This window comes from Eulemur rufifrons, chromosome 3, assembly GCF_041146395.1.
Source record: "Eulemur rufifrons isolate Redbay chromosome 3, OSU_ERuf_1, whole genome shotgun sequence".
Lineage (NCBI taxonomy): Eukaryota > Metazoa > Chordata > Mammalia > Primates > Lemuridae > Eulemur > Eulemur rufifrons.
In genome coordinates, this window is record NC_090985.1 from 88,785,771 (window position 1) to 89,046,069 (window position 260,299).

General features: G+C 38.0%; 2 protein-coding genes and 1 non-coding gene across 4 annotated transcripts; 2 read left to right on the forward strand and 1 right to left on the reverse strand.

Moving 5' to 3' along the window:
* The first annotated feature begins 4,289 nt into the window (after nucleotides 1–4,289).
* LOC138382029 (U4 spliceosomal RNA) lies at nucleotides 4,290–4,433 on the forward strand. The gene has a single exon (XR_011233211.1). It is a non-coding gene; the product is annotated as a U4 spliceosomal RNA (small nuclear RNA).
* A 36,760-nt stretch (nucleotides 4,434–41,193) lies between these two features.
* Nucleotides 41,194–225,995, forward strand: CYP7B1 (cytochrome P450 family 7 subfamily B member 1). 2 transcript variants are annotated; one of them, XM_069466451.1, is made up of 6 exons: nucleotides 41,194–41,359; nucleotides 196,907–197,043; nucleotides 204,518–205,102; nucleotides 205,563–205,769; nucleotides 215,863–216,038; nucleotides 223,672–225,995. In XM_069466451.1, the coding sequence occupies exons 1-6, from the start codon at nucleotides 41,262–41,264 to the stop codon at nucleotides 223,957–223,959; spliced, it is 1,491 nt and encodes a 496-aa protein (XP_069322552.1). In that variant the 5' UTR covers nucleotides 41,194–41,261; the 3' UTR covers nucleotides 223,960–225,995. The 2 variants fall into 2 exon arrangements, with proteins under 2 accessions (XP_069322552.1, XP_069322553.1); XM_069466452.1 differs by lacking the exon at nucleotides 41,194–41,359 and adding an exon at nucleotides 154,004–154,024.
* Nucleotides 225,996–237,157: 11,162 nt separating this feature from the next.
* BHLHE22 (basic helix-loop-helix family member e22) lies at nucleotides 237,158–240,358 on the reverse strand. Its single transcript, XM_069466454.1, has one exon. The coding sequence runs from the start codon at nucleotides 239,944–239,946 to the stop codon at nucleotides 238,825–238,827; it is 1,122 nt and encodes a 373-aa protein (XP_069322555.1). The 5' UTR covers nucleotides 239,947–240,358; the 3' UTR covers nucleotides 237,158–238,824.
* Between the last annotated feature and the right edge of the window lie 19,941 nt (nucleotides 240,359–260,299).

Here is a 260,299-nt window from a genome sequence, read left to right on the forward strand (position 1 = left end):
ATGAAATAAAATAAAAGTTTAAAAAGTATACATACATCTGTAACTGGGATAGATGCTCTGATACAAGGTTGGTAAAAGGTAGGGGGTTTCCCTTGACATGATGTACCCATCATAAAAGATTCACTATTTATAATGCTATTTAAAGTTACGTCCTTCTTTTAAAAAATATGAAAGGTTTAGTAGATAACTACAATGTCAAGGTGCAGTAACACAACTTTCATTAAAATTAAATGGAAGGGAGTGGTAGCGAGTGCCTGTAGTCTTACTACTCTGGAGGCTGAGGTGGGAGGATTACTTGAGCCCAGGAGTTTGAGGCTGCAGTGAGCTATGATCATGCCACTGCACTCCAGCCTGGGTGACAAAGTGAAACTATCTCTAAAAAAAAAAAAAAAAACTAAACAAAAAATTAAATAAAAGCACTTGGAATCCTAATGTCTACTGGAGACAAAAAGCAGTTAACCATAATGACAATTCTTTGTTGGGCATCTCACTTAAACTTTTAGAAACACTCTGGTTGCCCATTTTACCTCTCATCTTTGAATGAGACTCATTATTTATAATGCATTTCCATAGATATAACTGTTTGAAACAGCACTGTTTTAGTAGGATTTCTGCTTCCATATGGCTAAGATTAAAAATACATATAACTACACATCTGTCAGCTGCAACTCATTTTTTAATGAGGCTTCAGAATGCTAAGTCAAGTTTTCTGTTTGCTTGTTTTGTGGTGTGGCATCACTTCTCTTACAAGCTCACTACACTGACCATTTTTCTTTTTCTTATCAATTATCTTTCATTTATTTCCATTAATCTGTCAAAATCTAGTACATACCTCATCCCTGAGGCACAAGACATGTATAAATCACATCCTCATCTACCACATTCTCTCTTTCCACTCCCCCAAAGTAACTACTTTTTACAAAAACTGACCCCTTTTCAGTTACTGGGTAAAAAACAATTACTTGAAGATGCTCAGAAGACAAGCATAAGAATAACAAGACTCCTCAGAGAAAACTCACGTATATTTCATTTTATGAACAAATGCACAAAATGTGTTTAAATAACAAGTGATCCTATGACCAGTTCAAATATACAGTACATAAAGGCAAGTGAAAACCGCACATTTGGTCAAATCTACATAGAATGGTTGTGATTCAAGAATTGCATTGGAAAGGGTTTAAATCTCTGTTTAGAAAAGACTTCCTCCACTAAGTATCCAGTGGTTTGTGGAAATCGGGAAAAACCCAAGGAAGAAATACATGAAAATTAATTGCTGTTCTTGCACAAATTACATAAATCCCTTTGCATGGGGATCAAAAGCATGATATAAACAGTTTCTGTATCTTCCTCTCCTCAGCCATACTTGGCAACAATCTGCATTCCAATGGATGTGATGAGTTAGCCCAGCTGAAAATGTGCTTATTTTATTCCCCAATGCCCACTGCTGGAAGACCTGTGCAAGGCTGACTTTCATTACTCTCATGATTGCTGGTCATGCCCTGGAAGACTGAAAAATCACTGTTTCCAGGAGATACTTTGAGAGATGTGCTGTGTAAAGTTGATGTAAACTTAGGGACCTTTGTCCATCATGCTGAGAATTGACTGTGACTTTTTTACTTTGCCATTTTAGGTTTTGGGGGAAGCTCCTCCCCAATCACACTTAACATGCCCCTTCCTTTTAACTGATTACCTTGCTTAACTTATAAATTTACTTTTCCACAAATACAAAGAGAGATTATCAAAGTTATTCTAGTAATTGCTCTTAGTAAATATTCTTGAGTTATGGTACTTTACATGCATATCACCAAAATTTGGGGCAAGGCAAGAGGATCTTAGTTGCTTTTTGTGGTAGATACGAAGATGCAGAATCCAGACCCCACCTTCAAGGAGGACCTGCTGGCCAGCTGCAGGCAGTGTGGTAGGACATCATCCTGCAGCTCTCAGTCCCACCAAGGTCAGCCTCAGCTGCAGAGAGGGCCTCACCCAAGGGCACACCCTTCCCAGGCTGCCCCCCGCCCCCCAGGGACTGTGTGAGGTAGGGGTATAAAGACCTGACTAATTAGACCCAACCAGGGACACTCTGACAGATCATCTATAATCCAGAGTTCCCAGCAGGTTGGCCAGACTTTGTCAGTCTTACATCGCAGTTGAAACTTCTGCCCAAATCTATTTTCTCCCATTTCTTCCATAGCTATTGATCCCTCTGAAACATCTTACAACCTAAATAGTGTCTCAGTGTCTGTTTCTGGAGAGCAGAACCTGTGACAATTACTTTAGCTCCTTCTGTATTCCTATAACAGACACTGAAAGGACTTTTCGGCTGGGCGGTGTGGCTCACGCCTGTAATCCTAGCACTTTGGGAGGCCGAGGTGGGAGGATTGCTCGAGGTCAGGAGTTTGAGACCAGCCTGAGCAAGAGCGAGACCCCGTCTCTACTGAAAATAGAAAGAAATGATCTGGACAGCTAAAAATATATAGAGAAAAAAATTAGCCGAGCATGGTGGCACATGCCTGTAGTCCCAGCTGCTCGGGAGGCTGAGGCAGAAGAATTGCTTGAGCCCAGGAGTTTGAGGTTGCTGTGAGCTAGGCTGACACCATGGCACTCACTCTAGCCTGGGCAACGAAGTGAGACTCTGCCTCAAAAAAAAAAAAAAAAAAAAAAAAAGAAGGGACTTTTCCAGTGACATTGAAATTGAATATTGGGAATCAAAGTTAAGGATAAAAAGGTCAACAATCCAATACCAAAGAGGTGGAAGATCCCCTCTTCCTGGTCTTTTTCAAAGTGACTAAACTGACCTTGTTTTAAGGAACTATCACCCCAGACACCACAGTGGCAGGAAGGAAGGATTTGGCAGGATTGCTGTTCTGTTCTTATCTCCTCTTCTGTGGGAAAGGAGAAGAGTGCTTCTCTATCTTAAACCAGCTCAGGGGCCCAAGAAAATCACTCGTGAAGATCTGGGATACTTTAGCAAGGGAAAACTCGTGGCTCATTCTCCAACTGATCTGCCACTGTGCTTATTTTAGAAGGAGGGGACACGGGATGGGGAGAGAATGGGAACATGGGCAAAATTAAGCAGCCTGTGACAAGGATGTGTAAGCTTCTGGTTAGTCAAAAGGGCACAACTCAGGCACCATGCTTGGGCCATCTTGCAAGTTCCCTGTCACATCTAAGAGGGACAGTCACTTTGGAAGAGAACTATAGGAGGAAAATCTGTGGGGTAGACTGCCAGACAAAGGGGCTGAGAAGGCAGAGATCCTCCCAGAAAACATCCTCTGCTCAAGGTCCAGGCAGGGGGAAGACCATGTCCAGCCTCCCCTGCAGGGATGCACACAAGAGCTCCATAGGACCATCAGCATTTAGATGTTTTCCACACCGAGGGTATTGCTGGTCCCTGTGTGTCATCCATGAGGGAATGTAACAGGACAATGCCAGAGCCACATGATGCATGTGTGCTTCCCACCAGCCCTGCTCTTTTCCTGCCTCAACACTGAGGAGAAGTGAAAGAAGTGGGGGAGGGGGTGGAGAAGGAGTGAAGAAGGGGTGTCTCAGGAGCAGGCCTTACCTCTCAACCCGCCTCCCAACCCTGGTCATATCCCTCCATAGGAGCTCAGTGGTCCCTGGCGAGAAGGGAAAAGGGGAGCATTTTAAATTGGATGAAACTCGATTGCAATTTTTATGCCTAAAAGTGCCAGGCAAGCTATGAGGTTTGTGGCAGATACCTACCCTTAAAAGACTTGAAGGAGAGATTTGCAATAGCACGATTGAAGGCAGTAATGAAAAATCAAACCATTTACTGTTTGCACCTCATTGAGTTACCACTCTTCAACAAGCTGGGTATATCTGTTTCCAAATAGTTGTTTCAGAATGTTTGCAAGCCAGATGGAAATGAGTTTTCTTTGCATTGATCTACTATCAAAGGGTTGTATTTCCTGTCTTATTCTTAGTAACACCTTTATTACATGAAGGATAGCTATTGTGGATAAATGAAAAAAATATATATCTTGGAATAAAATTGCAGTATACCAGAGCCATTTATAGTCATTGAAATGATTTCCTGCAATTGACTGAAAGGTGTGTGAATGAGTCCAATGCAAACTGGCTAAAATCAAATTTAATTGTCTTCCAACAGATGGACTAACCATTGCCCATTGATCCTACTTCACAGTAGCCTCAAACATGAGGACTCTGGTCACCTTCATTACTCTTATGCATAAGCTGCTCACTATGTTGGCCACACCCATGACCTAGACATCACTCAGACTATTTAACCTTCGAGAGCTCAAATTTTCAGCTTTGCTCAGTAGCAGTATCGTAGCCAATGAGGTTTATCTGAGGTGCAATTATTGCTGGGAAATTAAAACTTTTCCCAATACACTGCCATGACAACTTGCAATATAGTCAGCATTGGCAATTTTTGATGGTCCCTATGGGGACTGAGTAAAAAAAAAAAAAAAAAAAAAAAAAAAAATTTCAAAATACCCTCTCTGTCTATTCTTTGCCCACCATTCCTTGTCTCTTGTTTCTTTTGAACCTGCCCTTCTTCACAAGGGTTCTAGTCTCCCAACACTTTCCCTACCTTTCTATCCTGCCTAGCCCCTGTGGCAGTGCTAGTACCTGCTCAGGTTCACCCATGGAAGGGATTACAGAACAGAAACTGACAATTGGATTTTAATCCAATTGTCCTGATTAATAAATGTAACACTCCAGGGTAAATTCAGGTTGTGATTAAGGTCTGGCTTTTCAGATATGAGTATCTCCAAAGAAATTTAGTTTTTGTGGCAAGAAGAAAGGAAAGTCCAAACTGAACAAGGCATACCTTCATGGAGCATCCTTTTTACTCCTAAGGGCAAGTAGAGGCAGAAAAGTATGTGAGTTGACAAGATGTTCAAAACGTCATTTTTATATTAATAGCATTCAATTTTTTTTCTTGGTTTTGAAGTTAAAGCGTGATATTTGCAAGAAGTGTCATTGCTTCATATGACACTTTTAAGGCCAGCTGCAGAGCACATGAAGAGTAAACTTACTTCTGTAATAGATAGAAGTGCTTTGGTGGGAAGGGTTAGGGAAAGACAAGGACTTTGTAGAAGGGAGAAAAAAATGGAACTTATGCATAAGAACACAGAGGGCCCCAAAGGGCAGCCTGTGGGAAGCACTCATCGGGGAATCTGGGTCTAAGGGATTTGCGTTTAAAGCAAGCGAAGCCTGGGACCCTAGCAAGGATGGAGCAGTGGGTGCCTAGGATCACAGCCTCTAGCAGTTTTCCCACTGCCACTGTAGCAAATTACCACAAAATCAAGGGTTTAAAACAATCCAGATTTACTATATTACAGTCATCCCACGGGGTTAGAATAAAGATGTTGGTAGGACTGAGTTCCTTCTGGAGGCTCTCAGAGACAATCCATTCGGTAAGGGGGGGGGGAACCTGCAGCCTCAAAGCCACATTTAGTCCTGCAGATCCCCAAGTGCAGCCCCTCGACCTTATTAAAAGGATTTGTTCTATAAAATGTGGATTCAGTCAAAAGGCCACATTCAAGGATCCAGAAGGTCACACGTGACCCCAAGGCCACAGGTTCCCCAGCCCATCAGCTGCCCACATTCCATGGCTGGAGGTCCTCTTAAATTTCCAAAGCCGGTAATGGCAACACCCTGATGTATGATCTCATCGTCACCTTTGCTCCTCTAACCTCCCGTGTCCCTCTTTCCCTTGTAAGGAGCCCTGGGATTATACTGGGCCCGGCCAGATAATCTCCCATCTCAAGATCCTTCATTTAGTCTACCTACAAGTTTTTTTTTTATTTTTTTATTTTTCATGTAAGGTAACATATTCACAGGTTCCAGGAATTAGGACATAGACATCTTTGGGGGCAATTTTTCTGCCTACCACAAACAGGGAGTTGGAAGTCAGACTGGGGCACTTGATTTTGATATTGGAAAAGTTTCAGGCATTAATTGGCTCCAACACAGCAGGGAGGTCGGCAGTTCCAGAAATATTAGGTAAATTTTGCAAGGACACGTACCCAAAGAGCAGGCCTGGGGTTCCTTTTATCCAGACTGCATGCCTCAGGACTGTGGTATTTCAAAAATCCTAGAAAATGTTTGAGATCCTTCAAAAAATATATATGTACTCCAATATATCAAAAAATCCCTAAAGTAAAAATTAATATATTTTGATTGTGTCAACAAAACATAACATCATATCAACCTCATTACATATTTGTTAAATTTAGAGTTCATGATAATATGGCAACTTTTAAAATAATTTTTAAATTTGATTTTGTCACTTCTTAAGAATTTCTCCATGGCAAAATGATGGCTGTTAAATCATATGCAATAAAAATTTAAATAGATTGCTTGAAGCTAATAATTTCTAAACCAAAATTATAAAATCTTTTCATTTTACAGCAAAAAATTGTTTTTATGGTGAGCATTTAGTATGATATAGTGTAGATACCCCCAAAAGAAGAGTGCCTAGGGCCTAGCATGGCCCTACATCCCACACAGCACACATATGAGATGAAACCAGGCTCATGACCAGACAAATGGGTGATGGAGATTTGACCTTTGGGTGAACTCTCCTAATGAAATTTTTGATGCAGTAGATATGAGGGAATTCCAACTCTATTAGCTTCCTCCAACCCATGGAATTGTGAAAAAGGAAGTCACTCCAGCTGTCTTAAATAAAGGAGGTCCCCCCTCATTTGTTTCCAAATGTTTTGACTTGGAATTATCATAAGAAGAAATTGAGAAAATGCACATTTCCCCTCCAATTCTATTTGCATACACGAATAATTTACAATTGAACAGCACTGGCCTGTTCACAGAGGAATTTAAAAGGCATGATCTCATGCAATCTTCACAATAATCCAGTAAAGTTGTAATCATCGTTATTAATTCCACTGCACACAGAAAAACAGTTTCTGAAAGGCTCCTGACTTGCCTAAAACATCTGGGAAGTATCAAAGGCAGAATTAAGTACCAGGTTTTCTCTACTCCTACAACTGGTTAATCTTATAAGTCTTTATAGCATCCTAAGTTAGGGAAATACAGAGATTTAAAATTAAAGGAAATGGAAATGTGCAAGAAGTCAAGAAAAGAAATAATTAAATTTGGGGGTAAGAATTCTAGAGGAACTGTTTCTGTCACCATATCAAAAATCCCAACAACACAAACACACACACACACACACACACACACACGTTTATGCACAGCAAGGAATAACACTATGTCAATTTTGTTTTTGTACTTGGATGTAGAAGAAGATAGAGAAAATAGCTTTTTCTTTGAAGGAACAGCAGTAGCTGGAGAAGGCCAAACTTGAAGAAGCCACTCTGAAACCAGACATGAGGAAAAAGGTCAGGGAATGGCCAGTAAGTGGTTACTTTAGGTACTAAGACAAGGGGACTGGCTCCAGCACTCTAAGTAACTGAGTAAAAAGGGAAAAGGCCCTGGTACATTTGTAAAGTGCCTGGTGGCATATGAGCTAGTTTTTCTTCCCTTTCATGATTGTAACAATGTTAATTAAAAAAAAGATCTTTTACAATTTGTATTACTGTTCAGCAAATAATGACTCCCTTCCTTTCTCACCATTGTGCAAGGTACCCTTCCCTGCCTCATGTTGTTGAACTTGGCTTTGTGATATTCTTTGGCCCATGGAACGTTAGTAAACAAGTTTCAAGCAGAGGTCTGGAATGTCCCATGGGGATCCGTGGCACAATGATCTACCATGGAGTGTGTCTCGGACAGTGTCTGCCCTTTCAGCCTGAACTTGAGAATGAGACACATGAAGCAATTCACATGTCCCAGGAGCTGCTGGTTCAAGAAGATAAGAGACACATGTGTCTGACAGGAACCCAAACAGCAGTCAAGAGCCTGGAATCTGGAGTCCAGCTCAGCCCAGCCAATATGCAGCCAACCTGACCCAAAGACCCATGAACATGAGAATAAGGTTTAAGCCACTGAGTTTTGGAATGGTTTTTATGTAGCATTGTTGTGGCAATAGCTAAGTTAAGGCAGAGATATACTCCAAAAAATACACCCCTGTCAAGTACTGGAATTGATTAGGATAGAAAAATCTTATTTTCCTAGTTTCTCTTTACAAGTACCTCTCTAGGATTTGTGTGTGTGTGTGTGCACACACCTTGTTTATTAAAGAACATTTGCACACATTTAATAATCTACCATTATATATGTGTTGAAGCAAATTTAATGCATAAATATTTTTTAAAAACTACAGAGTTGGTATTTTTTTAAAGGACTTATCTTTACCAAGATAAATATGAGTAAAAGTAAATATTTTTTAAACATTTTAAATAATAAACATATACAGAAACTTCCATTTCTGGAAAGATAGAGTACACATATGTTTTCCTCTTCCTATCTCTACGTACCTAAAATCCCTGGACATTATACATAAAACAAGTGTAAGAAGACATGGGAAAAAGAGGGGCAGAAAGTAGACTGACTAGGAACTTTGGAACCCCAAAAATAACATAGTGGTGAGTTTCCTGAGTTTTCTTTTTTTCAGCAATTTGGAAATGTCAGTAGGCATAGACCAAAAAAAAATGCACCAGTAAAGGCCTGCTCTCTCAAGCCAAAGGACCAGGAAAGGGGCAGCCTTGCAAGACAGAACACTTTTACACAATAATCACTCTACTCCAGTCAGAAAACACAGATAAAAGTAAGACTCTACTCCCATCCGTGTCACTGAAAGCTGAGTGGGAAGCCAGGACTTGCACCCTTGCCAGACTCTAGTGTGGTGACTTAGCATTGCTACACGGGTGGTGTCAGAAAACGTTGAGTAGGGAGCCAGAGTTTTCGTTTCCACCACACAATAACAAGGGCCCTTCCCTCCTTGTGGTGTCAGGGTAGACCACATGAGGGGCCTATGCTTCTGCTCCTTGTCCACACTAGGGTGGTATCTGTGGAGGTCATGGGGGAACTGTAACAAGGCACTCCTATCCCTCTAGGCCAGGAAGTTTTCAGTGGAGGCTCAGTGGGGAACCAAACTCCCAACCCCCTCCACTGGGGTAATAAGGAGCCTCTCTCCTTTGGATGTAAATGGAGCCCCAGTGGGAAACTTGGGCTTCTACCCTCAAGTGGCAGTAATGAGGCAGTGCCCCCTTCTCCCTCTACTAGAGCAGACACAAAGGAAGCAATCAAAACTAGAAAGTCTGAATAAAGTCCTGAATCTTATAACATAATACCCCAAATGTCCAAGTTTCTATTGGAAATCATTGACTGTACTAGCAACCAAGAAGATCTCAAACTGAATAGAAGGGACAATCAACAAATGCCTGCACGAAGATTACAGAGATGTTAGAATTCTCAACCATCGTAAAAATACTTCAGTAACTAAAATCACACTTGAAATACATTTTTTAAAAAATAGTATCAGCGAAGAAGTAGAAGATATAAAGGAGGACAAAATGAAAATTTTAGAACTTTAAATCGCAATAAACAGAATTTTTAAAAACTCATGGATAGATTCAGTAGCAAATTGGAGGAAACTGGAAAAATCAATGAATTAGAAGATAGAATTGAAATAACCCAGTCTGAACAATAGAGAGAAAATGATAGGAAAAGAGTTATATGAGGAGAAAGAGGGAGAGAGAAAAGAACGTTACTTACTAGGTCTGTGAGATTATAATAAAAAATGTAAAATTCATGTCATCAGAGTCTCAGAAGGAGAAGAGAAAGAGTATGGGACCAAAAAAGTACTTGAAGAAATAATGACTAAAAATTTCTGAAATTTGGCAAAAGACATAAACCTATGGATTCAAAAAACTGGACAAAGTTCAAACAAGGAAGCCAAAGAAATCCACACTAGAACACATCATAGAGATACTTCTGAGAAACTAAAGATAAAGAAAAAAATCTTCAAAGCAGAAGGAGAGAAATAACACCTTATTTATAGGAGAAAAATAATTTGAATCACATAAGATTTCTTGTAGAAACCATGGAGATCAGAAGGGAATGTCAAACATTTTTCAACTGCTGAGAAAAAGGAAAAAAAAAAAAAAGACTTTTAACCCAGAATCCTATATCCACTGTAAATATCTTTGAGAAATGAAGAGAAAATCAAGAACTTCTCAGATGATCAAAAACTAAAAGAATTTATTGCCAGCAGAACCACCCTAAAAGAATCTGTAAAGGAAGTTCTATAAATAGAAAGGATTTTTATAAGAAGAAAATTTGCAATGTCAAGAAGGAAGAAAGAATTTAATAATCCAAAATGTGAGTAAATACAGTCAACTTTCCTTCTTGAGTTTTCAAAATCTTGATTAATGGTTGAAGCAAAAAATTATAACATTGATGTGCTTTTAAATGTATGTAAAGGAAATATATGAGACAATAACATTATATTAATAAATAGTGAAGGGCAAAGGAGCATAAAGTGGTAAAATTTTCATACTTCACTAAAACCAGTATAATGACTATACAATGTACCTACAGCAGACACTAATAAAAAAACTATGCAAAGTGACACAGTTGAAAACACATAGACAAATCAAAATAGAATTCTAAAAGATATTTAAGTTATCCATAGAAAGGCAAGAAAAAGAAAATAGAATAATGGAACATAGAAATAAACAGAAAACAAAACCAAATAAGCATACATAATCCCTAATAAATGAATTAAATATGAATGGTCTAAATATATCAATTAAAGGGCAGATATTGGCAGTGACCCATGCTAATATTTCACAAAAACAGGACTCCACTATAGGTTGTCTACAAAAAATTCACTTCAAATATAATGATATAGGCAAGTTGATAAGAAGAAAAAGTATACTATACAAGCATTAATCAAAAAAAAAAAATAGAAGTATCTGTAGTAACAACAGAAAAAGTAGGTTTTACAGCAAAGAAAATTGCCAGAGACAGAGATGAGCATTATATAAAGCTGAAAGGGTCAATTCACTAAGAAAATATAGCAACCTTAAATGTGTATGCATCAGGCAACAAAGCTATAAAATATACAAGGGAAAAAACTGGAAGAACTTAAAGGAGAAATAGACGAATTCATAATTATAGTTAAAGACTTCAACACCCCTCTCTCAACAATTGATAGAATAGCCAGACAGGCTATCAGCCAGGATATAGAAGAACTCAGTGACACTATTAACAAACAGGATCTACTTGACCTTTATAGACACTCTACTACATACAAAGTAGAATATACATTCTTTTCAAGGCTCAATGGACATATACTAAGATTGACCATATCCTGAACCACAAAACAAGCCTCAACAAATTTTTCAAAATTGAAATTACATGGAATGTACTTTCAAACTACAATGGAATCAAATTAAAAATCAAAAACAGAAAGATAACAGGAAAATTTCAAATGCTTGGAAACTAATCAACACATTGCTAAACAATCCATGAGTCAAAAAGTAAGTCTCAAGGGAAATGAAAAAATACACTAAAATGAAAGAAAATAAAAATATGGCATATTAAAATTTGTGGCACCTATCTAACAGTGTGCTGAGAAGGAAATTTCTGGCACTAAATGCATACAGAAAAGAGGGAAAATCTGAAATCAATACTCTAAGTTCCCAGGTCAAAAATCTAGAAAGAGAAAAGCTAGATAAACTCAAAACAAGGAAAACAAAAGAAATAATAAAGAGCAGAAATCAATAAAATTGAAAACTGGAAAACAACAGAGAAAATAAAACAAAAAGCTAGTTCTTCAAAAAGATCAATAAAATCAGCATATTTCTGTCAAGATTAATAAAGAAAAATAAGAGAAGACATAAATTATCAACATCTAGAACAAAAGTGGGAACATCACTATAAACTCTGCAGACATCAAAAAAATAATAAGGAAATACTATAAATAATTCTATAAACATAAATTTGACAGTTTAAATGAAATGGATCAATTTCTCAAAAAATATAAATTGCCTTGGCTTACCCAATATAAATTAGATAATTTAAAATACCCTCTATTAAGAAATTCAATTCATAATTTTAGAACTCTCAAAAAAGAAATATAGTTTTCACTGAGTAATTCCACCAAACATTTAAAGAACACTAATTCTACACAATTTCTTCCAGAAAATAGAAGTTGAATACTTTTCAATTCATTTTATGAAACTGGTATTACTCTGATACCAACACCAGGCAAAGGTAGTACAAGAAAACAAAACTGCAGATTTATAACCCACATGAATACAGACACAGAGATCCTTAAAAAGTCAGTAGCAAATAGAATTCAGCAATGTGTAAAAAGAATTATGCACCATGACCAAGTGAGTTTTATCTCAGGAATGCAGGTGTAGTTTAATATTTGAAAATTAATCAGTGCAATCCACCATAATAACAGGCTAAAGAAGGAAAATATGTGATCATATAATCTATGAAGAAAATGTAATTAATCAAAATCAACACATTCATGATAATGATAAAAACTCTCAAAAAAAGTAGCATCGGAGATAAGCTCCCTCAACTTGATAAAGAGCATTTACAAAATTATTACAAAATTACATTATAGTTTATGGCAAATGATTTTATGTTTTCCCCCTAAGATCAGGAACAAGGTGAAGATATCCATTTTGCCACCCTTATTAAACCTAGTGCCAGAAGTTCTAGCTAGTGCATAAGGGCTAGAAAAGGAAATAAAATATATATGGACAGGAAGGAAAGAAAGAAAACTGCCTCTATTTATGGATGATATGATCGTCTAGGTACAAAATCCCAAGGAATCACATACAAAAAAACTAGAATAAGAGAGTTCAGCAATGACAGAGGATGTAAGATTAACATTTAAAAACCAATATATTTCTATATACTAGCAATAAGCATGTGGACACCAAAATTTAAAATGTAATACCATTTACAAATAAAAAGTACCTGAGTGTAAATCTAAGTTAACATGTACAGGACTTGTATGCTAAAAACTATAAAATATTATGAGAGAAATCAACAAAAACATAAATTAATGGAAAGACATATATATATACACACACACATACACACATATATATTCATGGATTAGATGACTAAACATAATAAAGATGTTAATTTTCCTCAAATATGTAGGTATCTGTGTGCATGTATATATAGCTTTAACACAATTCCTATATAATTTCTATAAAAATGTTTGTATATATGAATGAGATTGTTTTAAAATTTATGCTGAAAGTCAAAGAATTACAACAGTTAAAGCAATTTTGAAGAACAAGTGTAAGGAATCAGTCTGATTTCAGAACTTATTATAGACCTACAGTAGTCAAGATGATGTGGTACTAGTGGAAAAAGAGACACACTGACCAAATAGTATTGAAAACACAGAAATAGACCCACACAAATATTCCCAATTGATTTTTGACAAAGGTGCAGAAGAAATTCAATGGAGAAAAGATAACTTTTACAACACATGGTGCTGGAGCAATTGGACATCTATAGGCAAAAGAACCTCAATCTAGGTCTCACGCCATATACAAAAACTAACTGAAAAGGGACCAAGTACTTTAATGTATAATGCTAAACAATAAACTTTGAAAAGAACAGAAAAATCAATCATCAGCATCTAGGAATATGTAAAAACTTTTTAGATGTGACACCAAAAGCACAAACCATAAAAGGAAAAATTGACAAATTAGACGTTATCAAAAATGTTTAAATTTTGCTTTGTGAAAGACTCTATTAAAAGGTGAAGAAAAGACACACTACACACTGGGAAAAATTATTTGTAAACTACATATCCAACAAAGCGATACAGGAAAGTGGACTCCAAAGCTGGGGTCCCACCTGAAGGCCAAGTGGGTTCTCAGATTCACAAGGGAAAGATTCAAGAGCCGGCTTAGAAGCGAGTTTACTAAAGTAACAAAGAGACAGAAGGAAGGCTGCTCCATAGGCAGGGCGGCAGCTATCTCTTAGAGCAACAGAGAATAACACTTTGTGAGTTTCTGGGGTTTTATTTTATATCTTCTATTTAAATTTACATTGTTTAATAAACAGAGGGAGGCTTATTCATAAGATTTCTGGGAAAGGGGTGAGGAGTTCCCAGAAGTGAGAGCTCTTCCTCTTTTTGAACCATATATGGTAACTTCTGGGAGTGGCCATGGCATTTGTATAGTGCTGGTGGGAGTTTATTTTTGGTACGTTGATACATTACAAGCAGAGTGTAATGAGCAGGAAAGGTAACCTGAAGTTGTTTTTTGTTGTGGCCATCTGGGTTGTAGCTGGTTTGGGCTGGTTTCTTTGCTGTCTCCTGTTTTATCAGAGACCTTTGTTCCGGGCTTATGACTTCTTATCAAGCAGGGCCTGCTGTTTCCCTATCTCAAAAAGATTAACATCTAGAATATATAAAGAATTCTCAAAATTCAACAACAAAACCCCCCAATAATCCAATTAAAAATAGGCTAAAGACATTTCACCAAAGTACACATACAGACGACAAATAAGCACATGAAAAGATGTACAGTATCATTAACCATCAGGGAAATGCACACTTAAAACCAACTAAGATATCATCACACACTTATCAGAATGACTACAAGTAAAAAGTACAGACAAAACCATATGCTGGGAAGGATATGGGGAAACTGGATACTCATATTTTTCTCATGAGAATGTAAAATAGTACAGCCATCCTGGAAAACAGTTTGGCACTTTCTTTTTAAAAAATTGTACTCCTGAACATTTATCCCAGAGAAGTTACAACTTATGCTCACATGAAAACTTGTAAATTAATGTTTATAGCAGCTTTATTCCTAATAGCCAAGAACTGGAAACAACCCAGATGTCTTTCGTGGCTGAACGGTTAAATAAACTGTCTTATATCTACACCATGAAAAAACTATTCAACAGTGAAAATAAATGAGTTATTGATACACACAATTTGGAAGAATCTCTAGAGAATTATGAAGAGTGTAAAAAGCCAATACCAAGAGGTTCCATGCTATGTGATTCCATTTATATAACCTTCTCGAAATGAGAAAATTATAGAAATAAATAACAGATTAGTGGTTGTTCAGGGTTAAGAGAAGTTGGGGGTGGGAGGGAAGTAGGTTTGACTATAAAAAGGTAACATGGGGATACTTGTCACCATGGAATCAATCTATATCTTGTCTGTGTCAACATCAATATTTTGGTTGTAATATTGTACTACAAGGTGTCCCGAAAGTTTCCATGCAAGGAAAAATTTTTTAAATTTTATAATGAATATTTTGTAAATACAGGTACATTTAGCTACAGTTTCCCATTTTCCCCATGTATGGCAACTTTTGGGACACCCTGTATAGTTCACAATATGTTACAACTGAGGGTAAAGGATACAGGGGGTCTCTCTATATTATTTCTTACAACTGCATGTGAATTTATAATTATCACAAAATAAATAGTTTAATTTTTAAAAAAACCTATGCATTTATTTGATTAGTAATTTTTAGTCATATTTGAAACTTGTGTCTCAGAGCCTCAAAATAACTTCTTTTTATTTCCACTGTAGGCCATAATGAATGAGAGAGAGAAAGAATGAGAGAGGAGGAGAGACAGAGACACAGAGATCGATCATTTAATAAATATTTATTTTAACCAACTATGTGCCAAGTGTTGTGTTATGCACTGAGAAACCAATGGTAGCAAAATCAAGACTTCCTGCCCTTATGTATAGAAATATACACATACACAAAGATAAACAAACCCTTATATACATAATATATACTCATTTAAAATATATGTATATTGTTTTTAGTAATGATCTCTCATTTCCTCAAATACACCAGTATTAATTTACTCATATAATTATAGCTTTTTAAAAAAAATTTAAACAATATGTTTGCAGTGATATTTTAAAAGTTGAGGGCAAATTCAATGACTTTGAGAACAGATAGATAGTCTCTTTAGAAAACAGTGTAAAGAGATTGAAAAGTCATCACAAAGGACATTAATATGCCCAATCTTTTAGCTGCCGCAATAGTCATCAGATATTGAAGTTGACATGACACGATTCCTGAGTCATTACTGCCCAGGGCCATTAGGTACTATACTGGCAGAAATTTTGTGCAAAAGATCTAGAAAGATAGATGAAGTTGGAGAAAAATGAATGTTAAAGTTAATAAACACATACACTTCACTTATTTCGAATCTGTTATTTAATCTTTGAAATGTTTATTTTTCAAAACAGAAGCATAAATTTGCATGTTAACTTATAAAAATATTTGAAATTTTATATGAGTAATAGGTTAAAAACCTCTTATTTTCTTATTTAAACAAATCCTGGAAAAAGATGTAGTGAATTGCTCTTGGTAAATATGTGTGAGATTTAAAAAACAAAAAGGCATGGCAAAAAGCAAAAATCCTACAACAAAAAAGTTAAAGAGAGGAACAATATAAGCAAAAATAATAGATGATTAATTTATTCAGAGATAATATGTACATTCAGAAAACAGAGGAAAATTGCCTATAATCAATGCCTCTCAAAAAGAACATTAATTCTATGAAGAAATTAACGAAGAGATGATAAAGCAACACATTGATATAAAAAGAGATTTCATAGCTAAACATAAATAAAGGCAAAAGCAAACACCTCCCTTGACTGGGCACTGTGGCTCACACTTGTAATCCTAGCCCTCTGAGAGGCCGAGGTGGGAGGATCACTTGAGGTCAGGAGTTTGAAACCAGCTCTAAGCAAGAATGAGACCTTGTTTCTACTAAAAACAGAAAAATTAGCTGGGCCTCGTGGCATGCACCTGTAGTCCCAGCTACTCGGGAGGCTGAGGCAGGAAGATCACTTGAGCCCAGGAGTTTGAGGTTGCAGTGAGCTATGATAATGCCACTACACACTATCCAGGGTGACAGAGTGAGACTCTATTTCAAAAAAAAAAAAAAAAAGGAAACACCTCCGTTCAAAGCTTAAATAGTAACAAATAAATAAAACAAAATAGCAGCTAAAAAGAAAATTAGTGTTATAGGGGAAGGCTTGAGAGGGTCTCAGTGAATCCAAGTGCTGGTGATAGTGGAAAGGGAGGCTGGAGGAGTGGAGAACGAGAGACTGAAGGATGTGGAGAGAAGATAAAGGAAACAGAGGACAGTGATAGACGTAAAGACAGCTGAGAAGCTGAGCAACCCAAATATAGAAACATGAAGGATAGACCAAATAAGGGCATGTTCTAGTCCAATAAATGTTATGTATGGAACAGTAGAAATTAAAAAATGTCTTTGATACCTCAAGGAGATTAAACAAAGAACATTTAACCTTAACAGAAAAATTTATCATCACCATCTACCATCAGCACTATTTACCATGTGGGTCCAGTTGACCCTTTTTATATATAATTTACAAAAGTAACAATAAACAGATAGTGAAAAACAGCTTTATTTGAAATTTTAATAACAATTTAGACATAGCAAAGCCAAAACATTCCCTGTTACCTTGGATTTGAAAGCTCACGTGTGCACACACATGTATATATATTCATATATCCTCTACCCAAATATGTATATTTCTCCACACCAAAAATTGGCTGTGTAATTTGAATGCAACTAAATGCTTAGCAGGAGGCATGCATGAACCTGGAGTATATAAATCATGTACATACAAATTCCAGATCTCACGTTAATTTCTCATAGGCTATACCTTACCATTTTTTTTCCAATTCTTACTCTTTGTATTTTTTGGAGGATACTTATGTTATCAAAACACAATAATTCTGCAAACTTTGATGGTTGACTTATTGTTTACTCCCAACAGTTTTTAGTTGTATTCTACTGTCTTCTATTCTTCGTTTCTGTAGATAAAACGTCTGAGGTGATTTAACTATTGTTGCTTTTTAGGTAATCTGTCTTTGCTTTTTGGCTGCTTGAATGATCTCTTAGTCTTTGATGTTCTAGGGCTTCAGCAGCATGCATATAGGTGTGTAACCTGCTGGGATCTGTAGAATCATGTTTATTCATTTTGGAAAATTTTCCTTAAATATTTTTTCTTTGTATTCTCCAATTTTTTTCCTGAGACTTAAAGTAGATACGTATCATTCTTTTCATTCCGTCTCAAATGTGTCTTACCTTCTCCTTTTTTCCCCATTTCCTTAATTACCTTACCTACACTCCAAATAAATTTTTCTGACATTGTTTTCCAGCTCATTAATTCTCTTTTCCATTGTATCTGATCTTCTGTTTAACCAAGCATTAAGTTTTATTTTAATGATTATTTTTTATTTCCAAATATTCCATTTTTTAAAATGTCCATTCATTCTTTCAGGTTTTCCCTTGGGTATACTCGATTTTGTAATTTCATCATGTATTTTCTTAAACATTATTTGTTACTTCTGCCCTTATATTTAAAATCAAATTTTTGCTGAGTACACGATTCTAGGTTGATTGTTTTTTTTCGAACACTTATAGATATTGTTCACTAACTTTATTATTCTTCAGGTTTTAATTATATATATTATATGACAATTTTTACATCTGGTGTCCTTGTGTCGAAATTTGGTGTTTCTTGTTTTCTTTTGCCTGTCATTCATAGCTTATCTTCTCATGTGTTTGGCACACTTTATGAGAGAGGTCATAGTTGCTTTTAATTTGTGCCAGTCCAATAGTCCCAACTTGGACAAGCTTTCCTTCAAAGGCAAACTGGAGATGTTCCCACCCTAGAAACACGTCAGCCCTCTCAGGACAAGACTCTGAGACTTGAGTTTTCCCTCCTTTAGCCTTTAGCCTCTCTCTGCTGCCCACGGGTCCGAGATGAATAATAAGCAGGTTGGCAAAATCCTTCCCTGTGTGAAGGACTTTACACAAGTGGTTTTCTATATCTTTAGTGCTGTTTATAATGCTAATTTTTTTCTGCATTTTCTTTTTGTATAGTAACAGTTTCAGGTTTTGTATTTGCCTCTGTGGTGGTAAAAGGAAAGAACCATAGTATTGATAAAAGCAGAATCAGAGATGTTAGGGATGCATACAGTGCTCAGAAGTGTCTGTATGGACATTTTTCTGTACTGATAAATGTAATACATGTTAACAATGGAAATTTTGAGAAATACAGACAAGTGTAAAATATATTTTAACCACCTTAAGCCCCACCAGCCACTGTTAGTATTTTGGCATATTTCCTTCTAATCTTTCTTACTCCCAATATGCCAGTTCCTCAAATGTTTCCTCCTCTCTAACTCATATGAGCTAAATTAAATGATTTACCCTTGATATAAATATTGGCTTATAACCCTAGAATTAGTTATTTAAATTTTAATTGCTTTTTTATGATGTTTAAAAGAAATACAAGCTCACTGAGGACATTTGGAAATTGCAAAAAGTTATAAAGAACCAAATAAAAGTCCCCTATAATTCTACTATCAAGTGATAAACACTGGTTCTCATAATTTTAATAAGTTCTGACTTACAGCAGGAAAACCTATGTCTAGTCCCAGCACTGCTGCCTAAAACAGTGCAAGTTCTAAAACTGGTGTTCTCGCCTGGGCCCCCACGGTGGCCTCTCCTACAGTCAGGGTTAACTCCTCCATGCACCCCAAGGCATTGGTAAGCTCCTACCAATTATTTTCTTTTAAAAGACTTGGGGTAAATTTTCCCCAAAGGCTTGAACCTTTTGTTTGAGGGATGAGATAAAGGCATACAGAGGGCGAATGAAATGCTTTCCTGAAAACCAAAAGCCATACTAAGTCATTGAGTATGACTCGCTTTGTTAATTTACCTTAAACTTAAAAAGTGACATGCCATCATTAATTCTTTAAAATAAAAACTCTTAAGTCAATTAGAATACATGAGTATGTCACCATGAGAATCAATTCTCCGGAAACAATGATTCATATCATATTCACCTTTTTTTTTTTTGAGATTGACAAAAATGCAGAACTTCACAAAAATGAGGGAAAAGGGTGAAACATCCTTTGAGAATTATTATTTTTGCAATGAATTAACAAAAAAGTTTGGCCAAAATCCAGACAGCCCAAGCAGTTTCCTTGGCACACCTCACTTTCCTCTCCCTCTTTCCAGTAATCAAGCATTCTGTGGGTTGTGTTCTGCTCTTAAAGCAGAATAACTTCCAAGAACCCTTTTGTCACTATCACCATTTTATCAGATGTGCTCTGAGCCTGAACTAGCCCGGGCTCCTCTGAGAATGCTGAGTGGGAGGGAGTTGGAAAAAGCAGTTGTTTCATCAGGAAAATACCCAGCAACACACTGCTAAGATAGGACACCATCAGTCCCTGCTCGATAAGGAGTCATAAGACCCAAACCAAGGTCTCTGATGAAACAGAATGTGGCGGAGAAGCCGACCAAAACCAGCTAAAACCAAGATGGCCATGAAAAACCAACTCATGTTACCCTCAATATGCTCATTATACCCTGCTTGTAATATATCAACATACTAAAAAACAACTCCCACTGGCGCCATGACAGTTTACAACTGCCATGGCCACTCCCAGATGTTACCCTACATGGTTTAAAAAGAGAATGAACCTTGATTTTGGGAACTCCCCTCCCCTTTCCCAGAAATCTTACAAATAATCCTCCCTCTGCTTAACATAAAATTAAATAGAAGATATAAAATAAGATCCTGGAAACTCACAAGGTGCTGCTTTCTGTTGCTCTGTGAGCTGCCGCTGCTCTGTCCATAGGGCAGCCTCTCTTTTCTTCTTTTCGTCCTTCAATAAGCTTGATTTTGCTCTACTCTGTTGGCTTGCTCTCGAATTCTTTCCCATGAAAGCCAAGAACCCACTTGACCTTCAGGCTGGACTCCAGTTTTGGGGTCCACTTTTCTGTATCGCTACCAGTTCCGAGGTGCAGAGAGCTGGTGGAGTTCAGCCTGGAATTTTTGTCTTATGTGTCATGAGATGTTAATTTCCTTACTCTTGCTGTTTTTCTCTTTTAAACCATATCACATGAGAACAAATAGTAGTTTTCGCCAAATTTTGAGAGTGTGTTTGGAATGGTATGAGTTCAAATTTATACTATATACTATGCACAAGCATACAAATTACAAATGTGGGGTTGAGAAAGAATTTCAAAAATTTTCATTAGCTACATTGCATTTTTTAAAAACTGCTTTATGTTTCGAATGAGGAATGTTCCAAAGTTTCATAAGTTTTCTAATATGTCTGATTTCAAAAGTTTTTCAGCCACAGTTACAAGAAACTAAACCCGACAAAAGGCAAGCTCAAAACCCAGCAAATCTTAGTACCACATCATCAAAGAACACTGAGAAGAACCCAAAGGTCATGTAGAGAGGGCACATTAGTCCAGGACAACTGGGACTGATGAGATGCACAGCGTGAGCAGTGGCCGCCCCCTGGGGACAGGCAGCTTCTGAAGCAGCTGAAACTGAGGCCTGACCAGGTGCCCCTGGGACTGCACGTCAGGAAGGGCTTGCCACAGGCAGTTCAAAGTCAAGCCTGAGGGAAATTTGGCCTCCAGTCAAGAGAGGCACACCATGCATGTTAAGACGCCATGGACAGAGAAAACAAACAATGGTTTTACTATGAGCCTCAAACCAAAGAATGCACTGTATCAGTTCAACGTTTGAAATGTGTCATTACTGATAAATATGAAAATACAAGATGAGTGCACAGGTTCAAGGTCAATTACTGAGGCTCCAGAGCTACTAAAATATTTGTTAACAGGGGAAAAAAAAAAAAAACCCAAACTAAAAACCAAATATTTAAAAAGGACATTAAGGTAGAAAACACTGCATGCCCACAGTGTACAGTGAAAGGAAACTGGGTCCCTTTTATGTGCTATTAATAGGTCTTGTTAGGTCTGGTGGAGGGTGAACAGGTGGCAAGGAAGTGGCGAGGGGCGGAGAGTGGGAACTGAATGGTAGCTAGGAACCAAACTGCAGCTAGGAACTGTTCCCTGTGGGTAAATACATGGTAAAAAGTTCCCAATAACTTTTAACTGACTTAAAGCTCATTACTATCTAATTAGCATAACATGGCTGGAGCTTCATGGAGAATTCTAGAAAAGATGCATGCGCAGAAAGGGAAACTATTATATAACCTACTCTGTTATGTAACCTGTCATGTGATCTGTTCTATAACAACAACCTGTCAATCACCCCCAAAGGCGGGAAACAGCGACTGATCCTGCCAGGGGAAAGGCGGGACAAACTAGTGGGCTTATAAAAGGCAGCGTGTGCTCAGCCTTCGGTGTCTTTCTCTACTCGTGGAGACGGACCCTTTCCACTCTCTCTGGAATGTATTTTCACTTTGTGTAGCTTCCTGCTATACTTTCATTCTTTCTTTTATGTAAACTGTATGAGAGTTCTCTGTATTTGTGATCACTCTGTCATCAGCTGGACTGGGTACCAGTACTTATTCTTGACACTGAGAACCAGGGAACCAGGGAACATCCACACGGGCAAACCTAAGAGTCTCACCGAGACCCTGGCACCATCCTTTCTCTATTCAACATGTCCAGTTGCCCAAGAACATTCCTTTCACCTTAAACGTGAGTAGGCCACTACAGATTGCAGGTGCTGATGGGTGATCGAGCTGCTTCCCTGCATAATGTGCTGCACAATAAGAACAGCATTCATATGTGCATCAGATAGCACATGTATGTGCATATGTATGTATTAAAAAGATTTTTTACAAATCTGAAATTATAGCTCTTATTTTAATTATTGTGATTATAGAATATTATACACTGACTTTTAAATACATTTTAAATAAAAGATGATTATGGGTTGTGAGTTCTCTCAAGGAAAGCTGGACAATATAGCTAGTAACAAGAAAGAGAAACAGAGAAAAGGTGGGGCAAAGCAGCATTGTAGAGGTTGTATCAGAGTTTAAAATTTTAAACTAATAGAAACTAAGTTGACTTTTGTATAAGAAGATGAACCTAACACAGATTTTGGTATATGATTAAAAGTGGGAGCAAACATTCCTACCCCTCAATACACTTTCCCTCTTTTTTCCATTAGAACACTTTTTCCCCCTTAAAGGAACTTCATTCTTTGTGTTCATGGTGGAGCTACCAGTTATAGTCACACATCCATTTTCAGAGGTGGAAGCATGACTCGAGCGCTCTGTCAATTGTCAAGTATATTCACCTTCTGAGGGATCTGAATTACAGCAAAGATCCACAGGTGTAGAAGGTATCTGTGGCATGATCCAATGAAGTCACCTCAAAAACAGAGCCTTCAAGTTCCTGCAGCTAAGAGTTGTAGAGACACCTGGGTCTTTCATTTTGCCAATTCTGCAAGTTGATCTCATTTTCTTGTTTAAGTTATAGTTCCTTTTGCTCTTAATCAAAGGATTCAGGGACCACACATGATTTCACTATTATATTCCCTGTCCCTGACTCTGTACTTAGTTCTTGGTAGGCATTATTTGCTGAGGGATCAAACAGTATGGGTGAGTAAGTATACCTAACTCCTCAAAACACTTCTTGCCTTTAAGATTTAAAAGGTAATTTACACCTTAAATCTAAAATCTAAATTTTTATTAAACATCTAAAACAATGTGACAGGGATAGATAAGTATACTAATTTGAAAAGTTGGATTTAAAAAGGTAAAAACTAAGAAATTTTAAAAAATAACTTTTGTAGTTTCTACTACATGTTGCTCTATTTTACAGACGTGAAGTATAATTTATACTCACTTCTTATTCTCATTGATGAATAACGTTTTCACATATTTCACCTCACTCTAACCTGTGGACATTATTGGACTATCTACATGAAATTATTTTATTTTTCACAGCTATCAATTCGCTAAAATTTATTGCTACTTTTTTGAGCACCTACACCAATAATTACTCAACTGGGTACATATGCCTTTAAGGGTTCATGATGGCTTTCCAAGAACTTTGTAGGCAATAAAAGATTTAAAAAAATCCATTTTCATGTTTTCAACTTCTACTTTTTGGTAAAATAAGTCTGCCTGAGAATAGGCCTGTGGTCAAGGCTTCAGTTTGGTTTTCCTTTCCCGTCTCCCCATCTCACAATCAAACACATCCCATAGTACAAAAGAAAGGGTTGCATTTCACCTAGACCAACTCTTACTGAAGTGTCTGCAACTTTCTTTAACCACATCACCATCAACCTTTGATACGGCTTTTGCCTTTCCCTTTATCATACGTATTTCTATTCTGGACAAAATGTGAAATTAAAAAAATGGGATATTTTGCCTGTGCTAGGATATTCTGAAATCAGATATTAATATTTTTGTGGTGTTGGGTTAGAGGAGTTGTGACAATTTTCTTTTAATGATGCATATCTTCTTCTCTCTCTCTAATTCTTTCCAGAGACATTATTGATGCTGAGGAAGCTCCTGAGAAGAAAGCAAAAAAAGTCGTTAAGTATTGAAGGGCATCTTAGGTTATTTAGATGAGAAACTCTTGGAAAAGCCTTGTGCCCTGTCTGTCTGCCTACCTATTTATCTATCTACCTACCTATCTCAGAATTAGAAAAGTTAAGATGTCTAAAAAATACATGCTCTTCCCCGCCCCCCCTCATTTCCTTTCTGAATAATTTATTCCAGAAGCCAGTAGGTAGGGCAGAACAAAAAACTCAAAAGGAGGAAGTAGGAATGCAAGCCCAGCACCTAGTGTGGGAGCCTGAGCAGGATGAAAAAAGCATCTGCATAATGGCCCTGGGTGCAATGTCAGAGCTTAAGAAGGGGGATCAGGCTGTAGGAATGGGGAGATGGAGGTGATGGTGATGGTGATGGGAGATTGGTTACTTCCAGGTGAGACTGATAAAATAAGTAAATATATTGACGATGATGGAATCCAAACTTCTCACTATCAGAGAAGGGAGTTGTACATATGCATATACATGCGTATGTATATATACATATTAAAATGTGCATTTCTAATTAAGCTTTACTTTTTAGGTTTACTTATCAATTTCTGCAATACGTTTAATTTTATTTGATACGTTTAATTTTATTTGATCAATACTGTGCCAATACTATTACTATTGTAATAATATCTTAATCCAGATGAAAAAAATATTAGATCTTATGGTCACAGAGAAAAAAACTTGTTTCAATTTATGTACATATTTTTACTGCAGAAAGATATAAAATGTTATCAGTAAAAGACCTGCAAGCATAAAAATATATTATGTTAAGATAAAATTCTATGGGAGAAATGGAATGGAAATAAGAGTTCAAAGAGAAAATGGAACAATGTAAAATTTCTGGTTGTTAAAGAAGAGCTTATTCATGTATTTTTAAAATTGATGATGGTGAGCATAAAGTTGCTCTAGTATTTAGATTATATTGGATGGATACATTGAAAATAATGATATTACAATTTTGTTATCAAATGTCAACAATTAAAATATGACAAGAAATCACATCTTTTGAAACTCTTTTAATTTACGATGAAAAAATTTTATTGTCAACTTAACAATGGACAGGAGGATAAATAGATTTCCAAAAAATGTTAGAGGCATATAGGCAGCCCCTAAAGGTAGATATTTTATCCACATTTACAACCAGGAAAATGGAAGTTTACAAAAATTAATTAATGCTCCTGAGATCACAAGAGTAAGTGATGAAACTAGGAGGGTCTGTTTTACTCCACACCTTCACTTCCCCAGCTTTTTCTCCACTCAACTTCCTTTCCAGCTCATCTTTCCAACTGTTGGTCCAGCTGACCCCCAGCAACCCCCAGACCACCACCAGCTGCTTGGTTATAGACTCACAGAGGCAGTAGCTAAACAGAATCCACAGCTTCCCATACACCTTTCTATGAGCTCCCCCTTCACGGTCCAGATTGGCAACTGATGCCCTTGGCTTCGGGAGTTCTCTGCAAGCTCCAACATGTCCACCTGCCACAGTGTTTCAGGTGGCCTGGTGAGTGCTTTTTTTCTCTGATCCTCCAAATTTCTCTTCTGCACTTTCACTTCCCTAGCTCCTCCCACAATTGGTAAAGTCTAATTCCTATAATAAATCTCTTATTCCCGCAATATGCCTGATGACTCTGCTTCCCGACTAATACAATTATAGTTACCTAATGCAATCCCAGAGTATTAGGAGTCTGGAATTGGTTTGTCCATCTGGCTGGATGTAAAGACATCAAGGATTCCATGGCCAGTGGCAAATGGGGCAATGGTAATCCATGACATGCAGTGGAAAAACACTACTTACAGTATTTCCTAGAGCCACTTGGAAAGACCTTGCATGTCCAAGTGGTTGCTGCCATAGAGCAATTTAGTGGGAATAAGTAAAATTACCATGGATTGATTTGGTTGTTTCTAAATGTGCTGAAGAATTTGGAGGGGAAAAAAATGAATGGGATTAAGGCTTTACATTCCCAGCTCGAGCTCCTAATAAGGAACCAAAAACTTTTATAATGACCCTAAAGGTCATTTTTATCTTCTGTAGTTAAAGAATTGAGCTTTCTAAAACCAATCCAAAATACAATCCTGTGGATGGCTGAAACACAATATAAATCGAATTCACAATTTCCCAGGATCTCTGAGAGCATTGATTAGAAAAAGAGTAAGACCTGGGAATTTGGGAGGAGGGACTATGAACAAATTCTGATAAAGCTGAGGACTTTGAACCCCCAAATTCTGCAGAATTGACTTTGAGAATCAAAGTAACATTTCTCTCTTTCTCAGATCAGTCTCCTATTATCTGAAATAAAGGGTCTTGTGTTTAGAATGCTACTGATCTTCCTTGGGACCTCCTGCCCTAACCTCTCATTGCTTCTGTATCTATAAACAGATCCAGGGGTTCACTTATCAAGTATGACCCATGAGAACATACATACACAACAAAACAGTTGCAATATTTTGCTCAATTCTAACTGACAGTATGAGCTGGAGTGCATCCTACAAGTATGGGATCAGGTTAAATAAATCTAAAGTTGGAAGGACACAATTTACCGTTATGGATGCACTAAGCAGAGATCATAGATTTGATGAGCTAATTTGACAATATGGGAATGGCTCTAACCAGTTGCTTAGTTGGTTGACTAAATCCTGGACCTGGAAGTGGCTTGTACTGAATGAATTTAAGATACCAGAACTACTTGGGCATACTGGCAAAAGTCTGCATAAGCACATTTTTTTTTTCTTAAAGTCAGATAGAAATTATGTTGTGCTTCTGGGCTTTGCAGCCTATGTTACAGCTATTTAACTCTTCCATTTTAGCCTACGTGCAACCATAGACAATAAGTAAATAAATTGGTGTGGAATTGTATTCCAGTAAAATTCATTTACAAAACCAGGCAGCCAACCTGTGGGCTATAGTTTGCTGACCCCTGCTAGAGGAAGACACCTAGAGACTTAGGAAGCTCACACTGCTGGAATGGATATATCAGGTAAGACCTGCTCACCCACTCACTACGTCTCCTGGGAGGTTCCACTGGTCATTCTCTTCTCTGAGGGTTTGAGAAATGCATTCATGAGTGGACCACAAATATCCCTGAAGAGCTCTGGAACAGCTATTCACAGCAGACCAGGATTGGCAGTAAAAAAAAAAATGTAGTAATCAAAATTTGCTCCCTGAAAAAAAAAAAAAAGAAAAAAGAAAAAAAAAAAAAGGGCTCCCTGGGTTCAATAGAAATGATGGGATCCCTGATTGCCAGGAAACAAGTTACTGCCATATTTTTGTCTGTCTACGTTTCTGCCCCTTGACTCTGGGTAGGCTTATGATGATATGTGACTTTGAAGCTAAATCCTGAAAGATAACAGAGTATCTGTTCTGTTTCCTTGGGACATCTGTCTTTGAATTCCTAAACCACCATATAAGTATTCTGGTTTCCCTGACACCATCATGCTGTGAGGAAGTCCAGATCACATGGAGAGGCCAAGTGTAGGTGAGGTCTCAGCCAATAGCCAGCATCCACCATCACATATGTGAGTAACAGAACCTTCTGATGATATTAGCCCCCAGCTGCTAAGTAAACCAGAGCTTTTGAGCTGTCCCAGTTGAGTCCCCATACATCATGGAGCACAGACATAAGCCATGCCTGCTGTGCCCTTTCTGTATTTCTGACCCACAGAATCTGTGAGCATAACAAAATTGTTATTATTTACATTGCTAAGTTTAGGATTGTTTGTTACTGGAACAGAAGAAATGCCACAGACAAGTGGTAATCAGTATGTTTTAATGTACAGACAGCTTTGGCATTGGGTAAGTGATCATGGTGTTTCTAGAACTAAAAGAGATGGACAATTTACTAAACTCTTACTTGATTTGTATAAGCAGAAAAGTTCTAAGTCTGGGCAAAAAAGTTTATCTTGTATCATCAATTAACAAGACAATTATAGAAATTAGGAGATTAATATAGCTTTGGCTTAGATCCATCTCACAGTAGGATCAGTGAGTCCCTGAATGCAGTGTTTGGTTGTTTCCATAGCTCCAGAATGCATAGTTAGAATAAACATATTCAGCAATTTGCAGAATCACCATGTTGGTTCCTTGACCTGGGATGTGAGGGCTCTTATGGCAGGAAAGATTAAGTAGAAACCTCCAGAACTGCCTCTTCTTAAAAAAACACAGGTAAAACCAAGAGCAGTATAAAACTTATAGACAGAATGCAGATATTAGTGCCTCATCAAGGACATAAAAAATTCAGGTAATTCCTATCACATCTCCATTGAATTTGCCTATGTGGCCTATGCAGAACACAGATGGATCTTAAAGAATTTAACAGTAGAATATTGTAAGATTAGTAAGGTGATGATTCAAATTGCAGCTGCCATTCCAGACATGGTTTATTTACTGCAGCACATCAACACACCCCCTGGCACACTGCCACTATCACTCTGGCAAATGAAGTTTGCTTCCACTTGATGGGGCCAGCAATACACATTCACTGCCCTACGTATATCAGATCTTCACTGTCATGATCATAATACAGTTTAAAGGGCTCTTTATCATTTCTTCATTCCACAAGATAACACACTGGTCCACTAAATTAATGTTCTCACGCTGATTGGACCTTGTGAAGAGAAAATAGCACTTCTTCAGACATCCTGCTAGGCACACATATGCCATCTTGATGAAATTTTTAGGGGTCCAGTGGCCAGACCTCAAGAAAAACAAGTTGCTGCATCTGATTCCTCTTACCTCAACAAAGGGGCACAACACCTAGTGGGTCTCTTTAGATTTGGGGTACAATGTATACCTCATTTGTGTTTGATAATCCAATCCATTTACTGAGTAACCCAGAAGGCTTACAGTTCTGAGTAGGGTCCAGAGTAAGGCCAGGCTCTGAACAAGTTCAGGCTGTGATAAAAGCTGTCCTGCCACCTTTTTTATCTGACCCAGCAGATATTATGGTGACTGAAGCATCTATGGAAGATAGAGATACTGTATGGAGTCATTGGACATTCCCTCAAGGAGAATCATAGAACAAACATTTTAAGATTTCAGAGAAAAACCGCTATCCTTTTCTGTATGTAACTATTCTCCTCTTGGAAAGACACTGTTGGCTTATCTCAGGGCCTTCATGGAGACAAACACTTGACCTTGGCCACCAAATTACCATGGAACCTGACCTGCCCATGAACTGCGTCTGATGTACCAAGCCATCAAGTCTAGTTTACACAGCAGCACTCCATCACCAAGTGCAGCTATTATATATCAAGCCCAAGAGAGTCCTAAAAGCACAAGTAATTTCCATGAACAAGGGGCTATGATTCCCAAGGTTCATGTTTCTGCTATATTAAACTCCTCTTTCTCAACCCACAACCATTTTCTATGATCTATTGACTTAAAAAGAAAAGAAAACTCCTCAGCTTGCTTTACAGAGAGTGCTGCATAATATGCTTGTACCACCCAAAAGTGGACAGCTGCAATAGTACAGCCCCATTCAGAGGTGGCTCTGAAGAACAGTTGTAAAGAGAAATCCTCTGAGTAATCAGAACTTCAGGCCATGTACCTGGTGGTTTTCTCTGCCCGGAAGGAGAGATGGCCAGAAGTACAGATATACATTTATACATGGGCAGTGTCTAACAGTTCAGTTGTATGGTTAGCTTATGTAGAAGAAAAGTGATTGACAAGGAGCTCTAGGGAAGAGCTATGTAGATAGACTTCTCCAAATGAGCATAAAATGGAAACATTTTTGATCTATGTGAATGCTGCCTAAGGAGTAACCTTAGCAGAGGAAGATCTTAACAAGAAGCTTCTTTTCTCAGTTATTCCTATCTTTGACCAATGAGTTCATGATCAAAATTACCATGGTGGTAGGGATGGAGATTATACATCTACAGGTTATTAACCTTTCTAAGCCTGTTTTCTTTTTTTCATGTATAAAGTGGAAATTACAAAAGTATCTACCCCACAGTGTAGTTGTGATGTTTAAATGAAAAAATTCATGCAGGACCTTAGAAAAGTAAATGGCACATATAAAATGAATAATAAATATTGAATGGTTTTATTTATCTATTTATTTTATTTAGTATTGATTGATCTAACTATCTGCCCAAAAACCATATGTTAAGTGCCAACTATATCAAAGACCCTGTGTGAGGACACAGCAGTGAACTAGAAAGGCAGAAATCTACCTTCACAAGTTGACGTTCTCGTGGAAAAGCTTTCAACAATTCATTACAATGAATTATTATTTAATGACAATGTCACAAGTACTATCAAGATGAAGTTCAACATACTAAGCAGGGAAGGAATAGGTTGTACTGACCTAGCCTAGGGAATCAGAAACCACTTTCCTAAGTAGATGGTGCTTAATTTCAGTTCAGAAGGTGATTTTGAATTTAGCTAGCCCAGGGAGGGGTGGATGCCAGATACCAGGTGGAAGGATGGTTATGTGTAAAGGCTGAAAGGGAACCAGGCTCATTCACTGAACTAAACAGCAGTCAATATTAGAGTCAGGGCTGGCAGGGAGAGATGAGGCTAGAGCCTAGTTATTGAGGACCGTGTAAGCTTGAAGGTTAAGGAGTTTGCATAAAAACAATGTGATGCTATTGTAGTGATTTAAAATATTAGAGTAACTTGATTAGATTTGTATTTTAAAAAATAATCACTATGGGTGTAGGGTAGAGAATGGACAGATGAATGTGGTGAGAGCAAACCTGAGGACATGCAGATGAGAGGTGGATGATGCCATCTCAGACTAGGTGATGGCTGTAGAGATGGAAAAGAAGGAGACAGATTTACGACATATTTTCATGTAGTATTCAGCTGACTTAGATGCAAGGTTGATGCCTTAGTTTTGGTTAGGAGCAACTGGATGAATGTTAGTGCCTTAGGAAAAGGAGCACACGTGGTGTGCATGGGTAAGAGTTGTTTGGACATGCTACATTCAAGATGCTTTTGAAACAACCATGTGGGCTGTTTAAAAGACATGTGATGGGGGCTATCTCTTAGAGATGTCTGGAGATAACACATGGACATGATTTTTAAAGGAACTATTACATGAACATAATTTTTAAAGCTTAAAGTTTACCTGTTTAGAATTTGTAGTGAATTGAGAGGAACACCCGGGATTGAGTCCTTGGACGTTTAGTAGCCAAATAGAGGAAGAACTGGCCAAGGAGATGAAGAAGCAACTGGAGAAGTAAAAGGACATTCATAGAAGCCCAGAGAAAAAAAGTATTTCAAGAAAGTGAAAGTGTTGCCCTTCCAGCAACACGGCATGGACTAAAAAAGGAACAGTGAATCCAGCACCACGGGATTGGGTTATTGCAGAACAGCTGGTGACACTGCTGAATTCTGTTTTCTCCTGTAGACTTTGCTTACCTGAGTCTAAGGCTCCTAGGCTGCTGCTTCATGAAATAGGAAACATCCTCCTACCTCCTTTTAAATTACATGTGAATACATGGGTCACAAATGATACTGTTTGTGCTTTCGGTATCTTAGAGAAATTTTAGCAAAACCACTCTTTTTTTTTAATAGCCTTCATTTTCCAAGGTTCTGTTTATAGTTTTAAAGGAAGTGAGAGAGGAAAGAGAGGTAGAGACATAGGAAAAAGGAATGACTACTAATCTAAAAATTATCATTTCTCTCTCCCACTGACTCTTTTATGCTCTGAACAAGCTTGTGTATTTCATTTGGTCCGAAATCTCTTAATCTGAGTGGACTCATCACTTTGTTCCTCAAGACACTGATAAATCCTTACAGCAAACACAGTTGAAGCTGTCAAAATGAAGTCCTTGCTAGACAGAACTGAGATGATTTCTTTTAGAATTTGGTGAAGATCATGGGAATATTGTTCAGATAAAATGTAGGCGAAAATATTTAGCTCAGTGATCAGCACACAGTAGGTACTCAATAAATATTAATTTCATTTCAATTTTTAGTATTCAGTTTCTGATTTTTATTCATTCAACAAATATTTATTGAGAATCCACTAAGTGTCACACACTCTGCCAAGTATTACATGTATCTGGGTGGAAACTGACAGACATGGTGCCTCCTGTCAGGGAAGTTACATGAATATCTGTAAAGTGAAGATAATATCCAGGTTACTGGGGTGTCGAAGGGTCACATGAGACAACATTTGAAAATGTCTTATCACCTGGAAAAATCTATGCTTGTTCATTTTCAGACTTTTAATTATAAAATAATTATGTTCTGATTCCTGAGTCAGAGATGCAGAGAAAAGTAGGAGAGTGGAATTCTAACACGTATCTTAATTTCTGTGTGAGCTCTGGAAGTTTCTTTGAAGCAATACATCATGTTTGTCTTGGCATGGGGTTGTGTAAGCACTAGCCATGAGTTTTGCTGAGACTGATAGTGAGAATCTAAATAAGGAAGAGATTTCCAGATTGTTCAGAACTGATAAAGGAGAAGCAAAAGCAAAGAGACGCAGGAGAAAGGGAGAAAGGGATTTTGAGGTCTTGCAACACCCAAAGCAGGAAGAGGAAATTCTGATACAGTCATTGTACCTTTCTAGACCAGGAATCCATTCTGTAAAGGGGAGAAGGGTAGGAAGAAAAGACATAACATGTCTACAATGCAAGTCTCTGAGTAGCCCATACATGCAGAAGGGACACATGTTGACATTTGTCAGTTTATATATCCTCTGGTTGACCAGTCACTGTCATTGGAGTACCTTTGAGGATAGGCTGAAGGGGACAACATTGTCTCCTAATTCCCTTAATGTTTACTTACATTTCCGGAAAGAAAAGGTGATTCATGTCACTTTTTTAAAAAATGTTTAAAATGCTATTTTTGAAGATGGTGATTACATTTTTAAAATATTGCATGTTCATTGTTCAGAAGAATTTTTTTTTTTTTGACAGGATCTCGATCTGTTGCCTGGGCTAGACAGCAGTGGCATATAGCTCACTGCAACCTCAAACATCTGGGCTCAAGAGATCTTCCTGCCTCAGTCTCCTAAGTAGCCGGGACTATGCGTGTGGTAGTGGCTAATTTTCTATTTTTTGTAGAGATGTGGTCTCACTATGTTGCTCAGGATGGTCTCAATCTCCTGGCTTCAAGTGATCCTCCCACCCTGGCCTCCCAAAGTGCTAGGGATTACAGGTGTGAGCCACTGTGCCTCACCCAGAAGAAATTTTTGATAGCTATTTGGCATAGGAGACTCCTATGGCTTGCTCAAATAAAAGATGTGAGTTGCATTGCTTTGCATTACCAGGGAAGGAGGTATTTGATGTTTGAAGAGGAAAATTCTGGAGGGAGAATGGAACCAGAGAGGCTGGACTCTGCCAGGGGGAAGAGTAAGAAAATTTCTATCACCCTGTGGCCCAAGAGGACTGGAAGACATAAAATGTTAAGGATTTTTTGAGTGGAATCCTGATTCTGTACAATGTGACCGCCCCCATCCCCCAAATCTGCAGCAAAGACTTCAGTGCCTGCTGTGTTTGGGTTTCTTTCAGAAACAAGTGAAGGTACAAAGTTCTGCCTCCTCGTTACCAGTTACTGAAGGGCCAAAACAGATTGTGCACATGCAGACACAAATGCCAGGAAGCCCCTGGCTGATGTCTGGGTTAAGTGTGTGTATACCCCTCTTAGCTCTATTTCAACCCTGGTAAGCAGACAATTCAACTGTTTTTCAAAATCATTACAAATCAATTAATTTTCTCATTCATTAGTGCTATGTTTGCTCATAATGTAGAATATTCAAAACCTCCAGCATATGTATAATTGCTAGTATTAATTGCTTTTCTAAAGTCAAAATTTAGCCATCTTTGTTGGTGAAAAAATGCCAGACTTCAGAGAAGAAAGGGAAAAGAGATGGAGCAACCATGGGAATGTTAGTGGTCAAAAGCTGGAGGAGGAAAGAAAGAAAAGGCCCAGAAAATCTTGAGGGAATTAATTTTACCATTTTCAAGTTAAGCCTGGACAAGAAAGAACGGGGTGGGGAAAAAGCTGGGAACAGAGTTTACACAATGGGGAGTCAGCTAGGAAGGGGGAGGTGAAGACCAAATGGTGTTTTTCCAGACTTTAAAGAGGGGCTTGGGTATGGAAGGGGCTACTGTGAATTCGAGCTGCACCCAGCCCAAGTGGCTTTCCTGATGACAGTGGCGCTGCTTCAGGCAAGGACACCGTGAGAGGCTGAGTGAATAAAACATTCATGTAAAAGAAAAGTGGTCCCAAACTTCTTCTGTAGCACAAACTTTTGGCTTAATGAAATCTATACCTACTTTAAGGAAGAACTTCACATTCCTAAAAAAAAAAAAATGCTGAAGTAGTTCTCTGATAAAATTTTATGGGGTTTAGACTTGTTTGGGGAAACTAGTTATTTACTCTCATTGACTGTCATCTGTCAGCCAAGAGTTGAGTGATTTTAAACCATTCTTTTCCTTTTAGTTACTCTGAGGATGCTTAGGTAGCATTTTCTTTCTATAGTCTTTCTAATCAGAGTAAATATTTAAATCGCCCTCCTAAAGGCTTTCCTTGTTACGATATTGTAATAAAACCTGACTAAAGACGTTTTTTGATCTAACATTAGAATCACTGAATAAATGTGATTTTCATATTATCTCAGATGCAGACAGGCTGATGTTAGCTAGTATTTTGCTAATGAGAGAGAGAATAATCACAAAATGAATGAATGCAAGAACCATCGCCATCAATGTGCTACTCACCCCCAATATATTTCTGTAGCACTGTAGTGGACACTGTGTTTTGTCACCAGATTTTCTATCAGCAATGGAAGGACCTTGGCTCCAAGCTTCTGAGAGTGTCATCAGCTGCCTCAGGAATTGCCAGCTAAAGTCACCTCCCCTTTCCTGAGGGCAGTCCTCAATCAGTGGCAGTTTGATGCAAGGCTATAAGGACCTGAACCCTTCACCCTATCTTGAGACAATTCTAAAAGGCCATTCAAGTTCCAGATATTTTCTGGGGCTCAGCTGAGTCTCTTGGTGAGACTGCATCCCAGCTCACTTTTTCCCTCTGCCTGTTTCCAGCTCTTTTCCACCCCTGGTATTGATCCTGATGGCCTGTCCTAATCAACTCTGTTGTGCTGATGTCCCTCTCAGAGTCTGTCTCCTGGAACCTGACCTATAACAGGGGTCTGTGTTGCTTCTCATGGAACTAGCCTGGCTCAATTAAAAAAAAAAAAATGTTTTTGACTCTATAAAGCATTCCCATAGTGAACAGAGGTGGCTGGGGATGAGGGATGGAAGGAATAGTTCTTACTAAAAGGAATGCTCAGGGTCAGCTTTTTGCTTTTTGTTCCCAAAAATCTGGGTTCACAGGCTAATGGGGAAAGGAAATGTTGGAAGAGCTAGTGTGAATCAGAGAGAAAGAGAGAGAGAGTGAGTCTCGAAACCTGGCATGGGAAGTAGGGTCGGATCGTGAGAATGAACTAAAGTTTAGCATGGGATTGTGAATTTATAAATTAGAGTATTCAAAACTCGAGTGTGTATAAGCAACGCCAAGACTGTTAAATAAGAAATGACAAAACTCTCCAATCTTTTCCTTCCTCTTGGAGATAATCAGAGCCATCTGTTCCACCATTTTTGAAGCTGCTTCAAAATAATTATATTCAGGTCTTACCTAAAATTATACTTTATTAAAAAAAAGATTTAAATGGAACTACACTCTCTATTGTTGGGTGTCACTTTGCTCATTCAACAGTATTTTGTTTAATAAGATTTTATATCTATACGTGTCCTGTAACAGACTGAGTGCTAGGTCAACACTACAAGCTGGCTTTACAGGAGAAAGGAAAACTGAAGCAAAGAGAAAACAAGTGCAATTGTTTAAATTGTAAGGAACGACAGAATAAGAGGAAGCATTTGTGATTTAAGATATTTTTAGTCAGATTTGGTGCCTGCATCTATGATGCCTCACTATTTACTATGTGCCAAATTAAACAATAACTTTCAGGCTTATAGCAGTCTCAGTATATGTGATTATTGCCATCTCAGCTGCAATCAGAGTTTCAATAGTCGCCTTAAGGAAAGAAGAAAGCAGCAAATTTTACATTTTAATTGGGCAGAAGTAATATATCAATAAGCTAACACTTCAGCTAGGCTGAATTTGTCTGATCAACTGATTTCTACTTATACCATTTGCCAGTGGAGCAGAAGGTACTCAATTGTGAAAAAAGGCAGAAGCCCCAGGCACTTTCCTTGTTATATATTTACCCCTCCTAATTCAATCCTCATAAACCTACAGGGAAGGTAGTCGCAAATCATTTTTCAGATGGAAAAATTGAGACTAGCCTCAGAGCTAGACAAGGGCCAAGGAGAGCCAAGGCAAAGCAGAGGCTCAACTGTTCCCATGAGATACCTCAGATATGGATCATTCAAGGTTAACAACTGGATCCATAAAAATAGGGGCAAGAATGAACAGGTGTAGTAAAGGGTTAGTGAAAGAAGACTCCAAGGAAGGCAAGATGGCACAGTGAGAAGTGGGAGTGACTTCACAGCTGGACAAAGGAGCTGAATGACCATGGGTGTCCCAGAACTCTTCGAGTCTCGGTTTTCTTTTATGTAAAAAGGAAGGATAATAATATCTACATCAGAGATTGGTTTTGAAGGTGAGATGAAACAATGTATGTAAAACACGTACCCATATTCTTTTCTTCTTCCCTCTCTACTTTCCCTCCTCTACTTCACGATTTTGCCCAGGAGTGGTCTTAATTCTAAACAGAAGGTAAGAGGAAATCAAAGTTAGTTACAATAAAACTCATGGGAAGGGGAGATAGATAACATCAATCACTCTTTTTAGTTATAGAGAGTTGGGCTTTGATATGATTCAAAATCTAATCTGTACTTTATGTCAAAAGCTAACAGGACCTTTCGGGGTTGGGCACTCAACTCTGATTTTAGGGACTTCCTGATATTGGGAAAAGAATGTGTGAAATTTCACTTTGCCATTTTCCACAGTGGTGCTTTCAAATGTTTCCCAACAACTAATCTACCCTTTTGCCAGCACATCATTTGCTTCCCAAGGACCCACAAAATTGAAGCCATATGGGTGTATGTTCTTAAATTTCCCCACTGTCACGACACAGTTTTGTATTGACTAATCCTTTGTCTTTCTTTTGTCCAATATGAATGCTTTTAGTCCTCTTCATCTCAGCTTTTTGAAGGAAGTGACATCTCATTCATTTTTATAGGTCCAATCTGCCAAGGATAGTGCCATGGCACTTAACAGAAGTTGTTGACTAAATAGGTGGGCTTGAAGGTTTCAATCCAGTATATTAGTATTTTCAAGGTCTGGGTAGGAGAATTAGCATGTACATGTTGAAATGCCCTGGGAAATAGTCAGGTTTTGGTGACCTACAAATAGGCTTTTGAGAATCAAAAGGGAAGACCTGGTAGGAAACAAAGGCAGTGTTCAAGCCCTAATACTAGATTAGAAAGAAAAACAAAGAAACATGGTAGATGAGGGTCACCTGGGTTGGTGGAGTGAGCCGCTAGTGTACAAACTGTCACCCTCTCCCTTTACTTCCTCTGCTTTTGCTTCTATTTCTCTTTCTCAGTGTGTTTCATCATCAGTATTTCCTGAAGAGAGATGATATGATTAGGCCAGTCATCACCTAATACTGAAGATACTTCCATATCTGGACATCTCAAGGTCTAAAGGGCCAGCTGTGATGACTCTTCAAGGTTTGACTCTTGAGCCTGGTCTAACTGGTGTGGCCAAGGTACCCAAGACACTATCACTGGCAGCCAATATTGAAGGAACTGTGGCTGATTTGAAGAGGACTAGCTAGAATTTTATAGTTGCTATACCTGCACCCTGTATATATCTTTGTGTTGGAATTAAGCTATGCTTGCCAGCTTTAGCAAATACAAATATAGAATTTCCAGTTAAATTTGAATTTCAGATAGACAACAAATAATATTGGATACAATAATTGGGACATACTCGAATGTGCTAAGATGGTGCTTGAGCTGCAGGCAGTGTCCACATTCTAGCCACAGAAAAGGGAGAAGAGGCAAAGGGCCTGTCCATTCTTGTTCAGGGCACTTCCCTGCAGTCACACCGTATACTCAGCCTACTGATGAGAACTTAGTCACACGGCCACATCTAACTAGAAGGGAGGCTGGGGAAGTTGTCTTTATGATGGACAGTCATGTGCTTAGTCAAAAACCTAAGACTCTGTTAGTGAGGAGGAAACAGTGAGTGGATATGGAGGGTCCAGTAGCCATCTGTATTAGAGAGGTGATGGTGATAAAGGCATATTTTGGACATCAAACAGAATTGAACTGGATTGAATAAAATGATGCTGATAATGAGTCACAAAATTAAGAGAGGGTACTATACCAATACCACAGGAATATGACACTTGCTAACCAAATCTAGTAGATGGCTGTAGGCTTTCTCTTCCCACTTCCCTAAGGCAGCATGATTAACCATAGGTCTTTGCTGTTATTAACATGATGAAATAATATGTTTAGTATGGTGACTGGAAAATAATAAATGTTCAATAGAGTAAATGCTTAGTATTTTAAACTGTATTTTCAAACAAAAAAAGTCATCTAGGAGAGACTGAATGGAAAACAAAAGTATAAAGAGTGGGACTTCTTGTGAAAATCAGTGAGCGGCTTTCCACAGTGGTTACAGAAATCGATGGCATGGATACCATCCTGTAAACTGGCCTGTTGGCCAGGCAGTGATGGAAAACACTCCATTTGTTTTCCCTTAAAGAAGACAGAGTGGCTGTTGGTACCCTGCACCCTTTTGGACTTCCTGGAAAATGGAATGTACAAAAGGAGGAAGGTGGCGGGGCACGGTGGCTCATGCCTGTAATCCTAGCACTCTGGGAGGCCGAGGTGGGAGGATTGCTGAAGGTCAGGAGTTCAAGACCAGCCTGAGCAAGATCAAGAAAAAATTAGCTGGGCATGGTGGTGCATGCCTGTAGTCCCAGCTACTCAGGAGGCTGAGGCAGGAGGATTGCTTGAGCCCAGGAGTTTGAGGTTGCTGTGAGCTAGGCTGACGCCACGGCACTCTAGCCTGGGCAACAGGGCGACACTCTGCCAAAAAAAAAAAAAAAAAGGAGGAAGGTGAGGCAGCAGAAAGACCCTAAAATAGAACATAATGACAAAAATGCTCCTACACATTAAGCTTCTGGTGCTAGCTAGTAACACAGCAGTAATTCAGTAGCAGAGCTTCTAATTCCATGATCTCAATGCCAGGGTGGCAGATCAGGGAAGTGGGGTGGTAGAAAGTGGGTGCAGACAGGGTTCTCTAAGAGATGGTCCCTGCCTTTTACAGTAGGAAAATATGACAGGGGTGAAAGGCAGTAACAGAGTGCTAGAAGTGATAACCATACAAGCCCTTGGGCTCTCTATGCCATAGATGACAAGATGGTAAGAAGTGGAAGGGGAGTCACTGTGAGACAGCAGGAGACAGCGCAAAGGAAATAGGCCTCAGGCTGGCTCCCCAGGGGAATTCGCGGAGAGTTTAAAAGAGGCTTAGGTGGGAAAAAGGTGCTACACTGTATAGGCATGTAGAGGTGGAGATTTACTTGTGCCAGCCATCATAGTTTTATTATCTGCTTCTTCATGCATTGTGTGTCATTAGCAAGTTAAATCTCCACCCTGGGTGGGATTTTTAGCATTAAAGTGAGATTATAATGAGGGAAAAGTCAGGGTAAGATCAGTGTAGGGGTCTATTCTGGCTTGAGGTGGTTCGATCTGGATAGGCCTGGTTCTTTTGGAGCCAGGTGCCTTATCAGCCTGCATTTATTCCAGTGGCTCTGAAAACATTACTGGCAAGGTTATGATGCCCATGTTGCTTCCTGTGGCCGGGGGTGAGGTCCTGAGTCCTGTCCCTATTCCATCTCAGATGTCTGGGGGAGGAAAAATTAATTACAAAAGTAGTTTAGGGTAATTACTAGAAGGAAGTGGGATTTGAGCTAGGCTTTGAGAGGTAGGTGGAATTTCAGCATGTAGAGGAGAGAGGACAATTTTTCAGGCAGAGACAACACGGTAAACAAGTGTGAACAGGCTAGATGTGCAGGACAGAGTGACTTAAGCTTTAGAGTTTCTGGAACTGTACCAGCCAGGGGAGCAGTGCAATGGAGACAAACTGTGGGTGCATCTCCTGGTGGGTGGAAGATTTCCGACTTTATCACAAAAGCAAACATTAAGAGTTCTGAACAAACTAAAAAGCAGGATAGGTCTGTGTTTCAGGGAGGTGGCAATGGGGACGATAGACTGAAAGGTTCAAAAATCAGAGGTGTGGAGATCAGTTTTGAACCTGTCTTCGTAGTCCAGAGAAGTCTGGCTCTCTTCCTGGGCTGTGACCCTCACAAGACTTCTGAAGGATCACAGCCCAGTCTCTGCATCTCCGGCCTCTGGCACCAGCGTTTGAACACAGTAGGCCCTCAACAAAAACAAACGTGTTAATACATACGATGCGGGGGGATGGGTGGGGAATGGGGTGGAGGCAGCCCACTCTGCATGTTTTGGTCCTGCCTAAGAGATCGTCAGTACCAGAGCGCGGGCACGGTCCCAACGCTCTTCAGGGACAAGCAGGTCCCTCCTCCCGCAGAGCGCGGCTAAGGGCCGAGGAACCCAGGGGGCTTCCTTCCAACTCAGAAGTGAAATCCCCCTCCTCCAGGCCTCTAGGGGCTGGTGCTCAGGAAATGCTAACCCCTTCCCCCGCCCTCCCCCTTTTGGCCCTTCTTCCTGCCCTACAAGAGCAAGGGCGCTGTTTTCCAGAAGCTGCCGGGCCGGAGGCCCTGGTGGAGAGGGGCGGTGCGCGTGGGTGGGGGGCGGGAGGCGGGGAGAAGGGAGCCCACGAACTTTGTGACTCAGCCTCAGGGACCCGCAGTGGCATTCGTATCTGCGCCGCGGGCAGGCCAGCCTCTCTGGCCCCGGAGGACGGGGCGCCGCCGAGAGAAGCCGCCGCAGGCTGCAGAGTCGCCGACCGCGCCGCTCGCAGGGAGACCCCGAGCTGCTTACACGGCCTCGCGCGCACCGGAGGGCGGGAGACGTGACCGCGGGCATGGGCCGCTTCTCGCTGGAGCCGCTCAGCCTCCCCGGCCTGGCGCTGGCTACGGCCCTGCTGGTCCTGGCCCTGTGCCTGCGCGCCCGGCGCACCAGGTAAGCGCCCAGCCCGCCGGGCCACGCATGCGCTCTGGGCCCTGCGGGCCGCGCTCGACCCCGATGGCGAAAGGAGTCCCCTCCATGATTTCCAAGACAGAACTTGCTGCGGGGCACTGGCTTCCTTTGGGGCCGTGTGTAATAACAAAGGCTTCCTCTGCCTCTTTCCCATACATACGCATGCATATTAAAGCTTTGGGACCGAACTGGATTTGCTGCTCCAGCATAAGTTGCAATAAGCCCTAGATCTGCAGTATGCATTATGCATCACGCGTGGCTTCCGCACAGGCACATTTTTGTGCCTTCTTACTGTGACTTGATGCTTTATAGCCTAGAATTCATAGAACATTTCGGGAGGGAAATTTCCTTACATTTCATCAGTTAAAAAAGAAATGTTCAAGAACATGCCGGTGCATGGTATGAACAGTAACTCTGGGTGCCTCTCTGGGCCTCAGTTTCCCTCGCTGTACCTCATTTGGAAAAATGAAATGATAATACCTCATGAGATTTTTGTGATTACTAAATGAGTTAATATAGTGTATTTTATGCAGTTGTTCTATTATTTTTATCAGGACAAAACGAAACACACAACCGTAACAACAAAACCTAGAAGTGTGTCATTTATCTGATTTGAAACGTGGAAGTGGAAATAAAAGTTCAAATAAAATCATTAGCTTTGAATTTACTCTATTTTTCTTTTCTTTCTGGGTCTTTTTTTTCGTACTACTGTGATCTTCATGGCTTTTGAAAACCAAGTAGATAAGTTTTGTTAGTTGATAATTGCTACTTTATATATATCTATATCTATGTATCTACACACACACACACACGTATATATCAGTATATACACGTATATATGTGTGTGTGATATAGTTTGTTTCTCAATAGCTTTGAGGCAAATGAAACTTTTGTACCCATACAAAGTCTGTGGGCATTTCTAGAATGCCGATGAATACTCAAGATGGGAGTATTTGCTTTTCTTCCCATGTGAGTTTTTAGAGATCTTCTGGAATGTGCAGTCTCCCAGGTTGCCTCTTTCAATGGCTGTGCTTTTGCTTTAGAACTTAAGGTGAGGATTTAGGACACTAAAACTTCAGTTTTATGCGATTTTAAGTAGGTTCCACCTTCTCTATTCGCAATGTCAGTGAAAGCCAGTTAAGATGTGTTTCTAGGTATGTCTTTTAAGAGAGATGGTAGACAAGAAGGCTATTTGTTCTATTCCCACTTTACATGCAGGGCAGGAGCAGACAAACTGACTAGGGCATTCTGGATTGGTGAAGGTAATTGGGGTGAAAATGCGGAACTTGGGAGGACAGTCAGGAAGGCAAAAGGGCAAATTAGGCTTTCTCTTCCAGCATTCTGAGAATAGGCTGAACTTTCTTTATATCAATAAACATTATTTTACTGAGGTATTCATGCCATCAATTGACAATTTCTCATACCAGAAAGTCTCTGTTTAATGCTGCAAATTTAAAGAAATTTGTACTGTATTTCAGTGTATGCAGGATAGCTTCATTTGTCCCAGTATGGACAGTCATGTTCTTCATTGCTACTATTTCTAGTATTTACTTTAATGCTCTAGGAAAATGCTCTTTCCGATATCACCTCTAAGGGGCGAAATTATGGTTAAGAGTCCCTCATTATTTATTTATTTATTTTTTGAGACAGGGTCTCACACTGTCTCCTGGGCTAGAGTGCTGTGGGATCATCATAGTTCGCTGCAACCTCAAACTCCTGGGCTCAACCAATCCTCCTGCCTCAGCTTTCCACGTAGCTGGGACTGCAAGCATGTACCACCATGCCTAGCTAATTTTTCTATTTGTTGTAGAGATGGGGTTTTGCTCTTGCTTAGACTGGTCTTGAACTCCTGACCTCAAGCAGTTCTCCTGCCTCAGCCTCCCGAAGTGCTAAGATTATAGGCATGAGCCACCATGCCCAGCCTCTTATATATACTATTATATACACTGTGTTGCAGCTTGGATTTTCCACTTGACAATACATTTTAGACACCTTCTATGTCAATTTATAGAAATCATGATTGAAAATGATTGTATAAATATACACCACATACACACACACAAAACATCTTTGAGCTTTTATGGAAATATTTATGTAGGATGGTGGAGTTGTCAAAATGTATGTGTGCTTTACATTTTAATAGATGTTGCCAAACTACTCTAAGTCCCAATTTATGTTACTACTAATGATCTATGCAAGTGCCAATTTTTCTACATCCTGCCAATACTAGTATTATGCATCATTTTAATTTTGCCAATTTGATAAATAAAGAAAATAGGGCTTCATTTTTATCCCAATTTTTATTTATTTACTTCTGATGAAGTTTGGATGTCTTTAAAAAATAATTGGGTCTTTGTTTCTTCTGTGAGTTGTTTATTTTTCAATCGGGTTCTTTTTCTATTTAATTATTAATGACTCTTGTATAATAGGAATTTTCATACCATTTTATGCCTGCTACAATTGTTTTTAATATTGTAATTTGTATTTACTTAAGAGTTACTGGATATATGTCCTTGCTTAGAAAGGCCTTCAACTATTCAACATGATAAAATTATTCAGCACTATTTTCTACCATCATCAACTTATTTTAAAGAGATTTTACACATATATAGATTACAATTTTATTCTCTCTCCATTTTTATCTTTTGAACAATTGAGTCTAAAAAAATTTATAATATTGCATATTATAGAAATACTGGATGTTCCAAAGTAAAAATTTAAATATTACCTATAAAATTTGTGAACTTAAAAAAAACTAGGTAAAAATAAGCCCAGAGGTCATTTGTTGCCTTTAGACACATATCATCAATTCTACCTCTTTTGGCTACAGCACTTTGATTTCCTTTTGTGAAATGGTCCTTTTTCCTGTTGGATAGGATCTGATGAGACTGTCAACCACAGAAGCCTTCGCAGTGCTTCTCAAGAGAGGTGACAGTGGCTTGACCTAGGGTTGTAACTGGGGGATTGATGGGAAGTGGTTAGAATCACTATATATTTTTGACAATAGAATCAAGAGGATTTACTAATGGATTGAACATGGTGCGTGAGGGAGAGAGGAATGAACAATAAGGCTTAGGTGTTTCGAGTTTTTTTTTTTTTTTTTAATGTGATCATCAAGGTAGATGGTGTTGCTGTTTCTTGAGATAGGGAAGGTTTTGGGGAAAGGAGGAGATCGATAATTCTGTTGGGCAGTGAGGTATGTGTTTCTGGTGCTTGGGAGGGAGGGAGGAGGTCCAGGCAGAATGCGCAATTATGAAAATCACAAATGTGAAAATGACAGATAAAGCATGGGTAGATGAGATCACCTGATGAAAGAGTTCTATGGGGAAGAGGAGGGTCTAGGCCACTCTCCTTATTGAAAATGAGTCTGTCAGAGGGAGGGGAACCAGCAAAGGAGACTGAGAAGAAGGAGGAAGCAATGTGGGGGGAAGACGACTAAGTGGATGTGGTGTCCTGGGAGCTGTGTAGAGACATCTTTCAACAAGTAGGGTAGTCATCCCCGTCAGATGCTGCTGAGCAGTCTAGTGTTTTGAGGACAAAGGAATGACCATCAGAGTCTAAAAGATGCAGAACGGGTAAGAGCGATGCAGGGGGTTGGTGGGCATGAAAGCCTGTTTGAAGTGGGTTGGAATGCTATCCTACAATCTAAGATCCTATATCTGCTGATAGCTTCTAAGATTTTATATTCAGGCTACAACGCAATTGATATTTCATAGCCTTAGAGGCAATGATTCCAGTAATCTTATCTAAAAAAATTTACTCTGGTGAAATAATCATGAAGATCCTTAAAAATTTAACCATAGCAATGCTCATTAGCTTGTAATAGTGAAAAATTTGGGGGAAATAAGCTAAATTAAAATAAAATTTATGGGCTTAAAGAAATTATAGCATATCCAAATAATAGAAAAGGATGTAGCCATAAAAAGTACAATGTAGAATATATGAAGCCGTGAAAAGCCACATTCAAGATGCATTATGTGAAAAAAAAATTACAAAAAGAGATATGCTCACATGTAGCGGGTCAGTGCCCTCCAGACTGACTGCTAGGAACACAGCTGTAATTGAACAAGTGGGTTTATTGCATACTGCAATGAAGGAGAACACACTCCATTCATTCAGTAAAAGAGTGTTAGAACAGACCTGTTGCAGGATTTGGGTTTGTGTCATATGATTTTAGGGAGGGTTTAAGGAAGCCAAATTTTGCTCTGTTGGTAAGATGGTGTCAAAAAGTGGGGCTATTCTATGATTGGGTATCTTAATGAAACTCATCTATAAGGCAGGAGGAATAGATTGAGGTTAAATCTGTGATTGATCAAGAAGCAACAGACATTATTATTAGCCAGGATTGGGGAGTATTTGGTCATTTCATTATTTGGACACTGTTCATGATTTTGTCAATATTCAGACATGATTGTGGATTGATCATGTTTTTGTTGTGATCCTTCATAGTCACAGAGTGTGTTTGTTTGATGTTAATTTTTTGTGCAATTGTTTATGTCCCGTAGAAGAACACATCCTAGCTGTGAGTTTCAGGCCAGCTCCTTGATGTCAGGGGCTGCTTTGTCTTTCTCAAGCAAATTTTCTCGCCACTCACACCACAGAGTAAATGAGCTTCAGCTCTTTGCGGTATTTTTAGGGCAATCTCCTAGGGTGCTTTGGCTGCTTTATTGCTATTGATTTTCAAGTTTGCCTTTAGATTGAGGTAATCTCTCCTTATTGTTTTGTTCAGCTGATTCAGAAACGCTGATCCTGAATGTGGGGTATGGCCTTGGCCCAGAGGGTCAAACATTGGAAATTAGAAATGACAGGATTTGGCATCTTCTAGGCTTAATGCCATTCAGAGATTTGGTGATGACATGTTTGTGTGAATAGGACTTCCCACTTTACAAAATGTGTTCACATTCTTCATGTGCTTTGATTCTCACATCTACCTAGTAGCTGTCATTTCCATTTTCCAGTTAAGGAAGGTGACTCAGATAGGTTACATTGACTGATCGGTGGTCACACTGTTCATGGACTCTGTAAATCATTTCCCAAGAAGGGAATTGTCTCAGAAAATCTGAGGAATGATGTGTGTTGAGGCATCCTCTTCACGATTCAGTCTTTGAGATCTTTTTCTAGTTGAAGCCTTTCCTCATCCAGTGCAGGTTTGGTCGTGTTCTCAGATGGAGATGTGGATTTCTTCAAACATCTAGAACGGTGATTCACCACCTACACAGGCAGTGAGTCATCTTGGCTCTGGGTTACCTGAAAGTAGGGGTTTTCTCAACCTAGATATGTGGGGATGGATGATTCTTTGTAGTGGGGGCTGTCCTGTGCAGTAGAATCTTTAGCAGCATTCTGGGCCTCTACCCACTAGATGTCAGTAGCACCCCCTCATGACAATAACAAAAGTCCTCAGGTATTGTCAAATGTTCCTGGATTGGAGCAGGACAGAGAATCACCCAGTGCTGGGAACCGCTGCATTAAAGAATTGGAGGGCATGCCTATGGTATCTTCTATGTGCAAAGTCTTGCTTGTAGTTAAAAAGAAAGTCCAACTTTGACTTAGGTATGATTTCAAGACCAGATAGTAAAACACTGAGACTTTTCTCCCCTTTTCAACATATTGAATATGAACGAGTGGTTTTTTACTTATAAGGTCGAATATTCTCAAAAGTTCTCTTGATTGAGATTTAAAAAAGTAGTCATGAGCACATGAAAATTTCAAGATGTATGGTTATGAATCATTTTTTTGTTTGTACATAAATTCTTTTTTCTTAGAGCAGTTTTAGTTTTACCAAAAAATTGAGTGTGAAGTAGAAAGTTCCCCTCACTTAAGTAAGCCCTCTCTTAACTTTGTCCATAGGTTCTTGGATGGAAACTGCAACTTTAAGCAAAACACTGTGTAATGAATAGGCTAATTGGTATAAACAAGAGTTAAATTCCCATAGTATATTTCTGGCCACAAAAATATCACCAAACTTCTAAATAAAGACCAAAACACTTCTAATATTAAATATGGAAATAAATGTGAACTGTACATACATTTAAGAAAGATAGGCTGAGGTGGGAGGATTGCTTGAGGTCAGGAGTTCGAAACCAGCCTGAGCAAGAGCGAGACCCCATCTCTGCTAACTATAGGAAAAATTAGCCAGATGTGGTGGTGTGCACCTGTAGCCCTAGTTATTGGGGAAGCTGAGGCAGGAGGATGGCTTGAGCCCAGGAGTTGGAGGTTACAGTGAGCTATGATCATACTACAACACTCTAGCCCTGGCAACAGAGGGAGACTCTGTCTAAAAATAAATAAATAAATAAATAAAAATAAAAACAAGTAAGGTCATTATTTACTTTCTAGTTCAGGATTGCAGGTGGCCTGAGCCTATCCCAGCAGCTCTGGATGCAAGACCAGTTGACCATGGACAAGACACTGTTCCATCAAGGGTGCACTCACTCACACTCACTCAGATGGCCACAGTTCAGACATGCTAGTGAACCTAATGTGCACACCTTTGGGATGTGGTAGGAAACCAGAGTACCTGGAGAAAATCCACGCAGACATGGGGAGAACATGCGAACTTCACAAAGACATGAGTCCCTGCTAGGAATCGATTTTTTTTTTTCTCATCAAAGTTATAACAAAATGACATTGAACAAAAAAACGACATTATTCCAGGACCTGCTGTACTCCCTTCGCCAGCCCCTCAACACCAATTCCCCTATCATTAACTTCTTGTATTAGTGTGTTATATTTGTTATAATTGATGAGCCAATATTGATACATTATTATTAGCTAAAGTTCATAGCTTACATGAGGGTTCACTGTTTGCGTTTTATATTCTGTGTGTTTTCACAAATATATAATGAAATGTATCCATCATTATAGTATCATTCAGAATAGTTCCATGGCCTGAAAAATCCTCTGTCTTTTGCCTCTTTATCCCTCTCTCTTACCTAATTCCTGGCAACCACTGAACTTTTACCGTCTCCCTAGTTTGCCTTCTCCAGAATGGCAGCTGTTATGGAGCCTTTTCACATTGGCTTCTTTCACTCAGCAAAATGCATGTAAGCTTCCTCCATGTCTTTTCATGGCTCGATAGCTAATTTCTTTTTATCACTCAGTAATTTTGGATTATATATATGTACCACAGTTTGTTCATTGACCTATTGAAGGACATCTTGGTGGCTTCCAAGTTTTGGCAATTATGAAGAAAGCTTCTATAAACATTCATGTGCAGCTGTTTTTGTAGACTTAAGTTCTGAACTTATTTGGGTAAATACCAATGAGCAGCATTGCTGAATCATATAGTAAGGGTATGTTTAATTTTGTTAAAAGAAACTGCCAAACTGTCTTCCAAAGTGGCTGTAACATTTTGCAGTTCCACCAGCAGGGAATGAGAGTTCCTGTTTTTCTACACCCTTGCCAGCACTTAGTGTTGTCAGTGTTTTGGATTTTAGCTATACTTAGAGGTATGTAGTGATATTTTATTGTTCTTTTAATTTGCAATTCCCTGATGACACAGGATGTGTGATATCTTTTCGTATGCTTGCTTGCCCTTCATATATCTTCTTTGGTTATGTTTCTGTTTAGATCTTTTGCCCATTTTTAAAATTAAATTGTTTTCTTATTGTTGAGTTTTAAGAGTTCTTTGTATATTTTTAGATACCAGTCCTTTATCAGATACGTGTTTTGCAAATATTTTCTTCCAGTCTGTGGCTTATATTTTCGTTCTCCTAATATGTGTTTGCAGAATAGAAATTTTTAATTTTAATCAGGTCCAACTTCAATTTTTTTCTTTTATGGATAAAGCTCTTGGTGTTGTATCTAATGTGTCATTGCCACATTTTTTCACCTTTTTTTCCTTCAAGTATTTTCCTGTTTCCTGCTGACCTTCTTGTTAGCAACTGAGGTTTCGTACAACTGTTGAAAATAAATGTGATTCAGTTCAGAGTTATATTTGCATATCATTCTGATGACGGACAGCTTCATGCAGTTGCAGGAGTACCAAGCATCTCTGGGCTTGAATCCAGCTCCGTCTCTTACTCATTTTGTGATCCTGAACAAATTATTTAATCTCTTTGAACCATAATACATCAAATCCCTACCATGCCAGGTACATACTAGATGACTGAAATGTGGCAGTTGTTATACTAAGACTCTTCTTGAAGAACCAAGGCATCCAAAGAACTCTACTGTTGTTATTTAATAGCCATTAAGGCTCCAATCCACTGTTTGCTAGAGATCCCAAGTGGCAAAAGGTAAACTGAAAAATATCTCCTATCAGTGTTTCTCAACTAGTGGAAGTGCTATCGTTGTGGGATATAGTAGCAGAATGTATAAGTTATAGAATTTCAAAGAACTTATTAAGTATTTGTTCTTTTTTGCTTTTCTTCTGAGTCCTGCTGTCTCTACTTACCTGCACTATCATGCTATTCAGCATAATGAAAGTAATCTTGGGTCATAGTAAATCATTTCCACCAGCAAATGTCTTTGAGGCACTTCTGTTTGCCTATTATATTTGCAAGGGATGTTCTATGCAGTGCTTCTCAAACTAGCTGTGATGAAAGACTAGTTTTGTTTTTTGTTTTAATTTGCATCTGTCAAGGACTGATACTTTGGTAAATTTACAAAAAAAGAATTCATAAAATAAAATTTTAAAAATGATACAAACCTAAAGGTGTTTTTCTTTATTCTTAGATTTAACAGACATAAAATTGTTCTGTCAAATTGGTCTAAAAGGTTCTAAATGTTTACCCTCTGGCTTTGCATGTGTGTCTTTGTAGACTGGTGGTGAGGACACAGTTTGTGGCTTGTACTAGTCAGGACTATGCTTTTGAGTAACACTGATCTTCTGAACTGTTATCCGAGCCTCATTTCTCTGAGCAGTGGTTTTTTTTTTTTTTTTTTAATTTCAGAATATTACAGGAGTACCCACGTTTTGGTTACATAATTTGCTTTTGTACAGTTTGAGTCAAAGTTATAAGTGTGCCCTTCACCCAGTTAGTGTGCATTGTACCTGTTAGGTGTGAATTTACCCTTCCCCTCCTCCATCCTCCCACCTGCTTGATTACCTTTGAGTTGTTGAGTTTTACTTACATATGTGCACTTAAGTGTTGATTGATTAGTTCCAATTTAATATTGAGTACATGTATGTTTGTTTTTCCATTCTTGCAAAATAATGATCTCCAGTTCCATCCAGTTTGTTACAAAAGATACTAGATCATCATTTTTTTTTTATGGCCAAGTAGTGCTTCAGGGTACACATATATCACATTTTATTAATCCACTCATGTATCAATGGGCACTTGGGTTGTTTCCACATCTTTGCAATTGTGAATTGTGCTGCTATAAACATTCGAGAGAAAGTGTGTTCTTTATAAAATCTGAGCAAAGTTTCGTTTGGAAGCAGGAAGGATCTTGCTGTTTGTAATTGAGGGCATGAAGTAAAGTTTCAAATGTGGGAATGCCACGAGGAATCTGGATTCGAAAGCTTAGAGGACAGTCAGCTTGCATATTATTAGGTTTCTTGGCACCAACCAGAGGCACTTTTTTCCTTGTAGTGATGTGGGTTTCCTTCCTCCTTTCATCCCTCTTTCCCAGCACACATGTCTTCATACCCCCAAAATGCTATAATTGGTGAGAAATAAGATTAAAATGCTGTTTAGATAAATTTTAGTCAAAGTAAAAATTCAGTGATTTTTTTTGAGTTGTAAGATGTTGAGGTTATGCAGATAATGAGTTGTTTTCAAATGTTGATTTGTTGACACCACTGTATCACATAAGTCAATTATTCCTCTTTCTAATTACTTAATTACTCCTAACAAGACCCATGGTGCTCTAGACCCCTCACATTGTTACCACTGTCTAGGGAGTGAGAAGAAGCAGGCTGCCATCGTTAGTGGATGTTTTTCTTGTTTCTTCCCCTTTTCTCATAATAAAATACAGGAAAAGGATGTGGACAGCCGAGAGCAAAGGCATTTTCTACTCAAGAATATACTGAAATTAACAGGTAGATTTTTGTGTTTTTCAGGAGAGGTGACAGGGAGATCTCCAGGCACATTTGCGCTTCTTGATTAGTTGCTAATTAATTAGCCCACTGTGTGCTGGACTTCCCCTTAGACAGCCCAAAGTTTGGATTGGTCTTGCTAACATTTAAGACAGATTTCTGGCTTGCTTCATTGTTTTATTTTGTAACTTAAAAAAATGGTCCTAAGAGAATATTCTTGTTGTATAATTTTAAAAAATGAGGACTCTGAAAAACAAACCATTTGCTATTTATTTTATGCATCACGCAAAGTGACCATGTAATGGGTCGTGGGATATTCAGGACTGGTAATAAAATCAACACTGTGTATTGCTCAATTCTGTAATCACAGTATTTACTGATATTAGTAAATCATAGATTTACTGATAAATCCAGGCTATCCCTTTGAACATGTCATCTGTTTGATATAGCAGAAAATCAATTCAGAAGTTATGTTGAATCAGCATAAATCTCTTATCTCTCTCAGAATAAAATCTTGGAGTGTTCACCTAGGAATGTGGGGCACTGTCTTGGTCCATTGGGCTACTCTATCAAATACCATAGACTGGGTGGACTATAAACATCAAAAATTTATTTTTCACAGTTATGGAGGGTGGAAATTCCAAGATCAAAGTGCCAGCAGCTGTGGTGTCTGGTGAGGACCCATTCCTCATAGATGATGTCTTCTCACTGTGTCTCATGTAGTGAAGGGGAAAGAACCTCTTGGGCCTCTTTTATAAGGGTACTATCCCATTTATGAGGGCTCTGCCGTAACAACCTAATTACCTTCCAAAGGTTTTACCTTCTATTACCATCATTTTTGGGGGGTAGGTTTCAATATATGAATTTTAGGAGTATGCAAACATGCAGACCGTAGCTGGCAATATGTGTGTGTGAAGTCATCTGTGGCTCAGCCTTTCCCAGCACTGGGACCTTCTGGCAGAAGGCAGTGTGGTGTAAGGCAAAGAGCATGGCTATGAAGCTAAAGTGAACCTGGATCCAAAATTCAGCTCCACCCCAATACAATAGTGACTTTTGAGAGGATGGTATGGGAAGATGGCAACGAACAATGTTGAGGCCCTACTAGGTGCCAAGTTCTGTGCTTAGATATTTTGCATATATTGTCTCATTTTATACTTACTCCTGTTCAAGAGATAACTTATTATTGAGGTATTTCCAAAAGAAGAGACTAAAATAATAAGAGAGTAATTAATTGGCCTAAGGTGCAGTGTTACTCAGGGGTAGAACTAGGTTTTTGGTTCTAGATCCATTAGAACCATGGTAGACAGAATAAAGCTCCCTCAACCCCAGAGATATCCACATCTGAATCTCCGGAACCTGTGAATATGTTAGGTTACATGGCAAAGGGGAAATAAGGTTACAGAAGGAATGAAGGTTGCTAGTTAGCTAGCCTTAAAATAGGGGACCATCTTGGATTATTTGGGTGAGTTCAGTGGAGTCAAAAGGGTCATTATAACTGGAAGCAGGGGACAGAAAAGGAGGTCAGAGTGATGTGATGTGAGAAAGACTTGACTTTTGCTGGCTTTGAAGATGGATGGAGGAGGAAGGAGTCCCTGAGTCAAAGAATGAAGGCAGCCTCTGGAAGCTGGAAATGCCAAGGAAACATATTCTCCTCTGGAGCCCCCTGAAAGGAACATAGCCAAACCTGCCCTGCCAGCACCAGGATTTTAGCCCAGTGAGACCCATTTGGTCTTTTGGCCCACAGAACCATGTGTTACTATCTGTGTTATTTAAGCCACTAAATTTGTGGTGATCTGTCACAGCCTTCATAGAAAACTGGCATAATAGCTGTATCTCCCATGTTCTTTACATTATACCACAGAGCCGCTTGCAGGAAGGTTCAGAGGGTGAGGAAGATTGGGAGATTGGGCCTCGGCTGACTTTGCTGGTTGCTCTTGAGAGGCAGGATGGAAAGTGAACATTCCAAATTGTGCCTTCGTCACTGTGCTAACACATAGCAGTTTGAGAATTTGGGGTCCAAGTTTAGGACCACAGGTTATCATGGGCTATTTATCAATGTCTCTCTTCCTTATCCATTAATTCACAAGTAAGTTTTGAATGTTCGTTGTGTATCTAGCAACTCCACGACTTTTTGAAATGTTTTTGAAAATAAGCTGTAGGTTGTGGGTATTGAGACCCAGATGTGCTTTGTTCTGGAGATTTCTCCGGGCACAGACATGGTACACACCTGCTGGTGGCTGCCTGCAGCCTGCGGGAGAAAGCTGGGCATGACCTTGAGGGTTTGAAAGGATCTAAGAAAATGGGAGCTGTACTTCACCGATTTCCCAAAAATAATAGATCAGAGGGAGCATCAGCTGTAGAGGAAAGATTAACAGCTTCTTGCAGGAGAATGTTTTTGTGCTTTATACAAAGTAAAATTGCATTGAAACTACTCCAGGTTACTGTTCTGTGAAAGGCAAAGGACAAAATTATAGAAAGCTACTTTGCTGAATAAGAGAAGATGACATCTATTATATCATGCATTTTTATAGATGAATTGCTCATTTTTATGGGTTTGGCAGTTTTTTCAACATAGAAGTATTTTGGATGGTATCTTTTTTTTTTTTTTTCCTATAGGAAAGTGGAAAGGATTAATTAAGTTTATAATTGCTTAATATAAAAATTAATAGAAATTTTAACAAAAGTGCAGCCATAACAGAATTTAAATTCATTGTCATTTCTCCTCATAACTTCATCCTAAATAGTTGATATTAATGAAGAAGAAACTTTAGAAGCTTTACTGTAGTTCTAGCCCCTAGTGTAATATCTGGCAATGAGTAGGTAGGTTCTCTGTGAATATTTGTTAGAAGAATGAAGGATGAATGAATGAATAAATGAATGGTTTGGTGTAGTCATTGTTATCTTTTACCAATATGAATATTTCAGAGTTCTATTATATATTGATATCAAAACATACAAACTGCATACAAAAAAGACTTCTAATGTCATACCTACCATGTTTTCTGCTGCTTAAATTAAAAACTGAAGATTTCATAAGAAACTGCTTACCTGCCATGAATGTTTATAAATGGATAACATATTGGTGCAATGATTATTCTTTAGTATAGACCTAATGGAAAAACACAGTAACTGGAGTGTAGTAAACTCCTGAAATCCATGCTTCCGGAAATTCAGTGTTCAAAAATATGTATTATTAACTTTCATGTTTAGGTACTAGATGTATATAACTGTGCTTAAGATTCTACTCCCTGGTATATGTGGACAGTGTGCTTTATTTAACAAATCAAAATCCCTTTGTGAAAGGGCTGAGCCTGTTTTTAGTAATCATAGAGAATCATATATGTATTTGGTCCTCAGTACACTTAAAACAAATAGTGGTAGGATGAGTCCTTATAAACCATCAACAAAACCATATTTTCTGTTTGAAAAATCAAAATTGTCCTGGTGAAAGCAATGCTTTGTATTAGTTGTACCTTAGAACTATGAACACCCAAATCATTTTATCTCAGGAAGAGAAGTGGCTTACTGTTGGGTCACATCCGGTGAGAACTTAGTGACATGGTATTGTATTTCAGTATTGTCCTTTTGGGCTAGGATGTGAACGAATTAACTTCTTTGGATGATAGCTATCACTTTAGGGTTAGGTACTCCAATATTGTTGACTCCTTTCTGTATTTTTGTATATTGAGTATAGAGTACTATAGAATTGATTTTGACTTACAATAATGACAGTCAACACTTTTGAGAATTTCCTATGTGCCTACTAGACATAGAGGCAAGTGCTTTGTATTCATTATTATATTGAATTTTATTGAATCCTTTCATAACTTTCCTCACTTAAATATCATTTAAGGTGGCCAGTTAGCTAGTTGGTTAGAGCGTGGTGCTAATAAATATCATTTAAATAATGCTCCCCATGTCATATGGCTAGAATTTAGTTCAGTTAGGGATCAAACCTACAATGTTTGATTTCAAGCTCATACTCTTAACACTTTTCTTATTCTTTTTTAACTTTTCTTACAGCAACGTTCTGACATTAGCACTTCCCCTTTACTAAAAATGAAAGTATTAAGATCTAATACATTTAGATCTAAGCATTTCTAGAAGAAATTTAACTAAGATTTGAATACATTCACTTGGACTTTAAAGAATATATTAAGTCTAAGAATAAAGCAGGCAAAAATTGTCTGTCTCTCTCTCTCACACTAGACTGTGTGAAAGCTATACTCGCTTGTCAACTTGGGAAAATACTTTTTTTCCCCCTTATCCCATTTACTGGCTACTGCGCCCACTCACTTCCTGGCTAAGCAGAGGATTTGGGGTTCACCGTGGGCCCAGACTGTCTGATGTCAGATGCAATGGAAAGCAGGAGAGACGATGCAGGAACCTGCCTCGTGACACAAGGGTAGTGGCCAGGTTGAGAGTCACACCTTAATCTTTCTAAAAACTTGTAAAACTTGATTCAAGATCACTGTGTTCAAAAGCTGGTTTCGGAAAAACCGTGTTGAAGGAACCTGAAATCAAAGGGGAAAGATACTTTCACTCTCTGGGAATTAATTAAAGACGGTTTAGTATGTTTCTCATCTTAACAATTGTTCCTAAATGGATTATGCAAGCTGTTGCATGTGTCACCACTGCAGTTACGATTGCACTTAGCAAAGCAGCATTAAATATTGAATGAGCAAGTGTTACAGACAGTTCAAATATTACTTGCTGTAGCAAAGCGTAGTGGTTCCTGATATATCTCTTGAATGCTTTCAGGTCTAGAGTGAACTTTTAATCTTGCTTTGGATTTTGAATGACCTTTTTCAATGACATGGGCAAAGAATCTCAGCGCTGTATACAGAATGTGTAACTTTGTTTTCGTATTTCTCTGCAGTCATACATACAGCTTCTTTCACTATACATGCAGTGTATGTGCATGTATGTGTATGTGTATGTATATATACATATACATATGTACACACATATGTATAAATATATGTGTGTATATATTTTAAACTAGTTCTACCCTTTTTGCTTCTCAGTGTGTTGTACCATATGGTGTATAGCATCATGCCAAAAGATAAAAATATTTCTAGAACATATGAAATCACCAGTTAACTGAAGAAGGGTAAAGACTTTTGACCGAAGCATTTGCGATACTGGTGTATTTGCAGGCAATAGTGCATGGCATAATATCCACAATTTAAAAAAGAGGACATATTTTAAAGTCAAAATGACTCTTCCTTTTTAAGAGAAAGAATCCAAAAATAAAGTCTTTGAAAATTTTATTTTTCTATAGAAATTTATTCAAAACAGTGTTTTCTTTCTATATTGAAATTCTCCATATCCACTTATGGAACTTGCCCCTCTTATTTTAATCTCTAGAATTACCGTACAGTTTGGCTCTGTAAGTTTTCAAAAGAAGAGACCTTGGAGATGAAACCTGCTGCAGGGGGATGGAGTCTTTGGGTCATAGGTAACATGGCCACCCCACAGTTTTTCTAACTTATTCCATGGGTGGGACATTATTTAATCAATAAAGAGAGCTGTAGAAGATCAGATTCTACAACATTCTTAGGGGCTGTGGAATAAAGTTGTAATACCAATGTGATTCGGGCTGTTTCTTCCTCATCAATAAGTAGTCATAATAAAGGGTTTGCAAGTGTCCCATGACATGCCTGATTGTACTGCTCAGATTTTATTTATTTTAGGTCTCAAGTAGGCTTGTGTTTCTTTGTGCCACATTGAGTATTGTTTTCAACTACTTAATTAAACAGAAATGGGGAGGGGAGTTAAATAGTTAATTTCCTAGCTAGTATATTTTTTACTAGAGGGATAAACTATCACGTAAAATAGAGTAAGTGTTGCTGCTGCGAAATTTCTGGGCAGCAGCTCTGTAAATAGTGCCCATGTTATATGCCAAAGATCCAATCTTACTTTTCATGTCTTTGCTAATTGTGATTATTCATCCTTTTTTGTATTTAATCACTGCTCATGATTGTCTTTCTTTTTTTTAGCAACATGACCCTACCTGGGCTTAGTTTTTATAGGAGAGATCTATAATAGAAAAGATTTCTTACCCCACTTATTGCTAAATTCATGGATGAGACCCCAGTAACAGAAGATAAATTAGCAATAGAAAAGCACACATATGTATTTAGTATAAGTTTTATGTGACATGGGAGCCTTCAGAAATGAAGACCCAAAGGAATGGGAAATTCTATACATTTTTATAGTAAGTGTGATGAAGAGTGTACAGAAGAATTGTACAGAGGTATTATTGAACCAAGGGGGCATAATCTAATGGCCACAAACTGGGGGGCACTTAGCAAGTCCCACTCAGGTTCTTCTTGGTATCTCTGTGTCTTTGAGGATAAGAATGTCCTTTCCTCTGCGTACAGGGAGGGTTCCTCTGGAATGAAAGTCTTATGACCAACTTTAGAGGAAGGCCAGCTAGGTCTTAAGATGTGCTTCAGGGGAGAAAGTGTGAGGGGAAGGTGAGAGAGACCTTCCTGTTTCTGCTGTTTTCTCAAATGCCAAGGTACCATACTTTGGGCAGGTATGTCCTGAACCCTATCACTGGCTGTAGTACATCATATTAATGCCTCTCCTCGTTTTGTGTTTATTGTTTCCTTATAAAACGGAACACATGATTGAAGAGTCTTAAGCTCTACATTGATATGATAGGGTGAGAGGGCTTATAAGTATTTTAGGATGTTGTTCAAATCTGTAGGACATCTCATGACCTGTATAACAAATTTATAATAATGCTAGATTATTTAATTCTAAAAAAATTGGTTGTTCTTTGTTTGTCAACAACTTCAAACAAAGTTTTTAACTGAATTTAGGATATGCATAGATTTATTTGCAAATCCACCTCCCTCCTTAGAACAGATGAGTATCAGTAAAAGGAAAAACAAGAAACATGCAAAGATACTGTTTCTATCACAGAATGACTTTAGAAAAGTCATTTTGGCTACATCCACAGCATACTTTTTTCAGGGTCTCCAAAGCATTGGTAAGATCAAATAAAGAAGAATCCATGGCAGTAAGGCTGTTTCCAAGCCTTCATTGGAATGTTATAGTTACAGCCAGGTCAAGAAAACAACTAAGAATACTTCTCCATATTGAAAGAGAAAAATTAGGATCATGATATTTATGAAATAAGCAATAATGGATTTGCCACAGCAGAGGAAATGTCACGATAACATTTGCCATCAACTTTCTCTGAGCCTCAATTTTCTCATCTATAAATGAGGAAACGGGACTAGATAACCACTTTACAATGATAGGATTCTACAAGGTCATTACCGTGCTCAAGTTGACTCCCCCAACCCCATATGTTTCAGCTATATGGAATGGACCTGTCCTCAAACACACCATGCCTTTTTCTAACCCCATTGCAATACCAATCTTTCTGCCCTTTAAAACCCAGAATAAATGCTCCATCCCCTTTGGAATTTTCCTAGCTCTCTCCCAAGCAAAGTTCACTGTCTCTTCTCCTAGCACCTCAAAATTCACGTCACAATATAGTAAAATTATCAGTTAGTATATATCGTGCCCCCTCCCCCCAGCCAGTGTGTCAGCAGCTTGTATAGGAATCAGGGTCTGCTTTTTATTCATTTTAGTGTTCTTAGCACCTAGAAACATGTCTGGCACACTGTAGGTCATCAACGAGTAATACATTAGTAATGAAGAAAAGTACCGTCCTTAAATAGAACCAATGATCATCATTAGATGGAAACCAAAGCCTGCAGACAATTTTCCTTATAGTTGTTATTGGTTTACAAAATGCTGAGAAATCTGACATACAGCTTACTATAAGGAATAGGATTCATGACTGCATAAGTCAGGGCTGAGCTGGTTATTGGAACTTCCTCTTAGGCCACTTGTTAAATATAAATAACAAGAGCAATTTCAGAACCTAACATATCAGGATCACAAGACCCTGAATCCCAGAGGGAGTTCAGGGCCATGAGAAACATCTCATTTCTGAAGACCCAGAATAATGCTGTTTCCAAGCACTAGAGGAAGTGGTTTTTTTTTTTTTTTTTTTTTTTTTTTTTTTTTTTATGGGAGTGGCTAAAGATATTTGGACTTGGATATTTAACTCTAAATCAGAGACAAAAACTCAGATGGGATAGGAACTCAATTCAGAGACAAGAAGGCCACTTATAAAAACAAATTGGAGGAAACTCTTGTTACAAAAAGAAAACAGAGATGGTGAGGGATTGGACTATCCATATTTACACTTGTTTAGAATATGGCAGAGTGATTAAGAGCAAGGGCTTTAGAATCAGAGAGATAAGGAGAGGTTTGATTACTAATTCCCCTACTTATTTGAGGTGAGACTTCCCAGAAGTTATTTTACCTCTGAGGATAGAAGAAGTTTTGGAGGCAGATGGATGATTTTGGCAAAGTTTCATTGCCCAGACCCTTAAAGGAAAACAGATATGCACTATTCAGTAAATACTTATTGAACTCCTACAATATGGAAAACCCTGAGGCAAGTAGAAAGTGGAATAAGTTCCAATTTCTGCCACTAACAAGGTTATAGCTGAGTTAGGAAGACATGTATAAATAGGTCCCAATTTTCCAATGTTCACACTTCCATGCTCTATTAATTCAAGATTGCTTAACACCTATATTTGTCAGTGTTTTCACACTTAGTTTCTTTCATATGAGCCCATAAGATTGTGACTTACACTGGAAGGAGAGTGGAGGCTACTGGTGTCAACTGATACTATCAACATGACTTTTCCAACAATCGCAAAAGCAAAAGAAAGGGACTGTTCCACCCTAATTTCCATCTCTCAAATCCATTAGCCTTCACTTATATGTCTTCCTTTCAGGTCAAGTCAACAAATATTTATTGGCTACCTATCATATGCATGTTATGTTAGCTATTGGTTATACAGATATGAAAGCCAGTTTCTGTTCTCAAGGAACCCAAAATCTATAGAGATGTATAAATAATCCAGCAATTTCATCACACACTGTGCTAAGATATCAGCATAGGGATAAGCCACAGAAAAACAATTGTTGATAATGGGGCTAGATTGGAGAAATTTTTAGGAGTAGGAATTACTAAATGTGGCATTGGATTGGATGTGGGAGGAAGGAAGGAGAGAGGGAAGATGTAAGAATGAATTAGGCTTCTGATCTGAGTGAATGTGACTAGGTGTTATGGTTTGGATGTGTTCTCTGAAAGCTCATGTGTTGGAAACTTAATTCTTCTGTCATTGTGAATGGATTAATGTTGGCCCTGCTCTCATGAATGGATTAATGAATTAATGAGGTGCTCTGGCCTCATGAATGGACTAATGCCACTATCACAGGAGTGACTATGTTATAAAAGTGAGCTCTCTCTGGCTCTCTTGTTCTTGCCCTCTTGTCATGTGATGTCCTCAGCCATGTTATGACACAGCAAGAAGGTTATCACCAGATCTTGACACCATGCTCTTGGACTCGCCAACCTCCAGAACTGTGAGCTTAACAGACTTCTTTTCTTCATAAATTATCCAGTCTGTGATATTCTTTTATACCAACAGAAAACTGACTAAGATACTGGGTCATTCAACAAGGTAGACATTGTTTAGGAAGATTAGGTTTGGGGCTAAGAGGATGAGCTTACTTTATTGAACATTTTGAATGTGCAGTGTCTATGAGATACCCTGTTGTAGTATTTACCTTTGGCAATTGTATACGTGGACAACAGAAGGCTGAAGGGTGGGCATGTGACCTAAGAGTCTTTTACTTTGGATTTTTCCAAACTGCAATTTATAGGGAAAATCCTACTTATCTAAGGTTTTGAAGTTGTAAAGATGTGAGCCTGGAAATGGCAAGCAGCCATTTGCCCCATCTTGAGAGAAGGAAGTCTGTATTAGGAGAAATTAAAGCTGATAATTGTTAAAAACAACAACAACAACAACAACACAGAGGATAGCTGAAAATCACCCTTATTCATCCTTATTCATTCATTCAATAAACATTTATTGAGTTTCAAATATGTATCAGGCATTGTTTTAGATGCCTGGGAAATACCAGAGAATTAAATTGTTTATTTAAAAAAAACTACTTCACTTATGGAGTTCATATTACAAGCAGATGGTAATTGATTTTTTTATGATTTTAAATATTTTTATTTAAGTATATTTTACATTCTATAATCAATGCACATGCAGACAGTTATTTAGCTAGAAGCATAAATTAAGGATGCTTCATTAATTTGCTAAAAAGGCTTAAGTCTCTCTGTGGACTTGGACGGATACTGTGTCTACCTGTGTTCTTTTTTTTTATTTCAGAATATTACAGGGGTACAAATGTTTTGGTTACATGGATTGCTTTTGTACTGCTGGAGTCTAAGTGTGCCCATCACCCAGAAAATGTACATTGTACTCATTAGGTCTGATTTCAGTCAGTGCCTCCTCCCCTCTCCCACCTGCATGATTTCCCTTAAATTTTACTTCCATCTGTGCACATGAGTGGTGATAGTTCCAATTTAATATGAGTACATGTGATGTTTGTTTTTCCATTCTTGCAATACTTCACTTAGGAGAATGGTCTCCAGTTCCATCCAGATTGTTGGAAAAGGTATTAATTCATTTTTTATGGCTGAGTAGTACTCCATGGTGTATGTATACAACATTTTATTAATCCACTTATGAATCACTGGACATTTAGGTTGATTCCACTTCTTTGCAATTGTGAATTGTGCTGCAATAAACATTCTAGTGCAAGTGTCTTTTTGATAAAATGACTTCTTTCTTCTTTGGGTAAATACCCCATAGTGGGATTGCTGATGTCTACTTTTAGCTCTTAGAAGACTCTCCATACTATTTTCCATAGAGGTTACACTAGTTTGAAGTCCCACCAACAGTGTGTAATTGTTCCTTTCTCTCTGCATCCATGCAAGCATCTATTGTTTGGGGACTTTTTTTTTTTTTTAACAAAAGCCATTCTCACTTGAGTTAGATGATATCTCATTGTGGTTTTGATTTGGATTTCTCTGATGATTAATCATGTTGAGCATTTTTTCATATGTTCATTGGCCATTAGTCTATCCTCTTTTGAAAAGCTTCTGTTCATATCTTTTGCCCATTTTTTAGTGGGGTTGTTAGATTTTTTTCTTGCTGATTTGCTTGAGTTCTTTGTGGATTCTAGTTTTAGCCCTTTATTGGATGTATGGTTTGTGAATATTTTCTCCCATTCTGTAGGTTGTCTGTTTGCTCTGTTGATTGTTTCCTCAGCTGTGGAGAAGCATTTTAATCAAGTCACACTTATTTATTTTTGTTGTTGCTGTGATTGCCATTGGGGTCTTCTTCATAAGTTCTTGGTCTAAGCCAATATCGAGAAGAGTTTTTCCAACATTTTCTTCTATAATTCTTTAAGTTTCATGTCTTGTATTTAAGTCTGTTATCCATCTTGAATTAATTTTTGTAAGTGGTGAGAGATATCAATCCTGTTTCAATCTTCTACCTGTGGCTATCCAGTTTCCCCAGAACCATTTATTGAATAGGGATTCTTTCCCCCAGTGTATATTGTTGTATGCTTTGTCAAAGATTAGATGGCAATATGTGGATGGTTTTATATCTGGGTTCTCTGTTCTGTTCCATTGGTTTATGTCTCTATTTTTGTGCCAGTACCATGTTGTTTTGGTTACTGTAGCCTTGTAGTATAGCTTAAAATCTGTTAAAGTGATGCCTCCATATTTGTTCCTTTGCTTAAGGTTGCTTTGGCTATTTGGGTTCTTTTCTGGTTCCAAATGAATCATAGAATTATTTTTTCTATGTCACTAAAAAATGACATTGGTCTTTTGAGAGGGATTGCATTGAATCTGTAAATCACTTTGAGTAGTATGGACATTTTAACAATGTTGATTTTGCCAATCCATGAGCATGATATGTTTTTCCATTTGTTTACATCATCTGCAATTTTTTTTCCTCAGTGATTCATTGTTCTCTTTGTAGAGATCTTCACCTCTTTGGTTAAATATATTCCTTGGTATTTTATTTTCTTTGTAGCTGTTGTGAAAGGAATTGAGTCTTTGATTTGATTCTCAGCTTGACTGTTGCTGGTTATAGGAATGCTACTGATTTGTGTACATTGGTTTTGTAGCCTGAGACTTTGCTGAATTTATTTATCAATTCCAGGAGTCTCTTGTGGAATCTTTGGAGTTTTCTAGATACAATATCATATCATCAGAAAAAAGTGATAGTTTTTCCTCCTCTTTCCCCATTTGGATACCCTTAATTTCCTTCTCTTGCCTGGGTGCTCTGGCTAGCACTTACAACACTATTTTGAATAGACATGGTGATAGTGGGCATTGTTCCAGTTCTGAGTGGGATTGCCTTCAACTTTTCCCCATTCAGTATGATGTTGGCTATGGGTTTGTCATATATAGCTTTTATAATTTTGAGATGTGTTGCATCTATGTCTATTTTTGTTAAGAGTTTTTATCAAAAGCGTGGTGAATTTTATTCAATGCTTTTTCTGCGTCTATTGAGATGTTCATATGATCTTTGTTTTTGCTTCTGTTTATGTGGTGAATCACATTTATGGATTTATGTATGTTGAACCATGTTTACATCTCTGGGATAAAGCCCACTTAAAAGGAGATATTAGAACTGATACCACAGAAATACAAAAATCATCTGTGAATACTATAAAAATCACTATGCTCACAAACTCAAAAACATTGAGGAAATGGACAAATTCCTGGAAATACATAATCTCCCAAGGCTCAATGAGGAAGAAGTAGAACTCCTGAACAGACCAGTTATGAGCAAAAAAATTGAAGCAGCAATAAAAAATCTTTTAACAAAAAAATGTCCTGGACCAGATGGTTTCACCACCGAATTTTATCAGATTTACAAATGAGAATTGGTAACCATACTGCAAAAATTATTTCATAGCATCGAGAAGGAAAGAATTCTCCCCAACTCATTCTGTGAAGCCAGTATCACCTTGATACCAAACCCAGGAAAGGACACAAAACCAAAAAAAAAAAAAAAAAAAAAGAAAGAAAGAAAGAAAAGAAAGCTAGAGACCAAGACCAATATTCCTTATGAATATAGATGAAAAAATCCTCAATAGAATTTTAGCAAACTGAATTCAGCAGATCAAAAAAAAGATCTACCATGACTATGACTAAGCAGATAGTATTATGATTTAAAACATAATAAGTACATTATATATCATATTAGCAGTGATATGTGCTGTGGAAAAGTAAAGCAGGATAAGAGAGATCTGGAGTTTAAAAAGTGGTACTGGTAATAATTTTATATAGGGCGGTAAGGTTACCTCTCATTGAGAAGGTGATATTTGAGCAAGGAATTAAGGGAAGTGAAAAGGAGAAGACAGGATATCAGTGGAAAGAGCATTTCAGTTGGAGGACAGTAAGGTGTGTAGAGAAGAGGATGCCTGAAGTTCCTAAGGCCAGTGTTGTGGGAGTGAAGTGAGGGATGTGGAAAGTTGTTGAAAATCAGATAAGAAAAGTAACAAGGGGTCAGATTCTGAAGGGCCTTGTGGACCATTGTGGGTTTTGGCCTTTATTCCAGTGAAATGGGGAGCCACTGGAGGAGCAGAAATAGAGCAGTCAGATGATCTGATTTTTGTTCTGAAACTATCACTGTGGCTGCTGTGTAGTAGGCTGGGTGGGAGCCAGACACCAGTAAAGTTAAGAAGTAATGGTGACTCCAGTCAGATGTGCTGTGAGCAGTGGAAGTGGTGAGAAGTGGTCAGAATATGAATACATTTTGAAGACAGTGTTTCAGGAATATCCTGGGACAGAATAGAAAAACCACCCCCCAAACTGAGAGGGAGCCAAGAGACCAAAGAATGACTGAGACACATCCAGCTTGGCGAGTTAGATGAGTTTATTAGAGGTTACTTACAAGGGTGCTTGCCTCTGGGCAGCATAGGAATTTCTTCCATAGGAGCTTTCTTGCATGTAAAATCCACATCTGCCCACCCTGTAGTGTTGCCTTAAATCTGTTCCCAATGAGTAACATAGAATTGTTGCATACTTGTTCACAGTGAAACAAATCATGCAGATGTAGTACCATCATCTTAGGCTGGCACGCAATCCATGTTGTTAATGATGTTACAATTCTCTTTAGGTGGGGATTTTAGTATTACATTTGCTAAAGGACACTATAGGATAACCAAAGCACCTCTAAAGCAGTCAGGGTTGGTTTGAGCCAGTTGTTTCAGAGCAAAAAAGTGCTGGGGCACCTCCGGCCCCCCAACTCGGCCCACCCATAGTTACCTTGATGTCTGCTTAGTCTACTTTGTAACAATTTTGCCAAACGCTCCAGGTTAGCACAGTGTTTCTGTTATGTGGTAGGGAACCTGCATTTTCCCCTCAGGCAGAACCAACAGGATTTCCTGAAAGAGAGAAGTTAAATAAGACTAAGGTCTGTGGCCTGAATGACTGGAGATTGGGGCTGCTATGAGCTGATATTGAGGACTGCGACTGGGCATGTCTGAGAGCGAAGATCAGATCAATGACTCACTTTCGGTCATGTCGAATTTGACATTTCTGATTGACAGCTAAATGGAAATGTCATGAGGGCAGTTAGATATTTGGGTCTCAAGTTCAGGCACGAGGTCTGGATTGGAGACACAAGTTTGTGGGTCAGTGGCCATGTGTAGAGAATTAAGGCAATGAGAGCAGATGAGACTAAGGGAGGCAGGTAGTATAGATGTGAAAGTACAGAGGACCAAGGATCGAGCCTTGGGCACTCCCACATTCAGAAGTCAGACAAAAGAGGCTGAAAAGGGACAGCCAGGGAAGTAGGAGGAAAACCTTGAGAGTGTGGTATCCAAGTGAAGAAAACGTATCAAGGAAGAAGGACTGATGAACTATGGCAAATCCTGCTGATAGGTCAAGTAAGCTGAGGGCTTAGCAAGATGGCGATCCTTGGTGACCTGAACAAGAGAAGTTCCGTGGAGAGGGAGAGGTAAAAGCCTGCATGGAGGAGGCTTAGTAGAAAATGGGAGGAGTGAAATTGAAGATAATAACTACAGATAAATCTTTCAAGTTTTGCTGGAGAGGGGAACAGAGGAATGGGGCAGTAGCTGGTGGAGATGTGTAAGCGAGGGCAAGGCATATATATGTATGTGTACATATGTGTGTACATACTTATATATGATGGCAACATGAAAGCCAGTGGGAATGATCCTAGAGAAAGAAAATAATGATATAGATGAGAGACATCAGAATTTCTTGAAAGAATGTCTTGCATTCATGAGAGGAAATTCAGGCCTTCAACTGTTGTATGAGGCTGACTCACATCCCAGAGAGCAATCTGCTTTACTCAAAGTCTACTGATTTAAAAGTTAATTTCATCCAAAACACCCTTGTAGAAACATCCAGACTAATGTTGGACCAAATATCTGGGCTGTGTGGCCCAACCAAGTTGATACATAAAAATAACCTTCACAGATGGTGTCTTGTGTGTGAGAGGGGAGTTCAGTTTAGACAGAAGCATGGATTATTCCTTCCTTGAACGGGGTGGTAAAGGCACACAGTGCTGGTCAGTGAATGACTGTGGTGCGGAGGGTCTGTGAAAGTTCTCTTCAAATTGCTTCGATTTTCTTATAAAGTAGGAAGCAAGGTCATCTGATGAGAGTGAATATGGGGGATTAGGTCTTAGTGGTTTGAGAAAAAATGGGAACCTGTGAATTAGTTGCCCAGGAATGTCGATTAGTGAGTGGAGTAGGGAAATGTGTTATGATTGTTGGACAGGATTCAGGGTCACCCAGGTTTGTGGCCATTCATTTTAAGTGAGAACTGTCTGCAGGATTGTGTATTTTTCTCCATCCGGGTTCAGCTGCACAGGCTGTGTGGAGAAGGCAGAGCGTCACGTTGATGGAGTTATGGTTTTGTCCTTGAGCTCCATGGAGAATGAGAGGGACAAGACAGTGGAAGGAGAGAGCCAGGACGAGAGAATGATGATTGGCCATGGAATTGAAGCTGGGAAACGGGCATAAGAGGACACCGGTGGCAAAGGGGCTCAGAAGAGGCGGGAGTATCCAAAGGTTCCCGCAGGCATCAGCCCTGGCTCCGGCCACACCTGCGGCCAGTTCCACTCCTGGCGTTAGTTATGTGCGCACATTCCCCTTGTGCCTGAGGTAGCATAGGTTGAGTTTCTGTTACTTGAAGCTGAAAGAATTCTGTCAATTTGGGGAAAAAATACAAAGAAAAAAGAGGTGGGTACCTTACTGACAAAACATCTAGTCTCCAATCAAATGTTTCTCAACTCCTACAATGTTTCAGAATTATGATTAAAGTGTATACATTTTTTAAAGAAATGATGCCCTTATCCCCATCCTGAGATTCCCATCCAAATGGTGAAGATGGAGGACATTGTTTTCAGAACTCCCCATATGTTCAGCCTGGGTTGTGAACCATAGTTCTAAACCCTCTCAACTGAGCTCTTTAGTGACAGCTTCAAATTATTTAGATGCTGCAAAATAACCTTTGACCTAAGTGATCAGTTAATGTTTGGATTATCTCTGCAGGCTACTGGGATATTTATGGGGGAAGGAAAAGGTGTTCAGATTTCCCCTGGATAGCTTTTATAACTCTAGCAACCAGCCATGTGTGGAACCTGAGGAGGCTGATGTCAACTGTGGGTCCATCCCCCCAGCGTGCGTGACTCTGGTGTGCAGCCACCATGCGAGCCCCGAGCAGTGGCTGCCACTCTCAAGGAGCTCACCATGGGGCCTGTATTTGTGTTATTGTTTATGTTTATTATGGTGAGTATATTGGTTTTAGATTTATGGTTCAATAGTTTTATTCTTTATGGTAGATGAATACTTTATTGCAAATTAAGTGTCCTTAAATAATCAGTGTGTAAAGTATGCCCCTTTTAATAGGGAATTTATAGCAGAGCAGTGGAATATACTGGAAAGAGCTTTGGTCTGCCAGTCAGCAGAGCTGCACTCGAGTTCCGTTCCCACCATATCTCAGCTCTGAAATTAGGCAAGTTCCTCATCCTCTCTTAGTACTAGCCCCTAAGATGAGGGACTAGTACTGGAGGTCTAGGATCCATTTCAACTCTAAAACTCTATGCCTTAAAAAAAAAATAGTTTCTTGTTTTTCCAAATTATTTTTCAGATTGAGGCGTTATATTTTTTGGTTTCATGGTACCCTTCTGGTCTCATTTATGTATGATGTGCCTACCCCTGCCTGGTATCAGAGTATTGCATGGCGCTAGGTGGAAAACATGAATGGACGTGATGATAGTCTGCTTCCCAATATGGCTTGTAAGGATGCATTGTGGTGAAAAGGGAGGACTTTCATTCACACGCACACACACTAATGTAATTGAGAATACTACACAATAAAGATGGGGGAAAGAGGAATGATGAGAACGTTGGAACTTGCTGGATTTCAGAAAGGAAGGAGCAAGTACTGTTGATCCACTGTGTTTTGGGAAGACTTGGGGAAGGTAGTGGGACTTCACCTAGTGTTTGGAGGATGAGCTGGATCTCAATTTTCAAGGAGAACAGGGCTTTCCTGTGAGTGCTCAGCTGGGGTTGGGGTCATGAAGGTGGAGGCGTGGGCCAGGGCATCGAGATGGGGATGTGCAGGTTACATTTGGGGGAGGGGAAAGCAGATCAATTTGTCTTGGAGGAGCAGAAGAGAAGTCTACAACTATAGAAAGTGTGGGTGCTGAACCAGGTAGCAGCAGATGACATTGCTGTGAAGTATAATAGATGGAGTACGTTTGAGTGTTAATATGTTGTTTTTATGAAATGTTGAATAATTAAAATGTAATGGGGAAAGGAGACCTAGGATGGATTAAAAAATCTTTAGAAAAAGATGGAATATAAAATGGGGTTTGTGCAGCACTGGGACGACGTTCAGAGGATAGTGTTCAAGTAATCAGGTTCTGGGCTCTCAGCTCTTACAGACTTTATTAGCTTTTTTTGTAACATTGGTAGCCCAAGAACGTGCTTGGGTGCCAAGAGTCTTTCCTACTTCATCTTTCACAATCTTCTAACTCTCACTGAATCTTACCATTATCTCAAGGTGTAAAAATCTCTTGGCTGGGAGAAAAAAGTGAATATTCAAATATTTTTGTTTGTCACAACTTTTTAAATCAAGGCACACACCATCCTCTCCCATAGGTCTCTTTAAGGGATTGCATTCCAATAAACTTTACTTTTAAGGTTTTACTACTATCAAAATAAGTAGTGCATTTTTTTTTTGTTTTGCTCAATTGTGTGCAACTAATGATTGTATAATTTCATGATGATTTAGCCCAGAAGAACACTTTTAACAGAGTACAATGGTCACAAGCACTAAAAAATTTTTTTAAATTTTGATACTCGTAATATTTGTTGCAGAGATGTATGATGGGGTGATCTATAAAAAACTGGTATATAGATAATAATCCTGTGCAACCAATCTCATATAGTTTGCAATTTATTTTGGAAAATCCACCAGGAATCAGAACTTGTCAAAGGTGGGTGATTCTTTTTTTTTTTTTTTTAATTATTGTATTTTTTATTTCAGCATATTACAGGGGTACAAATATTTAGGTTACATATATTGCCTTTGCCCCATCCAAGTCAAAGCTACAATCATGTCCATCACCAAGATTGTGTTCAGCACACCCAATAGGTGTGAATATAGCTGCCCCCTTCTCCCCCATCCCACCTGGCTCACACCTGATGAATATTACTACTATGGGTGATTCTTTTATTGAGGGCTTTGCTTTGTTTGTTTTGGTTTCTTGCGGTTTTGTTTGGTTCTTTCTTGGTTAAGTCAAACATTTGGTTATGCCTAAAATTAGAAAAACTTTTGAATTCAAGCTTAGCCACTTGCTAACACATAATCTTAGATAAATTACTTAACTGGTCTGGGCCTCAATTTTTTCATAAGTAGATTGAAGGCAATAAGAACTACTTTATAGTTTTGATATGAGGAGTAAATGAAATAGTACATGTGAAGTGCATAGTACATTTTCAAGTACACAGAAAGCTCTCTCAGTGAATGATTTCTCTCTCTCTTTCTCCCTCTCTCTCATTATATGTGAATAACTCATGTTGATTGTAGACCAATCATTAAGTTAAATGTGACTTTAAAAGTAGCCTCTCTTGGTAAATTACTACTTAAAAGGTGAAAAAATCATTTTTGATAAACTAAATACTGCAAATGCAACAAAAGAGCAAATTATAAAATAATTGTATAATTATTTTACATTCATTACATAAATAATAGCTCTTTATTCACCTCCTCAGTTTTAGATTTTTTGTGCATTGTTTATGTGTGTCTATCGATCTATCTCCATCTACTAATTAGAAACAACTGGAAAACATTTTATTCACTAATAGTTATAGCAATAAATAATGAAATATGTAGAGAAGCTATTTGGGAAGGAAAAATGCTGTGGAGGAGGACATTTTAGTTAATTTTGTTCATAAGATTAATGAATAAAAGTTATCTAAAAGCTGATTGGAGGGATTTGAACTTTTATGTGAATAATGACCATGAAAAATGGTTTCTTCTCAAGAAGGATATGAGGTATTAAAATATCTGCCTTTAATACTGTGTAGATTTGTGCTGTAGCAACAGCTGGTAGGCCCAGGTCCTTGCATTATTTAACCAATGTTGCAAATGCATTGTGAAAACAGTGAAGTAACCTATTTTCTTACCTACTTGTATTTTATTTTCCCCAACTAATTCCACGCAGGTATTGATAATTTGTTGTCTCTATTTCCTTGGATGTAAATTATCAGGATTACAGAAATTGTAGAATTTTGGGGGGCTAGTTGTTTGTTTAATGTAAGTAAAATAATATTGACCATTAAACCTATAACTGAAAACAAGTCAGAAGAGAGAATCATATCATCACTCATGAATGATAGGTTTATTCTCACATCATGTCAAAAATAATTTTAATACATCTCCAATGACTGTTTTAGACTTAAAAGAGTCCATGCAGCTTTACAAATAATGTTTAAGATAAGATAAAATCACAACTATAACATTACTATTAGTACACTAAAATAAAATAACTACTATAGTAAGTTTTGAACTCTAATTAAGATAATTACCATACCGTGTGACATTCCATAAGCTGAATGTGTATGCTACGTGCTATCATTTATAACAGTTTTAGCAAACTAAAGAAATTTTCACATTTGAAAATTTGGAAGACAGTTCAGAATCTCAACTTTGGAACACACTTGTCTTTCTCATTTCCTGCCTCCCTCAAAAACCCTGCATTTCTGCTCACCATGGAATATGCATAGGAGTGAACGGTTTGAAGAGAGTACTGTACACAGTTCACACAAGGTCTTGTTAAGAAGATGGGACTACATCTTCAACCATATGGAGTGCTGAAATTTTGGGGAACAAACCCAAATGGTAATCTGAAGTCTTATTTAGGAAACAAAACTTGTATGACTAGAAATAGACCAACTCCTAAATATATTCTGGTTTATGTGCATTCTGGTGTAAAACACATGTCACTAAGTAGGGCTTTAGGTGGTCAGTGGAGAGCAGGCATATTTTCTGCCCAAAGACTGTGTCTGCCCTTCTGGGATCTGATTAAACTCTTTTCTAGTTTGATAATTTCAGGTTTTTTCTACCCTAGTGACAAATCTGTACTTACACATACATATTTTTTAATATTGTCAATCCCTTTGAGAAAACGAGTGTTCATTTTAAGGCATTAACCACCCCCTAGCTTTATTAAGGTGAGATTGAGAAAAAAATTTATATATTTAAGGTGTTCAACTTGGTGTTTTGATATAAGTATACCTTGTGTAATGATTCCCACAACCAAGATAATTAACATATACATCACCTCACATAGTTAAAATTTTTTTTTCTAGTGAGACTATTTAGGATCTACTCTCTTAGCAAATTTCAAGGATACAATGCATTATTATTAACTATAGCTACCAAGCTGCACAGGTGATCTTTAGAACTTATTCATCTTATAACTGAAAGTTTGTACCCTTTGACTAGCATCTCTCCATTTCCCCCAGCCCCAGCCCCTGGCAACCACCATTCTATTCTCTGTTTCTTTAAGTTCAACTTTTTTAGATTCCACATATAAATGATACTGTGCAATATTTGTCTTTTTCTATCTGGCTTAATTCACTTAGCATAATGTCCTCCAAGTTCATTCATGTTGTTGCAAATGGCCATATTTCCTTCCTTTTTGATAAAGGCTGAATAATATTCTATTGTAATGTGTTCATCCATTCATCCATTGATGGACACTTAGGTTGTTTCTGTATCTTGTCTATTGTGAACAATGTTGCAATGAACATTGGAGTACAAATATCTTTTCAAGATACTAATTTCATTTCTTTTGGGTATGATTGCTGGATCATATGGTAGTTCTATTTTTAATTTTTTGAGGAGCATCCAGTATGTTTTACATGTTTGTACCAACTTACATTCCCACCAACAGTGTGCAAGAGTTCCCTTTTCTCCACACCCTCACCAATACTTGTTATCTCTTGTCTTTTGATAATAGCTATCCTAACAGGTGTGAGGTGACCTGTCATTTTAGTTTTCATTTGCATTTCCCAGTTGATTGGTGAGGTTGAGTACCGTTTCATATACCTGTTGGCCATTTTTTGTTTTTATGTAATTATTAAAGTCCTTTGACCATTTTTTAGTTGGGTTATTTGTTTTTTGCTATTGAGTTGTATGAGTTCCTTATATATTTTAGATATTAACCCCATATCAGATGTATGTTTTGCAAATATTTTCTCCCATTCCATAGGACTTTTCATTTTGTGGATTGTTTCCTTTTGTTGTGCAGAAGCTTTTTGGTTTGATGTAGTCTCACTTGTTTATTTTTGCTTTTGTTGCTTGTGCTTTTGGTGTCATATCCGAAAAATCATTGCCAAGACCAATGTCAAGGAGTTTTTCCTCTATGTTTTCTTCTTGGCGTTTTACAGTTTCAGGCCTTATGTTTGAGTCTTTAATCCATTTTAAGTTGATTTTTGTGTATGGTGTAAGATGAGGGTTTAATTTCATTCTTTTGAATGTAGATATCCAGGTTTACCAACACCATTTATTGAAGAGACTCTCCTTTCCTCGTGTGTATTCTTGGCACAGTTGTCAGAGATGAGTTGATCATATATGCTATATGCATGGATTTATTTCTGGGTCTCTATTCTGTTCCATTGGACCATGATTCTATTTTTATGTAAGCATTTTTGATTATGAATTATGACTTCAGAAATCTTATTTCCACATTTCAGTTCTAAAAATTATCATATAAAGTATTCTCTGAAATATTGGTTCTCTCTTGGGCTTAAAAAACTGAAAATAAATTTGTGAACTCCTATTGTAATTTTTATGTTTTTTCCCAAAATGACCAATGTTACCCATGATATGTAGCTGGGATAGCATGCAACGGACATTAAAAAAGTTTGGAAACCGGGGTTCCAATCTCTGGACTTTCAAGCAGTGATATCTTTCTCACTAATTAGTTACTTTATATTAATGCAAATAGTTTAACAACTCTGAGCCATAGTGTCCTTGTCCACAAAATAAAGAATGTTGTATTTCATGAGCTCTAAGATCCATTCCAGGCCTGAATTTCCATTTTCATTACAGTCTAACATCCCATATTCTTATTATATTTTTTCTTAAAAGTGATTTTTCTGTCATTTTCTTTGTTTGCTAGTTCTTATAATTTGACATACTGCTGTTCTTTCTTGCTGGCCATTCCTTTGATTTCTGGTGCATTTCTTGGGCAGTTCATAGAGGGGAACACATTGAAATTTATTTCTACAAGATAGTGTAAGAAGCGTGGATATTTGGAGATGTAAGCAATGATAAACCGCATCAAGTCCATCCATTCAAAGTGAGAAGAGTGAGGGAAGAATTGTTCAGGGACTGGATTTTGGTTTAGAGGGAGGATTTATTAACTCAAAAATTAGATTGATGACCTCTGGCATTTTATCATGCACGCCCCCTTGTAGCTGTGCCATCAGCTGTAATATTTCTACTCTTACGTAATCACTTGTTTGCCACATTGAACAATGCATCTTTCATCCTAGTGAGCTACCACAGATCCAGATTTCTGTAGCCAGTTTCTCCCTCCATCATCGAATTCAGAGCTGACCAGGCAGGGAAGGCCACCCTAAGAGTTACTTACCTTCTTCTCCCTTCCTCTTCCCACAGTGCAGCAGGACCCCACGGTGCTTGGAGGACTTCTGGGGCAGCCATTGTTCATCAACACAACCTGCCTTGGGCTTGGCATCCTGTAGACAGTGGTCAGGATTGTCCAGTGTCCCAGGTGGGAGGCAGTCTGTTAGCAGGAGCAGCGACTGAGGACTTTGCCTTTTTCCAGCTTAGTGACATTGATCTCTGAGCCTCAATAGGCCTTAGAATTTTGAAATCTAATCATCCTAATAATTACTAGGGCAACAATAATCCTAATATTACTATTAAAAATGGTAGTATGGTTTGTATGTTATTCCATTTGATCCTCTATACAGTGAGGAATGAGGTATGAATTATTATATCCTTTCTACAGATACAGACTCTGAAGCTGAAGGCTAACTTGCCAGATTTACAGCAGACTGTGTCTGCTTTTTGCCTGCTTCTTGCATTTTAAAATAAAAGAAAGGGAAAACAGAATTACGTTTATTGAGTATTTCCTATGTGCCAAATGTCTTGCTAGGTGCTTTAGTATATTATGTTGTTAAATATTAAATAAATAAATAAATTTTAAGAATATGAAACATTCTTGATAACAATGGGAGATTATTATCCCTGTTTTATAGATGAGAAAACTGAGGTTTAGAAAAGCTAGGAAAGATGTTTCGAGGCTACATAGCTAATAACTATTTGAGACTTGAACTCGGTCTGTTGGACCCACGGTAGCAAATGAATTTTGTCTCAAGCGTTAGCTTTAATAAGCCGGTGGTGATCATCTGCAGCAGCGTAGAAAAGGATTCCAGGGCCGTGTCTGTGCTCATTGGAAAACAGCATCTCATTCAGTTAGTGACCTTTGTCACAGGAGTGGGAGGAGGAGGCAGCCCTCCGGCCATTTATTTCTGTCCTTGAAGTGGGCTCTCTGCAGTGTTCCTTTCAACTCCACGAGCCTCTTACTGTAGGTAAGCACGGGAATATGCAGTGACTTAGTCTTCATTCCTCTGAAACAGAGCCCTAGAGAGAGGGAGTCTAATTGGGAATGCTACCTCAGGGAGCAGGAGCAGAGGATGGCAAGGAGGGAAAGCTGACACAAGGTTGTGTTGTGGAGGTGTCCCTGACACATGCTCAGTGTGCTATGACCTTCTGAGAAGCTTCCTGGCATGGGTGTCTGAGAACTGTCCCTGTGGGAGGATCAAAGGGGTTAGGAGCATTTAAGCACGGGCTGCCAAGCCATCCTGGATGAAGGCAGTTCTACGGTGTTAACTTCTCCACACTACTGGGTGGCATGAGTAGGGGTGTCCAGGGATTTTTTGGGATGTCCTATGCTCTAGTATCAAGGAAGCCCAGAGGTAGCACGCAAGAGCCAGCAATGCAGATCAGAGTTGTTGAGATACTGCCAGGTTGCATCTGAGTGAAGCTGGTAAGTGTGTGCCCTGAGCTTGATTATCTCAGGGATGGCTGGGAGGATGTTGGAGTTGTCCCTTCTAGGACCTGGACCATTGCTGATCTCTGTCACTCCCGTGGGCCCGGGGGGACTCCATGAACCCTTGAAAGGCTATATGTACGCTAGGGAAATACTAATGGCATCAGTCTCAACTACTTCTTGAACTTTCCCTCTCTATCTTTTTTCTGTGAGAAAGTTGGGCCGTAAGTATCAATCTACAAGAACCTCAGCATGTTGGGAATGCATAATCCTATTTTATTGAGTACCTATGATGTGCCAGCCTCTGCGCTAGACTCTAAGCCCATGATCTCATTCAATCCCAGCCACACCATTGTGAAGTCGGTATTATTCCCCTGCCTTGCACAAAGGAACCTGGATCTAGAGAGCCTAACTGAATTGCATGGGGCCGCTCCTACAGAGCAAGCGGAGCTGCAACTCAAACATGCCTGAAGCTGGTTCCTAAGCCCTATTCTTTTCACTCTCCTGGTTGTTTGGCAAAATCAGAAAGGCTTGGCTCTTCTTTGGCTAGGTCTTGAGCTCTCACCGTGGGACTTTATACAATCAACTCACTTTTGGGTCCCAGGATTGCCAACATCCTCCAAGTGAGTCAACTGGAGACCTGGCTGGTCTCCACAGTGGTGCTGGAAATCCCCTCTGCACGTCTGACTCAAAGATGCGTTTCTGAGCCCATGCATCTTTAAACTGTCTGGGTAAGCACAAACTGAAGTTAAAAGTTCTTAAGAACTGCACTTTTTTTTCCCCGTAAATGCTGAAAGGCCACATCTTCTCTAGTAGTCAAAAACATAAAGATTAAATAGCATGTCCAAAGTTACAAAGAAAATGAGTGTCAACTTCTCTGAGTCTCAGTGTTCTCATTTATGAAATAAAGATGTGGATTTCATGATCTCTAAGGTCCTTTCCAAGCTGAATGTTATGATGCCGAGGCTGCACTGAAGCAGATTGTGAGATGCTAGAGGGCAGGGGCTTGGTTTCAACGTTTCTGTTTTCTCAGTATTTAGCAGAATCTGTGTTTGCCACATGACAGTGGATGCGAAGCTGGCAGGTCCCCATCCTGCCTTCCTTTCCTCTGCTCCTTGGCAGTTCTTCTGGTCCCAGCACCTGTAAATTCTGCTTCCAAAACCCTGAGCTTAAAAAATGTTTAGATGTTTATTTCTGCTCTAGTGTGAAGGACCTTAAGCCAGTGTATTCTCTTCCTTGGATGTATTTGCGTGTTGAGATTTATATCTAATTGTGAAATTAAAAGGTGTGCCCTGTTAAAGACATTTCATCAGTCAGCCACCTTCATTTTTGAAAAACAGGGATCTTCTCTTTTGAAAGTCTGAAGTCATCCCATTAGACATTAAACCTAAACTGCCTACACTTTGTAGACCAAGAAAGAGTGCTTCCATTAAGAACAAGAGGGGGAAAAATGAAGAAAAAGAATGAAAATTTGGACATGAAGTGGAAATAGGCCATGGGCACTGCCACAGAAGCCAGACATTCCTCTCTCTGGTTCCTGCTGCAAAGCCACCAGGTTCAAAGCACAGAGGGTGACCAAATGATGTAACTGCTTAGCACAGGGGTCAGCAGACTACAGCCTGCAGGTCAAATCCAGCCCAACCTCTGTGCCTCTTTTTGTTTGATGTCCAAGCTAGGAATGATTTTGACAGTTGAATATTTGCTACTGATTTGATGATTGAGAACACTAACTTTGGACTCCAGTTAAGTGAAAAGTAAACGCTGCAAAAAGAATTTTATTCTTTCCATTAGTAGACCTGTATTACAAAAAGACCACCCAGTTATTATTATTATATTTTAAATTCCGTCGATGAGAGCTATGTGGAAATTCTGTTCCCCTCTTATTATATACATACTTATATAATTGGTTTTGCCTCTTGGCCTACAAAATTTAAAATATTTACAGAAAAAAGTTGCTGGTTCCTGGTTAAGAGGAAAAGAACCCAGACAATAGGAGGAATAATAGAGCTATGGGAGAGATTGAGGAAAGTGAAGTGATGATACAAATAAAATGGAGGAAGCAGAATGTTCTTTCACTCATGATGAAGCCCTGACACGGAGCCTTTAAGGACTGGCTGCCTTCTGCCTACACCAGCATGAAGTTATCATCTATGTTAAAACACACATGACACATGAGTGTGCATGTGTGCACACACACACACATGCACACACCTAGCAGTCAGCCTGCTCTGAGGGAAACATGACCCTGGGCCGAAATCCCAGGTTTGCCATGAATTTACCATGTGATTTGGGAAGTTATTTTCCCTCTGGCTTCACCATTGGTCTTCATGACTCTCCATTCCCTGAAGTTGCAGGTGGAACATGTAATCCTCAAAGCCAGTGGGTTTTCCCACTTCTCAGTCTCCTTGAAACGTCATCTCTGGTTTCCAGGATGCTGCTTTCATGATCCTTCATGATCCTTGGCTGACTCTTCTTCTGTTCTGAAATCCCCTACAGAAATATAGGCTCAGTCCCCAGCTCTCTGCTCTCCTTTCTTTATACTTTCCCTCAAAGATCTTATGCCTCCTTGAATCTGAACATGTCACTCCTCTGCCTAAAACTCTGCGGAGGCTTTTCATCACCACGACAAACGTCAGATGACTGTCAGGGCGTGCAAGGCCTTTATATCTGCACCTGCATCCCCACCGACCCCAACCGGCACAGCACACAGCCGGAGGTGCCTTCCTTCCAGGCTGTGGCCTGGCTCAGCAGCTTGAGTCCCCTGGGTCCAGGCTCCCTCCTGCCTGTCTGTCTCTCTGCTCACCTTTGCTGCACCAGCGTCCTCCAGTCCCCCAGCTCTTCATCTGACTTGAACTTTGCTTGTTAAACAAATTATTTAAACATTATTTTAAATTTAATGGACTATCTTTTTGAGCACTTCAAATTACTGTCAGGGCAACCACAGCTCCATTGATAAAACATTCCTGAACACTGAGACCTCCTGCAGATCTTAACAATTATGTTTTTTAATGTCATGCATCACGTTGGCACAAGTATTCCAATATTACAAACATACTCAAGATACCCTGCACTTTTTGGACAGGGTTTTTGGAACCTAAGCAGATCCCATGTGCCAGTCCCTTGTTTCAGACTGTTCCTGGCTGGCTTCCCACTCCTCTTGGGAGAGAATGGGTGTCCTAGCTAGGGCCACAGCCCCTCCCAGACGCCTCCTCCCACTCTCTCACCCCCTCCGTGCATGGGGTACCAGCCACACTGGCCCCTTTGTTCCTCCAGCATGCGCGCTGGGTCCCCTCTGCACCCCTCCTCTTCTGGCTGGAGATCGGCCCCCACCTTCCCACAAGGGGCTCCGATTTATGGTCCAAAGTGAGCGGCAAGAGTCACCTCCTCGGAAAGGCCTCTGCTCACCACGCTTTCTAAATCTACCCTGTCACTCTGTGAAATGAATCCATTTCACTTTCTTTGTACACTTATCCCAGTCTGGAACTTTCTGGCTCAGGTATTTGTGTACTGGTTCTTGTCTGTTTGCAGTGCCAGAGGCCGGGAATCTTGTCCCTCTCACCACTGCCATGGCCGGTGAGTTGTCCTGGCACGCATTCACTCCTTTCGAGTGAAGGAGCAAATGTCAGCCCGAATGGTCTGGCTCGGTCTCTGCCGGGAATGGGTGGCTTTTCCTCACAGTGAACATTAGTCTTTTGTGTGACAAGGTTACACGCTTGGATTCCAAAGAAGGCCTATGTGTACTTGCGTGATGTGGAGAGGTGGCCCCGTTAGTCTGCAAAGCAGCAGGAGCTGATGTGAGGCTACATTAGCACAGCGCCTCAGGTTTCCACAAGGAAGACAGATATTCTGGACGCTGTTGGTAAATTTGAAATCAAGGACAAACCTCGATAGTAGGTGTACGGCATTTATGTTTGTCTTTGAAAAATCACTATTAATATTTTTTATGAGAAATTCCAAATATGAGCATATTGTTTTCATTTTTAAAAGAATGTTAACTGTTTTGAGAGAATCATTGAATTCTGGTATATTCTGAATAAAAGTCTTTTTGAATATTTAGTGGAGAAGAACATTTCAAACAATGGAAAACCTTAGTTATTTATATTTGACCTTTACTTTTTGTATACTCTTTTAGCTTTTCCAGATTGTTGATTGTGTGTGTGTGTGTGTGTGTGTGTGTAGATTCTCTCAATTTTCTTCTCATCCTTTTTAACATGTAGCAGAAGTAGTATAAGCAGAGTGAATTATCAAAGCATTCATAGTCCCTGAGTAGAAAACCTGAGTCAGGGTATTCAATAGTAAGACATTGACGGCTACCATTAAAGTGTACAAGTTTCTCAGATTGTACTTTCTTCATATATCACAAGAGAAATTATAATAAAAATTGTATATACATGAAATTTGACCCTATATTTGTGTATAGGGTCAAAGTTCCAGACATATATATAGACTTAGATATGTTGAAAAAGACATAAGGTTTTGCAGTTTTTCTTCAAATACTGTAGTATGTAATTTCACACAGAGAACATTAGAAAAAAAAATTCCCTCCTTGAGTCCCATTCTGTATCTCTTACCACCTACCTCAGCTCTACATAATATCCCATATGTCTTTCCTCATTACTAGCATATTTTAAAGTCATTAGAACTCCATGGGTGGCAGAGATACATTGGAGAGCAGCTCATAATTAATATAAACCTCTCAGGGGAACTTTGGGGTTTAACTTGATTTATACATATACATACACACACACAATTTATTTTAACAGAAAGTTGGACAAGACATTTAATTATGAAAATACATTCCAAAGTATGTAGCCCTGTTTGTAAGTAAACTTCCTCTACATAATTTTTTACATAATTTCAGGTGAGTCCCACTCATGGTCTAGCTACATCACTGATTTGCTCACAGGATCTGGAACCTCATACAATAACTTTAAGATTTTTTTCTGGTATACATCATGGATCAGGTAGTGGCATCTGCTGGCAATGAGTGATATTGCTTTCTAATTCTATAGGTAGGCTGGCTTGTCATCAGGACACATCCCTGGAAAGCAGCTCCACAGTGTTGTTTTTTTTAGAACGAACATATACATAAAAAGATAGATAACAAAACAGAGTGGCAATGACAATTTACGTGTTGGCTGGTATGTGACATAAGGAAGGAAGAAAGCAAACTTTTATTATGAATTATTGGGTGCTATGTGGTGCTGTGTTCTTTCACATGCTGTCAGAAAGCTTAAGAGTTCAGAGAGGTTGAGAAGCACGCCCAGGTTCGCAGGCTGAGGAAGGCAAGGTTCAAAGCAAAATCTGATCCTGGGGTAGTTAGGATGTCCTAGTTTTTGAAGCAGAACAGAAAAGGCTATCCAGACAAAGATTTGGATGGCAATGAGCACTCTCATATACTATCATTTCTGTTGTATATTGCTTCACTTTTTCTGAAAGACAATTTTCCCATATGCATCAAAATCCTTAAAAGCATGCATGCCATTTGACTAAGCAATTCCTATTCCAGTAATTTATCCTTGGGAAATAATCGTATAGGTGCTTGAAGACTATTAACATACATAGTTATTGCATTTATATTTCTGCATGTTATATATTATGTCACTTGTTATAATAGTGAAAAATAAATCATCTAAATAACAACCAATAACATAGTGTTGTTCACATAGATTATAGTATATCCCTAAAATGGAATTATATTCATCCATTAAAAATATGTTGTATTGGAGTATTTAATGGAATGAAAAATAGTTATGCCATATTATTAAGTTAAAAAACCTTTATATTTCTATATAGTATCATTTTTTTGAATAAAACTCTATGTATGTATGTGTGAATTGTGTGGGTTTATAAGAAAGATATACCAAAATACCAACAGTCGTTATCTCTGAGAGATAAGATGACAGACAGATCACATTTATTTTCTTCTTTTCCTCATCTCTATTTCATAAATTGTCTACAATGAAACACATTACTTTTAAAATTTAAAATAGTTTATATTTTAAGAAAAGATTTAAGAAAATGGTCACAGGAAGCAGCCAGGGATGCAAAATGAAGAGAGACCTAGTGGGAACAGACCTGGGTCCTGGGGAGGGAAGAGTCCCTGCAGCAGGAATTTGATGGGAAGATGCTGTTGAACGGCAAGAAGATGGAAGCATTGCCACAAGGATGGTATCCTGGCGTTCTGTGAAGGGAAGTCAGGAAGCACACAGGTAGATAGGTAGCATTCTTGGTGCCTGAATGGCAGGGTACCCAGCCACAGTGCCTGGAGAGTGGACCCATGATATATATCACCTTTGTTCTAGAGATATTGGGGGACTTGGAAGAGAGCAAAACACAGGAATAGGATTGCTGCTGGGAGGTGAGTGTAAACCCAGGGTAGAAGGAGAAGCAAGTCCAACTCAGTATTAGGTTACTGAATGATGGTCTCAGGACTCTTTACATTTCCCGTTGACAAGCCCTAGACAAGCTGGGTTCCCTCTCCTGCTACCACACTAAGGAATTAGAGAATCATTTGTCTGCAGGATAGTCGGAGCACAATAACTGTACTAAACATTGCTTGGTGTTATTAATGTACTTGAAACAATTTGAGAAACAAACAAGTAAAACTAAACCAACAGATGGAACCAATATCTTCTTTTTGACTTAATTTTCACCTAGGAAACAAAGGTGATTAAATTCATGCCTTTGCCTTCAAACATGCCCTTAAATTGAGATCATTTGCAACATCTACATGTTTTAAGCCTGTGAAAGGTTTGGGTTCTAAAGTTTTGGAAAGAAAGAGACTATTGGAATTGGGTCAGTAGATCTAGATCCTGTTGGCTGCCATGCCTGACTGGGGTCTCAGTTCTGTTCTCTATAAAGTGAGAGAAAGATGGACTATCCTCTCAGCCTTGAAACTCCATGACCGGACCTGAAACTTCACTCTTACTTTCATGCCCATATCTTTTCTCATATCTACCCAACCCCTCTCCTAAACAAAACAGCCTTGAAGGGGAGAGTCAATCGCAGAAGGATGGACTCGGGGGAGAGCAGACTCCTTTTGCTTTTCCTGGAGTATCCTTACAGACTACACGGCTAAAAAGCTAGGAGCATTTTAGCATTCATTTATTTATCTATTTATTCATTCAAGAAACATTGAACACCTGGTTTTGTGCCAGACATTGTGCTAGCAATGTTTCAGGAAAACAAAATTTAAAAAGACGCCTCACCTGCTGTCAAATTTTCTACGTAGTGGAGGATTTCCAGTTCCCCAGCTGTATATTCCCCTAGAGATTTTGGACTTCTCTTTCTTCTCTCCCCCCCTCCTCCACCCACCTTCTAATAAGAAACATTTTTATGGCAGTTGATTAAATATATGAATAATATGGAGGTAGAAAAATACCAGAAACCACTGGCCTAGGTATTGCCATCAAAAGAGCTATAACAGGGTGATGGTGTTTGGACCATAGAAACACAGCCATGTGAACATATCTGACCACATGTATCCTATCCTGTTTCCAGGAGTTTCTTGCATACCCAGCTGCAGGGCTCAATTAATAAGTCCCCACATCTACTGGGTAGATGGGTTCTAAAATCCATCTATTTTTTTCTGTCACCACTGCTTCTCCCTCCATCCAGGTTGCCTCATCATTTACCTGGATTACTATAGCACCTCCTCTCCCTGCACCTCTCAGATCTATTTTTACATTCTAGCCAGAGTGAACTTTCTAAATTACAAACCTGATATGTCTCTCCTCTGCTTTTACACATGTGGAGTAAAATCTAAACACCTTATGCAAGTTGGGTTAACTTTCTCTGGGCATTCATCTCTGTGTGTCATTCGGTATTGTAGTTGGCTGTGTAGTTATCTTTCTCCCAGGCTCTACAGAAAGCTCTGTGAAGGTAGAGACTGTTAACTTATTCTTTAGTAAATGCAGAAGCCTAGCACTATGCCTGGCACAGAGTATGAGTGCTCAACAGTGTTTGTTGGATGAATGAAGGATGCCAGTTTGGAGGTCATATTTAGTTGAAGTCATAGGTACAGATAAAATGTGGATGTGGGAGATGCTCATTAAGGGTCTTGTTGAATAAATTAATAGATAATGAGGGTCTGTAGACTGAGTACAGGCATAATCAATAGAACCCTGAGGAACACTAACATTTCACTGGGTGGTGTGGTAGAGGTAGGTACATCTGAGAGAGTGACTGAGGAAAGCCAGGAGAGAGTGTGGGAGGCCTGACAAGAAGCAGAGATTTTCAGTAGATGTTTCTTTGGATCCCCAGGGCCCAGCTCAGAGACAGGTAAATAAATGAGGGAATGAATAATGGTCAGCAGATTAAAATTCTGCAGCAAAGTCAAATACCAAAGGGACGGAGAAGCGTTCATTGGGTTTGAATCACAGTTTTACTGAAGCGATTGGTACAGAGGTCCAGGGAGGTATTGGAGGAGAGGAAGGCAAAATGGCGAAGATAGACCACTCTTAGAAGGAAAAGGAAGGAGAAATAGGGAAGTGTGAATCTAGAAGAAGTGGGGATTTTTGCCTGTCCACATTTAAATGTGGGAGACACACCAAGAGTGAAAAACTCGACTTCCTGCCTCACTGCTCACCCAGCAGGTGCTCTGGTCTCAGGCAAAGGCGACTGAAGTAGGGGATGAACTGTGAGTTCAGGAAGCTCAGGAGTTACCAGGCACCATCCAGGAGTTACGGAGGCGGAGGTGAGAACTGCCTCAACACTGGCCAGGCTTGGGAGGCCTGAGAATCTTCTTAAGGTCCCCAGAAGAAGAGTTTGGGTGGGAAGGGCAAGCACAGATCCTCAAGTTGTGAAGTGCTGCTTCCAAGTGCTGCAAAGGTCACAGGCCAGGCTGTGACCTTAGATCTTCCGCTGGCAGGTTTTCGGCTTCAACTGTTGGGTGACTTCTTATTTTCTTCTGCCCTATTTTTTGTTTATATTTCTTTAGTAATGATGATGACAATGGTCTTAATAATAATAATGATTAGCTAGATGCTCTGTTAAGTGCTTTTATAAGCATTGTTTAATTTATTCCAGCTAATAACAATGAAATAGATAAAATTGTTATCTCCATTTTATAGATTACTAAAGTTAGTTGAATAAATATATTTATATATAAATACTATATATGCAGTTGACCCTTGAACAACTCGGGTTTGAACTGCGTGAGTCCACTTACGTGCACATTTTTTTCTGCCTCTGCCACCCTGAGACAGCAAGACCAACCCCTCCTCTTCCTCGTCCTCTTAACATTTTATTTTCTCTAGCTTACTTTATTGTGAGAATATAGTATATCGCACATATAACATACAAAATATGTATTAATCAACTCTATGTTATTGGTAAAACTTCCAGTCAACAGTAGGCTATTAGTAGATTAGTTTTTGAGCAATCAAAAGTTATATGTGAGTTTTTGGGATGAGGGTGAATTTTTGGCACCTCAACCCCTGCCTTTTTCAAGGATCAAATATAAAATTTTACATTTATGATGTATATATAAATATAACATAATATATTAATATGATACATATATTTGTACTATATAAAATATTTATTATTTGTATAGAAATATATAAATTATATATAAACATATATATGTTAAATACATTCCACAGAAAGTAGTTGCTAATAAGAGCATGTCAAAATGTCTTTTTAATCTCTTTTGTGTCCTTACAGATTGATGATATAAGCAAGAGGTATTTAGAAAAATGTGTAACATTGGGCCAGGTCCTTTTCCAAAATTTAAATCTTAAGTAATAGAAAGGGGAAAAATCAATTATAACAATTTTAACTTATTTACTTTCCTAATATTTTTGAAATTAAAATATTTCTCCTTGCTAACAGGTAAAATTTTTCTTGCTCTTAATGCTTATTATAAAAATGCAGAAGGAAAATAGATTAGGAACATAGTCCATATGTAAAGGTTATTGTTTCTATTATTAAATCACCAAGATACAGATGCATGCAGGATGAATACTTGAGTTTTCACAGCCATTGCAACCATCTGAATGCAAAATATATTTTAATATATTTTATAAATGAGTGATGATAACACACAGGAATGACAGTGCCTCTTGCATGAGTCCCCATGCAATTCCCTGGACTGATTTTTCTTGTAGTAAAACAAAACCAGGGGAAATATGCTTTTCTTTTAAAGTAACCCTAAAGGCCTGCCTTTAAATAGACAACAGAAGCTCAGGGATCAGCGCTTGGGGACCTAAGCTGCATTATTATTTACCTTTTTGTGTTGCTGAATTACTATACATATCATATATGATGGTATATACTACAGATTTAACAAAAGACCTGGCTATACTGACTTAAGAAAGGGATTTTATTCTCACCTCCAAAATACCTAACTTCTTTCTTTTTAATTCAGCTTAGATCCAGCCAGAGAATTTACATATATTTGAAATTTTTAGTGGAGAAAAATATCCCTTAATATCAAATAGATTAAAAAACATGCGTTGAATGGTTGACTCAGGGGCTTTCACTAAACTGGCCATGAATGCTGAAACCATCTGTTTTTCTGGACGTTGTCAGGGTGAGTGTGGCAGAGGCAGCTGTTTGCAAAGGGACGCTTTAGATGATGAACCAGCCCATTGTTTCTAAGCAATTCACTTGCATTCAGAGGCTCTACCCAAGCGTACTATAGAGCAATCAAAATCAAACTATTGTTTGTACCAATCATATTGATCTGAAAAGATCGTGGTGGGATGACCCCATTGTAGATGCAAATAGTTGTTCAGAGCAGCTGTATGCTGTCCAATATGTACCTCAGTAGGAAACAGACTTGGAAGCTAGAGGGCTCTCTGCACCCTACTGGGGGAGGAAAAAAGATTATACCAGATTGAACTGCAGTTTAAGGGGACTGCAGGGAATGAAGACACAGGTCTGTTGGTATTAGTGGCAATTTTCTTTCACGAAAAAATTGTTGAAATTAACTCTATGGTGACAAAACTATTTTTATATTAAAGCTTACTGCAAACTATAAATGTAGAATCTCCCAAAAATTAGATAATGAGTTAAAACTGTAGCACAAAAAGCGATTTGCTTTGGTTTCACATGTCAGGTCCTGACTACTTCTGCAAATTAGAAAATGCACAATCTTAGCTTAGCTAGAATTATTTATACACTGTTTAAAGTTTTATATTTACAACTCAGAAAAATGTAGAAACAATCTTGATATTGTAATATTTCCATGAATATTAACAAGGACATTTTTGTCCATGCAGAGCAAATGGAAGCACACAAAAAGAAAATTATACTGTTTCATTTTTTAAATAACCTGAATGCTATATTTTATCCATTAACATTTAAGCTTTTCGATTGTCCTTGTCACTTCATTGCATGCATGCTAATATCTTCTCATATAAAATTTAATCTGTTGAACTAAATGAAGGAATTAGTATTTGAAAGACATCTTTCATTAAGCAATTAACGAATCTCTCCAACAAATCTACAAAAGCATATGTGTTTATATTTAATAATTATTTGTATGATCAGCCAGTTATAACACATGCATACATTTAGTTTTAGTCGTGCTATTACTACACCTAAACTTATTGTCATTGTATCATAGAGGCCTAATAAAAATGTGGTTTAAGCTGGTTATTTGTTAAGGAATATATAGATCTCTCATGTATTGACTTTTAAAAGTCCTGTCTGGTTCAGAATTCCCTTGAGTAGAGATATTTAGTTGTGGGTGAAATTTTGCTTTATATGGCAGTGAATACCAGAAGTAACAGGGTAAAGTTAAGACAATTCATAGGTTTGTAGACTATATCTAAGAAAAGGCTCAATATCATGTGTGCCAATCAACTTTTATTGTCAAATGTAGGGGCCAGGATAAGACTTAGAGAGTCTCTTAAGAAAATAAAAGGAAAAATCTTATCTTAGTTATCCACAGTTCCCATTGCTTAAATAATTATTTCTGATCAACACTTTCATTAGCAGCCTATCCTACTTCACTTGAATATGTTCAGTTGTCTTTGTTTTGCTGTGATTATGGCATGGGGTTGAGTCTATGGAACATTCTACTATGGTAAATTCAGTCCATCACTAGGTTGGCAGGCCTATGTAACGTGAAAGAAAAAAATTAAAAACTATTTTTCTTTTAAATATCTGATTTTTACTTGAATAGACTGATATGTATGGATGATTTGATATTTCATGGAATGGCTATGAAATATTTGTAAGATAACTATTGTTTCAAATTTCTTAAGTATTTTATTCATAAAATAGACATTAGACAATATTTCAATCTTCTAACACTCAGTTGATTGTATTTCTCCTCTTCTTTTAGGGGAATGAGTCCAATCACAATGAAAAAAAAACAATGTAAAAGATTTATTCCAAAAAATAATTTCCAGATTATATTCCTAATATGACTAAACATTTGGCCAAATTTTCCATGCCTAGCTGTATAAATAACTATAGCTATGGTAAGTGATATCCTGAATGATAACCTGAGATGCTACAATATGTCAGCCACCAAAGAATAATTACATAATGCTGATGATACTGTACTTATTATTAGATTTTACTATGTACCCATGGGCAAGTTCAACTTCTTTGTATGAAAAGAAACAATTTTCTGCTCCAAACCAATAAAATGAAAAAATATATTAGTATGTGTTATGAGCTTAATTGTCTCCCCCTTGCCCCCACCAATTTGTACATTGAAATCCTAACCCTCAGTAGCTCAGAATGTGGTTACTATGTGGAGATAGGGCCTTAAAAGAAGTTATTGAAGTTAAATGTGGTGAAATGGATGGGCCCTAATCCAAAGCGACTGGTGTCCTTATACAAAAAGGAAATTTGGACCTACACGGAGAAACATCAGGGATGCATGCCCACAGAGGAAAGGCCAGGTGAGGACTCAGTGAGAGAGAAAACAAGGAGAGAGGTCTCAGAAGAAATCAAACCTGCTGCCACCTTGATCTTGGACTTTAAGCCCCTAGAACTGTGAGAAAATAAATTTCTATTGTTTATGCCACCCAGTCTGTGGTATTTTGTTATGGCAGCCCTAGCAAATTGAGACAGTATGCAAAGGCCATGTTGTAATTTACTTTGTTTTCCTTTAATCCTCACATTTTGAGATAGGTTTTTATATTTCAGTAAAGATAAGGACATGGAGGCTTAAAGAGGCTCAGATTTGCTGAGGATCCCACAACTGACAACTGGGAAACTTGGATTTGAACCCTGGTCTCTGGGTCTCCAAAGCCCTTCTCCTCACCTTCATGTCGGGTGGAAATTTGATCTTTTCATGAAGAGAGGATCACAGGCGCCTGGGAAGAAAGATTGGTGTTGACTTGCCTACTTATTACTCAAAGTGGCAATACAATATTTTCAAATGAACATGGAAGAAGGAAACAAAATTATAATGAACCCTAGCATGTGGAAATGAGAAACTTTTTAAATAATCGAGGACAAGGTAAAGTATACAAAAGCACAGAAAATTATTCTGATGATCAATGGGAGATCGTAAAGAAAAAAACCCTTTGCTGCCTTTGATAAAGAGTAGATTGAATTCTCCAAGACCAATTTGACATTTTAACATAGAATACAAAATTTTAATGTAATATTTTAAAGTAAACCGTTCATGAGCTCTGTTTTTCTTATGAATAAACCAATCAAAACTGAGAAAGTTTTGCCAACATTTTAACACATTCCATTGCTTCTTTCTAGTCATATTATTTGTAGTCATTATAAATCAAGGCAATGAATTTTGCTTTTTACAAAATTCCTGTAATTTTCTACATGTATTTAAATTATATTCTTACTAGCCTATTTAGGCTCCTAGAACTGTGAGAAAATAAATTTCTATTGTTTAAGCCACCCAGTCTGTGGTATTTTGTTATATTATATATTCTGGAATAGTCAGATACTTTACTTGAGGGCAAAACCACCTTTTTTCCTTTGATAAACAAAACATGTCTCATTATCTTGCGTAGACAACCTATATCTCCACCACTACTGCTTCTAATATATTCTTACTCATCTATATTAATTGTAATTTCTAACTAAAGTAATTTTTATTTATTTTTCAGAAAGCACTGAGAGGTAAATAGTCAAGAATGATCTGTCATACCTTAAAGCCATGTTAGGGACTAATGGTTCAGTATTCTGTTGTACTTAGAAATATCCATGTATTCAAAGATCACCTATTAATTAACTCAGGGTAATATTTTTCCAAGATCTTAACATTGATTAAAGATCTTGGAAAATTAGATTTAAATTGGCATATTTCTGTTTTTCTGTTTCTGTTTCTGATCATAATTTCTGTTTTTATAAAATATTTTTCAGAATTATAATTCAATTTACTTGAATACATACATAATTTTCTATTTTTCATAATCATAGATCTTATGTGAAAATAACGGTAACCTATATGACCAGTAAATCAGTAAAAGAAGTTTAGGAAGTTTATATTAATTAGTCTCTGTGTTGATGTCTACAAAATAGCTTGCTGGGATTTTGATTAGGATTGTGTTGAACTTATATAACAAGTTGGAAAGAATGGACATCTTGACAATAGTGAGTCTTCCAATTCATTAATATAGAATATCTCTACATTTATTCAAATCTTTAATTTCTTTTATCAGAGTTTTATAGTTTTCTGCAAATATATCCCATATGTATTTTATTCAACTTATAACAAGTTTTTTTTTGTACTATCATAAATAGTTTTGTAGTTTTCAATTCAAACTCTAATTATCATTGCTGGTATATACGAAAGTAATTGATTTTTCTATATTAACCTTGTATCTTTAATCTTGCTATAACTGATTATTTGTTCAAGGAGTTTTCTGTTCAATTCTTTGGGATTTCTGCATAGAAAATCAAGTCTTCTACAAACAAAGACATTTTTATTTTTTCCTTCTTCTCTGTATCTCCCAATTTGTATACCTTTTATTTTATTTTCAGGTGTTATTACACTAGCTAGGATTTCTAGCACCATGTAATATGGGAGTGATGAGGGAGACATCATTTCCTTTTTCTCTGTCTTAGGGGAAAGCATCCGGTCTTTCACCATGAAGCATTGTTAAATATATGTTTTTATAGACATTCTTTATCAAGCTGAGGGAGTTCCCATTTAGTATTAGTTTCCTGAGAGTACTATCATGATGGATATTGGATTTTATCAAATGCTTCTTTTATATCAATTGATATGATCATTTACTTCTTTTGTCTACTGAGGGGGTGAATTACATTAATTGATTTTCAAATACTGAATACCTGGAATAAATCCCATTTGATTGCAGTGTACAAATCTATTTATACATGGTTGGATTGGTTTGCTAGTATTTTGTTGAGAATCTATGCATCCATGTTATGAGAGCCATTTGCCTGTCACTCTCCTTTCTTCTACCATCTTTGTCTGATTTTGGTATTAGAGGGATGCTGGCTTCATAGAATGGGCTGGAAGTGTTCTGGAAAAATCATGGAGAATCAGTGTCATTTTTTCCTTAAATGATTGAAAAAATTCACCAATGATATCTGGGCCTAGAGCTTTCTTTTTGGAAGGTTATTAATTATTGATTGGATTTTCTTAATAGATATAGGCCTATTCAAATGATCTGTTTCTCCTTTTGTGAGTTTTGGCAGTTTGTGTTTCAAGCAATTGGTCCGTTTCATCTACGTTATCAAATTTGTGGGTACAGAAGTGTTCATAGTATTCCAATAGCATCCTTTTAATGTTCATGGGATCTATAGCGATGACCCCTCTTTAATTTCTAATATTGGTCAATGGTATCTTCTCTCTTTTTTTTGTGGTTAGCCTGGCTAGCGGCTTGTCAAATTTATTGATATTTTCAATGAATCAGCTTTTGGTTTTGTTGATTTTCTCTATTGTTTTCCTATTTTTTAATTTTATTAATTCGTACTATAAATTATATTATTTCGTTTCTTCTGCTTGTTTTATACTTTGCTCTTCTTTCCCTAATTTCTTGAGGTAGAATGATTGATTCTAGATATTTCCTCTTTTATAATATATACATTTAATGTTATAATGTTTTCTTTAAGTAGTACTTTCACTATATCCCACAAATTTTGACAAGTTGTATTTTCATTTTCACTTCAAAACATTTATAAATTCTCTCAGGACTCCTTCCTTGACCCATTTGTTATTTAGAAATTTGTTATTTAATCCCTAAATATGTGGAGATTTTCCAGCTTTCTTTTTGTTGTTGATTTCTGGCTTAATTCCACTGTGGTTTGAGAACACACTTTGTATGATTTCTTTTAAATTTGTTAAGGTATGTTTTATGGCCTAGGATGTGGTCAATCTTGGTGCATATTTCATGTAAGCTTGAGAAGAATGCTTATTTTACTGTTGTTTCTTTTCCAGTGTTCTTCCTTTCTTTAGGTAGATCCATTTTTTAAAATCTGTATCATTTTCTTTCTCCCTGAAGTTTTTTTTTTTTTGGTTTTTTTTTTTTTTTTTTTTTTTTTTTTAACATTTCTTACAGGGCAGGTGACTGGTGATGCATTGCTTCTTTTTGTCTGAAAAAAATCTTTGTATTCCTTCATTTTTGAAGGATAATTTTGATGGATATAAAATTCTAAGTTGGTGTTTTTCCTTTCAACACTTTAAATGTTTCAATCCACTCTCTTATTTGAATGAAGAGAAGTCTGCTGTATTTCTTATCCTTGTTACTCACTTTTCTCCCTCTGGTTTCTTTCAAGATTTTCTCTTTTTTCCTTCAGTTTAGATATGATACATTGAGATATGGAGATTCAGGATAACTGCTTGGTGGTCTTTGGGTTTTCTGCACATGTGGTTTGTTATCTGTCATTAATTTTGAAAATTCTAAGGCATTATTACATCACATATGTATTCTGTTTTGATGTCTCTTTTCCTTTAGTATTCCAGTGGTGCTTATGGTACATATTTTGAAATTGTCCCATAATTCTTGAATGTTTTATTCTGGTTTTTTTTTTTATTTTTATTTTTGGATTTGTTTTATAAGTTTCCACTGAATTACCTTCAAGCTCACTGATTCTTTCCTTGGTGCTGAGTCCATCAAAAGCATTTTTTGTTTCTGTTACACTGTTTTTGATTTCTAGCATTTCATTTTGATTTTTTCTTAGAGTTTCCACTTCTCTGTTTGTATTATGCATCTGTTTTTTGTATGTTGTCTACATTTTCATTAGATCTCTTATTATATTCATCATAATTATTTTTAATTCTCTGTCTTATAATTCCATAGGTGTCATATTAGAGTCTGGTTCGGATGCCTGCTCTTTCTACTCAGACTGCTTTTACTTGTCTTTTGGCATGTCTTGTAATTTTTTTTGAAAGCTGGACCTGATGCATTGAATAAAAGGACCTTTTTTTTTTTTTTAAAAAAAAAAGCTTATAGAGGCAAGTCTTTATGTTGTTTATGTTTTTTTTCTAGTGAAAAGTTATGTTACCAAATAAAGGGATGTGTTCAACCAGTAGTTCAGTAGTATAGTCTAGGAGTATTTGGGAGAATCCTCACATGACGTATTTTGTTATAGCAGCTCGACTGGACTAAGATAAGATCCAGTGGTAAAGACAGATAGGATCCCTGTCCTTATGAGCACACAGTCTAATCTATTTATTATGCAAATAAATTTGTAATTATTATTGTTATGAGGATTAAACCTGTTGTTATTTGTAAAGTACTTACTACACTGCCTGAGCACACAGTAAGGATAAATAGTTATGCATTAAATGAATAAATGCATACACACTATGAAGCAAAAATACAGCATGTGAAGAGAATGTATAATGGGGGTGGTAATCACGTAGGCCTGAGCTTCCCTGAGGAAGTCACTTTTAACTTGTGATCTCGAAACTGTGTGGGAATTTCTAGGTGACTTCCATAAATGCCAGGCATGTGGCAGTCTTCACAGGCAGGCTGGCTTTCTAGGTGTGACTTGAGAGGCAGTAGTACCACATAATAGAGAAGACCTGTCCTATGCATGTGGGTCTGATGGGAGATCAAGTCCTTTGCAAATCCAGCTTGCTACTTGTTGGGCTTTTGTGTTGTGGGGAAGTAATTCCCATAAAGCACTGGTTTAGTCCTCAAATGGTGGGTGAGAAGTGTTACCATCTCATCCTATTTTACCTACTCAGGCATCACAAGCCACTTTGGGTCTGTTGGGCAGGGGAGGCCTGGAATGTAGCCTTGAGGAATCCTAACCTGTTTTTAATCTCTAGCATATCAGACTATTATTCATTCTTGTTATAGTAGTGGAACACCTTTCTTTATGTGGATAGATTTCATTTACATTTTCTTTTAGAACAGGCTTACTGTGCCCTTAAAGAAGCAGCTCATCAGAGTTTCTCTCTATATGTATACATGAGTGTGTATACATACACTCTATGTGTGTACATACACTCTGTGTGTGTGTGTGTGTGTGTGTGTGTGTGTAGGCAGTCCTTATTTTGCTAAGGTTTTCCAATTTATAGGAATTTTAGTAACCACAGTTTAGTTAAATACTATCAGTACTCCAATGACACAGTTCAAATTATAGTTGCCACAGTGTGCTAGCTGAGTAATTACATAAAATACAAACTTTGCTGCTGGATCTTTAGCCCACAGATCGTTAGGTAAATGACAGGTGCTTATCCTAATCAATAACCAATCTTGTCATTTTTTCCAAAGTCTATTGTGATAGGTCACTGCACATCTGCAATTCAGTTCATGCACAAAGAGCAAAGCATGGAGTTGTGTTCCGCCTTGTCTCCCAGGGGCAAACCTACGTGATATTTTACAAAACTAGAAGATCAAAAGAGGGAATTGGCCAACAAAGATGAAAGTGCAGCAAAGAAACAAAAAGTGATAAAATGGGAATTGAAATTAGAATCAAATGTACATAGAAGACATAGCTGACTGGGAATGTTGACACCATAGCCACTCAAGAGACTGTAGATTTGCAGCCAGAGAGACTCATTGAAGGTGAGCAGCTTACTGACATAAAAGATAAAAATGTTTTTGACAAAAAGGGCAAAGATGCCTCACAGGAAGTGATGCCGACAAGAAACTTTACATTAGAGGAACTCTCAGAAGTATTTCATAACATTGAAAGCACAAAAGATAAAATGTTGGAATCTGATCCAAATTTAGAAAAGAATGTGATGATTCACAGGACATGGAAAAGATGCTTATCCCATATTGTAAGTTTTATGATGAGAAATGCAAGCTTTTCTTGGTTAAGTTTTTTATGAAGGGAAAGGAAAGCACTTTAAAAATGTTTCTAATATTTTACACTATACTAAATATGTTTTTTTTTAATTTCCCTTACATTCATAAGTGACATAAAAGAATTAATGTCTTGACAAACAATTTTAAAGGTCACAAAACAATGGGAACTTTTCCATTCGGTTATTAAGATCGCTTTTGCATGGTCTCAGCATTGTTAGGTACAGAGCCGAGAGAGAGACAGGAAGCTTCATGTGTAGCAAAATGCTGTTTATTTTGAGCATCTGGGTGCAGATGGGGTCCACATGAGGCTTCATGTGTCTCTCTTTCGGCTCCGGACCTAACATTGGGTGCCGAAACCGGGACAGGACAGGTAGCCTCTTCTCAGAAGGTCAGTCAGTTCCTGTCCTGAGCCTTGGAGGACACTTTTCCCCAACATCTGCCCTCGCACCCACCAGCACGACTCTTTTTCGTCTCCCCGGAGCCTGCTCTCGCCTTTGGACTTAAAGTCAGTTTCTTTCTCCTCCTCTGCTCTCCTCCTAACATCTTTCTCTTTTTCTTTCCTTTTTTCTGATTTCCTCCGAGGACCACCCCCTCAGTCCCGCGTCTCAAACTCCAGCGCTGGTCCCGACTCCCTGCGGGAAGAGTCTGCCTTTCCTGTTTGGTGGCAGGGACGCCCCCTGTGTTTCCTCGGTGCTGCACTGTAGGTGGCCCTTCCTTTTTCTCCCGTCTTTTTTTCCCCAGCCTGCGGAGGCCCTCACTGGAAGTCTGACTGCCCCGACCCGCTGGGGTCCCACGGGGACAGCCCACGCTGAAGCCGAACTGCCAGGGCCCCGCAGCAACTGTCTCTCCATTTTTTTTTTTTCCTTCCCCCAATCATGGGAAATTTACCGCCCTCTGTCCCCTCTTCTCCTCTGGCCTGTGTCCTCTACGCCCTGAAGCCTCCGGCTTCATCTTGACCTTAAACCCAAACGCCTCATCTTCTTTTGTAACACATCCTAGCCCCAATACAAATTAGATAATGGGTCACAGTGGCCCCAGAATGGGACCTTTGATGTCTCTATCCTCTGAGACGTTGATAACTTTTGCCGACGTTCAGGCAAGTGGTCCGAGGTTCCCTATGTCCACGCCGTTTTTACCCTCCACTCTGTACAAACTGTAATCCGGCTCAGATCTTCCTGCTGCACTCAGGCCTTCCCCCTCTCGCTCCCCCTGTGCTCTGGACCAACTTAAAACCTCAGATCCTGACTCTCTTTTTGGACTCAGCCCACTCCCACCCGGGTGAATAAACCAGCCTTGTTGCTCCCACATGGCCCGTGTGTGAAACCTGTCCTTTGGGTCATTCACCCTTTCTAGCTTAAGTGGTCATTTTTATGTATCTGCGGGACTGTGCCAAGCGAGGACTGCCTCTGTGTGGGTGTGTGTAAGGTTGTGTATGTGTGTATGTGAGCACAAAGACTTATTGAAAAATTAATGCATTTTCTAGACACCTTGATTCTCAAATGATAATATGGAGAGTATGTGTGTGTGCGTGTGAGAGTGAGTGTTTCTTACTGAGCTGAACTAGAATCCATTCGTCCAACACAGTAAAGCCAGATACTGACACCGGGATTTGCAGTGGGAGAAAACAGACTTTATTGCATGGCACCAAGCAAGAAGTATGGGCAGCTAACACTTAAGACCCAAACTCCTAGATGGCTTGCAAGCAAGGGATTTTAAAGGCAGGAGCACATTTCAGGAAGGTAGAAGTTGCAAGCAAAATCATAAATCAATACCTGAAGTTTATACATAAGTTTAGCCAAAAAAAAAAGGCAGGATATCTTGAAGTGGGGCGTTATGAGTCACAGATCAATTCAGAAATTCTTTGATTAGCAGTTGATTAAGAAAGCAAGGAGTCTTGGGATCAGTGGAATGGAATTTTAGGTGGGTATGACTCTCCTCAAGCCCCTGAGGGAGAAATCTAGAACAAAGAACTGCAGTCAGAGTTCAATCCTCAGTTCTGCCTTATCTGCATTTTCCATCTGGTGGGGGTGTAAGAAAGCAACTCGAACATATGTTAAGACATTATCTTTTGGTTTCCATAGGGAACTAAAACACCTCCAGATTCTGGCTTGCTTGGGGTTATTGTTATTACTATCTTCTTGCTTGTCAGGTTGCTCAATTACTTTCAAGGCTAGTTAGGTGCTTGGAATTTCCTTTGAGGGAACTCAAGATTTTTTCTTTATTTCCATGCTTGGGGGTGAGGGGGTGGTTCTGGCAGGCTCCTGAGAGAGGTCCCTGCTCTGTCTCATGAGTGTGAATGAATGTGTGTGTGTGTGTGTGTGTATTCTGATCAAGTAATGAAGCACAGGAAGTCCTGGATTAATGTTTCCCATTTTGCTAGGATGTACCAAATATTAAAAGGCCATCTGAACATGTATCTTGAAATTAGCTATTTTCTTTCAGCTTCTCTTTCATTTTGGTTGCAGAGTTTCGTTCCCTTGGCTTCAGACGGTTATTGAGATAAAATTCCTTTTGTGAAATTTTCTCTTAACAGACTTTTTCCATAATGACATTGTAAAGAATTTAAGAAATAGCAGAAATTCCCTAAACATTTTGAAATTTAATTTCAGTTGTTTTTTTTCTGATTTTTTAAGAAGTATTGGAGTTCTTCTTAATGATGGTGATATTTATAATAATCATAATAATGGCAGCTAACATTTACTAAACATTTAGTATTTGTCAGCATCTTTCTTGAGCACTTCATATATATTATGAGGGGATATAATACTTTTCTCCTACTTAACAAATAACTTAAAATTTGAATGCATCCAGAGGTGAAAAGTCTTCACATCATCAGAGGTTATGTCTTCCACATCAATTATTGTTGATCTAACTTATGCCTGAGAGTTTTCCCCATCTGAGGCAAGGGCCTAACAGAGTGTGGGGAAGGATCTGTCCCTGATGTGACCAAGTGGCTACAGTGGCCTGAAACTTGCCCTCTGGAGAAGGGTTGCAAGTGTCTGCTGCTGAAACCACCCAGGAGACCTAAAATGTGCTTTTACTTAGTAACAGTAAATGTGGTAACTTGCTTATGTGATATAAAAAAACTTAAACATGGAAAAGGAACCAGCCTAGTGCTTAGAGATACTGGCAGGGCATGATGATTAAATTCTCCAAATCCTACCATAGAAAACTCAATGAGCTGTATTTACTTCTGTCTGGCATTATAAAAATTATGTATCCTTTTATGTGCAGAGGCAGTTCCTCAGGGATGAAGAGTTATGCATGCTCATTAACAGAAGAATATGTACCACAGCAGGTACTGCATGCTAAACCCAGGACTTATGACCCTATTGTCCACATGAGTGGCAAGCATAACTTCTCCATTGTGGTGGCAGATGAGAGGATGAAGAGATAATGACGATAATGAAAGAGGTTAATTTAAACATTCTTGCTCCATACTTTGGCTAAATATTCGGATACATAGCAAATGAACCATGTTTCTTCAAAGGTTGAAATCAAAGTGTGATTAAAGCATTACCTTTTTTGCCTAATGTCCCGTGTTTTGAAATGGAAGATGCCATCAGAATTCTGTTAGAATTGGTGAAGCACTTTGCCCTGGCTGTGAACTTTGAGTATTGGTTTTAAGTCTTTTAGTCTAAGAAGAGTTTAGATTGTTCTCATTGGTCTTTCCAGACTGACTTTCCCTGATTCTGTGGGCAAGTGTATTAGCATAATCTTTGCCTAAAGATTTCTACTTGGTCAGCTGTTCCCTATAGTCCTTTTCAGTTTAGAAGAATGAAGTAGTGACACAGATGTGATCACTTTGATGTTGGAATCTTCATGATAATTATTCTTTTCAAGAACTCAGACCCTTTGTGTCATTTACTATTATGATCAATGTATATATTGTGTGAAGACCTAATTCATGAGAATTATCATGAAAATTGGTCCATTAGCTATATATACATTAAAATATCTCAAGCGAACAGAAAATAATTTGTTAGGAAAAAAATAATGCAATGAAAGCAACAAATGCTTGGGGGTTATCAGCAAAAAGAAATGGTGAATTATTACACTTATTGCTTACAAGAAATAAGGAGTATAAAAAGTTAGGCTCCCAAATTAAGTAAATTAAATTAAGACTTTGTAACAGCGTGTTGTCTTAGATTGGGTTCCTCAGAAGCAGAACTCCCATGGGAAACCTTAAGGGAGCAGGGAAAGCAGGACAGGGAAGAGAGAAAGTGGAGGAAGGCTGTGATTGATCTCAGGCAAAATCTCCCAGAGGTTGGGCTTCAGCCTAATCCTACAGAAGAACTCTGGAATATGAATTATATCTAGATGTGGTGAAGGTTCACACCCCATGGTCATTGGTTGATAGTCCCTGGGTATGTGGAGGATCATACACCCTCAGGCCTTCCCACTTTCTGTACTTGTGGCAAAGTGGCTCCAGCAACCTGAGAGTTGTCCTCCAAAGAGCTACAGGGCTGTGGGGGTGGAGGATCAAAAGCACTGAACTGTTATACAGATTCAGGGAGTGGGGTGCGCACAGAAGCAGTAAAAAGGACTGGGAGGGGAATTCAGCATTGTCCGCTATACAGATGATCCTAAGTTACTCAAGAGTGATGTGAAAAACATTCATTAAAATCCAATGAGGATATTTAAAATATTTTATAATTTCCCAAATTAAATAAAAAAAATCAAATCAGCCATATTAGGAATTGTGGTTTGTTGCTTTGTTCGTCATCATGAAACAAACCAACAAAACCTACTAGTTTACTGAGCACCTCTTGTAGGTCAGGAGCAGTACCAGGCACTGTAAGAGCATTGGTTCATTGAACCTCAGGGTGGTGGAGATGGGCATTATTTCCACCATTTTGGAGATGTCAGAGAGCCTGCCAGACACAACAATGGGCAAAAAAATGATCATTGAATGAGCAAACGAACAAATGAATGAATATGCTGTGTTGAACTAAACATACCAGGCTGGCTATAATATTAGGTTATTAAGTATGCAGTGTCTGATTTCCTTAAGTACTAAGTTTGACATTTGATATTGCTGACATTTCACTTTGACACTTCTTGTTTTATTTTTATTGTGAAGGTACATCCTCGGTCTTGCAAATGCATATTTTGGCTTGTGATTATCGTTCACATTTTTTTAAGAGCAATTTTCGTGAAACCATGGAGAAGTCAAAAATGCGTGTTATTTTCAAATATGAGTGCCATCGTATTTGAAAATAACCAATGCAGTGCACACAGCTCAAAATCTCAATAAAGTGTTTGGGAAAGATGTGACTAATGAACGCACAGTACATCGATGGTTTGAGAAGTTCCATTCTGGTGATTTTAATCTAGAAAATGAACCTAGTAGGTGACCTGAGACCAAGGTGGATAATGATGAGCTGAAAGCTGTAGTGGAAGCGAATCCATCTCAACCTACCCATGAATTAGCAGCAAGGTTTGATGTCACTATTCCAACAATATTGGACCATTTGAAACAAATCAGCAGGGTAAAGAAACTGGATAGAGGGGTTCTGCATGAATTAAACAAGCCTCAGAAGATAAATCATCTCGAGGCTTGCCTTTCTTTGCTATCACGACATAAACTGAACTATTTCTACACCATATTGTTATGTGTGATGAAAAATGGATTCTTTTTGAAAATCACAAGCATTCAGCACAATGGTTGGATAAAGATAAAGTGCTGAAACACAGTCCAAAACCAAATATTCATTAAAGAAAGCTAATGGTGTCTGTTTGGTGGTCCAGCGCTGGTATTATCCACTACAGCTTCATGAAACCTGGTCAATAGATTACAGCAATGTCTACTGCAACCAGATGGCCAAAATGATGAGGATGCTTATGATTAAGTAGCTGAGATTGGTCAACAGAGACAGGCCAATCCTCTTGCAAGATAAGGCTCAACCACATGTTGCACAAACAACACTGCTCAAACTGTAGAAGTTGGACTTGGAAACTCTCTGTTATTGACTGTATTCACTGGACCTTGCGCCAACTGACTGCCACTTCTTCCAGGCTTTGGACCTCTTCTTACAAGGAAAAATATTCAATTCTCAACAAGCTGTGGAAAACGCCTTTCTTGATTTCATCGCCACTCACTCTCCAGGCTTCTTTGCTGCTGGCATAAAAGAGCTACCACTAAGATGGCAAAACTGTGTCGATAGTTTAGGCACATACTTTGATTAACTGTACTGCTTCTTGTTTGAGATATAATAAACTAAACTTTTGATTCGAAATCAGACATTTCATATTTAATGACCTCAATACTTATATTCCATTTACCTCATGAAAATACAGTTAACTAGTAAGCGGCTGACTCAAGACACAAGTGCATGTCTGTGTGACTCTAAGGCCCCAGGTGCCTGTAGCAGTATACATCTGCTCCTGTATGCTGCCTTGCCAAAAGAAAATTGTTTTTAAATACTTTTAATCAGTGTCTGAAATTATAGCAATGGTTCCCTGTATTTGTACAGTGCCACACAGTTCACACAGGCCTCTCACATTCATTATTCCATTTAATCTTCACCATGACCCAGTGATGTATAATACTCAACCTTACAAATTAGGCAGTTGATGTTCAGAGAGATTATGTAACTTGCTCAAAGATGCACAGCCAGAGAACAGAAGGGCTAAAGCTGAAGTCAGCAGTCCTGACTACAGGCCAGTGCTCTTTCCCAAACGGGAAGTTGTTTTTAGTTATATACCATTTTTTTACCTGGTGAGTTTCTCCATGGGACCCAAACTATTTTTTAGAACTTGCATGATTACTGGGTCACTAGTCATTACGTATTTTCTAAGCTGATTTCTATTAAATTGCATAAAATGAAGGACTTTCTGATCCCCTAAGGTACATGTTCAGTCTCTGTAATTTCTCAGATACTTGTAGCTTTATGGGGATAGCCCATGGGTCATTTTAAATCACTTCTGAAACAACTGTGTTCATTCAAAAAAAAAAAAAAAAAAAGAAGAAGAAAGAAAGAAAGGAAAGGTTTGGGAATAAGAGAAGGAATGGGGGGGATTTTTTTTTTTTAAGATCAGAGGGCTGAAAGAAGGAGGTTTCTTTTCCTACATGCTTGCTTATTCCACAAAAGGGATCTATTTTCCTTTAGTTTCATCTCAAGAAGACACCACCTTAATTAAGCTCCAGTGGGCCAGTTTAATTAAAAAATGTCAGTCAGGTCCTCACAGGAGGACCAGATATCCATGAGACATACCGTCTGTTTCCTTTGTGACTGCTCAGAAATCTCTGGCCCTGCACCCACCGAGACAGCGAACGGCGGTGGCAGGCAGAGCTCGCGGACTTCGCTGCTGAGGGAAAGTGGCCCGTGAACGAGGCTAGGACATGAAGGAGGAGAGATGGCAGGCAGATTAGCAGAATCTCGATTTCCAACAGAAACTTTCTTCTCCAAAGGATTCATAGTCATGTTTTCTATTCCCATCACCAAGAAGATGTCTAAGAAGTTTGTCAACTCTTTCCTCCCTGATCCCTTTCCTACCTCCCTTCCTCTCTCCCACTCTCTCTGCATACCTTTGTCCCATCTGGTAGGCTCAGGCCCTGCAGTTCTGTGTATATCTGAGAGCCTTTTAGTAGCTACTTCAGCCTGAACCCAGCTATCCCCGTCAGCAAGGACGCAGCCCAGGGCAAGAGTCAGGGAGAAGGATTTAAGAATCACAGTGTATTCAGGGCTTCCTGTGGTCATTCCTTCTTCATGGACTTCGATTGCATGATTCCATTTAATACCAGTTACCTCACCTGACACAGGGATGGAAAATGGAGGCTTAGAGAACTTCAGTGATTTCCCCAAATTGTAAAGCAAATGTAGGGGCAGACAGGCTATGATACCTTCCCTCCTCACCTGAAGGGTTATGGCTGACACCTCTGTTAACAAAAGACAGGTTAACAAGAGAAAAGCAAAACATGTTTATTTCATCAAAGTTTTATGTGACCTGGGAGACTTCACAATGAAGACCCAAAGACTCAGGGAAAACTGTCTATTTTTATGCTTAGGTTCGATGAAGCATGGACGGGCATGTGGCAATGTGACTGGACAAAAGGAAAGGGTATGATGTAATGCCACTAGACTGAGTGAAAAAACCCAGCCAGGCCTCTCTGTTCAGATTCTTCTTGGCCTCCCAGGTTTGGGGCAGGACACCGCTGGAATCTTATGAGAGGATCTTATGACCTACTGTAGAACAAGGGTGGGTCAGAGAATTTCTTTATGGCCAGCTCTTACACAGAAAGGCAGGGGAGGGTCTGAGTAATATTTCTAGGTTTTATGGCTTGCTTTGGGGAAAAGGGGAGTTCTAGTTTCGGTGATCCACCTTGGGGAAGAGGAATTCTGGTTTTTGTGATTCACTCTAGGGGAGAATGAGGAGTGAGAGACAGGAGGATAGGAGAGTTCTGAGGCTTCTGAGGCCTTCCAATGTCATTTAGTTCAAAGCACTCAGCATGCCAGAGCGCCATACTTTGGGTATTGTTTTCTGAGCCCCAGTACAAGCAAATGAAGAAGCTGGGAATTACTCTCCAAAGACACTTGTGACCTGAAAATCTTCCAGCCAGACTTGCTTCTCAGACATGTCTTCTTTATTTATGAATATATAGAATCAGATTATCATTTACATAATCTGATTATATAAATATTACATGCTCATTGTAAAAATCAGATATATCAGAATAGTGTGCTGTTTTCATTGAGGACCTTTGGAAAAAATAATTCTTTTGGAAGCTCTCACCCCCATCCCCTGCCTGCCCCGCCCCTCCCCTTTTGATGTTCAAGTTGACAACCTGTTGCATAGCCTCTCACAACTTTCTCCTTGAGTACATAAGCAGAACAAACCAAACACATACGTGTGTGTGATGGGATTTATTATTGTTAGTTTTTTTTAAAAAAGTGTTCTCTGCATGTTACTTTTTATTCCAGAGTACATCATGGAATATTTTCTAGCTCTAACACATTCTTTTAAAGCTTCTGTAATATTCATTCCATAGTATGAAGAGTCCACAGTTTTTCTACTTTGTTTTCAGTTTATTGTTTTGTTGTTGTTTTTTACTTTTTTAGCCCCAAGAGACAATTCTGCACTAAATCTCTTTGACTACATATGATTTCATATTGGTGCTTTATTTCTGTGAGATTGATTTCTTAGAGGTGAGGTTTTTGGGTTGAAGAGTATATGAATTTTTAATAGATCTCTCCAGATTGCCTAAACGGTTTCTAGAATGTGTGATTATGAGTTTTATAGAAAATCTGTCAGACATAAGAATGGACACATGTTCTCAACTAAAATCTGGCTTTTACAAATGTTGACTCTCTCTTAGTCGGATGTGTGTATAAAGGTTCTATCCCTGGATTAGGTGCAGACTGGAATCCACAGGATCAAGTTAAAAACAAATTGCCAAATAGTTGGACGTTTACTTGTGAATGTCCTTACTAAACTTCTGGGTTACTTAAAATTCACAAAATTTCTAAAAGTTTTATTTATTGGGCATCTGGATAGCAACTTGTTGCATAGCAAACCAATTTGGGCATTTATTTAGAGAAACTCTCCCTATGATGTGTCATTATAGAATCATAAGAATTTAGAGCTGGAAGTGTTACATTGACTGTTACTGATTCTGTCCAGTACTGGAGGCAGAGCCATAAACTGTGTAGAATCTTTGTGAATCTCGTCTTGATGGGATGTGTCATTGAAGCATGCCACAAAGTTATCTCATGTAGTGCTTTGTTGAAAGCCTATTTCAAACATGGTTTAAAAAAAGTTCACATTTTTAAAAAAGTAGATATTTATTTAAATTTACATTAAAGACCATTTATTCAGAGCTAATGATTGTATAGTTTATTAATCAAATGTATTTAGCAGGAAAAAAAAGCCAGCTACAATTCACCTACAATTGAGATTTTACTCTATTTTAACGTTATTTTAATGAGCTGCAGATTTGAATGTGGGCTTTGTTCATCTGTTGCTTCCGCTCAATTGCAGTTTCACCCTAAGAAGACACAAGACAGATTGATCAGGCTTCCAGTCATTGTGAGGCTTAAATGAAGTGTACAGGGCCTTATGTTTCTAAACCAAATGAGAGAATTAAGGCGAAAAGAAAAAGAAGGCAAAAAATAAAAACTAAAAAACCCCTCCCCCCCCAAATCCACTCTACATACCCTTTAAGTCATCTGTTTGCTGTTCTTAGATTTGCTGCTACAGGATTCCGGTTTTCCTATGAGAACATCAGGAGATGACATAATAAAAGTGAAAATTGCTAATAACCCACACAACTATTAATGTGTACATGTAAGGGGAAAGCTACTGTCTTATCTCATATTTGGACACAATAATTTCAATATAAAATTAATAGTATTATAATTATGTTAGATTTTCTTTAGTAGGTAATGTCCTTATGTCCAAATTTATGAAGGTATTTATTCTCTAATACATTGTTAAAAATTATTCCACATTTATATGATTTGTTTAAATTAAAATTTGAGTTAAAAATGATTTTTGTGGTTAATATTCATAGCCATATTTTCAACATTGGATATGTTTTTGGGAGCTTCTCTGATGGTCCACGCAAGGTCTAGACAAGTTTTGGCTGCTCTGTTTTCATTTTGTAAGAGCAGCCTAGAGAGACCATGGCTTCCAACATGCAGTTTTCCATTGTAATTAGACACTAGCTATGCTGCTTAAGATGCAAAAGGAACTTCATATTCAGGAAGCCACTTACAGAGTGGGCATCTTAAAGCTATGGGAAGCTATATGGCAACTTTGGCCAAACTCATTAAAGGAGAAATTAATCACAGTGTCAGAACTTCCATGGCTCAACCTTCTGATAACAAGAAAAGCATGGTATGCCCTCATTATGTTATTTTTTAAAAACTATAAATGGTTAATAGTTAATGTGAGGTTCTAAGTCAACTTTTTAGGCAAGAACAGCCTCCAGTTAACAATAATTATCATCTTATGAACTCATAGTCTTGGTGGAGTAATCCAGATTATGTAGATTTATTTGAATACAATAATTGAAACATTTGCAGTAGATAATGTCATATATATATCATACATCTCATAATCATATATTTATGATATGTATCTTAATGATATATATCATAACGATAAATATCTTAATGATATATATCATAATGATAAATATATCATTATTACAGCAAATGTTTTCATACATATGAAATCTATATATGCAAATGTTTTCATGTACATATAAGATATTATTTTGCATATTACATATAGTCCAGGGCAGTTATAAGTCATATACATTTTTAAAACTGTAGTTTTCAGTAAAAGAGCTCACTACTGCAAAGTCGTATTGCCAATATTATGTATTACAAATATTATATCTTTTAATCATTTTTTACCTACATTTATATGTTGGTTTTGCTTAAAGTGAGGCAGACTTATTAATATTTTAGTTTTCCCTGAGAGATTATTGCTTATTTTCTTTCCTATTTATATATGACCCCCAAATAATAAATAGATGTGGCAAGACCAAAATAATATCAAATAACATACAGAAACTAAGATGTTAAAAATAAAAAGAGTGGAAAAAAACTGTGTCTATGTGATCCTGGATGAGCAAAGCCAAGAATTCACTTATCGCTTTCTAACAGCCAGGGCAGATGTTTTTCTTGTACTTGAGCTAGTTGTGTACCTTCGTGAATGACAGAATTGTTAGTAATTTCAATGAAGATGGGTTTTGTTTCTTTGTTTGCTTTTTGGTTAAGATTAATGTCAAAGTTTTATAATAATACATATGTCTTAAAAACAAAAGCAAAGCAACAAAAAATAAGCAATGAAGTTGGGATTGACTATATAGGTAAAGAACTAAGTAAAAATCAGGTATTTTCTATAGTTTGTCATTTGTGATTATGTTTTAATTCATAACATTTTAGATTTCCTCTTTTTTTTTTCTTTTTAGCTCCATATATTGGACAGTGAACATTTTAGATTTTGATCTTTTGTTTTGTTTTTAAATAATACATTTTTGTTTAAAGAAAAAATATTTTACTTTTGATAGATTTTTACATACAGAAAAATATCCTTTATTAGTAATTTACAAATAGATTAAACTCAAAATGTAATTAAGAAGGTTTTGTCAAACTGCTGAAAAATTATATTGCATTTTCATTACCCAGAGACCATTATGCTAGTTATTAATTTTGATAAAATTTAAAATGCATCAATATATACTTCTGTAATTACATAATTCAAAGGAATATTCTTGACACAAGTGATTTATATTTCTTTAACTAATTTGTCTTTTAAAGTATGCACATGACATACATTTTGCCTTCAGACAAAGATATATGAAGTAAAGATATATGACGACATATAGGCAATCTTAAAGAGCTTAATTTCCTTTTAATGGTATATGTGTACAACCATTATGTGGATGTTTTTGCATTGCTTTGCATATTAACATTTTCTCTGAATATTCTGTGTATCTAAGTAACCATGATTGTGGTTCATTTCACTTAATGGTCATTCATATAAAATTAAAGCTGAGAATATTATTATTTGTTTCAGCTAATACCAGTTATATTGCTCTTTTATAGGTCAGCTGATATTTTCCCATAACAGAGATTTTTCCCAGTCTCTTGCCTTTTTATTTTATCGTGTTATTCCTTTTTCTGAGACTGTCCTCATAAGTTCAAGGTGAAGTTTTCAGGCTCAAAGCTCCAAGTCAGTTTTCATGTAAACAATTGGCAACAACCATCTTTCACATCATTCATTTATTCATTCAGCTTTGCACTCTGTTACGTAAATGACCATACCTGTGTGTTTTTAAAAATCACTATTTTTAATTGGCACATTAAAAAAATCCTTAGCTATTCAGTGCTTTTCTGCAAATAAATGTAAAGTGGGTGTATTGTGCCTTAGATTAAAGGCCAGTAAGGCAGACAAAAGGGACACCATTGCAAATTAAATCATAAAGGTCTGAAGTATTATTAAGAGGTTCACAGATACTATGTTCTAATCAGGCCCAATAAGGGCTGAATTCCTATTATGTTTCTAAAGCCTCCAAAAAGACATGGGAAGGGACCCAAAGTTAAAGTCATCAAATAGAAAGCACTTAGGCCAAGAGCACATGAATGTATGGCTGGGTAATGGACCTTTCATCTTTGAAATAAAAACAGTTCAGTTCAATTGGAACTGAAGTTTTCCCCTTTGAGAAAGTTTATTTTAATGAGTTTTCATTTTATGCGTGGGCTGCTCTTTAATCGAGGCTGTTCCATTGAAGTCTTACCCAATGAAGACGCAAGACAGATTGTCCAAGCTTGCGGCTATTGTTAGGGGTTGATGAAGTGTATGGGCCCTTATGGTTGATAACAGAAGTAGATGGTCAAAGCCAATAAATAAAACTTTAACTCTGATTGTTGGGTGCTTTATGCTGAAAAGGTTTCCATTAGCATGGATCTTTGGTTTTGAAGGACTTGTGAACCCAAAGGCAGCATGTAGCTCTGTCACACAAACTAAGTCACTTAGACAAGCAGCAATCTGTCCTAGCTGATAAACTCAGTTTGGCTTTTAAAATTTTAGACTTCTTTTCAGAAATCAACACTGTTAATATCTTGATGGACAATTAACTTAATAATATGTGAATCTGCTGCACTTGCTATTGATTTATGATGAAAGTGTGGTTTAAGGAGGTAGTTTGTGCTTTGCTTTGTGGGGATCTTAATGATGTAAATTTTAGGAATAACAATTTAATATATTTTAAGTGGTTGATAATTTGAGTAGATGGAGGAGAAGAGGAGACTTTACAGTTTTAGTCACAGAACCACCTCAAGTGTCACTAATGTAGGCTGCTCATCCAAATGAAATTTATATGCTCTCTACAAATTTGTATTCTACTAAATGCCATCTAATCTAATGTTGGGGGTGATGAATGTGTTCAGTTGTGTGCCCCAAGTTGTCTAAAATCTATTAAAACCATTTGTTATGAGCTGAAATCCCTTTAAAATCTCCTCCAGTGACCTCAAAACTGTATGCTAACTTAGCACTTTAGAAGCCACTACATCCCACGATAATTTAAATCATGATTGTTGTTGCAGAACAGCTGGAACCTTGATGACCTTGAATGGTAACCCTGCCCATAATTGCTTTGCCACTGGAATGTTACTTAGGTCCTCGAGGGAATCTGCCTCATACCTGGTACCCTGAGGAAAACCCACAGACATTAATACAAATGTGGCTCTTAGCCCACATCTTGCATCTTCCATTCTACAGACACCTTGCGTGCCTGGACCACCCTGTCCCCAGGAAGCTCTGTCCACTTCCACTCCAAACAACTGCCATTGGCTAGCCTCAGACCTAGAGGTGAACATATGGCCCCATGATTAGCCATTGAAAGACAGACCCAGGAAGGAGGCCCATGAATGCCCCACGAGTGGGCTCCCTACTGTTGAGGCAGAGAATTCCAATTTCTGGGCACCTGGACCATGAGCACGAAGGTGGCCAGGCTAGGGCAGCATGTTCCCTGGGCAATTGGACTCCTTGCCTATGGGGAGAAATATAAGCAGAGGAGGACTGCCTAGGCCTGAGGAGGTACTCCCTAGGGACCCTGAGATGCATTGTTAACATCCACTTACTCTTGGATTAGTGGTAAACAAAGAGGCAGTTAATTATTCTCACCTTGAATTTTGAGTAGTGAAAAGATACAAACACTCTGTGATGCTACTGTAGCACGGGAGTGCTGTTTCACATACGTGAAACCATATACACCTGCAGGATAAAACATCATTGCAACTTCCTGAAGTCAATGATTTATACTTCATTTAGGCCTTTGAAATTCCATGTACTAGATATACCAACATACATTACATAAGTAGCCTGAGTTGTACCTTTAATGCTCCTATATAACCATGGTAGTAAAGGGTGGAGTACATGAACTTTGTGTCTATATAGCAATTGATAGTAATGTAGTAATTTATTTTTAGTTTTTTCATAACTCTATATCACAATTATGATGATCTGCCAGATATTGTAGCATTATGTTACGATATTACAGTGATTTCCTAGAAAATTTTATTTTAAATTCCTTTTTCCAAAGAGAAAGACTCTTAGATGTGTGCATCAAAATGGTTGGTTATATGGCACCAAATACGCTATTTTGTACTTTCAGATTTCCTAAAAGGTAGAAGAGATAAATACAATTTAGAAGAATTGTACAATTTTGTTTAGTAAGCAAACAGTGAATGGCTCTCATGGTTGGTAAAGAGCTAGCAAGTTGACAAACAATCGGGCAATTTTCACAACATTCTGAAATGTTCAGCCAAAGTGATTGGAAAAGTAGCAGTGACATAATGGAAGCTCTTTGATAATGTTTTATTCCCATTCCCTCTACAGTTAAAATAATAGAAAAAAAATATGGATTAATAGGTGTCAATTGTTGAATATTCCCAGAACTCACAGAGAGTTTCTTTGTATTTTTCAGCTGTGGAACAAATCACAGGGAATTAAGTAGTTTCCACTGCAACTGTGATCACAGGCTCATGGCCATGTTAAGGACCAGAAACTTCAGATGCTTAAATTTATGCTCATGCTATACTGCAAAGGTCTTCTTTCTCCTTTCTGTCCATTTCCCCCATTTGGGTGTGGAAAGATGCAGTGGGAGTTAGGCAGTGCATTTCTCTCACATTTTCCACTTTTCCCCATCTTCCTGCCACTGTTGCAAGTGATTTTGCTAAAGTCAAACTAATGTTATGAGGATTTTGTAGAGTAGTGAGGAATGGGAAATAGAGGCAGGATCTTGGAATTGTGGCAGAATGGGTCATTCTTTCCTCTCCTCTATATTTTGTAGTAAAGTCTATAAGGGGGAATAAAGTGACCAGCAAGGATAATGATGCAGAAAGTCAGGACAGTGAGGAAGTGAGAGTGGTGAGTTAGGAAGTCAATTGAACAGAGTTAGCATAGTGATGTGTGCTGACATATGCAAACTGTCCAACGAGTGTTCTTGTATGTCCCTCTTCACCTCTGAACAATACAATGCATATTTTAGACCATGTTCACAGTTAGTGATTTTCCAGCTCTTACCCCAAAAGATTACAGTTATTTTATAATCTCTAATATATGTTGGCAGTATCAAACATTTTTAAAAATATCATCAGAAACTTTTCCAGAATTTTTCTCTTCTAGAAAGAACAATTTAAGTAGTAAGGAGCCCTTTGTTTTTTTTTTTAAATTATGGTCTTTGAAGTGTTAACACAAGTCTTAATTTCTACCAAATTTCAAGGGAGATACCTTGGAAAGCAACAAAAATACTTCCAGATTTCCAGCCTGTAATTCATTGTTTGGAGGCCTTGGGAGCCATCAGGGTCTCAGGTCATTTACCAAACTGCCCTATTTCCTTATTCCTAGATTTGGTTGTTGGATGGTTTAAATTCCCAAACAAGGAGCATGGGCAGTTTTATTCATACATAGGGAGAAAGGATTCTACATCTTTTTACAAGACATCCCTTCTCCTTGCAACATTAGATTAAATATTTGTTTATTTTAAAATATGATTAAATATTGAGTTTACCCTGTTGATTTTTTTTTTTTCAATCTTTAAAAAAATCTCATCATCACTGTATTCAGCCATTCATCCTGAGAGTAGAGTGATGGAAACATCAGTTTTCATACGGTATGTGCCACAGAATCAGAAATGGGACACTGTCGTGTCCAGACCTGTCCATCACTGGGGATTGACCTTAGACTTCCTGATCAATTCTGACAAGTCACTGACAGTTTGCAGGGGAAGCACATATGTGACAAAGGACAAGCAGGGCTACATGTGTCAGCAAGAACCCTCCAATTCCAACTAGAAGGAGTCAAGCTGCTGACAACTCTGATATTTGGATGTTCTCAGTTTTCTTTTTAAATATGGCTTCAGAAAATCACAGATGCACATGCCTCCAGATACACACAGTTTTCCTGCTGATTTAGTCTATGGCTAAATGGCAGGTCACTATGGTTTGAATGCTAACATGTTCTTCATCTTTTTGCCAGTTTGTTCATGCATTTGCACACATATTGACGTCATTCTGGATCCTAGATGATAAGGGGTAAATTGATATTCATTATAAAACTGCAACTGAATTGAATTGTTTTAAAATCATGTTCAGCATAAAAATGGGCACATCTGGCTCAAGCTTGAGTCTTAAAGTATTGATGTCTGTCCCTTGCACGGATGGTACAGAGGCCGTATAGCAGGACGGTTAAGTGTGTGGATGCTAAAGACATACCACATGGGTATGAGTCCTGACTCCACTCAAAAGCTAGTCTATCTTGAGTACACCACCACCTAATCTTTCTATCAGTCAGTGTCCTTATCTGTAAAATAGAAGTACTAAGCAAGTCTATCTCCTCAGGTTGTTGGGATTATGTAAATTACTCCCTGTGAAGTATTTAGAAAAGGGCCTAAAATTTATGGTAGGTGTTCACAATTATTATTATGTTATGTTGCTGAATTTTTGTGTATCCAAAATGCAATCTCTATGAGATAGCGTGATATAAAAAGAGAGGATTTATGAGCTAATAATTTTGGTCAACTTTTGGCCACTAGTCCTTGAAAACTTTTTGTCTCCTCTGTCTCCTTCTGGGATTTCAGTTTTTTATATTGCTTAGAATGCTTTATATTGTCCCACTGGTTATTAGAACTTTTTTATTTAGGTCTTTTATCTTTTTTTCTTCATTTTGGATAGTTTCTACTGCTATTTCTTCAAGTTGATTGATCTTTCCTACCACGGTATCTAATCTAATCTATTAATTTTATCAAGTTGTCATTTTGTTGCAGATACTTTATTTCTCATCTTTTGCAATTTCCATGTTTTGTATCTTCCATTTTTTTTTCAATTTTATGTTTTTTTCTACATTCTTGAGCAAATGGAAAACATGAGCAAATACTATTTTAACATCTTATCTGCTAGTTCCATCTTTTCTCATTTTGGGGGCCTTTTTATTGATTCATTTTTTTCCTTATATTTTTCTGCTTCTTTGCATACCTGATAGCTTTTATTGTATGCTGGATATCAAGAATTTTATATTTTGGGGTGCCAGATTTTGTCATATTCCTTTTAATAGTGTTGGACTTCATTCCAGCAGCAATTAAGCTTCTTGGTATCAGGGTGATTCATTTGAAATTTGCATTTAAGCTTTGTAAGGGTGGATCTGGGAACAGACCATTGGACAAGTCTCATATACTACACTGAAAATTTTTGTTTGATGGTGCTATTTATTATCAATCAACTATTTATCCATTCATCTAAATAATATTTTATTGAATTTCCCTTATATGATAGAATGAAGATGAATAAGATTATCAGGGAGGAATATGTACTAATAGAATTATGTGCAAAGTGCTACAGAATCTGTTGGTATCTTACTTTTCCCATTTGTATATACGGATGTGTAACCAAAGTACACTCATACCAAATTTTCTTTTCTCCCGAATAGTCTCTCACAGCCTCACTACGTTTAAGAAAATTACTTTTTCTGCATTGTGAGACTATTTATATATGTATATATATATACACACACACAAATACACACAGACATACACACACATATGTAATGAGATATATACATATAAAATGAGGAGAAAAAATATGCATATATATACATATATAGTGATATACATATAAATGAGGAGAAAAAAATGTATCCACTTTTATAAAAATTCAGTCATTTATTCAACAAATATATGTTGATTGACTATAATATGCCAGTTCTACAACTGGACCTACAACCATGAAAAAATCAAAGTCTTTTCAAAATGCAAAGTCAAGTGGTGATCATATATATAATATATTATAAAATTATGACTGTATTTATATTCCCATTTTTAAAGTGACATGATGATTCCAGCATTGACTTCATGGCAGAAAAATTGCCCCTAGGCAGGCCAGCTTGTTTCCTGTTCTAAGATCCAGAATGTAAGTGTTGATGATAATGGCTAGTTCCAGATAAACGTTTTCTTTTAAAAGGATTGCTGATGTATCTATAGTTTTGTCTGTGAATGTGCTATTTTTGTACATACAAATTGAATTCCCTTTTTTTAGAATTTTACGGTATGAATTTTAAGATTCTTAATTGCAAAAGAAAAGTCAGGCTAGGAGTTACTACTACAAATGTTACTGCTACTGTTGCCGCTGCTGCTGCGCTATGATTTCCTTAATTGTCAACATGTGCCAGTCTGTGTTAGGTGCTCTGCTAAGTTCCTTACTTAATCTCATCTCTTTTAATCCTTGAAAGAACTGTGTGAGGTGAAGAATAAGAAGAGTCCAGAAGAGAAAAGTAAGGATTGGCCATACCCTAATTTTTTAAGTATTTATGAAAATGAGACATAGTCACCAATACAGAAATAATTTTTAATCTGCTATATCGAAAGTGCTATAATAAGACTATTAGCACATGCTACAGTGCACATTGTAAATTGCAATTAGCATTGTTGATGTGATGACCGAGTAGATGGTTTTCTGAACAAGCCTTATTTGGAAAATTCAAATCAAATTCTACATTGTTTTCTAGAAGGAAGGCATATTACAAGAATATTTAGAATTTAAAATAGCCCTCAGAAGAGTGCCTCTTCAGTATCTGTGCCTTGCTGAAGGGCAAATTCCTCCGCTTAAGTGGCCTTCCAAAGAACTATCTAAAAGTTGAGTCCGAGACAAGATCAGAAGGGCCAACACAGACACTCACGGTGGATCCTCTTCTGCAAACCTGACTTCTTTCTCTAAGGCAGGGGCTCATTTCAGAGAGTGACAGATGACAAAACCGACACCAGGCAGATGGCCTTCCCTTGGCACCTCACCCTCTTAGTGGCGCCACCATTTGTCTCTTCCCAGAGAGCAGCGGTAGTGGGCTGCTCTGCAGGGACTGGTCCCAGGCAGCCAGGCCGCCAAGCAGGAGAGATGCCAGGAGGTTTACCATGCAGCTGTGAAATCATTTCCACTCAGCTGTGAGCTGGGTACAAATAGAGAGCCAGTTTGCCACGATCCCGCTGGTCTAGGAGTTGTAGCAGACCTGCGGAGCTGACAGCAGGTGGATCCGATATGGTTACAGTTAAGGGCTTCTTGTCCTCTAGTCTTATCTTCTTCTGGTAGATTAAACTTTGAAAGATTTGGAAGAGAGAGCCCCACGTCTCTTTTCCCCCCTTCTAAAAATATGGAACAGAAATGGGCAATCTACAATGTACTTATTTCTATGCGTACAGTTTGTTATGGTGGTAAAGTATTATTCCACCGCAAACGTGTAGTTTTATTCTTTAAGATCTTGCTTGGAGTTTTCATACTTTAAACTACTACGAAGTAGGCAATTCCTTTTTAAAATCAGGTTGCTTGAATATTTAATGTAATGACAAATATGAAGCTTAATTTGAAAGTTATATGTTTTACCTATTTTTTTATAAGGTATTTTTAGGTATATATTTCTAAATATATAAGTAAATATAAATAGCAATGTATTTTTATATTTTTTGTTATTTCTATTTTATAAGGTGCTTGTATTTACATATTCATCTGTTACTCAACCATTGATTTCTCCATTCATGAAATGTATTAAGGTGCTGGGTACATGGGCCTACCATGATATAGGAAGCAACTTTCTGAATGGAAAAATGCTAAGTGTCTTAACTGAGATACAAGGTGCTAGCAGAATTCAGAGACAAGAAAGATTGCTTCCGAGGTTGGAGGAATTGGGGATGTAAGAACGGTTTAAGAGAGAAAGTGCCTAACAGCGCCTGGTGTAGAGAAGCCGCTTAAGCGGTGTTTACTCCATGGATGAGGGATGAGGGAACAAACGAAAGAGAAGTGGCATTTGGCCTTGCAAAATGAGTAGGCTGGAAACAGTGCTAGACCAAAGGCAACCATGGGAGCAAAGAAAAAGAGAAAATTCAAAGCGTTGGGGGATGGAGAGCAGTTCGGTCTAACTGGATTTCAGGGTTGAGTGTTTCAAAAGTAATTTAGAATGAAATAGTAGAGGGCCTCAGACTCCACTCTAAAGAATTTGGATTTTGTCTTTGCTGTCGGAAGCCTCTGAGAGTTACAGAGAGGAGGATCTTGATCAGATCTGTGCTTTGCAAAGACTTACCTGGCAACAACCGGCAGGCAGTGGGGGGATGGGTAGATTCCAGAGTCATAGGCCCTGGTTCTGAGACTAGCACAGTCACTGAGATTGAGTCTGCTGTGACTGTCTCCTGCTTGAGCAACACCCTCAGAAAAAAGAACTGAGCACCTTTGTTATGGCATAGAACTGTGCTTGATAAGGCCTACAGAAAATGTCAACCAAACACTGTGGCAGGGCATGATCACTCATGAAATCAGACTAAAATAAATTGCTCCCAAATGGTAAAATGGAAGGTGAAATATCTCATGAGAAATGAAAATCAACGTAGTGAAACAAACTCAGAAATTGAATCCTTTGCAATCTATTGTGCTTAACTTTTGACGGTCTTAAGTGTTTCTGGGGAGAGTACTTCGTAAGTTGGTATTTTCTTTTCTTTCTTTGAAAAGACTGTACGTTGTGTGTGCCATTTATCCTTTTCTTTGTGTTTATAACACAAATTATGGTTCTTTTAGATTAGCCGTAAGGTATTTTGCTTTTAATATTAGTATCTTTGAGAACTACTTCATTCTTTGTAAAATACACAATCTAAATTATGATTATGTAAACAATCCAGGTTTTTATGACCAGCCTTATAGTTCCAGGATTCTAATATCTTAATAGTTTTCCTCATTCTACTAATGCATTTACATATGTTCTGAGTAGCAATGAAGACTGTAAGAACCGGTTTCCCTCAGTCCCAGGAACAGATAGGCAGAGTCACCAAGGCTGCAACAGACAAAGGAGTTTATTTTCTAGCCTAGGCTAGGGTCCAAGGCTCAGAGCACCAGCGCAGTGGTCTCTCCACGAGCCCGGACCCTGCCCTGGGGTGGAAACAAAGCTTTTATACTTATCGATAGGTTACATGTATTGGGCACACCCCCCCCCACCCCCCTTTTAGTTCATTTGTTCCCTCAAAAGTGGCCGATAGTTTTGGCTCCTGATTGGCCAGTTTCCAAGCCGGGGCTTTGGCTCCTAATTGGCCAGTTTCCAAGCCAGGGCCCTCAGTTGTTACCAGCGGCATTCCGGGGAGGGGGAGGGCCTGCGTTGGGGAAACCAAAACTTAGGCCTTTCCTAAGAGGTCCAGTCTGTCATGGAGTTACTCCTGTTTTCCTTCCTGCTCTACAAGACACTACTTGAATGAATATATATATATACATATATTCAATTCTATATACACACACACATCCACACCATTATGCATGCATAACACTCCTTTCTTTTCCCTCTACCCTTATATTCATCAACAACTGCTAGATAGATACAAGACAGAATGAAGGAAACCAAAACATAAAATTTATAGTTGATCAAGCTGTTTGGAAAATAGCGTCTTGACATTTGCAGCTAAAAGGGCTTTTATAACATTCTCTTCTTCTGGCCCTTCCTTACAACACGTGGAAGTGAAAATCCACCCAAGGAAAAGATTGTGTCTTCAGAGCACACACACTTTGCCAGGAGCATCACTGTCCCCACTGGCCTGGAGCTGATAGGAAAGAAGGAAAGAATCCCCCAGTACTTACTACTTTCTGAAGATTAGCTCCATGCATGGGGAAGACATGGGCCAGTGCATGTCTGATCTTTATTGCCCACAATTAGGTTAAGTTAGCATTCCTCCTTTGGGGGAAGGCAAAGGAGGAGGGAATATGGGGTTGAAAGAGAGACCTGTTGTGTTATCTAGGGGAAATTCCTTCATCTAGGTACACAAAACCAGTGGGAAGGAGGTTCTCCTCTCACATACATATAAAAACACAGACACTCACAAATGTCTTCAGGCTTTCTTTAAAGAACAAGCTTATGTAAATATTTTTGGATATTACTATGTGTGACTGTGATGTTAATAACTAATACTTTTGGTGTTAAACGCTGGATAGAATCAGAATGCATATATTAAAAACACTTCTATACATTCAAGAATTCAGACTATTTTTAAGCCATATCCCCCAAAATATGAATTTCTAATAAATAATGAATTCAGAAAAGCAACAAGTTTAATTTAAAAATCCTCATTATAATATTGAATGTGAAAATACAGAATTGTCTCAGAACCTCTAGCTAAGCTGATATCACAGCACATACAGCAATAAACTAAAATGTCTAGGTTGGCTAGTAATTCTTATATTGTCACTTAAAAAATATTTTATTCACACTTTTGGGAGTTTTCTGAAAGCAACTAACGAATAGTGATTATTACGTTTTGCAAAGGACCAAAGGAAAGTGATGGAATATTAGCTGATTGTGAGAATACCATGAAGACGTTGAGTTGAGCAGGGCGAACTGGTAGCCACAATGGGAGCAAACCTCCAAACGCAGTAAATTTTCAGTGAGTAAAGCTAAGATTCTATTTAAATCTTTTATAATTTTAAGCAAAATATTTAGATTAAGTAAGATTTACACTGAAGACTGATAAATTGTTGTCCGACATCGGTTACTCAATCCAGATGACCTGGCTTGGAGGTAAACTGACATATCTCAGGACAGCGAAGGAAAGAGCACGTCTTTTGCCTCTTTCTGCCTATGGCCTGCGCTCCCAGAATTTACAGCAGCAAACTGAGGCGATTAGAACTATGTGATTAGCACTTCTGATCCCCAGGGTGGTTCTCCCCGACCTCTCTCCCTTCACCCCACTGCCCGTCACATGCCAGTGCACTCTTCTCTATTTTGAGATAGTGTACTTTGATAGTAAATTATTTTAAAAATGACCTCATCTTATTTCCTCTGTATATTTTCCAGTACAATATTCGGAATTCCTGAGTTTGTGACTGGTCATAGTAGGGAGACTAAGTTTGATTTTGGATTTTAAGTCTTTAGAAGACTAAGTTAGAGTCCAAAATAAAGTGGAAAAAAAAAAAAGTAAGTTAATAAAATGTAAATGTTTGGACCCAGCATGCTGGCTCATGCCTGTAATCCTAGCACTCTGGGAGGCTGAACCTGGAGGATCACTTGAGTTCAGGAGTTCAAGACCAGCCTGAGCAAGAGCAAGACCCCATTTCTACTAAACAGAAAAAATTAGCCAGGCATGGTGGCAAGCACCTGTAGTCCCAGCTACTTTGGAGGCTGAGGCAGTTGGATTACTTGAGTCCAGGAGTTTGAGGTTGCTGTGAGCTAGACTGAGGCCACTGTACTGTAGCCCGGTTGGCAGTGTGAGACTCTGTCTCAAAAAAAAAAAAAAAAAAAGAAGAAGAAGAAGAAAAAAAGTAAATGTTTGGATGAAATGGTTTAGTAGTATAATTTGGTGGTAACTGACTCGCCAAGATAGCCTGCCATCTTAATAATTGAGGAGACTTGTCATTTCAAGTGACAAGTGAATTCCATTCCCGATGGTTAGCTTTTGATTACAAGTCATGGTTATAGTGGAGTCCACTAAATTTTTAAACTGCTATAGTCTGACTGGGTTTGTGAGGTCTCTGTTCAGGCAAAAGAAAGGAAGAGGCTACTGTAACCTCTTCAGTACCAAATAAATCCCCCTAGGTAAGCTCGACCTACACTTTTGCCTGAGCTTCCACCTGGAGATGGTGTCACAAATCAGAAAGCTGATGGAGTAGCCAGTTATCAGGGGATATGGCCTTGAATCACACAAAGATGTTGAAATAGGTTTTAGACTCTGGAATTTGGGAAATAATGTTGGCTCCAATATTCATTTCTTTGGCCTCTGAGGCCTTCAAAACTAAATGAAAATGAACTCCATTAAGGATGAAAGTATTATCTTAGTAGAACTCTCAGATTTTCATTTTCTCTCTAGAAGCCTTGTTTGGTATACACATATGTTACCCAACATATGTGTTTTGAGTTGTTCAGGTGTAAATTCTAAATGCATATTAATGCACTATTGTTGAAAGCTGACTCATTCGAGGTTTCCAATACAAATTCTGATTCTGTGTGCTACTAGATGGCTTAAGTGGATGAATTGCTCAATTATAATAACTGCTTCACAATTCTGTTTCCATTTTTGGTATAGCTCTATATACTTTCTTTTAAGAAAATATTTTTAAGATGACAATAATATTTGTTCTTATTTATTGAGGGCTTACTGTGTGCCAGTGAGATATTACTATTGCTGTGCTACTTTAGAGATGAAATTCAAAAAGAAAAGATATGTGCTTAATGTGAATAGCTTAGAAAGGTTCAATCCAGGTCTTTCTGTTCTTGGTGGTGACCCAAGACAGCCTCTCTATCAAGCCACATCATTTTTATTGTGATTACTTTGCTATTTTCAATAAGGGACAAAAGACCTGATTAAATCCAATCAATAAGAATACTTTATTTAGGACAAGTACTTCTTTCCATTGTCCTAAAGCAAACAAGATTTCTTGCTGCAACTTGCATATCAGAAAGTAGAGAAGTGAAGGATACTGTGGTAATTGCTAAACTTTTGACAGGTATTTCTATTTCATTAGAATTAGGATCCTGATTCCCAAGATTAGATAGATGAGAAAGTGTGCGCTGAAATTATTAACACTTTCTCAGGTAGTATATGGAAAGAATGATTGTTTTGGAACAACTATCTTCCAAGCTTAAGAGTATAAAAACAGCACCTAGATTTAAAACTTTTTCCCTTATACTCATTATTAGCACATTTTACTCAGGGTCTAATAGTCAATGTTACCATGAATTCTAACCTCAGCGTCACCTTTGCACTCTAAAATTTCCTTGTGTTAGGATCAAGTTTACAGCAAGTATACCTTTACTTCAAAGGCAATTCTGCCAAATTTGTTTTCAGAGGGAAATGCTATCATAAGCTTGAAATCTAATGGCATCTAATTAGAGGTTTTCTTAATGCTGTTTTCTTTTTCCAGCATTTTAAAAAAGTAGTTCCTATATAAATAAAAAATTTAAGGCTCAATTTAGACTTCCTGGATTAAATAACCTGTTGGAGTTCAGAGGGCTTATATATATACCACAATGTTAAATGCTCCAAATATCAAAGTGTCATGTTTCTGAATTTTATTGTTCTCACTGAATCACTGTATTATCTTGAGACTTTCTAGCATTTTCAGTGCAATTATTAAAACAGTTATGGTGGCTCTAAAGGAATGTAATTGGAAAAGAAAGATGACTTGTACTGGATGAAATTCTTAATTAATCTTTCACTGTTAAATTGTTCAAAATTAATCAAGTATATTGCCTATAAGAAGGCAACTACACTTTACATACCTCAGTATTATCATCACCAAGCCATATATTAAAAGTTAATTTCTGATTTAAAAGTGTACTTTAACTGCAAAACCATCAATTCTAAATAATTCTATTGCCCCCACCAATCGTATAACACCAAAGATCATGATAGAGAGAGTGCTTTGCACTTAACATTTTGAGATTTGTGTGTGTGCGTGTAGACTTTACAACATCAAATTAGGATATATGTTTTTATAAAATAACTAATCTAAATTGGAGAATACCACTCATACACTCATTGATTGATTCATTCGTTCATTTATTCAACACATAGACATTGAAAAAAGTGATGTTTTAGACACTGAGAATAATGACTGTGAAATACAACAGCAATTTTCTGGTTAGGAGGCAATAAACAACTTGAATTCTAATCACGCTGTAGATAAATGTCCTTGGGGATATTTGAGAAATTGTGGAAAGGCAGTCTTCTTTCTACCCACAAACTGTTTTGAATTATGCAAATAATATTCCCCACTGGATCTTGCTATTTTTACCACCCTCACACAACACAGTGATAAGACACACGCCACCAGATACACCTGGTCCCTAGGGCACCACTGCTCAGGGGAAGAGAGGAGGTCACTTGTCCCTTTGCCAGAGCTGGGAATGAATGAGGAATGGCCATCCACCCATTCCTAGGTTGAGAATCGTCAGTAAATGTGGTCATAATTACCAAGTAGGCCACGGAGATAAATGTGTCAGTATGTTCAATGCAAGCTCTGGTGGTCTTAATACAGTCAGGGGAACTAGGTAAGTGTAGTTGATTTTCTCCTCCATTAAATCAACTAGTTAATTAAGTTAACTAGATGTTTCTGTGTCACACAGACATAATCTAGATATCAATATAAAATAAATATATTGTTTGGTTGGATATTTTAGGATGTGATTGTGATCTGAACTATTTTAAGATAAACATCTAACAGATATTCCTGAAAGCCAGAATAGTGTGAAATATAGATATATGATTATAGATATATTATTATATTAAATACAATAGAAATATTATATTTCACTGAGTCCAAGAACCAAGAGTTAAGTCTAAGATACTTTGATGCTGGAGCAGTCTTGATCTTACCACCTGGCTTCCAGAGACTATAGGAAGCTGTTAATATTTCAGAGGCTAAGCTGAAAAAGATGTGCTGTCATTTTTAGGATCAATGAAATAGAGTTGTACCTTTTCCTGAAAATGTTTTTATCTGTGTTCTGATACATATATTCTTAAACCTGCATGTAAAACACATATAATGGTACACATTGAGACTTAAGTTACTCAGATAAGTAGTAGTATATGAGTCAGATGGGGAACCCACTGAGGTGATTAAGATAAATCTGTGGAATTTATAGACATTATTCATCTACCAGATATTGCCTTTTGATAGAGTCTCCTGAAATGCCAGGTTTGATTGAATGACTTGAAATTGGGTAAAATCTTTTCTGTATTGGACTGGCCGTACAGTCAAGTCTTCTGACGCATGGGTAGTGTAGACAAGCTACTTAATGTCATGATCTGAGGAAGTTAAAAAAATAAATTTTTTATTTCTTCATGTTAAGGATTATCTCTGCCTTGCCTCTTTATTTTAAAATAGAAGTGCTTCTTTGAGAATTAACACATCATATTTCTAACAACTTGTTATGAGTTAGTTCTTTTGATTTCTTTATTTCCTGCCTAGGAATATGGAAAGAAAAGGACAGAAAACAAATGGATAACACTGAGAAAAACTTGAGCTATTTCTCTGGTTTGCCTAATCCACATCAGGAACATCATTTATCACCCACAATATTAACTTAAGAAAACCACTTTGGGAAACCAGCAAACAAAAAGCCAAAAAAATGAAGATGAGATCCTTCTATGGTTAAAATCACTCATGTCTGTGTTCTTTAAAATATGACATTGGACAACCAATTAAAATTTTTTTTTTTTTTTAAAGAGGTGGCCTATTTCATTAATTAGTTCATACTATGCTAAAGTTTCCAAAATATGCTCTCCTGCAGTAAGGAGGGAAGGACTAGATTAAAACAATCAAATGTGTCAATTTGTTTTCTAAATATTCATCTAGTCTCTTCTCTTTCTGAATGACAGAGTCAGTTGACCAGCAGCTGGTTCTATTATGTAGTTTAGATTTTACCGCTTTCTCTTGTTTACCCTGTTAACTGGGAGTATTTTTAATGTTTCATCCTTGAGACAAGGGGCTTGTCCGGATGGCCTATCTGCTACTTATATTTTCCTGGTTTCTTTTGTGTGGTCTTAAATATGATGTAGCGGTGTCATCCAATTGCATTTACATTAAAGGAAAAGAAAGCATGCAAGAACTGGCCAGTTTTATAAGAAGAGCAGAATATCACAATGCAGGGCGTTATTCTTTGCCTCTGTGATATAGTTAAGTGATTCAAGCAAATCAAGATAATTTGTCTTAGAAACCAGATGATTGTTTTTCTCCTTTTGAATAGGAACTGTCCTTGATTTTGTTCAAAAATGCATTCTTACCTTATGTTTTAGAACAGATTACAAGTATTTAAAAAGATAGAATGTTTTATTGTTGAAAGCTATGGGAGACAAAGCTGACGACCCTCTCATAAGCCCCTTCCAGCCCATCTTCAGACATGGTGACATTGGTGTAGACAGGGTTTGTCACCCATAAATTTACAGCTTATTCCAGTCTCTTCATAAATTGACTAAATTTTTTTAAAAGAAAAAAATATATAGGTGTATAAAACACCCAGTTACAGGTTGTGTTCTATTTAGCTCTTGATTGAAACGTATTGCTCCTTAGTATCTTTTAGCTATGAAAATTATAATATGGAACAGAGATTAGAATGAAATTATCATGGCTCGAAGGCATTTACTCAGTGGTGGCAGCCACATAAACCTGGGTCCTGAGAATGATGATAATACATTAGGTTCTGCATGCCCGATATTATTGCCGTACATTATGTATGTTTCATTTATACTATTTCGCACACACCAGCAACGCTGACAGATAGGTAATTACTCTCTGCGCCAATGAGCACTTATCAGCACCACCGCTGTTTATTGCTGGAATGAAGTGCGCTTGTCAGTCAAGGTCACTTGTTTGTGTGTCCTCTTTAATAGTTCCTTCACAGTTGTTGAACTTTGCACGCAGTTCTTATTGCAGGGTTCCCGGAGGTTACTTTACTACATAATGTGTTTCTGGTGTTATCAAAGTCACTTGTATTTATCACTTTAATTGATAAACAACAAAGTCGCAGGAAGCAGAACCGAAGATGTGCAAAAACATATTTTGCTCGTCAGCTAATCCCAGTAGGTATTCCGTAATGAATGACCTCAAGAAGACACACATTTAGCACAAACCCTTTTAGGCTGTGATACGCCGCCAGCCTAACCTAGTGAAATTTCATTTTATAATGTTAACCTTAATTTCAGCCAAGGTGGATACTGATACAATTTCATAACTACTATAGACTTAGCATTTGTACCCTCTAGAAGTGTTTTTCTTTGTTCATTTCTTGTGCAGTGCAGAGGTTATTTTCATGCTTAGTATATTTATATAATGGGCTAAATCCATTTGGTTTGACTTAAAACCAGTCATGTTTATTTGTTAGATATGTGCCATTAAGCCTCCCCTTCCCATAAAAAATATTATCAGTCTAATGCTCGTTCTCTGCGTTGTGTTAAAGCACCGGCCTTGTTCCAAAATGAACATTGCATGGTGTGTTTTAAAAATAAATTCAGTGCCATTGTGTGGATCCTATGCAGCCTGTAATTTCATCTGTTATAAAATAAAGAGAATGGTTGATTTTTATATTTTTGTTTGTTAGCTACAGTGCTTTATTAGAAACTGGAATAACCTCTAGGATATAATAATTTATCCAGTCAAGATAACTGGAGCTATTTCCTTAAGCCTGTGATCAGCTTGAGTTTGTGTGTTGGGAGATTTATACTGCCGTTGCTTATTACCAAAGAAACAGTTAAAAAGGATTTATGGTAGTGCATGTTATGTGTGTGTCTGGAATTTTTGTGTATTTAACTTCTCTCCTTGCCTATCTCTGTTTTTCCTCTCTTAACATTATCATCAGAGAGAGAGAGAGACTATCTATACCTACAATTAAATGCAAATTTTATTCAGGCATTTAAACAGAATCACATTCATTCATTAAACCAAATGATTCTTTTATTTGAAAAATATATCAGCACATGGTAATATCACACTCTGTTTATCAGAACCTCTAGTTCTCTTGTCAGTGCAAAAGTTTACTATTTCATTATTAAAGGATTAAACTATAGCTAAAGGTGCCTGGTGACCGTGAATGTTTTAGTTAATTTGATTATGCCCATTAAAAAAGAATTTAATTCCTAGCAGCCACTAGGTCTTATGCCTGGCAGTGTGGTTCCAACGCATTACAGGTCTGATCGCGTCCTGGGAGAGACTGAAATTGCCATTTGGGCGTGGCATTGAGGAAGACATGAGCAACTTGGTTCACTGGTGAACCCAGGTTAACACCATACCTCGACGTTTCCGCCGTTTTCAAAACGCTTCCCTTTCTTAGTTCTTAGTTACCAGAGTGTTACAAAGAAAGGGTTTTGATCTCATGTAGATAGCACAGCATTAATTACCCTGACACTAATTAAACTGCATCAAACAAATACCACCGTGTTCCTCAGGGGGACAACAGAAGGCAGTTTAAAATAATTACTGGAGCTTCATGCATGTGTGAAGTTTTCATTACTCTTAGGACACAAGCAAAAGAGATTTGATATCATTAAAATAGCCACCCTTTAGTGATTGCAACAACAGCAACAAAAAAGTGACTAAAATTTTCTTGGAGCATATTGATGTCTAAATAGTAGTGGCTGCAGTGCTTGAGATGGTAACTTTCCTTAAGAATTGGAAGTCTGTGAAGCAGGAACAGGTGTTCCAGTCACATTCTGGTATGATTATGTATTAGCTTATGTTTGTCAGACCATTTCATTAACCACCCACTGCTATCACATATACATATACTTTGTTCTTTCTGAACCATGAAATGAAATGCATATATCTTCACTAATGCTTGCTATCAATGTAAATGAGAAAAAGAGGCTTATTACCAATTGTGGCTGCCGTGAAGCCCACACCTCTGTACACTTACAGGTAATAAACATCTCTTTGTAAGTAGGACACAAGATATATTGAGTTCTGCGTATAATAAGAAATGGCAATCTTGTCCCACTTATGTATTAATAGGTGGTACTGCCCGTACATATTTAGACACAATGCTCAATGGGACCGTTGGAAAGCAAGTTTCTTCTCTCACAACTGGAAGTGGTTGTTATTTTTGAGATCTTTTGTCATTCTGGACATAAGCAAACTTTTCTGGTCATAGATAATGGAACTTTTGTGCCACTGGACAAGTGCACAGATCAGTGGTCATTATTATTGGGATTGTAGATGGTCTCCGTCACGGTGGTTGTTAGAAAGGACTGATGTCAAAATTGCTAAATCCCAGCTAAAGGAAAGATCAGAGAAATGGTGTAAATGATTGACAGTGTGACCATGTTAGGGACAGTTATGGTGACTGGAAGTTGCCCATGTTTGGTTCCTCTTTCAGGTGTGTGTGTCCCTGCATATGTGCTCATGTATGTGTGTGTGCGGTGAACCGTGTGTGTTCTCCCTGCGGTCTGCTCAGCATATACACACACGGCACTGCCCAGGGTCTTGTCCTCACAAGGTCACTTATCCTATTTATCTCTCTGACATATGAGCAGTGGGAATCAAGTTGCCTGGGTTCTAGCACCAGGTGCCAGCCATCCTCCCTGAAAGGTGTTGGGAATTAAAATGGGAGAGTGGTCATTTCCAGATTTATGCAACTCATATTTCATTCCGGGAATGACTCTTTGAATGTGATTATAGAGTGGTTCTGCGTATGCAGTACTGCATATCATAAGCCATTTATTTTTTTACTTCCCTCTGAAAGCAATAATTTAAGGGAATTATGCATTATGAGGGTTTTTCCAGTGATTTTTTAAAATTAAAATAATGCCAAATATTTTAGGAAACCAGTTTAGGAACATAACACTGAATTGGTGCTTCATAATTGTTGCACTAGGCAAGAAAAAAAAAAAGGATCAAAATTGATTGTAGAAGAATAAAAAATTAATCCAGTTGTAGAAATTTGATGTGTCCAAAAAATATGCAAAAAATATACTTTTGTTCCTTTATAGCCAGATGGTTTGTCCTATTTTAGGCTGATAGTAACTTCATACTTCTCTCTTGAATGTCATTGGTTTTAACTGGCAGACAGTATCTACTATTAGAATTTTCCTTATTCCTGGATGATCTAAAGTATATTTTTGGAACATTTGGATGATCATACTGTACACCAAGAAAATTTTTTCATTACACTTAGCTCATATTCAAAAAAGTGTTTATATAATTGAAAAAAAAAACCTCTAAAAATGAACAGTTCTTTTGACATGATGTTGACAGAAGTCACTTTGATGTAGTTTAGAGTCATGAATTTTCTATCTGTTCCATTTTTCCTGGGGCTCCATCGACTCAGACATCCTGATCTGTCATTTTGCAACTCTTTGTGAAGGCCTTGACAGATAGAGGTTTTGACAAGTGCTGGACATCAGCAGCAATTCAGAATAAGCAGTGTATATTTCTCCAGGTAAAGTGACAAAATGTCTAAAAGCGTCAGAAGAACTGTGTGGTCTGCAATCATATCTAATATTATAAAGCAAGCCTCTGTTTACGTTCTCTGTTTCAGCATTGTATGGTGGCTAAGATTTAAAATTCTGTCCGAACCTACGATTAGAGAGCTTTAGCCTTATTTACAAGCGTTTACGATATTAAGAGCAATGGAATCACTGGAAAAATCCTTTAAATTCCTATTGAGTGAGAATGATGGGAATAATCACATAATGTGATAGGAGTCTTTATAACTATAACATACCATTTATAAACTCTTTTTTGTTTCTGCAGTACTGATTGAATCATTCTGCTTGATTAAAAACTACATTCTCATGCTATCTTCACAGTTCTCAGTTCAGAGTTCAAGTTAAGACAACTTTCATTGGGTGCTAATTGTACCTGTTGACAAGTCTTTCAGTTTTCAGACACGGTGACATTTTTCCTAGTTATATCCTGTATCGATGACTCTGCAATCACTGTAAACATTGTCTCACATATGGAATATGTTGTTCTTTTCACATAATTATTCTGTGTCTGTGGTCACTCAAGAAACAGCTGTTGAGAGTTGAGTGGGATGCAAAGTGGCACAGCCTGAAGATGTCCTTATTCACGCAGCTAAGTTCCTTTTGATGTGATACCTACTGGCAGGGTTGTGTGGTGAATTCAACTTCTTTGACATCCATCACACTACTGACCAGTGGTTTCGGGTTTTCTGTGAGGAGAAAGAGTAGGAAAGACTTCCATAGTTTAGTGTATGTCCCCCCGCTGCTGGAGCTAAGGCTGCTGCCAACAGCCATCTAAATCAACACCATGCCAACGTGCTCTGCAGACCAAAGGTCACTCCAACATCTGGCCCCACTGTCTGCTTCTTTCAGGTTTGTCACTGGGCAGCATCTGCTTATGGATTCTTTCTCAACCTCCCTTTGATCTCTCTGACAGTAAAAAGAAGCTTCTATCACCCATCATGTGTTAGGATTCTCTTTTTTTTTTTTTTAAACTCCAAAGCATGAGACGTTGGAAAACTGGTGGAACTTTATGTTTTTTAATCTTTTTGTTTTTTACGTTGATCATTCTATTTGATACAAGAGCAAGGAGTGAGGTGATTCTACTCTTGATTTCCAAGAATATTGTCACAATCAGTAAGTCCAGCATGTGAAAACGTCTAGTCCAAGTGACACTTGTCTTGTTTCTCTCCATCAGCATTTAAAGAGGAAAGCGAAGAGCACCAGCTGTTTTTGTTTGTTTGTTTGTTTTGTATTGACTCTGAAGAGCTTCCATGTTGATATCTATTGTCTGCTTTTCTGACATTTCTATCAGTGGTTGAGCTCTCATACGTTTTTCATCCACAACTTGGGATGTAGAGGACAGTTTGGGGGTGCTGCATAGCCTCTGGATAAGCATTGGCAAACGTGGTCAACTTTCACCCACCTGTGAAGTGAAGCCCAATGGTGTGTCCTCTTCAGCAGCAGTTGGTTAGACGGCACGTTTACAAAAGCTGCACATCTCCTGGATAAGACACGAAAATGGCCCCATACTCCATTAGCTCAGCTCTTCTTTCATCCCTTCAGCTCTCCTCCCTCCCTGTGGATTCTTCTTATCTCCAATCTGGAGTTCACGTTCAACCAACACATAACAAATGCCAGCTCTGTGCCTGGCACTATCCCAGGTGCTGGGCATACAGGAGTGGACAAGACAGGCACACTTCCTATCCTCTCAGACTTTACGATCTGGATTAATGTAGGGGGCTTAGAAATTTTCATGTCATGAAGAAACTGAATGATTCAGAATGTGTTTGGCCTTCCCCAAGAACTGGCAACCCATTACTGTATTTATATATGAGTATAATTATGATAGTTCACAGCTATGATTATAACAAGATTTTAATTCTAGTCCAAATCAAATGCCAAAACTCTCAGGAGAAAATGATAATGCATTCTCCAGCACCTAACACAGGACCTCCTGCACAATAGACGTTATGCAGAGAATTTGTGATTTTCTTCTATTTTCAGTCATTCTCCAAAAAGATTGGCACTTTCCTTCTATTTTTCTTCACCCTCCAGGAAACTAAAGCAGTCGATAAAAACTTTTTTTTCCCTATGTGGTTTAACTTTGGCTAACTAAAACGAGAACTTGTTTTTGTAGCATTTGCCACAATTTTCAAAGCACTTTTACTAATTTGGCATCATTTGTTCTTTACAAAATCCCAGAAATTTACAAGAAACTCAGAGTTTAACTCTTAAGTCCACAGTGACTGGCAGAGCATTCAGACCAGAAATTTGCATAGATTTTGGTAATTATTAATGTTTAATTTCCCACGTTTATTCCATAAGAGAATTTTCTAGGAGCTTGTTACATTAGTTAACAAATACTTCTGAAAGGGCTTAAATAATCAATAAAAAGTAAAAGAAGGTAAGTGATATGACAAAAAGAATGAGACTTTTTCATGTGGGAATCAGTTCAAATACTTTATAGTCACAAGTTTATGCTAAGATGGAAACTTAAAGGAAAACCACTGACAAAACTGGACTATTTCTCGTCAGTCGTATCAAGTCCCCAAAATCTGCAGGTCAGGATAGCTGGCTTCTTTCCTTTTCTGCTAACTAGCTCAGCAGTCGTGAGCAAATCTTCTGAGTTCTCTGTTTCTCCGGGTTTTATTTTTCATCTGAAAAAGAAGGTCTGAAGACTAGATGATAAAAAGAATAATTTATATCTGATTTTTTGTTTTGCAGTTTGTAGAGTGTCTGCATGTATTATCTCCTTTAGCCAGAACTTTAGGGTCCAATATTTTAGGAATCTGTAATTTCACTATAAAGGCTAAGTGTCTGTTATGCTGAATAAAGCATTCAGTGCAGGCATCAGATTATTATGCCCCTGTGTAATGACCTTGTACCTGGTTTGGAAATTATCTGTGGAAATCCAGTCACCTAAATGATAAGTGCTAATATTAGTAAAGATAATCATAGCCCTGTTACTAAATTTGGTAATGGGCCTTCTTTGCTCTGAACAAATAGCATTACAAACTCAGAAGAATGAATTAGTGTCCAACAAATTATAAAAAATTGTAACTAAATATTCTATTTACCATATACATTTAGGCAAGTTAAGAATATAATCTACATTTTGAATTTTTAAAATTTACATATAATCGCATCATTTGAAGTATTCTAAAAATCGAAAAATTTCTTATTTACTTTTAAAAACAGTGAGATGACAACCCTTTTTTGTTAACAAACCTGAGAAGTTACATATATGACTTTGGCCACTAGAGGGCGTCTGCAATGTCAGGAATGCTGAAGCCGCCCCAGAGACCAGGAAACACAGGCGGTTAGGGTGTTGGTATCACACCCATTGTCTGTCCACGGTATCATATGCATACAAATTGCCATGGTAATCAAATTAAATTTCATTGGGTCCATTATTCCCCCTCCCACAAAAAAAAGGAACTTTCCATCATATTTTATTTTGTTCTTTTTAAAAAAAATGTATAACTTTCAAAAGGGGACAAAAACTTAAAATGCTTCCTTAAAATAATAGAGATGTAGCAATCTGAAACAACACAAGGGACTGTAGAAAATAACTTAGTGATAACCTGATGACTTCAACTTTAGGGCTGGTTTTGTAATTCAGAAATGAAAATCTCCTTCTCCCTCAGCCCCCGCCGGTAGGCAGCAGCTGCGCTGGCTCTTGCATGCTGACCTGCTGGTGTTCATCACCCCTAACCTGCAGGGACTTCCTTCTAGGGTGAGAGGGTAATTGTGTCTCTTGTCCGGTCAGTCCTCAGCCCCTCTGCTGAGACTGCCAGACAAGTGGCTTTGTGTGTGTGTGTTCGCGGAGCCGTTTTATAAATGAGGAACCGAACTGAAACCACCTGCTCGGTTCACCTCAGCCACCAAGCGGAGGGAGAGCGGGGCAGCCATTCCTCCCGCAGCGCGGCTGACATTTAGCAGCAAAGCATTGCAGAGTGCAAAGTTTTCAAATTTCAGGTTTCCAATAGGGCCCTTGGGTTGCCTAAATATCTTATCTTATACATGCCTGACATCAGATTCAATTCATTTCTAGACTGTGCTATTCTCATGACCTGTGTACTCAGAAGTCAGGCAGAGGACCATGAAACCATGGGTAATCGAAACTGCGGGAAGTTGTTACAGACATATACATATAATTTTTTTTTTTTTTTTTTTTGAGACAGAGTCTCACTCTGTTACCCAGGCTAGCGTGCCGTGGCATCAGCCTAGCTCACAGCAACCTCAAACTCCTGGGCTCAAGCAATCCTCCTGCCTCAGCCTCCTGAGTAGCTGGGACTACAGGCATGAGCCACCATGCCCGGCTAATTTTTTTCTATATATTTTAGTTGTCCAGCTAATTCCTTTCTATTTATTTATTTATTTATTTATTTTAGTAGAGACGGAGTTCTCGCTCTTGCTCAGGCTGGTCTCGAACTCCTGACCTTAAGCGATCCTCGCACCTCAGCCTCCCAGAGTGCTAGGATTACAGGCATGAGCCGCCGCGCCCGGCCCAGATATATATTTATATTTAACTTTTGTTTTTGCATTTATATACAGGTATCTTTGATATTCATTATATTCCTCCCAAGTGAAACCTAGCTCAGAAGGCCTGGTGAAGTGACTGACCTAGCACAGTGCTTCTCAAAGTACCTGTGGAGATGGACCAGTTCTTTTACTTATTTTCCAATTTGCTGTGGATCAACACTCCTGCAAAATAGAATAAAAATAAATGACTAGAAAAGTGAAATAAAAGCATTTGAAATACTACCTAATTTTCCATTATTATATTGAAGAGATATGAAATTACTCTGTGAAATTGCTGTAAGGGTTTCTAAACACTCCTCTCTTTTCTGTATGTCACTGAGGACCAGCACACACAGTGCAGAGGTGGCATGTTGAGTTGCACTGGCCTTGTAGCATTCTCAGTTCCCACCCCAGCTCTCTTCCTTCCCGGTGACCCAGTCAGAGAATAGGTTGCAGTGCCTTTCAGACCAATGCAGAACTCCAACTTCAACAGACTCCCTTATTCTCCCTTATCCGGAACAAGGGAGGATTTGGAAGGTTTTTGCTTCCAAGCTGAACATAGGGTTGGAGTAAATAGAGAGAGAGCTGTGTTAAAATTACAAAGCAGAGTTGGTGGCAGAGTCAGTTTAATGAAAATAAGGTTTCAAATGTTTGACCCTGAACATATAATTAAGTTTATTGCAGGTGATATTTTCTAATCGCCTCACATTATGAAAGGTTCAGTTTTAAATTATTTTTTTTCCTCTGAATTTGGGGCAGGAATAAAGCAATTAAAGGGGGTCTTCATGTTCATGAAATATTCAATAGGGAAAGCATCTACAGAGCTTAGTAAAATAATAGACTGAACACATTTTGCCTTATTTTTCTTTCTTTTTAGTTGCCCTTTTGAAATAGAGCTGATGGTAATTTTGTATTCCAAGCCTCAGTGCATATTGAGGACAGATTAGCTAACCAAACACACTGGTCTGGGAATCAAGAGACCTGGTTATCATCTTGTCACTACTCACTAGCCAGATGGCCTTCAGCAAATCACTTTAGGCCTCAGTTTTCTCTTCTTAAAATGGGAAGACTGTTACATCTCTATCTTCCTCATAAGGTTGGTTGCTGGGGAGACCAAGTTAACTAGTCAGGGGGCTTTGGAGACCTTCAGGCATGTTACACACACATGCACACACATATGTTTATATGTGTGTACGTGTGTGGGCATAGCATTATTCTTCATGTTCTTAATCAAATATTTTTGGAACTCTCTTGAAATATACATTCTAAGTTCATTGTTACCCCTTTCCATATAGATTTTTAGACCCCTTTCTCACCCCACCCCTAGTCTACCCATAACTTTATTAATAATAATGAAAATTATTTTTACTCTTGTTTTAAAATATAGGGGATAAACCTCAAATATACACAATAAAATTTATTTATTTATTTTTTTAATAGAGGAAAGAATCATTTAAATACCAGCTACAAGGTTTAGCCTCACTTGCCCAGTGATGTTAAGCAGAGCTGTGGTGCTGAGCTTGCAGGGCTGGAAAAAGGGGAGTCTGGCCTCTGAAGGCTCAGTGCCAAGTCCCGCTGCTCCCTCCTTGTCAAAATACACATGCACACAGGTGCACGTACACACCTGTGCATATGGATCACAAGTGCTTGACACTCAGTTGTTGCCCTATAGCCATGGCCAATGCTGTTTTATCCTGGTTAAGCTCTGAAAATGATCTTCCCAGGGCTTCCTTTGAAGAACAATGATTGCAAATGAGATCACAAGGTCAAGTGAAAGCAAAGAAGCAGGTGGTCCCAACACTGTGACACTTGGCAGAGCCTAGTCCTGACCAGCTTCTTCAATCCATGAGCAGACAAGTTTGAACTATTTGCCTCCAAATATGAAGTTCTGGAGATGGGAAATGGAAAAGCACTTTACACCCCACTGAACTGGAAAGGTCTGCATTAGCCAAGTGACTGAGTCACTTGTGGCTTGAGAACGGTTTGGAAGAATTATGGAACCTCATTCATTCATTGATACATGCCTATATACATTCAAATATATACTGAGCACCTACCATGTACCAGGCCCAGTGCTTGGTGCTGGGTAGACAGGCAAGAAAAAATAATCTAGGTATCTGCCCTCATGGAAAATACAGGTAATTATAATACAGAGTATGGGAATGGCTGTGGGATACATTGGTGAGCAGAAATAAGCCTATTGCGTTTAGAGTTGAAAAGGACTTTGGAGGCCATCCACATTCCACCTCCAGCCACCACCTCCGCCAGCTGCCATCACAGCCATACGTTTGTGTTGGTGCCTGTTTATACATACACATGCTGGATGTGTGTGCCAGTGGGAGCCCTGCTTTTCTGGCAGTCTGTATCCTTTGACGGTGAACAGGAGTTAAGATAGGAGGAGGTGGATATCCATTTGGCTTCTCTCTTCCTGTATTTCGGAGCTTTTGGAAGAGCTGAGAAGTGATCCCTGAGCCAGCTTAACATCCCTCAACTGTTATATATTACCTATTAATATTTAATTGTTGAGTTTATGTTGATAAATGAGAAAATTTAGACACTTTGATAACGTATACAACTGATAAATGTTCATGTCAATTTAGGCTTTTTGAAACTTTTTAGAAGTGATGATATTGTTTTGGAATGTTGAAATAATACTTAAACCACTGGACTCCTTGCACTATGGTTGTTAAACCACCTCCCCCACCCCTGGGCGGTGTTACCTTAGGAGTTGTTCCATCCCAGAGTGTTTACAGCTCGAAATTGCTCATCAGCCCAGGAGAGGGGATGGAGTGGCACATTCCATGCACAGTGACACATGTGCAGCCCCTTCGTGCCATGAGTATTTGGTTCCATTTCTTACTGGAAGGCATAAAACTAATTGCCTATGTGCATGTTTAGGCCACAAAAATGTCCTGGCAGGAAGTGAATGCCTGGGGATATTTCTACCCACATCCCACAGCACAGTGAACAGGAGAAGTAGTTCCAGCTAAAGGAGAAACATAAGCCTGCCTTGGAAAGTGTTTTCATTTTCCAAAATTTATTTTTTATATGTATATATTTTTTTGAATAGAACAAGTCTCACGTATTTCTTCAACTGCAGCTCAACATATATATTATGTTGAAATATCTTATGTTGAAAATGCAGGTTACTGGCCGGGCGCGGTGGCTCACGCCTGTAATCCTAGCACTCTGGGAGGCCGAGGCGGGTGGATCGCTCGAGGTCAGGAGTTCGAGACCAGCCTGAGCAAGAGTGAGACCCCGTCTCTACTAAAAATAGAAAGAAATTATATGGACAACTAAAATATATATATATACAAAAAATTAGCCGGGCATGGTGGCGCATGCCTGTAGTCCCAGCTACTCGGGAGGCTGAGGCAGTAGGATCGCTTAAGCCCAGGAGTTTGAGGTTGCTGTGAGCTAGACTGACGCCACGGCACTCACTCTAGCCCGGGCAACAAAGCGAGACTCTGTCTCAAAAAAAAAAAAAAAAAAAGAAAGAAAAGAAAATGCAGGTTATTCCTTCAAATTTGGGAAAGAATAACACGTGTTTTTATTCTTTATTTGTTTGTTTTAACCAGCATTTTCTAAGCAGGTCCAGAAAAAAGCAATTAGAAATTTTAGGAGATTTATAGTTTCCTGACTTCAATGTAGGTTGCAAATAAGAGTAGCTCTATTTCTCCCCAGAAATATACAACATTTTAGTTTGTTCATTACTTTTTTAAATAGGAATTTTTTTTTCCTTTTTTTTTGAGACAGGTGCTCTGTCCCTAGGCCCCAGGCTCTGGCATGCAATGACAGGATCCTTGAACTCCTGGGCTCAAGCTATCCTCCCACCCCAGATTTCCCATCGTAAACATGGGGAACGTCGAAAACATCAAATAGTTGGTTTATTTTAAAGAACATTTGGCATTGGGACATTCTTTTAGAATTAGAAAGGAGTATTACATCAAGACGTATTTCTCCTTATGTATAAGGAGAACATGCAGTGTATTTTATCATAGTAAGTACACAGCCGTATTTTATTTGAGGTATTTTCCAAAGAGTAGAGATGCCAGTTGGAACCCAGAATCAAATAACTGTTTTGCTGGTTTATTAGCCAGTTAAAAGTTGTATATAATCTATAGAAACAATGGGTATTTCAATGTGGACCAATTTAATTCATAAATAATAGCGCAAAAGAAGGGATGTGTTGTGGTTTTCATGATTTGGGGAATAATAACATTTCTCATATATGCCTGCAAGTGTGTCTGTAGGTAAGATAGTTCCTGTCCATGAAGTAAGACCTATGTGTGTGACTGTATTTGTGAGGGAATTCAGTTATTAATATGTTTCTCTCCTCTTTTTAAGGAAACTCTAGAAATAAAATTGGATTTTCAATTCAGTTATAAGTGTTTCGAATTTATATAAGTATTTACTTCTTTAGTCCTGTAAATAATGAGCTCCAGTGGGACATCGTAAGTATATTTTAAAGTTTGATATTGATACCGATTTTAAAGAATTGATCTCAAAATGTATGCTATATATCTGGAAACAAGAATATTTTTAAAGATAAAAAGTTAGATACATTTATTTCATAAAACCAATTTAACATTGGGAAAGAAATGAAAGGAAATTTAAGCTTAATGGCAGACACCTCAGAGTTTCGTTTTGAATCAGCAATTTTTAGCACCAGTACCTAGAAAACCAGAACCCAGGAAACTTTCACTTCAGCCAAAGTGGGACGTGTGAAAGCTCACGGAGAGGGGTGCATTTTAAAGCAAAGTGTAAACTCCTTGTAGGTGATTATTTTTTCATTCACTGTAGCTTCATCATCTAGCGTTGTACCTGGTACAATGGCTTCTCTCGTCCTTTATTTCAGAGCTTTAGGAAGAGCTGATAAGTGACCACTAAGCCAGCCTAATATCCCTAAACTATATTACCTATTTATGTTGCTAAAGGAGGAAATTTGGACATTTTGGTAAAGTATGCAACTTGGATAAATGTTCATGTCCTGTAGGCTATTGTCAACTGTCAATTGTCAACTTAGTCTACGTTATATGAATATTTATTGCTAAATAAATAAGTGAAAGAAAAGAAAGAAGCAAGGGAGGAAAGAAGGAAGGAAGAAGGGACTTGAAATGGAAAAGCTTCAAAGCTAGTTCTAAGTACTTTTCGTATATTAATTGTCACTACAGCCGCCCAAGTCTCTAGCGCTTTGCTTGGAGAACTGAGGTGTGGGAGGTGCTGCAGAACCTTCACAGGCACAATGACCCAACCTTATAACACAGATGTTTTACGTGAAGACATCTGTATTGTCCCCAGAGCTCTCACTGAGTCGGGAAGTGAGTTTTATGTCAGCTACCAGGGCTGAAAGTGGAGGGAGTGATGCTTGAGTATTATTACTTGATATTAAATGTATTTGTATGTATTGTGATATAGGATGAGAGAACTCTGCAAACCCAAGACACAGCTCGGAAAGGAAATGTCACTTGCACCGGCTGGACCAGTGCGCTGTGTCTCCTTTCCCAGCACTACCAGCTTCAGTTAGCCCTGCCTCATGCCAAAGAGCATCTTGCAGACAACCTTAGGTAGCGCCACTGGAGTATCAGAAATACCGTATCTAGAGAACAAAACTACAATTAACGAGTGAGGCTTTTATTATTTACTACTCTTTTCACGATGTTGAAAGCAGGTGGAGCTGTTTTCCCAGCTATCTGGAGTAACACATAATTGAAAAATACTTGGAGAAACTTTGAGTTATCCAAGGAGTCATTTTTTAGCATAAATTTTTTTGTGTGTATTTGAGACTTACACATGAAGGAATGATTTTTTAAAAAAGAAAAGTTTACATTTCTTGAGCACCTGTTATGTGCCACAAACTTTTAGATACTATTACATTTTTTGTTTTGTTTTGTTTGGGGTATTTTTAAATGTTCTTAATTGAGATATAATTCCCACACTATATATAAATAATTCATTATTTTAAAGTGTACAATCATCAGTTTTGGCATATTCTCAAGGCTACAATCATCACCACTAACTCCAGAATGTTTTCATCACCCCAGAAAGGAACCCTGTTAGCAGTTACTCCTCATTCCTCCCTCCTTCCATCTCTAGGTAACCACTACTTTGCTTTCTTTCTCCATGGATTTGCCTATTCTGGGCATTTAATATAAATGGAATCATACAATACCTGGTCTTTTATGACTGACTTCTTTCACTTAGCGTAATGTTTTCAGAGTGTTTCCATGCTGTCACATGCATCAGTAGTTCCTTCCCTTTTACAGCTGAATACTATTCCATTGTGTGGATATACCAAATTTTGTTTATGTACAACTTAATTGCTTCCACATTTGGCTATTATGAATAATGCTAATATTAACATTTGTGTGCAAGTTTTTTTGTGGACGTATATTTTCTTTTCTCTTGGGTATACACCTAAGATTGGAATTGCTGGGCCATTTGGTAATACCGTGTTTAACTTTTTGAGGATCTGCCGCACCATTTTCCACAGTGCCTGCGCCATTTTGTATTTGGTGTATTAAGGCTCTGATTTCTCTGTGTCTTTGCCAACACTTGTCATTATCTGTTTTATTGATAATGGCCAACCTAGTGGGTATGAAGTGGTATCTCAATGTGGTTTTAGTCTGCCTTTCCCTAATGACTAATAAAACACATTAATTCAATCTGTCCCTAAATACTTGTTGAACATCTGCTATTCACCTGCCGACAGTGGCTTGGGAAGGTGGCATTTGTAGGCACTTTTGAAAGAGATCATTTTTAAAGTGGGAAGAAATGTTTGAATGCTGATTATGACCTTAAGCATTTTAAAAAACAAATCTACTTAATATAGATTTATCATATAAATTATATTTTAGCATTATTCTGCTGCTTCAAGAATCCATTAATTTATTTAATTATTTAACAAAGCCTGATATAGTATTTATCATGTACCAGGCATTGTGCTAAGCACTTTAAAAATATCTATTCTTTTTTTTTTTTTTTTTTTTTTTTTTGAGACAGAGTTTTGTTCTGTTGCCCTGGGTAGTGTGCAGTGGCATCATCATGGCTCACTACAATGGCCAACTCCCGGGCTCAAGTGATCCTCCTGCCTCAGCCTCCCAAGTAGCTGGGACTACAGGTGCACACCATGACGCCCAGCTAATTTTTCTATTTTTAGTAGAGATGGGGTCTCGCTTTTCTCAGGCTGGTCTTGAACTCCTGAGCGCAAGTGATGCTCCAGTCTCAACCTCCCAGAGTGCTAGGATTACAGGTGTGACCCACTGTGCCTGGCAAAAATTTCAATTTGTTTAATCCTGGTAACAATCAATGATTGATATCATTATCATATGCAGTTTATAGATGAGGAGACTGAGGCAAAAAGTGATGAAGGAACTTGCTCAGCATCACATGGCTGTTAAGGCAAGTCTGGGTCGCCTGAGTTAGAGCTGCCCCACGTATACTGTGACGTCTCACTCACACGCCGTATTTGGGACGAGGGGCGTGTGAGCCCAACCGTGCATTCATTGAAGAAATACTTGCTGAATGCCTACCCCAAGCCAGTCACCATCCTAGGCACTGAGAAAGCACCAGTGAAGAAACTGGGCAGAGCCCGTGCCCTTGTGGGGTTGACTGTCTAATGCAAGAGAGAGACCATGTCCTGGAAACAGGAAGACCTGTCATCTGTGAAGTGATGTAAAGAAAAGGAATGCAATTATGGGATGGGGGAAGGGCTGTGTAGATAGGAGATCAGAGGCAGCTTTCCTGAATAGGTGTCCTTTGAGCAGTGACAGGAACGAAATGAGCCACAGGTTGTCTAGAACAGCATTTCAGACCAAACAACCTGCAGGTATAAAAGCCCTGAGATCAGAGTGCGACTGGCAAGCTCTAGAAACAGAAAGGAAGCTCTTTTTAATGGATCCCTAGAACCTCTATCCAGAGAATGCACTGTTACAGGGCAAGCGTAAGACCAGAGACAGGCTGCTGCAGTTGTGTGGGGAAGGGATAACGGAGGTCTGGACTAGGAGGGAACACTACTTGGATTTGGAAAACATTTTGAAGGTAGAACTAGGTGATTTGCTCATGTTAAATGTGGGCTGTGAGAAAAAGATAAAAGTCAAAGTTCAATCAAGTTTCTTGGTCCGAGCTACTGGGTGCACAGGCCTGCCATTTATTGAGTTGTGAACACTGAAGGAGGAGCATTCTTGGTAGAAAAATTAAGCATTCATTTTGGAGAGGTCAAGTTTAAGATGTTGTTAGAGCTCTGAGTGGAGATAATGAGTAGGCGGTGGGATTAGAAGTCAGATGTTCAGGGCAGAGGGCCAGGCTAGCGATTCAAATCGAGGTGTCTTCAGTATACCATGGCATCGAGAGCTGTGGGACCAACTACACATAAGCCCTGGAGCATGTGCTGAGAGCAGCAGAGGGTTGCAAACTGAGCTCTCAGTGTTCCAGTGTTTGGAGATGCCCAAGAGGTGGGGCCTGCAGTGAGGGAGACTGAGAAGCAGCAGCCAGAGAAGCAGGAGCTAACTGGGGAAGCCAGACAAAAAGAGTTTTTGAAGAAAGATCAGTGAGGCATAAACTTGTCTCGGGCATAAGTGCCTGGGGGGCTCTCAGTGGTTGAAATGAGGAATGGAAGAAATATCTGAAGTCTTAAATGGGCAACTCTATTAATAATCTGTGTCGCTTGCCGTAAAAAAAGTTAGTGCCTTTTGGTTAGTCCCCCTACTTTAAAAAAGCACACACTTGCTCACTTCACTTTTGTCTGCAGGATGAGTCTTAGCTGCTCAGCCTTGCATTCCACATGCTTCAAACCTGGCTCTGTCCCACCTCTTTCCAGCTTCATCTTCCACGATCCCTGACTCCAATCCCAGCCAAACTGCACCCCCACACTCTGGCAGTGTTGAGCTACTTCCTTATTTCTAGCTATCAGATTGCGTGGCTGTGCCTTAACAACTGCCATCCCATCTGCCTGGCCCATCATTTCCTAATGAACGTTTGCCCATCCTTAAACTCACAGCTCAGATGTTACCTTCCACAGAAAGCTTCCCCCTGCCACTCCAATAAGAACTCTCTTGGGTTTTCCTCTTAATACCTTAACATCATTCTCACTTATGCTTCTATATTGGCCACAAGTCAGTGCACCATATTTATATACTGGACCATCTATGCCAAATGTGTATCAGTTATCTTTTGCTGTGTAACAAATAGCCCCCAAATATAGCATCTTAAAACAACAAATTTTATCTCATGGTTTTTGAGGGTCAGGGATCTGGAAGAGGCTTAGCCAGGCTTAGCCAGGTAGTTCTGACTCTGGTCTCTCATGAGGTTGTAGACACAATGTTGTCTGGGCTGCAGACATCTCAAGGCTCGACTGGAGCTGAAGAATCCGCTTCTGAGCTCACTCACATGCTTGTTAGCAGGCCTCAGCTCCTTGCTGGCCGTGGGCCAGGGCCTTTTGTTGCTCACTGTGCAAGCTTCTCTGTGGGTTACTCACAACATGTCAGCATTCCCCCAGAGCAAGAGACCTGAGAGAGAGAACCCAATACAGAAACCACCATCTTTTATAACCTAACCTTGGAAATGACACACCATTACTTCTGCTATATGATACCTGTCACACAAACCCATCGTGGTCCAACGTGCAGGTCCAACATGGGGACTGCAAAAGGGTGTGAATACCAAGAAGTGAAGGTCTTTAGAGGCCATCTTAGAGGCTGGCTACTGCAAAGGAGGACCCTGTCTTTTCAACTTCTTTCCCCCACTGCCAGTGATAGTGTATGGCACATGGAGATACCCACTTAGAAAACAGTCGTGGAAGGAATAACCGACTGAGCGAGGAAACAGACCCAGAGAATGTGAAGTAGTGTTGACACTCTGATTCCATTTTCCACTAAAAGGTAATGTGCAAAAGGGAAGAGAAAGAGGGTTTTTTCCTTCATAATTAGAAACATTTTCATTGCTGTCTTACTGTCTAATCATTTGTGTCCACAAACATTTTAAAACTCATGTTTAAGGCACAGATTGAACCTATCATATTGCTTTTTTCTAAATGTTTCATATAATTTCCACAGAGAAAATTTAAAAAAAATAATTTTGGAGGGTAAAGTGGATGATGAGTGACATCTGAGTCAACAAGGGAAGTAGTTTTGGAAAGAACATTTACAGGTAGAGTGCAGGGGTGGTTTGGGTGCAGCAGGACAGAGTTTAAGACTGCATGAGTACACTGGGTCCCGGGTGCCTTTGGAAAATGAGAATTAAGGGGCGTGAAAGAAATCCTTACTTTCTCTCATATATAATGTACCCTTGTTAAATGTTGTTTCAAATTTTAATTTTAAAAGCTAGGGAAAAGTGAAAGCACATAATGACCAGGATCAGCTGGGTCTTTTTATTGCTATTTAATGTGTTTCATTGGAACCGTATTTCTGGCTCAACTATCTGAAATTTGTGTCACTGGCAACTGTCACCATCTTTATTTTCTGCTTTTAATTTTCAAAGGGCCTGTGAAGTGGTTTCTTGTGAATTCTGAGAAGTCGTAGACACTTTTATTTTCTAAATGAAACAATGCCCCAGGGCTACAGGACACATAAGACCTGATTTCATATTTTTAATGTAAAGGAAGTAGAAATTTGGGACTGCTCTCTTCTGGTCCCAGACCTGGTCAGGCAAGGACTGTGACAATTCCCTTAAACAAGAAGACAGGAGCCCCGTGGAGCTCATCAGCAGGGAAAGCCAAAAGCAACATGCCAGGAATGTGAGAGTGGTTTTGAAAGGAAGGCTCAGTTGGTTAGACACACCAAAATAAGCCTGTGCAACATTGGAGAGAAAAACGAAGGTGTGGTGAAAGAAAATGTTAAAAGGGAAAAATCACAGAAGGGCTGGGAAACAATGGGTTGGTTTCCTAACAGAGAGTAAAATCTACTATTACAGGGAAAATGTCAAGCGGAAAGGTTTTCTGTTCCCCTTTAAGTAAAATTTTAAAAAATAGAATTAGAAATTAGAAAGCAAGAAACAATGTTGAAAAGCACACAGTAATCTCTAATTTAAAAAACCTGAGACATCTCTGCTAGGATTCACTGAGTTGAACCTTTTGCCTCAATTTTTTTAAGAATCATATTTAACTCATAGCAAAAAAATTTTTTTGAAAGGCAAGAAAATATTTTTTAAGGTGATTTTCATCTATCTACATAGCACAAATCCCACAGAAAAACCCTTGCTTAGTTTGTAGGGCTTAGGAAGCCAACGGAGGTGCTCAAGTTTAAGAGATATTTGCTTACTGCCAAGCATGTATTTACAGACTCACAGTGTCTTCCTTTTTACAAAGGGCTTCCCCACTGTTCCCTGTTTATAGCCCCAGCTAATGGCCAATCTGATAGAAATCTCTATCTATTGACTTCTACAAATAAGCTCTGTAAGTCTCAGAGTAGAGGTTGGTTCTGGTCAACTCTGTCCTGCAAGGTGACTGTTGAATGCATGAATGGATCAATCAATCCGTCAATCAATATATGAATGCGGAAAAAAGCTCAAAATAGCATGCGAAGTTTGACTGTCTTAATGAAGTTGATTTTCAACAAAAAAGGTTATGAAAGTTTCGTAGGTCTATGAATCACAAATTCTACCTCTCCCGCCCACTAGAAACTCAAAATATACAAGGACTGTCATATATGTGCAACCAAATATATTTTTTAAGCATCTCTTGCCCAGTTGTCATTATGCTGTCTTGATTTTCAGAACCTGGCTATTTTGCTTCTCTCTTTCGCTCTGTTTGTAGGCAGAGAGTATGTGTGTGTTGTGTGTATGTGTATGTGTTACACATACACACAACTGCTGCTCTGTTTAACAAAAGCAATTTCCTAAGATTCTATAATACAAGAGTTCTAATGTCTTGGGATATGAAAGTCCTATACAGTTCTCATTCCCAATGGATAGGATCCCTTCTGAAACACCAGCTACCTGTGCCCAAATACCTGGGTATCCCCGTATAGTCTCTCCCTCAAAGTAGTATTTTCCTCTTTATTTCTTCATGGGTAGAAGGATCATTCCTAGCAGCAGCCGTGTGATCACATATGGACCATAGATGTTGTTGATGTTGTTTTGCTCTGCTCTGAATATTACCACATACACTCTATCTCTCGACTGTCCAAAATAGTCCAGAAAAAACACCTGGCTTGGCTTAGCATGGGTGAGATGCCCATCCTGGACCAAGCAACTAAACCCCAGAGACTGGGTCATATAGCACGTGGCAGCTCCCATGAGGAGGGCGGAAGTGGTGCTTGTTAGATCCCATGGCTGTCCACAGCATCTTGACATATGAGCCAGCATTTTATTTGTAACTAATAAGTTGGTTTTATTGTCACAAAAGGAGTTTTTTGATCAGGATAGTTACCTTCTTTTGTTTTGTGACTCTTCTAGGGATAAAGACTTGATGCTAAATAAATCAGCTAGACGAATGACCACAAGAACCCTATTTGTCCCTCTAAGAGGAGGCTCAACGTCTAACTCTTTAGGGGCTTAGGGCAGAGCAATGGGTGACCCTGGTGCATGCAGACAGCAGCCTGAGGAAAGGATGTTCACGGACAGCATAACTGAGCGCTGCTTCTCAACAAGCAGGAATTTGAGCATGACCATGAGCTCCTTGTGTGGCAGGTCTGGCCCATAGTCCCTATCCCAAGAGTGATATGAAAGACAAGTTGGGGTGGCATGGACAGTAAAAGCAAGACAAACAGGTCAGGGCATAGGACTGAATCCTCAGTCCTAAGCATTTAGGCAGAGAGTGAGAACTTAAATATAAGGCACGAGCTTGGGAACTAGAGTTGCCAAACTAGAGCAGAAGTATCCAGAAAGACCAGCAGAAACAGAATTCACTAGAATTAGGGTTCCTTTAAACCTCGGGAGGGAACCCTGAATGGCAATGAGCTGATTCTGACACCGCAATAATAATAACAATAATAAGAACAGCTAACATTGTCAAACACCATGCGGCAGAACAGATTTTGTATTTAGTGTATTTTAAAATGTAGATCCTACGATAAACGTTTCTATGTAAAGAAATCAAGGAGCGTGGTTCCTTCTTATGCATTCCTTCCATCACATTACCTCTGGGAATATTTTGATGAATCCTTAATTTTCTGACATGCAATGATTTTAGATTAGATTTTTAATGTGCTGGCAATAGAGCTTTTATGGCCTGTCCTCCTCAGTTGCCTGAGAACGTTCTGGTGAGCTGTTAGTCCTGTACTTGTATGTAATTGTCATTTCTCTGGGAATTAGCTAATGTAATCATTAGCAAATCATTGGTTTTTTTTCTTTCCAGCTTTTAAAAATATGCTATTTACCTCTTTTCTGTGTTTCTATTTTCTTTCTGTAAGAACTTTTAGCTCTTCCTTAGCTGTTATGCGAATGTCACTAAACCCTCTCTGACAACTTGTATTTCAGCACAACATTTGGGTCAGCTTTAAAAGGTTTAGGTTTTTTCCTTAGGATTTTTTGATTGTCTGGTGAGCACATGAGACTGCTTTGTTCTGAATTTTAATGGCCAGTTAGGATAGGAAGCAGCACTTTTAGTTTTGAATACATTTTGCCACAGTGTATATTTTTTCCCTGTAACTCAAAATATTGTATGACTATTAGGCTTATAACAAGCTTAATTCAAATCGTACATGTAAATATATTTTGTCTAGTGGGCTTTTCTGTTAACATTCCTGAGTTTTTGTTTTAGCATCATAATGTGTTGCCTTTTACATTAGAACAAAAGCCCCCAAATGTCGGTTCATCAGCTGACAATACCAGTTTTGTCTCTTAATTAGAAAAGAGAATAAAGCTGTTTAGGGGTGTCAATAAAATGACAGATGCATCATTAGCAGACGGCTATGGTGGATCAGTTCTGTGCAAATACTTGGAATGGAATTAATAGGAATTTCTGCTAGCATATTTAAATCCAAAGCTTGGGGGAAGAAAGCAGTGTTTTAATGCTGCAAACTAGTCAAAGAAAATGGAAGCAAATGACCATTTAATACTGAATTAAGACTGTAAGGGAAATCAAGTTGCAATAGAGAATATGTTACTGAGAATTTTATATATTATTAATATATCACAAATGAGCCATTATGGGTATTATATGATTAATTCATTTAATAAATATTTATTGAGGGTCTACCTCATGCCAGGTGGTAAATTTAATGAGAGTGTACAAGCTCTGAGTCCAAACCTAAAGTGACTGTCCTGTATAATTAGTAGGACAAAATTTCAATTCAACCGTAAGTCTCTGAAGAGGTTCTTCAGAGGTTTTGCACTGGACAGTCTCACACTGCATAAAACCCAGGTCACTCAGTATGATTCAAAGGAGAATTCCATTCAGTCCATATTTCCTAAATGGTTGGCAAGGTGGCTTTAGCAAGTACAGGCAGGTGCACGTGGGTGTGCTCACACACAAGATGCTAACATCATGCATTTTTCAAAAGAAGATGTACAAATGACCAACATATGAAAAAATGCTCAACATCACTAATCATCAGAAAAATGCAAATTTAAACCACTGTGAGATACCACCATTCTACCACCTCTCAGAATGGCTGTTACTAAAAAGTCAAAAAACAATGGATAATGGCACAGAAGTGATGAAAAGGGAATGCTTACACACAATTGGCGGGAATGTAAACTAGTACAACCACTATGGAAAACAGTATAGAGATTCCTCAAAAAAACTAAAAATAGACTTACCATTCAATCCAGCAATCCCACTACTGGGTAACTACCCAAAGGAAAAGAAGTCATTATATCAAAAAGATACCTGCACTTATATGTTTAAGGCAGCGCAATTCACAATTACAAAGATTTTGAATCAACTTAAGTGCCTATCAACTTATGAGTGGATCAAGAAAATGTGGGGTGTGTATATACATAATATACATATATGTAATATACATACACACACACACACACACACACACCATGGAATACTACTCAGCCATAAAAAAGGGTAAAATATCTTTTGCAGCAACTGGGCTAACACTGGAGTCCATTATCATAAGTGAAATATCTCAGGAATGGAAAAATACATACTGCATGTTCTCACTTATAAGTGGGGGCTAAGTTATTGGGTATGCATGGTCATACAGAGTGGTCTAATAGACATTGGAGACTCAGAAGAGAGGAGGCTGGGGGTGGGGGTAAGGGATGAAAAGTTACCTGATGGGTACAATGTACACAATTTGGATGATGGGTACACTAAAAGCTCTGACTTCACCATTATACAATTCATCCATGTATCAGAAAAACATTTGTATCCCCTAAATCTATTGAAATAAAATTTAAAAAAATATGTGTAGCAAAAAAGAAATCATCCACTGTCATATTGACAATAAAAAAGTAAATAAAATAGTTGATTAAGTTTTTTAAAAAAATAATGTTATGTCATGTTATCCAGTCATCAGGAAGCACTTTATTCACAAGACTAAAGCACTTTGTCCTGTTTAATGATTATATTCTCAATGCTTAAAATAGTGCCACCATGGAGTAGGGACCCCATAAATATTCATCAGTGAGTGGCTGAGAAAAAAATTCACATAAAACTCAAGACAAGCAATGGACTAATTGGATAAATTTTAAGTGAGACCTGGCATATGTATTTAGACTCTACTATTTAGACAAAGGACTAAGTAGGAGAACTAGGTTAGGAGAAATGAATTATATTCAATGTAAATTTGAATGTAAAAGTTTACACCTTTCTAACCAGTAAAGAACTTACTCTTGAAATGTATGTAGCGGAGTCTGGGTATGTCAGGAGGGCCAACTATGTAACTGGTGGTTCTCCAAATTTAACTTTCACGCAGAACACCATGTTCGTGAAAGAAAACATAAGAAAAATTTTCTAATTTGTAACCCTATGAAACTTAGTACACTGAAAGTATCATTGCTTTACAACATATGACTAAATAACTGCTATTCATGGTGATGACCCAAAGTCATGAAAAAAAACTTTAAGTTGGGATCACTGTGCAGTGATATCGAGTCAAGGAGACTTGTGATAAAAATTTACAAATATTACTATCTGAAACATTTTGTGATAGTGACAGCTATATAAAGCTGAGTCATCCAAAATATTTCATTTCTCTATAATCCAAAACAAACGTATTGTTTTATTTTTCACCAAGAACACTTGAGGTATACATGAATTTTAACTGGTAGTGGGTGTGCTCAGAGCTCTGAAAAACTCTTCTGTGCACACAGGATGTTGTAAACATCAGCTTGCTTAATTTTTGCAAGGAAAAAATAATGCCCCATTCCCTTTATCTTTGCCTTTTTTCATGTAATGATCACAAAGTGAGGAAAATAAGTGGGGGATCAATGCTACCCCTATTACCATCAAGTATTTAAAGTTACCATTATCATTATTTACTCATTCATGCATTCATTCTCTCAACAAACATGTATTACACTTGCCGTATGCCACACACCTTGCTGGGCTCCAGGCAAACCAAGTCCAACAAGGTCAAGGACATAGCGGCATTGACACACAAGGAAATTCCCGCTTTGCAGTAGAGTGTGGTCCCCCTGCCAATGACAAAGGTGTGTGCTCTCAGCTTTAGAAACATAAACTTTCTTTAAAACGGAAACACCAGAGCAACAAAAGAAAAATGGAAATGAATTGGAAATACCTGTCTCTGTGTGCATTATAGATATAGTCGGTACTCAGCTGTTAAATCCGGCAAAAATTCCATTGCTTTAATTAATTTCTTTGTGCTGATTCTTCCTAGTAAGCCTTAATTTTAACAAAGTTAATTAGGTTGAAGATTAAAAATCCCATTAGTGTCGATCACTCACTTCTTGGCTCTGGTAGTGAGGTACTAAAACCTTGCTCGGTTCCAGAGGGGCAAGCAGAGGAAGGGGTGAGAAAAAGCAGCGGAGCTAGCTTTTTGCTGTTCTTCAAGGCCAGAGATTTTATGCTGCTTTTAAGGATTTAGGCAGCTATCAGATATAATCGTCATTTTAAAGCATATTCTGTCCTTTTCCAGTCATGGCTTATCTCCTGTCTTTTAGACCTGCGGCTATTTATTTTCTGAGAGGTGTGGGCAATGGTTACCTTTGCTGAGAAACTCTATCCCATCTACTCTGATTATCCAATTTGCAGGTTTGCAGGGCATAGATTTTTAATCAAGGGCCTGTTTCCACTGTCACCTTATCTGCCTGTGTATTATGGTTAAAGACTCAATGGAGGCTAATATCTTACCCAGAGCAGGAAAGAATAAACAATTAATAGAATCATGAATTACCTGCAGGTCGTAATTCTGTTCAAAATTTGAGTTATGCTTTCTGCCTTGGCTCCCACACCTAACTTACAATGGGAAGAATTACAAAAATTCAAACACGCATTGTTATGACTTACTCCCAGGAACTGGCTACATGTGAGTGTGGCAGACACATAGAAAGAAGGGGCAGCAAGACCAGAGAAAGGGAGCCCAAGCTGCAGGCCTAAGCATGTGTTGTCTTGTGCACCGTGGATGGTCATTAATGGAGAAGGAACCAAGGGAGGATGGAGGTGGTGGGAAGCTGTCTGAAGTCAAGTTCAAGCAGGGATATGGCAAAGGCATTCCACTTCCTGAACAGAGTTGAAGGTCAAGGGGAATTTGGTCTAGGATTAGAAAAACAGAGTACATGTTGTGCAGAACAAAATTGTCCAAGCGAATTCATCTCAAAACAAGGTGACAGAAAATCAGAAGGGAGCACAGCTCCGTAAAACTTGTCTGGGCTACCAGCACCCATAAATGGCAGAGAAACTCCAAGATACTGGAGCAAATGGGGAGACAAGGTAGGTAGTTGAGCCTTTAAGGTGTGTGTGTATGTTTGGGGCAGAGAGGAGATGTGTAGTGCTGCACAGAATGTTCAGCATTTAGGGGGTCGTCAGGAGTGTTGGGTCACGGGGAAACCCACCGATCCTCCCCTGACCTGTGAATCCCCACAACAGTGCTTATCATAGTCACCCCTAAACAAATGGTATTATAGTTATGTATGTATTTTGGATCAGTGTGAATAGTGGGACCACAGCAGGCTGACACATGAAATGCATAAAACCAGGGTTTTTAAATGGTTTATAAATGGTTTCTTGCTGTAATATCACTGAAAAGTAGAGTATAGGGCAGGCTCTGTGGAATGATCTCCTATCAATAACTTACCGATAAGCTTGGGTAGCCTCCACCAGAAGAACAGAAGTACCAGTTCATGGTGGAAGAAGAGTGGGCCTTCTGCAGGTGAAGTGTGTTTCTCTTTGGGCCTCAAGGTCATTATTGAAATAATAAAGGTAAAGAACTAAGTTATCTCTGTGGTCCATTTTAATTCTAAAAACCTATGATTCTGGACTCTAAACAAGTGTTATTATCTCTGCTTGACTTAACATGGCCTTTCCCTTTTCTTTCTTCTTTGCTCAAAAACAATCCCAAGTCTATCACCCATGAACCTACCCTGACACACAGCACTGCTATGGTGGAAATCCTTGTTCAAGCCTGTTGGGCAAAGTATTCTGTTTCTCAGAGCAAAGGTGTTAATTAAGTCTTTAGCACTGCCTCTTATCTCTTCACACACTCCCTACTCTGTTCAGCCTCTACTGCCTGTGAGAGTCTGCTTGAAAAGTCTGCAAAGTACCTTCTGTTTCATAGGACCAGCCTCTGCTCACACTTTCTGCATCACAGCTCAAGACAGGAAGGGAAGAGGTCTCAGAGTGACAACCTGAGAAGGGACCAAGAGCACAGTCCTACCTCACTCAGTTAATCTCTCCCAACAGGTGGAATCATTGTTTTAACACATATCTAGACCAGAAACACTTTCTGAACCTTTAGGGAGGTCAGTACCTTGCCCTTCCCCACTTGCCAAGTACTCTGTTATGGAATGGCTTCACATGAGTTTATTTTGTCAAGGCATCTAGATTTCGAGCTGTGAAGAGCAAGGATGATTCCTCTTGAGATGTTATTAGAGACCGCTCTGAGTCTGGCTTTTTTATGCATAGCTCCTGAAGTTGTAATTTTGCCATTGCACCTCATTTGCTTTTTCATTTTCTCCCTTAGCTTTGGACATGACTACTGAAACTCAACTGAACAGGATAAATCTTTTTCTAAGCCATATTCAACACCAGTTCTTACCTATCACTTGAAAACCTGCAATCCAAGAAACACTGGTAAAGAACAAGCCAAAGGGGGCTTGTAGCTCATGCTTGCCCTAGCTTTCACTCACATTTGTTCTTTAGTTCTGACACACTCATACATTCACACTCAGGAGTCAGCTTACACATGCCAAGAAACAAGCTGCAAGTCAGTGCTGCCCAAGAGGAAGATCTGGGTCTTGCTGCCCCATCTGAATTGTCATTTGGCTCAAATCTTCCCCCAGTGATATTAGTCACAGCTCTTGGATGATAAGGACATCTCTTAGGTTCAGATTTGGAGGAACCCCAACTTTCTCTCCACCTCCTTTCCCTTTTCCCTCATGCACACACGCGCACGCACACACACACACACACACATGCACCCTCTCATTCAGTAATAAAGATAGTAATGTGATTGGTCAGATAGTAAGAATCGTAGACAAGAGAAATGAAATACAGAATCTTTTCTTTCTCATGAATAACCCATCAATTCTGGTAGGTTTTGGGCGGATGTGTTTGTACTTTAAAGGAAAGGAGAAGATAAAAGGGGGGCAGAATAGGTTGAGAAGGGGATATTTGTTCTGCTTTGTGCTTTGTCTACCAACTGTGTCATGTCCGTACTGTTTTCAAATTAGTGCAGGTAAAAGCAATTGCATACCTAAAACGACTTAATTGGTCACCTCCATTCATTAATCAAAATAAGAGCCTCCAGCTCCAGGTTGGTGTAATTTCAGCTTGGAAGAAAGACTTTCTTCTCATTAAGGTCTTAAACTTGGCTTGTTTTTTAGTTACCTAAAATTAGAATGGCCAATCTTCTATACGATCATATTATTAATCTATTCATTATTTATTCAAAATAATTTATTGAGTGCATACTATGTAAATGACTTTATACAAGATCTATGGAAGGAACAGAAAATGTAATGAGAATGTCAACCCGTTTCAGCTTAAACAACACTCCTTCAGAGACACCTTCCCTGACCATCCAGTCTACAAGTAGCTCACCAGCCACATGCAATCATATTTTCCTTGTTTTATTTTCTACACAGCTTTATCACTGACTGTGTATCTTTTGATTAGTGATGTGTTTAGGGGATTTTTAGTTTTCCCCTGGAGGAATGTATGTTCCATGATAGCAGAACCTTGCATCTTGCCCACCTCTTGTACCAGTCTGGGTTTTCCAGAGAATCAGAACCAGTAAGAGTTATATAGATATCATAGTATGTATGTAAATGATTTATTTTAAGGAGTTGGGTCACAGGATGCAGGAACTGTCAAGTCCAAAATCCACAGGGCAGGCCAGCAGGCTAGAGACTCTCAGGGAAGAGTTGATGCTGCAGTCTTGAAGCAGATTTTCTACTTTCTCAGGGAAAACTTGGTTTTGCTTCTAAAGACCTTTCAACTGATTAGATGAGGCCCACCCACATTATTGAAGGTCATTTCCTTTAATTAAAGTCAAATGATGGTAGATGTTCACCATACCTGTGAAATACCTTCACAGCAACACCTGGATTAGTGATTGAATAATTTGGTACTATAGCATAGCCAAATCAACACATAAAACTATCATATCTCTCTATCTCTAGCTTTTAGGAGAGTCCTGGCACATGGTAGGTTGCCGTAATATTTGTTGGCCGCCTACTAATTAACTTGTTGCACAGGCCTTAGAAGATACTGTATAAGATACGACCTTGCCCTCCTTGTGCTTATGATATGGATGGGAAGACACACCCCCCACAAGGAAATAATTGTTCCACAGCACTGGGCAATGTGTCATTGAGCTAAAATAAGTGATACTAAGACCAATTTTTTTTTTTTTTTTTTAAAGGACTTGGAATCTTGGAATTCAGAGGAGGGAAGATTCTTGCGAGAGGAAGGAATGAGAAAAGACTTATTTGAGGGTCTGGTAGACTATGTCAGGTTATTTCACTGCTGTTTTTCACTGTGTAACAGTAACTAACAACTCAGTGAGTCACCTTTCTCCCTGCCCTCTCTGGGTCTATACCTGTCTGTCTTTGGTTCGTTTGCCTCTGCCGCTGAGGACGGCGATGACCTGCTTTCTAGGGAGAACGTGCCACTGCGGTTTGGTTCCTGCAGAATGAGTGGTGCTTCTACCTGCTTTGAGTTATGCTCCTCTTGGATCTTGTGGGTCAGCTCTTAACTGGGTGGGGGAGGCGACTCATTTAAGCTGTTTTGTACTCAGTGACTTTAGTGTGATATTTTACTGACTAATAAATGTCATTTTATTAATTAGTTTGGTAATCCTTTTATCATGAGTATAATACTAGAAACCTACCTTTTCCTCATTCTGTGTATTTATTCAGATCATCGCTATGAAAGTTAACCTACTTAAGGAAGCTAGAAGACTGATTACACTGATAAAGGTAATACAAAATATATATAAACATATAAGAGGAAATGAATAGGAAAGCTGGTGTAAAGTGAAGTGTTCTCATAGCTTTGGTTCTACTATTGACTGCTTCTAACTTTCAAGTGAGGCAATATGCACACAAAATGAGAGGGCCCTGATGTTCTAAAGAGACCACATGGTACGGGCAGGTGAGAGACCTAATGTTCTCTGGGCTCTGCAACTACCATGTGGCCTCGGGCCAGTCACGTTGTCATTGCAGGGACAAATTCAAAATGGAGTTTGGAATAGCCCTCAAACATGTTTAAGTCCTGAAACACTGCTGCCACAAAATCTTACATTTAATTCTGATTTGTGAAACAGAGAAAGAAAAAACTGGAAGCCAGAGTTGGTGGGGAAGGTTGTGTGTTTGTGTGTGTGTGTGTGTGTGCGCGCGCGTGTGCCTGAAGCCCACCAGTTGCAGTCTTAGTTTCTCCCTGGAGAGGACTCTAGAAACCCCTAATGCTTTAGAGTACAGTTTGCAAACCATAAATTCAATGGAATGCAATGACGTATTTGCCTGCTTTGGAATTCTACACAAAATTGTGAATGAGGTAATTCATCCACGTGAGTTTTTATAAAGCTATTATTTTCTTTATAATAATAATTACATAAGAAATACGAGGACCTATTGTGCTGTAAAAAGTTTAGCCAATATAGGAGTATCTAGAGTAATAAATGAAAAGCCCCTTCACCTTGCACCCTCTGCCCCAACCCATCCCTGCCCCAAGCTCTGTTGGTAGTTTGGTAGGAAACCTTTCAGAGCTGCATTTTTGCATTTATTTTATATATACATGGGGGGAATTTACATAAATCAAATCATACTATAGTTATTCTATAACTTACCTTTTCACTTAACATTATGCCTTAAAAATCTTTCTGTATCAGTATGATATACCTAATTATTTCTAAGAGCTGAACAGTGCTAATAGTGTATAAGAATTCTCATTTGCCTCATGCCATCAACAGCCCTGGGAATTATCAATATTTAAAATATCTCCTATCAAAGGGCAAATTTGATATCTTCATGTTGTGTTAATGTCTTCTCTGATTGCTCATTGAGCACTGTGTATTGGCAAAGTGAGTTTCCCATTATCTGTTATGTTGAAGATCACCTAAGATCTAAAAAGGGGTAAACATTTTAATTATAGTGTTTGTTTAGCAGAGTTACTGACTGTTATGCTTTTGGTCTCTGATAACCTATAAAACAACTTCCTTCTGGAGATTCAAACATATTTTCATGTGCTCATAGCCATTAGTGGCCTTGGATAGAGAACATTCTATTAATTAGAAGAAACTTATAGTTCTCTTGATGAATTATGAATAGAATTTTAACCATAAATGCAATAATTATCATTCTTGCCTTGATTTAAATTGCCAGGTCCAGCAATGATAAAGTCCTAGTATTCTCTTTTTAACCATTTTTTAAGGTCAATTTACTTGTCGGTTTAATTGAGATATTTTCCTATAAAAACAAAACTAAGCAAAGCTGAGTATCAAGCTCCTCCAACTTCTTATTTCATGTACTAGTATGTCATGTAAGTTGCCAAACCAATCCATCATAAGGAGCCACGGATCTCCTAAGTAAATGCCAGTAAAAAGGAATATATTTAGTAAGATTAATAATCATTTAAATTTATAGCACTCTTTCCCAAAGACGCTTGGGAAGCTTTGTGAACATTTGAACCAAAAATGCAGTCTAAACCACTGGGAAACGGATATGTAAACTTGCTAAAGAAAATAAAATATGAGCCTCATATAGTGGCCCTTCATATTCAGAGATGACACATTCATATTATATAGTTATCAGTTCAACAAGTTTTTATTGCATTTTATTTGTTCTCCCCAAAGCCTTATTTTTGATAGATGATGCCTAAGATATACAGGGAGCGTCCTTTCAATATCGTGTGAGTGATGAAAGGCAAAACAAAACAATTTATCAAATCACACTGCATACATCCCTATAAATTTGGAGAGTGATGAATCTGTAGACCCATAGAACGTGGCGTGTCATGTATTCATCAAAGGTAAAGCCCCGAACATCTCAAACACTGCTGTTGACAGGAAGGCTGATCTTTCCTGGCAAAAAGAAAAGAAAAGGAATTACCCTCTGAAACTATTCCTACGCTAGAAGAATTCTTTGGAAGATTAAGCAGTTATCTGTAGCGTTTGAGTTCAGAGTTGTACGCAGAATTTGGTATGACTATTTCAACAGGGGATGATGTCACCATGCTTTTATTTAGTAAAGTTAAGCGGGTTTACAAAATAGTTAAATCACCTTCTATATTTTAGGCTATGTCTAGTATTTCCACAGAACCTTATTCATTTCTTTCTACTCAGTTGTAATTCTATATTTTTAAATTTATCTGTTAAGTCATTTAGTTTCTTTTTCCTCCACGACGGCAAACTCTGTAAGGGGACTTTATCTGACTCACTTTTGTATCCATAATGACAAGGACAGTGAGTGGGACTCAAGAATTTGTTAGACGCATGAGCTGAGTTACTCACTCTGACTCTTTCTCTAAAACATAACATTTAAAGGGCTATTTCGAGTAACTTTTATGCTTTTGACTGGTTACAGAAAAGATACATCTTTATTATTGGAAATTTGAAAAACTCAGAAAAACACAAAGAAGGAAATGAAATTGACCATAGTCCTCATACTTAGAAACAATCACAGTTCATTTAACATTGTGGTGTATATCCTTCAAGTCTTTTTTCTTTCCATGCATGCATTTAGAAAGTAAATCATTTTCAACAGAGCATTAAAATGTATTTGTAGAAAGAGTACATTAACTTCTCAAACACTTAAACTAACTAGGCAGTCATAACAATTTTTCAAGAGATCATATTAAAAACTTAAAATTTTGTTCTAAAGGTAAAACAGTTTGTCTAAGTTAAAACAATTTGCCTATACTTAGTTTGGCTAGTCTAGTTTATATAACTTGTTAAATATTGACATTGAATGCCTTCCTCCAGTACTTCTGCCTTTCGAACTCCTACCCTTTCATTGCATGTAAAATCATCCCTTTTCCTTGAAGCCTTCTCAGATTACCTCATGAGAATGTGACTGCTAAGCTCCAAAATGAGAGTGCTTTATACCTCATATAGCCTTAATCTTGCCCATCCTTAATCATCTCATTTAATCCCCGCACCCCCACATTTCTTGATAATGAACTCCCAGGAAAGGGCAAAATCATAGCTTTTCATGTGGGTACTACACACAGGACCTTACCCAGTATCTATACACAGTAGGCATTCAATAAACGTCTGTTGAATCCATTAATAAATATTAATGAGCATTCCACTGGCAGTAATGGACTAGCATCATTTTCGTATATGACACATAGAAAATAATTATATAAGTTGCCAGGGTCCAATTCACTGGCCAGCCGTGGTCTGAGTGCTTTTTTTATGATGATGCTAATGTGACTGGCAGAGACAAATTTTCATTCCATGCATAACCAAGCCAAATTGTAGTTGGCATAGATTCCTTTGGACAAACTAATTATGCCATTGTTCTGTCAGTATTTTAACTCTATATTCTGTCTCAGTGTTTCTCGTGCTTCACTGCCCTTAGGACAGACAAGAATTTATGGATAAAGGATAAATGCCACCAAGGTAACTCTCTCATAAGGAATAAGGCTCAGCTACAGCCCTGTTCTTATCACAGGTCTCTCACGTTTCTCTGTGCACTCAAATCTCTGCCCTCATCTAAAGAAAGTCAACGTAACTGGGAGGAAAGGGCCTGCTTAATGGAATGACAGTTCTGGAGCATGCGTTACTGCAGTGCCAGGCCTGCAGGCTGGGGCACACACCCCAGCTCCACACTCAAGAGCTGTGGGGGCTCAACTCAAAGCCCAGCGTCCCTGCTGTGTAATACCGACAAGTTTCTTACCTCTCCTAAGTCTTGGTTCTTTCTCTCTCTGTAAAAGAAGATAATGATAAAATCTGCTTCAGAGGGTGGCTGTAAAGATTAAATTAGATAATCCATTAAAGCATTTAGCACAGTGTCTGACATAAATGGGTTCTATAAATAATAGCTATTATTATTAAAATTGATCCAGAAGCAGTAGTTGTGTCTATGTGTGTGTGTGCATGTGTGTATGAGTGTGTCTGTGTAAATATATATGGTGTGGACTGGAAAATAGTGAATTCTTGTTGGCTGAATTATACAAATTGCAAATAGACAGATCTGATCTCAACCACTGCCTCGGAACCCCTCCAACATACACATGTGCATGTGCTCACACATGCACACATACCCCGCCCCCTCCGGCTGACCTTAGGTACGGGCAGTGGGTGTGCTCTGAAGGCCAACAATGAGAAACAGGATAAGCATCTCTTTCCCTTCCCTGGCCTGCATGGATCCTGAACCTGCCCAGCTGGTATCTATATTTCCAACCCTGCTGGGGGTCCAACCATGGGGAGCAGGGACCTGCCTTTGCTACTGAGAGCCAGGGAGTATTGGACAGCTTAGGGAGAAAGGTTGGGTGGTGAGGGGATAGGCAAGAGAGGTACATGGCGCTGCCAGATTAGAGTGGACAGAAGAGAAATTCTTGGTGCTTTGAGAAGGATGAAGAGAACAGCCATCTCCTCCCCTTTCCTCGCCTGTCTATTGGGCATGCTTGTATGTTGTTTGTAGCTTGGCTGCTGATTGACACAGGATAGGTGAGAGAGAGAGAGAGAGACAACCCCCTTTGAAGGGTCACTCTGTTGGAATGACCTGGTAGAACTTTCCTTTTTATTTGTAATTTTCAGGTGGTAAAAGGGTTCAAGTGCTATTTAATGCATCTTTTAAAAAATAGTGTTTAGATCAAGGAGGCCCTGTCCACAAATGCAGAGGGAAAATGAATCATGGCAAACCATATTTCAGGAGCTTTATAGTCTGATTCAGAAATCACTGCTGTTGATTCAGCCCCTTAATGTTACTGGATGAAGCCTCCATTTATTTAGTCACTCATTCATACAGCCATTTTTTTTATTTGAGCATTTAAGTGTCAAGCCCTGTGCTAAGAGCTGAGAAAACAGAGATAAATATAAGACACATCAGTAGGCATTCAGGAATAATTAGTTGAACAAAATGAATCAATATATGATTCCTCACTGCCTATTATAAATAAATATTGGTAATAAAGTCAGTTAGCAGGTTCCTCACAACGGTTTACAGCGTATCATTGGAAATGAAGTAGTTATCTTCCAGCAAGGAGAAGGTTCAGGGAGGAAGATCAAACAAAGGTTCATAAGAAAAGGTTTCTTTAAGTTATGTCTTAAATGATATGTAGAAGCTTGCTCAGTGAACAAGAAGGAAGAAAAAAAAAAAACAAAAATTCTGAGTGTAGGGAAGAGAATTTTTCCAAAATTGCCTGTGTTCCAGAATTACTTGAGTATAGGGGTAGAATGAAGGGAGGAGAAGGAATGGGGGAATCTGAAATCACACGGATTGGCAGAGGCCAGGCTGTAAGAAAGGCAGAGGAGCAAGGAGGGAAATATAGGACTGGGGTCAAACAGACCTGGCTGGAATCCCATTTCTGCTCATCAACAATTGCTTTGTGACCTTGGAAATCCCCTCTGAGATTCCATTTCTTCATCTACCACAATAAAAAGCACATATATCTTGCAGGGTTGTGGTAAGGAATTGCAGCCTTGTGGATGAAACTGAGCACACACAAAATGCTTAGTATTTGACTATGAGCATTAGTATTTAAACACTTTGCTAAGGAACTTGTGCTTCATTTTATTTCTCCCCAGAATCCTGTAGGGGTTTTAATCAGCAAAGTGACATGGTTTGCATTCACCTTCTGGTTGAATGGGAAGGATAGAATTGGTTTATGATTTGGATAAGTTGCTTAAACTCTCTGAGCCTTAGTTTGCCCATCTATAAAATGGAGACTGTAATAAAACTTACCTTCTCATGTTATTACGAAGGTTAAATGAGATCACGAAAAGCATTTAGTACTGTGCCTAACCCAATAGTAATCTATCACTACTTGTTTTGTTAGTTTTTATTTATTTATTTTTATAATTTTTTTTATTTCAGCATATTACGTGGGTACAAATGTTTACGTTACATATATTGCCTTTGCCACACCTGAGTCAGCGCTTCAAGTGTGTCCATCCCCCAAACAGTGCACATCACACCCATTAGCTGTGAATATACCCATCTCCTCCTCCCCCCTCCCACCTGCCAAACAACGGATCAATGTTACTACTAAATGTGTACATAAGTATTGATCAGTTAATACCAATTGGATGGTGAGTACATGCAGTGCTTGTTTTTCCATTCTTATCATATTTCACTTAGTAGAATGGGCTTCAGCTATATCCAGGACAATAGAAGAAGTACTAGATCAGCACTGTTTTTTATGGCTGAGTAGAACTCCATGGTATATATATACCACATTTTATTAATCCACTCACATATTGATGGGCACTTGGGTTGTTTCCACATCTTTGCAATTGTGAATTGTGCTGCTGTGAACATTCTAGTGCAGATGTCTTTTTTATACAATGTCTTTTTTTCCTTTGAGTAAATATGCAGTAATGAAATTGCTGGATCAAATGGTAGTTCTACTTTGAGTTCTTTGAGGAATCTCCATATTAATCACCATAGAGGCTGTACTAGTTTGCAGTCCCACCAGCAGTGTAAGAGTGTTCCCATCTCTCCGCATCCATGCCAACATTTGTTGTTTTGGAACTTTTTGGTAAAAGCCATTCTCACTGGAGATAAATGATATCTCATTGTGGTTTTGATTTGCATTTCCCTGATGATTAGAGATATTGAGCATTTTTTCATATGTTTATTGGCCATGAGTCTGTCTTCTTTTGAAATGTTTCTGTTCATTTCCTTTGCCCACTTTTTAATGGGGTTGTTTGATTTTATCTTGATGATTTTCCTGAGTTCTATATAGATTCTAGTTATCAGCCCTTTATTGGATGTGTAGCATGTGAATATTTTCTCCCATTCTGTCGGTTGTTTGTTTGCTCTCCTGATAGTTTCCTTGACTGTGCAGAAACTTTTTAATTTCATCAGGTCTCATTTATTTATTTTTATAGTTGCTGTGATTGACTTTGGGGTCTTCCTCATAAATTCTTTCCCTAGGCCATTGTCTATAAGAGTTTTTCCAACATTTTCTTCTAGAATTCTTTTAGTGTCATGCCTTAGGTTTAAGTCTGTCATCCACCGTGAGTTGATTTTTATGAGAGGTGAGAGGTGTAGATCCTGGTTCAGTCTTCTACATGTGACTATCCAATATTCCAGCACCATTTATTGAATAGGGAATATTTTCCCCAGTATATATTTTTCTCTGCTTTGTCAAAGATTAGATGGCTATATGAGAATTGTTTTATATCTCGGTTCTCAGTTCTGATCCGTAGGCCTATGTCTCTGTTCTTGTGCCAGTACCACGCTGTTTGAGTTACTATAACCTTGTAGTATAGGTTGAAGTCTGGTAAATTGATTCTGGTAAATTTATTCTTTTTGCTTAAGATTGCTTTTGCTATATGAGGCTTTCTCTGGTTCTCTAGGAAGCGTAGAATTATTTTTTCTACATCTGTGAAAAATGATGTTGGTATTTTAATAGGCATTTCATTGAATCCGTAGACCACTTTGCGTAGTATCGACATTTTAACAATGTTGATTCTGCTGACCCATGAGCATGGTATGGTTTTCTACCTGTTTATATCCTCTGCTATTTCTTTCCTCAGTTTTTCATAGTTCTCCCTGTAGAGGTCTTTCACCTCCTTAGTTAAATATGTTCCTAAGTATTTTATTTTCTTTGTTGCTATTATGAAGGGTGTTGAGTCTTTGATTTGGTTCTCAGTTTGACTGTTGTTGACATATAGGAATGCTATTAATTTACTTACATTGATTTTTTTAACCTGAGACTTTGCAGAATTTATCAATTCCTGTAGTCTCATGGCAGAATCTTTGGAGTTTTCTAGATATAAGATCATATCATCAGTAAAGAGCAATAATTTGACCTCTTCTGCCCCCATCCTTCTCTTGTCTGATGGCTCTGGCTAGGACTTCCAGCACTATGTTTAATAGAAGTGGTGATAGAGGGCAACCTTGTCTGATTCCAGTTCTAAGCAGGAATGCTTTCAATTTTTCCCCATTCAGTATGTTGTTGGCTGTGAGTTTGTCATATATGGCTTGTATCATTTTTAGGTAAGTTCTGTCTATGCCTATTTTGTTAAGCATTCTTATCATAAAAGGGTGCTGGATTTTGTCAAATGCTTTTTCTGCGTCTATTGAGAGGATCAGATGGTCTTTGTTTTTACTTCTATTTATGTGTTGAATTATATTTCTGGATTTGCATATGTTGAACCATCCCTGCATCTCTGGGATGAAGCCCACTTGGTCGTGATGGATTATTTTTTTGATAAGCATCTGAATTCAGTTTGCTAGGATTTTGTTGAGAATTTTTGCATCTATATTCATAAGGGATATTGGTCTGTAATTTTCTTTTTTTGTTGCGTCCTTTCCTGGTTTTGGTATTGGCTTCATAAAACGTGTTGGGAGAATTCCTTCCTTCTCAATGTTGTAGAATAATTTCTGCAGTATAGGCGCTAGTTCTTCTTTGTAGGTATGGTAAAATTTGGGTGTGAAACCATCTGGTCCAGGACTTTTCTTTTTAGGAAGGTTTTTTATTGCTGCTTCAATTTCAGTACTTGATATTGATCTGTTCAGGAATTCTGTTTCTTCCTGATTGAGCCTAGAGAGGCTGTGTGTTTCTAATACTTTGTCCATTTCCTCCATGTCTTCAAGTTTATGCCATAGAGCTTTTCATAGTGTTCATAGGTGATATTTTTTATTTCCATGGTATCAGTTGTAATTTCTCTTTTTTCATTCCTGATTGAGCTTATTAGAGTCCTTTGTTTTCTGCTTCTCATTAATCTAGCAAGAGGCATGTCAATTTTATTTTTTCAAAGAACCAACTTTTTGTTTTATTAATCTTCCATATAGTTTTTTTGTTATTTATTTCATTTAATTCTGCTCTGATCTTTGTTATTATTTTTTTTAATTAATTAATTTATTTATTTATTTGCTGCTGCTGAGTTTGGGGTTGGTTTGCTAATCCTTTTCCAGTTCTTTGGGATGATTCATTACATTGCTGATTTGTGATCTTTCTGTCTTTTGGACGTAGGCCATGGATATAAATTTTCCTGTCAGGACTGCTTTAGCTGTGTCCCACAGATTTTGATAACTTGTGTCTCCTTTATCATTTAGTTCAAAGAATCTTTTGATTTCCATCTTAATTTCCTCCTTATCACAATAATCATTCAGCAGAAGGTTGTTTGGTTTTCATGACTTTGTGTAGAGATGAGAGTTTCTGTTGGAGTTGATTTCTAATTTTATTCCACTGTGGTCTGAGAAGATGCATGGTATAATTTCTACTTTTTTAAAATTTGTTGAGACATGCTTTGTGGCCTAAGATATGGTCAGTTTTAGAGAATGTCCCATGAGCTGATGAGAAAAACATATATTCAGTGATTTTTGGGCAGAATGTTCTGTAACTGTCGGTCAAGCCCATTTGTTCTAGAGTTTTGTTTAAGTCCATTATTTCTTTGTTTTTTTTTTTTTTTTTCTGTTTGGAGAATCTGTCCTGTTCTGTCAGAGGAGTATTGAAGTCCCCAACTATTATGGTGCTGCTGTTTATCATTTTGTTTAGATGACGTAAGATTTGCTTTATGAATCTAGGTGCACAAATATTTAGAATTGTTATGTTTTCTTGTTGAATTGTACCCTTCATCATTATATAGTGACCATCTTTGTCTTTCATTACTTTGGTTGATTTGAAGGACTAAGTTATTTGAAATCAGAACTGCTGTACCAGCTTTCTTATGGCTTCCATTTTCATGAAATATTGTTTTCTATCCCTTCATCTTGAGTCTGAATGCGTCCTTGTGGGTTAGATGTGTTTGCTGGAGATAGCAAATACTTGTCTCATGTATATTTATCTATTTGGCCAGCCTATGTCTCTTTATTGGGCAGTTCAAGCCATTCACATTTATTGAAAGAATTGATAAGTGGGGCCAATTTATGTTCATCCTGTTGAGTTGAACTTTGTTGCTTTGTTTTCTCTCTTGACCCATTGTGGTAGCTGGTCTTTGACCTTTAGCTTTTGGACGATTTTACACTGATGAGTGTTTGTTGTGCTGATCTGTGTGTAATGCAGTTTTGAGTATTTCCTGGAGGGCAGGTCTTGTCTTGATGAATTCCCTCAGTCTTTGTTTGTCTGAGAAGGTCTTTATTTCTCCTTCATATATAAAACTTAGCTTTGTAGGATACAAGATTCTAGGCTAGGCATTTTTCTGTTTGAGAAGAGTGAGAATGTGGCCCCAGTATCTTCTGGCTTGTAAGGTCTCCTTTGAGAAGTCTGCAGTTAGTCTGATGGCTTTTCCTTTGTAGGTTACCTGCTGCTTTTGCCTTACAGCTCATAGGCGGGCCTCTTTCTTGTTTATTTTGGCCAATAGGATGACTATATGTCATGATGTCTTCCTGTTTGCAATGAATCTCCCAGGAGTCCTTTGAGATTCTTGTACCTGGATATCTAGATTTCTGACAAGGCAAGGGAAATTTCCTCCTTTATGTCCTCAAATAGTTTATCCAACCCTTGTGTGTTTTCTTCTTCACCCTCAGGGATGCCTGTAATTCCCATGTTAGACTTCTTCACATAATCTCACATTTCTTATAGGCTTTCCTCTTTACTCTTATTTGTCTGCTCTATCTCTGTGACTGACTTGTTTAATTGAAAGGTCTTATCTTCAATCCCTGAGATTCTTTCTTCTGTTTGAATCCCTGAGATTCTTTCTTCTGTTTGATCTACCCGGTTCTGAGGCTTTCCTCTGTGTTTTGTAATTCCTTGAATAAATTCTTCATTTCCAGAAGTTCTGTTTGATTTTTCTTTAATATTTCAATTCCAAGTCCTGGATTTTTTTTTTTTTTTTTTTTTTTTTTTTTGTGGTTTCTTTGTGTTGGATATCCATTTTCTCTTGCATATCATTGAGTTTTCTTATAATCCATGTTCGAAATTCTTCTGTCATTTTAGTGTTCAGAATTTGGTTGATGCCCACTGCTAGAGAGCTGATATTCCCCTTTGGGGGTGTGCTTTACGTTTGATTCTTCATACTTCCAAAGTTGTTTTGCTGAGTCCTTCCCATCTGGAGCAGCTGTTGCTTTGTACCTTTGGATTTTTGTTTAGATAATGACTTGCCCAGTTTAGTCTCTGAGCCAGTAGGTGGTGCTTGTGGGTGAAATTGGACCACACTCTGTGTGATGAGTCAGTAAATGCAGTAAAAGGGTATGCAAATTGACCTTCCTGTCAGTAGGTGGCACTTGCTGGTGGGAGCAGACTGTAGTGTTGTTTTTGGGTCCTATAAGCAGCTCTCCTTACTCTGGAGATGCACTCTAGTGCCTCAGGTGGTGGATGAGGCCCTGGGACTTCCAGGTGTGTCTTTTTTCTCTACCTCAGCAGGGGCAAGTAGGGGAATGAGGCTGGGCAGAGCTGGATTGGGTGAGCCTGCCCCTCAAGCTCCACAGACGCTGTTAGCAGAGGTCAAATATCTGTTCTCTGCTTCTGGGCAAAGCTGCCAGGGAGGGGCTGAAATGGCCCCATTCAGCCAAAAAGTCTGTGTGTGGAGGTGGGGCTGTCTGAGATCTGCAGTCTGGAGCAGATCTAGCTCCTTTCCACCCTCTCCTATTCCACAGTTTCTCCCAGGCCTCTGCTGGCAGCGGGACCTCAAGTCAGCGGAGCTCCCCTGACTGTGATGCTAGCCGGGGAAGGTTCCCCTCCCAGGATCATGGCCTGAGGTGAGAGTGGGACCCTCCTGTGGAGGGAGGCTTGCCCCTGGAGCATGCTGTAGCTAGGACCCACTCTGATCTGCCCCTGAAGGCACACACACCTCAGTAGACTAGTTAACAAATATCCTTTCTGTGCCCCACGGCAATGCTATCCAGATCTGGGTTTACAGGATATGGCCTGCAGGCTGTCTCCCAGGCCCTGGAGATCAATCCCAGGGAGAAGAATGCTGGTCTCAAGTTACCCTTGGGGTGCTCAAGCTGGATCAATGTCTCTCTATCTCAGGGCTGCCCCACTCTGCTGGAGTCACCAGGCAAGCGGCACCAGGGAGGGCCAGAGGGTAGGGAGCTCAAAGTCCGAGTGCCTCTCAGTATGCTGCAGAGCCCCAAAAGGAAAGGTCTTGTTCCCTGTGGATGCCTCCTCATGGTGGCTAAATTGTCTCTCTTGGCAGCTGTGGGTAGGGGAGGGGAAGGGGAGAATGAAGCAATATGGCACCTACTTGGGTCTGTGGAGCAGGATGTGCCCCAAGGGATCTGGGAGCCTGGTGCCCTGTCTGCAAGAAGCTCACCACTCACTGGTGGCAGCCATCTCTGGGCTGGTGTCAGCACGTCTCTCCAGCAGCTTAGGAGCCCACCAGCAGTCCAAGATATAAGGAAGGGGAAATTTAACCTCTCAACCTACCCTTGTCACTGGTCTCCAATCCTCCCTGGGGTTTAGACCCTGCTGATGCTTTTCTTCTTCCAGTTCTTCTCGGCATGTTAGTTTTTAAATTGACATATAATTGTACATATTGATGGCATACTTAGTGATGTTTCAATACATGTAATTTACAGTGATCATATTGAGGTAATTAGCATATCCATCATCTAAAACATTTATCATTTCTTTGTGTTGGGAACATTCAATATCCTCTTTCTAGCTATCTGAATCTGTTATTGTTAATTATTGTTATCCTACAGTAGATGGCTATCCTACACTGGAACTAATTTCCCCTCTGTAGCTATAATTTTGTATCCTTTAACAAATCTCTCCCTATCACCCCCGTCCCCTACCTTTCCAGGCTCTAATAGCCTCTGTTCTAGTTTTTACTTCTGTGAGTAACAGAAAGTTAACTTTTTGTTAGCTTCCACATATGAGTAAGAAAATGCAGTGTTTACCTTTCTGTTCCTGGTTTATTTCACTTAACATAATACCCTCTAGTTCAATCCATGTTGCCACAAATGACAGGATTTTATTCTTTCTTATGGCTAAATAGTATTCCATTGTGTATATATACCACATTTTCTTTATCCATTCATCTGTTGTTGGACACTTTAGTTTGATTCCATCTCATAGCTATTGTGAATAGTGCTACAATAAACATGAAAGTACAGATGTCTCTTTGATATAGTGATTTCCTTTCCTTTTGATAAATGCTCAGCAGTTATTTGCTGGATCATATGGTGGTTCTATTTGTAGTCTTTTGAAGAAAGGCCCTACTGGTCTCCATAGTGACTGTACTAGTTTACATTCTCACCAATAGTGTATAAGAGTTCCTTTTCCTCTGCACCCACACCAGAATTTTTTTTTTTTTTGTCTTTTTAATATTAGTCATTCTAGGTGGGGTGAGATGATATCTCATTGTGGTTTTGATTTGCATTTCCATGATGATCAGTGATGCTGAGCATTCTTTTATATATTTGTTGGCCATTTGTATGTCTTCTTTTGAGAAATGTCTGTTCAGATCATTTTCCCAATTTCTAATCATATTTTGTTTTTGCTATTGATATGTTTGAGCTCCTTGCATATTCTGAATATTAATCCCCTGTCAGATGAATAGTTTGTAGATATTTTCCTCCATTATTCCCTTTCTACTCTGTTGTTTCCCTTGCTGTGCAGAAGCTTTTTGGTTTGATATAATCCTATTTCTCTATTTTTGCTTTTGTTGCCTGTGCTTTTGAGGTCTTATTTGTAAAATCTTTTCCCAGACCAATGTGCAGAAGTGTTTCCTCTATGTTTTCTTCTAGTAGTTTTATAGTTTTGGGTCTTATATTTAGATCTTTGATCCATTTTGAGTTGGTTATTGTATAGGGTGAGAGGTAGGGGCCTAGTTTCATTCTTCACATGTGGATATCCAGTTTTCCCCATACCATTTATTGAAGAGACTGTACTTTCCCCAGTGAGTGTTATTGGCACATTTGTCAAAAATCAATTGGCTGTAGATACATAGATAAATTTCTGAGTATTCTGTTCTATTTCATTGGTCTGTGTGTTCATTTTTTATGCCATGCTGTTTTGGTTACTATAGCTTTGTAGTATATTTTGAAGTCTGGCTGTGTGATGCCTCCCACTTTGTTCTTTTTGCTCAGGATTGCTTTGGCTACTCAGCATCTTTTGTGATTTCATACATATTTTAAGATTTTTTTTTTCTATTTCTCTGAAGAATTTCATTGGTATTTTAACAGGGATTGCATTGAATCTGCAGATTTCTTTGGGTAGTACAATACTTCTTAATTTTTATTTGATTATATTTTAAGGGGTGAGTTTGAAAGCAAAAACACAAGCCAGCCAAGAGGTCTTTGTTGGTCTGGTTGAGGAGGAAGGTAGGGTCCTGCTTTCTGAGATGGACTGGAGGGCACAGACAGTAGATCTTTAAGAATAAAAATCGACAGGCCTGGGATTCATTGAATGTGGAAGATGATCTTGCTGTTGATAATCTTTCCTTCACCACATGTGTTTTACTATACAGAATCTAGGCTATAGTTAAATTTACTTTTCTAAAGTTTGCATTTCATGTTAAAGGCATATACTTCCAGAGCAGTGAGGTCCACATTCCCTGAATGTCCCCATTGATGAACCATTGCAGTTGAGTGTCACAGCTTAAAGGAAGAGGTTACTGTGAGTTCAACAAAATTGGAACCAGTACTAGAGATCACAGTTGGATTTAATGAATCAACAGAAGTCCTGCAGGAGCTGTGACTTCCAATCTGTACCATATCCACCCCCTTTAACCCTCCACACAAATTTAAATATATTAAAAGGATTATTAACATTAAACAGTTTAACAGAAATCAGCCTAAGCAATGCAAACCATCTGGATATAGCTAGGATCAACTGCTCTGGCTCTACTATGATAGAAAAACATTTCAAATCATCTCTGGTTCTCAAAAAGAAAAAGAAGGAAAATAAAAACTGACTTACTTGCAAACAATGGCAATAAATCATACCAGAGTTCTTGAGCTCACAGAAACTAACTTTTAAGGAGACTAAACTGAATTTATATGGAAGATTTGGCTACCTTCTTCCAAACATTTACAAAATGCTATTTAATTTTTATCAGAATTTTAATCTAGAGGAACCTATGACATTTAATTTAATCCCTAATGTTCAAGAAGGGCCATTGGCATGCTACTCAGACTCATGAGAATGTGGGCAAATTGCAGTGACCTATTCTTGTACTTAGCAATTTCCATCAAGACTTTATCCTTCATGCTTCTATAAAATCCTGCCTGTTGCAATTTAAGGCCACCATGTTTTGCTCTCATTTACATTGAAGAGCTGCAAGCTATTATACATCTTCTCTCACATCTGCAGACCTCTATTAAATGTCTTCTCAATTTTCTGAAAATTTCAAAGTGTTTTTTCAACCTCTCCATGATTAGCTTTGTGAGTTTTTCTTATTATACTTTGCAGGTCAACCTCTGTCCTCATAGCAGAACCAAGAACTAAAATGATAGTCTAGATTCTAAAGTATTGCTCAGTAAAGAGCAAGCACCTACTCCCCAGTTCCTGAGTCCCTCTGGCTAGCCTAATGTGATGCCTCTCAGAGTGTGATGGTAGACCGTTCCCAGACCATTCGCCTCCTGGCAACCATGCCCTCTTATATTCGCCTGCCCTTGACTGTGGCTTGCTCCTCATGAATGGAAGAAAACAGAAAGAATAGGATGTCACTTCTAAGATTAGGTTACAAAAAAGACTGCAGTTTCTATCTTGGGCACTCATTTACTCTCGTTCTCTGGGGTCACTCCCTTTGGAGAAGCCAGCTCTTATGTCATGAGGCAGCTCTGTGGAGAGTTCATTTAACAAAGGATTGAGGCCTGCAACAACTCCGTTCCATGGAGCCTTCAGGTGAGACTGTGGGCTCAATGAACACTTGATGATTTCATTGATTGTATAGAACTGATTTCATACAATTCAATGAGAGACCTTGAGCCAGCATCACCCTAAGCTGGGTCTAGATTCCTGCCCCAAAGAAATTACAAGATAATAGATGTTTGTTGTTTTAAGCCTCTTGGGTTAGAGGTAATTTATTACACAGCAGTAATAACTAATACAAAAGGCTAAGACTATGCACATACTGGAATCCTAATGTGTGCATGAAAACCTGATTGCAACATATTTTAGTTAAGGGCTACGGACAAGTTATTGAACTTTTGTAAACCTCAATTTTCTAAGCTCTGAAAAAGCAACAATAATGATAGTACTTTCTTCATAAAGATGGTTATTTGAGGATTAATTGGAACAATGGATGCAAAGTGCTTGACGGACTAACTGGTTCATAGCAAGTATTCAATGAATGTTAGTGGTTTTATGCTTACTATTGTCTTTAATGTTTATCAGTTTTAAATATTGACTTTTGCCTAGGGGTCTGTACTTTAGCCTTTTCCCATTAGCTCTTTCTTGATGGATCTAATACACTCCAAGACTTTAATTACCACCTATGCACAGATACCACCAAGCCTTTACGTCTCTTACAAACTCAGGGTGGGTATTTATTGTTGCCTATTGGATTACTCTGCCAGGCTGTCCTGCACAGAGGTATTTCAACTCAAAAACTCAAGAGTTTGATTTCACACCTTTCCTTCCAACCCAGACTGGCTGGTGCTCCAACGTTCCACATGAGAGAAGTCACCATCTAAGAATTTTGTTCCAAGTGTGAATAGTCATTATTGTGCTAATCTCTTAAAACAACCATTGCAAGCATACAGTGATCTATGTGCAAGGATATTCATTATAATGTTATGCTAAAACTTAGGAACCAAATTTCTATCAATAGGAAATCAGCTAAATTATGCTCATTAATAATAATAATTAACATTTATTGACATTTATGTGACAGGCCCAATTCTAAGAATATTACATATATTGTGTCACTTAAATCAGCGGTCCCCAACCTTTTTGACACCAGGGACCATGGAAGTTTCATGGAAGACAGTTTGGGAGTGGGGGCATCGCCACCTCCCCTGTACCTCAGATCATCAGACAATGGATTTTCATAGGGAGTGCACAGCCTGGATTCCACACATGCTCAGTTTGCAGTGGGGTTCACACTCCTATGAGGGTCTGATGTCCCCACGGATGAAGGGCGGGTTTCCCGCAGTGATGAGAGCAATGGGGAGTGGCAGGTTTGCCTGTAGTTTTGAGAGTTTTTATTTTTTAATTAATTAATTAATTAATTTTCAGACAGAGTCTCACTCTATGGCCCCAGCTACAGTGCAGTGGCATCATCATACCTTACTACAACCTCAAACTCCTGGCCTCAAGCAATCCTCCCACCACAGCCTCCCAGAGTGCTGAGATTACAAGCCTGAGCCACTGCATCAGGCCTGAGAGTTTTTAAAGTTTAATGTGTTTACAGTGGCTTAAAATCTGGTGATTTCCCCAATCACAATGCAGTTATAACATCGCTTTGTTATAAAACTGACAGCAGCAAGTAGGGCCACTATCTAACATCAATAAATGGAATTCAGCAAGGAAAACTCTAAGTACCATGTGAAAGTCTTGCACATTTGGGCTTTTTTTGTTTCTTTGTTTCAGTCTCTTCATTGAATTCTTTTTTTGTTGTTTCTTTGTTGTTGGTTTTTTTTTTTCTTTTTTTTTTGAGACAGAGTCTCACACTCTGTCACTGGAGCTAGAGTGCCATGGCATCATCATAGCTCACTGCAACCTCAAACTCGTGAGCTCAAGTGATCTTCCTGCCTCAGCCTCCCAAGTAGCTGGGACTACAGGCACGAGCCACTGCACCTGGCTAATTGTTCTATTTTTAGTAGAGATGGGGTCTCCCTCTTGCTCAGGCTGGTCTTGAACTCCTGAGCTCAAACAATCCTCCTGCCTCGGCCTCCCAGAGAGCTAAGATTACAGGTGTGAGCTATCACACTCAGCCCTGAATTCTTATTTTTTTTTTTAAATGGTTTTATCTTTGATTATGTGACCTTATTTAGAACACTTCTTTCTACCTAGTATATTGGGATATGGTGATAAATGAGAAACTTCCCTGGTGTCTTGGCAGCTTGGCCTTCCCTGCTGCACCTCTTGAAGTTTGCTCTGCAGTGGATTTTTCCAGGAGTCAGCACAGCATAGAAAGCTTTTCCCAAAGTGCAGTGAGCCTTTCACAGTCAGGCTGTAATTTTGGGTATGGCATCGACATTGAATCAGTGAATCGTCTTGTGAGAAAGTCAGTTCCTTTGCAGTTTGCTTTAAACCTTCAGTAAGTCAAAGACTAAGTCTATACAACCCCCCTCTGTCCCCCATAACACCTACTAATCTTCTGTTTTAACCAAGAGAGCAGGCCTTGGGCTGGGAGCTTTCAGCAGACTAGAATATCTAGCTAGAATTTAGTAACAATGTTTTCTTTTTCTTTTTTGTGTTTATGGTAGTGATTTATTTATTTAAAAGAAATAAGCCAATTTTTAAAAGATACTAAGAAAGTACTGTGACCAGGTATTTTATGAATATAGCTAAAAATTTCTGCCAGTGGTCTATGAATGACTGAAGTTTGGAATCATAAGTAATTTGGAAATATTATAGTTAGAAGTCAAGGGGCCCAGAATTATGTTTTGAGTATTTGTAATTTTGGGATTTTTATAAGTCATTCAATTACTATATCTTAAAATTTTCATCTGTTAATTTTCAGGTTAAATTTTATGTGATTCACAACAGTAGCTGTCATTGACAGAGCCTTTGCTATAGGCTTGAATGGCCCTAAAAATTTTAGATACACCATTGAATCCTCACAACCACCCAACAAGGTCAATAGTATTATTAACCCTACTTTGCAGAAAAGGGAGCTGTGTGAGTTCATTTAGGCTACTATAATGGAATACCATAGACCCGGTGGCTTATAAACAGCAAATTTATTTCTCACAGTTCTGGAGGCTGGGAAGTCCAAGGTCAAGGTGCTAATAGATTCAGTGTCTGGTGAAGGTCCACTACCTGGTTCATAGATGGTGCCTTCTCACCGTGTCCTCATATGGCAGAAGAGGTGAGGGAGCCCTCTGGGGTCTCTTTTATAAGGACACTAATCCCATTCATGAGGACTCTGCCCTCATGACCTAATCACCTTCCAAAGTCCCCACCTAGAAACACAATCACACTGGGGGCTAAGTTTCAACATAAGAATTTTGGGAAGATAAAAACATTCAGTTTATAGCAAGAGCCAAGATAATGAAAGAAGTCTTAACCCAGGATTATACATAGAGTAGATGGTAAAACAAGGAGTCAAACTCAGATAATCTTGCTCCAGACCCTATGTCCTTAACTGTCAAGATTACCAACCTAGGTTCCTGGGAAGCATTTGTGACATTTATTTTAAATTCCAGAATCTCAGTATGTTCATCCACTTCTCCCAGAATATCTTCAAACTATACCATTTTATTTTGTTGAAAGAGCTTCTGCGTTAGTACCAAGCATCGCAGCAGAGCAGTCTTGAAGGAATAGGCCCCTCAATCCACTGTCTGTCTGCATAATGCAAGAGTGAACCACATCTTCCCAGCACTATCAGAGAAAAGAGAAAGCATTTCAGAAGAACCGGGTAGCTTTGGTAACATTAAGCAATCACTGAAACCTTCTCCAAGGAGCAGTATTTTTCCAAAGCTCAAGTAATCAGAATACCTTGTGGATTTCTCAGCCTGCTCTTCCTCGTCTCCTGAATCTTCCCCCACTTCAAACACACCTTAAATATTGTTTTAATCTAAGAAATGAGCACTTGTAATTACATTTTATATACCCAGTGAAAACTGTAAGAGTTCCACAGGTCACTGGCCTCATCTGAGCCCAGTTCCAGTGCTCTATGGAGAAAGTTCTAGGCATGGTCTAGAAAATGTATTTATTCAGGTGAAAGGAACTTTGAAGGCCACACATAGAAAATTTTCTACTGTTCTTTATGTTGTTGAATTATAAGTTTTTCAGAGGTCCAAGTTAAAAAATAAATTTTAAACCTATTATAATTTAAACTTTTAAAAATCTCCACTGGGCTTATGTTTGCAAATGATTTTACCTGTGGCATAAAGAATAAAATATTTCTATTAATATATATGAATGACCTATGACTTTATTTCTAATTATTCTTAAGACACTATGGCAGTTCATAATAATATGTCTATATACCTATTTGATTCATTTTATTTTTAGGCATGGATGCAGTCTGAATAAACTTGACATACAGAGCATCCAACATATATTTTTCTTCTGAGAGTATTATCATTAGAGAGAAGCTTCTATAAACTTATATCCTTGTTTATTTTTAAAATAAATAAACTATAAGGTAATTTTATTTTAAACATTTTGCACCAGCACAGACAACAAAATAAAAAATAGACAAATGGGACTATATCAAACTTAAAAACTTTTTTGCATCAAAGGAAATGTTCAACAGAGTAAAAATACAACCTACAGAATGGGAGAAAATAATTGCAATGCATGTACCTGATAAAGGGTTAATATCTAAAACATATAAGGACTTCTACAATTCATCAACAACCCTCCAAAAAGCCAAAAAATCCAATTAAAAATGAGCAAAGGACTTAAATAGACATATCTCAGAATAATATATACAAATGGCCAATAAGCACACAAAAAGATGCTCCAGACCACTAATAATTAGAGAAATGCAAATCAAAACCACAAGGTGATATCACCTTCTACCCATCAGAATGGCCAATATGAGAAGAACAGACAGTAAAAATATTGGCGAGGATGCAGAGAAATTAGAATCCTTGTATACTGCTGGTGTGAATGTAAAATGGCCCAGTCATTTTGGAAACAGAGTATCCTGTCAAAATTAAAAATAGAATTACTGTATGATCCAACAATCCCACTTTTGGATCTATATTCAAAAGAATTCAAAGGAAGATCTTGAAGAGATTTGGCTCACCTATGTTCATTGCAGCATTATTCACAATAGCCAAGAGGTAGAAGCAAACCAGATGTCCATCAGGAGATGAATAGATAAAGAAAATGTGGTATATACATTCAAGGGAATATCATACAGCATTCAAAAAAAATGAAATTCTGCAATATGCAACAACATGGATGAAACTTGAGGACAGTATTCTAAATAAAATAAGCCAGTCACAAATACTATATGATACCACTCATACGATATATTTAAAGGAATCAAAATCATAGAAACAGAAAGTAGAAAGATGGTTGCCAAAGGCTGGGGGGAGGAAGAAGGAAGGATTAGAGTTTACTGCGTATAGAGTTTCAGTGGTACAAAATGAAAAACATTCTCGAGACCCATTGCACAATAATGTGAATATACATAACACTGCTGAACTTTAGACTTAAAAGTGGTTGAGATGATAAATTTAATTTTATGTGTTTTGTATCACAAATTTTTAAAAATTACAGACATTTTAGAGCATTTGGGTGAGGCTGATGCTAATTCTTATTGACTATGATAAGGTATCATTTGTATTTCATTTTTAAAACTCAAGCCACTTTGAAAAGCTAACAGTTGATGATTTTAGAGCATGAAATCTACTAATCACTTGGCTCTCTTATATCCCATTCAGCAGAAATTACAATGTGCATTTTGGGGAATTAATTATTGAGAAAAGTTGTACGGTATCTTTTAAATCAATCATAGAAAAAGTAGTCCCACTCCTCTCACTGAACTGCCTTTAACATAGCCTCCTTGTGATATGAATATTACCATTGCAAGGAAAAATAATTATTGCAAAGTTTTCAGTTAATAGTAGAGTTGAGAGCAAAACAATGAATTAAATATTCTAAGTTCCTACTTTACCAAGATGCAGAGATAGCAATGAGCAAGGAACCATCAAGATATCATTTAATAAGCACTGAAAGTAAATAATGTATTAATGACATGTATTGAGAAAGGATGTGAGTATACCCCACAGGATTGTGAATAAACCATTGTAGAAATTGCATGTTCGTGTGGGGATTTGACTAAAGGTACAATGGCTGGCCAGTACAGGTGCAGTCCTTAAATACCATTGTATTTCTGTTAAACATCAATATTCCTTTGGCAGGGGTATATGGAGACCAGATGTACAGGGAAGGGGAGCAGATACATTGACTAAGGTGTTAAATTCAATGGAAAAATATGACAAGGAAAAATGAAGTTAAGATTCCTAGAAAAACTAAATCAAACTAAGTGAATTACAAGGTATAGCACATACTCTATAATAACCTCTCTCACTGCAGCCACTACAGTGTATCTTAGTTATTTTTCTGTGTATATCTACACCCATCTCCATCAACACTGAGCTCTCACAGGGAAGATCCTGTCTTTCTTATTCATGTGTCCTTTTCATCTATCACAATGCTTGACACCAATTGAGTACAGAGCAATTGTTTGAATTAATGAATTGATCAATCCATTGATTAATGGATCCATCAATGAATTGAGATGCTACAGCAGCCATAATTCCTTCAACATCATTGGCATCTAAAAGGAACTTGTGGTGGTTAGTTTTATGTGTCAGCTTGACTGGGCCATGGGTGCTCAGAGTAAACGTTATTTCTGGGTCTATGAGGGTGTTTCTAGATGAGCTTAGCACTTGAAACACTGGACTGAGACTGCCCTCCCCAGTGCAGCCTAAATAGAACAAAAGGTGGAGGAAGGAGGAATTAGCCCCTTTATTTCTGCCTCACTGTTTGAGCTAGGACATCTCATCTCATCACCTTCTGCCCTTGGACTGAGATTTTCACCGTCGGCTCCCTGGGTCCTCAGGCCTTTGGACTCAGACTGAATTACATCATCAGCTTTCCTGGGTCTTGTCCTCCAGCTTGAAGACAGCAGATCATGGGGCTTCTCAGCTTCCATAATCTCCTGAGCCAATTCCTCAAGATAACTAAATAAATATATGCAAGCATACCTTGTTTTATTGTGCTTTGCTTTATTGGATTTCACAGATATTGTGGGGGTTTTTTTTCCTACAAATTGAAGGTTTATGGCAACCCTGCATTGAGCAAGTCTATTCGTGCCATTTTTCCAACAGCATGTGCTCACTTCATGTCTCTGTGTTAAATTGTGGTCATTCTCATAATATTTCAAACTTTGTTATTATCATATCTTTTATAGAGATCTGTAATTGGTGATCTTTGATGTTACTATTATAATTGTTTTGGATACCATGAACAGTGCCCATGTAAGACTACCAACTTAATTAATAAATGTTGTGTGTTCTAACTGTTCCACTGACCATCTATTTCCCCATCTCTTGTCTTCTCCTCGGGCCTCCCTATACTCTGAGACACAGCATTATTGAAATGAGGCCAATTGATAACGGCTCTAATTGATAATGGCCTCTAAGTGTTCAAGTGAAAGGAAGAGTCACAAGTCTTTCACTTTATATCAAAAGCTAGAAATGATTAAGCTTAGTGAGGAAGGCATGTTGAAAGCTAAGATAAGCCAAAAGCTAGGCCTCTTGTTCTTGTTAGCCAAGTTGTAAATGCAAAGGAAGGCTGAGAGAGGTGAGGAGGCTGCAGAAGAAAAGTTAGAAGCTAGCAGATGTTGTTTCATGAGGTTGAAGGAAAGAAACCATCTCTGTAACATAAAAGTGCAAGGTGAAGCAGCAAGTGCTCATGTAAAAGCTGCAGCAAGTTATCCAGAAGATTTAGCTGAGATCATTGATGAAGGTGGCTACATTAAACAACAGATTTTTCATATAAGACTAAACAGCCTTCTTTTGGCAGAATATGCCATTTAGGACTTTCATAGCTAAAGAGGAGAAGTCATTGCCTAGCTTCACAGCTTCAAAAGACAAGCTGACTCTCTGGTTAGGTGCTAATGTAACTGGTGACTAAGTTGAAACCAATACTTAGTTCCCATTTGAAAAATCCTAGGGCCCTTAAGAATGATATTAAATCTAGTCTGTGTTCTATAAATGGAACCATAAAGCCTGAAAAATAGCATATCTGTTTACAGCATGGTTTACTGAATATTTTAAGCCCACTGTTGAGACCTACTGCTCAGAAAAAAAAAAGATTCCTTTTGGAATATTACTGCTCATTGAGAATGCATTCCTCTCCTCCTCCTTCTCTTCCTGTTCCCAAGAGCTCTGATGGAGAGGTACAAGAGGATTGATGTTGTTTTCATGGATGAAATAGTACTTTTGACTTCCAAGTTTTATTAAGAATTATATTAATATTTCATAAGGCTATAAGGCCATAGATAGCGATTCCTCTGATGGATCTGGGCAAAGTAAGTTGAAAACCTTCTGGAAAGGATTCACCATTCTAGATGCCATTAAGAACATACGTGATTCATGAGAGGAGGTCAAACATTAACATTAACAGGAGTTTGGAAGAAGTTGATTCCAACCTTTATGGATGACTTTGAGAGGTTCAAGGCTTCAGTGGAGGAAGTAACTTCAGATGTGGTGGAAATACCAAGAGAACTAGAATTAGAAATGGAGCCTCAAGACGTGACCTAATTGCTCCAATCCTGTGATCAAACTTGAACAGATGAGGAATTACTTCATATGGATGAGAAAAGAAAGTGGTTTCTTGAGATGGAAACTACTCCTGGTGAAGATGCTGTGAACATTGTTGAAATGGTAACAAAGGACTTAGAATATTTCAAAAACTTAATTGATAAAGCAGTGGCAAAGTTTGAGAGGATTGACTCCAATTTTGAAAGAAATTCTACCATGGGTAAAATGCTGCCAAACAGCATCACATGCTACAGAGAAATCTTTTGTGAAAGGAAGAGTCAATCAACATGGCAAGTTTCATTGTTGTCTTATTTTAAGAAATTGCTACAGCTACCCTAACCTTCAGCAATGACCACCCTGATCAGTGAGCAGCCATCAATATCAAGGCAAGACCCTCCACCAGCAGAAAGGCTGACTTGCCGAAGGCTCACCTGATACTTGGGACTCCTTAGCAATGAAGTATTTTTTAATGAAGATATGTACATTATTTTTTAGATAGAATTCTATTGCACAGTTTGCATGGTATGCAAAGAACCATGTAGTTCATTACCCAAAACACAACCCGTTTTGTTTAGCTCTTGTTATCAACCACCTTTGGCTAGGCTACCCTATAGTAACAGATAACGTAGTGGCTTACAATTGAAAGATTATTTTTTGCTCAATTTATGTGTTCACTGTGAGTCATAATCTACCTTCCAGGTTCCACATGTAAGGAGATTTTTCTATGTGGGACATTTTTTCATTTGTGACAATAGGAAGAGAACATAATGGAACAATGTGACGTCTCTTAGAGCTGCTGCTGGGAAATGGCATGTGTCATTCCTCACAGTTCATTGGCCAGAGAAAGTCACATGACCAAGCCTGTTGTCAATGGGGTATCAATTAATAAGTTCTACAGGGTGGGACGGTGGATATTTTGAACACTACTACAACTTCCCACAGCTTGTAAGGTATTTCCTTTAAAATATATGTTTAAAAACTCTCAAGTTGTCATAGTCCTTGTTTGAAGGACTTTGCTGAGATTCTGGTAATAATTAGTGTGCCTGAGCCTATTCGACTAAATAATGCTCATTCTCATCGCTAAGAACTTTGATGCCACAAAAGCTTTAGTCTCCCCGTCACTTTGCTGGCAATAATGGAGCTCTCTGAGTTGGTATTGAAGACTTTAAAACTTTCTGAGGACTTAGTCAGATGTCCTCATCTTTCTTTTCCTCAGCTTCGGATTTCTAATTTTTGTATTATACTTTCATTAATCAGAGTTGATTTTAAAAAAAGACATTAAACTAGACTAAGATTCCATTTAGGATGATTCTAGAGATACATCTTGGAATCTGGAGGTGGAGAAAAGATATCAATGGGATGTAGGATTCAAAAACCCTTTAGCTACCACACTCTGGCTGGTATCAAGTGGCTCATTTTGTTTCCAGAGAATTAATGTTGTTTCCAAAAATTAGCTCTCATATGGCTCGTTCAGGTAACCAGTGTTGAATATGGAAATTAGATTTTTGTTCATACAAGTTTATTGCATTATAGCTTATGAATCACAATGGCTATGTGCCAGACTTCCTTTCAAGCTAAGCAGCCTCTTTGCTATGTTATTCCAGCTGAGTCTTTTATTTGAAGTGTTTCTTCATCTTGGCTCATTTAGCCAGAAACAGAAGTTGCCCTATGGGAGATAACATCTTATGTTTATTTACTTTATAGGATTATCACCACTGGGCTCATTGCAAGTGCAAAACATATCAGAAAAGAGAAAATATGATTTCAGAAAGTCAGGATTTCCTTAACAATGACATTTCCTATTTTTCCTTGAATAGTGGGGTTCAGAGAGAACAAATCATTGGATTGTGAGTCAGGGGACCTGGCGCCTGATCTTTTTTGCTGTTTTGATGCTGTGTGACTTTGGGAAAACTATTTTACTTCTCTAATTCCATTTTCTTATTTGTAAAGCACACAAAGAGCAAATCTCTTCCAGTTTCAGAACCCTGTTCTATTTGTAGAATTTTGCAGACGTCATATAGATTGTTCAGCAAAATCATTAAAGCAGAGAGTGTTGTTTAGAAAATATGAAAATAAAAATGTTTCTTCATATATAGGAATGTTAGATATTGCTAACAATATCTAAGCTTAAACCTAATATTTAAGGTCTGTAGAGTGATCCTGGCTTTTTCTTTGCCTAATAAAAAGAATTTAAATATAATTCTTGGAATGATATATTTACAGACTTGTCTGATAATTTAAATATGAAATTAATCATAGCAAATTCTCATTTTTACTAGGTATATTGAGATATAATTTGCATACCATGAAATTTCCATTTTAAGTAGACTGATGAATTTTAGTTAATTGATATAATTGTGCAACCATCACCACAATCCAGTTTAGAACACTTTCATCACCCCCCAAAATATCTTTATGACTGTTTGCACTGACTTACTGCTTCTACCCTCAACACCAAGAGAGCACCGATCATCTGCCTTCTGCCTCAATTTTTATCTTTTCTAAAAACTTTCTATAAAAGGAATCATGTATCTGGTTTCTTTCTTTTGAGGTTTATCAGTGTTGTTGCATGTATAAGTGCTTTGTTCTTCTTGTTTTATTACTGAATGGTATATTACATTGTATAGATATACCACATGCTGTTTATCCATTCACTAGTTGATGGACATTAGAATTGATCTAGATTTTGGCTATCATGTTTAATGCTCCTATGAACATTCTCATGTAAGCTTTCGTGTGGACGTATGTTTTTCCTTCTCTTGTGTAGAGATACCTAGGAGTAGAATCGCTGGGTTATATATTTTGTGTATGTTGAACATTATAAGAAACTGCTAAACTCTTTTCCAGAGTGATTGTATTGTAATATTTTACATTCCCCCCAATAGCATTGAGACTTCCAGTTCCCTCTCATCCTTGCCAACACTTGATACGGTCATCCTTTTTTATTTTAGCCATTCTAGTGAGTGTGAGTATATAGTAGGATCTCATTATAGTTTTTAATTTGCACATCCATAAAGACTAATGATGTTGAACATTTTGTTTTTAAAGAGACAAAGTCTCACTTTGTCACCGAGACTGGAGTGCGGTGGCTGGCTCACTGCAGCCTGCAATAACTTGCCTCAAGTGATCTTCCCTGTTTCCTCCCTATAATCACTGGGATTATGGGCATGAGCCATCACTCCCACCTCCATTTGTATGTCTTCTTTGGTGACATGTTTATTCAAATCTTTTGCCCATTTTTATTGGATTGTTTGTCTCCTTATTATAGAGCTGTAAGACTTCTCCATATATTCACCCTTAAATTTTAAGAGACTTTTCCTGCCATCAGCATCTGTGTGTTTCAATATGTATATAAACTACTTGATTCTTTCATACCAATGCTTTGAAATAAAATCCTGTGAAAATAACAGGATGGAATTTTTAATTCAGAGAAAGCAGAATTAATTTTAAATGTTAATTAATAATCGTTAAATGAGTATTTTTGAGGACTTACCTATAAGCTACCAAAATGGTAGACTTTTTCTTAAACAAATCTAACAGTGTCTTCTGTTTTATTAGTTTGTGTCCTATATATAAAAGAGGGGGAAAAGCCACCTCTTGTAGATGTATGAGTCTGTCAAAATCCAGCGATTTCTGAGGAGAGAAGAGGAAGTATCTGAAAAATCATAAAGAGACACTAGAGCCCTTGCTTTTTTAATGCTTCCTATTCTTTGTGAATTAAGACATCTGCCTTTGGAAGGGTGGTTAAGGAAGTACTGACATTAGCGCCACTTTTTCCAGGTCCCAATTTAAAACACACATACATGTGCATGCAAACACACACACATGAAACAGTAGTACCTTCCTTTGCCCTGGGTTCTCTCTCCAGTTTGCCCTAATCAACCCACCCCTGAAACAAGCTAATAAGGAGTGTTGGAGTAATTTTGCAAACAACACAGTAAAATAATAAAATCTCCTACTCCACCCTGGAATTGTAACTGACAATTTGCTTAACTGTAGAGCACATCATCTTTCCTTCTTTCATAACTTCTAACACCAATATTCCCTAATATTGTCTATCTATTCTTATAAGTAGAAATAAACTCAAAACTTTTTTATCTACAAATGTTACTCCAAATGATGTTGACAACAATCTCCAAAAAACTATAATTAATAATTCAAAATCTGTTGTTAACTCTTTGTAGGAAATATATGTGTGTTTGTGTATGTGTGTGTGTATGTATGTGTGTGTATATACACCATGTTCTATTTAAAAGTCTCCAGGGCAAAATTAAAATAAAAAGATCCATTTAACTAGCAAAGAGAGATAGCTCATCAAAATGGCATTCCCTTCCAACCACCATAAAAAAGTCCACAAGCCCCACCAACACACACAGAACCTTATTTCAAACATGAAAGAATGTTAAGGATCATGAGATATTGAGGAAGGTTTCCATCCTAAAAGAGAGAAAATGTAACAAAGAAACAGGAAAAAGAGACTTGGAGAAAACAGACAATTCAAGGAACACACACACACAAATCCCAAAGAATTGTGTTTAATAGTCTTAGAAAGAGAAGAAATTGCATTTATAAACAAGAACGGAATCCAGTTTTCATAAGGTATAATCAGAGAGTATAAAAGAACTTTTGGAAATTATAAATCTAAGAGTAGAAATAATCTGTGAAAGGGATAAAGTCAAGAAAATCTCTCAGTAAATCGAGCAAGAGGAAAAAAATGATGGAAAATAGGAGAGGAACTATATAAAAATTATAGGACTATGTATGTCTGAACATATTAAGAATTTATTGAGTACTGAAAGAGATTGTTAAGAATTAGTGATGAGTACATAGAAAACAAACACAAAACCAAAGCAATTGAACACGATCTAAATAATGATAATGGTATAAACTTTGAAAATTGATTTCATGAAACACATGGGAGGGTGCAGACAAGATGGAGTAGCCTGAGCAAAGGACACTGCAAGAATTCTGATGTTTAAAATATGTAAGAGGTTATCTTTAGTAGAATTTTAGAATTTGTAAACTTTAGTGAATTCTGTGTATAAATATGATGCTGTGCCATCTATGTTCCATGTTCCAATACTAGTGATGATGGATTTCCTGAAGTAGTCATACACTCAGCCTGTGTAGTGACTTCAAATCACCAGCCAAAGTTAGGAACAGATCTTTGGAAAAGAACAGTATTTTTCTTTTCATAAAGTCCTCCAGCTCATGACAAGATCAAAACACTACCTTTTTCAATGTGGTATGCTGTGTTACAACTGTAAAGATATTATTAGCTTTTGCTATGTAGTAGTTTATCCAATATTAAAATATGGTTGTGAATTCATGTTATGAAACAAGGGTAGCATGTGGCCCTCAGGCTTCTCACTAGCTTCCAACCTCAGCAAACTAGAAGACCCTTGAATTGTCTTTCCTACGATGCTGATAAGCTGTGTTTGATTATTTTAGTGTTGATCTGCAGAATTTGGAACTTTATTTATTCATTGACTTGGGTTGATCAAATGTCATTTGATAACTTGACTATGCATTTATACATTGTTGGCATTGATCTTTATCTTTTCATTATCAAGGCTTTCATGGCTACTGCTCTGTTATAATTTAGTTTCCACAAAACCATGGGTTCTAATTTTTGATTAAACATTTCAAAATCAAATGATTTAATCAAATGTAAGAAATGATGAGTTAATGGAATTGATATCTCTTCCATGGAGTCCAATCAAATCCCATCTGTAAAATAAATTAGTAACTGATCATCTCAGAAATTACAAATTTAGTTGCATGGTTTTCTATTTTAATTAAGGAGTTGAAATAACCTCAATTATGAATTGACTTCTTTCTTGTAGAATTATTGTCTAGGCTGTTTAAACATTTTTGACTTGCTTTCTGCTCAGATCCAGTGCACTTCTGAGCCACTTTTGTTCCTATCTCAGTGTGTTTAATCAGAGAATACAAAGCCTGAAAAGTTATAGTTTCTTTCAAAGTAAGCAGGTGATTCTGGTGCCTTAGCCATGACCAGCAAATCATATATGGCAGCCCTAAACTAAAATCTAAATTAGGCAAATAAAGTGTTCAAGCAAATGAAAAAAAAATCTTAAAAATTAGTACTCTATTGAAAACTTTTAGGAAAGAGAGTCAGGAAAGAGCCCTAATTGGATCTATGTTTAGGTTGATCTCAGGTAGTGTTGTGGAGATAATAATAATAATGGCAATTAGCATTTTAAGTGCTTATTGTGGGCAAGTCACTGCCTTCCATTTTTTATATTCATCAACTTATTTCTCACATATGGAATGTACAGTAGCATATCCATTTGATTAATATGAATGAGGAATGAGAGGCAAAGATAATTGGCCAAAGACACCACGCGGGGAGTTGGCAGAGTCTGGGATCTGAGCCATTCAGTGTGGCTCCATTACCCTCATTCAAGGTGGTGAGACTAACCAGGAGGCTATATTGCAGTGATGCATTTGAGAAAGCATGAGGGCTTGAACTCTGTCCTACTAATCCAGGGTTAAGCTTATAAAGAATTGTACTCCAGTGGTGTGGTCATTCATTGTTTGTGGGGCCTGCTTCAGACTCGGTTAAGTTTTAAATAAGTTTTAAAAATATACTTTGACATTATTTCCATGGTGCCAACCTAGCCACCCCTTCCAGATAAAGCAACAAGAACAATAAGCTCTATCATAGACTTTTCTGTGAAATCCTACATTGATATTATTTGGCTTCTTATCCAAAGAAGCATTTACAAATCACTCACTGGATCAAGGCATGAGTATAAATCCGCCAATGGAATCAAGCTTACAAGGCATATTCTACAAACAAAGCTTTATTTGGATCACAAAATTATTAATAAATAGATGAACTGACAGCCAAAGATTCAACTGGTATATGGCTTGAAGAATTATGCTCTGGGGTGTGAAGATGGATGTCATCATTTTCATATTGGTTTTGCTCTGATTTCATGCAAGAAATTCTATGGAGAAATTTGTGACTATTTAGCATTGCTTGCTTTTACATTGCTGTTATATTTAATTCTTTGATTAAAGGTGCTTGAACAGTGAATATCTGCTACAGGGAAATTAAATCAAGTTTTAGGCCAATTGCTATTCTGATAGAGCCAAAACATTCAAGAGTAAAGGCCTTCTATACTCTTCCAGACTTTTCTAGAGTGGTCACAAAATATAACATACCTTTCTAGAGTTACCAATACAGAAATTACCAAAGAGCAGAAAGTTGAATCATTGAAAGCCTGGAAAATGACATTTTTATCCAGGGATTTTTCATTTATTTGCAGTGAAGCAGAGATTGTGTGAACACCAGATGCCAATTAGATACCACCAGTGGATTTGTAAGATCATAGAACTGGGGGAAAAGAATTGAAGGTTAAGCACATTGTGCAATAGAGATTACTTAGGGTAATGAATTGCATAATTTTTCTAGACAGAGTTGGATTAATGTTCATCCTGAAAAGAGATTACAGTAAATCTGATTCTTACAGTAAACAAATATTAAGCAGATCACTTATGCTCAACATATGAATTAAGAGTCCTAAAGAATATATGGTTTATCACATGCAAGGGGGAAAATTAACCTCATCCCTGGCTGTACACATAACATGCCCTAGGGTTTTGTTAAGGGAGTAGAGACTGTGCTCCTTGTCACAGGTTTCTTCCTCTGGATAGAACTTTGAAGAGACAGTTAGGAGCATCAGTGGTCACACTCAGAGCACGCCTGCCTCCCATGGGTGTCATAGGAACCGATTCTGCCTGCCTCATTCACGTGTCTCCTGGACCCTGGTGAAAGTATTGGGGTATCCCCAGACAACACCGTGTGTCCACACTTTGGACAATTATTGCATCTAACCCTGTCTGCTCTTCATTTTTGGAGTACAGGTTGGGTGGGTTCTGCTTGTCCTGACGGAGAATCGCAGGCTGACTCTCCACTCATCCACCTTAGGAATGTTTTGGAATTAGTCTTTGATTCATTTGCAGAGTGTACTTTTTGCCATCAAGTACTTTTGAGAAGACAATGCCTTCTGTACATGAATTTTATTTTGAACACCAAAAACAACAATGCACTGAAAAGGACAAATCATTTCTGTAGAATTCTTTCCCAAAATGTTATAACCTTAATCTAGTTGTGAAAAAAACATCAGGCAACCCAAATTGAAGGATATTCCATAAAATTAATGACAACTGACCTTCAAAAGCAGTATACCTGTGGCATGTGCAAAACAGAAGATATTAATAACCAAATTCCTGTAATCTCACCACCCACAAATAATGACTATTAACATCTTAAGGTAGAGTATACCAGACCTTTCTCTTTGCATTTATATTCCCATTTTTTAGGAAAATAATTGTATGCAGTTGTGCCTGTTCATACTTACTGCTGTATTCACTTAAAGCTGTGTTGTGAACAAATTTCTCTGAAAAGTAAATATTGAGGAACTCTGTGAGGTGAGTGCCATGCAGCACCCAAAGCCTCTACCTGTGGATATGGACTCTGGGTGGACAATGCTCACAGCACTTACTTACATCATGGCATGGCTTCTGTGCAACTCTTCACATTATGGTATCCACAGACACCATCAGCTCAGCCCACCAAGGTCCTTGTAGTCAGGTAGTGTCTCCATGTAAGGTTTTAGCTCCTCATCTTCATGAGTTACATGCATCCACAGAACTTTCATGATTTGCTCTAATGTGCTTTTTTGCTGGAGTTGAGGATGAAAAATATCTAGAGCAGGTTTTTACCTTCCATGGACAATACCCTTGTAGTGGCAGTGCCACACAGCAGACACCATCTTGAGGAATTTGCCTTGGGACGCTTTCTCTTTCATGATGTCACAATCCACTCAGTAATTGAACACCTCTTTTCCACCAGCATACTCCATGACAAAGTAAAGATTTATTCAGTTTCCATGACTTCAAATAATTTCACCATGTTGGGTAATTATTTGATTTTGTAGAATAGCCTCTAGAGGCTGAACAGTTCTGCCGACTCTTGTTAATGATCTTCACAGGCAATTCTTTTCCAGTCAAGACACGCCGGGCCAACTTCACCTTGGCAAAGGTATCTTTGACAGTAGTCTTGAGGAGCCAGCAGTTGCCAACATGGGTCACCTCCTCAGCAGACATGGCAAAGGAGCAGCATGTTGCACTTACTGCTAGACTTAGAGAAAAGGTGTACAGTGGTCAGCCTAAAGCTGGGAAAAGCTGGTAAGAAGCTGGATCCAAATCATCAAAAGAAAAGTACTTCCAAAGGTCATATGAAAACCTGATCTTTGTAATGGAATCAAGCATAATGCCAAACAAAAATAAAGATCAACAAATACTAACAAACTAATTTTTAGAAGGAAAAAAATGGGAAAAAAGAATAAAGGAAAAATGGGAAAAATAACAAAGATAAAGAAAAGAATAAAGAAAAAAGGAAAATGATAAAAAGAAATAAGATAAAAGGGAAAAATGAGAAAAAGATTTAAAAGAGTAAAGGAAAAATGAAAAAAATAAAATAAAATAAACAAAATAGACCAAAAAAACCCCTCCATGATCAAAGAAGAAACTAACTTTGGCCAAAATCTTGCCGGTCACCAAAAACCAGCTTACTGAGTTAGAAAAGTACACAAACCTCAGCCCAGCCAGGGAGTTATATAGGTGCGTAGGATTCCATAACAATGGATCATTGTGAGATCATGGCAAGAAATGGACCTATCAAGGCTGGGGTAATCCACAGTGGCTTTTTCACTGTTTTGTTTCTAGAACACTTTATTCTTTTTTTTTTTTAAATATTGAGGGCTCCAAAGAGTTTTTTGTTTAGGTGGGTTATAGCTATCAAAGATACCTTATTAAAAACTAAAACCTATGGATGCTTCAGTGACCTTTTCATTTCTATTAAGTTTGAAAAGCTATAATGATATTTGGCATTTAAAGAGCTCATATTGTCTATATTTAAAATCGTTGATTCCTTTTTCTTAAAACTCTGAATGATTTGATCTCAAAATGATGCCAACAACTTAACTTTTGGTCTTGTATCTAAAAAGTCATCATCAAACCCAAGGTCACCTACATTTTCTCCTATGTTACCTTCTAGCAATTTTGCAGTTTTGCATTTTACAATTATGCCTCCAATCCATTTTGAATTCATTTGTGTGGAAGGGGTAAGAACTGTGTCTAGATTCATATTTTTGCATGTGGATGTCCAGGTGTTACAGCACCATTTGTTGAAAAGACTTCCGTTTCTCCATTGAATTGCCTTTGTTACTTTGTAAAAGATCAGTTGACTCTGTTCCTGCGGATCTGTTTCTGAGCTCTCTGTTCTGTTTCATCAATCTGTTTGTCTATTCTTTCATCAGTACCTCACTGTCTTGATTATTATGGCTTTATATTAAGTCTTGAAGTCAGGTAGTATAAGTCTTCCCACTTTATTCTTCTCCTTCAATATTGTGTTCGATATTCCAAGTCTTTGCCTTTCCATATAAACTTCAGAATCAATTTGTTATTATCCACAAGATAACTTGCTGGGGTTTTGAATAGAACTGCATTGAATCTATAGATCATGTTGGAAAGAACTGACTTGACATTATTGACTCTTCCTATCCATGTATATGGAATATCACTCCCTTTATTTAGCTCTTGTTAAATTTTTATCAGTTTTATAGTTTTCCTTATATAGATTGTATACATAATTTGTTAGATTTATACCTAAGTATGAAATTTTTTATACGAAGTTAACTTTGTATATTTCTTTTTTTTATGTCAATGTAAATGGTATTTTGTTTTTAATTTCAAAGTCCAATTGTTCATTCCAGGCATATAACAAAGCAATTGACTTTTGTATATTAACCTGTATCCTGTAACCTTACTGTAATAGCTTATTAGTTCCAGAATTTTTTTGTTATTGCTGATTCTTTCAGATTTTCTATAAGGCAATCATGCCATCAGATGGTAGTTTTATTTATTTTCTTCTTTCTTCTTTATTTCTTTCTTCTCAATCTGTATACCTTTTATTTCCTTTTCCTATCTTACTGCATTAGCTAGGATTTCCAGAATGATGTTGAATAAAGTGGCATGAGGGGCATCCTTGCCTTGTTTCTGATCTTAGTGGGAAAGCATCTAGTTTCTCATCAGTAAGTATGGTACCTGTAGGTTTTTTATAGATGCTATTTATGAAACTAAGGAAGTTCCCTCTATTCCTAGTTTGCTGAGAATTTCATCATGAATAGGTGTTGGATTTTTTTTTTTAGATTGGTTGATCTCTTAAGGTTTTTTTTTTTAATTTTATTTTAGTAAGAACATTTAACATGAGATCTACTCTTAACAAATTTTGAAGTCTACAATATGTTATTGTTGACTATAGGTATTAATACAATGTTGTATAGCAGATCTCTAGAGCTAATTCTCTTGCCTGTCTGAAACTTTATGTCAGTTGATTAGTAACTCTCCATTTCCTCCCTCCTCCCCAGCTCCTAGTAACTACCATCCCACTCTTTAATTCTATGAATTTCACTATTTTAGATATTTTAATAAGTCAATTATGTAGTGTTTGTCTTTCTGGACCTGGCTTATTTGACTCAGCATAGTGTCCTCAAGGTTTATCCGTGTTGCCTCATATTGCATAATTTCCTTCTTTTTAAAGACTGGGTAGTATTTCACAGAATGCATATACTGTGTTTTCATTATTCATTCATGTGTCAATGGACATTTAGGTTGTTTCTGCATTTTTTAACTATTGGGAATAGCCCTGCAAAACCACGGGAGTGCTAATATCTTTTCCAGATCCTAATTTCATTCTTTTGGATAAATACCCAGAAGTGAGATTGCTGGATCTTATGGTAATTCTATTTTTAATTTTTTGAAGAACATCCATACTGTTTTCCATAAAGGCTGCACCATTTTGCATTCCCACCAATAATGTACAAGGATTCCAATTTCTCCACATCATCAGCAACACTTGTTGTATTTTGTTTTTGTGATAACAGCCATATTGACAGCTGTGAAGTGCTATCTCAGTATGGTTTTGATTTGCATTTCCCTAATGATTAGTGACATTGAGAATTTTTTCAAATACCTGTTGGCCATTTGTATGTCCTCTTTGGAGAAATATCTATTCAAGTTCTTAACTCATTTTTAAATTGGGTTATTAGATTTTTTACTATTGAGTTGTAGGAGTTCCTTATATTTTAAAAATATTAACACCTTATCAGATATGTGGTTTGCAAATATTTTCTCCCATTCTGTAGGTTGCCTTTTCAATCTGTTGATTGTTTCTTCTGCTGTGTAGAAGTTTTTCAGTTTGATGTAGTTGCACCTGTTTATTTTTTGCCTGTGCTTTTGGTGTCATATCCATGAAATCATTGCCAAGACCAATGCCAAGGAACTTTTCCCAAATGTTTTCTTGGAGGAGTTTTACAGTTTGGGGCCTTACATTTAAGCCTTTTATTCACTTTGAATTGATTTTTGTATGTACTATAAAATAAAGGGGTTTTAGATTTTTTTTCAAACATTTTTTCTCTGTCTATTGATATGATCAGATGATCTTTTTTCTTTAGCCTGTTGCTGTAATGAATTACATTAATTGACTTTCTATGTTCAACCAGCCATGCATACATAAAATAAATTCCACTTTCTCATGGTTTTGTAATTTTTTTTTGCATTGCTGGATTCAGTTGGCTGTTATTTTGTTGCAGATTTGTTCATCTATGTCTATGAGAGATATTGGTCTGTAAGTTTCCCTTCTTGTGATGGATGCAGTGTCTTTGTCTGGTTTTGGAATGCTGGCCTAGTAGAATGAGTTAGGAAGTATTCCCTCTACTTCTATTTTCTGGATGAGATTGTAGAGAATTGGTATCATTTTTTTTTCCCTAAATGTTTGGCAGAATTCACCAATGAGACCATCTGGACCTGGTGCTTTTCCCATTAGTCCTATCACTATCCTCTTCAGAAAGTCCCAGCTTATCCTATTGCAGCCTCACCGTTCCTCTGTCCTTCCACTTGCTTTCTTTCTCTTTCCCCTTAATGCCCAAACCTCCACATTCCAGTTCACTTCTTATGTGGAATAATCAATCTCATGATCTCTTGAACCAGGTCATGCACAGAGGACCTCTTCGCCATAATCAAACATCCAATGAAACTATGTTTTTAAACAAAGATAATTCTTTCCCTGAGAAAGTCAACTCTGAGTAGCATCTTTTTGCCTAATCATATGAAGTTATTGAGTTCATGTGTATCTGAGCATTTAACGATTTTATTTAGCCAATGAGTTGAAGGATGGAGAAGTCCTTCTAACCTGGGCAAGTCCATGAAAGGCATAGATAAGAAGAGAGAGTTGACAAATGAAAGAGTTCTGGCAGAGAATAGGTGTGCAAAACCACTTTGTGCAACTGCTTACAATATATAAAGAGCAGGGAAAACTGATCCTGGTCTGCGTACCAGCTACTTTCAAATACTTTATCTCCATCCAAATGATAAACCTGTAATGTTGATATTAATATTCTAATTTACAGGTGAAGAAGCTGAGCAGCTACATAGATAGTGCACCAGATTTAAAATTTCCCAATATGAGGCAAATGTGCAGAAGTGTAACTTTATTTCTCCATAACTGAACTCAAATTTCTCATGAGTCTCTATTTCTGGTGATAGCTAAAAACACTGAAGATTTTCAGTGAAAGTAGTTCAGTCACTTCTAGTTTAAAACTTGGTCTCTTTTGTATAAATATTTAATAGAATTTAGGAGTTTCTCTTCCCCTTCCCTTCTGTTGATCTGGTGAGTCCTGTTGTGCAGATGTTCACGTTGGTCGTCTCTAGCTTCCCTGGGGTGCCTTCCTGGCTAGGTCTTTGGATGTAGCCCTCCACTTTTGCATCCATCGCTGCCGTGTCCCTGGTTGGTTGTAACTCCCACCTCGTTTCCAGGGGAAGCAGTGGATTGTGGTCTGGGCTTCCTTGGCCCCGTCTGGGCTCTCACTGAGCTGCTGGAATGCCTACACTCAGCCACGTTGTTGATCCACTCCTCCACTGGGATCTCGAATCCATAGCCCTGCATTGAGAACCCCTCTTACCAAGAGCCTGACAAACATGCCAATAGCAGAGCCCAGGAAGAGTGGGGGGAATAAGGGATGTTTCAAGAATTCAGTACTAAGAGACACTATGAGGCAAATTACATTTTCCAATGAGGCTGCTTCCGAAGTAAGTTAAGGAAAGGTAAAAGAGAGCAGCTTCAAAAGTGCCTTGCTCAAAAACTAAGTTTGTTCAAAAGGTCAGTGTTATAATCAGCTACTGCAATAAACATCAGTTGTGTAGTTTCTGAAATGTCAGCCACACGCCAGAAAGAAAACCCTCCTTAATTAGGGAAAATAAAAAATTATTAAGGCACTATTTCAGATACTAGGTCACCTAGTACAGACACATTATGTCTTTAAAGACTATTAATAAATACATATTTTCATTTTTTTCTGAGTTGGTATGCATGTATAAAGGTTGCTTGCCACTTACGTAGGAGTTCATTATTATACGATAACCTGGACACCCAGCCTAGAATGACTATAGGAGAAATGGTAAAGAAGTTACTTTGACAAGTATAGATTGAAAAGTGCTGGGCTTTAAATGTCTAGAACAATGTGGAAGATAGGTCACTGGCCTATCTGTTTTTTATTAAATAACAAATTTATTTAACTACAGGTGTAGCATAAAGATGAACTTCAAATATTATGAGAAATCAAGTATTCTGTATTGGTCTACTCTTCTAAATTTTACTGAATTTTACTGTGCTTATTTTTAACCAAAGGGAAATAGCTTAAACATCTTTTATATTTTACAGCCATTTTATGTGTTTAGATTTTTCTCCAATATTTGCCTCCAGATAAATTTGGACTGTACTTGACCTTTTGCATAAACTTTAAGTTGTGTCCTATAACTTGTATAGAAGAAATTGCAAGTGCTAATGCAATGTTATAGGCATAGAACTTGGGTTTAATCATTGAGAACACTTACAAGCTCCAATTTGTATGATATAATTTCTTAGATGTGTTCTTAGAGTCCCTTAAATAGTAGTGAGAAGACTTGAGGCAGTGCATATTGTTTATGTGAAATTATAAGGGTGTATGGACCAGAGTTTTGTTTGGTTGTTTTGCTTTTAGCTACTCACATTGCTTTAGGACCAACTTCTTTTAAGCTTTGGAATTTGATCATGCCCAACAAGCATGAAGCATCCTATATCCTCACTCAGCAGCGGGCATTTCATTTTCAAAGTCACAGAGCATGAGAGAGACCAACGGCAGCGTTTGCCTGTGCCATGTGTCAACAGGCCGTTCTGCATCATTATGGCGATGTCTTTCCTCCCTAAATAATGTTTACAAATATACTGATGAAGACAGATTTGTGTTATCTGTCTTCAATGGGTCATAAGTTGAGCTAGCACTATATTTTTTCCTGAAAATATGCACAGTTGTGACATGGTGTTTAAGAGTCTTAAGCTTACTGCTGCCAAAATAAACACAGCTGTAGGAAACGATGACCCTCTCTCCTTTGTAACAATAAAACGGCTTCCTAATGGGTCTCCCTCACTCTGAACGCTAAGTTAACATTCCCCTGGGTTTCTGAGTCCCCTGTCCTTTCCCTCCACACACGCCCTATGAGGAATCCAGCTTCTGACCTAATGATGGAGCACAGAAGACAAAATTAGTTGCATTAAATTAGAATATGACAAAACGCCTTTCTAAATCTTTGTCACAGTGCAACATTCAAGCAACATTAAACCAACAGAATACAAATAAATAGACAAAGGAAGAGGGTTAACATTTTGAGAAGAAATTTTATGAACTGGATCACTTGAAAATTTGAAAAGGTCATTGATAGGTAGGTCGCATATGGGCTATGACGGTTTCTAACTTGGGGATCCTACTCTATAATCACATGTGCGATCTCTTCTTGTTTAATCTTTGTATATAAAATTAGCTGTTACAATGTTTTCTTCATTTTCTTATATTTCTCAGAAAAGCACGTCTCCATTGCTAAAGGCTGCATTCAAAAAATAATGAGAAAAAGCATGAAGAATAAGATTCACATTTCTATGCAGTGTTTCTTGTTTTCCTATTTCTAAGTATACGTATTTAAACAACAGCATGCATTTTTTAAGTTAGTATTAAGACAAATTATCTTCTAAAAAGAGAAAGCAAAAGCTTTCCTTTATTTCTGTCACAACTCCGATTTATTTTGTTTTCATCTATTTTTTCCCCCTGAAAGCTCTGTTGTTTATTTTTGAAGTTTAATCCTACCATGTTGGGTTGTGGGAAGATAACGGCTTCTAATAGGGTTAATCTAGCTGCATAAAAGTCCATACTGGGTATGATCATAATCTTGATTTTTGATTAGATCTTAGCTAGGAATGTCTTGTGATTAATCAAAATGGCTCGCAGTGCCTGCAGTGCGAGTCATCTTCACAGATGGGCTAGAGAATCAGAGTTCTTTTGAATATTTGTTTTAATCCCTTCTAGGATAAAATGGCTTTGTTTTTTGTTTTTTTGTTTTTATTTTTTCACTTTAAATCAGATTGACTTCACCAAATTAATGACTAGAAAGAAATTTTGAAGTGCAGTTTCACTGGGATTACAGATGGAAAATGAAGAAACTTGTTTTTTAATTGATAGTATTTTAAAGGACGCTTCACATGTTTAAAAAAATGTCAAATTATTAGTAAGATTTAACAAATAATTCTATTCATTTGTAATTTGGATAAAAAAACTATGAAAGAATATATTTAAATATACTTCATGGAAATAATGCTGAGGTTTTTATTATTCTCCACAGCATGAAAGATTTTTCAAGATTATTAATTGTCCCTCTTCTGATTATGCAATTCCAGTGAAATTGACATCTGATAACAAAGAGCTTTACTTTGGCAACTAAACTATCTGAAATCTAACACCCAGGGCGCAGCAAGAGCTCTCAGATTCACACTCCCGCGATGTTTACTGAATTTGTCTGTCAGCTCAAGCAGGGAGCTGCTTCTATGAGTTTTTTCCTAGGTTCACAGGTTGACTGCCTAATGTTCCTAGCAGGGTCAGAGTGCAGCTCTGCGGCTCCAGGGCTTGCATCTTGGTGCACAGCTTGCTCTTAAGTAGTTTCATGACTTTAGGCAAATTTGTTGGCCCCTCCGGTCTTGAGATCCTTACCTGTAAAAATGAGGAATCGCACTAAAGCCCCCACATTGCCATCTAGTTCTAAACTGTGTAATCAATCAATTCGGTGAAAAATTGCACAATAAACACTTTACTATAACTTGCACATCCTCAAGAACACACCTCCATTTACTCTGTTAAGTACACTTAAGTGGTTTAAAAAACTTCAAATCCCATAATGCATTATCCCCTACACCTTTAATGTATAAAAATATGATTGAAGATTTCTTAAGATTAAAAAAAACAAACTCATACTATTTATGAAAAGACCTAAATGCCTACACATGAGCTGGGATTTAAAATGAGATGGACTTAGTTTGACTGCATCTGCATGTATAAAAACACTGTAAATGTAAAACAAAATAATCAGTACGCGGGGCGTGGTGGCAGACACCTGGAGTCCCAGGCTTGGAGAGGCTGAGGCCAGGTGGGAGGGTCATTTGAGCCGAGGAGTTTGAGGCTGCAGTGAGCTGTGATTGTGCCACCACACTCCAGCCCAAGTGACAGAGCGAGACCTGTCTCTACAACTAAATTTAAAAAATAAAAAATCGGTAATTGAAATATGTAGTTTATATGATTTCCAACAAGCAGCTCAGCTAAAATTTAGATTTGGCCTGTCCTGTTGCACAACACCAAGCACATAGTAAATAACCACAAATATTATTCAAAACTAACTTTAGGTCTCTATATTGGCTAAATTTATCAGGCAGCATTTATAACATGACTTGTGAAAGACCAAAACATTCAGGCAGCTGATCATTTGTTTTTTATCAGCATTTTACCAAACTGACAATTTCATAGAATAAATTATATCAAACGGTCTATTTAGTTTCCAAGAGATCCCCTTAGTCCCAGACTCTTCAGGCCTACATATGATGATGGAAAATTGAACATAAAATAAGACAGATTGTGACTTAACTGTCAAGCAGCTATTCAGGCCTTGCAAGACACAATTTCTTCAAAAAGTTGCTCACCAAAAGTTGTGAATTGAACTGTTGACCCCAGAACCATACCTACTGGAGAAGCTCAGTAAACACGTGTATGACTATGTAAGAATCACTGAATAAAGGAATTGAAAGAAGCTGTGCAATTCATGCAATCCACTTCCAGCCTGTATAAATAACCCATATGTGTTTTTATAATAAGAATGACTTGATTTTTCTTTTTCTTTTTCTTTTTCTTTTCTTTTCTTTTCTTTTTTTTTTTTTTTTTTTTCATATAGGAGACCTGGTGAGCCTCCATTGATAAAAGGTTGGCTTCCTTATCTTGGAATGGCCCTGAAATTCCAGAAAGATCCCTTGAATTACATAAAAACTCTTCAAAAGCAGCACGGTGACATTTTCACTGTTCTCCTTGGGGGTAAGAAGCAGTTAGTTCTATAAGTACCTTACATATGTCATAGTTTCTCACTTGTTCTTTAATGTCTTTGTCTTTCTTTCTAGGCAAAATGTGGAATATTTGCATATCTTTGTTTTATTTGTAGAGCTAATGCAAAAGGAAACCATGTTGTTGAGTACAGTAATCCTCACTTTAAAAAACAAGTTACAGAACTCTCCTCATAGTACCTAAGGAACCTCACTCTCCTGCCACCCGCTGTCATTTTGGTATTGTTTGGCTTGGCTTTAAGAATAATAAAATGTATACCTTAAAAAGCTAGAACATATTTTTTTAATTAATGCCTTTCTTTTGTAGAGCAGTTTTAGGTTTACAGAAAATTTAGCAGATAGTTCAGAGAGTTCCCATATACCCCACCTCTTCCCATCACAATTTCCCTGTTGTTACCGTCTTGTATAAATGTGGTACATTTGTTAACAAGTGATGAGCCAGTGTTGATCCATTATTGAAAGTCCATGATTTGCATTAGAGTCTACTCTTTGTGTTGTATATTTCATGGATATTTGACAAATGTATGAGACATGTATCCACCATTACATTCTCATACAGAATAGTTTTCCTGCCCTAAAAATCCACCTATATAGTCTTCTCCTGCCCCTGAGACCTTAGCAACCAGTGGTCTAGAATGTACTTTTCATTTTAAAATGTTCATTATGCTTCAAACTTTAATAAAATATTTGCAAAAACAAACAAACAAACAAACAAAGAAAAACACAGCAAGATTACTGCATACCCCAAACATCCCCTGGCTGAGAACAGAAGGTGGAATGTTCTAAGCTCATCCTTTTATGAGGATCTAGATATCCAACTATATTGGTTATCTGTTGCTGAGTAACAAATCCCCCCAAAATGTAATGGCTTAAAACAATTGGTCCTGCCTGAGTCAGTTGTGTGACTTGAGTCATCTGGCTGCTGGCTTGGAGCAAGATGGTCTTATCATATGCCTGGCTGGGCCTCCTCATCCACATGGTCTTTCATTCTTAAGAAAAATGCCTTACATAGCATCTAAAAGGGTGTTTCAAGAGAGTGAGAGGAAAAGCTGCAAGGTTTCATGAGGCCGAGGCTCAGATATTGTAAAACTTCATTTCTACCAGCTTTTATTAGTTAGACTAAGTCACAGTGAAGCCCAGATTCAATGGTGGGGAAAGAGACTCTGCCTCTTCCTGGGGGCAGCAGCAGAGTCACATTGCACAGGAACACAGATGGAGAGAGAGAAGGAATTTATTGTAGCCATCTTTGCACACAATCTTCCAATTTATCAATCTTCAAAGTACTGTGGGCTAGCTCTTCCCTTTCTTTGCTTTTGTCTGTCCTATCTATGCCCTGAAGGCTGATCTCTGCAGATGAGATTCCGCACATTCTTTTGTTCTCTGACTTCCCTTTATGTAATTGCAGTGGGGGCTCTCAGAGGCTGCTCCCAGCTCCCTGCTCTCACCAGGCTCTGATAACAAAAGTTCACTCTCCTTTCTTCCTTCAGGAGGTTATTGAAGACATCAGGAATAATCTTCCTTAGGTCCCCACCTATCTACCAAACGTACCTTTATTTCACAATTATCCTTACCACATTTTGTCCCATTTCAAAGAATGGTCAAGACCATCCACTTACCTGTTCCCATGACCCTTTCTTCCTGCCTCCTCTGGGCTGGTATTAATATATCACACACATTTATTTCTCACACACATGTCTTCATTTTTTTCTTTCTTGGGTTCTAGCTTATAACCATGCTTGAGCTTATAACCCTAGCTTATAACCATGCTGGAGCTTCTCCTATATTCTCCTCTAGTTACTTTCCACTTTTTTTTTCTCTTTTGCATCCACATTTTTCAAGCGAGTTGCCTACATTTTGGTGTCTCCAGTTGCTTCTCTCCCAGAGCCCTCCTAACCACAACCAGCCTTGTGCCTGGCGGAGGTCACTCACAGGGCCACCTGACTAGCTGACCTCTCCTTCCTTCCTAAAACTTCTGCTACTCCTTCACTTTCCTGACATTGCCCCATCTGGTTCTTTTGCTGACTCTGAGGAGTCCTTATCTAGATCACCTCTTTGCATGCCTCTTTCTTAGCTTAATTCCTATATCCTCCTCTAACCAGCCTTGGAATTTTATGTTCTATTCCTAGAGAGCCAGTAATTTTTTCTGCCTCTAATTACATTGCTAAGGGTCAGTGGCAAACTTTTGTACATACAGTAACTTAATTTTAATGCTACCATTTTAATGCAATAGTGGGGAGGAAAAAAATGATTCAATTTGATGAGATCATCAGCATGGTTGAGTTTTCCCATGAACAGACAGTATCAGTTTCGTCACAACTTGCTCCTTTGCCTGGCAGCTGGCAAGCCTCTTCCAACAATACTTGTTTGCACTCTGATTTCAGGAAAACTGAAATGCAAAAAAAATCACGCATCTTAGAAATAGAGGAATTGTCATATTTAACATAATCCTCAAAAGGCTCCTCAAGATCAGGCCTACCTGTCCAGCCCAGTCTCTTGCTATTTCTTGCCTTGTGTTTAATGCACCATTAATGCACCACATTGTTTGAAATTTCCTCCTCACACACCATTTCCTTTTGTGCCTCTGTGTTTTCTCTTCCTCTTCCTTCTGCCAGAATGCTGTTCTTCACCTGACTGGTGATGGACACACCTTTTGAAGCCACAGTCACATGTTACTTCTTCTCAAAAACCTTTGCTAACTATCTCCTATGTTCCGCACCTGTTTCCGAGGGTCCAGTTATTCCCAGTATCACTCTGGTCAGAGCATTGTGAATTTATTGCTAATTCACTTGTCTATCTCCCTGTATTATTCTGTTAGCTCCTCTATTACCAACATTTACTCTAGAGCTCAGCATTGATTGATTCACAACAAATATTTGATGGGGAAATCCCTAATACCTTAGAGCTGATGAAATATTAATATTAATACTAGAATGCTGGACAAATAAAGATCAGAGCTGGTGCTTCTCTTCTAAATGAGCCTTGGGCTTCATGATACCAAAACTGCATTTGTCACTTTAAAAAAAAAGTCCTTATTTTAAATAATTAACACTTGTGTTTCTAATGAGTAGATACAACAAATGATTGAAATTTTCAGTTTTTCTCTTTAAATACATTGTGCAAAAATACTGTAAAATGATTAAGCAGAAACTTGTGGCAGGTTTGAATAACTTTACTCACTTTCCAAAAAACAACCCATTTCTGCTGACACTTGATGTCTTAATCTTAGATAACTGAGAAGCATGCTGAATTTCTAAAGTCTAAATAATCTGACCGTGGGTATGTTTTTGAACTCAACAGTAGACAACCACAGTTGAATATACACTATACTTCTTTTTCACTTCTTACTAGAATTTGAATAAATTCCTGTCAAGAAATCCTGTTACTGTATATGGTTCTGATGACCAGTTCGCAAAGTAGCTCATTTAGAAAATGTGAAATGAAGAACAAAGTCTTCCACTGTTGTCTCATAATATGATTTCAGTGAGTGTATGTTCTTGCATGATGAGCAAATGATTGTCATCCCCCAAAGTCTCAAGGGACACGGATGTCATCTTAATAAAGAAATTAAAAGGTACATCTTTTCATGAGAAACCACGTAAATTCGTGACCTGTCGCAGAAAATAGTTCTCTAATTGGTTTTGTGTGGTGGTGCAGCGGAATCGTTTTCCCTAGATGTCACCCTAGCAAAGCACCACTGTACATCATTGTCAGCAGCTAGTGAAATCTCCCTAATAAGAGGAGGAGTACATAAATGTGGCCATCCTCTTAAAGTAAAAAAGTTGGCTCATAATCTACTCTCCCAACAAATATTTTCAGCTTGAGATTTAAAAAAAAAAAAAAAGTCTAGTGAAAAACCAGCTAAACATGGAGATTAAAAGCTTCTAATTATGGAGAAAAAATTTTAAATTCAAATTTGTCTCATATTTGTTGACTGGGCATTTCTATTCCAAGCAGCCAAATAGTTGCCTGAATTCCCATAGCCCTATCTCTATATCAAAATTCAATTTTTAGTGATCCAGATGTTAAAATTCTTGTGTACAGGAGATCAGGGTGAATGACTGAATTTTTTTTAAGTACATTGACTGAACTACTTTGAATCATGTAGCTTTACCTTCCTAAAATAGTATCTTTGAAGGAAGTGAAAAGGCTGTTGAGTTGGTAAAGGATCGTGCACAGGTTATACAGGAATGCTACAGTTGGTATTGTAAGGTCTGGTCAGCTTCTAAAAAGGGAAGAGCATGAAATGATTGGCAAGGAAGACATTAAAAATCTTGACACCATTTCAAATGTACTGTCCAAAAGGATGATTTTATATTGTATTTTTTGCAGCCGTAGGCACCATTTTGACATTTAGACAAATGCAATCTCTGAAATTCTTTAAATCAAGATATCATATCGACTTCTGACAGCATTCTCTCCTCTTTGGAAAATATGGCAAAGGGTGTTGTTAGCACCTTGTGATCTTTGTGAACTAGGTAATGTGCCTGCTGACACTGGACATGCATTTACATAAAATCACACTGGAGCAGAAGTTAATTTTGCTCCAGGAATGCATGGCCTTCAGAATACGTTTGCAGAAGATTTCCTTTGTTAAGAAATTTAAATTCATTTTATGAATGTATATGAGTTTTCCTAACTGTCTGATTAAAGATCACAAAGAAACTCTGGTTTTGCATCTCACATTAGCAGATGGTGGACAGATGGTTTAAATTAATATTAATTTTGGAAAACTTCACTTAAATTGTTTATACTGAAGATTAAAAGTTGGAAAGCCAGCTAACATCTCCAGGGTTATTAGTACTTCCAAACCCACTTGAAAAGTAAAATCCAGAAAATCAAAACATCTACTTCTAAAGCAATCCACATCTCAATAAAAGAAATAGTAGGCAAAACACGGTGCCTTGATAGTGAAGAAAATTAAAATACGAATGAGAAAGAGAAAATACAGATCCTAGAGTGAAAAGGGCCTGGAAAAGAATGAAATTTTATTTACAAATTGCTTTAAACTAATCAGTAATCATTTTTTAAAAGAACTTATATGCAAACAACTGCTTATTTTTTAAAAAAACAATTTATTAGTAATTGGTTGCTAACCTGGACGATTTTTCCACACTCAACTGTTATTCACTTTATTTGACATATAATTTCTTCCTATATTCTTACTCCCAAGGGGTGAAGGTAGGGGGCAGAGGGAGAATGTGTGTATTTGTAATGAATTGTAGACAAAACAAAAACTCTAACATACATATAGCCTTTTTTCAGGAGGCCCAATAACAGGTATCTCATGCTGTCATGTCTGAATATATTCTTGTCTTATATTTAGATGACTGTAAAAAATTGGTAGGAAAAAATTCACAATATTCTCTGAAGCTTGTATGTTCTACAAACCTTTTATACACTATCTGAATTTTAGAGAATAATCTAAAATAACCCTAAAGATATTTAGCAAAATCTTTTCATTTAGTGAAAGAAATACTAATCAGCACCTATGAAAATACACAGCTTTGCCTAAAATTATAACCTTTGCAAAATAAGAGAATTAACTTTTTTTCCCCCAATTATTTGTCAGGCAGATGCTGTGCAATCTCATTTAATTAAGATGCTACAGTAAAGCAGGTGTCATAAAGTATGCCCAAATCCAGTTGAGTCCTTTTTGCTCTCCCCAGAGCAAAAATAAAAAAAATTTTCAGTTTACTTTGTAGAATACAGTAGGCCAGAATGAGTAGCCACTTCTAGCTCTACCCTCATTCCCAGATCAGCTCACATTATTAAATGAATTAAGGGGAAATGGAGTGAATAAAATTCAAGTTGTATGAATAATTTTGAGGAAAAAAATCATAGCACATGTATATTCATGTATTATTAAAAACTTAAATTCTGTTTTAAAATCATAAAGCAAAACCACGTTTATCTTGTTTCTAGGATTAGGTTGAACATTATTTCAAAACTTCATCCTTAATATCTTGTACCAAATTGCATTTAATTTCTGTGATGCCATTTGAGTTACCATAAATAACAAGTGAGAAGCGTTCCTCTAAGAAAGTTACACACACACAGGAATAATGAAGTGAAGACAATAAATAATTAGACATTGCCATTTTTAGAATCATCCAAACTTTCTGTGTGTTCTGGAAAGACTTATTAAATACCATTATTAAATACTATCTGCATAATATTTCTAATTAGAAGGAATCTTAAAACAGCACTCTCGCGAGAAGAGACAAGCACTGTGTGAGAAAAAGAACCGTGCATGGGAGTAAATTCTTGTTCCGGCTTTGCCACTAAAATGGCAGCACGACCTGGGCCCTTCCTCTTCTGACTTTCCTCAGCTTTCCCGACTGATAAATGCAGGAGTTGAGCTAGGAACTCTCCAAGGTCCCTGCCAATTTTGAGAGACAAACCGTAGTATGACTGTGTTCCCCAAAGTTCCCCCTTAGAAGAATCCTTTGAACGTCTTATCAAAAATAGAGACCGTCAGTCCCACTCCAAGCCTTATGAATTAGAATCCTGCAGAAATCTATATTTTTAAGAAGCACCCCAAGTTTTTTAATCAGATAAGGTTGGGCAACACTGATATATAAAAAAGATAAATGTCATCACCTCAAGGAACCCTTGCTGATTACTCCAGACAGACTGAAGCAAACTCCACATACTGCTTCCTTTACACCTTGTTCCACTGGTGCTGTGTCACTATCCGTAGCGATACCATGACTTCTTTACGTCATTATATCTCAAGAGGGTAAGGGATCCAACAAACTGTCTACATCTCAATAAACAGTGTAAATAAATGCCTGAATGAATGGATGAGTGAATGGGTTCTAGTTTGGAATCCTGCGTCAGTCCCAGGTCACTATGTGACCTTGACTATGTTACTAAATCTCCCTCAGTCACTATTTTCCCATCCATAAAAATGAAAATGCTGGCATTTGTGATTTTTTGCTAGTATCAAATTTAACATTTATTTGTGAGTTACTGCTTCATACTGCATGGCCATGTATTTGAACAAAACTAAAATGACAGATCTAAGTCAAAAAAAAGCTCTTTATGAAGTATAATCAGAAATGGAATGTCATTTACTGATTTGTTTTATTGTTTTCTTTATTTTTTGTGGAAAAATATGTGAAGTTTGTAAGTCAAGGGATTATGAGAATATTTAAAGGATATTTAACATGTTTGGGTACCTTAATTAAAATAAAAATTGGAAGAGTAACTATCTCCTTAAAGGTCATTAAGAACTTCAGATATTTAACTTCAAGCTTCTAGAGTTTTTCCCACCATAATTCCATTTTCAAAGGAAACACGTAGAGGATCTTTGAATGAAATGGATTTTTCAAAACTTTGCACCTTAGTTATTAGGGTTTTCTTAATGTTGATTAAAATATTTTTAAACTTAAAGTATTTATTTTTGTTGTTACAAATGAACTCATTTTTTTTTTTTTTTTTTTTAGGGAAGTACATAACATTTATCCTGGACCCTTTCCAGTACCAGTTAGTGTTGAAAAATCACAAACAATTAAGCTTTCGAGTATTTACTAATAAATTATTACTGAAAGCATTTTCCATCAAGAAGTTGAATGATGAAATGAATGATGAGCTTCACCTCTGCTATCAACTTTTGCAAGGCAAATCTTTGGACACACTCTTGGAAAACTTAATGCAAAATCTAAAACAAGTGTTTGAGCCCCAACTATTAAAAACCACGAGTTGGGATACGGCACAATTGTTTACATTCTGCAGCTCAATAATATTTGAGATCACATTTACAACCATCTACGGAAACATCCTTGCTGGCAACAGGAAAAAACTTATTAGTGAGCTAAGAGATGATTTTTTAAAATTTGATGACAAGTTCCCATATTTAGTATCGGACATACCCATTGAGCTTCTAGGAAATACCAAGTCTCTTCAGAAGAAACTCATAAAATGCTTAATGTCAGAAAACTTAGCTAAGTTGCAAGGATACTCAGAAGTTTTTCAAATGAGGCAAGATATCCTGGATAAATACTATGCGCGTGAGGACTTTGAAATGGGAGGTAAGAAACTTTGAATGAGTACTTGCCTAAAATGAAATAATTTACAGTAGACCTTTGAAGTAAAAAGACAAAATGGCGACCTTGAAAATTTTTATGCTCTTTCTAATTGGCTAATGATAAAATGTTTTACTCTGAAACAACCCTTTGTGATAATTGATTTTTTTTTTTTTTTTTGCTGAGGTGGTAAAACAAGATACTTAATGGTGATAATGAGAAAGAGTATAACTAAGCTGCATTTACTCCTCTTATCTCATCCCCCACCTCCACGCCCCCCCACACACATTACATTTTAAACTATTCTCATTAAGCAGAAAATTAGACTTCAGAAGCCTATTGGTTCTCATTAGCATGCGCTGATCCTTGGCTGGGTCTGTGTCCTAACATCTTTTAATTAGCACACTGCAAATCTAATCAGTGTAATAAACGCTATTAATCTTCCTTTTCACTTATTTTCTCCCAGCACATCATTTAGGCTTTCTCTGGGCCTCTGTGGCAAACACCATTCCAACTATGTTCTGGGCAATGTATTATCTTCTGCAGCACCCAGAAGCTATGTCAGCGGTGCGTGACGAAATTGACCGTTTGCTACAGTCAACAGGTCAAAAGAAAGGGCCTGGATTTTCCATCCACCTCACCAGAGAACAATTGGACAGCCTGATCTGCCTAGGTAATTTATTTTTATCTGTTATGAAGAAAAGAAGATATCTCTCTGCAAACTCAGTTTATCACTCATAGCTGTTTACCAAGAGGTAGAGGACACAGCTGCCTAATTGACATAATAACACCCATTTACATCAATTATAAATTATGTAGTTTATAGCCGTAGATATTCTCATTGCATGTAAACATTAAGGCCTAGGTAATTAACTATGCAAGGTATGCAAAAGGCTAAACCAAAGCTTTGCAATTACTTGGAAAAAAGTTTATGCCTATTAAGTCATTTGATTCTGAGCATCTGTTGGTGTGCTAATGCTTTCCAAACATTGCTGCACTATCTTGTCAAGAAAAGTATTTGGGGATTGAAAAAGAAATTATTTCAGAAAGGCACCTTGTGTGCAAAATGTATTTATTCTTCTTTAAATAGTGTCTATATTTTCAGGCACAGGTTAGGGTGTTTTATATAGCTTGGAGCGTATGATTCTCAAAAATGTGGAAAAAAATGTTTTCCAGTTTTCCATTGGAGGGAGGGAAAGAAAGAAGAGAGAAGGGTAGAAAAAGTAACAACTACAAACTAGTGTGAAATCTCGATATTATGCAAAATATTTACTGACTCATGAGATAAGCATGGTCACTATTTCAAATATGTTTGAGGTTGGTAATGACTAAGGTTTTTTCTATTTCTAGGCAGACCTATACCTCAGTGATATGAGCTTTGATCCCAGCTTCCCCTTTACTGGTTTTGAGAAGGCTCTCCACTACCACTACCTGAGTAAACTTACGCTCTCAAAACTAAATTCCATATCAATAAGTTATTCTCTATTTCTTCTGTATTGACATTTCATCCCGTGATACTCTTTAGGATGCAATATTCCAAGTCCCTTTGTACAAATGCAAGAATAAGTGTTTATGTATTTCTGCTGTTTTACTCCTTTGACAATGTAAGCAAGTATTTTAGCCTATGTTGGCCTCAATTTTTTATATTTTAAATATGTTCCAGGTTCTTTGATGGGAACTTCTGGGAGCAAAGGCCCTCCCTTTCTTGGTCAATATTTACCACCAGTGGGCATTGAGAGGAATGGCCCAAGTGTTCTAGAGATTGTTCCCACTGGTCAGGCTAAGACCCATTGGAGGAAGCATGCCTTGTACTGGCAATCAATTAGGAAAAATGTGTCACCTTGTAGTTTGCTGTCTTTTGCATACATGATCAAAGGCATTTTATATTTGCTTTGAGAAAGCAAATAATCCCAACATTATTAAAATATAATCTATTATTTTTCTTTGTAGAATTATTGGGGAACAAATACAGAAAATTTGTGTAAAATTCTGAGTAGTTGCCTCAGCCTAGATACACAGTATTTTCCAGGTTGAAGATTTGCAGTTTCTTTAGAGATCTGGGTTGCATTTCCCACATATTCAAGTAATTTCCATTGCATTGTACAAAAAAAGGGATGCAGACTGGGAGGTAATGCAAGTAACTTTCAAGGAATATGTGTTTGTATTCTGTACGCAGTTATTACTTAAAAAATTTAGTTGAAAATCATCAATTCTTTTTCTACTCTCAAATCCTTACTACTGAAAGAAAAGATCATTTTTAAATTGCAGCATTAAAGCAAAAGTGTTCAAATTTATTTGACCAGAAGAAATGGCAAATTCCAGCACTATAATTTGGTCCATTTAAGCCCATAGCTAGAGCTAGAGACTTTCATCCTTAGATCCCTCATGAATTTACAACTCTCCTATCATTAACAAATGAATAACAACAAAAATCTCAAGTGAGTTTTGATCCACCTGCCTAAAGGCACTACCTTCAGCATCCGAGAAGGTTCATTAAGGTTCATCATGACCTCGGTTACCAGCAGAGGCCAGTGTTGTTCATTACGAGAATTTACAATGATGGAGCTGATTGTGATCTACAAAACCATGTTTATTTTTTTCTTTCACAAGATAGAAGGTTTTGTGCAGTTTATTTTTATATGAATCAGTTACACAAAAGATAGTCATAGCTCAATAGTGAGTGTTTATATCAAAAGAGCATGAACCGGAGGTGCAAAGACAAGACTTACACAACTAAACATTCACAGTGTACCACGTTATGAGTATACGTGCTTGTCCTTCTCATCTTCTTAAGGAAAGAGTTCACTGTATTTTAAATATAATGTTTTTATAAAATATATTTTGAATTTTTATCACTATGAGAAAAAAGATTACAATGATAAATGAATCCTGTATTTTTTACCAGGAAGGAGAATTTTGGTACTCGTACAGCAATGGAAAAGGAGAGTCTTCTTTTTACAGAGATTTTGCATGTCAGCGCACTTTGATTATAAAGCAGGGGCGAGAAGGAACATTAGACTGCCACATTCTGTTTAAGTACTTCAAAGCAATCATCTGTTGTAAGAGGTTATGATAAATTTGTGCTTTTTCCCAGCGCTCTTGAAAATCTCTTTAAAACCATTCTACTCTATTCTTTTAGATAAAGAAAACAACTTTTTATACACATTTATGTATCTTATTAAATAAAGATTCTGCTTATGACCTCCCTAAAATGTTTTATCTATTAATGTTTAGTAAAGATCTCTACTATTAAATTTAAATGAAAATTTTAAATAACTTAATAGATACAATGAGGTTCAGGTAACTGTTAATTGGGGCCTAAATCTCAATAAGAAAAGTTGCTGATAGAATGGAAGTTTGAGAAACTCTGAGAGAAAAGAATTTTTTCAGTTTTTCCAGAAAGAAAAAGCTGGGGTGGAAGTAGGATTTAGAACTGCAGGTTTCAGATACGGGGAAAAGAAATGGATAAAAGATGATTCAGAAAGATGAAGATAAGAAAAATGTTAATGCAAGGAGAGAAAGCCCTCAAAATTGGATTGACAGCAAATAATCTCAATAAATACTTCATATAGTTTACCTGAATGATGTATGTAATAACAATGTAGTAGCATGGAGTGGAGGCTCAGTAAATGTTATGTATTGTTATCACCAAAATGATATTTAACCTCTGTGACATCCCTATGAAGTTTACATTGTTTTCTTCATTTTCAATTATAATATTTATGAACATCATACTCAATCTACCTTACCCCACAGGAGTGCTCATCCTACTCATCACCCGTGAAAAGACCAAACACACTCTAGTAAGAACATAAGGCAAAGTGGAGTAGGACTCCTGAATGGATCAGGTGAATTGCAGACACCTAATTTTGTTCAATTACATATCCTGACATTGAGAAAAGTTACACATAGGTCCCACTGAGGGACACTGAAACAAAAGGAGGGGCCCTAAAACTAGAGCTGGGCAAAATCTGTAATACTTTTTAAAAACAGCATATTGTCAATCATAATAGCTCTAGAAGTATGAGCTTGTGGGGATTCCCCATATAAATTATATTAAAGATTTTGAAGCCTGTTGTTGGTGAGTAGTTGGGGGAACCCAGAAAGGAATGATCAGTTGGAAAAAATAAAGATCCTTTAATAGCAAATAATTATTATTAGACATAGTGTCCATGTTAAATATATTGATGATTTCAATATTTCAAAGCAATTTTATAGATCTATTATTTCATGTGATCTTTACCAAAATACTCTGGAGGACTGTGGCAGCTATTATTTTGCCATTATTTTTACAGATGAGAAGAGTCTCAGGGTGCTAAATAACTTGCCTGAGATCATAGAGATGATAAAGGACAGAGGTGGGACTTTCACTCCGGATTTCTCACCAAACCCATGTATTCCCCCTGAGACCTATCTGATACCAGAGCCCTTGGGATCTTTTTTCGTTGTCCCAACGGAGAGGCGAGAGAAATTCTTTATATCTCTATTCTACAAAGCCAGCCGTGATATGCATGTGAACAAGACCAGAAAATGGGGGTCAGATGATTATACAGTTGACTGAATTTTTAAATTCAGGATAAGATCTTATGAATGATAATATTAATAATTATTATTTGACCAGGTGTCAGGCACTATGCTAAGTGCTTTGCATATATTATTTAATTCTCTGCTATTATTATTTTTATTTAATTATTGTGTAACAAGGTTCAGAAAGCTTAGTTACCCAACTCAAATCATGCAGCTAGATAGTGGCAGAGCCAGAAATTGATGCCAGGTCTAACTTCAATGCTTACCCGTCACCACTACCACTTCAGATGAAAATGCTCTAGAAATGGACCAGGGACCTTGACCACTATTTTTCACAAGATATGTATCACTAATTCTCAAATGCAATTGAGTTTGAGGGGCAGGGTAGGGCTAGGGATTCACATTACAATTTTGTATTATTTTTAAATAAAAGTAAAATTTTTATTTTAGAATAGTTTAAGATTTACAGAAAAATGACAAAGATGATATAGTTTTCCCCATAGTTTCCCTTATTAACATCTTACATTAGTGTGGTATATTTGTCATGCTTGTAGCTGTTATTTTGAAAAAGTTCATTCAATATGATAAAACAATTGTGTGTTTGAAAACTTAAAAGTTTACATAATTCAGACAATAGGGAAGTTTAACAACATTCTGTCTTCTGATGTGGATATACAGGAGGTATAACTTCATGTTAGGAATTTCTTTTTTTATTTCAGAATATTACAAGGGTACAAATGTTTTGGTTACATGGGTTGCTTTTGTACTGCTTGAGTTAAAGTTATAAGTAGGAATTTCTAACTGGAGGGGAGTGTAGACTTCTTCCACAAGGAGGTACATCAGAAACTCAGGAATGTAAGTGGTGAGATTTTTATTAATATATGCAATGTAAGGAAACAGGTTAAAAAGTAAAAAATATTGATTTCAATGTTCAAATTTTCAGCTTAGCACAAAGCTAAGGGGGTTAGATGATATAATGAATGATGGAAACAGAATCTGAAAGGATTGAAAGGGAACTTTAATGAAAATGAAAATTATTGTATTTCGATTTAAAAATCAACTGTGTAAGAATTGGATGAGAAGTGGTGACTCAGCAGAAAAGGATTGATTGCTCATTGGAATCATCTGGGGAACTTTAACAACTACTCATACCTGGCCCCACCCTTAGAGATTCCGATTGCATTGGCCTGGGATGCAGACGGATGGCTGCAAAAGCTCCCCAGGTGATCCTAATGTGTGGCCAAGATTCGAAACCTCTAATTGAAAGGTTTGAGTTAATGCAGTGGCTCTGACTCCACTGGGCTAGGATGGAGCAATTAGGTTTTTAAACAACCCCAGGTGATTCTAATGGGCAGCTAGGGCTGCTGATAACCTCTGGGGTATCAGAAAGTTTAAAACAAGTTAGGGGTGATATTATTTCAAAAATCTGTTGCACATCTGTTCACAGGAAACCATAATAGAAGTATGGTATCTGGAGCACAGGAAATGATCATTCTTCTTTACTTTTCCAACTAAAATAAGTATGCACCCAGTTCTGCCACATTTTAAGAGGCATATTGACTAGTTGAATTCATCCAGCATGGCAACAGACTGAACATTATGTCATCTCTGACACACAATCAGAAAATGGCATGATAGTTGCCTTTACATATTATTAAAGGGCTGTTATATAGAAGAGGGATTAGATTTTTTTTGCCTGTGTGGTTTATAAAGGGTAGAAATTAAAAGGAGGAAAATTCTCAATATGAAAGATAGTGTTTTACTAAAATGTGCTTTCTAAATGAGATCATTGGAGTTACCCAATCAGAAATTTTGTAATGTCAAGTTGCTAAGAAAGTAGATTTTAAGTTTTCTCACCACAAATAACAATAAATTTGGGAGGTAATACATATGCTAATTAGGTTGATTTAGCCATTCCACAATGTATGTATATTTCAAGACATCAGCTTGTATACCATCAATATATATAATTTTTATTTACCAATTTAGAAAGTCAATAAATAAAAGAAATTGTGCAATATCTTAAATAGGATCTTGGGAACATTCCCAAGGAATCTATATGTACCATTTACATTTACCTTCCAACTTTGAACCGCCTAGATTGCCATGTCCACGAAGGCCATATCCATATGCTCCCCTCCCTTTTCCCACCAGTAGCAATGCCCCAGCACTCCCAGCAGAGTAGAACCTTAATAATGTTTATCAAATATATAAATGTTGAATTTACATTTCTAATTTTAGCAATGAACCCAAGGCTGTGTCTGCAATGCAGAGTGAAGGTAGGCATTGGTATCTATTCAGGTTTATTTTTAACTTTACTTAAAATATACAGTTGTTGAGGCCAAGATTATTGATGTTGCCTTAAGTTAAATGATTATCACAATTTCTTATTTACCGTCTCACCTGTTTCGAAGACAGTTATATAGAAACACACACACACCGCACACCCCACTCCATTTCATCACGCCTGCTAGAGCACACCACCTCCGTAGCCATCCCTTCTCCACCTTCTCTTTGTGCCTGCCCAAGTGTTCAGGACCAGTGACTGTGGCAGGGCCTGGCTGTTCATTTCACTCCATTGCTGCTATCCACTGATAACCATGGCTAATCAGATGGCATGCCAGCCTGCACCAATCATTAAGATGACCCAAATTAACAGCCTGGCCATGTCACAGTACATTCATTCCACAGACACAGACATAGCCTAAGTGTGAGGCAGAAACTCGGATGTGCTTATTTGTTTTTGCATTGTAACATGCATTATTGATTGCCATGAGCTGCTTTAGTGCTTTAAATCTGCAAATGAGAATCATCTGTCAATTATTATAGCCAGAATTGAGATCTGAGAGCAAAAGAGAAAATGTATATGCCTTTTTCTTTTCACCAGCATTTCCTTTCATTTGTCATTTTCTTTCACAGTTGTGTTACAAAGCATCTTAGCTCAAGACATTCCCCAGCTTTTGCTTGGAAGGGATACTTAATCAGGATAGTTTTACACCCTGAGAAGAGAAACAAGTCTTCCCCAGCCAAGTGAAGAAGGTAGTGCAGGCACTGAATTGTGAACTCATTGCGGGAATTTTGTAACCTGATTTCCTAGCATACACCAGTCAGTAAAGCTCAGTTCTTAATAAATCACAGGCAGCCTTATCTTAATCACAGTTAGAATTGTTGGCACCTTGCAGTGCCTGGTGTAAATTTTATTCCCCAAATATTTGCATTCTTAATAGCCATTTTTTGACAATACATTCTAATAATCAGAAGGTCCTATTACCTGCTAAACGTTAGTATAAATGAACAATCCATTATGCACGATAAGTTTTATAAAACATTTACAGATAGAGATCATCTTTAATTAAAATTAACTTCCATATGAAAGCCAAGTGCACTAATGATTCACAATGACCTTTTATTACCTGCAGTCCCCTGTTTTGGCTGGATGATTGACAGCTTGCTGTTTGGCTACCATGTTGAATTTCAGCTGACAAGACTTTTCATTTTAACTCAATTTGCCCGCCTATCACAAGCTGGTGGCAGGCCAGACCCAAGTCACCCAGCTTTGCCTCAGCAGCTTGCTCTAGTTCTCATTAGTACGCATTTATTCAGTGGAAATTGGAAGACAAATGCTTGAAGGCATGTGAACTAAGTATAGCAAATTAGGTTTAAAGACTGAATATTTATAAGTATATGGAAAGTTTTTTTTTTTTTTTTAATTCTAGAGCGAATTGAGAACTGAGTGCTAGCTTTGGTATAAAAGCAATGAAGATAGAAGGGGGAAGATTCTAAGAATAACAATACTATAAGCTTTTTCTTTCCATTTTGGAAATATGTAAAATCTCTCTGACAACACCTTATCAAATAAAAACCTGGCTTCTCTTTCATGGAGTGCCTGCACAATGAAGTTTAGCACCTCGTGTGTGAGAAGGGGGAAAAAATGAGGGTCATGTTCATTTGTTGCTTGGTTATCCCTTGGTATGTTTTAAATTGCCTTGTTTGTTCGGCACTAGCACAGAAACAGATGTTGCTCTACCGTGCAGGATAATTTACTGTACCTCCTGGTGCAGCATGGAAGTCCTCCCAGGGCCCAGCTGGTCTGTCAGTGGCACTGGCTGGTGTCTGCTCAACTATGACAACTACAAGTAGAGGCTGCAATTTTTTTATTGTGCAGTTGTCATTCTTCTCAACGTATAGCTCTGCCTGCATTCGTACTGGGGCTGCTGGCTTTTGTGTCTGTACGTCGTACTGCAGAGCCATGTAAGCTCTGCTCTCCATTGTTGATAATAACCGCAACTCATTACTTCTGTCGTCTAATGATTATCGGCGTGATCGCTCGGAGCAAGAGCCAACCTCATCTTGCACACATAACTGGTACTGGAAGGTAAAACAGATTTGTCACTTACGATCTGACCGCTAAGCCACACTTTGTGCTCCATTATTGTGATTAACTTCTGCATAAGATATGCTTGCCCAATTGTCATTTGTGATACTGCGGTGGGCGCAAGCTGCCACGCTTCCCGAGAGCACATCAGCCAATCCGATGTGACCATGTTATTCGGATATTAAATGCCTGCCCTGTCTCAGCAGCCACCCCACAATTATTTTGCTTTTGTATTTCTTCTTCCCACACCCCTACCGGACTTGTTGGGTGAACAGCACTGCTGCATATGTCAGCTACCATTTCACACCTCAAGCTAAGATGAGGCCACGCTATTGTTGATCCAGCAGAGCCAGCAGCAGTACATGGGAAGCCGACCCTTGCTTTTCACCATAGAAATGTTGGTCTTTGGTGTCTGGCCAGCTGAAATCCGTCGTGTCAGGTGCCTTGTGGCTATCTGCGGTAGAGTCCATGTTCCAAAACCAAAGTTCTTTTCTGACCTCGTCACCAACAAGCCGATTTGACTCTGCCTGATTATAATAACGAAGGCAGTCCAAGAGAATATGCACAGCCTCACTGTACGTCACATTGAATCACCACACTGGCCACACAAAGCTGACCGCAGCCTCATTTCTTTAGACAAATGCATGCTTAAGGAAAAACCTCCTGGGAGAAGGCACCCAAAGCTAGTTGGTATCCCTGTGCAAGCTGCACATAGATTTAAATTTTACTGAAATAACACTTATTTTTATTTTTTGGCTGATGCAAGCCGTCACTGATGGGCCTGCCTTTAATAAACTAATAATTGGGTACTCTGTGTTTCAGAGCTTTACTGAACACTGAGAAACTGGGCTGTGTGTGTGTGTGTGTGTGTGTGATTTCTAAATTGCAAGTCATAAACACAAGCATTTGTTATCATGTGAAGGGGGAAAAACTCCATTTGGAGCTCTTTTTCACATTGCTGATTAGAAAGAATCAAGCTTTATATTCTAGGACCCATTCACGCTGGTGGAAACATAGTCAGTTTTGATTATGAAGAGAGAGATGCAGACCTAGACAGGAGCTGCACGCTGATATGCATGCTATCAGAATGATTTATGCAAATTATGCATATTATTCCCAAAGGAATGCCTCCTCAAACTGCCAGGATAAATTGCCGGAAATTAGCCATAAAATCTGTCGTGCTAGGAGCAAAAGGTGAAGGCCATTGGGAAAGCAAGGACATTCGGCTTCTGGAATCTTCCAGGATATGATGGTGGCTGTTATTCTCCCTGGATGCTGAGGAAAATACGGTTTTCCTCTGAATCCTAGAAAAGTATTTTCCTTTTGAAATTTTTCCAGCAAATGCTGACTCACATTTTATTTACAGCTAGCATAAAAGAAATTAAGTGTTAAGCTGTCTCAGAAAGCGCTACTACAATTACTTCACTATTAACTGCCTAAGTGGTTATTAAATGACTAAGACTGGCTTTAAAGGCATCAGAGTTCTAAAGGTTGGTAAAATAACCCACCAGCAGTGAACTTTAGCTGGGACGTGGTTTTAATGGCAAATTTGTATACCCATAACACGGCATTTCTGTCTTGCAGACATTCTTTCCTACAAAATCTTAATGGCTTTCTGCCCAAATACATCACTGCTGCCTCCTGCCTGTCAGATGCCCCTGGCTGCGCTGGGGCCAGACCACTGCCCCTGCTCACACTCCATCCACAGCCAGCCCTTGGCTCCCTCTTGGGGCTTCGTGGATGTGATGAAGAAATGGCTTCCTTTGCAATCAAGGCCATTAGTAATGAGCTTTAATGGCAAATTGAGAGCACTTTTCAGGAGCAATCGTATTTTAATAAGCTGTTGTTTGTTTGTTTCCTTCAGAAAGCACCATTCTCGAGGCTCTGAGACTGTGCTCGTTTTCCAGCACCATTCGTTTCGTGCAGGAGGATTTGACTCTCGATTCAGAGCTCAAGGACAGCTGTGTACGAAAGGGAGACTTGGTAGCCGTCTTTCCTCCAGTCTTGCATGTTGACCCTGAAGTCTTTGAAGCTCCAGAGGTAAATGACCATCAAGCCCGTCCGTGCCGCCACTTAGATTCTGCAAGCCCATTCCCCTTCCTCCTCTCTGGCTCTTCCTCTCACCATTTTGTTCCAGAAGGGATTTGGGACAGCTTGATGACTTCTGTTTTTCATTCTAGTGGGAAAGTTTTCCTCTTTACTGAAGTGTTTTCTAAAGATCTATCTTTGAATGGTTTCATGATCTATAAATGGAAATACACTGATGAGACTAAATGCTAGTTGCTTCGAATGAAATGAATGGTGAGCCTTGGCCACCGTTACCTTTTGACTGAAATTAAGTTTTGCTTGCAGAGAATTACTGAAAACCGTGGAGGACTAGCTATTGGCAGGTGACTTAGAGAATAAATAAAGACAACTATTTTGCTAAGTGTTTCCAAAGTGGGGTTGACTATTGCAAAGTCAAATACCACCATTGTTGTAGTTAAGCCCCTACACTTTTTCACCTCTTAGAAAAGGTATGTGCCCCTTCTTGATCAATTAGTATGGCATTATGAACTTGAGATTGTAAAGCTGCTGCTCACGGGTGAAGCTCTGAGGGTAATTGTGTCATCTTCTTGTATTTTTTTCTGAAGCTGGAGTTAATGAATATCAAAGACTGGAAATTAATCCACCCTGGTTCATCCCGTAATACCACTTTAGAGATTCACTACCTGCATGCAAATTGAATGCAGTCGTATTCTGCCTGTGCTTCTCATGAAGCAATGTTGCTGCAGCAGTTTTTGTGTACAAAATGCTTATTTTCAAAGGCAAATTTCTGTGCTCTTTTTAAGCAGTTCATGCGTAGCTGGCCCACTTTTAAACCCAGTTTCTAAGTTAGATGTTTTGCTGCTAGGCTGGAATACTATATTGTTGAATTTTGGAAATTAATAAGAAGAAGGCAGACTTCAAATACAATAAGAAAATTGACATTAATTTCATCAGCAGAAGCAAATGATTTATGTGGGGGGGAATGTACATATGGATTCTATGGGTCTCAGATTCTATGGGTATTATATGAATGATGATAACAAATGGGTTGTAGAGTATTAGCAAGTTAAAGAACATTCCACAGTCAACAAGTTTAATCTGCGCATTTGTAAATATCAACAAAAAACATTCCACACATAAGTAGATGTTCAATATATAGGACAAAGGAATAGCTAATATCTGAAAAATACTTCTAAATTTTAAAATAGCTTTATTTCTGTCTAGGAATTTTCATTTATTTAAGTTCTATTTATTATTTTCATTATATGACTATGCCACTAGTCCTAAAGTTTACCATTCATGGCATAATAGTAAAATCAGCATTAAAGTTATCAACAAATACTCAGCAAATATTTACCAGGTCACCACTGTCTTTTATGGCACTGTTCTTAGGAAGCCTCCTGTTTCCCAACCCATACCCCCATGATAAAAAAAACACCTTGATTTAGACTTTTAGGAACTTAAAATCAAAGTTAAAAATTGAAAGTATGCTCATTTATATTTTTTTCTGTGGAAAACTAAACAGCAATGCCCAAACTTTACATAATAAATCGACCAATCTTAATAGTAATCAGAAGGGTTTGCCTCATACTAAATCAGTGGCAGAACAGAATTGCAATGTTGTGAATACTGATTTAGCGTCATTAGGGTAGCTCTAACTTGAGTTGATGAACACTATTATTTACTACATTTAACATTAGCCAATTATGTCTGACTAATGTTAAAATTAACTGGCTAATTTATTGCCACGGCATTGTTTTCTTGAAATTAGTCATGGAATGCTCATAATTCCTGATACAAAAAAAAAATGATATAGTTCAGAATCACTTTTGTAGGATTTGGGAAGGTCTTGTCATTCTTTCTATAAACATTTACTGAGCACCTACTACTGTTAGGCATATAGATTTATTCCTTTGGTTCTTAACAATTTAGGATGGCAGTAGGTAGATGCTGTAGATGCTCAGTTAACAGATGTTCATCCCAAACCACCAAGCACTGCCAGTAAAGAAGAAAGTTCCAAAAAATTCTGTTATCAGTCATTTTGCACTGAGAGCACAGCCCAAGAGCTCATAAGAGACTCATATTTGTCACTCCCTGCCTTTTGTATCTTACAGAGTTTGCATGGGAAGACCAGATCTTAGATGTAGAAAACAGACAATAGCTGTTAGGCCAAAAAATATGGGGAAGACTGACAGAAGATATAGGGATGGCTGTTCTTTTAAGACATAGAGACAAGAGCCTTAGCAAAATATAGATAGCTCCCAATTCAACGAGGCATGGTTTCAGGATTTCTGAGCTCTGAGATTCTAGAATATTGCATTCCAAAGATAGGCCATGTTCTTCCTTCACATTTGAGAGATTTTGCACATACATCTCCCTATGCCTGGAATGTCGCTCCTTACCTGTGCACCAACCATGCTCCAAAGTACTCCACAAGAATTTCCTTAATCACCTCTTCTTTGATTATGTTCCTGACTCCCACCTCATCCCTCAGAGAATTTGCCATTGTTCACTCTGTGGCCTGTGTGTACCTTTGTTAAGCTGCATACCACACGGTATTTTGCAATTATTTGTTTGCCTGTCTGTGCAAGCGTATGTTGTAAGCTCCCGAAGGGGAAAGACCACATCTTCTCCATCGCTGTGTTCTCAGTGCCCAGCACACAGGAGTGTGTCCATAGATGTGAAATAAATAAGGGGACCTTGGATGGATGAATGTACTGAAAGTGAAAACATGTTCCAGTTAAAATTTTAAATCAGGACAGATATTGGACATTCAAGTATAGACTAGGCCTAGACAGATCAAATATACTAGTGGATGGCTTGTGTATAAATATAGCGGTACTATTGGGAATGGTAAGAACTATGGCAAAAGTAGACCCCAGGAGGCATCTAAATAAGGCCACTAGATACTTCTGAACTAGCCCTCGGGTCTGGCAAGCATTTAGACCTTGTTTGGACAAGTTATTTTGATTTTCTTCTCAAAAAAAAAAAAAAAAAAAACCTGAAAAAACAGACTTTTGGGTGATGCTTTGAATTTTTAAATATTTGGGAAAATAAATTTTAAAACACAGCGTAGGATAAAGAAAAGGTGTTTTGAGACCTAATTGGGCCTATAAGTACTACCAACATGTAACTTCTGTGCTAAGAATTTACTCTTTTTCTGAATGCTGGTTGCTCAGCTTATTGTAATGTTAGCTATTCAGGTGGCCCTTTCCTATGTGGGAGAACAAATTATCAAGTGAAATTTGAAACAATGAGAAAGAGCAAAGGAAACACTTCTTGATTCTCCTTCCTCTCTCTCTATAGGTATAAATGCTATCCAACAAAGTCTAATCTATTAATTAGCTAGGAGTGAACAGCTTTTAAAATTTTTTTAAGGGCTTCCCCAAATTCGCACCTATGATTAGCCTGGATTCATGTAGCTAATCCTCAAATAATCAGTAGTAAATAGTGATGATTTCATTCTGCAAAAATGCAGAACTGCAGCTACAGAGTAGACCAGATCTGTTGGGTGGTTTTCCTTGGTCCAGAGGCCATAAGGGATAAAGAGAGACCTGATGACACTGTTGGGCTTAGAGGGAACAAACGTCAAACATTTAAGATGGCAGCATGTTGTTATAATAATGCAGCTTCCTAAAATAAATAAACACGGTGAAATAACAATGTAATTCCAAAACCTTGGACTATCCCCCAGAAAGCTCTGAAGTTGAAAGGTCCTATTTAACCTCATGCAATTCCCCATTAGGCTATTTATTATTTATCATAACAAGATGACAGATAACTTTGAAAGCCCTTGGAAACATCCTACTTCACTATTCAAATTGTGATATCAATATTATTTTGATTATTGCTACTGTTCTTAGAATATACTAGTCACGATAGATGAGGAAATACTCTCAATAATTTTTTGTATCTCAAACTAAAATAGAGATTATGCCACTAGGAAACTTCAAGAAAACAAACATATGTGAGCATTTACTATCCAAAATGCACTTTGATAGGCATAATGGGTGACACAGAAATTAAAAAGGCCCCCGCCCTTACAAGCTTGCAGTGTAGGGACTCTGCCTTATCTCTTGGCTACTTCTTCATGGGCAGATGCTTCATACTGAGCGTGTTCCTGCCCTATCAGTAAATGGGCATTTCATACCTACCATATTGGAAGCAGCAGTGTGTGTAAATCAGAGCTCTCTCCGAAAACCCTGATTTGCAGTGTTTGCCAATTTTCAATGGTGTAAGTACTCCCACCTTGGCCATTTTCATGTTAGCAACATGAAGACCCTAAACACAGAGTTGGGGAGAGATGTACCCACTCTCACAAACCGGTACAAGCTGGCTGAGGACAACACTGATTTAAACCCAAGTCATGGAGATAAAAGGGTACTTCTGTACTGTGTCACCTTGCCCCCAGGACAGCTGTAAACCAGGGACAACAGTGCAGCCCCTTAGCCATCCTTTCAAAACATCGACAGTTTTTGTTTATTACTAGGAAGTCACGTCTTTTGTCTCATTAAGATTCTCATGCCCAAAATTATGAATTGAGCGGATATAAGCTATGATCCTGTAGTGTGTCACCTACCTCAGCAAGACCATGTTTTATGCCTTTGTAACTTCAATGCTTCACATACAGGAAGTGCTAAAAAAAAATCTGTTGAACTGAACTAAACATAGTATTTGGAGAACACAAATTATGGTGTTATGCAATCTTCCTTTGTCATGTATACCAAAAATTCTTCTCTATTCAGAAAATTGTATCCTCCATCCAATCTTGATTTATAGTGCTTCAATATTATACCATTTTCCACTGTTTGTAAACACTAAATATTCATCTACTCTTCATTCTCTACATGTTTACTTATTCAATATCTATGTTTTCTTCAAAAGCTTGACGATTGCTTTGAAAGTATACTTTATTCTCCTGTATTTATTAATTCAACAAACATATATGGAACCTCTACTAAGAAATAGCATTGTGTTGGAGGCTTTAAAAATACAGACATAAGTAAGACAGTGTGACAGCTCCAATCCCTTGAGACTTTGTGGCTCTGCCATCTCCTGTGGGTTAGCTCTGTCTTCAGCCTGGTGGCTGGATGGCTGCAGCATTTCCAGATGTCATGGTCACACATGAGTAGGTCCAGAGGAAGAAGGGTAGTGAACCATTTCATTTTATATACTTGCGTAACAAGAAGGAAACTTTTAGATGCCCCCACAGACTTTTAGCACTGACCAGACTGGTTTACACATCCTATGCCAAGCCAGAGTCTAGACCGATGTGGTTACCAGGACTGGTGCCTGGACAGACCTTATGCAGAAGAACGGGATTGAGAAATCAATTGCAACAGTCATTAGAGGAACAGTGGGGAGTTTCAGTGTCTTACACCTTCTCTTATGATTTCTCTATTATCATCCATTTCATTGTCCCCTTTTAATTATGAAGCACCGAGTTTATTATGGTCACTCCAAAGAATTTAAGTCACCATGGTGAATCCCAAAGTCTACGTTGTTCCAAATGAACAGATACATCTTGAACTTCCTGACCTTTTGTTTTGTGTCACTGTGACCCCAGCATCTCAGTAATGGGATTATTATGCTCCTTCTCTTTTTGGCTAAAGCCACATATCCCCAGCGGCTGCCACAGGCCCTTCCTACTATTGGTTCCTGCTTTGGTTCTCCATCCCTGGCAATAGAACAAACTGAAAATAAATTTTAACTTGAAAATATATTTATGTCCATATGCTGTTTGAGCTTGATGGTGGTCTCAGAGCTAAAGACAGTGGGCATTTCCCTCTTAGTTTCATAAAATAAATAACTAAATAGGAATTTCTAAGATGTTTATTATGAAGAAGTTGGAATAGAAGGTGATGGAAACTAGAGGATGGCCTTAGTGATTGAGTGGAAGCCTGAGGGAATTGGAGGTAAACCCTAACTGCAGGTCACTGTGGGGGGCAGCCCTGCATCATGTGTTTACTCTCAGAGGGCAGCACCTTTATTTTCACAAAGAAGAATCTGAAAGCCATGGCAATTTCAGGCTTATCTGTGATAACAAGACATTAAAAAGTCATAACCCAAACTAAGTTTCCCTTTTGCATTTTCTGGCCACTGGGGCTACTATGAAACCTTTCTAACAAATCATTTCATAGCAAAGTCCATTTAAACCCATCTGGCCTAGGCGGGAAGCTCTTGAGCAGAGTGCTGGTCTCCTTGGATTGGTCAGTGAAAGGAGGAAACAGCAGAGCTAAGCTCAGGAAATGAGGCCTGAGCCCCAGGAATGGAAGAAGGTCACCAGGAGAGAGTTCCATGTAGTAACTCTATCTCCAGTAACAGTGCTTGTCTACAAAGGACTTTTTAGTTCAATACTGATTAGATCCTATTCGGATATATCCTAGAACTGTGGTAAAATACATTTATGTTCTAAAGGACTCAGAGTGTTCGTTGTCAGGGATTAAACAGTTATAAAAATGCAGATTAATTTTGCCATTATCATTGCATGGACTTGCAAGTTGGAATGGAAACTACTCAAAGTTTTTCTAAGCTCAAATACTTATGAAAACAAGTATGCTAGGTGAAGAAGAATATACCCAATACTTTTAAAGGAAATGATTCACTGGTGCTAACAACATTGACATGGAGTAAGAAAACTAGATCATTTGTGATGAATTCATAATCTATCCACACATTGTAGGGTTTTCACTTTAACCTGAAATGCTTTGGATCTGACCTACTTCTTACATTAGACTTCATATAGTTCATGTCAAAGTTGTGTGCCGAGCAGATCTGATGCTCATGAACATTAACTACAGGAAATACTTGGTTGTTTACATGCAAGCCACGAGCATTAATTTAATCAATGGTTTAATTCACCACGGGCTAAAATAAGGTCACTCAGTCCTCTCGAAGAAAACCAAGTAAAAGTTGAACCCATTGTCAGCAAAGTGAAATTAAGTGATTGGGGTAAAGCAGTCCCATACTTTTCTGTAACAAATAATATAACTTATTTCTGAAAACATCAGAAACACCTGCCACCCTAGAGAAAACCAAAACAGAGTTCCTTCTAATAGAACTTTCATAGGAGAAATTCACTACAACATCAAAAAACGAGCAAGATTGATTTTTGTGCCTTAGTTCCACAAAATCTCTAGTGGTTTATCTGAATCCTATTATTTTATGTCTATTTAGTCCAAACATAAGCACTGAGTCTTAAACTCATAGTTCTCATTCATCAGTAGCTCTTGGGAAAGAATAAGAGAAAAGCAAATTAGTGATCGACGGGTATTTCCTGTGGCTAGTAAGATTCATGTGACCATGGCAGTCCCACAGGAGCCCCTTGCCTTCCTCCCAACATTGGTATATTGAGGGTCCACATGTCAGGCCCACCTTAGGTAGGGAGCAAAAATAGAGATACTGCCTCTATACCTAGGAAGCTCATCACAGCAGAGAAATATGAGTAAGGAAAAAAAGTCATACAAGTGTTCAGATTTCACTAACTGAAATTTCATTAACTTAGTCAAGTTTTGCTTTCTGGTGTTTGCCTGATTAAAAGGAGGCTTTTAAGGCAGGCAGTGAGAGCTAGCAACTTTGTGGACCTCAGCTCAAATTGTTACATGTAAAATTTTAATTTGACTCTCTATTCTTCCATTCTCTACAGGAGTTTAGATATGATCGTTTTGTAGAAGATGGTAAGAAGAAAACCACCTTTTATAAAAGAGGGAAAAAGCTGAAGTGTTACCTAATGCCATTTGGATATGGAGCCAGCAAATGTCCAGGCCGATTTTTGGCAGTGGTTGAAATAAAGCAATTGTTGGTTGTACTTTTAACTTACTTTGATTTAGAAATAATTGATGATAAGCCTATAGAACTAAACTACAAGCGCATGATGTTTGGTATTCAGCATCCAGATTCTGATGTTTTGTTTAGGTACAAAGTAAAATCTTAGAAAAGCTAAAAGAAAAGAAAAGAAATCTATCAAAATTAACCAAAATGTCCTGAGATCATCTATTTGTTTTTAATTTCTGCACATGGAATTGCTTTGTTTATTTGTTTAAAATGTGCCAATTTCTCTTTGATCTGAGATCAATCCAGTTTGTACTTGGTCACAAAGCCTATATAAAATAAAACAGGATGGTGGCATGAAAATTGACATCAAAATAAACTTAATGATAAGCTCAAAATAGTTATTTTTTGTTTCTGTTTATTGTGATTTTCACCTGTTATAATAAATGTACCTTCCCAGGAATGGATTTGACACTGTGGGATTTTTCAAGTCACTCAAATTCTTCTCTAATCTATAAAAATACACTTTGTGTACTATTGGAAAATTGTGCTGAAAATGGACACAATCTAACGAATTCCAAATTCTCAGAGAAGAAGGAAATTGAATTTCTATGAGCTACACTAGATGAAAATGTTCCTTTCAAGTATAATATCAATAATATCTATGTTGCCAGGGTACGTTTGCATTAAATGAGTTTTGCAGTAGATTAAATGCTTCAATTTTACTTCAATATTTAATCATCCATAAATGGTCTTTATTACTTTGTATACTATGGCTCAATAGAACAAAATTTCTTGTTATATAAGACCTCTCATGTTCCAGTTAGATACTGATAAGATTTAATGTATAAGAGAACACAACATTTATTATATATTTAGCAATTGCCCTAGAGAGTAGTATTAGGTTTATTTTAATAGCAAATGTTGAAATCATTATAGCATTGGTTGTAGCATTTGGCTGTAGTGTTAACTATAAGGATTATACCAATATTGCAATTAACCCTTTCCTAAGTTCCTAACTTCCATTTACATAAACTGAGAAACTAGGTAGCAGTATTTGCTTGATGAGATGACAACTCATCTTTTGGGCATGGAGTATGTGTGTATTATTTCAAATTACAATATTATGTAATGCAATATAATTTCATATGACATGTACCATTGTGTCAATGATTCAAAGATGTCTAATAACAGAGTACCAAAGTGATTGGCATCTGACATAAATGATGATACAATATATAAACTGGCAAGGCAGGTTAAAGCCCAGTTAATTCATGCTGCATTAATTGGAATTTCTAATATTTCAGAAATTTGCTATTGTATTTAAAAAAGAAATTGATTTTTAAAATAACATTATAAAATACTTAATAAGTAAATAAAATATTCTAGAATTATTTTCTCCTTTCTGAAGTCCATGCTGTGAATGTTCCTTTAGTGAAAGTCTGCCAGTGTAAATTCTGCTTTTGCTTGATTGAGCATGTCTTTATTCTTACCCTCAGTCTTGAAAGATGGTTTTGCTGTATGCACAAGTCTAAGTTGATAGTTATTTCCTCACAGCACTGTGATGATAAGGCATGTTTTTAAGACATCCAACCTTGTTATTGAGAAATTAGCCGTCAGTCAATTGAATTACTCAGCAGGTCCTCTGTCTCTTCTGTCTGACTACGTTAACATGCTCTCTTCGTCTTTGATGTTCTTAATTTCTTTCTATTTGTCGTGCTTGCATGTAGTGCTGCTTCTCAAGTCTGAGAATGGATGTCTCTTATCAAGTATGGAATATTCTCAGGAATTCTCTTTTTGAATATTACCTCTCTCAGACTGTACATTAGATCTTCTCACTCTACACACCATGTTTTTGTTTGACCCTTTCTCACCACATTTTCTATTTCTAACTTACATTCCAAGTAACTTCTTTAGATATCTCTTCCACATTCTTGTCAGTACAATGTCTCTAACCTGCTCATTAGCTCAGCCATCGAGTTTGTTTTTTCCTTCTTTTTATTTTAACTTCAGGTTTATTGGGTTGGGTAATCATTCCTTAAACTGCTTAGTTCTTAATACTCTGTTATACTTGGTTCAAGCAAGGCTCCTCTAGCTTTATTCACTTATTTTATTTTGTCCCTAATCCCCACCATCATACCCCTCCCTGTCAAAGGCAAATATTCTAATGCATTTGATTTGTATCTTTTTATGTGTATGTTTTTATATAATATATATTAATATCTTGAGTACCTATGTTTTTAACTTGCATAAATGTATTTTCTATAAATCATATCCTCAATTTTCCGTTTAAGCCACAAAATATATTTTAAAATATATCCATATTGCTTTATATACTATATTTAATCTGTTGCTTCTAACTGCTGTTTAGTATTCCATAATGCGCACCCACCGTGTTTTAATGATCTAGTCACCCAGTGATGGATACTGTACATGGGACAGTTAATGTGGAAGAGAGGCCAAGGCTCTCACATTGACTGCCACCTAGAAAAAAATTTTTTTCCTTAGGGCCATGGTGCTTTATTATGAAAATAGAATAAAAACGTCAAAAACAAAATGATCCTTTGTAATTTAATGAAAAATTTGTTATTTTTTATTGTTCTCTGTGCATGCATTATATACAATTAAAGTGTCAATATTATAATAAGAACATCAAAAAGTAAGATTTTAATGAACCAACTGCAGTTACATATGCTTCACAAGGCCCCGGGCTCAAAACTAGCATGAGTTAAATATAACTCACATGGCAGTTAGTGTGTTAAAAACTCTTCCTTCACCTATCCTCCAACTATTGTGCCCAGCTACCCTCAGCCCTGGGCTAGTACATACCTTGTTCCCAACCCCTTCCCGCCGCCCCCTCCCTCGCCCCCCCCACATAGTCCATGACAACCTTCACTCTCCCTAAGATGTTCTAAATTCGTTATGTTCCATCCTCAGAATCATCCAACACTCTCCATTCTATGGGGTCTCCAAGGTTGATTTTGAGTCAGGGCACAAGCCTCCAACTTGTCCTCCATCAGGTTTTCCATTCCACTGAGTTTGCTAAGTTCAAATGATTACAGTTTTCAGTTTGAAAATTCTCTTTTGTTCTTTATCTCTGCTGGTCATTTTTTATAGTATCTCTTTCCTTCATCATACACTCAATATATTTTTTCATTGCTTTAATCATATTAAGCAAACATTTTACATTATGTATCAAATATTTCTGAATCATCAGTGTTTTATAGATAGGATTCTATACTGTGCATGTTTATTTTTCCTTTCATGCTTACCTGGGATGGCTTTTTTACTGAGCCCATGTTCCTCGGTCTTTTATCTCTGAAAATTTTTTAAGACTTGGGTTTGAAGTTCATTCTTCCAGAGAGAATTTGTGTTTGCTTTTGTCCTACTGCTGATGTTACTTGCTAACTCAGATCACTTTAAAATTTCAGCTTGATTATCTGGGATGGGGAAGGTCAGGCTACATAGGTATTATGGTTTCTAGACCTAATCAGGTAGAATGCAACTCTGTTATTAGGAATAGACAGGAGATATTTTTGGGGGTTCTTTTATTTGTTTGTTTTTACCCAGAGCCAAGGCTGAGACAGGCAAGTATACCCACAGTCTTGCTGTGTGGAGCAAAGTTTCTTTTTAGTTCACCTACTAAGTATGTTGGTTCTGCAGGTTCTTGGCTTTATGCAGACGTCTTGGATTTCACACACTCACAGATACACACACACACACACACACACACACACACAGAGGCATGACCAGCTTGGGGTCCCAGGCTTTATCTCTTGCCTTCCATAAGGCATAGTCTATCCATTTTTATACTAGGACATCCAGTCCACCATATTGCCTAAAACGGAAACCTCCATATTCCTGAAATTCAACTTAGTAGTACACTTTTGTGATGTTATAGCAGAACACAGGAAATTATTCTGTTCTAATCTCTGCTTAATTTATAGTTAGAAGTGTGTACAGAAATTTAGAATAGAAAGTAAAAATTAAAAAATGATTAAGAAAAGATTATATAAAAGGAATGGATAGTAAAACCAAAACAAAACATGAGACTCTTCAGTAATTAAATAGTGTTTATGAACAGAAAAAAAAAAATGTCATGGAAAAATCAGTTAAAAGACATGGATTCTAGCCATAACGTAACTGGTTTATCATTAAGATGTCACTTTTCTTCTCAGTGCTTCAGTGTCCTTATTTGCACAATAAAAGTAAGGCCTTTTGACACCTGCGTTCTTTATAAGGAATAAACACACAGACATTTGTGAATTTATTTTGGAAAGTATTGTTGTAAAGCAGTATACCAATGTAAAGTTTAATGGATATACTTAAACAATGTTGTGCCTTTTAAAAATTGCTCTTATGTATTTGTTAAAGGGAATAGTTTTTTGTAGTCATTAGTTAATTGATTGTTCATTTATTCAACCAAACATTTATCAACCATTTCCTCTATTATAGATAGGCTATAATGCTAAATTATAGATGCTAAACACTGGATTACCCTTTCCCTTCAAGATCACACAATTTGTTAGAGAAAACAGCACATACACAACCAATTTATTATCATGTAGTTATAACCGTACCTCTTTAAAACTATTTTAAAGTTCAGATTTATCACTAGCTCTAACTAGCCCTCCATCAGTTATCCCAAAGTAGTGTTCTGTAATGAGAAGTCACCGTGTGTAATTGCACACATTAAAACCATATACAACAGGTATTGTGATAATATGATAAAATAATGAAAACAAAATACAGTCATTAAGGCTCCAGAATTTTTTTAAAACTCTAGTATATGTTGTAAAAATCCATCTTTTCATTTTTACAGCTTCCCCTAAGTTCCAAATTAAGGCAAATAGATAACTAACACCCAAGATATCGTTTTATATCAACCAATAGTACCGAAGCATTTCGTTAGCAAAAACTAAAGCTCTGAAGGAGTTAAGAAAAAGCTGTTTATTATAGATCAGGCATGATGGTAAACAACCTGGAAGAAAACTTTTATCTGCTTTGTTTTGGCTTTCCTGGCATATCTCCTTATATCATCTCCATTTTATCCGTAAGTTTTGGGTCACACGTCTAAGGCAAAGGAGCTTCCATGCTCAAAATCTACATGGTTATTTATGCTTATTTTATCATATAAAATAATTTGGGTAACATTTTCTGTAAGCATCTGCTAACTTAACAGTGGAATCTTAAAGCTGTTCAAAGACCAAACCACAAGATTTACCTAAGTTTTGATCTCAGTATAAAGAATGGCAATAATTGTATAAACAAGAATTACATGCCCTCAGAATGTGCACTTTTTTTAACCTTTTAAATTTGACAATATTGCAAACTATTATTTACTTGCAGTGCATAATTAGGTATTCATATTCACATACTCAATTAAGAAAAAGTTAGCAAGCCCAGATTACATTCTCTGTAGCATTATTTTAAATTATAATGAGTGATCACATAAAACTCTTCAGTATTTCTCTAAAGCAATTAGTACTCTATTTCATCATGTTTGTCTAGATCAGTGACCACTAATGTTTGAACTTTTTAGCTTAAATGTTCATTTTATTTATACTACTTTCTAGAGTAAGATAAATTTAATTCATGAAATACTCAGCTGCACAATTTTAAATAGGTGATCATTTGTCAATACTTATGTTTTAAAATATCTTTTAGACAGAGGAATGTTGTATATTATTTATAAAGTTTATCTGAAATCATTTAGTATTATCTTTTGATTTTAAAATGGCGTAGATGTGGATTTATGAGGATGCAAATTGTCCTACAAAATGTTAGATGAGAAAAACAAGTACTTTGTAAATCTAACACTTAATTTTCTTTTACTTTCAGCAAAAATTCAATAAATCAACTCTTAAAGCCCAGATGAATGATTGTGTCTCTTTATTTCCCTACCACGAACTTCTGTTGAGTAACAGAAGATTTGATTACAAATAAAAAAATTTAGATTTATAATTCATAATTTAGATTTATAATTTGATTACAGGTAAAAAATTTGGAAAATAATTTTTGCCTTCTAAATATCCCCTTACCTCCACCTCCTCCCCATATACATAATAATATATCTTATTTTCTGATGGCTCTCCTAAAAGTACATTGATTGTTATATTTAGAGTATGTTTCAATATATTTTAACCTAGTTATTTATGTGTGAAATAATAGCAGATCCAGGAAATATCACTAAGTTTTTAATATTCATTTTAAGCAGGGTGACCTTGCTAGGTTACAATTCTTAATAATCACTATGATTCTGTGGAGAGATGTATAAGAACAATGAGAAATGGGAGAGAGATCTCATTAGACGTGGTCTTTGTTTTCTGCAGAGCTCTTCAGTTTTCATGAATAAAGCTGAGTGATATTTGGAGAGTATTCTATTTATTCGTAAAACTAAAATGCAAACTATAAATAAAGCACATAATACAGAATGCTGTTGAAAATGAATAGTGGCTCTTTCACTAACCGTACATACAGTATTTCACTTGGACACTTGGCTTTTGTAAGACACACTCACATGAGTCACTGATGTTTTACAGAAATTCAACTTAGACTTTATTAGAAGTCTATTAGAAGGTTGACTCCACTAACAGGAACTAACCTCTCTTAGAAGATGCTTCTGGTCATTTGAACTAGTCAGTATTGTTTATTTACCAACTAGGGTAAATTATGTCATTAAATGGGAAATCTGTGAATTAATTATCTTTGCTCTCAATTTTACTCTATATAACACAAAAATTTGCAGAACTTTCTGGAATTAACCATAATCATGTATGAGTAATAATGTGTATTTTCTTTTTAGGATAGAGCTGGAAAAAAATACTCAGTGGTTATGCTGGATTTTTTAAAGAGTGCATGATATTGTTTACTGCTAATTATCTGAAGTATATTTTATGTTCTCAATTCCTAAATGTATTGACTTTTATAAAGAGAGACATGATATATTTCAGACCACGCAGAAAGTATATGTTTAGAGATAGAGTCATGAAGCACTTTATTTCCCTTACCGCAATTTGTGCTTATAGGAGAAACTAGAGGAATGGAAGTAACAGGTAAAGGTATTACTATCTAATGATTCATCGTTGAGCCACATTTAATCATTTATAAATATGAAGCATGTATTAGTTGGCGGTTTTCATTTGTGTGCAAGAGAACATTTACTCCACATAACTTTTATCTGTAACAACCAGCCTTTGTAGTTAACATAAAATGTATGTCATTATTATCCGATAGATAACCCAAACTTTTTAATAAATACTTTTGTCTTTTATTTTTAAATGAATGTTTAAATGAAATTATTTTGATTCCATAATTCTAAGAACTAATGAGTATATTTAAAATTTTAGAAATGCCTTTGTTTTATACTTTAAATGGAATATTGTTAAAAATATTTGAAAAACTTTTTGAATATTTTCTGAAGCTAAAACAATATATGTAGTAGTACTTTCTCCATGTTGTACAAGTAGATATTTATTTGTAAAACTTATTATTTTGAACTAAATTTAGACATAGAGAAGAGATACAAAAATAGTTTTTAATTTTTCAAGAAGGAAGTACTCAGACTAAACAATACTTGCAAAAAAAAAAAAATTAAACTAAGGAGTAGTCCTAAGACTCAACCATTTGAAGATCTAAGTTAATCCTTGACCTCTGGGGATGGTCAGCCACAACAACTCTATCAGGCAACATTCTGCAAATAACAACTGAGTAGCAGAGATCACCTGAGTTTGTGTGCTACCCAGATCCTCCATAGTCCAAATAATTGTTTTGTTTTCATAAAAATAAAAATTCTAAATTTTTAAAAGAGCTTACTTTGTGGAGTAATTACAGACTTTTGTTTAATTTCACTCTCTTGAGAAATCTACACTCTAAAGAGATATATACCTGACATTTCTCCAAAAGAAAATTAAGTTATTTAGACCCAGATATTAACTGACTCTGCTTTCTGATACCTTAGGCATTTAATAGATAGATGTCCTTTCCTCTTCCTTGGTTCTTCATGTTTCTGTGGAGGCCTGCTTAGGAGGAGGCCTTTCATCAAAGTCTTACAGGGCAGAGGCTCAGTATGGCATCTGAATTTTGACCATAGCTCTGCGAGAGTACTGCATTTGTACATGGCAAATGTAGCTGCACTTACTTGAATAGACAATACATGATTTAATGTTTTAACTAGCTAGGTATATAATCTGAGTCTCTCCCATAATAAGATATTATCTATCGTCTCTTTTCAAAAAGTCGATAAGGATATTTAACAGAGAAATCCTTGCACTGAGTTCTTCAGTAATTGCCAGAGCAGGATAAATGTATGAAAATAAGGTTAGGCCATGAAGCATTTTTATGTTTAAATCTAAATTCTCATCTCTAAACACCTCTATTAACATAGCAGATTTGAGTTGCAACCATCCTCCTAATAAAAAACTGAAATCTTTAAGATTGAGAAACATTTGTAAATAATGGATCCTTTAAATATCCCTGAACTTTATTCTAAAACTTATAAGGGGAAATAATAATTGCTTTATATAACCACTGATACCATTTTAGCATTTGATGAAGATGTTAATTTATGGTTGGTTAGCAGTTTATGGCTGTCATTAGTTTTTCAGTTTGGTCCACATTAGAAATCTATTTTTCTTTTTTATTTTAATCTGAGACAATTATATAAAGATATGGTTATGTTTTATCTAAAATGTATCATTCTACTATAGCATTTCAAATTATTCACAGATCATAGTTCTTATATGTGCATATATGAATTTAAAAATACAGCAATAAAATGCTTGAAACAGACCATAAATTTGCTTCATATTTTATTGCATCTCTGAATCAGGTTGAGAAGACAAGGGCAACTATGATCTTTGGGAAAGAATTAACTCTTTCCCAAGCTGGGAAGGAGAATGATATCACATTGTGCATAATTAAAGCCAATTCCCCATGAAAGCATCCTGGTGACTTGTGAGATAGGTTTGTCCATCATATAGGTAGTGGGTTGGAGGGGGGTGGGGATTGGTAACTGCAAGATCCTCTTTCTTTGCAGTCTAACCTTCCGAGTCCAATCATTTCTCTTTTAGAGCTCTGTTATCTGTGTTTCTGTATTGCCTGAATTAGAGAAAACTGGAGAAGGGAAAGAAAGAAAAGTCACACCCCCTCACACAGCACAGTCACACACACACACACACACACACACACACACAGAGCATACTTGATCATTTTGCAATAGTTCAGAAAAAGTCTCCTGGATAGCATTAACACGAGTAATTTAGAAAAACTGGTAGAACTTAACCCAAATCGAACCTCAGGGAAAGCAAGCAAAGAGGTTCCCTGCCCTGTGAGGAAGCGAAGAGCTTTTTGGTATTTAAAACTGGAGCCCTTTCGCAGAATTCCTGCCTGGGTTTGGTGCAGCTGACTGCGGGGTGCCCCTTACAAACCTGGCCGCTACTCGTGAACCCTTACGCAAGTCGGGGTGCAGGGGATAACGCGATCCTAGTGCCACCCACGAAAGAGAGTTTGAGGCAGAGCCCCTGAAGTTCGCTTTTTGTCCCAAGGAACTTGGACGTTGGAGGGAAGTTGCGCCCACAGGAGGGTCTCGGAACGCCCGCGGACAAGAAGTGCTCTTCAGCTGCGGATCCTGAGTCCCTCTGGGAGCACACCGCCTGCAGACAGCGCGGTGGGCGCTTGTGTTGTTGTGGACGTCATTCGGTCTGTCCGCAATCCAGGGCTGGTGGACCAGCTAGGTCACCACCCCCATCCTCCGGTCCTGCCAGGCCCCCAGCGCGAACACTTGCCTAGGCCCGGGGCGAACGGCCTCCTGGTTATCCCACACAGCCTACAGAACCCTGGTTCTAGTAAACACATCAATGGATCAGAAGAGCCAGAGATCTGGCCCAGAGAAAAAGACTCTCACACTCAGAGTTGTTTCTACTCTTCAGCTGAAATTACTGGCTCCTGGTTTTCCCCCCTTTTCCCTCCTTCCACCCACAGTGCCTAAAGTTTGATTTAAAAGGCCGAGTTTAAATCAACCTGCAGCTTATCGGCTTGGCAAACCCAGTAACACTCAAGTTATAAATGCCAACGCCAAGCGCACAGGAGACGGGCTCATTTATTTTGCCAACACAACAAAAAAAATGTTAATTGATGTAAAGTTGCTTGGCACGTGGATAACTTAGTCGTACCTGCATTTTAATTTTTAGAAAACCGTATTTATGTTACTGATGTTTTGCAATTTAATTTTGTCTAGAGGCACCATTGTGTAGTTGGCCCCCTCCCCCTTGTACTTTCTACTTTTCCATCGAGTCACATTTTCATTAAAGGTTTGACTAAGGAGCCTCGCCTGACTGGGACTCAAAACCTCCCGCGTTCCAAGAGCGCACTTTCGGGTTTCCGCTCGCTCCCTTGCTCCTCCCGGCAGAGCTGCCACAATGTGCTGCGAGCCGAGAAGTGAACTCTCATCATTATTTTTCAAAGTCTAGGAAGTGTATTATCCTTTTTTCTAGTGGTAATTAGTTACCATAGCATCTAATACGTAAATGTGCCCAGAGCACACCATTAACAGTTAAACGGAGGATTCAATTTAACACATGATTATATCTTTCATAAGTCATTACATTGGAAAAGTCAATGCCACTCATGCTGGAGCAATTGCAAGGGTCGGAGGCGGGTAGAAAGGTTCGGTTCCGGCGTCCGAGTCCGAGACCGCGGAAAGAAGGGAATTCTGTGAGCCTAGGCCCTCCCTAGTGGACTGTTAGCTGCAAAAATAGGTGGTGGGTGCGATTGGAGGGAGAAGAATTTAAGCGTAACACAGGGTCTTGGAGGGGTTGCCCAGCTGCGGAGAGTAGACAGCGCGCTGTAGACGCGCGCGCGCGCGCACACACACACAGACACACGCGCATACACGCGCACACTCAGGCACACACACTAACACACACCAGAGGAGGGAGAAGTAGGGGTAACTAGAGAGCTCTTCCAAGATGATCATTTGCTGGTCCTGTAGTGGTAGAAGCAAAGCTGACGCTTCCTCCTTCCTCGTTGCCCGGTGTCAAGCTGGAGATGGGACCTAAGTGGGAATAAAAAGTCAAGTGGGACTCTGAGTCTTTGCTGTGCTTCATCTGCCCACTCTTAGCTCTGTAAGGAACCGGAACAGCGGGATCAGACCCGCGGGGTGCGCTTGGGAGAAGTGCCCCAAGCCGCACTGAGTACTGGAGGCAGGCTCCTCCGGGTGGCCAAGATAACGTGCCACTTGCTCCAGTCTTAGGGGTCAGGCTGTTTGCTCTGGTGCAAGGATACTTCTGCAAGACCACACCTGTCCACTGATGCTCTGTCATCCAGTCCCGACGTGAGTGCTCCATGCTGGACAGACTTCTGGGGCCCTTTGGTGCTTGGGCCAACTCTCCAGACTAGGCCGAAATTCAGGGCTCAAACCTCAGAAGGAAGTGGCCACAGAGGGTTGTCAGCGTGGGAAGAGTTGTACCTACAGGCAGAGAGACGGGTCTCCTGCCTGGGGACCGCCCTGGTCTCTTTCCTTCTCTTAAACCTGCTGCTGAAAAAACTTCAGAAATGTTGGAGTTAGGTCAGGGAGGATCACCTAAGCAAATCACAGAAAACCCCTCTCCTGTTTCTTTCAGATGTCCCTCATTTATTCCTAGAACCACACGCTGGCCAACTCCTAGTTTGGAAAGGTTGATTTGTCTGAAATTATCAAAATGAAAATAGATATTATTAACACTTATATTTTTAACAATTTTACTTATTCACCTGGCATTTCTATTTATTTTCAACATCCCCCCATGCCCACTCCCATCCATTTCAAGTCTCTTTCAGGACTAAGAGTGGAGGTTGAGTGATTAAAGAGTGAGAGGAGGGTATTTCTTTCTTCCCCTTAAGTTCAAGATTTGTTATTCTGTACAATTTTTAATAACAGTTGAACAGTACAGAGGTTGCAGAGGAAGTATTTCAAGAAGGCCTCCTTAATAATGAGAAATATTAGGCAGTAAATCTTGCAGCAAATGTGTCCCCTACAATGTTAATATGCAAAAGGAAAAAAAATTCCTACTGGTGGTGGTTGTGGTTAATTCCTAATCAGAATGATGGACAGCAGGGCCAGAACAATACAAACTAATGGCTGTGTTGCTGATCACTTTACTCCTTGATTAAAGACACCCAATTATGGCGTAGAACAGTGTCGTAATTATGTTTCTTAATCACATCCAGGAGGTTTAATTGCCTTAACGATGTGTTTCATTAAATGAATTTAGGTATTATAGTCGACAGTTTTCATACACAGTTGTTTTCAAATTAACATAATATTAGACATCGTCATGGAAATTGTTTTAATAATCATAATTAGACGCACCCAGGCTTTGTCTGGTAAATGCTGAGAGACGGGTCTCCTCCTGCCTGGGGGCTGCCCTGGTCTCTTCCCTCCCTCTACCAGGATTCCCAGTCTGGGAGGACTCCAGTTTCAAAGCCCTTTGCTGTTATGTTTTCTGAAAAGTTACAAGTTCTGATTAATCTTTTTTGATGGCAAGTGGAGCAGAAAATATCCTCCCTCACCCCCCACCCCCCGCTAAGTTTGCTGGCGATTAGAGATATCTTTATGAGCTGAGGCTGTATACACAAAAATGCATTTAGCATACTGGGTACAGAGGAAACACCTAACTTCACCACCACCACCCCCACTATCTCTACAACCTCCACCACAGTCAAAATCACACATTCCATATTTGAAGACAATATAAAGGTCAAAATACAAACCTATACAGTCATTCTTTAATAGAATCAATGCCCAAACCAATCCAAGCACAGCCCCTAAAAGTCTCATTATCAAGCAACACTGGTAAGTTCTGAAAATCTCTATGGGCATTGTTTACACTTATATAATTCAACCTAGAAGATTCTTTTGTCACAAAAAAAGTGGAAAGCCACAATAAAATCTGTGCTCAGAGAAATTCAAATCCATCTCTTTCTCCTTGGCCTTCAGGCATTTGGAAATTGAAATTTTGATTAAAAACATTTTAGGGAATTTTACCCTTTTTGATGGGCCCTGGCATGGTTAGCAATGCCATACAAGTGGGAAAAGAATTCCAGGGAAAGTAAGGCCTTCAAAGTTCACCATTAGCCAGGAACTCTGGCCCTCTGCTGGGTCTCACTACTGGCCCCATTCATCTCTCCTCCTGTGGCCTGGCCCAACCATCATCCTTTTAGCAAGTAAACAAGTAAACTAGGGCTACTCCTAATTGTACATCTCTGCCAAAACTTTAGTTCCACCTTCTCTGAAACTCTTTTCTTTTTGGTTACCTTTCAAGCAAAGAGTAACACAGAAGAGAGGTGATTGCTCCTTCCACAAAGCACAGCATAATAAAATGTTTGATCAAAATATTTTAATAAAGATTCTTTCTGACATAGATACACATACAAATGGTCATACATAGCTGTCATAGTCTGATTGACCTATTTAATATATATATCATTCTTTACACATCCAAAACCCGCCAACAGATCCATCACAGCTCCCAACTCACCATCCAACCTGACAAATTGAATTTGTATTATCTGCAAGGAGTGGAAAATAGCAGGACTCCATTTTTAAAAAAGATTTTCTTGATTTCCATAGGACAGAAAGGCAGGCAAACAGCCATGCAAACTAAAACTGAAAGCTCACTTTGGGTAAATAGCTTCTTGCTCTTCCTTAGTTTTATTTTATTTCTTTTTAAATTTTATTTTTTTAGAAAAATAACAAAGGATTTCACACCATAGGCAAATCAAACCAGTTTTAACTTAAATAATTCTCCACAGTTAAAATAACTTATATATGTACATATATATTAAAAGCAATTAAATTAGACCTTTTAAAAATGCACAGCACAGCCTGGAAAAATATTTGCTTAGCATGTTCTTACTTATAAGATCTATTGCTGTGATGTTTTTCCCTTTTGGAATGCAAAGGAGTCCCCTTTCAAAAAAAGAGATCAATTCATTCATCAATTAAGAATACACCTTTCCTGTAATTTTTGGACTGAAGCAATTTATTAAAGCTCAATTTAAATACAGGGAATGATGCAACTGAAAATATCCAGGTGACCTTTCATAAACCTAAGCAGCTCAGATACATCAATATTTCTCTTCATACTTGTTGGCAAATAAACCTTTAAACACTTGGCACACAGTATAAGTTAATCTATAAAACAGAATTTTAGAGGCATTAAAAAAATCTGCACATAAGACCCATGACCTTAACACATGATAAATACTGTTGATGTGAAGGGTCATTGAAGAATAACAAATAAATACCATGAATTGTTAATACATCATTGCAGAGTAGAAAGTAACAAGGTGCACATAAATATTTTTAAATGCAATTCTTTCAGCCACAGTCAGTTTTTTATATCACTCTCGCCAAAACTTTGAGCATTTTCACAGGATTAAAGTTTAGAGACAATAAAAAATACAAGTCTTTCATAGCAACATGTCTCTCTCTCTGTTTTTTTCCCCCACTTAAGTCTACATTTCAAGTTTTTCTCCTGGCTCAGAATCAAAATTTATTTTCAAGTGCCCTTTCTGATTTGTCTGAATGAATATCCCATCTCACATGCCACCCAACCCCGGGCTCATCTCCCCCTCAGCATTAGCCAGATTCACAATTATTAGTAGGATTAGTATTTTGCCATTCAATTCTCTCCACGCTTAATAACCAAGCACTACTTCTCAATTTATTTTTCACCTTAAAGGAAGACTCCACTTCCTTGCGGTCTAGGCTGTCACCAAAGTTGCCACTTTTCTGAGAAAAAAAGACATCCATACTCCATCCCACCTCCACCTCCCTCCTCCCTCCCTCCCCACCCCGAAGACCGAGATTCTGGGGATGTCAAAGCTAAAAGTCCGGTTTGTCTCTGACACTTCTCAGTTCTTGCCTCTGCTTTGTTTGCTCTGCAAGTGTTTCACAACTGTGAGAGGACCAAAATAAAGGGGGTGGGGAGCAGCCTTTCGCTTTCCTCTAGCTTTTGGGTCCGTCTTGTGTTTTTCGGGGGTGTGTTTAAGGCTTCTCCGTGCACTGTTTGCAGAGGCTGGAGGAGACGCTGTTGAACAGGGCGCACTTCTCCGGGCAGGAGGCGGCCGGGGGCAGCGCGGCGCTGAACGGGTAGCCGGCCGCCTGCTCGTAGGCGCCCAGCGCGGGGTGCAGGGCAGCGGCCGCCGCCGCCGCCGCCGCGGAGCTGGGCAGGGAGGCGGCCGAGATGGCCTGGCCCTGGTTGAGGTAGGCGACAAGGCGCCGCATCTCCTCCAGGGCCTGCGCCTGCATGAGGATGTAGTTCTTGGCGAGCAGCAGCGTGGCGATCTTGGAGAGCTTCCGCACCGAGGGGCTGTGCGCGTAGGGGATCACCGCCCGCAGCTCGTCCAGCGCGTCGTTCAGGTCGTGCATCCGCCGGCGCTCTCGGGCGTTGATGTTGAGCCGAAGCGCCTTTTGCTCTTTGGATTTCTTGCTGCTGCTGCTGCCGCCGCTGCCGCCACCGCCGCCACCACCACCGCTGCTGCTACCCGCGCCGCCGCCGCCGCCGGGGCCCCCCGGGGGTACGCTGGCGCCGCCGTGGAGGTGGGCGTTGGAGCAGCCCTCGCCTGCCTTAGCGCCGCCGCCTCCCGCGCCCGGGGAGGCCCGTGGGTCGGCTACTCCGGCCCGCAGCACCAGCTCGCACCGACCGTCGCTGTCGTCGTCGGGGCTCTGCTCGCCGCCGCTGCTCTCGGCCACCGAGCCTCGGCTCGTGCTCTCGCCGTACTTGAGGCATAGGGCGGCCCCGGCCGGCAGGCTGCTCAGGCTAGGGTCACCCCCAACGCCGGCAGAGCCCACGAGCAGCCCGGGGACACTCACCCCGCCGCCGCCGCCGCCGCCGCCACTTCCCGCGCCGCCGCCGCCGCCTCCCCCAGGCGGCGGCAGCAGCAGCCCTGCCCCTTCGGGGTCAGCCGGCTCGAAGCAGCCCAGGGGCGACGAGGAGGACGACGCCGGGCGTTCTCGAGGCGGCGGCGCCAGGGACAGGTCCATGCCCGGGGGCGTGGAGCGGAAAGCCGCCTCCAAGCGCTTGGCGGTGGAGGCGCTCAGGCTCTTGTGCAGGAAGAGGTCGTCTTCGCCCGCGGCCGCCGCGCCGAGGTGCAGTCCGCGCTCCATGGTCCGGCGCCGGCGCGCAGCCCGGCCCCACCGCGCCCGCCGCCGCCTCGGCTCGGGAGTCAGGCGGCCCCGCAGACGCGCGCGAGCCGGGTTCCGGAGCTGGTGTGCGCGTCGGTCCCGGTGCTGCCGACAGCCTTCTCCCCTTCTTTCTTTTTCTTTTTCGCCTTCCCCCGCGCTCGCCGCCTCCTCTTCTTCTTCTTCTTCGTCTCCAGCCGATGGTGCTGGCTGCTGGGGCTCACCATGGGCCGCGGCCCCGCATGGTGGGAGGGTGGGCGCGCAGGGAGTGGAGCCGCCGCCGCTCTGAGCCCAGCCCCGCGCCTCCTCTCCGCACCGTTTATCTTGCTTGGATTCACCTTCAAGAGATTTCCGGACCCATCAACCAGCCGCCGCCACAGACGGGGGAGTCTTTTACATCATTATCTCTGAGTAGGTTATTATGAAGAAGACTCGCCTGTTGGGACAGCGCTTTCTACCCAATCAGGTTAACGTTTTAATTAATAGGATTAAAACGGTAACAAACAATCGCAGGCGCTATCTGGCCGCGAGTCTGAATAGTTTCATTTCCCAGGTCTGAAGACAGGCAGCAGCTAGAGCTTTATAAAAGGCGCCTGCTCCATTATTCTGCCCGCCATCTGTATACACAGCTTAGCGCATATGTTTGCAAGGCGCTGGGTCCTGTTAGTAACCCAACAACTGCCTTTAGCTTGACATGTGTGGCGACTTTCACTCATCAATGAGCACACTAAAAGCCCTACTTAGAGCCTAGGATGTTCTTTGCTCCTTCAGCAAATTGCAGATCGGTGGCGAAGCCTGGGAGTCCCGTGGAAAGCAGACGCCCCCACCCACCACACCCCACCCCCACTGCCCTTCCCTCGCCACTGCTGTCTCAGCTTGTGCTAAATTACCCTTCCGGGAGAGAATTATACACCCCTGTTCGTAGGATGACTCCAGTCTGGATTTGGAGATGGGACTTTCCGGGAGAAGGTGGCATCCCAGCATGGCTTGCCCAAAATTCACTCTGGATTTTCGGCTAGCAAGAGAGCAAAGCAGTCGTCCCCCTTGAACACTCTGCCTAATTTTCACACACCCCCCGCCCCCCGCCACTGCCCATTTCTTAGTCGGATTGAGGAAAAAAAAAAAAAAAAAAGCAAATTGAAGAGCAAGTTGATTATGCAGCCTATTTGATTAAAAAAGGGGGTGGGATAGGGGAGTGCTTTTGCAGTAGTCCCCGAATAACTGTTACAATGGTGGTGATTATGAAACACACGATTTCCTAAACAGGAAGAAACTGGTTTCTCAAACTTTACTTAAGATTAAAATCCATTTGTTTTAAGAGTCAACTTCACCAGAAGTCAAATCCTCCAAAACACAAAGTGGGGCATTCGTGCATATTTATTTAACCAGAAGCCATTTAGGGACATCTGGATCTGCCTCGGTTGTTCTTGAAGGATTAGTGAAGGGAGAACTGTGAAAACAAGTGCTCCTCTCCTCTCCGGATGGGAAATGGTACATTCGGTCCTCTCACTCCCGAGTTCGATCTCTCGGTACACATGGTATTTAGCAGCTGGTTTTCATCCTTATGACATAAGTAAAAACAATATTTCCCAACACCTCCAATAATTCTTTCCTATGTGGCAGAATTACAGAAGACTGTGCAATTTTTGGTTTCTGTGGTTTCATTAAAAACCTTTTAATTGTGGCTTTCAGAGTTGGCCCCAGGTGTTGGACTCTTTTCATTACATTTTGCTCTAATGTGATGAAATTCTAATTCTCTCCTTACCATATGGTTAAATTTCCCCACTGAGAATTAGTTGAAAAAGAAGAAATAATCTATTAATCTCTGTAATAGATTCACAAATGAGGTTCGCCACAGAACCTGTTTTTGAATGTTAATATCAGAACAGTTGGGCGCCTTATTTTATAAAGGAAGGGTGAAGGCGACACAGAAATATCTGCATTTTCACCTGGAAAGGATGAAAAGGGGCCCAGCGGTATCGTTCCAAAATAGTTGCCTGAGATCCAATCTTAAGGGGACAGAAATACTAAGCTCAGTCGTCGGTTACCTACGCGCCTTCGGATACACTGGAACCCAAAGATTGAGAAAGATCCGTGGGGCTAGGGGCGGCTCTCTGGCTTGAGACCCAGGTGGGGGGTTCTGAAGGCTTGAGCCGGCCCATGTGTCTCGCCGGGGACCCCAAGGCTTATTTACGTGCAGGGCGGCTCCTGGCTCACTGCTCCCCTTTCACCCTCCCTCCCCTGGTCCTCGCAGCTGTTAACCTCTCCCTTTAGGAAGCTAAAGACAAGCTAGTGTTATTGTTTTTCAATTAGCAGCTTTGTTTTCCCAGGGATCATAAACAAAGGTTCTCTATAAACATAGGTGGGTCGTGTATGCCTGACACTAACTTCTCAAAGTCCTTGGGCCACTTACAGGAGGACGACGGCTGGCACAGTCGTGGCTCTGGACAGAGTGGGGACACATCCTTGGTTGTCTGACCTTAGTTCTTCTCCAGCCAACTAGGCCCCCCCCCCCCCACACACACACTTTTTTTTTTTTTTTTTTTTTTTTTTTTTTTTTTTGCGGGCTAGCACTTTCCGCCTGGCGCTTGGATTCTTGCCGGCCGGGAAGTGGGCACTTGCTGGGCGAAGGCTATACCACGCCTGGGACTGAAAGCAGTGCCGGCTTAGCTGCGGGCGCCATGCGGGGCAGTGAGCCGCAGGGCCAGGGTGGCAGAGAAGGGGTGGCACCGACGGCGGCAAAGGTGCTACCTGTTCAGTTAGACCCGGGACCGTCGCAGGACCTTGGTCTTTCGTCCTCATCAGATAATATGCACCCCAGAGCACCTCAGGGCCCTTCCCCAGGCCCACCGCCAGGACCCACTACCTCCTCCTGGCCATCCAAATTTGTGGAACAAACTTTTGCACAACTTTACTTTACACAGTATGAGCCAAAAGCCTCTTTCTTTTGTGATTCAAGAAAATCCCCCCAGTCTCCCAGGAGGTGGTGGCTGCTTAATAGTCACTGGAAACTTTGCTTTGGGAAACGGCAGGAGAATTTATAGAAGCTCTAAATATGGGCCTTATAACAACCGTCGGGGAATGGTCTTTGAGGTTTATGCACTCGTAAACTTTTGCTGATTGCTTCTGGGAAGTTGTCAGGCACTTAACACTGCATTCATCTTACAGGGCAATGAAAACACATCTGCCCGGTGTCTCGTTACTTGGTTTAATCATCGCCAGCCCTAAGTCACGGCCTGGACTCCCTTCGTTTGTGCGAGATCCCGCCGCCTGGTTTCGGGCCCCGCGGAAGGGTGACGTCAGCCGCTCACATAGTGCCCCCTGGCCGCGGGAGCTCGGGAAAGCTGCGCGCTCCAACTTTGTTGCGCTAAGAAGGTGGGAGAGGGCCCAGGCTCCTGATGTAACTGGGAAGTTGGAAAGGTGGCAAAGGGCAAGCCAACATGAGCGCCTTCAGGTTGCACTGGGCGAACGGGTGGGAAATCAGGCCATGGCGAAATCTCCTGACTCACGGATGACCCCTTAGAATGAAGCTTAGGAAGGGAAATCCTCAGACTCCACAGCTTCAGAGAGGGTCACTGTGAGTTAACAAAGCAGTTAGGGGACTGGAGAGGCAGGTGACTGTCTCCTCTGCCCGCAGCACCGGGTCGGGGACACCGCGGGCCACTCTGCGGGCTCAGCCGGCAGTGAACGCTGACCGGGAACGCCCAGCCGGGAGCCCTTGGTTCTGGGCTGATGGGCTCAGCGAGACCCCTTGGCCAACGCACCAGGAAAGAGAACATTCTCGGCCGAGTGTTGGATACCAAATTTATAAACGCTAGAGCATACTGCGTAAAGATTAATACAGTTTTGTTACTGTAGAAGGGAATACGCCTACGGCTTTGAAAGGATTCTAAAATATTCAACCAGCAAGCAGCGCCCCATTGAAATTAGAGCATTGAGCTCCAGACCAAACTAATTCTAGGTCATATTTAAAATTCTTAGTGATTATCTTAATGTTTACTTGACATTTGAGATAGTAGCCCAAATAAAATCAGAACGGAACGCAATCTACTCTGACTTTAAAGAGCAAAACCAGGAGTTCCTCATTGTTATTTTTTCTGCAGTCCTGATAAACAGTTCATTTCTTATCCAGATTAAAAAGTTAGAAGTCCGGATTTGGGTAGCTGTGTGTGTGTTTTCTGAGAGGGAGAATTGTTTGTGTGTGTTTCAATTTATTCATTTCAGAACATTCTAAAAAGTAAAAACAAAGTTTGGTAAAAATGACAACTTTTGCTTGGGAGCAGCTCTGGAAAAGCAAATTTCCCGAGCGCCCTGGGAACCCTCTCCAGGCTGCGTTTCCCCTCCTAGGAGGAGTCCAACCCAGAAGATTGTTCCCAACCGGAGGGACCCCAGCTGGACCTTCTCCCGGAAACTGCTCCGGGTGCTGGGGTCTCAGCGCCCTCCCCGGCCCCCTTGCCGAGTCCAACGCGCAGAAGAGAGGCGCGCCCCTAGCTCTCCAGGCCCTAGTCAGAGGCACTTTGACCTTGAAGTTGCATTCGCTTTGCCCACTCTGCGCTGTCTGGTGGCACCTGAGACAGCTTGAAACCTGAGCAGCTGAGGCGGCTAGGGCTGGGGTTACCATCCTGCGCCCCCGCGGGGTTTGGAAGCTCGGATCTACTGTATGGCAGAGAGATTCAAGCCCATCAAGCTCCCTAGGTCAAGCCTGTCGGCGTCGTTTTGTCACCTGTATTTTCTCACCCTCGTCGCCACGTCCTACAAACTCACTGCAGAAAGACTGTGTTCAGGGACTGACCGGGCAAAGAGGAGGAGGTCAGTGAGGGTGCAGGAGCCAGGAGACTAGAGGCGACCCGAAATATTCCTGGCAGTGCGCCAAGCGCCCCAGCCTTACTATGGCTTTGAGGTGCTTGGCAATTCCAAAAGCTTCGACTGGGGAAAAGTTGAGACTTATTTATGTAAAATTATTTCGAGAAAAATGTCCTTTTCTGTATCTATTTTTAAAGAAAAGAGATAGATCCTCACTACCGTTTGGCGACGTTAGCCTAAATTTGAACAGAAATTGAAGAGAAACCCTCAGAGCCCGAGAAGCAGCTTTTTCAGCGCAACGCGCACAAACAGCTAGGGGCTCACCTGGCTCCCGCGTGCTCTCTCCGACCTTGGCGACTTTTAAGAAGAGGGAGGCAGTCAGTCGGCAAGCGAATAACTTGGCGCCTGCTTATCACTGCTGAAACCCCAGAGAACAATGTAGGACATGCAGGTAGAGCTCGAGGAAAACTAGTGAAAAGATTTTATGAAGAATTCATAACCGCCTCGGTTACCTGGAACACAGTCCTGCTTTCATTTCTCCCTAGGGGCTGATAGAACATATTTTTTGTGTTACATGCGTCTCACCCCTGGAATCTTATCTTCATAGAATGTTGAAAAACACTCGAAATATTTTGTAAAATTAAAATTGTTCGAACAAAAAAGTGAACACTTTTAGGGCTTGCCTGTTGTGCACGAATTGAGGAAACCAGAAATTCAGCTCAGCTTTGGGTTTTAGCTACGAGATTTAAAACCCACAGCGCCATCTCCTGGCAAGGAAGAGAATATAGCGAGGGACGACACAAACGCTGAATGTGAAGTACTCAAATTATGTGAGACACTTATTTTATGCCTCAAAAATTATTTCAATGATAGGTTGATTATGATTGCAAAACATGATATGTACATTTATGATCATTAAAAGTCGTCAGACACAATCCCGGAAGCTAATTATTTGTAAATAGAAGTTTGTATATTTGCACAGAGATTTTATAGATTTGGATATAGTTATGCTGAGCATTTATGATAAAATATGATTCTTGAATTTATCATGAATATATAATTTTATGGAAAAGTTAAATCACAGGTTAATTTCTAAATCAATATTTGAACTACTCATTCTATGCAAAAGATACTGTGACCTTAGTGCTTAATTAGTGGACTAGTGAAAAATCAAGAGCTCAATTAATATTCAGGTGCCTTAATCACCAAAATATTTATCTTTCAAGTATGAGTATTTTCAGTAAAAGTAGTTCTCTTTGTTACTTTTTGTGGAAGATGTTTACCATGTGTGGTAGAAAGGAGAATAATGGGAAATGATGATGCAGTGAACCATAAATTCTCCTAGTTACTAACTGCATTTTACTAATCAAAATAAATAAATAGCTCGAGCTCCATATTTCTCAATAACACTTCACTTTCTTTATCTAACAATCTTCTCATCGTGCAGTCTTATTCAGGCTTTCTGACCCTGAAATATTATCTGAAGCGAAATTATTTTCCAAAAGTTTAGTGTACATAATAGATCATAAATACCTAATACTTTTGTGGATTAAAATTTTCCGAAATGTAAGTATTTTTGAAAGCCTTTCTCTCTTTATAAATAAGATTGCAATACCGTAAAACTTAGAGATGCTATCCTTATTAAAAACATTTCTCATCTATGGTTGTATACACAGGCCAGCTGCTTTGAAATACAAATAAAAGTAGATATGCTTTCTGTAGTGTACAAAATATTATGAATATCCTTCAAAAATATTGTAGATCAAACAGACAAATGTAAACTTCACTTCAGTTGAAAGATTAATTTTATTTGATTAATTAAAGTGAAAATCTATTAAGCCAAATATTTGGACTCATTTACTCTGTCAATGTAAGAATTCGTGCTTGAAAGAAATTTGATTATATATAGGAGGAACTAGATAAACAGATGGTTAGCTAGAGAGCTTTTCACAGTTAAATTTTGAAATTTAACATGGATGAGTTTGATATCTTCTCAAACATTTTTGATGAGGTCATCTGATCTATTCTAGCAATGCAGTATTGTTGCACATAATCGTTTTAACTTATGTTTAAGAAACATTTAACTTGGCTTTTCTATTAATGTATTTGGCTGAAAACTGTACTGATTGAGTTGTCTACTTGGTAAAAACATATATATACACATACATATGGTTACTTGGGATATATATATATATACACACATGTGTGTGTGCTCTATTTACACAGTGGTGAGCAAGCATTGTAAAAAGGAAATCAACAACCGCAAGGTATCATAATAAGAGTGTCAACATACAAATGACATTCCTTTGATAACATGTTTTATGCAACCACCTGAAGGCGCCATCATTTGCTCACAGTGATGTTGGCAAACCAGGCTGTCTATCAACTGTAGCACAGCGCCCACGTAGAGAATGGGCATTACTAAGTGGGTGGCATGGAGACATTAAAGCTAATCTCAAAAGTGATTTAAGAGCCTGCTGGGCCTTAGGTACTTCTGAAATAAAATCTCCCACTGCCTTCATGGATGAGAAGTTGAGATTTTCCCAGAAGGTTGTTTTGCAATCCACATACTTAGACATTCTTATTCCCTTGGGTTGCTTACCCTACTTTTAAGAACAACGCTCATGGGGAATGTGGTATTTGTCTCATAAAGATACAGTCTGCTTTTCTATTATAAAGAAATTTTTGAATTATGATTTTTACATATTTCCAAACCTGATTGCACGTCTCTGTGAATTTCTTTAAAAGGTATGAGTAGGTATAGCAGAAATAGCAGATCCTCTGCAGAATAACTATGTAATTTTTGGTAATTTCCTTGATCCTACTTAGTTTTAGGAGGAAAATGGATCTATTAATCTTGGCTTTCCTGACTACCTCAGGAAATTAATCAAATGAGACTATGGGGGAGCATTTTGTAAACATGAAAATGGTATGTGAATTTAATGATGATATTTTATTATGCTTCTTTGTATATTTCACCTAAACCAGTTCATTATCATGGTTGGTTTGTAATTTATTTACTTTTTCTATCACAACTCTCAGCTACTGGCAGATTGTAGAGCATCTTTCAACACTGGGGTCTGTTTGAGGGTCACAGGAGTGGGAGCCTTAGCTGTTTTGACATTTTATGTCACCACACTGAGCGCCCACATCCACCACTGCCTCTCCCCTCTCCTGCTACGAATATCCCAACTGCCCGTCTTGTGGAGCGATTGCTCTCTTCTGCTGTCTTAAACTGAGCGAATTTGTCTCTAGTCTGCTGCGAAGTGGTCACCACAGTGTGAACTGACTGAAGTAGCTGGTATGTGGATAGAGAAATGACCATGGAGTTGACTTTCTTATTCGGATACACCCTTCACCGCAGTCTTCCGTTATATCGCTTCCAGATGTGCGCAGCACGCTTTTCAGTTTAGTGTCATTTGTTAGGTTAATGATTACATCATTTTTCTTTCTTCCTTCTAGATCATTAATATAAAAGCTTTGTGAATGCAGATCTACCACTGATCTTAGCATGATATTTGTTTCTTTCTTCCCTATGGCTGGATGCATCAATGCTGTTAGTATTTCCATTGTTTATGGTCCATCAGGCAGTTTTCAATTCAATTGATAGTGTTCACCTTGAAGAAGCCAATTTGAATTAATTTTTTATGAAAGATTTATGGAGACAATGTATGTCAAAGGTCTAAATTTATTACACATCTAGCTTTCCCTCACCCACTAATTTAGTTAAGTTTTTTTTTTTTATCAAGAAAGGCAATCAAGTTTGTCTGAATTATTTTTTCTTTCTAAATCCCAGATATTTATTGCACCAGGTTTCATTATTCCATAAGTGCTTGAAGATAATTGCTGCTTAAAGTTTGTTGTATTATTTTACTAGAATCAAAGTTAAATCAGTTCTATGTAGATTGAGATATACATTTAAAGGAATGAAACCATAACATCACTATTTTTATAGAGACAGTTTTTATAGACTTAGAGTAGAAAGATTTTCCCAAGGAGTACAAAATCCAAGGAGTCACACAGAAAAAGGCTGACTCATTTAAGTACACACACAAAAAATTAAAATTCCTCTTTTTCAAAGAGAAAGACCACAAAAACAAAGTTGAAAGACAAATGGCAGATGAATAAACACATCAAACATACAAAGAGCTTCTATAAAACAAGAAGCTATCTAACAGAAAAAGAATTTAATTAGGCAATTATCAGAAGAAATAATGACAAAAAAATGATATAAAAGGATGCTCAGAACCATTAATAAAAAGAAAATACAAATTAAAACAATTTTTAAAATAAGCCAAAAAAAAAAAAAAAAAAACCATGCAGAATTGTAATGAAAATGTTGTAGTGAAAATTGGTACAAAAATCTGAGGAAGGTGATTTAGAGTCTGACACCTAAGAATCCACCCTACAGAAATAATGGCACGAGTACACACAGATGTATGTAGAAGGATTTTTTTAAATGACAGGAAATATGAAACAAATAAATTATGATGCCTTTGTTCTATAAAAATCTGTTATAAGAAGTAAATGTGGTAGATCTATATATACATTGACCTGGAAACACATTTCTGATACATAATTCAGTTGAAAAGCAAAATGTATACTATAAGATGGTCTTATTTGGTATTTTTTTTCAAAAAGTATGTGTCCTTTTCCAACGTTCAAGGTATTGAAGCCAGGGCATCATGACTCCTCCGGTGCAAAATTCCAATTTTCCCAGAATCTTCTGGTAGAAGCCATGATCAAATCTGCTGATGATGCAGGGGCCACACATCTGTATCTCATGTTTGTGAAGGGGATCAAACAGGGGCATAAACAGACCTCCCGACACAGTTGTGGATGCCTCGAGGAGGGCCACAGTCAAGGAAGGCAAACCAGAGCTCAGAAAGTCCTACAGGAGAAAAGAAAAGGCGTCATGTTTCTTTATTTTGAAGTTAACCTGGAGCCATGGTAAACAATAAAGGCCAGAGGAAAGGTGAAAAGTTCTGCCATCCCAGGACCTGTTGTAAAACAGACAATAAACAAATAAACCCATTAAAAATTATTTACCACCCCTAACCGTTTTTATTTTTGTGGGTGAATACATGTGGAAAACAATCTGAAACTTACTGAAACCTGCTTCCCTCTGGGAACTGGGATTGGAGGGATTTTTCATAAATGACTTTAAATATTTCCACAAAAAGTGGAGATATTATGGGTGACAGAGATTTGCCATCTGTTTGGTGTACAGTTTAGCTTTTTTACAATTAAAAAAGTTTAAGAATAAAAGATTAAGTGTAAGTGTTCTGATTTTCCCCAGGTCCTTCACATCATTATTCATTCTCCTCTCTATTTAAAAATATTGACAATAAGTTTCTGAATTTTAAACACTCGATCTCCATAATTTCACTCTCCCTCCCCCCAAAATTTCATTATCTATAACCATATTCTTTCATGTTATTTGGGTCAATACTGTGTTTTAAAGTAATCATGATATTTATGAGCAATATATTTTTTGGCTTAACCACAAGCATTTGCCTTTCCTTACTAGTCATTAAATTTTTGAAGAAAATTTATGACATTAAAGTTGCAAGGTGATTCTATTGCAAAACTAGTGACTTTATTGAATTTCAATAGAGTAACTCAATTTTACCTTGTAAATTAAGCCATTTTGTGTTTATATTTTAGCATGAACACAGAACTGTTTTTTAAATAGCAGAGGAAATACAGATTTTTGTGGAGTAAGAATTCTCACTTTCAGGATTTGACGAAACGATTTTGGCGTGTGATTTTACCCTTTTGATCTTTTTACGTGTGTTTGTGTTATAATTTGTCCATTCTAGCTCCTGGTTCAAAAGTGAAGGAACAATGGTTTTTGCCTTCGAGGTTACTAAAATTCACACTTTAATCTTTCGGGGATTGCTATTTTTCCAGTCCTACTCAGATGTCTGATTGTCAGCTTTATATCCCAGACAGCATTCCCTGCAATTCAGGTACAGTAAAGTATCTAGCTCCAGCTAGCCTCTGTGTACTATATAACTTTTATAGTCATTATAAAAAATAATTTATTGAAAAAACTTAAACCTTTTCCAACTCAGGTGACTTTTGATTTAAATGTCTGTGATGCTGGTTATGATAATCAGTTAGGGTAGATTTTTTTTTTTCTGAATTAAGTTTCCTGTTTATATTACAAAGTTTAGAAAATATGAAAGTAACATCATCTCAAAGATAGCTGGTTAGAAAAAATGCAGAGTCTATAGTCCATGTTTTAACATTACTTGCTTTAGGTTCACATTTAATACAAGCCTGGAGAAATTTCCTATTCTTTGTGTCATATTTTTCCTCTTCTATATATTTTTACTCTATTTGGACTGCTACATAGTAAAGTCTAAAATATAGTAAGCTTTATTCTGCTATGATTATTTATTAGAAACACATTGTTAAGTGAAATTATGAGAAGCAACTTAAGCTATTAACAGTAACATTAGACGTTCAGAATAACAATTAATTATTAAAAGATTTTTAGGAGGTTATTTAAAGGTGATGGCATGGGCAACAAATCTCTGTGAATGCTTAACTGCTTAACCTCTAAAGACATAAACTCTCGATATATTGTGATCTGAATTTGAAGGAGCTTCCCTGACAGTGTTATTTCCTATGCACACGGATGTAGCTGACAAGATCAATGTGTCCCCTGCAACCCTTAGACATTCCGGTCAGGAATTGCATCTCTTGCTTGCAAGGTGGGTTTCACTACCTGTGGGTTGCTTTGTTACCTAGACTTTGGGCATTAAAAATGAAATGAAATCACTCCTTGCTCAAATGCAAATGCAAATAGCACTAAGCTATTTTTATATTTGCCAACTGAGCTATTCTGACTCGGACTGTGGTCAAAGCAATTAAGTCATCTTTCATCTGTGGGTAGTTTGATGTGCCAAGACCCAGAAATATCATTTGTGTTGATCATGCTACCATGTTAAAAAAAAATGCCATTTGCATACTACTTAAGCTCAGAGCAACTCTTTACTGTTTTTCTGTTTTTGAGTTTTCTTTTACATTATCAAACTCCCTATATTTTCTAGTTACCAACACTGATGTTACAGCTTTTTTTTCCCTTTTAAATGTATGGTTTTATTTTTTTAATTTTTAAAAGATACTATATAAAGAATAAACATGTTGCAGACAATCTCAGTCTAGAGGAAGAGGAAATCTTTTTTTTCCGTGTTTAATGAATACAGGCACTTTTTGTAGAACCTGATATGCTAATTAAGGTATGAAAACATGATTGTTATCTATACCAGTTTTAAAATCAATCTATTCTGTCTACTTTAAAGGATAATAAAAGACAAGAGAGCAAAACTTCTTTAAGGAAAGACTTGACGAGATTTGAAAACTGCTAACTTACTTAATAGGGTATCTTAGATGATTGTGTAGAAAAAAAGAATTTTCCATATTAAAAGAAGCTTCAAAAGAAGAAATGTATTACAGAAGCTTACAAATGGCAATGTATCTAAGAAAGCATTGCTTATTAGTGAGTGTGACTCATAACAGAGGTGACTGTTTTGTACCATGGGTCTGGGAGGTAAACGAAAAAGCAGGTGTTCTAGAAAGAATTTCTTCAGTCTATTTTTGAAGATTAATAGTCTTGCAAGGTGCAACTGCTTCAGACCTCACTGACAGGATAAAACGTAATGCTTCATCTTGATAAGAGTAAGCAGGGACTTTAAAACTCATCTGAAGGGGCAGAATCAGCAAAGCTCCTGCCTCTACGAAGCATGTCAGAGTAATTTTGTAACTCAAATTAAGGTAAGTGATGAAAAAAACCTATTAAACATTCCTGAAATTGCAGTACCCTTCAACTCAATTTAATGGTCATCTACAGGACCATCTTCCTTTAAATCTTGATTCTAATATTATTTCTTTTGGAAATAGATATCTAATTAATCTTTATTCGTTTATTTGAGTTCAGTTGCTTTTTAATAACAACAAAACAATTTTGCATGATATATCTTAATTGTTGGGACGCTCCAAACACTACGGAGAACAGAAGGTGCTGTGTAATCCAGATGAAGCTATTCTGAGGCCAGTACTACCCTGGATGGTGTCACTGCCACCTAGTGGTAAGTACCTGGTTCTGTAGACATGGTTCTAGCTCGGGCACACGCGTAATATCTATTGATGTTAATAGTTAATTCAATATAATTTCAGTAGCAGCAGCTATTATACTAGATATAAAAGAAATTTCCTACCAGCAATTGAAAGCAGCAACGTTTACTTTTTTCTTTATTTCAAGGAAAGACACCTCTGCTTTTATCACAATTTCCCATTCTTAACTCTCTATGCATTCCACTGCCCTTATAATTGCATATACAGAGTTTACTTTAGAAAAGAGATAGAAAATAATCATAGGCTGCTAAGCTTGTAAATTTATTTGGAGGTTACAAAGGCACTTATTGCAAAGTGGGCCATTAAGTAGACAAACAGATACTTCTTAAAATCTCATTTTATAATATAAAAATAGATTTTATGGTTTTCCATTTGCTCAAATGCATAACATAATTTGAACACTTCATGTCCTTGTAATTATTTAAGATTTTTATGGGTGGCTGGAGAATGCCTTCATACATCTTAGCTTTCTCGCTTTCACTGATTGTTATTTTTGTTTTTAACACATCTGTAAACACATTTGAAATTTCATACTCATTCAGGTTTCAACTTATTTTTATGGCTATTTCACTTTAATTTGTGGCTGTGAATAACTACACACTTTGTCTTATGTCTTAAAGGGAAAAACATACTTGCAGTTATATTCTGTGAACTCTGTGCAGGAACGCGGATTGCTTCATTACTTGCCACTTTGTGTTCCAGAGCAGCAGGTGAAGTCAGCGAGGGATGGCCGTGTTCTGAAACAGACACAGACATGATGTTCCCGGGGAAAAAAGAAAATAAGGCACATAGATGACTAAATCTAAAATATTCTTGCATTTTATTATGAACTTTTCCCTGGATTCTGGTTCTACTTTTCTCAATAATTGTATGACTGTAGACAAGTCTTTTAACGTCTCTGATCCTTGGTCTCTTAATCTATAAAATGAGTATGGTGAGTGTTTTCCACTTGTAAAATTCGTATTATCAACTTGAGAGGAATAACAATCATTTGGGGGAGTGTTATCATTGGTTATTATTCCTCCCTATGGTGTTTCAGAATCTCTGAGTGAATAGGTATTGCACTGTGTGTTTTATGAAAACCCTACAACATATTTTACCTCTCCTTAAAACTCCAATTCCAGCCTAAACACTGATTAATATAAACATTTTTAATTATGTATTTGTAATGTTTTCCCTTATAGGCTAATGTAGTTTTGAAGGAAGACTGGGAAGAGTAACATCTGCCCGAGGCTTTTCTCGCCCATAAAGAAAGAGAATAGCCATTTTGATGCTTTATGTCCCTAGGTAGGTTAAGGTGATGATTTTCTGCCTTGCAGTGATAGTCAGCCTTAAATATCTTCTACTCCTTTGTATAATATTTGATTGTTCAAGTTTCATTCTTTTTATTGCTCTTTACTTCAAGATCCTACTTACCCCATTTCAGTTTATCATAGGCCAAATGTTTCTTTGCAAAGAAAAAGAAAACTTAAGGAAAATAGAACTATCTATAGATCTCAGCTTTTGCAGAAACTCCAACATATCCTCGTAATCCTAGGTAAGTTGTTTTCAAAGATGAAAAAAATAGTTATGTTTTTAAACATATTTTCTTTAAGTGTTGTGAAACATGGCAGTAAAATCATCCTTTTGAAAACTCCAGTTTGAATAGATTTTATGAAGGCTACTAGGGGGAAAGCACTGGATATTGAGCATAGAAGATTTCAGAACATAATTACACAAAGTATTGATTAGTACCATTCAAATAATAATCAGGGCACATGAGATCAGAAGGTTGGGAGAGTGGTTTTGTTTTTTAATACCTCTGGGTTCAGGATGCCTAATCATAATTGACATTAAAATGATACTTGAGGCAGGGATAGATTCGAAAGCATAAATTCATACTCTTAGAAACATCACTATTTTTGTTTAAAAGTCACAGTATTTTGGGGAGTGAGGGGTAACTGCCTGGTTCCATTGTATATCCAGACTTCTTTTTCTTCGTCATGCTGGAATGCCCAGAATTTCTTTTTTGAAGTCCCAGACAACACCACTGCAATATTAAAAACATCAGAAGTGCCAAGGAATAAAAACATAGCTGAAAATCAAATTAGTAATTGGGAGAAAAATTTAAAGGAAAAAGACATAAATCTTATGCATTTAGAAAAATTCATACGTGGGGAAAAGAGAAGTTCTAATATAAAAAATAATTGGTGTTTCTGAATTTGAGAATGCAGCAAATAAAAGAGAAATAATTGAAATATATCAATTAAAAAAAAACAATTTCTTGCATTAAACAAAATCAAATCTGCAGAGTGAAAGAGCCCATCATGGTCCAGAGAAGGTCAATATAGAATGAATAATCCTGTTTCATGTCTTAATTAAGTTGCCAAACCTTACAGAAAAAAAAATTATTAAGGCATTTAAGCAAAAACTGGATGTCATCTATATGGGGGAAGATCATGCTAGCCTCATATTTCTTCATAGCAATGTTCAATGCCCAAAGACAATGGCGTAAAATAAGCTTAATTCTGAGACAAAGTGTGATCAAAGAATATTACACTCATCAAAGCTGTCCATTAAGTGTGAAGGCAAGAGGCAGCCATTCCCAAACATGAACAAACTCAGCATTGTCAAGTCCTTCCTGGAAAAAATAATTGAGGCTGAGATTCAGCCAGCCATGCAATGAATTAAAATAGAGAACTCAGGAATGGAAAAGACCTGGTGAAAGGAATTGAGATGAATGTGATTTCATTTTGACTTAAGGCTAAGACTAAAATGTCTACGGGAATTATTAAAACAGGACAGAATGTAAATATGGTAAACTATGATGGTCCCCAAATTATAACTAATTAACAAACAGTAAAATGAAAGGCAAGAGGCAGTGTAAGTGTGATAATTCCTTACCTTTCAATAATTTTATCAGTAGTATTTAAAAGTGAAATGTGGTTTTAAAAATAGCCATAATAATTCCAACCACTAAATTTTTTTCTTTGTGATTTTTATTAATTTTGGTGGTAGAGAAACGTTTATCTAAAATTATATTTCAGTTCTGTTTTGTTGTTAAATAAAAATAAAATAATTTTTAAAAAAATAATGATAAATAGAATAATTCCTATTTTATAGTCATTTGTCTCTAATTGTCTATTTGCATTTGTGCATGCAGAGGTATCTAGGCTGATATTCACTTATGATTAATTCTAATAATTTCTAGATGATTGAATTTGAAATCTTATTTTTTTGCCCTGGATTTCATAAAATAGATATGTGTTATTTTATGGGAGCAATAAATTAATTTTTAAATAAAAGAATAAAATTAAGTATTTTAACTTTAGCTCACACCATTCCCTTTTCCTATGATTTTTGGTTTTGGAGCTTTGTTGATTATGGATTTAAAATAAAGCGTCTTAAATATTTTGTTATTTTGGGGGACTGAAAAAGCTGGTACTATTTACAGGCTGAGTGCATAAGACAAAGATAGTATTCAAATTAAATATTATAGCAGATGTACCCACACTGTATGTGTAGTTTGCAAATGTTGCTCATTGTGCATTATGCATATTATGATTTCCTTTGATACCTAAAACTGTGAACTTTAGTTAGAATATGCATTATTTTGGTTCCAAACTCTTAACTCCATGTTGTTAAAATCATATGTTAATGTTTGATTTTTGAAAGAAGAGCTCTTTGAGCTTCCCAAATGGAATCTGAAAATGGGTTAAAATCAACTTAAGCAAAAATCATTATTTCCAGTATGAACATGGAACTGCAATGTTAAAATTCAATACACGTTTTGGGTAAAACAAAATATTTTTGGAATATTTGATAGTGGTTAATTGACAACAATATACTGTTTAGACTTTTTGAGTGTACCCACTTAAAAATATTAGGATCTGGCATAGAGCAGGAATGTGCTATCCTTGTCCACTGACAGTGACATAAGTTCCATTGTCTCCAACATGTTCAAGTCACTCAAATAATCCTTGCAATTTTTATACTGTGTTATGCAATCTATACCAGCTATTTACTTTTCCATCTTAGTTATTTTTTAACTTACTGTAAGTTTTTATTTAAAATTATTTTTTCTCTTTCATTTGTCTTTCTTTGCAATATTTTTATTTTACCCTAATATGAATATTAAAATAATAGTGAGGAAATTAAATTTAATGCTATGCTCACTTATTGGGCATCTTCAATATTCTTGAGCACTGTGCCATGCATCAGTGATACAAAGGTGAAAAAGACACAGTCCTTGTTCTCAGAAAGTTGACAACATGAAAAAACTTGGCATTAAAAGGAAAGAAAGCTATAAGAGGGTCGCTAGAGGAAGATGTGAGGATGAGGGACAGTCTTGTTTTGTTTTGTTTTGTTTTAGGATGGGAGCGACTGGAGGATACTTAAATGCTACTGGAACTGCTACAGAAAGGCTGCCATGTGAGATGTAGAACAGTTCCCTGAGAAAATGAGAGAGCATGGTACAAAGCCCTTGTGGAGAGACTTGTCTTAGATGTCAGGAAAGACAGCTCTTACCCTCAAATACAAGGCAAAAACAGGTGCTGCCTGTTGTAGGAAGAAGGAATGTCTACCTACTCTCACTACAGGGATTGCAAAGAATTTAGAAAACCTGAGCAATAATGTTTCAATCAAAAAAAAGAAAGAAATGGGAATAATATCAGCGTACAATCAAATAAGAGTGAAAATATATAAAACGAAGAAAACTGTGAGAATATAGATCTAGAGATAGATTTACAGATAAAATACAGGTATGAAATGTAAAATAATATATAGAAAAAAGATAGTTTTTCATAGACACTGGGAATATATTTGATACTTATCTTGAAAATATCCTTAGTTAAGTGAGGGAAAAAGAAAACTAATTATCATCAAGGAAATACAGGCCGAGCGCTGTGGCTCACACCTGTAATCCTAGCACTCTGGGAGGCCGAGGCGGGTGGATAGCTCAAGGTCAGGAGTTCGAGACCAGCCTGAGCAAGAGCAAGACCCCTTCTCTACTAAAAATAGAAAGAAATTATCTGGCCAACTAAAAATATATATAGAATAAATTAGCCGGACATGGTGGCACATGCCTGTAGTCCCAGCTACTCGGGAGGCTGAGGCAGGAGGATTGCTTGAGCCCAGGAGTTTGAGGTTGCTGTGAGCTAGGCTGATGCCACGGCACTCTAGCCCGGACAACAGAGCGAGACTCTGTCTCAAAAAAAAAAAAAAAAAAAGGAAATACAATGTGCCAGATAGTGGGCTAGTTTTATAGATACTCTCTCATTTATTCCACATCATAATTCCATTAGGTACAATTTCCATTTTTTTTAACTTGAGTAACTGGAGTTCAATTTACAGTTTTTAAGTAAAAGAGACTCAAACTTTTGTCTAATATACTTCAAAACTGCTGTTGCTTTAGACAATGAAAGAGCATTTATTTTGGAGACAATTTTACATTTTTTTCCTCTACCTCAGCTCCCGTTCAGTCCTTAATCCACTATAGATGGATTTACTGTTCCAACACTCAATGGAAATTGCTTTCCCTAGAGGCGGTTATGACATCCTGGTTCCTAAATCCAATGCCCTCTAAAGAAAATTTTCTTATCTGATTTGACTTCTCTGTTATACGTAAAAATAGACCCTTGCCTAACTCTTCACTCTAGTCATCTGACCAACTGGTCATATTTCTCTCTCATTTTCCACTTTGCGTATGTATTCTTCCAACTGAAACTTTTGTTTCCTTCTCTGCACCTTCACTCTGGTCTTTGTGTAGTCTGTCATACCCATTTACTCTAATAACTGCATGTTTGCTTTAAATGTCTGATTTTAGAAATAAAAACATATTATTAGTGATGGTAATATGTTACTAGGAATGATAATGGATGACTCTAAAACACCAGTGGTTTAACAAACAAAACTTCACTTCTCACTCATGCCTGGTCCAATGTGGATGTTGCTAGTTATGCCGCTTCCATGGGAGTCTCTCTTCAAGTGGGGACTCTGGGATTTGAGATCCTTTTTTCTTTTATTTTTTTAATTTTGAAGAATTTAATCAAGTAAACAACCATCACAAACACTTATATGTATGCCAATTTTGATTTTTCATTATGAATGCAATCAGATTTAAAAGATATGATCAAAATAAGTTTAAACTATAATTTCAAGCATATAATTTAAAGCTCACAAACCACAATATTCTTACCAATATACTCCTTTCCCTTCAACTGCTTGAAACTATAGAATAATATATCGAATGCTATTATATTTTTTATTTATAATCGGGTCTAGCTTTACTGCATCACAGTGTAATAGCACCTGAAAAACAGATAGAAAGTATTGGTTATTTGAACCACTGATCATCATTAAAAATGTGTAAACCCAGTTTTCTAGGGTTGATGAAAATTCTTTATTAATTTGAAAGGAATTGGATTATGTTAATAGAATAATTGTGAAAAACTGATATTCTTATGAAGTTAAATCTTCTTACTAGTGAATATATAATATATTTCCAATGATTTAGGACTTTTTAACCTCTTTCAGAAACATTGTATAAATACCTAGTTATGGTACTTTAAAACTTTTATCAGATTTATTCTTAAGTATATTGCTCAATAAATAAAGTTTTAAGGTAGGTCTTATATTCTTTGATTGTTAATGTTGCATTATTATTACATTGACATTTAAAGCTTTCTTGTTATTTTAAATAAATTCTTTAAAATTTTTTTTATTTCAAAATATTAAGGGGGTACAAATGCTTTTGTTACATAGATACCTTGTATCATGCTTAAGATGATCATATGGTCTTTGTTTTTGCTTCTGTTTATGTGGGGAATCACATTTATTGATTTGTATGTTAAACCATCCTTGCATCACCATAGGGTAAAACCCACTTATCATGGTGAATTATCTCTTTTGATGTGTTGTTGAATTCTGTTTGCTAGTATTTTGCTGAGGATATTTGCATCTATGTTCATTAGGGATAATGGTCTGTTGTTTTCTTTTTTTGTTAGATCCTTTCCTGCCTTTGGTATCAAGGTGATACAGGCTTCATAGAATGAGCTGGGGAGGATTTTCTCCTTGATGCTGTGGAATAATTTCTGTGTGATATGTACCAGCTCTTCTTTGCAGGTCTAGTAGAATTTGGCTGTGCATCTGTCTGGTCCAGGGCTTTTTTGTTGGGAGATTTTTTAATACTGCTTCAATCTCACTGCTCTTTATTCATCTGTTGAGGATTTCTATTTCTTCCTGATTCAGGCTTGGATGGTTGTGTGTTTCCAGGAACTTATCCATTTTCTCTATGTTTTCAAGTTTGTGAGAGTAGAGGTTTTTGTTGTATTCATGGATGATATTTTGTATTTCTGTGGTATCGGTTGTAATATCTCCTTTTTCATTTCTGGTTGAGCTTATTTGAGTCTTT

Bases quoted from the DNA above. Each gene is read 5' to 3' on its own strand.
- CYP7B1 (XM_069466451.1), top strand. From the start codon at position 41,262: ATGGGCCGCTTCTCGCTGGAGCCGCTCAGCCTCCCCGGCCTGGCGCTG. The intron at 205,103-205,562 runs GTAAGAAACTTT...ATTTTCTCCCAG, and splicing joins TGAGGACTTTGAAATGGGAG to CACATCATTTAGGCTTTCTC. The intron at 216,039-223,671 runs GTAAATGACCAT...CATTCTCTACAG, and splicing joins AAGTCTTTGAAGCTCCAGAG to GAGTTTAGATATGATCGTTT.
- BHLHE22 (XM_069466454.1), bottom strand. From the start codon at position 239,946: ATGGAGCGCGGACTGCACCTCGGCGCGGCGGCCGCGGGCGAAGACGAC.